The sequence below is a fragment of the Conger conger genome, chromosome 4, assembly GCF_963514075.1.
Source record: "Conger conger chromosome 4, fConCon1.1, whole genome shotgun sequence".
NCBI lineage: Eukaryota > Metazoa > Chordata > Actinopteri > Anguilliformes > Congridae > Conger > Conger conger.
Genome location: NC_083763.1, coordinates 53,398,030 through 53,621,947, shown reverse-complemented (window position 1 = coordinate 53,621,947; position 223,918 = coordinate 53,398,030). Strand labels below are relative to the sequence as shown.

At 41.1% G+C, this 223,918-nt stretch overlaps 6 protein-coding genes and 1 long non-coding RNA gene across 12 annotated transcripts; 5 read left to right on the top strand and 2 right to left on the bottom strand.

Annotated features, from left to right (window-relative positions):
* Positions 1 to 5,467: 5,467 nt before the first annotated feature.
* Positions 5,468 to 132,621, top strand: LOC133126282 (piezo-type mechanosensitive ion channel component 2-like). Its single transcript, XM_061238321.1, has 54 exons — positions 5,468 to 5,531; positions 29,898 to 29,993; positions 44,516 to 44,641; positions 56,408 to 56,450; positions 71,452 to 71,614; positions 80,247 to 80,511; positions 80,853 to 81,066; positions 90,690 to 90,858; positions 91,440 to 91,559; positions 92,756 to 92,888; positions 93,175 to 93,320; positions 93,868 to 94,098; positions 95,797 to 95,911; positions 96,485 to 96,681; positions 97,236 to 97,384; positions 97,616 to 97,789; positions 99,804 to 100,021; positions 101,764 to 101,924; positions 102,351 to 102,527; positions 103,379 to 103,501; positions 105,077 to 105,277; positions 105,560 to 105,764; positions 105,869 to 105,967; positions 106,252 to 106,417; positions 109,518 to 109,761; positions 110,061 to 110,157; positions 110,358 to 110,517; positions 110,947 to 111,036; positions 111,585 to 111,703; positions 112,369 to 112,440; positions 115,167 to 115,270; positions 115,635 to 115,733; positions 116,430 to 116,550; positions 117,037 to 117,111; positions 117,900 to 118,066; positions 119,020 to 119,201; positions 120,264 to 120,437; positions 121,696 to 121,825; positions 121,874 to 122,181; positions 122,766 to 123,024; positions 123,345 to 123,527; positions 123,952 to 124,210; positions 124,713 to 124,845; positions 125,494 to 125,641; positions 126,005 to 126,219; positions 126,431 to 126,589; positions 127,120 to 127,267; positions 127,845 to 128,033; positions 128,555 to 128,647; positions 129,328 to 129,497; positions 129,770 to 129,886; positions 129,975 to 130,054; positions 130,470 to 130,653; positions 131,127 to 132,621. The coding sequence occupies exons 1-54, from the start codon at positions 5,468 to 5,470 to the stop codon at positions 131,377 to 131,379; spliced, it is 8,487 nt and encodes a 2,828-aa protein (XP_061094305.1). The 3' UTR covers positions 131,380 to 132,621.
* A 1,657-nt stretch (positions 132,622 to 134,278) lies between these two features.
* LOC133126423 (probable aminopeptidase NPEPL1) lies at positions 134,279 to 143,736 on the bottom strand. Of its 3 annotated transcripts, none has more exons than XM_061238633.1 (12): positions 143,445 to 143,736; positions 142,374 to 142,559; positions 142,078 to 142,248; positions 141,465 to 141,554; positions 140,946 to 141,027; positions 140,359 to 140,501; positions 139,468 to 139,545; positions 136,854 to 136,954; positions 136,374 to 136,497; positions 135,729 to 135,899; positions 134,810 to 134,920; positions 134,279 to 134,645 (listed from the first exon to the last, which is right to left on the bottom strand). In XM_061238633.1, exons 1-12 carry the CDS (start codon positions 143,592 to 143,594, stop codon positions 134,478 to 134,480), a joined length of 1,575 nt encoding a protein of 524 aa, XP_061094617.1. In that variant the 5' UTR covers positions 143,595 to 143,736; the 3' UTR covers positions 134,279 to 134,477. The 3 variants fall into 3 exon arrangements, 2 of the variants coding, with proteins under 2 accessions (XP_061094617.1, XP_061094618.1); XR_009708535.1 differs by having other exon boundaries at positions 134,613 to 134,645; positions 135,767 to 135,899; positions 143,445 to 143,734; XM_061238634.1 differs by lacking the exon at positions 134,279 to 134,645 and having other exon boundaries at positions 135,725 to 135,899; positions 143,445 to 143,735.
* LOC133126426 (uncharacterized) lies at positions 143,647 to 147,622 on the top strand. The gene is made up of 3 exons (XR_009708536.1): positions 143,647 to 143,771; positions 144,479 to 144,545; positions 147,310 to 147,622. It is a non-coding gene; the product is annotated as an uncharacterized LOC133126426 (long non-coding RNA).
* On the bottom strand, positions 144,979 to 152,053 carry LOC133126424 (gamma-soluble NSF attachment protein-like). The gene is made up of 12 exons (XM_061238635.1): positions 151,573 to 152,053; positions 150,743 to 150,810; positions 149,674 to 149,758; positions 149,102 to 149,119; positions 148,927 to 148,957; positions 148,477 to 148,586; positions 148,194 to 148,260; positions 147,763 to 147,833; positions 147,554 to 147,632; positions 146,885 to 146,964; positions 146,660 to 146,789; positions 144,979 to 145,895 (listed from the first exon to the last, which is right to left on the bottom strand). The coding sequence occupies exons 1-12, from the start codon at positions 151,626 to 151,628 to the stop codon at positions 145,761 to 145,763; spliced, it is 930 nt and encodes a 309-aa protein (XP_061094619.1). The 5' UTR covers positions 151,629 to 152,053; the 3' UTR covers positions 144,979 to 145,760.
* Positions 152,050 to 159,388, top strand: rab12 (RAB12, member RAS oncogene family). The gene is made up of 6 exons (XM_061238637.1): positions 152,050 to 152,497; positions 154,268 to 154,328; positions 157,187 to 157,325; positions 157,789 to 157,878; positions 158,258 to 158,362; positions 159,271 to 159,388. Exons 1-6 carry the CDS (start codon positions 152,260 to 152,262, stop codon positions 159,376 to 159,378), a joined length of 741 nt encoding a protein of 246 aa, XP_061094621.1. The 5' UTR covers positions 152,050 to 152,259; the 3' UTR covers positions 159,379 to 159,388.
* A 4,950-nt stretch (positions 159,389 to 164,338) lies between these two features.
* On the top strand, positions 164,339 to 211,931 carry LOC133126422 (microtubule cross-linking factor 1-like). Of its 4 annotated transcripts, none has more exons than XM_061238632.1 (16): positions 164,339 to 165,675; positions 168,741 to 168,965; positions 169,430 to 169,588; positions 189,228 to 189,287; positions 189,577 to 190,947; positions 193,818 to 193,964; positions 195,774 to 195,890; positions 196,409 to 196,555; positions 196,947 to 197,102; positions 199,588 to 199,755; positions 202,336 to 202,572; positions 203,618 to 203,938; positions 204,328 to 204,404; positions 205,038 to 206,523; positions 207,339 to 207,393; positions 210,654 to 210,793. In XM_061238632.1, exons 1-15 carry the CDS (start codon positions 164,779 to 164,781, stop codon positions 207,360 to 207,362), a joined length of 5,592 nt encoding a protein of 1,863 aa, XP_061094616.1. In that variant the 5' UTR covers positions 164,339 to 164,778; the 3' UTR covers positions 207,363 to 207,393; positions 210,654 to 210,793. The 4 variants fall into 4 exon arrangements, with proteins under 4 accessions (XP_061094616.1, XP_061094615.1, XP_061094613.1 ...); XM_061238631.1 differs by lacking the exon at positions 207,339 to 207,393 and adding an exon at positions 207,573 to 207,630 and having other exon boundaries at positions 210,654 to 210,786; XM_061238629.1 differs by lacking the exon at positions 207,339 to 207,393 and having other exon boundaries at positions 210,654 to 211,931.
* A 1,304-nt stretch (positions 211,932 to 213,235) lies between these two features.
* Positions 213,236 to 221,927, top strand: ndufv2 (NADH:ubiquinone oxidoreductase core subunit V2). Its single transcript, XM_061240179.1, has 8 exons — positions 213,236 to 213,418; positions 215,111 to 215,176; positions 217,311 to 217,373; positions 217,626 to 217,742; positions 219,430 to 219,598; positions 220,267 to 220,376; positions 221,225 to 221,301; positions 221,730 to 221,927. Exons 1-8 carry the CDS (start codon positions 213,380 to 213,382, stop codon positions 221,821 to 221,823), a joined length of 735 nt encoding a protein of 244 aa, XP_061096163.1. The 5' UTR covers positions 213,236 to 213,379; the 3' UTR covers positions 221,824 to 221,927.
* Positions 221,928 to 223,918: the final 1,991 nt, after the last annotated feature.

Below are 223,918 nucleotides of genomic sequence, written 5' to 3'. Positions count from 1 at the left end.
CGCAATGCGCTGCTCACTCCAATCATGTGCATTTTCCCCCGGTCCCTCCCATAGAGACCGACATAGGGTCTGAATTGGACGAGGAGGAGGCTAGGGAGCCCCTTAGTCCTAATGTTGGGTCACCGGGGGAGGAGGAGCAGGAGGGGAGTCTGGAGTGGGACTCGGTCTGTGATTGGAATCGTCTTTTTGACGAGGGAGAGGGCAGTGACGTCACAGACTGGGACACCGAGAGCCTTTTTCAAACCTCAATGAGTGGGAGTGAGGACCGGATGGTGGGGGCTATTGCTTTCCGCTGCCATCGAATGTCCCGAGGGTATAAAGTGAACTGGCTGAAGTATTCAGCAAACAACGGGCGACCACGATAGACTTGCATCCGGGTACAGTTCCGCCCAGGGGTGCACTCTATTCGCTGTCGGTGCCGGAGAGCAGGGCTATGAAAGAATACATTTGCGACGCCCTAGCCAATGGGATCAGACCGTCCTCGTCACCAGTGGGGCGGGATTCTTTTTTGTAAAAAAGAAAGACGGGAGCTTAAGGCCGTGTATTGATTACAGAGGTCTGAACGCTATTACTATAAAAAATAGGTACCCCCTGCCGCTGATGAACTCGGCGTCGGCGCTTGCAAACGGCGTCAGTATTCACAAAATTGGACCTCTGTAATGCGTACAATCTTGTACGCATACAGGAAGGCGATGAGAGTGGAAAACAGCCTTCAACACGCACACAGGCCACTACGAATATCTGGTTATGCCGTTCAGCCTCACCAACGCCCCCACGGTTTTTCAGGCGCTCGTCAATGATGTGCTCAAGGAGATGCTGGAGAAGTTCGTATTCGTCTATCTGGACAATATTCTGATCTTCTCCGCCACCATCTCCGAGCTCATTCGGCGCGTAAAGCTGGTATTGACGTGTTTGTTAGAGGCTCGCCTTTTTGTTAAGGCAGAGAAGTGCGTGTTTCACGCGAGTTCGGTTTCTTTCCTCGGGTTTATCGTTTCAGCAGGCAAAACCGAAATGGACCCAACGGAAATTGCTGCCGTAAGGAATTGGCCAACCCCGGAATCTATTAAGCAGGTACAGAGATTTCTAGGGTTTGCCTATTTTTATCGCCGGTTTATTCGGAATTTTAGCACGGTAGTCGCGCCCATCACGGCGCTCACAAGAAAGAATGCCCCGGCGCGTTTTGTTTGGACACCTCGCGCGGAAGCGGCGTTCGTGGAGCTGAAGAAAAGGTTCTGTTCGGAACCTATTTTGATAACTCCCAACCCGTCCCTGCCATTTATTGTGGAAGTTGATGCCTCTGAACTGGGGGTCTTTCACAACGGTCTCCCCAAGATCAAAAGGTGCATCCCTGTGCGTTTTTCTCTCGGTCGCTGTCACAGGCTGAGAGAAATTACGACGTGGGGGATAGAGAACTGCTAGCGGTCAAATTGGCCTTGGAGGAGTGGCGACACTGGCTGGAGGGGGCGGAGCATCCGTTCACGGTGTGGACGAATCATAAGAACCTGGAATACATCCAAACCGCTAAAACACGCAACTCGCGTCAGGCCCGCTGGGCGCTATTTTTGGCGCGTTTTTCGTTTACTGTGACGTACCGTCCAGGATCTAAGAACATAAAGCCAGATGCCCTCTCTCTGGTTTTTGACAAAACGGACAGGGAACACACCCCTGAACCCATTCTCTCTGGGGTTCAGATTGTGGTGCCAGTTATTTGGGAGGTTGAGCCGGCAGTGCGGAGAGCATTACGCCGAGACCCGGATCCAGGAGGGGGTCCGCCTCACTGCCTCTTTGTGCCCGCTGGCGTCCGGTCCCAAGTACTACAGAGGGGACATGCCTCACGGCTGGCGGGGCATCCCGGGGTTCACCGCACCAAAGATTTGTTGTCCCGACGGTTCTGGTGGCCCGGGATGGATAAGGACGTCCGTGAGTTTGTGGTCTGGTGTCTGGTCTCCGCGCGCAGCAAGGGCTCCCACCATCCACCAGGGCGGCTACGCCCGTTACCTGTCCCAAGGCGCCCCTGGAGCCACATTGCGCTGGACTTTATCACGGGGTTGCCACCATCAGAGGGTAAAACGGTCATTCTAGTTGTGGTGGATCGGTTTTCCAAGGCGGTCCATTTTGTGGCACTGCCTAAATTACCGTCAGCAGTGGAGACCGCACGGTTGGTGGTCGACCACGTATTTAGGTTACACGGTCTGCCTCAGGACGTGGTGTCGGATCGTGGACCCCAGTTCGCCTCTCGGTTCTGGCGGGCGTTCTGTTCCCTGTTGGGTGCTTCGGAAAGCCTGTCATCTGGCTTTCACCCTGAGACCAATGGGCAGACGGAACGCACCAATCAAACACTAGAAAACACGCTACAGTGCCTGGCGGTTGACAACCCCACTTCGTGGAGTCGTCAACTCACGTGGGCGGAGTACGCCCACAATTCTCTGCAGAATGCATCCACAGGTCTCTCGCCTTTCGAGGTGCAGTTCGGGTACCCTCCGCCACTGTTCCCGGAATTGGAGAAAGGGGGCGAAGTGCCCTCTGAGGAGGCCTTTGTTCGGCGGTGTCGGGCCACTTGGAGCAAGGTGCGGGTTGCTCTCTTAAGGGCTACTGCCAACCAAAAGAAACCGGTCGGCGCCCTGCTATAGAGTGGGGCAACGGGTGTGGTTGTCCATGCGTGATTTGCCTTTGCGGGTCGAGTCACATAAGCTCGTGCCTCGATACGTAGGGCCATTTAAGATTATCAAAAAGATCAACCCCGTTACAGTGCGCCTCCAACTGCCCCGTTCTATGAGAATCCACCCCACATTCCACGTCTCCCGTCTTAAACCGGTGTTGACAAGTGTGTTGGCCCCTGTGGAGGTCCCTCCACCACCTCCACGGCTAATTGACGGGGGTCCAGTCTATACGGTGCGTCGCATTCTGGCAGAGAGTTGCGTGGGCAGGGGTAAACCATTTCTCATAGACTGGGAGGGTTTTGGCCCTGAGGAGCACTGTTGGGTCCCTTTGAGGGACATTTTGGACCCAGAGCTGATTCGCGAGTTTCGCAGGTGGGGGGCGGAAGGATCATCTGGGGCCGCTCCTTAGTAGGGGGGTCCTGTCACGGTGGGAGGTAATTACCCATTGTGACCACCAGAGGGCTGGGGCTCATTGTCTTCACCTGGTCTTCATTCGCGCCAGGGGAATTCTCCCACAGAAGAGAAATGTTGATAAGACAAAGCAATTTTGTTCATAACAGGCCACGTAAATATATTGCTTTATGGCATATTAAAGGATATGGGACATAGTTGGACAAATTACTGGCTTTGTGTTGATTTGTATATAATGGGAATTTCTTCCTGAACTCAGTAACTTCTACAAGGTATGAAGTTATTGTTATTTGTACCACAGGATATCGGAGTTGAAAGGCTCATTTAACACCTTGGACCCTTGATGACTTAAATCCATTTAGCCAAGAAATGTGTTCTATACTGTATCAGCATAATTTACTGCTGAATCTAGCACCACCCCCCAATTCCCATAGAGATCCATTCAAAAGCAAAGAGTTTTAGTATCACTTGCAGGACAACCTGAAAATAAGATATCCAGACTCTAATGATGTTGATAGGTCACGGACAACAGGAAGTCATGGCATACAAAGGATATCCAACCAAGTATAAAAAATTACAATTTAATCTATGATTATATTAATTTGGGCCTGACTGTAACTATAAATTGAGTTATTTATAAATTGAGGGACTTTTTACTTTACACATGGCAATTATATGATTATATTATTAAATATATAAAAAATATATATAATTAATGTGAGCTCTGGACTGCTGAATTATAGTATAATGTTTTAAACCACTTTGAATTAAAATTTTGTATGGAAATCATGTGTCAGCCACTGCTGTAGTTTGATTGAGGGTAAATAGATAAACAAATATATACATAGTACAAGATAAACGAATGAAATGAAACAATTAAAATTTTGAAAGATGAAATGGAAGAAATATTTTCAAGTTAATATTTCTATATTACCGATGGTAACGGCAAATTGAATATGCATGTACATTTGGACAGTTTTTTTACTGCAGCATCAACACTTGAAAGACTACCTACAATCGATAGATGGCGCCGTAACATTATTCCTGAAACCAGAACCACAATCACTGGGTCAAATTATTCACGAAAACCAAGCTCAGGAGCCATGCCTATAGCATTGTGCAGTTGTCAAAAAACATACCTGCCTAAATGGATGCCTCCCTCTCTCTTTTTTTGGAGGGGGGGGTTCTGGGGATAGGTTTTTAAGCAACTTTGGAAGGTTTCTTTGTGTTTCAATAAAGGAACATGAAATCTCTCTCTCTCTCTCTCTCTCTCTCTCTCTCTCTCTCTCTCTCTCTCTCTCTCTGTATACTCTATATATTTGAGAAATAAGATATCACTGAGTTCCTCGGTTCAATGCAATTAATTAATTAATTGCAGCGTATGTTTTTACAATCTGATGTTCGCTCATCTGAATGAAAATATGAAATATAGTTCTAATTAAAGTAGGCTACCACAATTAAATCATTATATTTCATTAACCCAGACTGGAATCTGTCTGGGGTTTAGGGTAGCTATTTGACCCCAAAGGCATAACTTGGAATTAAGAAGACTACCCTGCGGCACACTGGAAGGAGGAGCGAATGGATCCAGGCACTTTCACCGCCCTCTCCTGGTTCCACCTCCTGCTCCTTATTGGGGATGTATATTTACTGTCCAGATTTTGTTAGGCTTCTGATTGGGTTAGTAATTTGTCATTTACAGGGCAGCATTGTGAAGTTTTCATTCAAGGAGCACAGAAACGCCAGATGAAGTTTGAAGGCAGAGGTTACAGCTGTGTCATAGCGAGAAGTTGCTGTTTACTTCATGTGAAAGAATACCACGTTTTTCATCCGTGCGCTGTCCGTGGCCACTCAGGCTATTATCCAAAACTAATGCAGAACTTTGGTATTTCGGGACTGGTTTCAGGATTATAGGCGGCAATTATGAATGAAGAAGTTAATCGAAGTTTTCGTTATTTTTGCTCTTTTGGGGATAAATATCGAGGAAATCACAGTTTGCCTGAGATTTGAAAATCAGGACTCATTTAAACAGCGGACATCGGGAATATCCTGTACTTGTTTCGCTTCGTGTGCATTCCCGGTTTTATTAAGAAACAATAGCTCTGCAACAGATGTTCACAGTCTGATATGGGGTGTCGAATCTAAAGCCTTTAGTTCTCCGCTTCGTGTAGAAGGGCTTTAGGTTTTGGGTCAGCATGAGCATTATTCTGGACTGGAGCGCCCCCAGGAAAAGAGAATGTAACGTTGAACAACCTGGGCAATGCCCTCCTATCCGAAATTTGGAACGGGCTGGACTTGAAATTAACGATAGTTTAAGTTCTTGAGCAAGATCGTGTATATAGCCTATTTTAGAGACATTTCCTACATGTTCATCTTGATTAAAAAAACTCCACGCAATGGCTTCCGAAGTTGTATGTGGACTGATCTTCAGATTAGTTCTGCCAGTATGTCTAGCCGCAGGTAAGTCGTTTTTTTGTTTTTTTTTGTCTATAGCACGCTAGGCGAATGTGAAGTTTAATATTAATTGTACATTTATGCAACAGTGTGACACATTTAAAATGGCGAGTTTCGTTAATTAACCGCTATTGATGTGCCATTATGCTTACTGCCTTGTTCTACAGTTTATTATTATTATTATTATTATTATTATTATTATTTATTATTATCGGCACAGATGGTGCAGTGGGTAGCACTGCCGCCTCAGAGCAAGGAGGTTCGAGTCTAAATTGCCCGTAGGTATGAGTGTGTGAGTGAATGGTGTGTGCCCTGCGATGGACTGGCGACCTGTCCAGGGTGTATTCCTGCCTTTCGCCCAATGCTGGGATAGGCTCCAGCCCCCCTGCGACCCTGTTCAGGATAAGCGGGTTAGGCGAATGAATGAATGAATGAATTATTATTATTATTATTATTATTATTATTATTATTATTATTATTATTATTATTATAGTAGCAGCATGTACCATTCGCATTTTAATGTCATTGAAAAAGTTACTTTTGTCATTTAATTGAATGTAATAATGCAGGCCTATTGTGTTTTTTTTTTTTACATTTTAGTCATTTGGCAGACGCTTTTAATCCAAAGAGATTTACAAGTGCATAGGTTCTTCCACAAGTCAAAGCATCACATCCATAACTAGGAAAATACACATGAAATGCTGTTCTAAACATATAGTCATCATAAGTGCAATTTCTTTTTTTTTAATGCACAAAATGTGCCATAATTGTATTACGCATCAAATGAAAAGTGTGTGAAAGGAGCCTGCCATATAAATTAGCTTCATTCGACACTCAATGTGCTTTGGCGTACCACTGTAATGGCACAATTAGTGTAGCCTACTAGGTTAATTGGCGTGGCAAATTTAAACCGTAAACTGTCTTAAGAAAATAGTGCATTAACCTGGCGGGTTTCTTCTCACAGCGAACATTCTCATCGTTACATCAACACTAGTATAGTCTATATGAGTCCAATAGATAATGTAACCTATATGCTCTCTGTTGGAGTTATTATTATTATTATTATTATTATTATTATTATTATTATTATTATTATTATTATTATTATTATTATTATTTGGTTAAATTGCATTCAGGTAACATTTTAAATGAATGACAGCAAGGTGATAATATTTGAAAACGCTTTTACTATAAGTTCTTGTTTATTCCAGTTATTCAGTGCACGTAACTTAAATCTGGTTATAAACTGACTGAGCTCCTTCTTTCAGCATATAATGTGTGTACGCTGCAACAACGTTTACGTGGATTTATCACTTAATTTGAATGTTTTAGAATCACGAATGAAGTCGCGAACCTGTTTTATTGACAAATTCAGGTTTCGCTATCTGGTCTCTGAGAATTCAGCACTTTCATATTCCTCATATACATTTCCTGAACGACCCGAAAGGGAAATTAAATCCCTGTTCTCTGGAAAAATCTGTTAACGTCTATAATTCGACCAAAAGTTAACAGGTTGTCAGGGCAGCTAGCTGTTGCCGATATGCAGCCGCTTTAATTATGGAACCCGCTATAATGGGTCTCTTTAATAATGCAGAGAGGCATTGGAAGCGGTTATTTACACTGTAGTCAGTGATGGCTGTCTTTAATGTTCAGTTGCGTACTCACAGACGCTGTTGTGGAGCAGCATCTGTGAGTACGCAATTATTTCAGAGTCAATGGATAAAGTTCAAGAAAAATTAGAAAGACTGAAAGTGTTAAATTAATGTAGTCAATGTTATTGTGTATATATATACTGCATATCAAATATATGTATCTGTCAATGTGATATGGGTAAATAAATTTAGCCACGGCTTGTATACATTCACAAACCACAGGTAGTCTATGTACATGTGCTTGCCATATGCTTCTTCCTGTTGGATAACAAGAGCCTCAATTAATCAATCCACTGTGGATGAGATGGAGGAAAACTTCCTGTTTGGCACTGTATTTGGTCAAGTTTAGGATAATTAACAGGCAAAAACATTTTCATTATTATAAAGCCTGGTTTTGACTACTTTTGTATGTTGCAACTAGGAGAAGGGGTCCCACTGAGTCACTGGTTGATGGACTGACAATCCTGTAGATTCATGTGTATGAATAGTTGAGATTATATAGACACCATTATAATCCCAGATTATCAATTTCCAAATTCTAATTCATGCAAGCAAAAGCAATCATGTAATCATCATAAAAGTGTGTTTTCCATGGAATGCTTGGCAAAATAATGTTTCAAAGAATTAATATTCTTTGTGGCATTGCCATTTTCTCATGTTTACAATCATGTTGCAATCATGATTTTCATGAAATTCATAGTGCTTGTGTCATTACGACTCTGCTTACACTCACACATTGGCACAATGTTAAAATCCACTCTATTTTGTATACAGTGTATTGACCATGTAAAATCTGTTATTCACTTTGGTGTTTTGATGCCAACAGTTGCATAGGGAAGCTTTTAGAGAGCTGTCCCAGGGGTAGGGGTTGTAATAACCAGGGAAACGCCAGCTTCCCCACGTTGCAGGCTGGGTGAAGACACGGATGACTCCTGCTAAGCGTTTTTAGGCAGCTCTGCCGTGGCTCCATCCAGTTCATTACAGCCTGTCCGCTGTTTTCTGTTCCCAAGGCAAATGGGCCTGTCTGGGCCATATCCTTTATCCAGCTGCAGCAAAAGTGCCCCTCAGCAACAGCTCATTGACCCTTTCCCACTGAACACCATGCATCCCTTTTTAAAGCTATTGGTTGGTGGTCAAGTTCTGGAAGTTGGGACCACCTGATTTGGCAGTGTTACTCTCCTGCAAGCCTCGGAATTCTTGTTAGCTACTGGTCCAGTTTTTGTGTAATTCTGTTGTCAATGTGTATGTTGCACAAATGCAAATGCATACACACTTATGCACATTTATCTGGGAACTGCATTGGACATCTCTTCCTAACACATACGTATTTGCCTAAATACATTAACACTTGTGTTGTCTTAAGGGTAAAAAATGACCCGCCACTATGTTTAACAGCAGAGAAAACCCCCTAAATGATCTTTTTTCTTGAAATTTGATGAGAAAGTTTGTGATGAGTGACAGGTTGTTTCTTCATGCACAATACATTTGGGGTTTAAAATTCTATTAAGCTGCTTTATTTTAGGGGTTTCGTGAAGGTGGGTCATTTTTTTACCCTTAGGACAAGGGGAGTATACAGAATGTTAAGACTACACAAGGGTTAAGAATATCCTACAGCTATGAGGTTTAAAGCTCCCTGGGTCTGTATGTTTTGCATCCCTTCATGAAATTAGACATTTGCATACAGGCTCCATTTCTAGCCAGCATGACTGAATCAATCAAGTAAAAGTTCTCTACTGTAAATCATCTGATATAAGGTTTAAACGGACTGTACCAAGTCCATATGGTCTTTTGCTTGATAGAGTTTTGATGCATGTGTTTTGCATATTTTTATTTTTGCATCCAAGATGTAGCATAACCAAGCTATCATTATAATGAGGTTGTCAGGCTAGCCGGCTGGACTATCAGCTGAAGCAAATTTGTACTTCTTAAGCAGTCCCAGGGGAGGATTATAGAGAGGTCTCTTTTTAAAAAAAGTGCAAAATGGATTCAGCGGTAAATCTCACCTGTCGAAAGGAGCCGTTACCTTCGTAGAACAGCTGGCTGCGGCTGTGTGGGAAAGCGGTTTGGTCTTCGGCATGTGACATCACTCAGTACCTGTTCTGAGTGCAGTGTGTCAAAGTAGGGAGGGCTGGCAGTATGTAACGGTCTGTTAGAGCACGCCACGGACACAGATTATTTGAGCATGCAAAACCCACGGGGTATTTCACAAAGGAATGTGTTATCAGTTGCCTTCAGGGATTCCCGCTGTGCTGGATACACATGGTAGATGAGCACTTTATTAGGACAACTTTTACTTTATTGCACCTAATTATTCATGCGATTCTCTAATCAGCCAATTGTGTGGCAGCAGTGCAATGCTTACAACCATGTAGATATGGGTCAGGAGCTTCAGTTAATGTTCACATCAACCATCAGAATGTGGAAAAAATGTGATCTAAGTGACTTTGACTGTGGAATGATTGTTGGTGGTTTGAGTATCTCTGATCACAAAAGAACTGCTGATTTTCACACACACTAGTCTCTAGAGTTTGCAAAAAAACAAAAAAATCAGTGAGCAGCAGTTCTGCAGACAGAAACTCCTTTTTAAGGAGAGAAGTCAGAGGTGAAGGAAGGAGACAGTAACGCAAATAACCATGCATTACAACAGTGGTATGCAGAAGAGCATCTCTGAACACACAACACATCATAACTAAGTGGATAGGCTACAGCAGTTGAAGTCTAACAAATAAGTCGACTAAATACCTATTAAAGTGCCTGGTGAGTGTACATGCATTGATACGGCACATCTATGAACAGCTGATGTGTTCTTGTGGGAGATTGTATTGTACATGGCAAAATTATACAGGTTGAAATGCAGTCGGAAGTATCATGATCACCATTGTGATATGGTAGTTTAAGTGATATCAGCATATCATCAATAGCATTAAATATTCATATGTGAGGATATTGATGTATAGCTGTTCCATATGGAAACTGACATTATGATCAATTAGAAAGATTAAATGGTGTATAGTTCATAACATTTTTCCATGCTGTTAGCTTTTTTCAGATAGTATTAATATATTTAATATCTTGCACACATATTTCATAAAGCTTAATTTGACACATTATGCCATTTTTTTCACCACTGTAAGAGTCAGTATTAATACATACATACATTCAGTGTGTGTGTATTAATACACTTTCAATTTAAAAACATAAATGACTGTGGTTTGGTGGGTTTGCATAGTGTCCCCATTAAGATCTCACCTGTTCCTCAATAACTAGCCATTTATCAAGGCTATCACATTTATCAAATAAGTGCGCTCAGTCAAGCTTTTTTCAGTTGTTTTGTATGTAAATTAGGGGTGGCGATGTATAGAATATACTCAATGTATTGTGGCTTGTTCTACATCAGATATAGTAAATGACTATATTAATGTGCCATCTATGTTTCTGCAAGTTCCATCCATCCATCCATCCATTATCTTAACCCGCTTATCCTGAACAGGGTCGCAGGGGGGCTGGAGCCTATCCCAGCATACATTGGGCGAAAGGCAGGAATACACCCTGGACAGGTCGCCAGTCTATCACAGGGCACACACCATTCACTCACACACTCATACCTATGGGAGGTAAATCCAAATACGAGTGTTGTACGAGTAATTGGATTCATTATCCTTGATTGGAGAATTGGCCTGCTTTATTTATTTTTTACATTGGCTGCAGTAGCTGTACATCAGTGATGTATGCGTAACATAAAGTTTTGTGATAGGCCAGCTCATCCCTGGTTCCTCCCCCTTAGATTAGTAAAAATTACTGCTTGCTGCTATTTTCCTCACTTCTCTCTTGTGCATGTCAAGAGACTGTTGAGTGCTCTCGTTCATGCGCGGGTGTGCCTGAAGCAAGTGCACATACTGTGACGTAAAACCATGCGGTTAATTGCATATAGTGACTATTAGGGGTGAGTGAGTACGGCATCGTACCGCTTCAGTATCCATTAAACCAATGAAATTATCCGTATCCGTTACTCGTACTCGGAAGTGGGCGTGAAGTAACCCGGAAGTGGTGTTGCTTAAACAGTCCCTCGTACTACATTGCGATTTGCAGTACATTGAAACCGAGATTTTCACCTGAAGCACAACGACTACAGTTTTGCACTCTGTTATGCAGGTAAATCTTTAATAAATCTTAATCTGGTTATCAAATTGGATATCCTAGTGGTCTTCTTCTGCGTGGCTCAGAAGAAAAATCGCTGGAGAGTAATTTGTTCAGTGTGAAGACATTTTTTAGTTCAAAAGTACAGTCCGAAATAATATAATTCAGCCAGGGTATGTAGGCCCACATCATGGCTATTAAAAGCCTATGTTTGCAATTGCCTGGCTTGAATAAATACTGTTTTGTGAAATTTAACTTGCTTGTGATTTCCTCATTTTTGCATGCAAGTTTAAAATGGTTCCAATAGAAACCACTAATGAATATAAACAAGAATGTTTTCATGCAGACATATCTAATGCAGGGACGATTAGAATCATCATACTGGTGCGATTGAAATACATAAAAGGGTTAAATCAAGAATTTATGAAGTGCTTTTAGAGGAGATTAAAAAATATCAAGATATATATTGTATATCGGGATATAGCCAAAAAATATTGCAATATTATTTATAGGCCGTATCGCCCAGCCCTAATGTAAATGCTGTTTCGTAAACTATGTAATGTTGTTTTAAAATGAACATGCATGCAATGAAAACCAGAAATTGAAAATTATTCAGAGGCATACAGTTTAAAAAAAATTTTTTTACTACATATTTGTGTTTTTTTAAGTTAAAGGAAAAATACATTTAACACAAAATAAGGTTTTTAAATATTAGTTTCAATGCAAGGTGGATGTCGATAGTGTGATATAGTGGCTCGATCTGGTTTTCAAGTGATTTTGATGCTGCGCTTTCCACTAATTCTCGGAAAGTAGTTTTTGCCTCATTCATTAATAATGTAGTAGCAAAGGAGACAAATTTGCTTCCTGATATCGTAAACACACTTTTAATATTTCATGCCTTTTTACGTGGCAGCAAAGGAGAGTCATTTACAGGATCATACCCCAGTTACCAAAAGATTAATAAGCCAGCACTTTGCAACAGCCTGCTGTCGGAACACTGTGGTTTTGGAGACTAGAGACTATAAGGTTTTAAAAATGCAAGTATAGTTCATAATTTTTTATATTCTAAGAGATACAAATTCTGAAGAAAACAACCTATTTGGCACTGTATCTGTGCCAGCCAATATAGATCCATCTCACCAGGGCACAACGCAAGCAGATGTTCAGGGCCGGCTTTTGGATTTTGGTGGCCCTAAACAAGAAGGGGTTGCGTGGCAGAAGTGATCATGGACAAAGGGATCACTGCACACACATAAACAATAAACAATTCTATGGCCCAGAGATGGTTGTGGCCCTAAATGACTGTATAGAGTGTTTATACAAGCTGCCAGCTCTGCAGATGTATTCTTCTGAAACAGGAATGCAATTGATTGATCTGCTTTCCTCTGTTCTGAGGGGCATCCAACTGACAAGATTATCACAACCCAACCATACCTTCACATCTCAAGTTCTTGTCTTTTTCTCCTAACCCATAATTTACATTTGATTATATCTCATAGATTGTAATGGCTGCCAAGATTATTTTTATTTCTATATTTGTGTGCAGAACCTAAAGTATAATTGAAGGGTTAAGGTGTGTACTTCTTCTATTGTTTTGGCTGTCAACTTCTGGGCACAGGCATATCTGACTACTCTTGGAACAGAATCAAATGGTTTTGCAAGTATTAGTGTAAAATAAATGTTGAATAAATGTTGTTGGCATGCTGGGCTATTTCCTTAGTTAGAAGTTCTAAAATGTAGCTTTTTACAGAATGGCTATGGTGTTTAGTGAAGTACAGTACACTGTCCCAATACCGTGGGCAAGGCCATGTACGAATGTGTGGTGCCAATCCTAGTTATGATTATGGCTACCTAAGCAGCTAATGCTAGATGTTTACCTACAGGAGCTATATTAATAATATTTTAAGCCCTTATTGTTTACTGTAAAGTAAAGATATCAAAAAAGGTACAGTGGAATATCATAATAGCAACCATAGTACAGCCAAATGTAATTCTATTTCCTCTTGAGTGGTGCCACAGGAAAACAGTTTATGTTGATGATAAATCCAGCTTGCTTAATATCCACAAATTGTATTGTACAGCCAAAGGGGTCTCAAGTGGATTACCCTCCTCAGTGTACAGCCATGTTGAAAATCTCAAGGAACATCTGCACATCATCTCGTGTTTATAGCTCTTTTCAAACAATGCAAAGAGTTTGGATTAATTGCACTCTATATACTTTCTAGTACTGTATCATTCAGAAAACCCAGATGCCCTTGATTATATGTAACCATTGCCAATAACGAAAGACTCAATCTTATTTTAAATTTCAGAAACTGCTTGTATTTGCATTGATCCACTCAGCACGTAAGCTTAGAACACATTTAGGTAAAGCAGTACAATTCAGTCAATGCTGTATCAGGAGGATTATTCTGTAGTGCAATGTGTGGAATAGACCATAAATGTTTTTGATCATATTTTTTTCTCCTCTGGGGAGGGTGTGTGCAGTCTAAAACCACACACGGCACTGCCAAACATTAATCACTGCCAGTATGTCTGTCTCCAAAGAGCTCTTTATAACAATGCCACAGTGTGTTCCTTAAATGGTCAGATTGTTTGTTGGTCAAAGAATTTATTTGGCTTTGATTTCTCTGCTTGTTGTGCTTCGTTTTCCCCTGATCTGCAATATTTTTGAGAGGTGAGGTTTCAAAAATAAAGATAGGAGGGGAGAGCTAATGAGACAATTTTCTCAATACTTTTCTTATAAACCAATTTTTATCATTATTTAACCTGTTCTAATTACTTAGGTGCTGTGGGCAGCCTCAGTGAAGCACCCAGGGACCAACACCATTTCTGAGGCCAGTGTCTGGGTTAAGGGCAATGGCAGGAGTCTATCTAACCTGACATACATATCTTTCAGTGTGGGAGGAAATCGGTGTACCCAAAGGAAACCCATGCAAACACGGGGAAAACACGCAAGCTCCGCGCAGTGAAGAATTGGCCGGCCAAGACTCATAGAGCCTCCTTCTTGCAAGGCAAAAGTGCTTACCACTATTCCACCATATCGCCCCCCATGTTTTGTAATGATCCATTTCAAACAGGTAATTATTAACCAGGTAAATTAAGTTGCAAAAAACCTAGACTCTAGATTTTGTCCAATTCAGCGTTTGTCTCTTGATACACAACATGTTACAGTTTTCCTGCTTTTAACAGCCTTCGCGGTCTCATGTTTAAAAAACCAGTGCCTGCCTCAAAATAAGATTAATTGTGCTATGTGGTTCAAAGTTGGTGTCGGTTGTCCCGTGACATGCATAAGCTGTTCCTCTAGACTCACTTATCTAAAGGGCCTGTTCACGCAGGGCCACAGACTGTGTTGCCTGGAGCTCTTTGTAGTAGTCCCAACATCCTTTCATCACTCTGCACCATCACATATGGTGCCTGACATGAGCTAGAGTGCTCACACTTCAGTATACAGTTTACAATCTGGGGTTTCAGTCTCGGTTTGGAATATCAAAATGTATATTAATGGAAGTTTTATATAATCTATTAAGCAAAATATATAGGCATTTCGACTGGAAAAAATATTTAAATAACATGACACAGCAGTGCAGTGCACTATTCATTAAGGGTAATTACAGTTAATTTAGCCTTAGTAGTCCTCCCTCTAAGGACAAGTGCTCTCATTTTTGATAACAATGAAAAATCTTCACAATATTCAAAATTGTATATGGAACTGATCTCAAAGTAAAGGAAGACACAGTACTAAATAAAAGTAAGCTCATACCACCCTCCATATTCAAGTTTATTCAGTAGCATGGGTGGTATCCACATTCATCTTAAATAAATTCAGTCAGCTAATCTAGCTGTACTCAATTTGCAATCGAGTGAAATGGCTCATTTTTAACAGGTGTATCTCTTGCCCCGTTTGACCTACAGTCGTGAAATCTTGTCTACATGCATCTCTCCTCATGACAAACAAATTTGCCTCAAGGACCTATAAGCTCCACTTGCTTAGAATTTCCGCCATTTTTTTTTTAACACTAAAATGCTACTCCTCCTAGCAGATTTGACCAATCTCCATGAAACTTGGTAGACATAGTCCATGGACCAAGGTCTAAATCCTACAGTATCAGATGGTTTAATGTAATGCCACATGACTTGGTACGTCTATCAACAACCATAATAGGAAGCTAACCCTCAGATTGGTTGGATCAAATAAAAGGGCAGCACTAGAGAGCTAATTTCCTGTTTTGGCATAACCGCCATTCCGATTTCTCTATAACTTCATAGATTTGTCGTAAGTTCCTACAAAGTTTGGGCAACCTCCTTGAAACTTTGTACAACTAATTTAAAGTGCAATATCTAAAATCTAGAAAATCTTAGCAAAAGTCTATCTCAAAAAACAATCCACTACCAGCCAATGAAATCTGCAGTGGGTCTTTCATAAACATGCTTACAACTTTATAAGTGCTTGCCCTAAAGCCAGCAAACTTGGTAATCCAATCAACAGTCATACTAAGAGGCTACAGTATAACTTTTGGCCTAATCAAAGAAAATGGTGGTGCCTAGAGAACTAATTTTCTGTTTAGGCATAACTGCCTTGTTGAATTTTTCTGACCCTTGGTAAATTGGTAGTAGGGCACCCTTGGCCACTGGTGGAATATGAAGCTGATTAACAACAGTGGCACTATAACAAGCTAAAATATAAAAAATTGGCTACATTTCAAATGCCTGCTTGGGCTACAGTCATGACATGTCATTCATGTGTGCATCTCCTCATGCCAAACAAGTTCCTATCAAGTTCCAAATTAGACTTTTCTGAAAAATGCTTAAAATGCTACTAATCCTGTATTATTTGACAATGCTAAAACTTTCTGTAATGATGGAATGTCACTTCAAGGTCACTCGGAAGGACTGCATGGTAGTTCAAATGTTGCAATGGTGTGTTAAGCTTGCTGCTTGGCCCCTAGGATTGCTGCTTGCTGCTATATTTTTGTTTTTGTTGTATGTAAGAATGGCACATTCTATTCATTGAGTTTTTCAACTGAATAAATTAAAAACAAAGGCATTACATCCTTTTCAGAAAAAGGACTCAATTGAAAGACATATTACCCTGTGCCAAAGTAAATTCATATTTTTCTCTCAATTAAACTTAATAGTGAAGGTCCAACATGAATATTTCAGGTTATGATGTATCATGATTTCCTGTGACCTTTTGCAACAAATAGTAGAGCAGGCAAGCAACCACTGAAATGTTTATAAAAATATGTATTGCTTATATGTACTGACCATGCTATAGTATTTTGAATGAACAATGAAGAGCAAGTAGAACAACTTTTGATACAGAAGATACATGATGTAGTCATACCCCCCCCCCCCTCCCCCAACAACATAGACACACACATTTCACTGCTCCACTGTACTTGACATAAGTGTCTTAGCTAGCACAAGAGGGTGACAAAGTATTGATAGTTGCTGGCATTTCTTCAAGAATTTGGTGACTGATTATTTCTGATTACATGAAGGCTAAATCCCGTGGATAGGTTTTCATATGTTGGTGAAAATATGGTGTGAAATGACATTGTCAGCACTGGAGATCACCTCACCAAAATGTCCAAAGATCATAATGTGTTTTCTCAGTGTATTATTTTGGAAATACTGGTCTTTTAGAGTCACTGAAGTAATAGTTCTACCCCACTGCATTTTATTCAGTGTTTTATTACTGATTTCCCTGAAGAGAAACATTTTGTTTGTTCAGTCTCAGGATGTATACAGATACTGTAAACTTTATATGGAACTACACCATAAATTAAGGCAAAAGTCAGCGGCCACCATTGACTTATGTTTGTACAAACTACCGCAAAATTGCAAACGACAACCTTGAAGTTTAAAGGCCAGATTACTTAAAGCTGCCTGATGGTAGCCAAATATGTTTAAGATGAGACTGAGTTGTTTCTGTAAACCTGGCTTCAGAAAATATTTGCGGCTGTTGCCATTTGTACAGGGTTCTACAGTAGATTGCCTGTTACACCATGATAATGTCTTTTTATTCTCTGAATGGGAATGGTTGTCTTGACATAGGCGATTATATGGGATATGTGTTACAGTACCCATGTTTTATAACACATTTTAGTGTAACATTGCATTAATCCCTTGTGAACGCAGAGTAAGAATGCTTGCATCTGATTTCCTTCAAGGGCTTGTGTACACAGTATTTTATTCTTTACTAATTGCATGAAGGTTTAATGATTTACTGTAAACTGTTGATGTGACATTATGTATTGAGCTAAACAAAACTCTTTTGCCATTTTATTTGGATCTACACCAGGACTTTCTGCTCTTACACAAATCTCCTATAACATAGGTTTTTACATCAATGAACCATTGTATTTTTCACAAAGCAATATTTAAGCTTCTGTCTTTATTTCACTTATACATTAAACATTGTTAGTTAAAGAGTCCAGTATTCTTTTATTTGATACTGAAATACTGCTGGATGTTGCCACTGTAGGCTAGACTGTGGCCTAGTGCACTGAAAAGCAGCAACTGACTGTGATATCATGCTTTAAACCTTAAATCTTTTGTTTCAACATTTGTTTCACTCCCAAGTGAGTGAAAGGACACAGGTCCACACTTGCAAAATACATCTACATTTCATTTCCACTGGCAGACGTTATTTGAAATTTTCATATCAAAATAGGATGACATGTCTATAATAAAAAAGCTGTTAGTCTAAAAACATTTGTTATGCATGTTGCTCTGACTGCCTTTTTCGTGTTTTTTTTCTAAATCTTCCCTTGCTCTGTAGCGTGTTATGAATATAGTCAGACCTTTCATACCGTTTTATCTTAACTGTTTCCTGTCAGTAATCTGACAGCACCTCCATTGAAACACCTTCAGCAACCTGAAAGGACCTTGTGTACAGAGTCATATATTATCCAGAACTCTCGCTTTGGCAATTAAAGGGAGACGCTCTGAAATGAGCAGGTCGCATATCACACTTCAGACTTCCTGGTTTGGGGTGAGGGGTGTGCATTCTCAAATCCAATTCTCCAATTCATGACAGAAAAGAGAGAATTATGAAAAACACATTTGTCATTAACTGGTTCTTGTAACTTTCTCAGCATTTGTACAGGCTGTAGAGTATAAATCTTTCACAATTAGCCTGGCTACATGAGATATGACCGAGACATACAAGGTTCCGTGGATAGATGTTGGAAGGCTGGAAATTCACAGTCCTTAACTTGCTTTGTCTTTCTCCTCTAATAATTATCCTACAAAACTCCCTTCTCACCATGTCCGAAGCTTTGCGAGTGCCGCAACGACCGTCATCTGAGCTTTTCAGTTGAACCATCTGGTTTTACACAAACTGCTATCCTCGGCCCTTTGTGGGCTTTCACAGTGTGAGTGCCGTCATTTCCATACTGTAGGCCACTTTGTGCTAAAACCAGAAACCACCAATAACCAAAGGTATTTAGGTTAAGCAATCTGGTGAGAGCTCCAGCTGCCTACTTGTTCACCGCAGATGACAGCTAATATTAACGAGGATCATTGAGACAAATGCAGGCTAAATTTGCATTGCTAAAATTAGCAAGATTGAATGCTGTCTTGCTTATCGTTTGAACCAAAGGGGTTTATGGTGCATTCAGTAGGCAATGCATTGCTTTATTGCAAGGAAGCTTACACTTTTTATTGCAAATTATGAATAGCCCATATTTTAATAGCCATAAGTTAACTAGTCTATCTCAGCCACGGTTGTGTCCCTGGTGTAAAATCCAGCTATGCCAGCTTGACCAGCTTGAACATTCAGCTGGTCCGGCTGGTCATAAGCTGGTCTAGCTGGGTATGAGGTGGTCAACCAGCTAGTGTTAGTAGCTTGTCTGAGCTGGTCCGAACTGGTCAACCAGCTACCAGCTCTTTCAAGACCTAGCTTGAGCTGTTTGTTTTGAGCAGGGGTACGTACAGATGATGGCAGCAGCTGTATACCTGGCCCATGCAGCAGTTTGCCTTGTGGGAGGCAAGCAGGGGGTGCAAATTGACAAGCAGATGCTTGCTCTGAACAAAGGTTCTCTGTTGCAGGCAGATTGCTGACTCATATTTATCTGTGTCTGAGTTGAGAAGCTTTAGTGTTTTTACAGGGATTTTTGTACTTCGGTGTTTCAGTTGTCATACACCTATAAATAGCTTTTCTTTTTATTGGTCTTTCGCTTGCCGTTATTTGACTCCTGATTACAGCCCTGTGTTTTTTCTACATGCCATATTTCCATTAAGAGGCCCTTTCAGTCTGTATTCACAGGAAATGGTCAAAACTGCTCATGTCACAGGGTAATTCATTAGTGCCTCTATCTGTATGGCGTACAATATCCAGGGCCTTCTTAACCTGTAGTAACCTGAGATGAAATGTGTGACATTGCATTAGAAAGTATAGTTTAAAGAAACATGGCAACTTAACTGCTTAAGTAGCACAAATCAAATCTCAGTAACTGAAGCGGATTTCAGACAGTATTAGAGCATGGTATTTATTTTCTTGCAAGCTCTTATTACAGGCTTATACCAGATGGGTGTTTCTTGTAGTAGATTAAGCAATGAGGTTCACCACCTGAATATAGATTAATGTATAAGGAACACTTATTAAACTTTCTGCCACTTTAATTGTAATAAAAATCATCTTCAGAATGATGGCTAAATCGGGTGTCTCGGTGGTGCAGCCTGTAGAGCACTGACCGCATGCTCATTGCGAGCCGTGACGTCGGCGGTTCGAATCCGACCGTCCGACATTTGTCGCATGTCTTCCTCTCTCTCTCTTGCTCCCATTCTTCCTGTCTCTCTATACTATATACTGTCCAATAAAGCTGAAAAAGGCCTAAAAAATATCTTTAAAAAAAAAGAATGATGGCTAAATCAAGCTTTATGCCGATGAGGGGTAGTCAAGCTAAAATGAGAAAATAAATCTGTTGCATGATCTAGCAATAGTACATAAGTAATTACAAGTAGTTATTCTGCTGAGAGTTTGGATATCTACAGTATGGTTTTACATTTTACATAGTGTAAGAGTACTGTAAATGAACATACATAATTTGCTTTAAATGGTAAATGGTTGGCATTTATATAGCACCTTTATCCAAAGCGCTGTACAATTGATGCTTCTCATTCACCTATTCATACACACACTCACACACTGACAGCAATTGGCTGCCATGCAAGGCACCAACCAGCTCGTCAGGAGCATTTGGGGGTTAGGTGTCTTGCTCAGGGACACTTCCACACAGCCCGGGCGGGGGATCGAACTGGCAACCCTCCGACTGCCAGATAACTGCTCTTACTGCCTGAGCCATGTCACCCCTATGAGGTGCTTTATGATGCCAATTTCCATGGTTGTACAGCATTCAATTTTTTTCAGAATTTATTTAAGAATTAAATTGCTTTCAAGGATCCTTCCATCAGCAGGACAAAAAGAAATGTGCAAATAATCATGGAAATGCTAAATTATGTAAACAAAGGACAGCTGCTGGCACAGAATAAATGCAAGTATTTACTGGCAAAAGAAGTTGTATTGTTGTAGGGGTTTACCAATGTGTCCTGGCAACCTTCTAAACAGCATTTTAAATACGGACTGTCAAACTTCCAAAAATGTACTGCCAAAATAATGATTGAATCTTTATTCAATAAAAGATGCAGTAGAATATGTTAACATGATAGGTAAACAAAGCTCTTTATTGAGAGCATTTTATTGAGGTTTCTCCCAGAGCTCTCTCCATGTTGGGAAGGCTTGACTAACTGACTACATGTAGGTTATGTCTGGAAATGGGAGTGGCCGTGGGTGTAGTTTTAGTCATTTGGGGAAGACACACTGTGCATGGGGTTAGTTCTGGCACACATTTGGGCTGTAGACAACTTTAAGGTCATCTGTCGAATGCAAACAGAGGCAAGAAAGATAACAGATTGGGTTACCTGTGAAAAGGGACCCTCGGCAGTTAGGAAGCAGGGCAGGAGTGTGCACAAGCTATATCCGCGCACATAACAACTCTTACCGGAGATTTCTGTCTGCGCCCTCAAATAAATCCCTTACCTCCACAAACTGACAACTTATGCTTTATACTAATATTTAGTTCATATATAATTCAGACAACTTGCGTTTTAGATGCGTCTTAAATGTATTCATACTTTTTGGTCCAAAGCCAGGTACAAGTCTAGGTAGTGTTTTGATGGTGTCAACAGTGATATTGCCTCTATCAATAAAGGCAATATTTGGCCACCATTGACTGGGTCCAACCAGAGGAGCAAATGCAGTTTCTGTGAGGCACTGTTCGCAAGCAAGAAGTGTGTCATGCTGTCCATTTTGATCATAAAATAAGCCTATTTTCTCCACAGCAAACACAAATATTGTACTATTTATTATTGTTACTGTGAAATAGAAATGCTGTTAGCTTTACATGTATACTCTCTGGGAATAGAGTACTAGGAGAAAAAAGGATAATTTTAAGGAAAGTTTTTAAATACAACAATTGAACTCGTGAAATATAGGCTATAAAATGTTCGCATTGATATTTTCACATAATATGTGCAATGACCTGCCTCAACCCCCGTATCAACCCCCGTATCAACCCACCATTGGGTCCTGAGTCATAGTTTTGGAACCACTAGACTATGTAACATTAGAACAGGCCATTCAGTGAGCTAGTGCCTCGCCTAGGTAAGGAAAACCTGATTGGGGTTTTTCATGTGTGTAACCAGAATTTGTAAAAAGGCAATTCTCCACATATGGAGCTTGAAAGTTACTCAAGTTGAAAAGAGGGCTTTAAATTAGTACTTGACGAGAGGCCGTCTACAACCCAAGAGCGCGTATGCTTTGTTGGCTGAACACATGCCTGGAGATTTGCAGAATGTGGGTCTTGCTGGCGAAACAAAAGATTGATTCACAAATGAAAAAAGGCATTTGAGGGCTTTGGCATCTGCCAAGTGACAGGGAACAAATGGTTAGCACTGTGTTGTTTCAGCGCAACTCTCAGCTTATTTTCATTTCTGCACCAAATCCTCAGGTTGTGACTCATTTGAAGAAAGGTCAAAGTCATTCATCTGGCTTCCAGTGTGGTCATGTCTCAGTCTTGCCGAGCAGCCTTTGGGTGGGGTGAAGGCAGAATGGCCTGGACCCAGGAGTTACCGCTGGGGCCTGCTCGCATCACAGGAGTACCTTGGCTTGAGCCTGGTAGTAGGCCACCCTGCTGCAATCCAGCCATTCCAGCTTGACCAGCTTTGAGCTGGTCAAGCTGGTCATAAGCTGGTCAAGCTGGGTATGAGCTGGTCAACCAACATAGCCAAGCTGGTCATAAAGCTGGTCTAGCTACATGTAGGTATGAGCTGGTAGCTAGCTGTTTCAAACCATGTCAAGCTGGGAACTGGTCTGGACTGTTCATCCAGCTACCAGCTGTTTCAAAACATAGCTTGAGCTGGTCAAACCATGTCAAGCTGGGAGCTGGTCTTAACTGGTCAAACAGCTTCCAGCTGTTTCAAAGCTTAGCTTGAGCTGTTTTATCCAGCAGGGCGGCCAAGTTTATTGTACAGTCTATTCATTGGAGCTTGCTGTGGAGGAGAGCAGGCCAGGTGATGTCATGCATTGTTCGACTGGCTCACATTGGCAAAGCTCTCGTGTGCTTTTCATTAGGTCAAATCTAATAATGCTGACTTTCTCAGTCTTCTAACAAGGGGGCTTCTGTTGAATGTTTGATTGATTGACATTTTGGCAGTCGAGGAGCTCTATTGGTAATAATACACTAGCACGCTGGTAATACGCTTGTGAGTCACTCTAATTCTCATATTCCATACTGTGCTCATTTAGAACATCCACCATATTAATTAGGCTTTATTACTTCTGAATATTAATAATCATTTGTTCTTTAGCTGATGCTTTTTTGAAAGGGACTTTGTTGATTATCCTAAGCAAGAGACAATCACCCCTGAAGCAATGTGGAGTTAAGGGCCTTGCTCAAGGGCCCACCAGCTGTTTGGATCTTATTGTGGCTACACTGGGGCTTGAACCACCAACCTTCCAAGGCCCAGTCATGTACCTTAGCCGCTAGGCTACAGACTGCCCCAGGGTCATGTCTGGTCTAATATCAACATTCTGCTTTATTATGCCTTTGTCTGACATTATTATTGGATTTTTCAAAAACAAAGATTTAGGACGGTATTCAGCTAATAATCTAAAACTTGTCTCAGGTTTGTAATACCTTTTCTGTTCGTTGATTGAGCCTTTTGGCATACCTCCTCTTGACTATTTCCTTCCTATTTATCTCCATAAATAAAGTGTAGCATATTGTGTTGCAGTTCTGTGTGACTAGTTTTTCTTGCGTGCTTGCTATTTCCTTTGTCTGTCCTGTTTTACGATGCTTTGGGGGTCAACAACCTGATCCAAATACGTAACTGGATGCCACTCCCACCAATGGACGTGAGACTTATTCCTGTTTAATGATTCTCCATTGCAAATGCATGCCTTAAATTCAAATGTTTGTCAGGAGTTTCCTTCCATGCAAGTTTTGCATGGAAAGAGCAGGCAGACATGACAGTTTAAATCTCATTTGTTATATAGAAACTGAGCATGGTAAATTTTCTTCACTATTTCAACTTTTTGAATACCCTCTGCACAGTGTTTAAAGGTAGACTGTTAACACCTTAAGTGCCGTAGGGGCGGTAGAGGATTTTTTATTTGAGATTCAATGTGAAATAGACTTGAGACATTTACTGTAAAAATGTTGGGCCGAAACCATTTCAATATACGAGAGACAAAGGAAAGTAGTTAAACAAATCATGCGTACTGAAATATTACACATTTCTCTTAGTTCAAGTTGCTGAACAAAACCTTAAACCTTGAACAAAACTTGCCAGTTAGGGCTTCAACAGATTTTATCAGCAAAATCCAATCACATTCATATCACCTAATGCATAATTGACTCTGTTCTCTGTATAATTTACCTAAAAATCATTGTGGTGTCATGAGGATGAATCAGTTGCAATAAAAGTGCATTGCAAATCATACTGCATTACATTTTATATATGTGGTAACCTCATTCTTTGTTGAGGTATACCACTATTCCACAGGCATATATGTATTTGCATTTTGGTTTTGAAAGTAATGATATGAAGTGGAGTGGACATTAGGTGTGTGGAGCACAGTATTAATATCCGAATGCCATTGCACCCGCAGTAATGTCAGTGAAGAATAACATGACTGTAACATTCATGTGCAGTAATCAGATACCCACATAGCTGCTGACCTTAAAATGAATGAGTGTCTGTTGGATCAACAACTCCGCCTTCATGCCAGAAGTATTTTATGCCTGAGGCAAAGTCAGCAGTTGCTGGGATTACCACTGCTCGCTTTTCCCAGGTAAGACAGTGAGCTGCCTGTGTACAGTTTGCCGTGGTTCAATGCTTTGTACAATATACACTCCGAAAGAAAGATGACTAAACTTAATGTGTAAAACTTTTCAAGAATTGATATGCTAAGTGGAAAGGTTGTACCTTTTTCATCTTAAGACTGTCTCTTATTGTAGAAATGTTGGGATATGATTTTAACAAGGCTTATGGCATAGTTTATAGTAATACTATAATGTCTTTAGACTTAGTACTGCTGTTGTATCAAGCTGTAGTTAATTACAATGCTAAATTATGTGTGCTTGAATTTCACCTGCACAAACACATAATATAAGTTTACTTACATTTTATAGTCTTTTGGTTCAGTCATCCAGTCAGAAGATCTGCTAATTTCCCATTCTGCAGTCAGAAGGTCAACAGCATAGAGTTCACCTGGTCTTGGAGTGTCCAGTTCAGTCCAGTCCAGTGTCCATTCAAAAGCCATAAAGAGTGAGCTTCTTGCACCATTCACTTTTTACTCACTGGAAGTTAACAGTTGGATGAAGTTGCACACTCTATCTCTGCAGTATAATGTATTGTCTTGTCTCATTTGCATTTTGCATCATTGCTCTTCATTCTTCTGTTATTTACTCTAGAAGATGACAGCGGGTTTTATGGAGTTTAATGGAATCAGACAAAAAAAGTAACCCTGCACTCACAGTGCCAAAAGAGAATGTTGTGCTTTTAGTTTGGTCATGAATTTGTAATCGATATTTTGATGTTTTGCTCCTGGAATGTGTGGGGTGTGTCTGTTGCATAAAGTTCTCTGCATCAGCAGTCTCCATGGTCCACAGTGATATATCTCGGGCCACAGCTGCTTGTTATTCGGTCTTTACAGTGATATCTCTTCTGCGATTTCAGGGACAATGGAAAGCCTTTGTTGTACATTTTATGAGAGAAGTTTTTATTTTTTATGACCATTGCTCAAGTTTTAAGTTCATCCTGTTTTTTTTTATTTTTATTGTGTTTTGCCAGAATCCCTTTGATGGCATTTGTGTAGTTGGTACTGCGATGTGTCTGGCTGTTTACTGCTTTGCGGATATTTACTGCTGCCCTTACTGTTGCAATCACAAGTTCTAAAAGTCTTTACCCCTCATATTCCTGTGGTTGGGTCGTTGCCAGTGGAAGTAGAGTTGATAGGAGAGGCAGCGGGATGGCTGTGCTTGGAGAAGCCAGAGGCTTTAAACCCCCAGACCCAGATGCTTTTCCCGGCCAGTTCCAGATGTTTCTGTCAGAATGCACTCCATAGTATTCCTGGTGTTAAAATCGAAAAAGGAAAAACAGAACGAATCAAGAACAATATTGACACCCAGTCCAGAACACATCCGTTACTCGGCCATTTCAAAGGGACTGAGCGATGTCATGTCTTGCAGCAGCTGGTGCCCAAGTGGAAACCATTGGTTTGCCATCATGTTGTGACCCTGGAGAGAACAGTTCACCCGGAATTTGGTCATAAAATACGAGATTTAAAATTCTAAAATTCCATGACGAGTTCCACTTCCGTTGTGTATTCTCACAGGAATATCATTTTAAGTATAAGCAAATCCTGAAAGAGTAATTCTGAAATTTGAAGGAAGTGATGGTGTATATGTTGTGGTTCTAGTCTTCTCTCTTTTGGGACCTCAGTGCACCATCAGTACATCTTGTGGACACAGCGGATAAAGGCCTTTGCTCTTGGCACACAGTGCAGGCCTGCCAGCACTAGGCCACCAGCTGTGGAAGTGTTAATGGATGCTTAATCCACCTAAGGCTGCCAGAAATCTGCTTCTCCTCCAATGGAGACATCCAGCAGAGAGATCCCTTGTTATAACTTGGCATTGGAACAATGAAAAAGTACAGTGTATAGCAATAATAATTTTACACTGGTTTAATCTAATATAAAACACATTTGCCATCTAATGCCCTGAACAATATTTTCTTTTGCGATTATCTTTTTGATCACTGAAAGCCAACACTGAAAATATATGTGCGTGTATTTGACCCAGGAATAGACAGAATGGAAAAATCAACAAGTTTTGTAGGATTACCATGTTTTAGTACTCAAAAGATTGGATATTATAAGCATTGTGTAATTTAAATGAGAGGTCTGTATTGATATTTGGGTTTACAGTGGGTAATTCCATTTCCCAATAAAACCAGGCAGTCCAGAAACAATGTTTCCTTTTGTTTATGTGCAGTATCTAATTCCAAATAATCCAACAAAAATAACAGAAAAAAATCAGTGCATGAGTATATTGGTGCTCAAGAATTCTTTGTTTTGATGTTGTTCAAAAGAAATGGGGATTGTTTGGATTATCTGCTCTATCAACAAAGAAAACATGACTTTTAAGAGACATTTGGTATTTGAAATACCAAACAATATTGCATGAGGTAATGTTTATGGTTAATGTTTCAGATTGAACATTTTGGTTTTATAAAACAGTATTTTTCTAGCCACATTAATAGTGTGCGGGGGGGTGGAAGCCTTGTATTGGTTGAAGCTATAATTCTATACAGCATAATCAATTAGATTATCTATACAAATTATCCTTCAGCGCACACAACCAGCAAATAAGTTCCCCCATAGCAAGTGGCCTTTCACACCCGAGTGAAATGGTTTTTCTTGTGGCTACGAGACGACCATAGTGGGACAGTTGGGAAGTCGCCCGCTGCAATTAAAGCAGCGTGTAAATTCCATTGCTGGAAATGGCAGGATGCGGTCTGAAATCTGGTTTACCGAGAAAAAAGCCTGCCTTGATAGAATTGCGCAATCAATCCAAGAAAACAATCCATCCATCTCCATGCATGCTACTGCTACCCTAACCAAAATCAAATGCTCTGCAATGCGGTAAATGTAAAAAAAAAAGGCGGCGAAATCTCGAGCAGTGAGTCGCTAGTGCTGCCAGTATTCCTGCAAATGGCCCTGTGGCGAGGACAATGTGAAATGTGGGCCGTGGGTTAGGCCCTGATGAATAGTCCCATTTACTTATACATAATTTTGCATTTCTTGGACCGTCTTAGGCTTAGTCACTGTTCAGCGCACAGGGACGGCCTTTGATGAGCCGCCTCAGAGTGGCTGGGAGGGGCAGCTGGCAGGCAAAGGCATTGTTTGAGCCTGATGAGGAGTATCTTCCTTACACCGCACCAGTGTAAATATTTCCTCTTGCGTACATCCCTTTCAACAACAATATATCTGTTTTTATAATCTGCCACCTTTATTCACTAATGCAGGATTTATGTTGTTTAGTATACAATTTAAAGTAGCTTAGCAAACTACATTTTATCACTTGAGGCCTATCTGGAAAAAAAAATGTGTGGAATTGTACTGTGTCCACAGATAAGGTGTGCTTTTGATTCAATAAGTGGTAATGGCAGGGTTCATAGACAGCTAACCATCTAACTGAACAAGAGATGTGCTCCCCATTGTTCAGATAAGTACCTTGCTTTCACCACTAGATGGTGAGAAGCCTCTGATAAGTCCCTGAACAGCGTCTGTACTTGCTATTGAAAACTCATGGGCAGACATGAAAGGCATGGGGGAGGATGTAGATCGGAGAGGCCTGGCACCTGTATGGTTTGCCTGATGAAAAAAAATGGCTCAAACCAAGTTTTGAAACAGCTGGTAGCTGGTTGACCATTTCAGACCAGCTCCCAGCTTGACCAGCTCAAGCTATGTTTTGAAACAGGCAAGCTACCTGCACAAGCTGGTTGACCAGCTAATATCCAGCTAGACCAGCTTATGGCCAGCTTGACTAAGGCCATTTTTAAGCTGAACAAGCTGGCATGGTTGGATTTTACAGCAGGATTGATACTACATTGCAGATAAAAGGGTTCTGTTCCTCTTGTTGCACCACAAGAACAGTCTGAGAACCCAAGCTACAGCATTCAATACTGCCGCTGGAGTATACGAATGGCAGCTCTGTCATGCTTGAAATAGTGTAAGTGAGTGAGTAAGGCCATTTTGAAAGACAAATGCTAAGATTCCAAACCACAATCAATACATTTAAGATGACAAGCTACTGAGATAGGATAGGAACATTGGACACTATAAAAGACCTTGTTAATTACTACCTTTTGCCTGACCTGTATCAATATTCAAGTGAGTTACTGGGATCTTTGGCTAGGAACATCTAGCAATATTTTAATATTTCAGCTCAGACATCAATCATTTCTGTAATTCTTGCCCCAGAAAATAATTTTACCTTTTGGTTCTGACATTGCATTTAATATGCTTTTAACAACCAGGACGAATACATTCCAGCTAGTTCAATAATCTTTATATAATTCTCATAAAAAGTAGTGGTCTGTAGCAGAGGTGGCCAACCCAGGTCTCACAGAGGCACGGGGCCTGCTGGTTTTTGTTGGAATTCAGCAATATTTGATCAATTAAAGCAGTCATTTATACAGTAATTGAATTCAAGTAGTTTCTTTGGTCTAAAGTGGTTGTTGGTTTTTAAGGCCCTGTGGCTCCCCAGGCTGCTGGTCTACAGCAGTAGTTTTCAATTCCAGTCCTGGAGAGCCACAGGGTGTGCTGGCTTTTGTTGTTTTTCCTGTACTTAATTGTCAATTAAAGCAGTTAATTACACTGGTTTATGCAGCTCTCCAGGACCAGGAGTGAGGAACTCATTGTGCAGGTTTATATGGATTCTGGAAAAAGATGGTCTAATTTGCACTGTGTTATCTCAGCAGAAATGTACTGTAGAAGTCAATTTAGTACAAGTATACTGCGTTCTAAATGCACATGCACAGAGTGTCAATTGTAATGTAAATTTTTCTAAGATGTAATGTAGTGGGGACCGGCAGTCTGGCTGGATGTCGACAAGAAGTAGTATCATTCATCTTTATCTTAATTAAATCGCAATTTTTTGACTGGGTGTCTGCAGTCCTCCTCATAAATTATCCCATGGTGTAAAATCCAGCTATGAGAATCCAGCTTGAAATTACCAGCAACCAGCTGTTTCAACATATAGCTTGAGCTGGTCAAACCATGTTGAGTATGGAACTCGTGTGAATTGGTCAACCAACTACCAGCTGTTTCAAAGCCTAGTTTAAGCAGTTTTTTTCCCCAGCGATGTGCATTTTCTGCATCGCTTTCTTGTGATTCGACTTCAATGGATGAATGGGTGCAAATAATGTTGTTTGGATGCAATGAGGTTTTTCCATCGAAAACCTTTGGTGAAGCTGACCTGCCTTTGTTTGTGTCTTTGTTTTACAGCGTGCTTATTCCGGTACAATGGGCTGTCCTTCATCTACCTCATTTACCTCCTTCTCATTCCACTTTTCGCAGAACCAACAAGGACTACAATGCAGGGTAAGAAAAGGACACTCTGCTGTCATTTAACGGTCACAAAATCGATGGTCCGCCAGCTTACCCATTGAATTCCATTAGGTTCAGATAGATAGCATTTGGATCAGGATGGCTAATGGTGGGATTTGAATTGCTAATGGAATTTTTTGCTTAAAGGAAGTGGTTTTCTTTGAAAGATCCCTGACTGAGCAGCAGAGCTGTGGGAGTGGCAGCGAGGGCAAGTTTACTACCCTCACTGTCTTACTCTCAATTATTTAATCAGATTGATGCCTGAGGTCATTGCTTTATGGAGACAACAAAGCAACCTCCAAAATTGCTATACTAGCAAGCATAGACATATAAGTCTAAGACATGGATATTCTCATGGTTGATTGTGTGAGTGTGGGAAAGGAAAAAACTTTACTTGTGGAGAACATAATCTGTGGGTGGGAAAATACTCCTGGCTGTTTTGACTCCTAACATCTTGCACAGCATCCGTTATCTTTGGGGCAGAATGACTTGAGACTATGGTACCCCCCTCTGACAGGCAAATTAATTGGAGGTACCCGAACCATACTTGGACAAACAATGCATATGTGTTTGAGGCTGGCCCATTTCTGTCAGCGTTCCAGGGCAACGGCGGTGGCTCGATTGCCTGTGGACTTTCCCCCGGCGTTAGGTTAGGAGCCATAGCAATGTCTCAGAGTGATTTAGCCCCAAAAACAGCTAAATTGGAATATAGTCCCGCAGAGGAAACAAAAATGTCCCCCAACTTTTATGACCTCACCCCCCCCATCCCCCCCCCAAACCACTCCCCTACCGAAAATAGTGAGGCCTGGGGAAACAATGGGGTATTCAGTGGAAGGGTGCGGCTGACGGGGAGTGCGCTACCCTCGGCTCGTCGTGGGGGAGGCTGGTTCTCCGTACCGAAGGAATTCAGGCACTGCCTGTCTGCGCAGTCACCCTGTGAGCCTCGCTCTCCCCCACACGTGTCAGCAGGTCACAGGCTCCACACTCGCTACGAGTTCAGCGGCTCTATCAGTCAAACTTCTCACTCCAGCCGTCATAAACTCCCCTGCTTTGGCTTGTATCAGAAAATTAGCTCTTCGCCCTGTAAACAACGTCAAATTTGGCGAATACTGGAGTTGGGGAATTTAATTATGGTCTTCCCTGGGAGCGGATTACTATGTCAACATGACTTCTGTGAGATGAAGTGCCCTGACAATAATGTTAAATAGCCATACGATCCCCCTCATTGGGTTTGGTGCTTTTCATTGCAGAATACAGTATCTGCTGCTGTTATCTGGAAAAACACCCTGCGTCTTACTCATTCCATCTGTTCTCTTCATTACTCACCTAGCCCAACAAACAGCTTTGGATGTTTAACTTGCTGTCTGGTGGCTGGGTTTTTGGTTCTCACACAACAAAATCTGTGAAGTGGAAGAAATGATGTGATTAATATGATCTTATAGATGGGTGAAGGATATTTATTGTTCAAAAACATCTTCAGTCACGCTTGTCAATCTGACGGCGATTCTGTTCATTGGAGAGCATACAGTCAAAAGGCGCATGTGAGAAAAATAGTTTGAAGGACTGGAAGGTAATACCATTCTTAATGTGTGTGTTCATAAGCGTTTTTTCAATAGTGCTTTTAAGGCATGAAGTCATCAACTGTGAAGGTTCAGTTTGTTTAATTTGTCCTTCTTTTAATACGAGAACATTGGTACTTTCCAAGGTTTATTTTCTGTTGAAGAGCTCTAGTAATTCTGTAATTTGTTTGTTTATTCTTTTCAATGGTTTCATTTTTTTGTGTGTCTTATGGAGGATTAATTAGTCAGTCCAAATAAGGGTTAGCCAGTCCAATTCTTGCTGTTTTTCCAATTTCAAGAGGTCTTTTGTTTTGTACTTTACAGTCACGTTTTACGCTTTTTCACTGTGGCCCCCAGAAAGTTCGTCATCCTTTGCAGTCTTTTGGAGAATGTGAGAACCGGACAGGAAGTAGGAAAGAGACTAAAAAGCACTGATCCCCCCCCCCCCCCGATGGCCTCTCATGGGAGGAGAAAGGGGAGTTTTTATAGCAGACCACTTACAATCTCATCAATAGTTAATGAGCTGGGCACTGATAATAGTTCAAAATGCACACATGTTACTGTTACCTTCTCTTTGAAGACTACATACTCAGTGTTTCCCATTGTACATTGTGTTGTGTGAAACCCCACCACAATTGTATTGTGTGAAACCCCAATGTGTTCTAACACCCCACACCTAACAGCTACCTGTTGCAGCCATCACACAAAGAAATGATGAGATTCACAAGCTGAATCTAACCAAAGTGAAGGCTTCTACTGGCTTTGTCACAACATGTACAGACATTGCTATGTGAATGGAAAAAGGCCTGAAAGGAACTCAAATCGTGTTCCTATTGCATTTGCGGTAAAGCACCATTTTTTGGTATGTTACATACTGTAAGAGTCAGTTGAGGTTGCCATGCAGTCTTGTTATTGCTCACTGATATTGTCAGTGAAAAATGTATTTGCTTAATCTGCTGTAAAAAAGGAAGATGATTCATTCAGACTGCTTACATTGTGCTAGTGGATTTAATTCCACCCCAGTATGGAAAACACCCCACCTTTCTACTGTAAAATAATGTTTTCTCTCGCTTTATCAAGCAGACATTATCTTACTGACAGGAGCTGCTGTGTCCATGCTGATGTTGGCTTCAGTTTGTAAACAAATTTTAATGTAGAATGTTGCTACACCTTATTTCCTAGCAACTGCAGAACATCTCTGGGACTGCAGTATCCTTCAGTGTACGTACAGCACTGTGCAAAACCTGTGGCATACTGTTTTTTACTGTAAAAATATCTGTAAAGCAAAGATGGTTTCAAAAATAATGAAATTGATAGTGTCTAAATATTGAAAAATATACTATAAATAACAGTGAATAGTTAGAGACTAAATCAAATCAATATTTGTTGTGTCCGTCCTTCACCTTTTATCAATAGTTAATCATATCCAGCCATTTGAATATATTTCTATCCAAATTTTATGATAACACTTTGAACAAAGTTAAAACAATAAGCGAAATTATTTGATGGTGATGTGACCTGCTGTCTGGTCGTAGAGCAGACAGTACGTCACTGTAAAGCTTTCTCATGAGGACTTTTTATGGTGTTGTATTGGAATATAAAAAACAAATTACAGTTTTGAGAGTGCTATTCCCATCGTAAATAATGATTCTTTCATGGGTGGGGTGGTTATTATGCTGTGAAATGCAGCGTTCAGCGGGAAAGTAGAGCACACTAAAGTCTTTCTTCCTTCTTAAAATCAGGTATTGGTGTGACTGATACTCTTTTATGCCTTCTGGCTATTCAAACTCATGGAGAGGAAAGGAGATTTAATTCAGTATGCTTTATTGGCATGGAATACATACAGTAATTATTTCCGTTACATAAAACACACACACACAAATACAGCGATTCCAAATTCTATTGTTTTGTATGCCATTTTTTCATACAATTACATTACACATACATTACAGCATTATCGTACAGTGATGACCAAACTCATAAGGACATGCAAGGGTCAAAAATAATGTAGTACTTCTTTACATTACGTTCTCAAATTTAAGGAAAAAAGCTCAAACGTGGTGAGGCCTTGTAAGCACCTATTGCTCTTGCTCTGAGGTCAGTGAAAGATGACAGGTCTTTTGTCTATGGTTACAGTTGACAAAAGAAAGATGGCTGACAGAGTGGAAGAGGCGTTTGGCGGTGTTAAACATGCCCTGTTTGGCACTGTTTATTCACAGTCCTGAGCAATTTGTCTTCTGCTGAGTGATAGCAAGCGGAACTCGATAGACAACAAGTTCTTTGGCTCTTTCTTTTTTTGGTCCTCAGGGCAAACCTGAGAGGCCTGTCAGAACAGGTAACATGAGTTCATCACTCTGGCTCTGTCTTTTCCAGGTCAGAATCACAGCACAATTGGCACCAGGCTAATTAGCACAACACAGTTAATTAAAACAGTCAACGTATTAGCCAACATATTCGCCTACTTTAGCACTGTCATCCTCATGCATGTATCCAACTGTAAAGAATGCCTGCATATCAACTGTAATGATAACATAGTGGGTCTAAATTTACTGACCTTTGATATGTTGTCAGTTGGCTTGAGTGTCTGTTCAATAGAGACTTGATAGGCTTTACTGTCCTGTTTTAGTTTAATGTGCCTTTATCATTATCATTTTGCAGACAATGCCGCCAGATGCCACGCTTTTATATATTATACGTCATTTGTGTTGTTGTGTTCTTTGAGGCCAACTGAGACATTGGGTGAGAAACCCAGTAACACTGCCAGCTGCAAGGACTGGAGAAACAGTGGCTTGTCTTTCCTGCAGCTGTTTCCTCCTTATATACTCCTCCTCAGAATAGCGTTTCCCTGAGGAAGAGCAACATGTATGCGGCCACACTATCCGCAGGTCTGTTTTAAAGCAGAACGCCTGTTAGTCCTGGTATCTACCCTGCTTGAAAAAAAAGCTAGGTTTTGAAACAGCTCGTAGCTGGTTGACCATTTCAGACCAGCTCCATACTTCAAGCTGGTGTTACGACCCAAAATCCATCTGCGTTACCATAACCAGGTGTATGCTAGTGGCCGTAACACAAAGCCAACTGTTCTGTTAACTATAACCACAACTTGAAATGAAACCCAGTCGAGTAAAAAGTGATGTGTTAAAAAGCAAGCAGGCAGTTATTAACAGCGTTTGGAGGTAGATATAAGTTAGGCTAAAGTTATTAACTAAAACCTAAGCATATATACAAGCTTAGCTAGCGCAGTTTGCAGGGTCTCACCAGATAATCAGTGGGAGATGGAAACCCATGCCAGAGATAGAATTGGCCCTCAGTTTAAAAGTTCTTATGTAGTGGCAGTTCTCCTTCTCTCTGTTGTAAACCAGGGCACCTCAGTAGCAGATACTGTAGCATCTAATAAAGTCTATGACATTAGTAATTATATGTCAGTTTAACTTGTGGTTCATTCGAGATAAATGAAAACACCTTGAAACATACTTTATACCTGGAGCCACTTTTTATCCACGCAAACTGTTGCCTACATTACGTGCAGGGGACAACTTTGCCAAATAATTCCAGAATTAGTTAATAAATACCTTTCATATTTCTTCTCTGTGAACCACCGTTTTTGAGAAAAAAAATGTAGTTCAGTTTAGAACAACATGTTCTATAATCAGGAGGTTTTGTGCTGTACTATTAAAATACCACATCAACCTGGATTAGGTTATAAACATTTTTAAACCTGTTTAAATTGCATACTCTGTTTATTCATTTATTGTGAGCTGGACATTGATGATTCACATGAATCCGTGACAAACAGTTGGCAGTAAGATAACTTTACCAGATGTTATGCATCAATTACAAAGCAATGCTTTCAGATGAATTATAAAAACATTCTGGTCTTCGTACTTCTTTGAAAATAAAGATTGTAATGAAGAAATAACGCAAATCAGGAGAAAAATAAGAAGCTACCATTGTATTATCTCATTATGCCATTTTGTTTTAAAGCAAATCATTTTGTTTTTCAAAGTTACACCTTTCAGCAGATATGTGAAATTCAAAAATGGTTGTGTGTGGCAAAGCCTGTATTAAACACCAGGACATCACCTGCACCAGTGATTAAAATGAATGCTACAAAATCTATTGAGATGGTGGGGAATATAATTTGTATAATGCACCCCCAATATGGTCAACATGTAGGATTTAAGCCATCCCAGGACAAAGCGTTGAAAGATGTCCTAACATCTTTCCTCCTCTCTGACCAGAGAGAAAACAAGGCTGTGGAGTGTATCCAGCAGACTCTTACTCTAATGAAAACAGACATAATCTGTGGACGGGAGGGGAGGCATGGAGGGGGGTTCAGGAGACACGTCATCTTCCTGAGGAAATGGATCTCTATAGAGAGGTCACTTCCAAAGGTCTCCACCTCGCCGTTTGTCCAGACGTAACCCCTGTCTCATCCTGGGGAAGTCCCGCGATGGCTCAATCACCACACTCGCCAGGGAGGCCATCCCATTTCCCCTCCCTAACTGCCTGCCGGGTTATCCCCTTTCTGCTGTGCCATTCAGCTTGGCCTGCTCTACAGCCCCAATCCCATAACTAAGCTTTGATGAAATTATGACTTTCTCGTTTTGCTACAATTTTAATAGTCTTTCCTAAACTGTAAACAGAGTACAATCTCTTCTCCAATAGCCCACTTGAAAGCAATGCGGTAGTTAAAAAATGAGGCGAAAATAGCTTGAAGTGTAGCTGTCTGCACTGTTGTTTATAAATATCTCTTACTTGTTTTGCACAAAGGGCTCATACAAGTATATAGAATATGTGTATAATAATATGCTGGACTGTTATAAAGTTTATCTTATTTTTCATAAATAGTCCACTAAAATAAGTTTCTGAAAACATTTGAGGTGAGAAATAACCTATTTAGTTCCTGAATCTTGATTCATATTTCATCTGCAATGCCTAAAGCCTAGTTTGAAGGTTTTGATCCACGGTTCTGCACTGCAAGGCTCTCCATAGGAGCTTAATGGAATGCATGTTTACATGATTTGTAACACAGGTTGAGGCCACTTCCAAAGGTTATTCCACAGTAAAAATTCTAAATATGAGAAAATTGTTCTCTTAAATGGCCCCTACAAGCGATTTTAGAGCAAATCTGTGCATACAAGTGGTTATTGCTTGAGGCCCTAAGCATACACTAGTGCTCGCCTCTCTTCTTATTGATGTTCCAAAAAATTTTGTAAGCCTATTGTATGGCCTATGTCTGACTTTTATTTCTTATTCATCAGCCTCATAATGACTTCCTTGACTTTCATTGGCACAAAACTGGCCCTTGTGTTGACAAATGGTAATTACTTATGAAATTGTACCACTAAATAAATAAGCTACTCCTGTTTCATAAATAATGTATAAACCTCAGTTTAAGTTAATGGCCAAAATTCAACCAGCCATAATCACTATCTCAATAGGAGGTTCACTATTTTTTTCATTTGTTATTTTTGGCTTTTCAAATGATTCAGTATTTCTTATTTTCAGTGACATAAGATAACCTTTTATCAAACTCACTCCTTTTTCATTTTCTTTGTAATTTCAGTTTTCAGTTTCCTATCACTGGAACGCGTTTCGTTTCCATTTACTGTTCGGCATCAATAATTAGGCAGCTTGATAAGGTGTAATTACGTGTGCTGGCTTCTGGTTTCATGGTTGTCCAGTCCATCTGTAACTGAGGCTTTTGTCTCTGATATTTTATTCGATTCCATTCCAAAGATGAGCATCATGTAATAACTCATTTTTGTGATGTTTTATTGTGTTTTATTATGCTGTGAACTACCATTTTCAATACTAACTGATCATAAAATCTGACTCTAATTTATGTGAATACCATAGAAATTCCTCTTAAATCTTTAATAAATAAATGATACATTTAATAATAAATGATGTGGGTATTGTACAGACAGGGCCTTATACAGTTTAAATGCTAGTGCCACATAAATGACAGGTTGTCAGAGGGAATATGCAGAAATATGAATTTGATACCAAACATTTGAAAGATTTTCATTTATCTAAACATCTATACATTTTTCAAAATAAAGTTTATTTACATTTCCATAATAAACATAGGCTTCAGAGACTCATAGTCATATAGAGAAATCCGATCTAGAGACTACATGAAACCAATCAAATTGAATTTATTTCTTGGCTGTATCATTGAACAGGTTTGAAAGGAGATTGAGATCAAGGAGTTCCACACAAATTGAATTTGTCATAATAAAAGTACTACGGGAAACTAATAATAAGTGATTGGAGCTCTCTCTCAGGACCGAAATCAGATGACAGGACTACGCCCGGTGTGATGCATGCAGGAGTGTGCATTAATCCACAAAAGTGCCCAGAGTCTCTGGAGCTCTTTAATTGTTGAGTGAAATGGCCTAAGTCAGATTTTTTGCGTCTTGTAGGATTACTGTTTTCAACTTTGATACACAGCTGTTTAATGTGGGAATGTTGGAAATGAGCACTGGCAGCTGCAGCTGCTCCACGTAGACCGTTTTTGCAAAATCAACATTTTTGGGGAGGTTTCTTTCAACGTTGAAATGCGTGCTGCTTTTCATGGTTAATATGAATGCACATTTTTCACATGCTGAGGTCCTGCACAATATGAAGATTGACTCATTTACTACTGTAATAAGCCAGGGCAGAGTGCAAATTTTGAGAAGGTGAGGTTGTTGAGGGGAAAGTGCGCAATCACACAATAAAGTGTCAAATGTAATGTCTAAGTGCATTTCACTATTAACATATAAAATTCTATGAGCAACACAGTCAGGAATGGAACTGTAGGCGGAAGGTTTTTAGAAAAATGAATCAGTAAATACTGTAAATGGTATTTTTGTGGCTTTTGGAGGATGAGGGTAGTAATGATTGTGATACTGTGTCAAGGGTTTCTGTTTGGGCTCTTGAAGATCTGGATTCAACCCAGTCTTTCTCAATTAGATAAATTGCTAAGAAATTGCCAAGGAAACCATCTATTTAAACCTCTAAATGTAAAATCAAGTGTTTTTTTGGTTGTTGTTTTTTTGCCATCTGTCGTCTTGTGTTTTGCCAAGTTCATTCAGTGCGTTCCATTATCCAAAGGTATTGACAGTTAAATGCCAAACTTATTCCTCTTGTTCTGACCGCATTGACATGCAGATTTGATTTATAATGACACAAATATGGGTTTGTATCTCTTGAGTGGACACTGTAATTCATCTTAACCAGAGAGAGAAAAAATCTCACTGTATAAATGGGTATTCACTTCACATAATGGTTTCTGCTCAATAAAGAGACAATCGTGTTATTTTCTTCATGATGTATTGTGTTGACCAGAAGAACAGCATTTGCGTGGAAACGGGAGCTGTACGCTGTATGCAAGTATCAGGGGACTCTTACATCACTCGTGTTCTCTGAAATTCCAAACACGCAACTGCTTTGGAATTGGGGATGTTGAAAGAGTATAACGTGTGCCCTGTTTGTTTTATTGCACGGTTGAGGATGTGGAGGGCTTAATTGTTTTAATGCCAATGTGGTCTGTTGACTCATGTTTGCTGATTGCCTTGGAGATCAGGGTATAACTTAAAAAAGCATTGTGTTGGCTGTATTCTAGGTCAAATTTTTTTCCTGTACCTACGGCAAGGCCCAGCTGTTAAAACACACATTTCCCAGAGATAACAGCCCCAGCTTATTCTCCTGGCAGGTTTCTTCTGTCCTGGAGAGGTTGTGAGGTTTGGAGAAAAGATTTATTTATTCTGTGGGATGTATGTAAAACGAGTGAATATCTGTCATTCCACCACTGACATGCGCCACCATCTTAAGATGCCATGCAGCAGATCCACCTCTGTCTCTACAGATAATAGTAATGATCTTTGGGAAAAAAACTATAAGAAACACGAGTGTGACACTATTATATCACTTTCATATACCTTGGCAGTATGAACATTTTCAGTGGCACACAGTTCTCTTCAGAAGAACCCAAGGTCTAATTTCCTGAGTAGTAATTAGAAGGTGTGAGTTGATATACTACAGTGGCTTTTCTGTAATGTCCGTACACTCATCATTTTTACAGATTTGGGTTACATCGGTATGTGTCAGCACTGATTCTAAAATATCTTTCTTTTGGCTCTTGCATGTTCATTGGATGTCATTAATTGCAGACCCACTGGCTCTGCCTGTCTTCCTCTGTAGTTTTTGTCAGATATACAAAATGCCAAGTAAAGTCAATCTTGAGTATAGTTTAAATGCAACTGACCATACCATCCTCTTAGATGATATCTCTGTTCTATCAGTTGTCCATTAATGGTTTGATTCATTATCTTAATGACTGTAATCGTAGCCATTCACAAAGGCAATTGGCGTATTGCTAAAACTGGAACTACTGGTGTTCCCCAACAATTGGTTCTATGACGTACTCTTTTACCACTTTGAAATGGTGTAGGCTATTACTAGACACAGAATCCAATTTTCCTGCTATGCCGATAAGGATATACAAATTTTTGTATGTGTGTGCATGTGTATGTACTGTATGTGTGTAGTATGCTGACAAAGATGTTGCAATGGCTATGGTATGTTACAGGCAGTGCCCCATGGGTTTGACGTAATTCCAAAAAGTCACACTTGTTGCTCTATTGGCTACCTTTAAAATATAGGATAGAGTTTAAAATCCTCATCCCAGCCTTTGTCTGGGCTCGCCTCCAGGTTCTGTCTCTTGCGGGGTATGCACGTGAAGTAAAGAAATCACTTGCAGAACCTGTCCCTCACTGTCCTTTAGTTCAACTCAACATACGAAATTTGGGCAGAGATCATTTTATTAATGCAATTATCTAATCAGCAATTGTGTGGTAGCAGTCCAATGCATACAATCATGTAGATACGGGTCAGGAGCTTCAGGTAATGTTCACCATCACAAAGGGGAAAAAATGTGATCTAAGTGGCTTTGACCAAAGCGACTCTGCACTGGATTTGTTTTTTGCATTATTCTTTGCAAACTCTAGAGAAATGCGCGAAAATCCCAGGAGATCAGCAGTTTACTCAAACCACCCTGTCTGCCACCAACAATCCACAGTCAAAGTCACTTAGATCAGATTTTATCCCCATTCTGATAGTTGATGTGAACATTAACTGAAGCTCCTGACCCGTATCTACATGATTGTATGCATTGCATTAATGCCACATGATTGGCTGATTAGTTAATCGCATGAATAAGAATGTGTAATAAAGTAAAAATATTCCTAATAAAGGTCTCGTGAGTGTATATATTTCGACAAGTTCAGTTATTTCAAACATTTGAATTACTCTGTTGGTCTGAGTTGATATCATTTAAAATGTTAGAAAATGCTTTTTATTATTTAATATTAGGTGAAAATTAAAAGCAGGTCAAGCTTGGAAATTAAATTAAGCTAAGTTAATTATTTCTACAGTAACTTCATCCGTCTCTGTTAGCAGTGTCTGTTTGTAGAAGAAAAGTAAGCCCTAAAATAATTCTGTACTTGAAGTGATATGAACATTTACATACATTTTGCCTTTTTTACATACAAGTGCCTTTTTACTGGTGATGCAGTTTCTCTGCGGTATGTTACGACCAGCGGTACTGATGCTTCAGCATACAGAGTGACAGTTGTGTTACACATTTTTGTATTTTTTGATTCTTTTAGAAAGCCTTGGGGGACTAAATAGTCTACCGCAAAGTTTTTAGCTATAGTCTTACCTGAGAGAAAAGTTGTTTCTGTTTTATTATGACAAAAATGATTCTTATTTCTAGCGTGCTGTATCACTACGTAGTCTAAAAGTCAAAGCCACAAACTTCTGTAGGTTTTGCTAATGTAAACCATATTGCACATAATCTGATTTCAGCAATAGCAGAAAAGCAAGGCTACCCTACTACCACGCTGTGCAATATAGCCCCTTAAATTTCAAGTCAAATAGTAGAAAAACAAGACGTGGTTAGTTAGCGGACATAAATGTCACACAATATTTACAATACATACAGTATACATACATCTGCAGTAATGTCTGTTGTCGCATTAATGCTAATGAAATCCTTTCTTTCATGTCTACCACCCCATGATGTGAGGAGCACCTCGTGTGCCATCTACTCAGCTCAACAGTTGCATATGGCAGGCTTTATTATTTCAATATAATAAAGGAGTAAGAGTGCTGTATGCTGCTGGCCGCAGGCAACCGGAGGCATAAGTTGTTAAAACACTTTTGGGTGCATGTGCCGTCTTAAAACCCCTTTTTCCTTTAACGCTGTAAAATCAGCAGTTTGATGAAAGCCAGTCGTTATATTTCACTCGATACCACGTGCGTATTGTTTTAATGTAACTATAACCACTTCACACTACTTACGACAAAAAGGCTGGGTTCGACAGGCCCGCGTATCCAGACTAAACGTGCTCTACACCTGAAATATAGTAGCACTGCAGTGTGCTTACAGAAAGTGTCCTCCTGTTTTGTGTCTGGTGCTGCAGTTGCCCAGACCTGACAGCTCCTTCAGTTCAGCCGGAGACTTCTGTAGTGCGGCCCTGATGCTGTTTGACTTGCGGCGGGGCGTAATGATTTCTGGACCCCGGGCGACTTGTTCCGGTGACATGTAGCGATAAGCCACGAAACAGCAGCGCTGCCATAACATCACCACGCCATTTTATTACTTTGAAACTATTGAGGGTCTTCACAAAACAAATGTCACCATTTCAAGGCATCCCTAAAGCTATGAATTTATTTAATGCATCATATTTTTAATTTTATTGCCTTCTGTTCACTAAATGTTTTTTGGCTTGGATTTTTCAGTGATGTATTGCCACATTTTGCTATGTTTTGGATTGCCTTCATGATGTTTTGCATTTAAATGAATCAGCAATGCAAATGTACCAAATGTCCATTTAACTCCCATTCCAAAAAGCAGTTTTACAGCTGAAGTAGACGTCCCTCATGGGGCTGCAGCCCACATTCAAATTTTATTCAGCTACAGGGTACAATTTCAGATTTTCTTTGGCCTCAACACTAATGCTCTCATCCTACTTGGATTCCTGTGGTGTGTGGCATTGCAGTATCAAAAATTGTAGGATACGGTGGTGCCGTTATTCTCTCTATGATATGTAAAACTTTAGCGCTGAATCATCATACTGATTCATGTGTATGGCAACACTGAATTTGCCATGTATAAACATTAAACAAATGTAAAATTTTACTCTAAGCCTCAAAGCACTGAAGAGTGTATTGAATAATAAGACAGTAAGATAAAATAAGCATAACACGTAACAGTCTCAGCAGCTTGTTGGGAAATTATGTATAATTCACCCTTTACTGCAAAAAAGTGAAAAGTGAAGCACCTCTGTTTAACTCAAGCATTTCCTTTCTCTTTCACTCACTGCTAAAGCACTGTCTGATTAAGCTTTGTAAAGGGCTTCATTCTGTTAAGTCAATTTGTTCGTCATGAGAAGTACTGAGGGTCAGTAATGCTACTTTGCCATTGTTTATATGATAAAACCTGTTTTAATGGTTTGTTTGCTCCCTGTGGATCGAGCAGGCCAAAGCATTCCAAAGTTAGATATACTGGAAATGGCGCCTCCCTCACCACAGTGTAGGAGAAGTAGCTTTTCAACTGTGGGATTCTGCTCTGGTGGCTTTCCCACTGAGAAACCATGCCCACAGAAACTGGGACCTTGGTCGGGCACCCACCTCTTCATTGTTCTGACTGACATGTCCAAAAAATGTTGGTGGTTTTGCAGAAGATAACACAATGAAACAAAAACACAACTGGAGGAAAACGGACATTTTATGGAAGAAGACGGCATTGTAATGGCTTCACTATCACTCACCCTTGATGCATTTGGCTTGTTTGTGCTGAATCCATGCCCGCACCATTAAGTGTTCTTGCTGGACAGGATAGCGCTGTGCACAGAGAATCGCCGCATTATCCGCACTGCATGCATTAGAGCATATTCCGGTAAATTCCGCCCTACACACCTTCCTATTATGAGAAGACCGACGGGGTTAAATTGTGTGAACTTCCACTCTTACTGCTGGAAAGTAGGATCAGTGAATGCCATGAGAGTCTCAGCGATGGAATTCTGCCAGAATAATTGTGAGGGTTGTCTTGCAGGTACATACCGTGTTATGAATTTGCCATTATTGTGGGGATAAATTACTTGAACTATATTCTGAAAGAAAATGAGTAACTCCTACAGTATGCTAGCTAAGCCCTGATGTCATGTATATTTTAGTTTATCAGATTGGATTCTGTTCTGCTTCAGTAGCCAGCTCAACAGTATATTCTTGTCTAAACACAGGCTAGTGAGAAATTAAATCTTATTTCTTCCTAATAAATGGCCAAAAACCAAAAAGAAATATCACTTATACAATTATTGGTCTCAACTGCATTAGCTGAAGGAGAAAACTACTTTCTGTACTGCCATTTGCGTGTAACCTCTTGCATACATCACATGCAACCAATCTATAGCAGCACTCCCAGTTATAGGACACATCATATCCTATCCAAAAGAACACCATTGCTTGATGCACTAATTCATTCCAGCAAAATAACTAAAGAAAACAAGAAACATCTGTGAAATGTGCAAATTTGTGGCATTCATTTCATATAAGGGTTTGCTGAAGCTGTCCAAAGACAAATGTGACCTTATCATGTTACTAGCCAGCTAGCTGCTAATCTATAACACTTGCTCAAAGCATCATAGAAATCTCAATGCAGTAAGCAGATACAGCATAGATCTGACTGTCTCTTCCTCTGCTTGAAATGCAACCATACGAGTCAGGCATTGTTTCACAGATGTAATCGTAAGGTCTGTGTAAGTGTTCGGGGGTTAACTTTTAATGGGCCTTACATTGATAACACAGTTGATGGTTTTTCATAACTGTTTCTTGCAGGTATTGCAAAGAGTCTTTAGGAAATAAATATGTAGCACTAATACTGTATATGTGTTATTTGTCCTCCAGGCCACACGGGGCGCCTACTGAAATCCCTGTGTTTTACCAGTATGACCTTTCTGCTACTGCACATCATCTATCAGATCACCATCATCAGCCTACTAGAGGGGAACAGTATCGAGCCCGACTTCAACTGTAAGTACAGAGGTTGGCAGTTTATATCGCACATGCCAGTGCAATCTTTGGTTTGATGCATGTTCTTACATGGAGAACACAACTTACCTTTGAAGATACATATTTATATATCAGTTTTAATTTGTAAGGACTGCAGAATGAAGAATGGGCATATTAATATAAGCATATTAACATACAGTGCATACATACAGTCAGGTCCAGAATTATTAGCACCCTTGATAAATATACAAATATAATATATAAATATACTGAAGTGTACTTATCTAAAACCATCTCTCTGAACATGAAAGTTGTGAAACCTGTGTATGGTACATGGGTCTTGGTACCCACAGTCACGCTACCTATGAGGCTACCCCTGACACTAGCTCTCGATCCTGCATTGGATCTAAACGCCTTTCCCAGGCCAGCCGGCTAGCAGCAGACACGCTGGAAGAGTTTCAAGTGCTATAGCAACGAACCGCAACATCTGTGCTCAAGATGGTGATATACACAGAACCCAAGGGGAAGAACAGTGTTGGCCAGTGCTATGTTCACAACAAGAATAAAGAGCCTTGGCCATGTGCTTCACATGCACAAGTCTAGGTCCTCCGCCAGGCATGCTGACAATCCCGTTCCATCAACCCAACCGTACTCCCCGGATATCGGATCCTGGGTCCTCGGTTTGGTGTGGACCCCTGCAGTTCCCAAGCTCGGCTTGTTAACTTGTACTGGGGTGCGTGCAGCACTCGTGATGGCGAGCCATAAATCTCTCAGGATGTGGCGAAGGAAGAGAAATAGTTTCTCAAAGTCTGCAAAGCCAAACAAGAAGAAGGTGTTTTTCGCCTGGAGGATTTTTGGAGGGTGTAAATACTTGGCTTCCGTGAGCTAATAAAATCCAGTATCAGACTATAAACCCCCATCGTGTCTAGACGGGGCACAGCCATGACCGTGTAAACTATGTCTGCATCCTGACGTTCACTGTTTTCACAATGCATTCCAGATACTTATCTTTTCTGTAATATTCTGTAATATAGCCTAAGGATTAGTTGCTTGTTTTATAATTAATTTTCTGCTCACCTCATTCAAAATCAATTTCAAAATGCAGATTAAAAAATGTACTGCCAGAAACCCCAGGACAGGTCCTGCTCTGGTTCACAGACATAATTCACAGACAATAGAAGGAAGAAATAATGAGGCCTTTTTTTGTTTTTCTCAGAATGATAAAAACATTTTAAAGGAAAGAGATTCTTGAGATTCCATTCACACTCCAAAATCAACAAAAAGAACTCCTCCAAACCCCAACCCACTAACACTTTTAGACTAAGCCTGTGTTTCCACTGTAGGTGTTCACTGTGTGCTACGGGTTTCCTGTTGGAAGAGCTCCCGTTGATCATGTTCGATTGACCTGGTCAATTCTTTGTTGACAAACTGTAGTACTGTAGGCAAGGCTTCACAGATCCGACTTTTCACATAGTCAGCGGGCAGGAAGTCTCAGTTCAAAAGAATAATTTCCAAACAAAGTCATTACAGTGGCTTCAAACCTGTGTGAAAGTAGTCGTGAGAACATCCTCTGAAATCTTGGGTGACCAGTAGTCATGCCATGTGGGTCAGCTAGCGATTCAGATGGCGATTGTGGACCATTTGCTGCCTCCCCCATACACCAAGGCGGCTGGCACCCTAGGTGACTATGACTATGCCTAAAACTGCATATTTGGCTGGCGGCCAGCTTCACAAATTCTCCCACCTAAAGCTGGAAAGTAAATATTGTATAGCCTTCTCAATCTTCAATCAATATAAGGCAGTTATAGCACTCATTATATTTAATGTGATGTACTATCTAATTAATTAAGCATTCATTTTCCATGCATGCATACTTATTTCATTTTCAAACTAAATATGTAGTTTTATATTAAGTATTGACAAGTACAGTAGTGTGCAAAAAGTGGTGGTGACCACAAAAAGTTGTTTTAGTGGTTGGAGGATGGCTTCAGAGGAAAGTGTGAGCTCTTGAGATGCGGTTTTCACTCACAGCATGTGGGTTACAAGATAACCAGACATAATTTTTCTATACACCCTGCGGTTCATGAGATGAATTCTGCTTGCCTTACTCAATTAATCTCCCAATTTGCTGCTTTGTGCTGACATTTTTAAACTGTGTCTCTTTACAACATAGGAAACCAGAGCTGTGCCAAAAATGACATCTCCTTCCAACACTGTTGGCAGGAAATAAGTCTGACATCATTAAAATGTGTTCATGGCCATGCAAGACCCAGTTGACCAAAGGGAATGGTAAACTAATATGATTCGGAAAACGACAGGTCTTTTTGTGTCGGCAAGTCAAGGAAAGTGCAGGGATGAAAAGAGATGAATAACGCTTCCCACACTCTGGAGAAAGATCCAGTGAACCCAAAAGCAGAATCGGCAATAATTCTCCTTAGGTCAATGAAAAAATAATATTCAAATTATGCCCATGGGGTGATAGTAAGGAGGTGAAAATGGCAATCAATCATCACTATGTTATATCTACAAGTACACAAATATTCCAGGTGAGCCACTACATATGCAAAGGACACTAAAGTGTAAAGTATACAGATCCATTCTCAGAGTAAATATGGCTTGTTGTCACATTAGGTCACTTGTGAAATTAGTAATATTTTAGCTTTACTTCCTCCAAATTTGGTCTGGCCAATCCTATCTATGGGCTTGTCCAAATACTGGAACATCCTGTTTTAATTAAGTGTGAACTAGCATGTGAGTCCTCTGAAGCACAGAGCTACCAGCAGTTGTTCTTTTCTTTCCGGAGTCCACAAGATGAGCCGTGCAGTCGTTGCATTGAAGTAATACTCATTATGAGCTGTCGCTATTGCACTTTGAGGTTAGGGAAACCCTGTCAACTGGAGCTCTCCCTCCCTGGGTGAAGCAATGTAGTCAATTTCAGTATGCATCATCATACTCCTGGTCATATTGCACCAAGGACTACATACACCACCTGGGAGCTATTTTATCCAGCAATCATGCTTCACTTTGATTGTCTATTACAATCATGGTTTGTGTGTAACATGCTAAGGCTAAACCGCATCTCAGAGTTTAGCCCGAGGTTAGGCATGATTCTCACAGATAAGGGTTTTGCACTTTTGTTCCATGTGTCTTGTAACTGTGAGTCAGGACAACATATTGTTATCTTGTAGTGTCAGGTGCTTATAAGGGGATAATATGGCCATATGTTATTACTCTTGAGAGCATCCACAATATGTGAGGGGTGATAAGAGGTTGATGAGGACTGGTGACGACCAATTAAAACAATCACCATTCAACAAAGTGTTCCAGCTGCTGCAAAAGAAGCAGCGAGATAACTACAGATATGGCAGTTCAAGAGCTCTCTTCCCTTCCCTTCCTGTTATTTGAGGAATCACAGTTCCTCAGAAGGAGGACTTCATATAACAGTACACAGAAGACTTACTTGCCAGCAACAACTGCAATGGTCCAACCATGAATTTGACTGGTGGTTAACAGCTACATTTTTGTGATAAGAATCACCTTCCTCAGAATACAAAACCCACGTCAGTCCAAAAATACACCATGCAAACCTTCATCTCTTAATCTGTATTCACCACAGTGGTCGCAGCGGAAGTCATAGTAAACAAGATATACTGCAACGTTTCACCAGAGACAAAATAATAGTGTTTAAATGGTCGATCATTTCTGCTGACAAAAAGAACATTTGGACATGAGGTTAAATATAAATATATAACCTACCACAATGTATTTCTTAGGAACTCTTTTAGTTTATGGAAAAGGGAGAGTTTCTTAAAGAATAAGTCATTCGATGTGTCTCCAGAGGAGTTCCATATAGTACATTTACTTATGTAGTGCTTTTCATAATTAAAAATAATATTAACAAAAAAGTATAATGGGCTATTCTCTTGTCAGTGGCATGACGCTATGTCAGTGATGCACAATAAACTTGGTAAATCATGATTCTTGATGGATGCCTATTTTCTAACATTATCCTTTTGCCAAACCTTTGTTTAGTCTCTGTTGTAGTTGCTTGACTGCAGGCATTTTACTCATAAGTTCTGATATATGGGCTTCAGCCTTGCGATGTAAACGTTTTAGCTGTGTTTGCACCCTTCTCCTTCCTGCGGTCCCCATCACATTCAAAATAGGTTTGTGAAAAGAAAAGCAGTTTAGTTGAGTTAATGTCATGGTACGGTACTTCAGGAATTGATTTTGTCTCATTAGAGTTTGCTCAGGTGCTACTGCAAAAAAAATCTGCTCTTCTCCAAATTTAAATCAGAAATTACGCTTTGACTTTCTCTGAGGGATTTATTATTCAGGGAAGTTGAAGCACTCAGGAAGCCGTTTTATAATAACGGAAGACCCAAAACAATACTGTTTTCTACTCCTTGACAACCTTTTTTATTTAACCGCATTGTTAATTATTTAACAGCATTGTCATGTAAAACCATCGATTTTTGTATGTCTCTTCGCTACGAGCATTACATTTGAGTTTTTCTGTCCTTCATGAATGTATATCTGTAACGGATTTAGCTGCGCCTGGCAATGCTATTATGTTTTCCTTGGCCATTGAAAGTCTGGGAATACAGATCTTCAGTGAAGAACATCAATGAAACAGGAAAACATTTATATCCTTAAAAGAAGAAACATGATCGCTACTGTAAAAACATTGACATGATAAAGAGCGTAATCCATGTGCTGTAGGAAAAGCCATGGAGATATCTGTGTAAACATCTGGTCTGGCTGTGTAACCACCTTTGTGTTCAGTCAACACAAGATAATTACTGTATATTGTTTATTATATTTAATGTAATATCTAATTGATAGCAGCATTTATCATAGCAGAAACCAAGCTTAAATCTTACTTATCTTCACACTTATTTGCACCTGTGCCTGGAATGTAGCCCATGACATTTTGAAGTGAATGTAATGGTAAATCCGTGAATGGGGTTATTATGGGATGTAAGAAGCATCTGCAAAGTTATAGAAGTGAACTTCATCGCAATATCGACATGTCATAATCTTGACTTTAGTTGCTGCCACATGATTGGCTGATTCAATGTTTGCATTAACAAGCTGGTGTGTAGGTCTACCTAATAAAGTGCTCACTGAATGTATGTTTTAAATGTTAATTTGTTATGAGAATTATTCATTCAAAATTATACATTTATTTTACATTTTTTGTCATTTGGCAGACGCTTTTAATCCAAAGCGATTTACAAGTGCATAGGTTCCACCATAAGTCAAAGCATCACATCCAGAACTAGGAAAATACACATGGAATGCTGTTCTAAACTGTTCTAGACAAGGATAGGGATATCAGAAAGGAGGGGCGGGGGAAATCAGGAGGGCGGACTAAGATAGAGTTTGAAAAGGTGAGTTTTGAGTCTGCGTCGAAATAGGGGGAGGGATTCTGCTGTCCTGACAGTGGTAGGCAAGTCATTCCACCACTGAGGAACCAGAACGGAAAACAGGCGTGAACGTGCAGCTCGACCGCCAGGTGCACGTAAAGAAGGAACCATAAGGCGACCAGAGCTGGCAGACCGGAGTGGTCTAGCTGGGGAGTAGGGAGTGATCAAGGATTGTATGTAAGGTGGGGCAGTCCCCTTAGCAGCCTGAAATGCCAACATTAGGGCCTTGAATCGGATGCGTGCGGCAATAGGAAGCCAGTGGAGGCCAATGAGAAGCGGGGTGACATGAGCCCGGGCTGACTGGTGATCAGGCAGGCTGCAGCATTCTGGACCAGCTGGAGGGGCTTGATGGCACACGCTGGGAGACCAGCTAGGAGGGAGTTGCAGTAATCCAGGCGGGAAATGACGAGTGCCTGGACTAGGAGCTGGGTGACTTTCTCCGTCAGAAGATGACGGATACGGCGTATATTATACAGAAAGAACCTGCAGGTTCTGGCAGTGGAGGATACTTGTGGAGCCAAGGTGAGGCAGTTATCAAGTGTCACCCCAAGATTCTTTGCCGTAAGGGAGGAGGAAACTACAAAGTCCTCAACAGTCAGTGAGAGGTTGATTGACGGAGAGGACTTAGCAGGGATGTAGAGAAGCTCAGTTTTGGCAAGGTTGAGCTTCAGGTGGTGGGAAATCCACGCAGAGATATCAGCCAAGCAGGCAGAGATCTGTGTGGTGACTTGGGTGTCGGGGGGGAAGGAAATTTTTAACAAACTTTTGCACTGTACCGCTGAAAACAGGCATACTTTTTCATTGTGTCATTTTGTTTATAGTATTGGAGTCTCATGAGTTGCTTTCCATTTTTTCATACAAAATTGTGTGTTTCCTTCCTTCCACGTATAAGCCCATTGTGCACAGATGCCTCTAGCCACAGCTGTGCTTTTGTTTCCCACATGATCACATGTCCAGAACATGTCTACTACGTCAGTCCCAGCAGGAGATGAAAGACAGAGAAAGAGACATACTCCTCACAGAACGTGTGCACCAGGGCAGACTGAGACACGATACAGTGCTGTGCGTCTGTGGGAAGCTATCATTTATATATACAAATGTATTTCTTTAGATATATGTACAGATGGAATAACTTATAGTATACTTTCTGCTGATATGCACCGTATAGCTTTTAGAAAACTTCCAAGCTAAATTTTCTCTCTATCCATAATACTCTTACATACATAAAATAATAGTGAGCACATATTTGCAACTGTCCCTTGGTAAAAACTTATCCTTCACAGGAAACTGTACAAAGGCACATTTGTAAACTCTTAAGCTCATAGCAGATACAGTAGAAGTTATTGTTTTAGTTTGGATGCACTTTTCTGAGTGCACATGTCGTAACAGCATGAGGCTTAAATTGTAATTTTCTTGTCAATGGTATGAAAACATAAATACGCCATTACAATTGAATGGTTGCAAAGGGCATCCAACTGATGGTTTAGCTCTAGATTAGAACATCTCAAACAAATATGCTTTGAAAATGAAAACTTTTGTAATGCATTACTTGAGTCAAATAGTTTCCCTCAAACATTGTTTATTTATTTTCAATGCAGGCTGCTTCTTAGCAACTTATATCCCCCAAAATCCTTTTGTAAGTGCTAAAAAGAAAAGTATGCACGGGATAGGTTGCTGGGAAGATGTTACTAACAACAGAGTGTTTTAAGTGGAATCTGCAGCTATATTCTTGTAGGAGATCCAGCATGTTCAACAATCAACAAATCCAAATATTCGATTTTGTTATTAACATGCATCTTCATGTGGGGGCAAAAAAGAACACTGGAACATCCATGCTCAAAGGCATAACCCATGTAACCATTACAGAGTATATTGATATGACTTTGATGCAATCACTTAGATTTTAAGGATGTGTAATTTCCTCACTAATGGGCTGATAGTCAGGTTGTGCAGGCCCATTTTCTTAGCGCCATTCAACCCAGCTGTAATGAGGTCCCATCTTCTCCCGATCTATTGCTCCCTCAATGGGCAGTTTCCAAGCTCATGCTACTGTGATATCTCCTCATCCAACCCCTTCTGAATTTGAATTCAACATTCTCACTCCCCTGTAGGCAGACTAACGGTTTATGGAACCATTCCCATGTGTTCACTAATAACGTGTGTAGAATGTGGAATGTGTCTAGAATGTGGCCAACAAAACTGACTTGCTTAATTTCAATCAGCGAGTATGTTGGCGAAGAAAACATTTCAGAGCACAAAGACAAGCAGATACGTTGCTCTATGGAACACAGTGGTTCTTTTGGCCTATGATTGAAGGTTGTGGCACAGGGGTGTCAAACTCCAGTCCTGGAGGGACTTTTTGGTGTGCGTCAGCATAAGAGATGAATTTCAAAGTCTTAGAGTCCACACACCTTGTTCTCAAGGCCTTAATTGGCTGCTGATTGAAAGGAAACCACAAATACCAGCAGACACTGTGGTCCTCCAGGACTGGAGTTTGACACCCCTGTTGTGGGGTCTACCTATAAACTTACCACCAATTCCAAGACTGCCCAAACCTGGAGATCTACCATCCTCTAGATTTTCACTCCAACCCTAACAAAGCACACCTTATTCAACAACTAGAGATCATGTTGAGCTGCTAATTAGTAGAATTAGGTATGCCAAATTAAGGTTGAAATGAAATCCTACAGAATGGTAGAGCTCCTGGAACAGGGTTGTGCCGCTCTTACCATGCTAATCCTCTTAGTTATTCTTATCTCACATTTTGTTGGATAGATGCCCTCAAAAGACAGTTTATACAGCAAAACATACACTGTCCCTTTAACTATGAAGTGCTTTGCTTCCATTTTTATGTTTTTTAAGTTACTGAGAAAGTGCTACTTTCAGCCTTTTTACAGATTTTTGTTCCCAATTTTACTATTTGTAGCTATGGTCAATTCTGACCTTTCTGTAGTCTTTGAAGTGGAAGACTATATTGAACGAGCATCATACAACCGAAAACTTCACGAGCAGTTTTTAATCATAGGATCTCAGTGGTGTGTGGTGCTATTGAGTGAACATTTGGAATGCTCAAAATGAATTTCAGATGTTTGGAAGGGTCAGGTAGTATGCTGCAATACAATATGTTGACAGAGGGCTTCATTTGATGGTGGGAAGGAGCATAAGCACTAGCAACATGGAAAACATCCCTGGCATTAGGCCTGATGCTCAAAGCACAAGAACATGGCAGGCATCCTAACTGGCCAAGGAAGTCAATCCAAAATCACACTTATTACCGAGTTAATATTAAAGAGTTCAATAACCCATTTTCCACCTGCACAGTGTGCACGAAAACTCTCTGCTCTCTGCTTCAGAGGTTGGTTCAGCAGAATCACATTTATTCAAGACAGCAGGGGGTGAACAAGCAGAGAGACTGAGCCACTAACCGCAAGCCAGCTTCATCAAAGAACAAAAGAAAATCTCATATATCCTTTATGTTTTCACAAGTGTCAGTTTCAATGTTTGCAATGAAGCATTATTTTTGGCATTATTTTGTGATTGCGGTCAGGCACGGTGGTTATAGTCAACAAGAAACAGACATGGGTGCGATTCTGTAAAAGTGCAGGAAGGGGAGTTGAGTATCAGTGGCAAGTTGCTAGCCCAGTATGTCTCCAGAGAATTAAAAATGACCTTGATATCTCTGTAGTTTTCCAATTCAACAATGGTATATACTATCACTGTTAATACACCCAAACTTTCAGACAAGCTTCTGTCAGTAAGCACCTGGTAGGTTGGTCTTTCAGTTGATACAATAGCTGCATTTAAATACCCTAAAGAAGGCCCATAATGTTATGAGAAGCAATATTTGCCTCAAGCCGGATCTCAAAGTTCAGTGCAAATTGCTGTTTGAGAGAATTTCAGAGCCTCTTTCCGACGGATATCATAGTTTTATCAAAAGCTACTTCATAGCTCTTGAGACACTGAGCAGGCAGTGGAAGAAACAAGAGCCGAGAGAAGGAGGCATCATATGTTCAGCATATGTCCTTGAAGGATGTGACTGGTTGTAAAAGTAAGACTTGATGGGAAAGGAGATTCTCTTCTCTGTTAATGTTGATCTGGTATGTGCAGTGGATGGGGGGGGGGGGGGGGGGGGGGTTGTAGGGCAATGCAAAGTCCCAGCTGTTTACATTGCCCAACCCTTCAAACCCTTCATGAGTATGTCAAGCAGTCATAGATCATTATAAACAGACAATACACACATTGTACAGAACTTGGTTTCCTGTTTTATTGTAAAGCGAATTTCCTTTCCAAAAGTTAGTATGCTCTATATTTAGTTTTGACTATAGGCAGTCATGGCCTATCCTAGAGCACAAGTAACACTGTCTTATGGGTGTATATGTGTGCCCATTACTACTTGCTATTCCATAGTTGAAGTATTGCAGTGGCTCTCCCTAATCATTTTTCCTAATCATTAATATTGTTAGCAACATTACTGCCTTCTTCGATCCACCTGAAGGACATTTTTGAAGACCATTACCGGTAGCACGACTCATAAAAAGCGGAAATTGCACAGTTGCGTATCTCCTGTTGTCTGAGTGCTTGGTCAAATAATATTTTTATCTTGTTACTTTTTCTTCTTCAAGAGCCATTTTATTCACTGATTGTACACATTTTCAGCACTAAACAGAGGCGCTCTTATCTGGAGCAACTGACATAACTTACATTCTTTTACATGCAGTTAATATACAGCTTGGTATTTACTGAAGAGATTCAGCTTAAGTGCCATGCTCAAGGGTACGACAGTATTGCCTCCCCTGTGGATCAAACCTACAACCTCAGAGCTGCTAGCCCAGTTCCCTGAGCACTCGGCTACACTGCCACACTTGTTATTCTAAATTCTAAGTACAAAGTGAAAAGGACTCCATTGAGTCCAATTATCCTATTGTTTAGTGCTACATTTTCATTTTATAAATGTGTTAGGTTTAAGAATAGAAAATGCAGCATATTCCACAAAGTGCACTCAAGGATGACATTTATCCTAGGATGTGAGTGACTCGTTTAGTAAACTCCTTGATTTAGTTCCTCGTGAGATAAGCGAAACATCAGATTTAAATAGCCGATTCGATTCGTTCAAACAAAAGGAAATTTAAAAAATGATTATTTCCTTCCTTCCTTGTGAAGATTTGTTATTACAACTTAGAGCTCTTACCATGTGCCAAGCCAAGCCAAGCCAAGGCTTGCCCTCAGGAATGGTGGCCCACATAACAGCGATTTAACACCTCATCACATGGCTAATTAATTAGTGCAGGAAGGGCATTTGCAATCAGGTTATGTTTCCAAGTGATAACTGAGGTGCTGTTGTGTTCAGTTTGGCAGTAAAATAAAGCAGGAGCCAGCCTCAGCTGTGCTGGGTTTCCCTCAAGGCGAATATAATACACGGAAGTGGCCTTGTAAACATCAAAAGGAGGCTCAGGGACAGACTCACTTTTGGGTGCAGTTAAATAAATGTGTAGGTGGACAGGTCTTTTATTTTTAAATGCAAGCCTGACCCAAACTATGTCGAAGAGGAAACGGAGACGAACGAAAGCAGATATTGTTGCCAAATGGCCGTTTTTCCAGTGCCCAAAGAGGACATTAGACGACCTCGGCCTTTGCCGGGGTCAAAATCAGAATCAAAGTGGCATTGCTCTCAAGACCACAAAATATTAATAATTTAGTAATATACATAACATCTACAGTACTTCCACAGTTTACAGGTTTTGGGGTATTTTGGATCCCATGTCATGTTGTGGTTTTCATGCAATGTTGATGTTTCTTCCAAGGGGGTTTACATTTCTGAAAGGGTAGTGATTCATTTGATTGAGGCTTGTCGACATGTTGTGTCCTGAACCTGAAGCATTGCTCCCTAGGCATTAGCAGCGTTTAGCATTAGCATTAGCATTAGCATTTCCATCCAACATGTTAGTTAATATTAGCATTTTATACTAAGGGGTGTACAGATCATTTATGAAAACCCTGTGGTGGCTGTGAGAAATGGTGGTGAATGTGTCGTTGACCCTTTTTAATTTAATTCCAATCATGCAGTAAATATTATTTGGTTCATTGTAGGCTTTTCATGGTTGCTGTGCACTTGTGTACTGCTAAGTAACCTACTTTTAATTGTGGGAATATTTAACTTGCAAAGATCAACTGTTATATAAATGCACTGACCTTACCAAAGCAGCTAAACACATCTAATGAAGCTCAGTTTTTGTTGTATGATACAGTCTGAAATTGTATATTGCGTCTATTATCAGTATTGTATGTTTACCCTGGACAGTTATGTGAAAATCATATCTCCATGAGCCTATTAAATTGAATTTGTTTGCCTTTTTCACAGGTACAGCATGGGAGAAGTCAATACGACAGCTTGGTTTCGAAAGGTAAGATTGGGATATATCTACAATAAGTCTGACTATGAGCCTTTCTAATATGCACTCACTGAGCATTTTATTAGGTATTTATTAGGTGTCTTTTTTTGACTTATTGATCTTCTGCTGCTGTAGCCTATCCACTTAGATGCTTGACGAATTGTGGGTTCAGAGATGCTCTTCTGCATACCACTGTTATAATGTGTGGTTATTTACGTTACTGTCACCTTCCAGTCAGCTTTGACCAGTCAGGCCCTTCTCCTCTGACGTCTCTCATCAATAAGGCGTTTCTTTCTGCAGTACTGCTGCTCACTGGATTTTTTCACACCATTCTCTGCAAACTCTAGAGACTGTTGTGTGCGAAAATCCAAGGAGATCAGCAGTTTGGTCACTTAAATCACATTTCATCGCCATTCTGGTGTTTGGCCTAAGAAAACTGCAGAACCTTTTGACCATGTGTGCATGCTTTTATGCATTTAGTTGCTGCCACATGATTGGCTGATTAAATATTTGCATTAACATGCTGGTGTACAGGTCAACCTAATAAAGTGCTCACTAAGTGTATCTCAGAACTAAGAGCAGTTTATTTACTTTCTGAATGCTGTGAAAAGCGTAAGAGATATTCTTAAGTGTAAGAGTAGAGTTATACTGTACACTTGCATTTGGGTATACCACTCCTGAGATAAGCAAATACGTTGAGGACCATGTTGAGAGGTATAAAATAATGATTTAAAAGTTCAGGCTCAGAGCATTGACGAGGCACACTAAAAAAAGTGTTTCTTCAAAGTAGTTTACACCTGCAGTATATTTTCAGGTACATATTTCTTTTGTTTGAGGCTGAAAGCACTTTTAGAGTAGTTTGATAGCCAGTTGAACTACTTCCATGAGCCTCTTAGATAGTTTTCTGATGCAGACTGCACATATTGTAACATATATGATACAGAAATTGGCAGATGTGAAAGAAGAAAATTATGACACTGTTTCAGATTGCGGCAGCACGGATGGTGCAGTGGGTAGCACTGCCGCCTCACAGCAAGGAGGTCCTGGGTTCGAATCCCCGTCGGCCAGGGCCTCTCTGTGCGGAGTTTGCATGTTCTCCCCGTGTCTGCGTGGGTTTCCTCCGGGTACTCCGGTTTCCTCCCACAGTCCAAAGACATGCACGTTAGGCTGATTGGAGAGTCTAAATTGCCCGTAGGTATGAGTGTGTGAGTGAATGGTGTGTGTGCCCTGTGATAGACTGGCGACCTGTCCAGGGTGTATTCCTGCCTTTCGCCCAATGTATGCTGGGATAGGCTCCAGCCCCCCTGCGACCCTGATCAGGATAAGCGGGTTCAGATAATGGATGGATGGATGGATGTTTCCGATTGCCTTCATGTAAACCTGCATGAAATTTTTCTTGGTATGTGGTAAACAGAGCATGACAAGAAATGCCCTCTACAGCTATAACACCAGCTATTAAATGAAAGGATCCAGACTATATGAGAATTTATCATTTGTTTACTTTGATAATTTATCATATTTTGTGTCTGAATGTGTTTGAACTTCAATTCAATATATTGCAATTATGTTCTATGGATAGTCTTTTCAAAGGTTTATTTTTTATTCATTCCAGGGTCAAAGTGCGTTTGTCACTTTAAAGGCAGATTTATAAATTCCTGGTATTGTTATTCCAATAGGATATTCTCCTCTGGATTTTATTTCCTCAATGAAAAACACATTTTTAATACATCTGTGAGGTTCAAATGACTAAGGATTTGCCCAAATGACGAACTCATTATCGCTTCATATTTTTAATTGTTCACGTCTTTCATAAGATTGCATTGTTGAAATTTTTTTACATTTGGCAAGACTTGTGGACAGCTGGCTCTCAAGCCGTATACAAGCCCCTTCCCCCCTGGTTTGATCTCCTGCCATGGAACCATCTGAGCTATGATCCATCCTCAATCTGTTACCTTTTCTGCTTTCTAAATAAAGAAAACAATGCACAGGGAGAGTGGACTGTCTAATCCCCTTTAAAAAGTCGCAATTAATCATTTGTCCGAGACCCAAGAAGCCTGTTTTTCTGTTCCAAATGCCTTGATGAACTTTTGTAAACAACGGATGTTTGTGGTTATTCTCTGGAACTAGCCAATTGTGCATTGCTGACAAATGTGTTAGCTATTTGGATAGATTTCCGTATTTATCCTGCATCTGTTTGGGATAACGGTGAGGTTTAAAATAAAGGTTATTATTTTTATTTATGAAATATATATATCATTATATTCTGGGCATCCTATTGTCATCTGGATAAATGACAACTCTGCCAATTCTTCTGTGTTGTTGCCACTGCTGTTAACATGCATTATGCAATTTAATATATTACTTTGCCGAGATTTGCTGTGCACAGTCATGTTACCAAGTGGAAGAGACCTATTGATTTTAGTGTCCCTATGACCATTCCTCTAGCACCGCCATCAAGCCAAACATATCTGGAAATGTAATGACCACATTTCCAAGAAATGTCAAGATTGTTTTGTGTTGGCAGAGGGCTGCACTCTACTGAGTGCATTCTTTCTAGTTTAATTATTTTATCTGTTTAGTAGTTTTCCAGAGTCAATGTATTTATAAATCTAAACCTATAAACTAAGTAAAGTGAGCCTCATGATACTGTTGAAGCAGCCAAGTTTTTCAGGGCCAAAAAGTAGAATTTTCTTGACAAGTCAATCAGCCATCATGAATCCAATCCAATTGACAGGCGTCTCACTTGCTAAAGACAAGACTGAGCAAACGCCCCAGATACAAACAGGAACTGAAGATGGCTGCAGTACATACCTGGTTAAACATCACCAGGGAATATACCCAGAGCCTGGTGATATCTATGGGTCACAGCCATCAGGCAGTTATCGAATGCAAAGGATTTGCAACCAAGTACAATTTTATATCTGATGATGTTAATTTGGCACATTCATTTTGCTCCTCTAAAATGGGGGCCTATGTATATACAGGGCTGTAAAATTAAAGGTGACAGGCTGCACTCAAACTTCATTGTTTTATTTCAAATCCATTTTCTTGAAGTGCAGTGGAAAACCCAAAAAATATGTTTTGTGGTCCCAATACTGTAATTTTGTTACTTTACAGTGAGTAACAATAATGTTCAGCTTTTTTAGTGTCAAACGTTTAATATATTTTAAAAATCTGTTCCGCATAGACTTTTGTTGAAGTGCAAACGTTTGTTCTGAGCTTGCCTGAGGCCCACACTGCAGAACTTGAATGGCAATGGAGTGGAACGTCTCCAGCAAGCACTCAGAAAAAAAAATGCTGCACTCACATGACCCTTGGAGACAGCAGGGCTGGTACACTCTGTCATCTCCTGAGAGAGAAATCATATCACAGCAGCCATAATGTTGACACTGAAGGTTTCACTTTTGGAGGGAATGACTTACAAAATAATTCCCAGAGCCAAACACTGATAAAAAAGTGTGACAACCGTCCAGCTTGTGCTCAGCACGGTTTTTGAAATAGCTGGTTGACCAGCTACCAGAATTAGTGGTAGACAAGTGGTAGACAAGCTACCAGCATTAGCTGGTTGACCAGTTCAGACCCAGCTAGACCAGCTTATGACCAGCTTGAACTGCTCAATTTTCAAGCTGGCATAGCTGGATTGTACAGCAGGGCTGGCTTTCACAGACGTTTACATTGAAGGGTTTTCTTGCTCTCAGTGATGATTACAGTAACCGAGCCCTTCCTACAGGTGTGTCCCTATTTGCCGTTCAGGTCTGAGCCTGTGCCCGGTGTGTAGATGCCAACTGCAGTTTGCCACAGGTCATGAGCCAGAGACTGGGGCGTTAGCGTAGCACTCTTCACTCCGCAGTTCCATAACTGCAATGCTGTGGGCAATAGTGCTTTCACCTTGCTATTGCTGGGAACTCATTTCACTTCATTCATCCATCCATGAGTCTGTGGCTTTTCACATCGTGCATGCTCTTGAATTCAAGAGCAGTTTAGTTTCAAATGGTCCACATCAGAAATCATAGATCATCTTGTATAATAAACACTCAAATTTCATTATATTACTCGCACGTACAGTATTAGAGCATTTTACCACTGTTCTTGTGAAACTTTTATTTGACTAAAGAATAAGCTGTGAACATTGTGTATAATGGCCTTTGTATTGCATTCTGCTAAATCTGACATACTGTACCACTTTTTATGGGTTTCAATTTGAATTTAAATAGAACAACTTAAACATCATGCTTGTAGTGTGATATCATTGTATGAGCAAGGCATTTCTGAGCATAATACATTATATTACAGTTATTTAGCTGACGCTTTTATCCAAAGTGACTGATAGTTGGTTAGACTAAGAAGGGGCCAATTCCCCCTGGAGCAATGCGGGGTTAAGGCTCCACAGATCCACTGATCTTATTGTGGCTACACTTGGGCTTGAACCACCGAGATTCTGAGTCACAGTCAAGCACCTTAGGCAGTAGCTATATAGCCTATTTTATACCATCTACTGTATCTGCCCATAGTCCTTTTGAGGATGTTTGCCCCCATGCAAGTTTTTCTGCCACATGGAGCTCTGTGAGTCAGGGGCCTGATGACACTGATGAATCCCTGTCTAGCAGCAGGCTCTGTTGTGCTCGCTGAGTGATGTGTATTACTTACCACAGAGGTTCTGAGTGCCATCACTATTAATGAGCCAGATATACTCTGACAGACTCTGAATACGTGTCCAAGTGAGGGAGGCGGGAACTGTGACAGACGCAAAACACATCAAGGCAAATTGTATGTTGCAAACATTATCGCTCCAGTGGTCAAAACAAACTCCCCAAAGTGTCTTGGCAACACCGATACTGTGATACTGCAGAACAATGCCGTGATTGTTGGTCACATCTGGATTCTGTCACGCCTTTGAGTTTATCTCGCAGTCAGTGTAACTAGTATGTAAATATCCTCTTCACGTAGGTCTAGTGTGTGTTTCATTGCACTTACAGAAAGAAATTTGATCTTACCCTAGATAGCCCAGACTGTGTAATGAGTCAGACTTAGAGTTGATCACCGGAGGGGTGTTTCGTCCAGCTCTCCATCTGTTAGACTGTAATTGTCAACACCTGCAGGCCTGTGATGCATTCCAGCCTGATTTTACTCAGGGCATCTCCGCCCGCTGCCTGTAATTTACCTGGCTGTGCAGCGTCACACTTCCTGCAGGAGCTACGGTCTGGCTAATACAGATGCAGGCTTCTGGCCGAAAGCAGCGAGCAGAGAGCATTTACAATACAAGCATGACTCTGTTTCCAAAAAGCACCACTGAATAGCTCAAGGCAAAATGGACTCCACGCTAATTTCATGTACTGAACTAGAAATGGAATTTAATGCAATGTACAGTATATACACAATGTTATGTATTTAATAATACTAGTAATAAAAGACATTCATACATTTAGAAAGTACATGTATTTGTAGAAATAAGGTCCATAAGTTTGTTTGGACATGCATATTTTGAAGTTGAATATGGAAAAGGAATTATGTAGTTATAAAAAGTGTTGTTTTAATCTTTGAACATTTGGTAGCGGAGTATAGTGTAATGTGTACTTTATTTGGAAGTATTTTTCAAATATTCATTACTCATTATCTATGTACCTACAGTATATGTGCTTGTAGGCTATATTTAATGATTTATTACAGTATATTAATAAATTATTACATTAACTGCTGAACCTCTTGACCATGTCTGCATGCTTTTATGCATTTAGTTGCTGCCACATGATTGACTGATTAAATATTTGCATTAACATGTAATTACATCACATTAAATAAACAAAACACCCAGAGATGGAATTAGTTCATTGCTTCCAACATGTACTTAATGTCTTAATGCCTTATTTTAGTTTTCTATGTTACAAAGAGCCTTTTTATACAAATGTGAGTTCTTGTTCAATAGATTTAATTCAATTCAGAGTCACTTAACAGTGAGATGAGTTCATTGCAGTCAAAGGCAGAGTCTCTTCCAGTATATTTTAAATAGACTGTAGTTCATATTTCCAACTTTGATATTTACCAAGGAAAACATTTTACATATCATATTTCATTGCCAAATTTCCCTTCTGCACTTGATTTGTTACTTATTTTTCTGTCAAAGCTTAATAATCCCCTGCCGTCATTCTGTGTATTTTGCATCTGATATTTATCCAGTTCCCTTGAGAACGATGTGTTCCAAAAATAGATGTCTGGGAATGGAGGTTATCACAAGTTAGGACTGAGATATAGGTAAAAATAATTTAGGATTCATATCTGAAGGAGAGAAACAATGCTGTATTTTCTAGTTTGGGAGAATGTGATTTTGGTCTATGTTGCAAGTGTTAAAGAAACAACAGTTGCCCTCAGTTCCTTTCTCATGAAGATAAATGTGGGATCATCCCACAATCAAGTTAGACCAGCCTTTTGTGCAGATCTTTTCAGTCCATTGTCAGCCTGAGGGCCAGACTGATTTCCTCTTTATCATATCAACATTTCCTCTATTGTTTCGAAAGACTGTGCCCTGTTGTCAAAAACAACCAATTCCTCGCTCAAATAAGGTGGTGTTGGATTCATAAAAATTGAGAATCAACCACTGTTTTTGATCATAGACATAATACAAATGCAAAAAAAGGTTATTTGCATTTTCAAGATAAAAATCCCAAAAGCAGTTTACCCATTGTAAACACTTGGTCAAAGTTGTTGTAGTTGTAATGGAATCATTACACCATAGATTAACATTCTATTGTTTACCAATTACTTGTATGTTTCAGGGGAATATTTTTGCTATTTAATGATCAGGCTATTTCTATGAATCATTCTGGAAAATATGCTAGTGTCTTGGATGTTGTGTATGTTTTGGTTTTTAAATGATTGCAGTCATTTAGTGGGCATCGGTAAAGTAGCTTTTGATGTCATTGATGTTGTTCTCTTTTATGAGCAGTGGAAAGTTCTCTCAATGCTTGGTTGAGGTTGACAGGTGTGATATCAATTATGAAGGACCATGACATTGTGGGCAGCCAAGCAACACCAGATTTTTTGGCTGCATAACAGTTTTTTAAAAGTCTGTTGCGCATTGGCAAAACCAGTGTTTGAGATTTTGATGTAGAAGGTTGACGTTTTGCAACAAAAAATGTATTTTGTGATGCCTACATCTAAATAGAGGACTTCCTTTGGAGGAGTTCCCAGGAATCTCTCATCTGAGTGAATATTCCTGAGGAAGACAGTGGAAACACCTTTGACAGCACAATAGAGGGCATTTTCAGTGCCGTGACCCCATTTTATAACGGTGAACGTCTAATTACATTGTCAAAATATTGTATTACTATTCAGTATGCTTATACATAAGCAGCCAGCCTGCTTTTGAATAATAAATACCTTGTGAAATTATGTAATGTGTTTGACTTGTTGATGGGGGTTGGGCATTTGAAAAAACCTCAATCAATGGACCTCAATGAATATAAAAATATACAATATGGTATTATTGCGACTATTGTACTTATTCTTTTTGATTAGAAAAAGCAATGCGGAATGCTCATTATTGGTGATATTGTCCTCCAATTTGAATAGGGATTTATCCAGTGTTGAGACTTGGCTCCATTGTGTTTCTAAGCATACCAGCCTCCACTATAATAATCTGTATTCAGTAAAAAACAGAAAATCTTTTCAGTGAGAAAAAATGCTTCCACTTTCACTGTGTTTGAGCTTCTGTAATTTTGTTATAGTAATATTTGGAGTCTGACTCTGGTTACCTTTCAGAAGACACCAGGATTATGCCTGTAGCTAAAACGGTTCAAGAATAGTAACCATTTTATTTGGTGTATGTCATTTTTTGGCTGGTGTCAAGAAAAATGGTGATACTTAAGCGGTCAAGTTCTAGTCTCTGTAGATAAGTTTGCCACATGAATGATGTACAGAACGTGTATGCCAGTTCAGGAAATTTACATCCAGACCTTGTTGTTGGTATCTTTGAAACCTCACATGCAGAAGCCTGAAGCACTGACCTACTGTTTCAGTCATTGTCTACCGCTTCTGGCTGTGAGCAGTGTGCTCATTTTTTACGAATTTAGAACCTGGCTTCTTATCCTGCTGTACTTGGCTGAATTCAAGAAAAACAAACAAGATTTACGTTAGTTGCGTTTAATTCAACACTCAGGCCAATTCAGACTGCTGGCTGCCTCATAGTTCACAGTGCAGTCAAAATGAGGTCTGTCCAGTGACCCTGAGTCCCATAACGCAAGATGCCAAACTCCTGTAAGCTCTACCGCCACTTAATATGCTAATTGCACATGTGTTTTCTATTAAACTTGGGGTTACACAAAATTAATATCTGTTACCTTTTTCTCAAATCAGCGATTAAATCCAGGGCATTAAGACTCAGGGGGAGAAAATGATAGGGGCTGTGGCTCTAGGGCAGAACTGTTTCAGGTCTGAATTGTGGTACTGTTTTTGTGTTGCTTTTGGCGAAGGTGCCCTGAAATGGCCGGGGGAGTCGTGCCAACCAACTATGGCTATACAAGCGATTAGGGTGGAAATGGTGAGGCCCAGTGAGCACTTGTTCATGTGTAAATGTCTAAACAGCAAATTGTTCTCGAGGATTAATACCGAAATGACAGAAGCGTTGTGCAAATGTGACATGGGCCTGTCCTTTTCCTTTGTTTTGCCGCCAAATTTCTGATGAACATTGTGGAATGGGACTGTCATTCATAACAGCTGGAACATTATTTAAAGTTATTTTTTAGTTTTTAATTATAGAAAAGTTGGTAGATCGATGGGTGCTGTAACAGACAAAATAACGGGCCTTTGCTTTTTTCCCCCCTATCTATCTGCATTAATGAAAGAACACAAAATATTTATTTAGGTGCTTTATATAATTTTTTTTACATTTGTTTGTAAAATAAGAGAAATAAAGCGGTACCTGTTGGCTGGCTGGTGTGCGGTAGTGTGGCTTTCTCTTCCTGCCCCTGCTGCGGGAGAGCAAACACGAGGGGTAAATGAACCAGTCGCCTCCACGTCCTGGATGGTGTCAGGAGGTAGTTACAATAAACAGACCCCAGCTCTAATTTCCACACCCCCGCTATGTTTTCGTCCCTTTGTCGCATGCCCTCTCTCTCTCATGGGTTTGAACATTGTGGGCCCTTCTGTCTGAAACGGTCATAGAAAACTTCTTTCTGAAGCCATTCGATTCAAGAACAAGAACGTTAGTCACAGCTGAGTAAGAACTGCTTGGCACAGCAAAATTCTAAATGCTTGATGCTTGAGTCTTAAGAGAAGGTTTCGAGTTGTGTATCGCAGTTTTGAGCAGGGATGGTTCTCCACTACATCTCTATGCCTTCACATTCTAGTGTTATTCTGTTTTATTTCTTATCAAAAAACAGGTTGAAACCAGCCTGTCTGATTACAGCTATGAATGTGCCTGCTATGAATGTTCCAAACCAACCATTTACCATTTACCATTTTCCACATGTACGCATGCACCGAGCACTAAACATGTTTTGAAGGGTGCAGCACCTTTTTTCATGTCACCTGAGTGGGTTTCTTGAGGGTGTTTGCCTGGTAACTCTCACTCTGAAAATGATTGTCTCATTTTATGTTGGCAAGCTTGTTTTTTAAGTTCTGCCATTGCTGCATTGAACACTGTACTGTGTCTGGCAGTTTTGAAATCATCGTATTAGCTGTGGTTTTCTAAGTACGGGAACCTTCATATTGAACATCCTTTTTCCACTGTTCAGACTCCTTAGGCTCTGAGAGTGGCGGAAGCCGAACCATTAACAATTTACTCTCCTAATTGAGGATTCTTGAAAGAATTTGTTTCTCCATCGCATTACAGTGGTGCCTCCGCCCCTTATACCACTCAGTTGTATATTGATATTAATGGATGAGGACACTGATATGACGAAGGCTTGATTTTTTGTTGGTCCTAAGATGGAAATATCAGGAGATTAGTTCCGCATTACCACATCAGATTCAGCTGATTCAGACGATACAGCTTCTGATCCTGGCCAGCCAATGAAAATCCTGGAATTGATGTGTGACTAGTGGTGGGCAAGAACACAGCTGAGAACTTTCTGGAATGTTCATGCCAAGTTGGGTGTTGAGTGAGAGTGTTCATCTGGCATTTGTAAATGAAGCCGTGCAGATGTAAAAAAAAGAAACTTGTGAATTCTCATCTGTTTGTGTTTGAATCCCCTGAATAAAACACAATATATTTGTATGTGTGTGGTCCGCCAGTAGAGTTTTGTGGAGAGATACCAGCTCATGATTATTTTATTAGCATCATATAGTCTGCTGCACACATGGAGCGGCGCTAAGCTTGCTGCCGATCACCTGCTGCTCACACAGCTTAAACCCAGTGCTCCCGTTTAGGCCTTTAAAGACTTTGGCCAGTAGACATTCTGCCGCTATGCGCAGGTTTTATGTCTTCAGCCGGATGTACTGTATCACAGCGTGAGTTTTCCTCAGTAATTAGCCCTTTGTATTTCTTGTTTGCCTATTCATCGTCTTGCTGCAGTGATAGCCGTGATGGTTTCTGTTTTCTGTGTTTGTTCGCAAGTGGGGAGAGACCATCTTTGCTGAAAGATTTCATGCAGTTTCTTGGCAGCCAGATGCTAAGGCAGTTCTAAGAAATCCATTTTGACAGGAGTTGAAAAAATATTTATGCAACATTTTTATTTTTTTTTTTACTGCGCTCCCCCAAATAAAGATATGCCATTCGGTCATTTTTCCTCGTATTGCTCCTCCACACATGTTTTTTCTTTAACCACTACCTTGCCTCAATAAAGATTTAGTATTTATTTTTTAGATGGAGATATTATTTTTGCGATTACAAAATGAATAAATAGTGTCTTTTATTCTGTTTCGTTCCACTAATGTAAAACAAATCAGCTCTGCAGTAAACCAACACATCTGAACCACGCACATACACAGACACCAACACAATGTACAACTGTACATAAGTGTTTTTAGCTTTCCTTATATATTTATTTATATATTTATATTTTTTCTCCTTAAAGGTACAATAGGTACGATTTTTGTGTTAAAATATTGTTACAAGAGCATTGTAAATCCCTTCCTATCATTGAAAATGGCTCACTGACATTTGACTCACCCTCTGCCTGTGTTTATAGTCCTTACATTCGAGTTTCAAAGTACATTTCTAGGGCCGTCAAATGTATCAAAACATTGTACAGCTGTACAGCAATTAAAGCTCATTGGTTGAAAAACTGCCACAGCCAATGGCATTCTGGGGGCTTATTCTGATTGTTTGCGTCGCAGTCCAAATTTCACTCCAGACAAGCGATCACTGAAACTAGCAAGAAGCAAATTAACTTTAGTTGGCTTGACAAATTTACGATAAAATATAGGCAATACGAACATAGCGTTGTGCTTCAGGTGGATAGTTGTGCATTCGGAAGCTAACTGTAAGTTGCATCGTTTGTGGTAGACTATCATATCTTAGTTATATAGCCAGCTAGTTATGCAGCCAAATAACCAGCTTGCTCACAATATAGTTGTTAGCTAAAGTGAAAACTATAAATAGTGTTGTGTAGCACACCAAAGTCAAGATAATTGACTCATAAAGTCACCTATTCAGCAAACATTTTCTTACTAGAACACTACGAAAAGACAGCATGCTCTGTTGCGTTTGTCACTGTCAGCTTTCCAAAACAGTGAACACTGAACTGTGTAATAACGATTTATATTACGCGTTATATTCATAGACTGTGGGAAGCATAAACAGTATTATGGTTTGAGGTTGTCTGGTTTTGCAATTCCTCTCTTGACTGTTAGGAGTCCGAAATGACCTATTGTACCTTTATCTAAGGTCAGAAATGTGCTGAAGAAGGAGGGAATATTTTTCTCTCAGTAAGAACAGTAATAGCATAATTAGTTTCATGCATCCTTATTTTATGAAAGCTCTGACCCAACACCCATGGCCCAGTACTCCTGAATCTAATCTTCTCCTCTGTCACCTCGCCTACTCTCTTATGCTTGTTCTCTCCTCCTTCTTGAAGGCTCCTTCCATACCGCTGTTTCTCCTTTCCATCCAGCCATAGACGATTCTTGCCGCAAGAGTCCTCTTCTCCAAACGTGCTTTATTTTCAGACCTGCACAGTGTGTACAGGTCACCACAGTGTGCCTGTTATGTAAACTGTGTCTTTGGCATAGAAGCATTCTGGAATGAATTATCTCTTGAATTACCTCTGCAAAGTTTGAGACTTGAGTTAGGTTGCAGAAACATGGACATTAATACAGTCAATTACTGTACAGTACATGGTGTAAAATTATTTCTGGTTGCATCAAAGATTAGCACAGGTTCATGTTGTGCTTTATAGCCATGAATTAGTCTGTATTTTTGTGGCCTTTTTGAACAGTTGTCATGTTGATAATGTGTCAGTAAGTGGACTGTTTTCTTTGTTCTTGCGTTGGCTGATGTTGTTTTACTGCAAGAGGAGCAGACACATCTCTGATATTAAAGAACACTGTTTGAAACCACATGTTACATAATCAGTAACTGGCTACAATAACTGATCCACTTAAGTCAAACTGATGAAATTAATCATTCTGATAAAATCGCCCATTGGCATCAGCAAACGCTTCCATCTGTGCAGCTGCATTCGGTGAAGAAAATTAGCACGTATCTGGTTTTAGCACACTGGCGGACCATTGTGCAAGCGCCAGAACCGGGCGAAACCTATATCTCAAGCTTATTTGGAGAGTTCTTATTTTTTCTTGCTATTTTGCAGGAGTTTGTTTGAACGAATTCATCTTGGCCGTACCAAAGACGGCCATCGTCTCCCTGTAGTTTTCTGGTATTTGTGAGCTGGAGGCTCGCTGTGTGCCTTGGAGGGGTGGCGAGCCGCAGCCTTCTCTTTGGCCCTATTGATACGCTCACCGACATGCTGCGTGACTTCCAGAAACTTCTGGTTGCTGGTGTCCGCTGACAACCTACATGTAGCTATTCAGATTATTGGCGGTTCGGGTTACTGAATAGTGCCTATTCCTAAATCTACATAAACAACATTTGTTTGCTTTACAGTGAACCTTAATTCAACAGAAAGGTTTTATTTATTATGTAGCTATTATGTAGGGCTTTTTCTGGGTTTTTTTTTATTCTTCTGAATGAACGAATCATATAATTTTAAGTATTGCCATAAGGTACTGTGTTAAAAAAGGAAAGCAAGTAACTTGCACACTTACAATTTGTTTCAACCCAAGGCTGATTTAGAATAGCCTTATTGGTCTAATTAATACACCAGAAATATTATAGCAAACAGCATCATGTATTGTAACCCCCTCACTGTTCACTGTGCAGAGAAAGATGGTTGCTTATGCCATAGCATTACCTGCACATATTAATACCACCTGGAAGTTTGTGTCTGTGGGTCTGTGCCTGCTTGCAGTTTTACTATTAATGGGGTTGCTGAGATGAAAGGAACTTTTAACCAATAGCGCAAACCATGAAGATACAGAGAGGCTTCATTACACAGGGTTAGTGTGGCACGGGCCAATCAGCATGCTCGCTTGTGTCTTTCAAGCAGGTCTACTGTTCATTACATTTTACGATGCAAATATCGCTCACTTCCAACAGATGAGTTTGAGTTTCCTGGTCTTGTTTTTCTGTGTTGAATCCAGGTGTCCATGTGGCATAAAATTGGGTATCCAAAGAATCATTTAGCATTTGAAGCAACCAATGTTTCAACAAGCTTTGTGTTCTGTACAGAGTCACCACATGGGCCTGATCACTTTGATTATAAAAAAGAAACTGTACAGACTAACAGCTTTTTAAATGAGCCATGTGGTTTCACCTTTTGAAAGACAAAAAACCTAATACAAAAATTCTCCACATTCTTTACCTTACCAAATTTGATAATCCTTGATATTTTGTCTCTTCCCTCATAGAGCAACCATAAATAATCTGCTGCTGGTGTGTCAAATAGGTGGTAAAGGTATCAGGTATCAGGTGGTAAAGTGTGTTTAGGGTGAGATGTCTTTGATCTCTGCACACATCTTTTAACACGCATCTTGCTCTGCCTGCACTCCACCAAGCAACAGCACAGTAGTTTCCTGAAATTCCATTGGTTTATGGTGAGGTTATATGTGATGTTTTCTTGTCCCAGGTAATTGGTGGGTGTCAAATTCATATTCTTTTTTTTGTACTGGTTATAAATTACTCCATTTAAATTGTATAAAGTTGTAGATTGTTGCACATCTCTTGGCAGCTTCAGATAAAATTTTTAAGACATTAAAGGATATTCTGGGAATTGATTGTTTTAATTTTCACTGAAGCCATTTATAAAGCGGGGGACTAAGGCCCGGCGGGTTTCAAGAGCCTGTGCCTCACAAAGCAAGGAAATGAAAACCAGGTGGACCAGGAGAAGTGCAGAGGACATTGAGAGTCTCCCTTGTTTTTCTCTGTTGTGGAACAGAAATATTTTTGAGCGTTGCTGTCTGTGGGGTCCGCAGTTCACCACACTATTACACGATCTTGTAAGCATTCTACCTAATCATTCTTGTTCTCAAATTTCAGTGGGATTGCTGTTATGTGAAATGAAAATATTCACTGATTTGACGTGAGGCAATACTGGTTTTTAGAATGCATGTCAAGACTTTAAATCATATATGGCTTTTTCTTGACATGAAAATGTTTTTTTTACTGTACGTCATTCTCAAAGTCTTATTTTGTGTTAGGGTTCATGATTTATGGAGAAACATTTTTGTTATCTCCATGTCTTTTTGAGTGGATTTTAATACATTAATGAAGGTTTTTTGTGGGAGGTCCTTTCTCCATGTTTATATGAAGTCTACAAGCTAATAAAGTGAAGGGTTGTTTATCAAACTTTAGTACACAAAAATGCAAACAAATGAGCAATACTTATAAATGGCTGAGGGAGTTTGTGAGATTGTGTTTTCTAAAACTTGACCCTGAACTAAAAATTTCTGTGCGTCAGAAAAAAAGCGTGAATTTTTTACATGGTATGTGTCTGTCTAACAGTGCGTGTCCCTCTTTCTGTAGTGTGATCGGGGCGGACGCAGGAAACGGCATCAGGGTGTTCATACCAGACATTGGCATGTTCGTGGCCGGGCTGGTCACTTGGCTTCTGTGTCGCAGTCTGGCAGAGAAGCCACCCATTGAAGAAATCGCACAGTTCAACTGCGACTTCGAAACCGGCGACCAGGTGAGCCATGTGCCCTCCCTCTGCGACACCTCCCTGGGGTTATATTACATTACACTACATTACATTGCATGACATGTTATTTACCTGACACTTTTATCCAAAGCAACTTTCAATTGATTTGACTAAGCAGGGGACAGTCCCCCCTGGAGTAATGAGGGGTTAAGGGCCTTGCTCAAGGGCCCAACAGCTGTGCGGATCTTATTGTGGCTACACCAGGGATTGAACCACCCAGTCATGTGCCTGAACCACTACACTACAGGCTGTTACATACACTGCCCAGCTGCTTCTGATATAAAAATAAACCCAGCCTTGATTGACGTTGGCAGAATCAATCACAATCAATGTGTTCATGGACAGTGTTTGCGGCACTGTGTGACATCACACACTCATTTCCTCTACCTTGTATGCTCCATCCCCAGTGGCTTTTAGAACAAGACCAAAGAGCTGTTATGTGTTTTGTCAGGAATACAGAAATCACATTTCCTGCAGGAATACAATTCAGAGTAAAGGAAATATGCGTGTGATGTCACACAGTGGGGCAAACACTACCCAGGAATCGTGTGACATCACACACACATTTCCTTTGCTCTGTATTCCTGCAGGAAATGAGGTTCACACGCTTCCCTCTACAGTACTCTCTGTCCCCATTGGCTTTCACAACAAGAACTGTGTTATGTTTTCCCATTCTCTGGAAAAGGGACTGCTCTTTCCCAGGTCTCATCCTTTCGGTGATAAATTATACTCTGTAGCTCCAGGGAGTGTAATAAGTGGGACACATTCCTGTCTGGACGAATACCAGCGAGGAGTCATTTGTATGTGTAACACCCTAAGATCGTGATTCACTCTGTTCCTTGTGCTCTCCTGATGTCAGAGCTGTGCATATTATAACCTGTAAGCCTCCTATGCACTGTGGGGGACTGCAGATCATGGGTGTGCTCAACTCCTTTCTCAAGGAACGTTTTGTCCATAGCTCCTCAGAAGACAATGTTCCTGGGTTGGGATAGTTGTAAAACTCTGCTTTTGCGTCTCAAGAGTGTTTTTTGAAGCTGGAAGGGTCAGGTGGAGAGTCTAATTGGTCTAATTACTACATGAGATTAAAATGGAGTGGGATTTGGTACAGTAGATGTGTTAGGAAGCCGAGCCAGCTTCCAGAAAACTAGTACATTTTTGCCGCAAATGTGCAGCTTGGTTCCAGGAAAAGTCTTCTTGGAATGGCCAAGCAAGCATATACAGTGCAGTCCATATGTATTTTGACAGTTTTCCCTTATTTCTCAGCCTCATTAGAGTTCTCATTTGCACAACATGTTGACAATCAGAAGCCAAGAATCAAGACTAGATACTGAGCAGAAATTGCTCCAACTGTCCTTATACATACGGACTGCACTGTAGGTTCCACCTGTATGTGAATCACAATGAATTTCTGTACTGGTGTACACTAATTAACCCTTGAATTGGGTTTATTTGAGTAAAAGATGATGCTTCAGGACTGTTTGGCTGTCTGTCACTGGTCTCTACTGAGAGCTATGTAGAATGTATTCTACTCCATTTCATGCTCCTCTATTGGTTGGTTTAACGGTAGGGAATCAAAACATGCACTGTGTGTTCAATCGGTGGAGTAAAACAAAGAAGGTTTTAATAATGCCTCCACCTGCAATGTCAGAGATCAGTTAACAACATATTTTTAAGTTTGTTTACATTATGCCATGAAACCATGTAATCCCTGTGCAAATGATTACATCTTTATTTACCCCATATTTGCAGTTGCATCGTACATTATTTATGATATCATTATAAAGAAGTACTGCGGTGAGAGAGCTGTAAAATAAGATATAAAAACATGGCACGGCTGAGGAGACCTTATTAAAAAATCTTTATTAGACAAAACTAAACGCAAAACATACATTTCCACAGAAAATCAATTTTAACGGAGTTAAATAAAATAACGTTCTGTTCTTCACAGCTTGCCTGCAGAAAAGGGTACATTTTGATAGTCACTTTGCTCCAGCCTTGGCTGGAGGCCATCTTGCAGCCTTTTGAACGTGACTGCCAGAACCACTGGTTTGAGGCCCTACCACCTCTTTCACCGAAAGAGTCCTGCCCAATCCACCCTGCTGAAAAAACAGCTCAAGCTAGGTTTTGAAACAGCTGGTAGCTGGTTGAGCAGTTCAGACCAGCTCCACGCTCAACTTGGTTTGACCAGCTCAAGCTACGTTTTGAAACAGCTGGTAGCTGGCAATTTCTAGCTGATCATAGCTGGATTTTTGACCAGGGCACCCTAGGTCCCTCCGTGTTTCAACAGGACTGCGATTGGTCACAGTTCCTCTCCCCCACCCTGTTTGGTATAGGCTGACAAATTACAGGCACCACTCCATTTTGAGTGGGCAGCATTTCTGTAAGGATGAGGCATGCTGTGTGAGTTCTAGAGGCCAGGAGGTATCCTTTCTTTTCTTTGTTTTAGTTTTTTTCTGCCGACTTTCACAATTGGTATTTGACCTGGCTACATAAGCTGCCTCTTTATTGCCCCATTGGCCATATGTTGTGTTTACGTTTGAGTTAACTTTTGCAGTCGCTGCGATGTTTATGCATAAAATGGCCGCATGCTTAGATCATGTCTGCCAGGTCGTAGTGGTGCCGTTTGAATGATTCGATTTATATATGTCTGAAGGCACCGTGAAAAGGGCACCGCATTTATGGGTTGTGAAGAAAATCAGTTCCATAAATCATTTCAAATGGTCCAATTCATATTATTAATAAAAAAATATGTTTTTTAGCAATAGGGAATAAATCTTTAGTTTTTTTGCTATTTGTTTTTTGCAAAAAAACTCTTTTAGCCCACAAAACACTTTCAATTGTATGCCATGCACACCCTGCTTAAAAAACAGCTTGAACTAGGTTTTGAAACAGATGGTAGGTGGTTTACCAGTTAGACCAGCTCTATACTCAACATGGTTAGAGCAGCTCCATATTCAACATGGTTAGACTATGTTTTAAAACAGCTAGTAGCTGGTATTTCAAGCTGGTCATAGCTGTATTTTACACCACAGCAGCCATTTAGTTGAACGCAGTCGTACTGTATCTAAACCTGAGAGAGTTCCATCTGTCTCTGCAACATTAGTGTTCATTCGATGTTAGCGTTTCTCCGCTATTCCCCGGCACTTCCACCACTACACTGGGATCAGAAATGTGCTGGCACTTCAGCGCTGCTGAACGCACAGCTGTCTCGCGTTAGCGCTGTTGTGTTTTTGGTGGCAGCTGCACTGAAGGTGCCGGAGCTCCACTCTTACCTCTCCGCTCCGCTCAGCCTCTCACATCCCTGCTCCGCAGCGTCTGCCAGACGGGCGTGGAGCCATGTCCGACAGCTCTCTCTCTCTCTTTCCCTCTCACTGTGTCTTTTTCTCCCCCCTCTCTCTCCCCTTTCTCTCTCTCTCTTTCTCCCCCTCTCTCTTTCTTTTTCTTTGTCTTGCTGTTTCCTAGCTCTCTCATCTTTGTTCTCTCTCTCTTGCTGTCTCCCTCTCTCTTTTTCTCTTTATATTGTTGTCTTTATCAATTCAATTCAATAATGCTTTATTGGCATGACTGTATATAGCAACATTGCCAAAGCAAATCACAATTAAACAGTAACACATAAGACACGATTAATTCAGTAAAATAATAAATGAGCAGATAAGCAGATGAATAAACAAAGCCTACCCTTGAGACAATCTACAAGGTAAATAACAAATGTTAATAAAAAAGCCCTCTCTCTCTCTCTCCCTCTCTCTCTCTCTCTCTCTCTCTCTCTGGGCTGGGGACATGCGCAGGCCATTTAGGAGTGGTAATGACTTGGAATGCGGCCCCTGACTGTGGCAGCCCCCTGTCGCTTGATGACTCAGCGCTAATTACAAACACACTCCTCCTCGGACCCCAAAATTTGTGAGACCGCATCAAACGGGCTGCTGACATGGCATTCCCCGCGCGACCCACCGTATCAATCAGAGAGATTGGTGCCTCAGAATACGGTGCTTTCCTTGAATAATGGCAAACACGCTGGATTTTCCAGTACTGACTAATTCCCCCAGTATGTCAGTGAAGAAATGCGACCTTTGAGTGAGAGGATGCTCTCGTTTGTCAGCGTGCCTTGTGTGAATTCATCCTGTGGGCTCATTGGCAGATCTACAGCGCTACTGTACCGTTTATTCCTTCACTGGCAGTTAATAAGAATCTCTGTTTCAAGGGAGAATAGGACTTGAGCTGGAGACATAATGAACTTTCACATAAAGGCCAGTTTATAGTCCTGCGACTGAGGCACGTGCAATGGATGTCGCTGGTCAGAGCCTCATTTGCTTTATGCGCTGGCCAACTGTGGTTTATACGTTTTGCTGAGGACAACAAGCGCAGTGGAGTAACACTCTGTCGCAGGAATATAAACTGGCCTACAGATGATATACAAGCGAAATATGCAGACAGCACAGAGATTGTGTGTATGTAGACTGTTGTTGCAGATTAAATGGGAAAGCACAGGTTAGTTTTAGGTTAGTTTTGGGTTAGTTTTTTTTCAAGTTAGTTTTGCTGTTTATTCATAAAATGGCCACATTCTTACATTTTGTCTCCCAGATGGTAAAATCCCTTTTTTCTAGATAATGGTTAATTCACCTCATAGTGGGATATTCAGTGTGCATGATTTGTCTTAACTGAAATTCGGACATAGCATATTCAAACAGTATTTACTTAACGTAATGTCTACCTGCACTGCTCAGTGATACAAGTCTGGGAGGAGCCATACCTAAAAATACAGTAAGGAACATTCTTGTCCAAAGAGATGACAGTGGCTTTGTCTGGTTCAAATGGAAATTTCCAGAGCAAGTACACACACTGTGACCACAATATCTCACAGAACACGCGTGTGTACACCAGTACCACTCATCGTTTGAACAGAATGCATTCTTTGCTCCTCTTAACGGAAATTCGGACATAGTGACTGAACACACTTAACGTTCCATTCCAATTAACTCTCGTCATTGTCGGGCTCAAAAGATTGCCTTTCAGCACCCCGGACAGCTCAATCATCAACCAAACCTGCAACCTAATTATATTCATATTCAAGTAGGCCTACATGAACTCGAAGTTGTGTGGAACATATTTTGGATTGAATCAAAACGTTTGCTGACTTGTGTATACGGTGATACACCATGCAGTTTTAGTTTGCGTATTTGAGGTCGGCCAAATTTAGTTTTGATCGTCGTCTTTCTAACAAGTCACTGAATCCTAAATTAGTGTGATGCGGCTGTGAACGGCAAAAACTGGTTTAAACTAACTCTAATTGGGTGAGGGGTACTTACTCAAGCTGTTCATTTTGTTAGGACATTTCCATAACACCTTGATTTGTCCATGATTTTTTGGAACGTTTAAAAGTCACACTTTGGTCCGTTAGTGCTTTGTGAAATGAATCCCTTCAGAGAGCAATGATGTCATTACTCGGAGGTAACATTCCTGACATGGCAGTTTCTAAGTCCTCGTTTATTAAAGGTCCCATATTTTACACCTTTTAGGTCCTGATATCCATAAGTTTGTATGGTTTTAAGTTCCTGCTTCAAGGGGGCTGTTCTGAAGCAAACAAGGGTATCATTATGATTTTAATATTCCACAATATGGGACCTTTAAATATGTCAGAAATAGAAGGGAACAGTGGTTGAAGTGTTGCACAAAGGATTATAGGTACGAGTTTGGGTGACACAGTGCCATTTTGCTTTTGTTTTTAGAATGTGCAAGATGAAGAACCAGTATTTAAATAAAGTACCCTGGGATTGGGCCCTTTTGTCTTGCATTTTAAATTTATTAAAATAAAATAATATAAAAATTCCTTTGGATGTTAAGTACCTAATTTCTAAACAAGAGGTTTGAAATACCATGTCTTTTCATCGTCACTTCTGATTGACAGGTCATTAAACAGTTGCACTGTTGATTAGTTCATAAGTAAAATGGAATACATGGTCTCTCAATGATATATACCAAATCCTCTTCTAGTGGGTTATGGATAAAATTAACTGCTAATTGTCTGAAATACAAATACAGAACTTTGCTTCTCCCTTGCCTGCTCATCAAGTGTTTAATTCAGGTAATTAAAGCCAATTTTTGGCTTTAATTACAACAAAAAAGATAGCCTACTCTGATCTGATACTGGTCTCCATGGGCCCTTAGAAACCATTGCTTAATTGTTCTCAACAAGTGTGCATAGAACAATGAAAACAGTGGGTTTGTTGTAAGTTTGGGACCTATGCCAGAAGTGGTTATTTGTCATGTGAGGCTATTTTTCAGTATACATATGTATTGAACCCAGTAACTCAGTAAGTATTGTCATTTGCATCTGTACATAAAACACAATTTGCAGAAATGTTAAGCTGCTAACCAAAGCAAATACTGTATTTCTTGCATATCAATTTGACAGCTTGTTCCTCATGTTTATTCATGCCCACGAACACTACTCCCTTGAAAAGTTATGGTTTTCTTTCAGCTTGTCAAACGCCATGAAACTTGTATCCATCGTTCAAACCCCCCCTCCTCCCCCCCCCCCCCCCATGAAGGGACTTGTTTGTGAAGGAAAGAGACAAGGTGGAACCTGATCCTAATGCGAGCCAAAAGCCCTCTTGTTTATTTTTCAGATTTTTAACCCAGCCAGGTCACTGGAAGCAGTCGCCGAAGTTTAAATAAACTCTGCCTCGCCAGCCAAATCTTGTTCAATCAATTAAGATCCACAGTAACTGATATTAAGCAGATTATGGGACTGTATTTTTCATCTTTGCAATATGTGGTTCATTTGTATAACCAAGCCTTTTAAGATAAGCTGGGAAGCAATTGTACAGAACTCCTATTCATTGTTTTGGTCTGAAACGCACCTAGATCTACTTGGCAGTTTTAGCATTTTGAATGTGTAAGCCCCTACAAATAAACAGCTGATTAAGGAATGCAGAAGCCTTATTGTTTTAGTTTTTCATTGCTGACTCATACAAAGTTGCTGCGCGAATAGTAGTTGATGTTGAAAATGAGATGGGGGATTTTGTTTTCTTGTGAACATAACAAAATGAGAACCAGCACAGTGATTTTCTGGTTCCAATTGTTTTCTGATAATAACTCAAAAGATGGTTTTAATGGTGTCTTTATCGATTTTAGGAATATTTATTATTTCATTTTCTGTGACCCTTTGAATGTTCTGTTGAATTATTGCCATTACAAACAAAGCATACATTTCTCTTCTGGGCTAGCTATCCACAAACCTTTGCAATTGTTGTGATGTTTCTTACTTTGTTATGACTACTTTTCTTTTTTCTTTTTTTTCTTTTTAGTTATTCTTAAACTCCAAACAGAGGAACAACAGGCCTTTTGTTTAACGTTTTCATTTACAGGCACATTTTTTAAATTATGTATTGATGTCCCTTCTGTTTGAAAAATGTATGGTCCTAATAATTGTATTAATTCATTCAATCTTGATATGCCGTTTACTTTTGAAGTCTTTCCGTAGTATCCGCTAATATACTCATGACCCACAAATTATTTTAACTCTTTTAAGTTTATGACATTTTCACCTTATGCTCTAAATGAGATAGCATAACACAGTGTCATAGTTATGTGCACAAAACATTGCTTGAAAATCTCTCAAAGGTTAAAATGGCTCCACTTTTCTCATTTCAATGCCCATAAGCCACAGGAGGTTCAGGGGGGATGGTGTATTCTAGGTTTCTATTTTCTGGTCTTCAAATCACTGTATAATTCCACCTAGGAAAAAGTGCTACCCACTTATAATATTATCTCTGCAAATAATTATTATTAAGCTTTGATCATTTGCACAGTTCTGCAATGCATTTTTCTTTCATTATACAAATTGGGAGGACAATTACAGTCTGGTGTCAGCCAATTTTCTGCTCTTTGGTTGATTTGGTTACACTTTTGGTTTGACATTCGGTGACCTCACATCTGCTTTGGCTATTATGATATTAAAACTTTGAGCTTTACACTAAGTAGTTTTACTTATGGGGCCACAGGTGGCTGTTGCCATTTTTATTGTCGTAATTGAGGGGTATAAATGAATAATTTTGGATTTCAATATGTTTTGACAGATGCATGCACTTTTGGTCACAAAAAAACATTTGGTAGGTCTTGTTTCATACGTATCTGCAAATTTATTTGGTCAAGCTTTCTCATAAATCAGGGCATAAGAAAGCTGACTCATGAAGAGGATTTCTAGGATTCCTTGCATAAGCTGGTACATGTTCCAAAACTCAAACAGGTTATATAAGTAGTATTCAAGTTTTTTTTCCAAAGTGTACCCAGTATTTCTCAGGCATTTCTCATGTCATCGTTTTCATACTGGCCTTCACAGTCTGAAGTAGCCCAACCACTCCAGAACCAACCAATTAGCTGTTTTATTGCATTATGCTTTTGAAATGAACCCACTGAAATAACTCACCATTTATACACACATACGGACACAAACAGAACTAACCCCTTCCAAAATTCAATAATTGCCTGCTTTGTGTGACTACACAGTGTGTGCTGATTCCTGAGAACTAATGAAACGTGCTTCTTGACTTGGTCATCGCAGCAGGTCGTGATGTTATTTGTGTGTCTAACGTGCTCCCTCCCCCAACCCCAGGAAGAGAACGAGGAGGAGGAGGAAGAGGAGGAAGAGGAGGAGGAGGGGGAGCCGGAGGTGGAGGATGACATGCTGTTTGAGGAGGACTCTGAGGCTGAGGACAACTGCAGTGTCCAGGAGGGGGAGCTAGAGGAAGAGGAGCAGGAGGAGAGCACCAAGATGAAGGTCTTACGCCAGATAGCCAGCGTGGCATCCAAAGTCAAGGAAATCATTGGCGATCTCATTACTACAGCCGGAAAAGTGGTTGTAACCATATTACTAGGCTTGACAGGTGGGTTTTCCTGAAACAAATTCCATGGTTTGAAAACTATAAAATGACCCTGGCTTTATACGCTGGATTAGTCTGAAAAGTAAATACTGTAAAGCTTATGTGGAGGGAAGTATTGTAGAATTTCTCAGTACAGTATCAACGGTCTTAAGCACTTACTTTTACATCAAGCGTAAAAGCTTTGTTTTTCCGCTTTGAAACATTAATGATAATAAAAAAAGAAATCTTGAACAACAGTCATTACAAATTCTATTATTCACTTTGTTTATTCAGGATATTGTTTCCTGCAGTGCTTCTCGAGCAGTGCCTTTAATGTCTTGTTTCCGCCATCCGGAACGTTCCAGGGATCATGCTGCCCTCCCTCACGTCTGCGGTGTACTTCTTCGTGTTTCTGGGCCTGTGCACCTGGTGGTCTTTCTGCCGGACGTTCGACCCCCTGATCTTCAGCTGCCTGTGTGTGCTGATGGCCATCTTCAGCGCGGGCCACCTGGTTGTGCTATATCTCTACCAGTTCCAGTTCTTCCAGGAGTTTATCCCACCTCAGGACCGCTACACCAGGTCAGATATGTGGTTCCGTTATCATCGCCTGTTAACAAACTTTCACAGTCACCTGTGCGTTTCCTGTTCTTTGAGGTCACATAAATAGTTGATTGCCAAGTATTATCTAACAGTTCATTGCTAAGTATTATATGCAGTTGGATAAAGTCAACATTGAATTTATGGTGGAGTACCTCCTCTGTCGTAGTATTCCCCTCACTATTGGCTTTGCAAGGAAACATGTGGCTCTTAAAATGTAATCCTGAAAACCTTTGCATTCAATGTGACATTTATTTTGCATTGAGTTGTCGTGCCTCATTGCAAAATGTCTTTCACTAGGCTGTTTATGATCTTCGCTGTTTCAAATATTTCAAATAAGTCCTCAGGCAATATTTATGTAGTTTTTCTCATGTGTCTTCCATTATAAAAGTGCACACTAGTTCAATCAAAGAATGCTTATATAACCTACCAGCCGTTGGCACAGATGCTAATAAGAGAACAAAAGCTTAACTGCAAGAATGGGACACAAAATACAGCATTTGGCCCAGTGTCTATTGCTGCATCCTTGCAGGAACTGCACACATCAGTGCCGGGCCTCAACGTTTAATTACTTTTATGGCTTTAATCAGACATTTCATTGTAAAGAACAACCCGGCAGTCTGAAGGCTTGTATTTTCAGGTGATTGTTACCTCTGTGAAATTGAAAAGGCGGTACTTTCCGTGAAACTTCAGCAAGGCTGTCATTGCAAGGAGTGTCTGAAATTAGACCACATAAAACATCTGGATTGTCTGCCTGCCTCCTGACAAAACACTGCAGTATGTTTCTGTCGTGTCTTCTCAGGCCTGCAAATCAAACAGGATTTCATTTGCATTAACTTTTTCTCAGGGTGTGCGAAGAGCAGCCTTTCCCTTTAACAGAGGTTACAGAGTTTGCACTGAGGAATGACCTCTCAGCAACTTTTTTTTCAATGTTGCTGTGTGTTCGTAGAAGTGTTATTATAACTCTGAGGCCTTTTTCTCAGATCTCACTGCGACACTGTCCTTGTCAAGGTCCTTGTTTTGTTTCAGAACTAACAGCCATGCCAAATTCAAAATGTATGTTAAGTAATAATAGTGAATCATAGAGTGATGTGCATCAGTTTTTTCAGAGTATGTCATAACCGCTGTAAATCTTAAGGTTCAAGTCTCTCTCCTTTCCCTCTCTCTCTTTCTCCCCCTCTCCCTCCCTCCCTCTCTCTCCCTCTCCCACTCCCTCAAAAGCAAAGGCCAGCAGGAATTTCTCTATTTTCCTTTTGTCATAAACAAAGTTTTTATTTGCTGTTTACCTCAAAATGAAATAGCGCTTCCTGGAAGTGATTTAAGATCATTCTAGAGGCAGGTGACATGGCACTTGGATAAGATGGAATTTATAATTGATCTTCAGAGTTTATAAATATAGGCTTGTGTTTATTGGTTGCTTTGTTGCTCTCTGCGGTAGGCCAAAAACCACATCGGAAGTTTGGGAAGGTATACGCGGCGCTTTAGGGAGTAGTTCACCAGTTCACCCGAGCACAGCTCATGTACTCTGAGTGGCTTCTTTCGCCGTTAAAAGCCGAGTGCTGTAGCCTGCACGTCTATGTCCTGCCCTCACCCAGGTTCTCCCCGCCGTGACACATTAGTGAAGTTTTACCTCGTCCGCCCACTAGCCCCCGCCCCCGGCTCCCCTCGGCGCCTGCACCCCGTGTTTCCGGACAGGGGCCGAGCGGAGCGGCTGCACGGAGCGCCGGTACCAGCAGCTCTGCGCATTCCAGGTGGTTTCCATTATCTCGGACAATTCTTGGCCCCAGCCGAAATGACACAGCTGGTTTCAGGGAACTCTACACGTACCGCGGAGCGCAGTGGGGTTGGTGGGGGTTGGTGGGGAATCAACACGTACTTTAAGAAAACAGCGCGGAGTCGCAATAACCGGAGTTGATGCGATTCATCATCTAAATTAGGACCTGATCTCAGAAAAGTACTTTAAGCTGTACGGTGGCTGTCTTTGGTAATATGCGAACAACCGATGAGCCTGTGAGCTATCGAATGTTATTCAGAGCCGGTAGGATCGTTTTCAAAGGGATGGTAGACCCTGGGTAAAACACTAATTACACAACTGCTTTCTCGCATTAAAACGTGTTTGAATGGTCCCCTGAAACCTGAACTGACAAGAAAACACAAATGCCAAACATACAGCTGTCGCAGCAATCTGGCAGGGTCACAAACCTGTTCTTTGTTTTAGTACTGTGTGAATTATTGCTCTTTGCAGACTGTCAGCGAGGATTACCTTTTGATTTCTTAAGAGGAATACACAATAACATAAGTCTGCAATTAAACATAAACAAAATGGCTTCCATGCCGGCCTCACTGTTATGTTGAAAACGGTTTGACCTAGCTGACTGAATAAACATTACTTGAGTCTGTATACAAATTCAGAACCCTTGCAGATGATGGGGCTATAAACGTTAAGGCTTTTAAAATACCTCCGCGGATGGGCTCGTATGCGCCCTGCTTTTGGAAACTGCTATTGAGAGTCCTGATGTCAATTTGCATGTCACTTTTTCGCACACAGTTATACATTATTTCTATTGTAGGGGATGTAATTCCGGTACTTTTTGACCGATGTTGTCGTTCTTGGTAACGCATTTCAGGGCACAAACAGGAAGGTACTCCAAGAAAAGCATAGCCTTCATGTCGTAGATGCAAAGAGGCCACTATGAAAGCCAGTCTTGACTTTTGTCATTGGCGTACTTGTCTTTGCCTGCATTCATGATTCAATCCCAATTAATTAAGCCATGAGGTCATATTTCCCATTCTGGATTATTTAGGATTAGGTAATGTCACAGAATACCGTGGATAATGCCTTCAATAAAGGCCAAGAATAAATCCCAGGTTTTGGCGCGCCCACCACTAATGGCAAAGCGCTGTTCTGTGTTGAGGGAAGAAGCCTTTGGGGAATCACAGAGAACCGTCTTCTAACAATCAGAGAAAAAAGGAACAATCAGTACCAGCTTTGTAATTTACAATTTGTGGCTGGGGCTCAGATTTGATTATACCCTAGCTAAAGCTGAAATATGTGTGCTTTCCAATTTAGCACAAATGCCAGAATGCACTATTTTGGGTAGAAAATGCACACAGGGGAGAAAAAAAAACCTGGATTGTAACCAAACGTTCTCCTGGGGAGTGTGCATGAGAGTGTGTTTGAGCATGCCTGTATATGAGTGTATTTATGCACTGATGATTGTGCGGTATAGGTTGTATGTGTGCGTGTGAGCGCATGTAGGGCAAAGTTCATGCGTTCGCTATTCGACGTCTGTGATTTTCTGATTTTTAGGTGTGCTTGCAGGCTTACCCAACAGAAATATTCTTACAGTTATGTCATACGTGCTGTATGTTACATACTGTAGCAGTCTTTGGCTCAGGCAGCTGACTGCAGTTAATGTGCTTAAAAGGGCATAATATATAGAGTTCTACATCTATGTGTGTGTGTGTGTGTGTGTGTGTGTGTTTGTCCTTTTACACTAATACAGTTGCTGAGAGAAATTTTTAAAAAAAAAAATGCTTTTCCAATATGTGTCAGTATTACTCGCATTCATAATAATTATTAAATAAAGTTGAACAAAAATGAATAAGCATAAATATGCTTCTCATTTCATTTAATCTCATCTGTATTGTAGCCTCCGGTGATTTTTTGGTACATCTGGTGGTAAAATGAGGTAACACATATACTCAGTGATCACTTTACATGAATGGCATTTGGCAGACGCTCTTTTCCAGAGCGACGTACAGTTGATTAGACTGAGCAGAAGACAATCCACCCCTGGAGCAATGCAGGGTGTGCGGATCTTCTTGTGGCTACACCAGCATTAGAACCACTGACCTTACGTGTCCCATTCATTTACCTTAACGCAATAGGCCGACCACTTTATTAGGTACACCTGTACTAGGTCAAACAGCTTGTTAATGCAAATATTTAATCTGCCAATTATGTGGCAGCAACTAAATGCATAAAAGCATGCAGACTTGGTCAAGAGGTTGTTTTACAGACCAAATATTAGAAAGGGGGAAGAAATGTGATCAAAGTGACTTTGAGTGGATTGAGTATCTCAGAAACGGCTGATCACCTGATCTCCTGGGCTTTTCACACCGGAGAGAATAGCGCAAAAAACAAGACCATCCAGTGAGCATCAATTCTGAGGGCAAAAATGCCTTGTTGAGGAGAGAGGTCAGAAGAGAAGAGCCAGACTGGTCTAAGCTGAAAGGAAGGTGACAGGAACGCAATTAAACACGCATTAAACAGTGGCAGCAGAAGAGCATCTTTGAACAAACAACTCATCAAACCTCGAAGTGGATTCGCTACAGTTGCAGAAGACTTAATAAGTCTAGAAAATGAGTCTAATAAATAAATACAAAAACAGTTGACAAACAGTGGTCTACAAACAAATCAATACAAAACTAAAGTCACTGCACTGCACTCTCCATTATTACGGTGAATAATAAAGGAATTTCAGGTTCAGTGCATGTTTAGGTTTCAGGTTTAGTGCATTTAGCAACAGGTTTAGTGCATGTTGCCCTCACTCGAAATGAGAGGTGGTTTGATAGGCAAAGAAAAAAAGGCTACTCATAGCTGCAGGACCATAAACCTGGTTGAGTCTTGGAGACAATTTGTACAATTTCATTTTGGAAGGGTTGCCAGAAACTTCTACTGGTAAAAAAGCAGCAATGAACAACAATAAGAATTTGGAGTTTGCTAAACTCCATTGGAACCCAAGCGTTATGGTCAGATGAGACCAATATGGAAAAGAATGTTGAAAATAACTTCATACCGTTGGTGAAATATGGTGGTGAGTCTTTGATGCTATGGGGTTATTTAGCTTTTACTGGTCCTGGGGTTCTTGTAAAGGTCAATGGAATCATGAAAGTACCAAGACATTTTGGCCAAAAATATGGTTCCCTCTGCCAAGGACTTCAAACTTGGCTGCAAATGGATCTTTCAGCAAGACAATGGTTCTCAAGAATACCTCAACCAGGAAATGGTTAAATGACCGCAAAATTATTGTTTTGCAGTGGTAATCTCAGTCTCTATCTTGAACCCAGTCAAAAGAATTGTGGTTTGAATTGAAGAGAGCAGTCTACAAGTGCAGGCAGAAGGATCAGAAGGATCTTGAAAGATTATGTATGGAAGAATGGTGAAATATCCCCCAATATGTTCACCAATCAAGAAACACTAGTAGATGAGTCTATAGTGTTGCATACATTTGTGTTGCATACATTCATGGTCTGTGTTTCCAAAAAAATACTCTGGTTTCCTCCCACAGTCCAAAGACATGCAGGTTAGGTTGATTGGAGAGTCTAAATTGCCCATAGGTATGAGTGTGTGAGTGAATGGTGTGTGTGCCCTGCGATGGACTGGCGACCTGTCCAGGGTGTATTCCTGCCTTTCGCCCAATGTATGCTGGGATAGGCTTGAATGGAAGTCAAGTAATGTAAACTGTAAATAGAAAACACATACTTTGCCATGTAGCATACTTTAGCACGTACTTTACTCCTTGTGAATAGATATCCTTAGAAACGCTAGCCATTTCTTGTCTCTGCCTCGACTGTTTCATTATTGAGGACAAAAGGAATAGAACCTGAGCCGTTTCAGAAGCAGTTCGTTCACTATATGCTCTGCGAATCAGGCCGTGGGACTTGTGTTGAAAGTCATTAAAAGCATGAAAACAGACCTGAAAACAAAAACGGTCGCTAAACGAAAACATCCCTCGCAGAGCCGCGAGGCTCACGTGCCTTGCGGTCTGTGCGGTTCTCAGAATATGAGAAGCAGAAGTGTGTTTATCACACTGGCAGCGCATTGAACATGGCAACCGTTCTCACAGAACAAGGGCATTTTTACCATCCGTTCATTCATTTTAATTGGCATCCATGTTTACTGAGTGAACAATTTAGATGTGAATATATAATGTTGATGAATATATTTATATATAGTCACTTTGGGATATATCAAAAATTTTACTGGTTTTATAGCTGAATTTAAAATCAATTCAATAGGTGTCCTATTCAATAGGTTACTTACTATGCAGTCATTTGAAATTAATTTAAAATGTTTTGTTTTGAAAAGTAGTGTGTTTTTACAAACATCAGGCTGTGAATATAATTTTGAAATATGCAGGTTTCAGTCTGTGTATAAACAGAGATTACAGTACAGCTATGTGCCAGCGTAAATTGACCTCTCCCGATAATTCTTTGCCAATTCTTTTATCTTTTACTGTACCTCCTGCCAAGACACAGAGGGTGGCAATTCAATTGAAAACAGAAACAAAATGAGGGGCTTTTAATTTCTGTGGCATTACTGCTGACTGTTGTTGTTTTTTTTAAAAACCCAGTTGCTTTTGTTAGCACGATAGCAGTAAAGGATGATAGGGACTATAGCAATAAAACAGCATTTGGTGTATAAACTTAATATAAACTGCCACCCACCCACCAATTAAGTTTGGGATTTTTATGTTATTATTAATTTGCTTGGAAGACATCATTATTAGTGACCAACACGGTTTAGAGGTTTTGGATGTCATTCATTTATACAGCTGAACATTTTGCTGAAGCGGTTCTGTTTAAGTGCCTAACATATACTATGCCAGTCCCCATGCTGGGATTTGAATGTATATTCTTCATGTTCCATGCCCAGGTCCTTATCTGATTTAGTCTTTAATCTAATTTGGAGCAACTGATTGAAAAATTAACAGCCCTGGCACAGGTTGTGGCTCCCCTGTGTCTCAGACATTTGCTTTGCACATTTACAGTATTGTGTGCAGTTGTGAATCACGGTTTTGGTACTCAGCACTCCTCTACCGTGAACTGTCCATATACAAAAGCATAAACATCGAAAAATAGAGATTCTTACTTTACCTTACACATACAGCTGCCTTTGTGCATTACCATGTTATACTTTGATGTATGTACTCACATCATGTCTGCATTAGTTGTTTTGGCAGGGCTTGTAGACCATATGTGTAAATAAGTGTAATTTTCGGTTCCAGGGAATAAATAATTTGGTGGATCTGTTTTTAGATTTTGTACCCAATCCACTGGAAGGAAGGCAAGTTCCTTCTCACTTTAAGGATAATTAATAAAGGACCGTGATCAGGTATACACACAGAAAATGTGTACTGCAACAGAACTGCTGTTTAATAATTTTGTGCAGCAGCCTTAAAATGAGAAGGAAATTGCTGTTTTTGACGCATTTATGACGTAGGGTACCAGCTCCTTTTGGACAGCGTTGCTTTTCCAGACGGGAGACCGCAGTACAGCTGCTGACAGGGATGGCCTTGGTTTATGCAGGTGTTGAGTGAGAAAGCTGAACCGTTCCATTTCCTGCCTGTAATCACAATAGTGAGGTCACATGATCAGTCTGCTGTTCATTCCCAGGTGCAGGGACTGTATTGGCCATTGTAAACTGCTGCTCTCTTCTTCTTAAAGTAAAATTGTGTGTGAACATCTTGATATAATAAAATAACAGTGTTGTATGTTATTGTGTTATTATGTTATTTAGACATTGAAAATATACTTAATGACAAAGTAAGCAATAACAGTTGATAACTTTTGATAACTAAATTAACCTGCATTTGCATATGGGTTTTATAGTGTAGCCATCTGTAAACTCTGCAGCCATCTTGGAATTTGCACCATGGGAACTAGCCAAGGGATAATGTCACACTGTTGGTATGCTAGATTTATAATAGGACACAGACCATTTCTGTCATTGGTTACTGGGTGCACACTGGAGGGTTCAATTGAACTTCTTCTCAAGTGACAGAGTTTTGCTTTTGTACAGGTACAGTATGCAGGCCTTAAATCTTAGAAGGTTTAATAGAATGAAACTGAGACGGACCCTATATAGGGTGTAATAATTTCACTGCGGTTCAGTGGAACCTTGAACAACATACTCCCGGCAGTAGCACTTTTTACAGCAGCCTGTGTGAGGGTGTGTAGCTTTGCAGGGAGCTGCCACCAGCTTCACTGATTGAGTTCTCGCATAGGTCAGGCCACTTAGCTTCTGAAAGAATGCGGTATCTTTGATCCTCACACAAGCTGAAATCGATATTGAGTAGCGATGAATTCTTGGGACCTGACAGCTAATCACCTAATGCATTACTCACACAAAGGTGCCTGATTCATTTTTAATGTCTAGGGAACCAAATAAAAGTGATTCTCCCACCCTCCGCTACAGAGTTCGGCATAAAACAAAAGTGTAACAAACGTGAAGGTGATCTATTACTACTATACTATGCTAAATGCTATTACGTTTCTAATGCATGTTCTTTTCTCAAAGAATATCTTTGTCAAAGTACCAACCTCATATAGGTGCAAAATGTTGAATGATTTCCATTCTCATCCGTTGTGCATTTAAATGCTTAAATAGAACAAAATAAAAAATGACCTTAACAACAAAACCAATGAAGAATGGTTCAAGTCAGTGCTTATGACCAGAATAATATTACGGGTTTGTAACTACAGTATATGTTGCCATCAAGAAGGAATTAAGCATGCAGAGACAGGAAATGAAGTTCTGAAAAACTGCTGAACGGTCCCAAGGTTCCAAGCCATTTGGTATTTATGCTCACTTGTAGTCCCCTCATCTTTCAGCTTTCAAAACCATTAAACCGCAGGCCTTGCAGTTAAAAACCAATATCTTTCTCCAGGGCATTTACGCCACCCAGAAGCAAATCTTCTGCAGGACAAGTGTAATGCCTTTTTGCTGGTGCTGATACCACCCTGATGGGCTGACATGACATGATCCCTCCAGATAGCTGAGGATCAGTGAACCCCTACAGCTTTGTCACTGTGTGGTGTAGACATATTGTGGATGTGCTTTAATGCTTCATTGCATTCAGTTTGAAGAGGAGATTTTTAATGCGACTTCAAATGAAATCAAGTTTGTGATGCACTGCATGCTGTCTAAGGACTGTACCCATGAACTTGGTCATGTTTCACATTACAGAAGAAATGCAGTCTGGTGTTTGTACTGTTAAAATGACCCAGCGCTCTCCCACCATTCACATATTGTGGGATAATCACAAAAATACCTGAAACATAAATGAGAATGTATAGCTGAAAAAAACTAATTCAATATAGTTTTGGTCAAAGGAGAATGAGAGTTTAGGGTCTAATCACTTCTTTTGAGGACCCTACCCAGTTACAGCCATGGCTTGCTCAGTTTCTGCAAGAGCATATTAGGTTGCTTTTGAGGGCCTATTCAGTTACTTCTGTGGGTTGCGTTGTTACTTTAAGTACATACATTCTCATCTGTTTTCTTTTAGGAATTGCTTGGCTCAGTTCATCGTTCATATAGTTATTTTGTGTAACTTAGTTATTGGAATACATCTACAAGGGATGGCAGACATGGAAATTAGAGACATGTGTTATTATGTTATGAAATTTGTGAAGTCTGGAATTGTCCTCTTTCAGTAATAGATATTTTGTTTTTACTGTTACATTATTACATGTGACTGCATTCACAGAAAGGTCCAAGGAGGCATTCAGTTGAAAATTAGTTTTTATCAATGAAGTACAGTATATTCTGCCTTGACATTTATGGTCTTAAAATGTGTCATTTACCTTTCCTCTCACAGCTTATTTGGCATGTCGTCCGTCGTATTAAGTGACTGCTCATGCACGTGGAAGTTTATCGTCAACACTGAACTGAAGTGGTTCCACTTTGTCAATCCCATCATGCTCTTGGTTCTGTACTACACCCTTGCCACCCTCATTCGGCTGTGGCTCCAGGAACCCATCACCACTGTAAGCATTGAGTTCTTCTTCTATCTTATTCTGATCAATTCTATTTGATAAGTAGCATTAATGATAGTTTAGACAAGTCCTTATTTTTCCTGTAAACAAGCATGCCAAATGTGTCACTGTGGAATTGTATACCCTAATAAAATGAGATATTATGAATAATGTATCGCTATGTGTAATGCTGATATGCTGTCATTCCAGGTTGTGATTGTATAAATTGATTGATTGTGGCTGGTTGTCTGTTAAATTAAACAGTGATACACTGTGCATTTCCCTGTCATACTTTTGATGACTCTGAAAATGCGTTTATGTGTTCAGTCACTTTGTGTCAATACGTTCACTAGTACGTGTATATAAGCAAGAGTAGCCTCTTACATACTTATACTTATATATACATGCACTATTAAGGAATTGTAGTAAAGAGCTGTGAGTCGTTCTAAGGAAAACTTCATGGGAAAGTGTGGATTTGTTATTGGTTCGTTCATTTGTTGGGAATTGTCTGGTGAGGGAACTGTTAGTGGAACAGAGCAGTGCAAAAGGTTGCTGTCCCAGTGGCTAAGCTGTGGTGTGTGTGCGTTTCCTAGGTGTCGGAGGAAAAAGATGGGGGCATGGGAGAGAAATCTGTTTGCAGCGATACAGAGGACATGGCAGAGAAGAAGTGTGATATGTGGACACAGTCAAACTACGGCACAGACGAACGAAACGTAAGCGTCTGCTTTCTGTTTCTCCACTCCTTTGAGCAGCACAGATTACATTTCTAGGCATTCTATTTCCATTTTACTTTCAAAGAAATCAAAGGCTCAATGAAACACATTGTAATGCTAAGCGCTATTCAATAAACAGAGTTACATAAACTCTGAAGACCATACTGTGAGTTAAGTGCTTGAATATTTTTTACATTTTGGTTATATTTGGCTGTTTAACACTGAAAGGAATGTATTGTATATGGTGCAAGGGTTGTGTACAGTGTAAATTAATATTGACATTTAGGACTGAATAATCTAAAATGTATTTCAGAGTATACAAATATGAATGAAATCCAGAAAAAAGGTTTGGTGTTATTTCCTGGTGTAGTGGAACTCACTATTAAACCTGGTGCATTCAGTTGTACTGGAGTATGTGACCACAGGTAATTCAGTCTACTGTGATTTATTCATTTATTCTACAGTTATCTCTCTCGAAGGGCAGTAACAGGGCTATGTATCTCACTGGACATGCCCCAGCTATGCTCAGCCTATCACAAGAACTCCATTCCCAGAACAGCAACAGAGTTCCACTAACATGAAATGCTAAAGTGCCTTTAGTCTTGCGGTTCTCAAGAGTGATGGGGACTTCATGAAGCAGCGCCCTGTTGCTTTGTCCCTGCTTATCAAGGACAATACTGCGTACCATGTCTATCAATAATCCACCTTATGTTCCTTTGCAGTTTCTGTCAACTCAAGATGGCTACGGGACCTCTGAAGTTAGTACACAATTTTTCAATCCAATATTATGCTTGTTTGAATAGCATGGCTCTTGTTATTCATTACTTAGATTGCTGGTTAATTTGATCACTGCTACTGAAACAAACATTGTACATTGTTGCCATTATTACTCACTCTAGATAAGGCTGCCCGCTATGTAATTAAATGACAGTAATAAGAAAAGTATGGATGGTTAAAAAGTGATAAATAATAATACAAATTAATTTGCTTAGTTTTCTGTCTGTACAACAAGTGCTTCAAAATTGAAATTGGCTCTCATCATTCAGTGGTGTATTCAGCATTTAACTTTGTTATTTTACAGATGTCTTTCTGTAGCTTGATATGAACAGAAATTGGCCAGTAAATGGCAAAAGTTAGCCATTTGATGGTTGCATTCTCTGTGGGCTTGGCCGGCTCATGAGTGTTCTGTACTCCAGGTGTTGGTGGTGACCTCCAACGGAACCCCTTTGGACTTTACCCCCTCCACGCCCAACAGCGAAAATGGGCCTTTAGGGCTGAATCTGTACTCCACACCGCAGTACAAAATGGACCACGGAGACAGGGAGTCAGGTGAGTCTCACCCGCTCTCCAAACATCATAAAAATACCCACGTGTTTCAGCACTGGGTGAAGAACAACACTTCTGGGAAATAAGCTGTTAGTAGAAGTTACCAAGAGTGTGAAAAAAAAGAAGGTCTAGACTTTCAAGGCTGCGGTTTATGAATTGGGTGATTTTCATTCATCTGAAGGCTTGCAACGCTAACCTTCCACCTACCCCACCCCCCCACCCCGGTTCCCTTCCACCTACCCCACCCCCCCACCCCGGTTCCCTTCCACCCCCCCTCCCACCCCAGCAGGGAAGAAGGACGACAGTGTCTACGAGGTCGCCGAAGATCGCGACGAGATCTCGGAGGCAGCGGAGAGCGCCAGAGCGAGCACTTTAGTCACGGTGTTCAGATTCGTCATGAAGCAAAGCTACATCTGTGCTTTGATCGCCATGATGGTGAGTGAAACAGGAGCTCCTTTCAGGAGCGCCGAGTCACCCCTCGCCCTCCTGCCCCCGCGGAGGGGGCCCGATGTAGTCATTAGCGGTGACAGGTTAAAGCCATCATTGTGCCTCTGTGTAATGGGAACCATGTGTGAAGAGTCCCCTCTCCGTCCGCCATTCCGCAGCCTCGCTCAATCGGCACCTCTAAGCCCCTCTCAGGGTGAAGTTTTGGAAGGTCGCCCATTATGAATTTCGACGCTAGACGCATTCAGTTTCTTGTAATTTGGAGGATACTTTTCACCACTCTGTAGGTTTAGAGGTGTAATGAGCTGAACTCTGAAATAACTGCTCTCAGATACTATTTCAATTTCTAGGTTAAAAGTGGGTGAATGCTGTCAAGTGCCCAGCTTGAGATTAATTTTCTTATTTATTTGATGATGAATGGGAATGTATTAATGGTTGCTCTCCTACAAAACGGACATAGATCATTCCACTAAGATTCTGCTCATGGTACTTGCCCCAGTGCGGTAGATTTTGTCCTCAGACGTTCCTCTGTTCGCAGGCTTGGAGCATCACCTACGTCAGCTGGCTGACCTTTGTGTTTCTGATATGGTCGTGCACGCTGTGGATGGTGAGGGACCGGAGGAAGTACGCCATGCTCACGTCCCCGTTCATGGTGCTGTATGGGAACCTGCTGCTGATCCTGCAGTACATCTGGAGCTTCCAGCTCATGACGGCTGTCCCAGGGTTCTTCCTCATAAAAGAGGTGCCCTTTCGGGAGCTGGGGTCGAAGGTGGGTCACTTCTCAATTCCGAGTCTCGACAGTCGAGTGTTTACTCAACCAAAATCTTTTTTTTTTTGTTGAGCAACTTAACACACACACAATCACTATAAATTTGTGTCCGCAAGGATTCGGAGCCCATGATTCAACTGTAACATCAATCAGACTTTTATGAGTCTCTAATGCATTTTCACTGCCTGTTTAGTGATTAAGTTTTTAACTTTTCAAAATTAACAATTATATAGCAATCAATTCTTGATTGAGGTAAATTAAGGAAATATTTCATGGTGCCTCAGCTAAGATTGTACAATCAGTCATTTAGACATTTCTGTATTCACTTGATAATGCTGCGCCTATATTGAAAAACAATATTCTAGTACCTTGCTAGTTTCTGTTTTTATGTGCCTTTTAATGTGAATAAATACATTCAAAGTTGAACCATGTTAAAAACTGAATTAACTAGTTTATACACCTCTGAGCTATCTGAAACCAAACACCATCAGTGCTACAAATCTCAGGTGTTTTGTAAGGGAGGAGTGATGTGCGTGTATTGTACAAAGAACTAGCACTGACTGAAGTATAAGCTGATACAACATCTACTCTGAGGTTCATTTGTTTATGTTCCACCTCAAACTATTACATGACATTTCAGGCATTTAGCAGGCTTACACAGCTTGCATTCTTTACAAGCAATTAATTTATACAGCTGGATATTTACTGAAGGAAGTTAAGTACCTTCCTCTAGGGCACAACAGCAGTGCCCCACCTGGGAATCCAGCCTAGAGTCTGAATCTGGGCTTTCAAGCCCACTTCCTTAACCGTCGTGCCCCACTGCCTCCGCTTATTTAAAGTCACTGTAAAGTTTGTTTATTATTTGTTTATAGTTTATTTGTCAGGGACCATGTACAAAAAACATTCATCTCAGTAAATGAGAGGAGATGCTTTACACCAGATTTTAGCTACTAGATAATTTCCATCTGCAGTCCCAGGGAATAGTTGAAATAACAATACATTATCATAGAGACATCTACAAATCCACCAAATATCTATTCAAAGTAATGTCAATAACTACACTAACACACATTTCAGGCATAAAAACTGTGCTGAAAACAACAAATTGTATTGCAGAAGGAAGCAAAAAAATAGTAAAATACACATTTAAGGAAAGAGGTCCCAGTCAGGAATCAAACGCAGAGCATTTCTGTTGTAAGAACGGTGTTATCCACTGCAGCACCATACAAATCTCATGAAACTATGGGATGAGATAGGCAATGAGACTAAAACATTTATCACCTATTTGGTCAGGGAATCCTTGAGGTCATAAATGACCTGGACCCAATAGCTCAGAGTGTGGTAATAAATAAATAGGAAAAGTTGAAATGTCTAACAAAGGAAAAGTCGTTATTGCAAAACAATTAATATCTCCACTGTTGCTAATGCTTAACGCACACCCTAATAACGCCATACAATGTAGTATGAAGCCATCACAGATGCATGTACCTTTACAGTCACTCTAATTTGATTTGATTTGACTGCCAATGTCTTTCCTGAGGATATGTGAGCCAGGACATGGAAAAAGCGGTTGCAGCCTGTCGAGGAGAGACATATTTAAACACGAAAAAGGTTGTAATACGTAAAGTAAAGTATGGTTGCGTGTGGAATGCCCGGTATGTGGGTTGCTGAGTGTGGAATGCTGCCCTGTGTGTGCAGATACTGTGTCTCCTGAGTTTCTGGCTGCTGCTGAGACAGGCGCTAACCGAGAGGCGGGAGAGGCTAAGGGAGGAGGCCGAGCTCTCCGGCGTCAAGGTGGATGCCCACAGGAAGGGTGAGGCCTCAGGGGACCCATCTGAAACACTGCAGGGAAGTCCAACACCGCTTCCTGCCACCTGATTGACAATACATTTGGCCAGGTTCCCCGTGGGTTGATTGATTGGCGTTTGCCTGTCTGCTAGTGGGCATAGCAGGGAATCCAGAATGTGGTGCAGTAGTTCATTTACGGCCAGTGACGTGAAACTTGGTTCACTTATGTAAGATATTTTGTGTTGTAAGAGCACACAATTTGGAATCGTGTTATCCTTTGTCAAGGGAAATATTTCCCAGACACCTAGGATAAATAAACTTCATTGTTTGTCTTGAATTATTATAATGTTTATGTATCATTTTTCCGGCTTTGGTCCAAGCAACTGAAGTTTTATTGAATCAATGTTTATTGTTCTGGGAAAGAAAACTTCAGTGGATCAGAGGAAGGCAGTCACACTTGCACACAACTTGTCTGCCTGTAAATACATTACAAAATCTTGTACAGTATGTATCACCTGACCTGACATTTTGAATAATATGTAAAGGATCTACTATTTTAGTATTTCAAAGATTTGAAAATCTTTTGATTTTTTAATAGAGGAGGAGGAAGATGACGAAGATGGCGGTGAGAAGGATATGGTACAGGTCCTGGGGAATATGGTGATGGCCATGTTTGTCAAGTACTGGATCTACATCTGTGGGGGAATGTTCTTCTTCGTCAGCTTCGAGGGCAGAATCGTCATGTACAAGATCATCTACATGATGCTCTTCCTCTTCTGTGTGGCATTGTATCAGGTGTGCTCTTCAAGTGTCTGTTGCAATTGTCAAACTTTTACTACACAGCAAAATGTATCAGAGTATATTTGGTCCCTGGAATTATATGTACAGTATATATCTATAGTGTGTATCAAATAACTAACATCCAACATGGTCAGTGTGTTTAGCTATCATGTGCCACTGTGTAAGGTTTCTACTCGATACGTGCACTGTTTAATTCCAGTGCTGGAGGCATACAGTACATACAATTAATTTGTTTTCTGTCCTGTCAGTCCACCAGTTGTCTCAGATGAGTCAGAGCTGTGGCTAACATGATCTAAGAGATCCTGTTTGATTACAATGCAATATCTGAATCAAATCAAAGCAGTTTTAAATTTTTACTGTATTTTACTGTCTTTCACAACTCACTGGTTGCTATGACGGCACATAATTCAAAACAACAAAATGATGGGACTTATTTATTGAATTGAACTGGAATTTTGTTGTTATTTTGTTAGTCCTTTGTGTCTTATTTTGTAACATTCAGGAAATGTCGCTCGTTTTCATCAGCATTTCTTTTTTTAATTTCCTAGGTGCACTATGAATGGTGGAGAAGGATCCTGAAATACTTCTGGATGTCAGTAGTCGTTTACACAATGTTGGTCCTCATACTTGTCTACACCTTCCAGTTTGAGTCTTCTGTACACGTGTGGTCAAATATGACTGGAATGGATAAAGAAGAGTGAGTTATACCCTCTCCATTCATGCCTACATGCATCTACTGACAAGAGATTATGTTGTTCTGGGGTTATGCGGTAGTGTCTGATTATTTGCACAATATACTATATTTTCCCATCACTTTTTCATTAACATGAAAGGTGATTGAAGTGCATAAACTGTCACTGTATAGATTGTTACAAACCTCTGTTCAATTAGTAATACAGTGTGGATGTCTCTCTGACCGCCCTTACAGGTTGCAGGACCTGGGATTGGAGAAGTTCTCAGTGCCAGCACTCTTTACCAGGATCTTCATCCCCACTTCCTTCCTGCTGGTGTGCATCCTCCACCTGCACTACTTCCACGAGCGATTCCTCCAGCTCACGGACCTCAAGGCTGTGGTGGCCAAGCACGAGAGTACCATTTATAGGTCAGTTCTAGTCCTGCCTAAGCTCTGAAAGGGGTTCTGATCTAAGGATGTGTCCAAGGGCAGGGGGTGTCTTTAAAACACTGTATATTATTGTGTATGCAGAGTATAATCCTCCTTCTGATGGATGTAACTGTAATCTAAAATAGTTAGCAATTCAGCTATTATTCCCATATACTGTAATAGCTGAATTGCTAACCAGTTTACATTTTTAGTTTTTCAGACTATGCTTAGAAAATTATGCCATCAGAAGCAAGATTATGCTTGAACAGTGTTTTAAATACACCCAGTGCTCCTCATGTTTAAATGATAAATCAGATTTCTTTACACTCTACTGTTGCATATACGTAACTGATTTGGCGTTGGTGTCATACATCACTCTGGATATGATGTGGGAAGATACGAATAACAACATGGTTATCATTTATAAAATGTCCGGCATTGTTGAATTGGAACAGTTGTTCTGGTTACAGTCGTAGAGAGATGGAAAACAATAGCTTGAAGAGGAAGGTACTCTGTGGCTTCAGATATCCTGTAAATATTATTACATTCCATCCATCCCCTTGTCCCTTTCATTCTTCACCATTTCGCTGTACCCTCCCCTTAGCGTATTCCTCTTTATCTCATCCACAATAATTCATGGCCTTTGCAGATGTCTTATTAATGTTGTGAACATGTGAGCCAGTGGCTAACATACAGCTTTTATAATGCCATCCTGAAATTACTCCGTCTGGGGTGCAGGGATGGTTTAATGAATGACTCTGTTGTGGCATATAACCAATGTAGCGGATATATTTCACCTCTGGTGTTCATTTAGAAAACCGTCACACCCAGTAATTGGAATAAAAAGTTTCAGTGTCTTGTGAAGACACCCTGAACACATGCGAATACCACCCAGCATGTCCGCTGCTTGTCTTCTTCTGACCACTGGGTCTGTCTGCCTTCTTCTTGAACTCTCTTTAACATCCTCCTATCTCTCATTTCTTCTTCTTCTCCATCCTTCTCCATTTCCCATCTCGCACAGCCATGCCAAAGTCAATGGTCGTGTTTATGTGATCGTGAATAGGTGGGTACTCGCTTGCTTTCTGACCTCCCATTAATGCTGTAAGGAGCCTGCCTTTCTGTGCTTCTCATCTCTGTATGGATTGTGTCAACATATGGGTTTTGAAGGAGCAGCTGTGTGTCTATGGTTCTCTGTGTGTGTGTGTATGTGTGCGTGGGTGGTTACATTAAGACTGGTAAAATCCAGTCAAGGCTGAATTTCAGGGCACTGTGAGTATGACTGTTTTTTGCACCCATTTTTGTATTCAAAAATATGTTTTCCTCCAATGACTATTTTTGGGTGAAACATCCCCAATTGATTATTCCCATTCCAAATCCCGATTCCAGAGATCTTTAAACACTCACAAGCATGCCATGAGTACAAGTTCCCATTTACAGAAGAATCCTCTTCAGGGTAGTTTCCTACTCCTCTTGTTGTCATTCTCCCTTTTAATCATGTAGGATCAGAAGCTCATCTCTCGAGAGAGAGCCTTTAGATTAAATCCTGTTTGACCTGTGTGCTATGTTCTCCTTTTTTATTCCTTCTTCCTCTCAATTGCTGTTTGAGCAGCATCAAGCCAAAAATACCCGTCCTTCAGAATGAGTAAGTCTTACTGACACGAAGACATGAAATGCCTGCCTTGATAGAGTATGCTGCCATTTCATGCTTCCTGACCTTAAACTCTGACTCATTTCCTTCCATCTCAGGAGGAGATGTCAAGTTTAAGTACCAATATCCCCTTTTCCTCTTACTCTTACATTTTTACTCTCGCTAAAAAATATTGCAGCGGTTTGTGCATTGCTTATTTGCTATGCATTGAAAGAAGTTAAAACATACCGCACACAATATTGAAGGACACAATAATGTTCCTAGGCTTGCTTGCTGCAGGTTACCCTGCTGGGTGAGAGGGTGGGGTGGGAGGGAGAATGGTTTGGGGGTTGCTCAGAGCCTGAAACCTGGCCAATGTATCTCCAGGCTGGTAAACCAGGATGGCAGCCTGGCTGACATCACCATGATCAATGCAACACTGGGCTCGGTTAAGAAAGAAAAGGAGGAGGAGGAAGAGGAGGAGGAGGGGGACAAAGTGCTATTGGATGCTGGTGTGGAGAAGAAGATTGAGAAGGAGGCACCAGAAGAGGGCACGAAGACCAGTGGAGTCCCCACGGAGCCACCCACCACCACCCAGAGCTCAGGTACCTGAGGAAGGCAGGTAGACCCAGGGTTCTCCTGTTAAATCTCTCTGCATTTCTTGCTTCTAACAACAACAAACCTTAAGCAGTATATCCATTTCAATCCAAACCTCATATCTGTAGAAAAAACACTCATACAAAATAAACACTTTATAGTTCGATGTTCACTTTAGCCCTCTGTTCGAACCATGCATGAAGTTCATTATTTGTGGTTGGAGATCCCCAGGTCCTGCCTGGTTAAAATTCAACAACTCCGAACATGAAAAGCTGGATCAGGACTACGCATGAAATAGATATACCTTGGAATGGGCAAATATCCACGAACGTAGGAATGCCCTATTGAGGGAAAATGAAAACAGACTTTCGTTCCCCCTTAGGGGCACTGCAGCTACAGTGAAAATAAGGGTATTCTTTATGGTGCCTTAGCCCCAGAAAGATGCCCCATGTTGCTGCCACTGATCTGGGGTATAAAACATCCAGAGAAAAACCGAATTCTGAATTATCTTTTTTATCAGACCAAGACGGCAGAACAGGAAGTCAAGCAGTTCTGAATCAAAAGTGTCTAGACTGCTTGGCTGAGCAAACAGGATTCAGGGCAGTGGTGAGGAAGGGCTCGGTTCTTTGTAGTTTTCTCATAGTCCCCTTAGGCCCAGTGACTGAACAGGCTCTCTTTTTGTGCTGCTCACACACATTGTCAAATGAACTGAATGCTGAGATTTCTTGCTGAGCTCACCACGAAATGCAAGCCTAGACGGGCTATATGGCCTACTCTCATCATCAGACATTCTTATGTTCTGAGGTTATCACATACTCTGAACACAGACATTTTTCACTGCGCTCACACGTAGAGATATCTCGATCTGCTGAAGTGTTATCACTAAGAGAACACTCACTGTGGTCACATGTATGCTGAGCACAAAGGGTTTAGTCAGAATAATTGCCCTTGATCGGTCCAGTTAGTAACCTAATGGAGCTTTGTTAACCAGTGTGTTTACACCCAGTGGTCTGTCTATAAATGACCACATAGCACTAACATGTTCTCTCACTCTAATTTCTAAATTGCTTTGATGCAGAGAAATAGGATTAGTTGCATAAACAAATCATGCCCAAGTAACAGACAGGCTTTTCAAAACTCAGGCATTCATGCCTATGTATTAGGTTATTTACTGAATGTTACAAGATCAAAGACATTTCTTTGAGTTGCTTTTTAATAATGATTAATACAGGAATGTAATTGATTGTGAAGGATTGTGTTTAAACTAGTAAGTTAAACAATCACCTTACTAATCAATTAAACAATTACCTGTCCAGAATAGCATAGAATATTACTACCATTTTAACAAAGCAAGAAGAGAGTTCACATAGGTTCATATATGTTACATATTCTATCTCTGATCTCTGATTATCTCTGGTGTAGAAGTGTCCCGGTTCACTATCATTTAAATGTATTGTCTGCCCCTAGTGGCAGCTGTCAGAATTGTCATTAGCTTTAATTTAATTAACAACAATGAAGTCAGCAGGTTGTCTTAAATCAACACCTCCCCCTTCCTCCAGTATAATAAAATTGCACAAATGTCCTGCACTAAGTCCCACTTAGTGTGTATGTATCGAAAATATTTTGCATCCATACAGTTTACAGTCAAACAAGCTTAAGAGTTTCTCTGTTGAAAACAGATATATTATTTTATATGAGTGTTTCACTGTGGAATTAGGCGATCACGCTGTTTTCGGATGGGGTTTTTCAGATCTGAAGAACAAATGGCACCTTGTAGTAGATCGCCTGACAGTGCTGTTCCTGAAGTTTTTGGAATACTTCCACCAGCTGCAGCTCTTCATCTGGTGGCTTCTGGAGCTGCACATCATCAAAATCGTGTCTTCCTACATCATCTGGGTGTCTGTCAAAGAGGTCAGAGCTTCCCTCGGGCCCGTGATCTTACTACCATGAATCAGAGAAAGAGTCAAGCTTGGGAATTGAGTTGTAGAACAAACAGGAATACTTACAGTAGCCTTAGGTGATGATAATTACCTGCGCTGCATTGCTTAAGGAACAGGGCCTGTAAACCAAGATTATGTCAATGTCGTTGTAACCTGAGCAGGATATTTACCACGTGAACTGCTTCTGTAAATAACTACCTTAGCACTTAGCTTTAAAATGTTCGTCGTGAAATCCACAAACGGCATCTGTTAAGTAAATTACGGTTGTACGCCTCCCCCCGAGGGACATATTTTGAGCATCCTGTAGCTAGCTGTTGTTTACGGCAACAATTGGCACGTGGCAGACCCGAAAGTATGAAAACTGACCATGTTGCTGCTTTTGTCTTTTGTGACACAGGTGTCCCTGTTCAATTATGTCTTCTTGGTGAGTTGGGCCTTTGCCCTCCCATTCAGCCAGTTTCGCCCCTTAGCCTCCAGCGTGTGCACGGTCTGGACCTGCATTATCATCGTCTGCAAAATGTTGTACCAGCTGGCTTCCATCCAGCCCGTGTCCTACTCCAAAAACTGCTCAATGGTGCGTATGTCTGCTGCTGTTCCCATCACTGTACAGACCAGGGTCAGATGTTTTTGATTCAAATACTTTTCTATGCTATACTGAGCTTGTCTGGTGTATTGGAACCGAGTGGCCATAACCCGGCTTTTTTTTAAAGCTGATTTCCTGGTCATGCTGTGAGACGCTGCTCACTAGCGCCACTGTGGTTAACTCCAGTATAGGTCCTTCAGACCGGTTTTCAATGTAAAGTCAATGGTACAATTGCGGTCAAAATATGAAGCCAGTATTTTTTACCCACAAGAAAATGTAGTCCCAACGGGACATCTAACGCTTCCCCATGTGCCGATTTTCTTTAAGTTATTGTGTTATTAGGACAGTACAGCAATACTTTGTGGATGAATCTGGCACAGGTTGCATCACTCTCTCTCACACGCTTAGTGGAGGAGCTGCATCAGCTTCCGTACTGCGCAGTCTCTGGCTCCATATGTAACATGTTTAACATGAGGCCGCCGGTAAACTTCACTTCCCAGGCTTCAAAACAGTTTTCACAAGCCCATGTCACGTGCCTGTTACATCACCAAATTTGTCCATATTTTTCTATAGTCTATGATTGGAACCTCAGAAATAATCTCCAAAAGTACAAGCCCCACCTTCTGGTCCTCTTGGTTGACTCAACTGCACCAGGCAAGATCATTTGAGCACAGAGAAGTATTTGAATACAAAACAATTACAGTACATATTTGTCCCAGGTCTACAGCCCTACCCTTTCCATGTGCCATAAATTCACTGATGGTGTTTCTGTCATTCGGTAGTGTTTTTATTTGTGTCTCTGCCAGAGCCTTCAGAGCTGAACTTCTCTCCTTTCTCCACAGCCACTAACATACTCACCTGGACAGAGGTCCGATATGGAGAAGTCACTCCTGTATAGCAACCCAGTGGACCCAGCCAACTGGGTGGGCCTGAAAAAGTTTTCCCCACTTCTAGATAACCTGAGGGTGAGGCCCGGGTTGCTCTGCAGCCCAGCACCATACAAAAAAATATCGCAACACAACTGCAAAACATATAACAGACCCTTAGATCCTATGCAATACAGTTACAACCATATGCATTCTGTGCCATAGAATACCAGCGTTGTCATAATGGGTGATTTCATGCTTGTTTGCTGATCAGGCATTAAGCATTCCAACCATGCCAGTATCCTCTATAAAAGCACTGTGTCTAGTCAAGTGTCAAAATATTGTTGAAATGATATCAATATAAAATTATTGTAAAATAATTTTACAATGGATTTTTCCTGTTCCACAAGCATTGAATTGACAAAAAGAAGGTGTCCTACAGAGGCAACTTGCCGACAAATTGAATCAGCTTGCTGGGGGCAAATGAATGCAATAACACGAATACACCAAGATAATGGTTAAGAATATATTCTTATCACCTAGCTTTGATAATGGGAATTGTGTCATAAATATCTTAGCTGAAGCTGAGTTTGTAGGGGGTTTTTATAGAGCAAATATAAAGTACGCTAAATGCCAAAGATAAGTTGTGTGGTCTGAGAAACCCTGAATTAATGACCACTCTCACTCTGCCTGTCATGGAGTTTAGTTAAAGACATTGTTTACCAAGTGCATAGTCACCAACAAATAATTAATGAGGGGCAGCAATGAGGCTGAACGTCAGTTGGCAGCAATGGATTAGCTACACATGTTCTGCGGCTTGTGAAAAAAGAGCAGCAGTATTTGATTTATAGTAGTAGCTCGTTTATGAGGCAGAGCCTAAGTTAAATATGTCAGAATAGCTTTAAATTAAATCTTAAACACTTAACAAAGGTACTTTCATGCACCCTGAGAACTGCAATTAAAGTATTTTGCTGGCAATTTTTCAAATACCCAGCAAATCCACCTGTCCTCTATGTCTCCACCTGACGCACATGCAGCCTAACATTAAACAATTTATTTTAGTTAATAATATGAGCCCAGTCACTTTTCTGAGTAATGAAGTTTATACAGCAGAGGGTGAGTCAACATGTCAGTGAGCCTTTTTCAGTGATAGGAAGGGATTTACAATGGTCTTGTAACAATGTCTTACCTATTGTACCTTTAAAGAGTACATGTGTAACAAAAGTGATGCATGTATTATCCTTTGGTTCAAAAATGCTTTTTTTCCAGTGAAGAAAATGAAGGCATCGGAGCCTGTAATATATCATGAGAATTAAGCATGGCTGTTGGTTACGTACCAGGCTGTGCCTTGCATTGCACCTCACAATATGCCGAGCCTTGCATTAACTGGTACAGAGTGTGCATTTTTGTTCTGGTATACATCACATCTGAACCATGTACACTATCCAGAATGATCATGCAAACATAATTTGCTTGAGTCCGACCCACATTACGCAACAAGTATATGTCTATATAACACAAGAAGTCCTAGTACATTATAGAACTCTTCCACTACTCAAAGGGAGGCATTACACAACAGTCTGTGAAGCATATCTACAGTTAAGAGCAGAAACGATACAGTATGTCTGCTCTTCCTTTCACCAATTGCTTTTGCTTGTTTTCATTTGCATTTAGAACAACCTGTTGATGTTGGCCATCTTGGCCTTTGAAGTGACCATTTACCGTCACCAAGAGTTCTACCGGCTGAGAAACAACCTCACAGCACCTGTCACTAAGACCATCTTTCATGATATCACGAGACTGCACCTTGACGACGGCATTGTGAACTGCGCAAAATACTTCATCAATTACTTCTTTTACAAGTTTGGCCTAGAGGTAGGTCATCCATCAGAAGGCTTATTACATTGCTGTGGAAATAGCAGCTCTTTGTTTTAAACTTGAATCAAATTGTGGTTTGGTCAATTGAAATTCAACAGAGGCTTAGTTAAATATTTACAGAACCTCACCGTGTAACCACAAAAGCAAAAGATTGGGAACTATTATTCTGTTACTGGGGAATGTCATTTCATGCTTGATTTGCACCATCAAACAAACAGATGCAATGCAATGGTGGTTCGCGTCATCTCTTCCTCTGTCTCCTCTTCCTGTCTTCGGAAGACGTGCTTCCTGTTGGCGGTCAATGTAATAGGCCAGCGAATGGACTTCTACGCGATGCTCCACGCGCTCTGCTTGATCGCCGTCATGTACCGGCGAAGGAGGAAGGCCATCGCGGAGATCTGGCCGAAATACTGCTGCTTCCTAGCCTGCATGCTGACCTTCCAGTACTTTGTGTGCATTGGCATCCCACCAGCAGCCTGCAAAGGTGGGTCCTCCATTTACTGCAGTTTAGTGCTACCTTTTTACCTCAGTGATGTTTAGGCGGCCATCTTTTGAGAGGTTCATTCTCTTTTTTTTTTTTTTTTTCAGACTACCCGTGGAGGTTTCCGTCCTCCATGGACTCCAATGTTATAAAGTGGCTCTACTTTCCTGATTTTCACACCAGGCCAAACCCCCTTTTCCTCCTATGTAAGTCCTTGTTTTATTATTTAATAATTTTGTGTCCATGCAAATGCAGGCTACTACAGATCCAACATCACAACCACTCGACTATAACAAAGCAATAAGGCATGAGAGGCCATGATAAATCACCAATGTAGTCAAGGCTAAAGGGTGTTGTTAAAGAATTTGGTGTCACACCTGAAAAAAAATTGGGAGCCCCAAGTGTAGGTGTTTGTTGAAAAGATGAGGCTTCTCCCAAAGCGGCATCTGAGGTGATATCGTTCTCCCCTCTTGTCTCCCCTCTCCTGCAGATGACTTCATGTTGCTGCTGTGCGCCTCCTTGCAGAGGCAAATCTTCGAGGACGAGAACAAGGCGGCGGTGCGCATCTTGGCCGGGGACAATGTGGAGATCTGCAGAGACCTGGATGCTGCCTCCTTCAGCCGGCACAACCCTGTCCCTGACTTCATACACTGCAGGTAAAGCCTCCACGGATATCTGAATAAACGATTAACCGTGGGAGCTACCAGTACTCAAATACTAAAAATACTATTCGGTTACTATTATGCACGTTGGGCCATTGAGCATCGGGCAGGGGAAAAAAAAACTGCCAAACAAGTTGTGATTCAACATGGTGTGTTCAACTTTATTTTTTTCTACATTTCTACATTGATGACAGTAATTTGTCTGTCGTATTGTGCAAGATATGTGGTGCCTATCTTGACAATAACTTGTCATTACATCGACGACTGGAAAGTCGTCTTGCAAACTCCCTGTCTTGAAGAACGAAACACTGCACAGAATATAGCCGGCCACCTCACAACATGCACTAATGCTTGGAGGCTGCAGAACAATTGCGTGTGTTCACGATAACGCCAGTAATGTGGTTTCAGCAAATGGCACTTTGTTGGAATGGGAGTCAGTCCCATGTTTTGCGCATATGCTCCAACTTGCTGTTAGTGACGGTTTAAGGCTGCTAGCATGAGTCGTTTGGTGGGAGCCTGGAGCAGATTAGTGGCCCATTACCACCACAGCATTGCTTCCAATGCACTGAAGGAAAACAACAACAGCAAAACTTACCAGAGCAAAAGCTAATCCAATGTTGGAATTCAGTGTGTGACATGTTTGCACGCATGCAGGAGCAAAGATGAGCTGTTACAGCTACACTATCAGCCAAATTATCAAACTAACGGAGGCCAGGACACTGTAGCTGACGAACATTGGCAGACCATGGCGTGCATACCTGTGCTACAGTTGCAGAATGGCTTGGCAAACGGATGCCCCCTGCAGATTCAGCTAGAGCAGGGAGACTGGCACTCATTGCCACAGCACTAGATCCCCATCATAAACATCTCAGGTTCCTCAATCCAGTGGTATGAGAGAGCATGAAAGAGAATCTTAAATGAAATTTACATTAACTCAGTCAGCTATGATTCATTATGTAATGCAATGTTGAATTGTTGAGTGTGAACAGGGTTGAATTGAATGTTCTGTATCCTTATTTTCTCAGTGAGTGATGGACAGGCATTCTCTGGTTAATCTGGTTAAATCATAAAATAATAATCATAACAAAAATGGGGTCATGATCTACAGTATATCCAGCTGTTTGATACATCGAGACCATATGTACTATACCTATGTCTTATCATCTTGCAGAGGCCACACTGTATGGATGTCTTATCTTGCTGTCTGTTGACAGCAATGAGAAAACATCACTAACCTAGATGTTTAAGAATGACTTGAACCCCAGATTGCCTCTGCAATTGTTTTTCCATTGAGTTGTATAGGGGTTTCTTCCCTGTTATCCATCCTTTCTAGATGTCTGTGGCTAAGTGCTCTCTTAAGTACTTTGTTTTTACTGGATGCTTTGATCTTTGGTTCCCACATCCCTGAAACGAACAAAATAATAAACAAGAAGGAATGAGGGAAAGTACATCTTGGGCCCAGCATCCTAATTGATTATGTAGACATCTTTTTGTTTTGATGTGTGAATTGGATAACTATTTTATTATCTGACTAAAGTAAAGGAAATGTTGGAGAGGCCCTGTTTGTCCTCTGCACTTACTCCTTCAGTCTTTCCTCGTGTCTGATTACAGATGAAAGGGAGAAAAATCCATAGTTCATGGTCACTCCAATCCATCCCATAACCACATCCTTTGACTCGTACACTATTTTCTTCCGTGTAATTTAATGAATCACTTTTAAATATGGAGAAACGGACATGATTTTGACATAACTTAGCTTAAGCAGATTTGACAGCAATCCATTTCAGGCAACCCAGGGTCACATTGTGACCATATACCGTTTCAACAAGCAATGTAACTGTCAACTGTCGCTGTACCTATGGTGTTAAGTAAACAGTAGTAATAATAAGGATAGCAGGAAAACATTTGTGAGAATGTTCTCCATTCTGAGTGACCACACTGTCTGTTGAGTCATTTACTCACAAACCTACTACCAGGAAGTACTGTAGGTGCCTCAGTTATGATGTAGTCAATAGCAAGGGAATTTGGTCCTCCAAATATAGTCAGATACTGTATAGCCCATTCCCCCGCCCCACATTGCCCTAAATAATAGATGCATATTAAATATTGCTCTTGTGCTGCTCTTCAAGCTCTTCAAGCAGCACCTCTCCCCATCCCTCCCTACCTCCCTGTGAACCTTAATTGTTGTCTCTGTGACTTGCTTTGTGTATCGGTATTTTTAGTTGGCTAGGTAAGCAGTGTTTGGATAGTTAACTTTGGTTACTTTTGCTCTGTTTGTTTGTTTGTTTGTTCAAAAAAATAAATAAATTTTTTTTTTTTTTTTTTTTTAAATAAAAAAAAGGCCCTTGTCCTTATCTTTGTTGTACAGGTAGCAGTTGAAATTGTACTTACCTCTAGGGTCTTTCAGCGAACTTATCCCTGGTTATGGGTATGCACTTTGTTGTACGTCGCTCTGGATAAGAGCGTCTGCCAAATGCCAATAATGTAATGTAATGTAATGTTGTGCATCTCTTGACAGACATGTGTGGTGTGGTGTTGGAGGAAGGGCTTGTTTGAGGCCTTGATAATTTGTGTCCTAGTGGCTTCTTCTAGTTTTCAGTTCTGCATCAATGCCTCAGATATTAATGAAGCCTGTCATAGATTTAGCTACGTTTCCATGGATACTTACAGATAGCACTGCTGTGCTGACAGCTTTGGGTTTAGTTTTCATTTATTTCGGGCATGATTGCAGGGTCACAGTGGCTGGTGTTTGGTTTCCACTGAGTGGTCGTGAATTGGACAATCCGCTCAATAACACTGGCTCCTGGACAGCTGCCATTCTTTCTCCTAAAGATGTGAAAATGTACCTTTCTTCCAAAACAGCATAATGAAACTTGAAGCCAGCATGGTTCCTAACCCTGATCCTGGCAGACCACATTTTTTGCTTCTTTTTGTTGTTACTGAGCACTTAATTGATCGATTAAAGCAGCCGTTTACACAGTTACCTCACCTCATCCAGTTTCTTGTATCTGAACTGGTTGCCAAGAAAACAGAAAACAGAAGATCAGGGTTGAGAGCCACTGTTTTAAACTTCCACCCTGTTCCTGGTCTGCAGGTCGTACTTGGACATGCTGAAGGTGATCATGTTCAGCTACCTCTTCTGGTTTGTCCTCACCATCATCTTCATCACGGGAACAACTCGCATTAGCATCTTCTGCATGGGATACCTGGTGGCCTGCTTCTACTTCCTCCTGTTTGGAGGTGACCTGCTGCTCAAGCCCATTAAGAGCATCCTGCACTTCTGGGACTTCCTCATTGCCTACAATGTGTTTGTCATCACCATGAAGAACATACTCTCTGTAAGTACTTTTGCACCATATGGCCTGCAAATTACTTTTGACTGAACACTCCAAATGTACAAATGCAAGACATGTATTGACATTGTAGGAGTGTTTACTGCAAAGCTGCAAAGGTCTATTCTAATGCAGAAGAGCATAATGATTGATTTATTTTAGATGTAATTAACATTTGTCAATTCTGCATACCTAAAGATTTTTGTGACAGATATTATTTGACTTATTAAATTGTGATATGGTTATTGAACATATTTCATTAGAAGATGATAAATTAGGACGTGGTTTCTCTGCTTGTCTCTTAGATAGTCGCCTGTGGCTATATCAATGCCCTCGTTCCGGATAACTGTTGGCTGATACAGTTGTTCAGCCTTGCCTGCACTATAAAGGGCTATACTCGCCGTAAGTATCCAACTCCATCTGTTTGATCATATTTCACCTGACCTATGATTATAGCTCTTTATAATACTATCAATGCTGGGTGATTGACGGAATGAAAATGCTAATGTGAGCTTTATCATCTAAGAAACATACTGCTTCTGAAGGGCTGTGTGTTGTGTACATTCATCGCTGAATCGTGTTTTTAACTTCCTGGCCTGCAGCTGCCTCCAACAGGCAATGCGATCTGCCAAGCGATGAGGCAGGGATCATCTGGGACAGTATCTGTTTCGCCTTCCTACTGCTGCAGAGGCGCGTTTTCATGAGCTACTACTTCCTGCACGTTGTGGCTGATATACGCTCCTCTCAAATCTTAGCGTCCAGGTACGGCTTTACCCTTCTAAGCAATCAAACTCTGATGTTCTACAGGAACTCCTGTTGTCGATTTGTGGTTCCACCACAGTGCTATGTCTGTTTAGTTTCAGAAGTCTGTGCTTTTTAAATTCTTTGCTCAAGCGTATGAAGCAGTCGGAAACCTTAAAAATGCTTGTCTGTCAAAGTAAAAAGACATGGCGTAACATATACAAAGAACACACAACATATTTTGGAAATAGGGACTTTACAGTCATATTCTTTGCAAAAGAATATTCCCCTGGTTTCATATAGTTTGCTAGCCAGTTTAGATAGAAAGAAAACCCTACATTGTATTTCCGCTTGTCACCAGAGTCATAGACTTCAGATAATTATATAAGCGGTTTACTGTTAAAAGCCCATGAAGCATTAGCTGTAAAAATAGCTGCTTTTGTATTACAGAGGGGCAGAGCTATTCCAAGCCACAATTGTGAAAGCTGTCAAGGCCAGGATCGAAGAGGAGAAGAAGTCCATGGACCAGCTCAAGAGACAGTGAGGCTTGCCTGCAATTTGTATACACTTCAAAACATTGAACATTAAGGCCCCCCACACAGAGATTCTTCTGCTTTATCACATGTTGCATATATTAATGCATAGGATAACGTATTAATGCCTTTGATACCACTGCTTCAGAACCATTTTTCTTATCTTTATGTGCAAACTGCTTTGACAGCAGTGGAAAATATTGGTAAATTTATGGTTATATTGTGTGTGTACACAGCAAAATGACCAGTGTTAATTCACCTCTTATCAGAGAACATATCAGTCAACTCTCAGTGAGAGTTGATTTAACACTGAACATTTTATTGTGTGGCAATATACATGAATGCTTTGAATGAATTGTTCATTTACTCCTGTTTAAGTCATTGTCATACTTTTATGAGATGGGATAAGAAGTATTGTAAGAATCTAAGAATACACTGATCCAATATATTATCCCCTGTTCGTAATGACTGTAAGGTTGACATTTTATAGCCATCTTGAAAACAGAACAAAAGGCCATTATCAGTAAACATTGCATCCATTGTCCTCTCTGTCAGAATGGACCGCATTAAAACACGCCAACAGAAGTTTAAGAGGGGTAAGGAGAGGATGCTGAGCTTGGCTCAGGAGTCAGGGGAAGGGCACAATCTGATCAAGGAAGAGGACGACGATGATGGTATGTCTTTGAAATGAATGTTTGTCAGTGATATGCTTCTCATATCAGCCGGATTAGTTCTGTAAAAAGGCTTTTCAAGATTCGTTTTTGTTCATTACACATACAGACATATAACTATAAATGGAAATACATACATGTACAAATGTCTGACTACATATAGTATGAATCATGAAATCTCTGGTGAAAATTTTGTCAGACAATTAACTGAGCTATACAATTGTAACCATTTTTGTTTAGTATTATGTTTATGCGAAGAAATTTTAATTTGTTGGTTACACATAGTTGTGCAATGAAATATATACTGACAAGCACACAAATCTTTATCAATCAATCTTTATGATCATGCTCCTCTATGGAGCAATGCATTGTAGTACATGAGAATGCATTATTTTGATATGAAATGGCTTGTCATGTTCAATATACTTACTTGCAATGTGTGAAATAAATATGCATACTGTATATATGTGGTAGTGGTAGTAGCAGTGGTTGCATTTGCTGTAATAATAAAGAGAGTTACAGGTGGACTTTGAGGAATTTCACGTGCTCTGAAGTGAAAGTGTGCCCACTATTGTTGCAGTTGTCATGATGTTCCTTTATGTATTTTAAACTGCCAGTTGTTTTTGGAGAAAGTATTTCAAATTAACGTTTCAAACATTTTATTTTAGGAGAAGGAGAGAAAGAAAAGGCCAAGAGCAAAAAAAAACTGTGGTGGCGGCCATGGGTTGACCATGCTTCCAGTAGGTTCTCCATGTCTTTCTTGGCCCTAATACACCTTGTATCCTTGACCAGAACATTGTGGATTCCATTACTGTGCTCCTCTGGGCTGTACCAATACAAATAACGCCCAGGTCATCTCATCCAGGTCTTATTCTTTTCTACCTCTATTTATGGGTTCTGAAAAATCCAAAGAAAAACATTTTTATGTCCGTTATGTGTATGCAGATGGAATGAAATCGTAAAATAAAGTTAATTAAAAAATAATGAACACAAACCCATAAAAAGAATGTGCTGGCTATTCCCAGTAAGAAAAGATGCAGTGCCTGACTGTGTAAATTTGGCTGTCCTATGATGTTTGCAAGTCAATATAAGTACATCAGGAAGGTCCAATTTGTTCAGCCCACATGAAAAGTGCACAGTAAAGAATCACTGTTGTCTTGAGTTCATTGCGTCTCATTTAAATTGTGATTGTTATAATCCTTCTCTTCTGCTTAATTTGGAACAAAAATACACTATTTATAGTGCTGTTGACCAGATAACATGTAAGACTTGAAGCAGAGGGGAATGGATCATATTTGTGTGAAGTGAGTGGTGTCAGTGACTGAAGAGGAATTTACTGAATGCAGTCAGTTTTAAAGGCATTATTTTATTTTTCCACATTATAGATATCACCCAGCTCTGGTCACTAAAAATAATACCTGATAATATTTTGTTTTTCTAGTAGTTGGCAATGGTACAACTTTGTATTCATTTTTTATTTGCTTTTAATCACTGGTACTGTCCTGGTTGGAGCTTCATTTTCACATTAACTGTCTTTGATGTATTGTGGTGACTCTCATCGGTTCATTTGTAGTGTTCTCATCCTATAATTTTCAGCCTGAAATATATGGTGTTCCATATATTCCTATTCTTCTGTACTTCTGCTTCTGTCCTGTCCGTTCATGCCATGGTGCCCTTCTGTTCAAGGATATAAGGTTGTTTAATTCCATGACTATTCTGTCAGTAATTAACAGTCATGCAATGTGATTCTGTGAAGATCTGAGTCTGCCTCTGAACTGTGAAGGATTAACCAAGATAGAAAGTGATAAAGTGCTTGATGACGGCATTCTATTGCCACCACAGTGTCAACAATGCCAGTCTTTTCTTCTGTGGTGATGCCTTTGATCTTTTCATTTTCAGAAACTAACACAAGGCTCACAACTGCAATTTGTGTTTTAATTTGCTTTTCTAACTGACATTCACATACAGTAAATCCTCAAATTGTGTCCGGGATTCTATTTGAAGCCGGGCCTCGGATAATAGCCTAATAATATTGCCTACAAGTAGGGCTATCAGTCCATGAGCGCTAGAAGACGTTGTTTCGATTTAACTCAATTAAATAAAAGAGCTCTTCTTAATATTTTATATTGTTGGTTAGTTTAATACTGTTGCCAATGAAAAGTCCTACACCATGGGTCTCCAACACGTTGCACTCAAGCTACCAGTCGTTTGCCACCCGCTTCTAAGTAGCTTGCCAAAGGCTGAAGCAGTATACATTTAAACACAGTTGTTGCCGCAAGGCATTCCAGCCTACGAATTTAATAAAAAGTAAATCAGGCAAAATTAAAAATTAACTCAGTTTAGGCTACTTGGCTACGCAATAAGGTTTCCATGTATTTACAGCACAGCGCACGTTCAATGAATGAATGAGAGCGGCTTCCTTGGCTCGCAATAAACAGACGGACAAATCCTTTCCACTCTTTCAACTACATAAAACTTAACAGTGAACCATGAAATACCCCCCAGATTTCAGTGCCCATCAGTCCCAACATTAAGCAATAGAATCAAACAGTCCAAAAGTAAATTCAATCCCAAACCAAAGCGAAAATCTTTTGATAGCCTACCGATATGCTGCTCCAAACGAAACGCATGTCTCACAATAAAACGCACTTTAGGAAAAAAAGATCCTTAACTTGCTGTTATCTACGCTAATTTGTTATTGTTCATGAAGGCGTGTATGGCAAGTTGTTATTTTATGGATTCTGGACTTGTGATTTATTGTGTTTGAGAATATTTGCAATAAACTAAGTCTGTTAAGACTTAGACTTACCAAACGGTGTTTCCTGATTAGCCTACACTAATTGATTTCTGAACGGTTACAGGAAGTGTTGAACAGAGTTGGCCCACTCTAAGTGTAGCCTTTTACTTTATTTCTAAGAATAAAATTCTACAACAGAAGCCTAATAATAAATAAAGGCCTGCCTCGAATACAAGCCTGCCCCAAATAAAGGCCTGTGCTTTGTGCAGCCTAAGTAATTAAAAGACCCCGGACACAATTTGAGGATTTACGGTATTGCTCCCTTTCTTTTTTCTGTATTAATTTGTGAAGCTGGTAAAAAAAAAGAACCTTGTTTAATGCTTAAAGAGAGTAACCATTTACAAGACTGAAGACAAATAAGTTGCTATTCATTCATAAGTTGCAATTCACTGATTTACATGGTTCGCAAACCAGTTGTGGTTCACAACTGCTTCTGAATTCTTAATTACAGCATCAGCTGAACTTCACTCAGTCCTTACACTAACTTGGTTTCTCTCAAACCTCATGTAACCTCCATTCCTTCATTCCTTCTTAGTTTTTTAATGAAGAATATGGAGATAATATTGTAAATCATAGCATACTAACTCCTAACTGTTTAACAATGCAATCATCACGTTTCATCAAGTTCAACACAGCCATGATCTAACTCTCCAACTGTTCACCTCTCAGTGGTAAGGAGTGGAGATTATTACTTATTTGAGACGGACAGTGAGGAAGAAGAGGAAGATGAAGACAAAAAAGATGACGAGCTCCCTAAAAAATCCGCATTCCAGGTAATTTCCGGAGGAGAATCGTTTTTATTCTAGTGGTACATGCGTATATGTGAAATCTGGGACACTAACTGCAATGGTATTTCTCAAATTACAGCTCATTGCTTATTGTCTTCTTGTAATATGTATGTTTTTTTATGTGGTTTCTGATTTAATTTCCACTAAAACTGCACTTATATGCTAACCTCCTTTGTTATGCGTGAGGCAGAGCTCCTGGAAATTGTTTTCACTACATATTCTCACTGTTTCTAGCAATACCTTTTGCAGAGAACTAATTGCTAACATCATTTGCATGGTGTATGGTCAATGACTGTTAACTGAAATGCCTCGTTCCACTAACTTTCACCCACTTTATCCTTGTTTATAGAGAGCAATTGGAAAATTTGCTTCTGCTTTGTTGGCTTTGCCAAAGTCTGTCATTAAACTTCCCAAAACTGTACTTCAGTATATAATCAAGGCAGCAAAGGTATTTCTTCCAGGAATATATATCCTATTGTGTTTTGTGTGCTCCCCAGTCCAAGTTCATACATCACTTGAGAAACTGAATTTTCATTTCATTGCGTAAAGAACTTTCAAACTTGTCAAAAATGGTTACATTTCATTGTTTAATTCTTGAATCTGATATCAATGCACAAATCAGGTAGTGATATTACTCAAAGCCTGCAATGAAAATTCAGTTAACTCTGTAGTCTTCCCATCTCTTTATTCCTACCTGCCTTTATTTACAAAAGTGTGCATGTATCCAAATGTTTCCATGCTGGTCCACAGGAAATGAACGTTTAGTGATAGAACGTTTAAGTGATAGGAAGGGCTGTCTACTTTTCAGAGATATTTCCACTTCCTGGACATACTTTTTAAATTAGTGCTAAGCATAGGTGAATCTAATTTGTCATTTAATCAGAGGAAATAGATCTGGTGGAATCAATAATTGGCACAATTCCAACAAGATCACGTGAGAGATGGCAATTCTCTGAAATACACTGTTAAAAATTGGGGTGTATTTTAATGCTTAAAATGAAGAAAACTTTTAAAAACAAAATCAGTAAAATCAAACATTCAAAGTAGAGAGCCCAACATAGACCAAGCTTTCTGTCTTTAGTGTGTGTGTTTTATTCTAAACGTCATCCGGTCTGCAAGCCTGAAAGCTATTCCCTTCTCCCAGTTCGTCTACCACGCCTGGATCACAGACTCCAAAACTGCCTTGAAGGAGCGGACCCGGGAGAGGAGAAAGTTCTGGAAAAGGCACCTGGGGTCCGACACCCCGAGGAAAGACAGGAAGGAGGGTATGAGGCCAGGGCCCTCGTTCTAAACAGATGAAAGTTCGCGAAACACTTTTTTTAAATCCGCAGCAGGTGGAGAGAAACACTTCAGTTCATCCGGGCGGCTGGCCCCTCGCATGTTTGCTCTGGTCTGTTTTGCTTTCCTGGTACATTGCTTTTTTGGGTTACAGTACATTTTCTCCAGCTCAGCACTGAGCTTTATTCATGAATTAGGTTTTTGTGCGCATTTTGCAGTCGACTTCAAATTACCACTTAAAGATTCGCTACAGTCATCGAGATGCATGCAGTGGCAGTCCTCGCTGTGGTCAAGCTTTCTTAATATGCTTCAGGTCATCTCTGTCTGAATCTGTGTCATACACATGAATTCTATTGCAGAAATACTCATTGTTGTGAATGTTTATTATCAAAAGTATTCATTGAAAAGTCATTGTTGTATGGCTGTTTAACTTGTTTGAGTTGCTCCTTAAATCTGTCTGTCCTCCTCCGTAGCTCATGTTGCGATAGAAGTAGGGGAGGTGGATGATGATCAAGAGATCAGAGAGGAAGAGGCACTTGATGGACCTGGTGAGTTAAGCGTGTCATTTTATCATTTCTGACGTATCTCATTTTCAAAACCATCCAGCTGTACACCCACTTCAATTTGAGGTTTTAGAAAAGTCGTGTTTTTTTGTTAGGAAAGTCAATGTGTCACATATTTCTAATGGCATAACACCACCAATGATAAGTCCTCCTGAGTTCATAGCCCGCTCCAGCAATAGTTTCTCTCCTGGTTCCTGCCCACGCCACGACACGCTCTGGAGCTGTAGATGCATCACCCTGCCTCTCCAAACAGCTCCCTTTATTTCCTCTCATTTAGACTTTCTACTTTGTTACCTTAACTTACCTTAGCCCATTTGAATTGCTACAATCGATTTTTTATGACTTTTCTGTCGTGTCCATTCATTACACTTGGCTGGCCAGCGAGAGGATGGGCCCTCCCTCTATAACTAAGTTCTTCTTGAGATTTCTTCCCATTAGTGAGTTTTTCTCACCACTGTTTGAGAGTTTTTATCCCCATTGGGGAGTGTTTTTCCTCATGCGCTTGCTATTTGTTGGTTCAGGCCTGGTGTTTGACCTTCTGCTAATCTGTAAAGTGGCTTTGTGACAGTCTTCTGCCTAAAAAAAGAAGTTAAATAACTGAATTGAATTCAATGAAGTCAATGAATGTGTGGCAATTAAAGAGACTAGGCTACTCCCTGAGTGAATTGCATGTGTACACTACAGATGATGTTGCCAAGTCCATCCTTGATATTCCTGTCCTTGGTCTTGAGTATGTAACCATGTAACCCTTACCCTCCAATGCTTTTCCTCAGACAACGTCATCAAGCGCGTCTTCAACATTTTGAAGTTCACCTGGGTCCTGTTCCTGGCCCTGTTGGACAGCTTCACTGGCTGGCTAAACTCCATCTGCCGAGAACACATCGACATCTCCACCGTCCTGCGCATTGAGCGATGCATGCTCACACGTGAGATCAAAAAGGTACCAGACACTGAGTGGGACCCCACTATAGTGGTTTGATGCATACTTTCTACATCTGCATTTTAAGCATGCTTTCTATGTGTCTTTTATATATTATTTCTTATATTATTTATATACATACAATTGTGTTCCTCTACCTTTACCATGTGACCAGGCTCCTACGTAGTTGATGGAAATAAGTCATATTCAGAAGAAAACAACCCTACAGCCCTACTGTAAAATCCAGCTATGCCGGCTTGGCCAGCTTGAAAATCTAGCTGGGTATGAGCTGGTCAACCAGCATGGCCAAGCTGGTCATAAAGCTGGTCTAGCTGGGAATGAGCCAGTCAGCCAGCTACCAGCTTTTTCTAAACATAGTTTGCGCTGATCAAACCATGTCAGCTGGTGAACTGGTCAACCAACTAAACCACGTTGAACTGTGAGCTGGTGAACTGGTCAACCATCCATCCATCCATTATCTTAACCCGCTTATCCTGAACAGGGTCACAGGGGGGCTGGAGCCTATCCCAGCATACATTGGGCGAAAGGCAGGAATACACCCTGGACAGGTCGCCAGTCCATCACAGGGCACACACACCATTCACTCACACACTCATACCTATGGGCAATTTAGACTCTCCAATCCGCCTAACCTGCATGTCTTTGGACTGTGGGAGGAAACCGGAGTTCCTGGAGGAAACCCACGCAGACACGGGGAGAACATGCAAACTCCGCACAGAGAGGCCCCGGCCGACGGGGATTCGAACCCAGGACCTCCTTGCTGTGAGGCGGCAGTGCTACCCACTGCACCATCCGTGCCGCCACACTGGTCAACCAGCTAAACCATATTGAGCTGGGAGCTGGTCTGAACTGGTCAACCAGCTACCAGCAGTTTAAAAACCTAGCTTGAGCTGTTTTTGTTCAACAGGGAGCAACAAAGTAACTGATGTTTTAACTGACTCTTTTTTAAACAGGGGAATGTTCCATCGCGGGAGAGCATACACGTTTATTATCAGAAGCAGATGCGTCTGAATCTCTCCAGGGAGTCTGGACTGGATGGCATCGATGAATTCTCTATGTCCGGATCTCATAAGGCCGAGCTCAGAAAGGACAGGCTTAAAATGGAAAGCCAGGAGTCTCGTGATAGTTTCTCCAGGTATTTTGTCAGGAGTGGGCAAAATAATTTAATGCAACTCTGTTCACAGTCCTATTGATCAATGTGTTTGATGGTTCAACTAAGTGGACTTTGCTGAAATAATCTGATTTTGTTCAGCAAGCTTGTATAGGCTCACAAATGCAGTTTATAATCAGTGTGATCTTGATTGTTTAGGTTAGGCTTAGTCTGACTACATGAAAGCCATTAATTTATAGAATATGTATACATCCTAGAATATTTGCATAAACACAGATTTATAACATCACAGCGTATGTATTAACGATGAACTCAGCAGGAACAAAGACCACCATAGCGTACATGGTGGTTTCAGGTTTGAAAAATAATTACCCAGTCCAGCTAAAAGAGCACTATAAATTTGTGACACCCAATTTCACAGTTGCCATTTCCAGCATACTTTCCTGTGTTCCTGCTACTCCACTTGTTTAATCATGGCACCATCTCAATGGACACTTTAGCTTTGCTAATTTTACCCTCTCTTCATTTCACCAGGTTGTCAGTGTTAGCGGCTCTCATAAAACAAAGAGGAATGCTAGACTTGATTAAGAATTTGTAAATGGTTTGGAAGGAGTGTGCCAGGTTCACACAGCAGCTCCCTGTTTCCGAGAACAGAAATGTTCTCTGCTCTGCCACTGCTCCTCATTTCATGCTGATGTGAACATAAGTTACAAATGTCAGTCGTGTTTACTTCACTGTGTACCACTGTGGTATTGTGTTTGTTGTCTGAAATGGGCACAACCCATATAAGAAAAAAATACCTAGTATAGTATAATGTAGTATTTGATTCACTATAATGTCTAGGTATTCAGATATCTGTACATGTAAATCAGTGAATACGTATTGGATGTATGTATGTATTGGTTAATCTAAGTATAAGTAATCTGAGTACGTATTGGTTAATCAACGTATAACCACATAGACACCAAAGCGAGTGTTATATGAAATGTACGGTTCTTCTGTATGGGCTGTTTGTCACATTGTTGGTGTCTCACTGTGGCTCTCATTAATCCCACTCATCTCATCTCATGGTGTGTGTGCTGGCAGCGCCTACACCGAGGCCACCATGCTGTACTCCCACCAGTCCACGCTGGACGACCTGGACGGAATGTCCGAGCGCATCCCCAAAACAAGCGAGCGCGCCAGGCCCAAGCTGCGCAAAATGTCCAGCGTGGACGCGTCCACCTCCTCCGCGGACAGCGGGGGCAGCATCGTGTCCAGGTGCCCATGTCCACCCGCGACCATGTCATCTGTCAGCTCCGTAATGGAGGAGGTTCATTCAACCTAGCTTGTGTTTGCTATGCTTGTTGGTGGGGACTACTCTCATAGGGTGGACCTCTCTGTTGAAACAAGAGACATAGTTTGGAGAGGACTAAGAATTCTAGGTGGCCATCTCACACCTTACATGTCATTAAGCCCATTGAGTAATTTTAAGGTGGAATCCCAGGTACCCATAACCACATTATCTCAGAGGAGTTTGACTATTTGGATTCAGTGCTTTCTTCTGCTATACCGCTGAAAGGACGACGTTTGTTTGCCGGGAGCACAAGAGCTTAGTTTTCTCACAGTGAGGCGAGATGCAAAGGATATTGAGGTGGCGGAGATAGTCAGACAGGGTGGGTTACCTGTCTGACTCTGTGTGCTTCATACGGCAGTGCTGACAGACAGCTCTTGTTCCTAAATTACTCCTCTCTCAGCACCTATGCTGTCCTCATTGGGGGTATTCTGAAGAGAAGCAAACAGATAACAGAGTCTAACCCTAGTGCATATGTAAGGGGTGTACAAAAAATGGCAAATGGACTGCATTTATATAGCGCTTTTATCCAAAGCGCTTTACACTCACCCATTTACACACCAATCGGGGCTAGGCTGCCATGAAAAGCACCGACCAGCTCATCAGGAGCAATTATGAGTTAGGTGTGGTGCTCAGGGACACTTAAAAGGTTGTAAAGGGTGATTTACAGGTGCTTGTTTAGCAGCAATTCATTTTCAGCAATATCTCATTATTAAATAAGTGTACAATTTATCATTTTAGTTAGTAAATGATTAAGTAAATGTTCATTATTTAACCAGTAAATAAATGTACAATTCCATAATCAGTTTGACATTACTGATGTACAACTTATTTTTCAGCACTATAGCATTGCTGGGGCCAATTCTGCACAACTCTGCCCTCTTGTGCCTGCATTTGAAACTGCTATTTTCTCTGTGAAAAATGTCTCAAGAGTGCCTATTAAATTTGCTGAAAACTGTTTGAAGCCTGGCATTAGAGCTAAATAAAATGTCCTTCCACATATCCCCAGTATATTCCCTTAAATGTTTGATTCATGTATGTGATCGACTGGACAAACATTACCCTTCAACCGAAAATCCCCTGGTTTCCATCTCTGGCCCTAGACGGATTTGCAGCAGCTAAATTTCCCTGGTGGGGGATTTTCAGTTCTGACCTGCACTTTCTTGTTCTCCCTCTCCCACGCAGCGAGCCCACGCAGTGCACCATGCTGTGCTCCCGGCAGGGCACCGACGACACCATCGACGAGGTGGAGGACGAGCAGGACCAGGAGTCCCCCAGGGGCCTGGCGGAGCGGCAGGAGGGCCGATATTTAGACGTGGTGGGGGGGGAGGCTTCACCACGCGTCGTGGACAGGAGGTCCCAGGGGGAAGACCGGAGCTGCGTTTCGGAGACAGAGGTGGCCGGGCAGGACTACCTGTTCCCTGCAGAGTGCGAGGTCCATCTGTACTCGTCAGACACAGATGCCCCCACCACCTTCCCCACGGACGCAGACGTGCCCCCCTCCTACAGCAAAGCCGTCAGCTTCGACAGGGCCTCTGGCGGCTCGGACAAGGACGATAACAAGCGTCTGATGGACATGACCCCGGACGCCTGCAGGTCGGACTACCTGGACGACTCGCTACTGCCCTCCGTAACCAATGAGCTGACTGCCAGCGAGCTGCTACTCAACAAGTAAGGCCTTCTTTACCACATTTTACTATTTCTAATAATAGCTCTTTAATAATATTCTCTTAAAACACATGTTAATCCAGTAAAATCCCAAAATATGGCCTTCAATGGTGTGATTTTTATGTAAGGACCAAGCTACACAATAGATTAAGCGTGGTGTAGAAAGTATACCTTCTTGTCTGGATTTATTGTGTAAATTTGAGGCTGCGTTTTCCAGGAATGTAAGATTAATGTCCTTCCTGGAAGTTTTGAAATTCCTTTGGTACACTTGTCAAGCTAGTTGACATTTTTAAAATTGGCTACATTTTTCAATGTATGAGGCTACAGCTTGGGTTTTTCTTAACATGCTACTTTTTAGCCATTAGTCACACAAGGATTTCTTTCTACACCACACAAAATTACCACATTGGTCATTTATCATGACAGTGTATTTTTAGTCTTGGTTCAATATGGGTCAAATTGAGGACCATCTGAAAAACTGTTCATAATTGAGCATTAATGGAACACTATAGGCGCCGCACACACCTGACTGCAGCCCATTGGAGCGGTTTAGATTTGCGTCTGTTCATCCCTCCTTGGTTATACAGGATGTTCTACGATGAGCAGCTGGAGGCCTCTGAGGGGTTTTACCAGAACCAGCCCCAGCTGCTGCAGCTGGGCTACGCTCTCTACAACATGCTGGTGGCTCATTCGGAGATGGTGTGCTACCTGGTCATCATCCTCAACCACATGATCTCCGCCTCGGTGGCCACTCTGGTTCTGCCCATCCTCATCTTCCTGTGGGCCATGCTGTCGGTCCCGCGGCCCAGCAAACGCTTCTGGATGACCGCCATCGTCTACACGGAGGTACAGTCTGTGCGCTTGATGAGTCTCAGCCTTGGCATCAGGCCTGGGTGAAATACGTGATAGTTTTGGCTTCAACAGGCTACATGGGGAGCGTTGTGTAGCCTAGTGGCTAAGGTACATGACTGGGACCCGCAAGGTTAGCGATTCAACCACCCTGGTGTAGTCATTATAATTCTTATCTTAAGTCGCTTTGGATAAAAGTGTCAGCTAAATAACATGTAATGTAAATACTTTTCAACCTTTTTACTGAGCTTGACTGGTGTATTGGAACCTATGGAATACTCAAGTCCTTATTATATTATATTTGGGGTTTTTTCCAGGTCACCATTGTGATAAAATACTTCTTCCAGTTTGGTTTCTTCCCCTTCAACCAAAATATAGAGGTTGACAAGTCAAAGCCTTTCCACCCTCCTAATATCATTGGAGTTGAGAAGAAGGAAGGCTATGTGCACTATGACCTGGTTCAGCTCCTAGCTCTCTTCTTCCACAGGTCCATCTTAAAGGTACTTCGTCACATGCATTTATCCTGAATTTCCCAATTGTCTACATCAGGGGTGTCAAACTGAATTCCCAGGGAGCCGCAGTGTCTGTGGGTTTTCGTGGTTCCCTTTCAACCAGCTGTCAATTAAGGCTTTGAGAACAAGGTGTGTGGATTCTTTAGCCAATCAAAGACTTAAATGAACCACAGGTGCCGGGAACAGACCGAAAACCAGCAGACACTGCGGCCCTCCAGGACTGGAGTTGACGCCTGTGGTCTACATGGAAACATTGATTGCTTGAATTCATGAACCAAATTCGGCATTGTCTAATTTAAGCTATGATTTTGATGGTGGTGGGGGAAATGTTCAAAGGGGAAAAAAATTCTGAATGGTGCAATCAGACGGGCCTTTTAATTTCAACTTTTTGGCATCTCCACCACTAATGTAGTGCCACGGCCTGTGGAATAAGGATGACCGCAGGGCTACAGTGAAGGCAGCCCTGTACCGCGTCCAGTCAGAGGAGGAGGTGCCGGTGATGGGGGAGAGGAGGGGGTCTGACAGCTCGCTGAAGTCCGTCAACCTGGAGACCTCGGTGGAGTCGGTGCACGTGCGCTTCCCGGAGCAGCGGAAGCCCACGCGACGGAAGAACTCCACCACGGGCTCCCAGATGTCCTACCAGTCCTCCCAGTCCACACGCTCTAAGAGAGGTAGGAGTGTGGGGTGGCGGGGGGGGGAGGTATTTAAACACGGGGGGGGGGGGATATGGGAGGAAGCATTGTCGCTACATGTTGATGGATTGAGAAAGCTGTTACAGAACATTCCAGAAAAACTACCAATCTGTAGCATAATGTAATGTGACTGGCTTTTTTAAAAGACTGTGTGCAACCAAAATTGTCATCGTTCAAATAGTTGTATTATACATAACTAAGCAAGCAAAGGTAAACATTTGAAGAGTTCTTTTTTTTCTTTGCCGAAAGCGACAGCACACAGAAGAATTTTGTATTGGCCAGTTGGAGACCATATTTATTGAGTTATACAGTAGCATTTCCAATTTAGTCTGTTTATAATTTGGTTTGACCATCTAGTGGGCTGCTGCAATGTTAACATTTTCACATCTTGAAAATCTCTATTTAAAAATGACTTGTTAATGCTGTTGCCATGCGTGGTGGATATTGATTTTGGTAATGGGAATTTCTGTGATTCCTACAGGCAGTACAAGCACACGGAACAGCAACAGGAGAACGGGAAGTGTGCTGAGTGTCCATCAGAAGAGCCGCAAGGAGCTGCTCCTGGAAAAGCTGAGAGAGCAGCTTATCAAAGCCAAAGCCTTCACTGTGAAAAAGTAAGTGTACCAGCGTAACTAGCCTACAGTGAGAGAAATTGTATTCAGCCAGCAGTAATTGTGATTTTTTTTTTAATGGAGTTTAATGGGGCAGCCTGTAGCGTAGTGGTTAAGGTAAATGACTGGGACACGCAAGGTCGGTGGTTCTAATCCCGGTGTAGCCACAATAAGATCCGCACAGCTGTTGGGCCCTTGAGCAAGGCCCTTAACCATGCATTGCTCCTGGGGAGGATTGTCTCCTGCTTAGTCTAATCAACTGTACGTCGCTCTGGATAAGAGCATCTGCCAAATGCCAATTATGTAATGTAATGTATGGATGTACAGTGTGAATGGGTGTAAATTAAAGTGTTGTACTGTCAGCTTTAGTTTGAGGACATTCATACTGTGTGGAGTGAACAGGGATTATAGCTCTTCACATTTATGTCACTGTCCAAATACTTACAGACCTCACTGTACAGTATAAGTATACTATACTTAACTTCACACCATGTATTTAAACATTTGACTTTACAACTATCTACACCATACAGTACAGTAGAATGCAAATGATTTTTATCACCAAGTAATAGCTTATTTTCTTTGTTTTGTCTTATCATGTGCAGAAATACGATGATTTATTTAATGACTATTTTTACTTCTTTGTGCAAGAACCCTTGAGATATATCTCCCCATCCGTCAGTTCTTCTACAACCTGATTCACCCAGAATACAGCGCTGTGACAGACGTCTATGTGCTCATGTTCCTGGCAGACACCGTGGACTTCATTATCATCGTGTTTGGCTTTTGGGCCTTTGGGGTACTTTGACATTTCCTCAATTTTTTTCCAAAATGCTTAAACTATTTGTCAGAAGTTAATGAATGAAATTAAAATAAAATAATGGTATTCGTAAATATGATCTGGAAAAGATCGTTTTTATTATTAATATAGCATTTACTTTAGTAACTCATACTTGATACCAGCTAAACCAAGTCTGTAAAATGTAATATTTGGTTTCTGGTACAGCTGGGTGGAAGAAATGGGTGAATGAATGAATGGATGAATCATGAAATACAATATTCCAGTTTTAATTATGTCAATTCCGGTAATAAATAAAGCATTTTACAAAAAATCCCAAATTATAATGAGCAGCTTCATTTTGCGCTTTTTTTTTACCCCCAGAAACATTCAGCCGCTGCTGACATCACTTCCTCCCTGTCAGAGGACCAGGTGCCTGAGGCCTTCCTGGTCATGGTTCTGATCCAGTTTGGCACTATGGTAGTGGACCGGGCCTTGTACTTAAGGAAAACTGTCATGGGAAAGGTCATCTTCCAGGTCATCCTGGTGTTTGGAATACATTTCTGGATGTTTTTCATTCTACCTGGGGTCACAGAGAGGTATTTTGTCTTCTAATTTTATACAGAACCATTTTCTTTACTTTATTTTAAACTCTGTTAAACATCTACTGATGGGAAACATGAAACCACTCCAGCATACTCACACACACACACACACACACACACACACACACACTGTTGAAAAGTGTTGTTTGTCATTTTATTTAAAGACGTGTTTAAAGCATGTTTAAAAATCTGTTTCCGACCCCAGACGCTTCAGTCAGAACACTGTGGCACAGCTCTGGTACTTTGTGAAGTGCATATACTTTGGACTGTCAGCCTATCAAATCCGCTGCGGTTACCCCACCCGCGTGCTGGGCAACTTTCTCACCAAGAGCTACAATTATGTCAACCTCTTCCTCTTCCAAGGGTGAGTGCATAAGACTTATGAACATGCTGGCCCAAAAACTGTACCATTTTCAATGTCTCCCATGACTTTTATTTTGGTCACATGAACATAATAGGAATGAGAAACAGTGCTAAGGGGAGCAAACCCTGCAATTTCACAGGACACAGGGCCCTTAGCCAGGGTCCCTGGTTTTTTATAACTCTATGGCAATGTATACTTACATTTGTCTTTTGGTCCTTCACAGTTTTGGTCACTATAATATGGGACATTTCCCTTGATGCTTGGTTGCTTTTTTTTGCAGTGTATGAGAGGGTGTGTGACTGTTACTGTGATTTGGGTCCTCTTGCATTTTTCATGCGGTCTCAGAATATTTAAAACCCCCAGAGCCCAGTATGTTTACCGATAAATGCTAGGGTTAAGACTGACATATGCAATGTAATAAGTGAAACAGTATATGCTTTACTGCTGCTTCACTGCTTTTGTGTTGTTCCATTCGTTCAGAAGGAACTAGCTGCGATTCATCCCTCCAGTAAATGTTGTGTGTGCCCCAGGTTCCGCCTGGTGCCCTTCCTAACGGAGCTGCGTGCCGTGATGGACTGGGTCTGGACTGACACCACCCTCAGCCTCTCCAGCTGGATCTGTGTGGAGGACATCTACGCCCACATCTTCGTTCTCAAGTGCTGGAGGGAGTCGGAGAAGGTAAGGAGTGAAAGAGTGAGATGGCTGATCTCCGCGCTGGCTGGACTGCCTCTCGCGTCCTTAAACCAATCCGCTCCCCGAAAGAACCCTGCTTTGTGGTCTGACCAATGGAGAGAGGTTATTTAATTGTTTTCGAGGCCTTCTGGGTTTAGAGCAGTGTTCCCCAACCCTGTTTCTGGGGAAATAACCATCCTGTAGGTCTTCATTTCAACCCTAATTTGGCACACCTGATTCTACTCATTAGCAGCGCAGTGAGATCGCTAGTTGTTGAGTGAGGTGTGCTTTGTTGGAGTAACAACCTACAGGATGGTAGATCTGCAGGAACAGGGTTGGTGAGCACTGGTTGAAGGGTGTGAACAAGAATACAAAGTGAACAATACGGTTAATTTAATAGTCAGGAATTAACTCCAGCGCTTTCCAGTGTATCATAAAAAATATCAAAAGAAATTCAGATGTGGCAATATGCCAGGAGGCAAGTCAGTGGCACAACTTATTTTTATTTAATGAATACAAATAATGGCATGGCAGAAGCTGATGTGAGCATGGGTGAGCAGCGTGTCATGTGGCCTTTCTCCAGAGGTACCCCCAGCCTCGCGGGCAGAAGAAGAAGAAGGTGGTGAAGTACGGGATGGGGGGCATGATCGTGATGCTGCTCATCTGCATCGTCTGGTTCCCCCTGCTCTTCATGTCCCTGGTAAAGTCCGTGGCCGGGGTGGTGAACAAACCCGTGGACGTCTCTGTCACCATCACTCTGGAGGGCTTCCAGGTTTGTCTTCCCTCTCGTTGTCTGACAGAACGGCAGAGGTGCAAATTTCCTTGATTTCTGTTTCGAACAATTTCAGTCCCAAGAGTGCCGTATGTCACTCAAGCGTGTGTACCGTGAAATCCCATTATACCTTTTCAACCAATCAAAATGACTGCTATACCATTATTTTGAGCCCCTATTAAAACCCTGCTAAAGTCTTTCAACATTCTTAATTTTCTCAACCAAAGCCAAACCGTTCAGGTGGAGCCACTTCATATTGGGCTTGGGACTGAAGGGGTTAATGGAGATTCTCCATACAAAACTCAATATAGTCCAGGACTAAGCTTAACCTGTGTCAGAGAAACTGGCCCAATGTATCGTGTGTATTTTGAAAAAGTTTGTATTTTTGATATTATGAATTATGATTGTATACATACGTCTTTACCATTACTAACAGTAAAATCTTGGCAGACTCAGCGACAGTATGACTTGCTTCAGAACAGTTTAAGTGCCTTGCTCACTTCCTGATTGTGTTTCTGCAGCCTATCTTCACCATGAGTGCGCAGCAGAATCAGCTCAAGGAGGTGGCTGAATTAAACTTCACTAATTTTAGGAATTCACCTAATATCACTCCGGTAGGTTCATTGGCATTACTGCGCCCAGAACTCTAAAGACTCCAACGTGGAGCAGCAAACAATGGGTATCATTGCTTTGGAATATGGCTTATTTAGTTTGTATAGAATTACTACTGAATTATCGGCACCGCTGACTGGCAATGCACAATAAGATACTGTGCATACACTGAAAAATATACTGTTATGCCCGCCAGAGGTGGATGCACTAAGTACTAAAAAAGGGGTGCCAATAATTATGAAACCTAGATTTTTGTGAAATTGATGTTTTTATTAAATTAATGTTTGATTTTGGTTGGTTCCATTGAAACAGTGATATAGTATTTTTCACATATAATGGGGTGACACTGGCTCAGGCACTAAGACCAGTCGTCTGGCAGTCGGAAGGTTGCCGGTTCGATCCCACCGGTGGTGTGTGACCCCCTAATGCTCCTGATGCGCTGGTTGATGTCTTGCATGGCAGTCAATTGCTGTTGGTGTGTGAATGGGTGAATGAAAAGCATCAATTGTACAGTGCTTTGGATAAAGGCGGTATATAAATGCCAACCATTTACTTCTGCATTTTTTTTTGTTTATCTCAATAATTATTTTTTCAAGTATTTCAAGTGCATTGGCAGTTAGGGGTGCCAATAATTCTGGAGCCCACTGTAAGTAATTAAAGGGTCTTTATTTCCTGTCTCCAGGGTGCATTGCAGTTTCTGGAAGCCTACACATTTCAAGATGTGACTATAGCTGAACTGGACGGAAGCTCTAATTCCCTATGGACAATCAGTCCACCCAGCAGGAAGAACCTGATGAAGGTGCTGAAATCTGAGGAACAGTTCCCTGTCACCGTGACTTGGTCCATTCAGAGGTACAGCCAAACCATCCTATAATCATTTAAAATGTAGTAACCTGATTCATTGTTTACTAACCCAATTTCTAAAAACAAATGCAAATTCTATAGCCAAGAATGCAGATACACACTGCAACAACGCTCGTGTTGACTGGCTCCTGGGCTATACGATGCGATTAAGCTGGACTGTGGACTGCAAGTGGCCTGATTCTGATCACAAAGAAAAATCTGTTTCACCATTTTGGTGTTTTGTTTTCTCGAAGTTTAAACTTTTTTCTCTCCATCGACAGGAACCTTAGTTTAGGAGCCAAGGCTGAATCTGCAACAGAAAAGCACGTAACCTTTTTGAAAAACAATACAAAGGCTGAGCTTATTGAACTGCTAAATGGGACAAGGCATATTCCCGTGTGAGTATATTGATTAAACACTGTTCCGGCTGCCCCTTTCCTACGTGGTAACGTGCCTGTCTGAAGTGGCCCCACTTCTCTTTCACAGGGTAATAGCGAATGCCTTCCCCTGTTACATCCGAGCACCCAGTGACTCCGTGGCCAAACCCATCGAGCAGCTTTATGAAGGTAAACGATAAGATTGAAATGTTTGGTTTGTGTGGAACAAGAACTGTTGCTGTTCTGCCTGCCCATGCCATCAGTAATCAGTAATGCCATGTAATGTAATGTAGATACATTCATAAATGCTTCCATAATATGAATTAAATTACATATACTAACAATGTATTTATTGATGGTTTCCATTAGTTAGGGATTACCAAAGACAGAGGCACTGATTGGAAGTTCTTTGTAAAAGCAGATTTATGAATGAGATTATTGATGATAATCTTTGAAATGTTTACTCCGTAAACTAAATATATATATATATATACTCCTTACGCATTCGCAAAAAATGTGTTTTGAACACGGAGTTGCCAAATCATCATGCACGTAATGAAATGGTATGAAATTCTCAGAGTGTGATTGGTGTGCTCTTTTTCAGATGGAAAGTTCAAGAACATCACCCTGGCCCTGGGGAGAAACCCCAACACCACGGGGGAGATCCAGGAATGGTGGATCGTGAACCAGCCCAACAAGACGGAGAATAAGCAGAAGAATGGCCTGGAGCTGTTTGTGTTCAGTGATAAAGTCAGCCCACCTAGCCTTGGCTTTCTGGCAGGATATGGGTAAGTGGAGATTATGTCCTTGTAAAGCAGTGTTAGAGGTTAGAATAAAGCGTTCGGGAAATCCAAACAGTATGTGGTGCACTTAGACTATTGCATTTGATTTACTTCTCAATTTGTTGATAGTAGCCAATTTATTCCTGGGGGACCAGGTGACGTATCTCTGAAGTGACTTCTTTAATAACTTTTAAATGGACACCCATCACACTGTCAGTCTCTGACCTAGCTGAAAGCTGTACAATAGGGACAGTACAGTCAGTATTTTTTACAGTATTTGACTCACAAATAACTGCAAGTGCTCATTTATATCTTCGGTGAGATAATGATTGATTGCTGGGCTAGCAAAACTGTTAACGTAATAAAAACACCTTTGTGTTAATGTGGGAATTTAGTTATGGATAAATGTTGACTGAATTCAGGCTTGCGTGTAACGAGCATGTATGTGTTCCCTCCTCTCCTGCCGCCGTCTTGCACAGTATCATGGGCCTGTATGCCTCCGTGGTGCTGGTGATCGGGAAGTTTGTGCGCGAGTTCTTCAGCGGGATTTCCCACTCCATCATGTTCGAGGAGCTGCCGTGCGTGGACCGCATCCTCAAGCTCTGCACCGACATCTTCCTGGTGCGAGAGACCGGGGAACTGGAGCTGGAGGAGGACCTGTACGCCAAGCTCATCTTCCTGTACCGCTCCCCAGAGACTATGATCAAGTGGACCAGGGAGAAGACGCAGTGAGGGCACCACGCCTGGAGATCAATGACGCTGGAAACGAACCAATACAATTAGCAAAAACAAAAGCACAATCCGCCGGGCAAGGGCCGGGCCTCTTCGGCGGCAGACCCTCCGCTGCCCCCTACAGCACAGACTGACTGAAATGCAAGAGAACTGCACTTCTTGTTTTAGAAGGGTTTTTTTTTTCCCCTCAACTTCAAAAACAAATTAAATCTGGATTCAGTTTTTTTCAGGTCTGTATAGCCTGACTGATATGAGCTTTTTTTACAGTGTGTTTCCAGACAGAACGACCCTGCTGCTCTCCTGTTGCTCAGATCTCTGGCCTTTTTTGGTTTGGTAAACATGAACCACGGGTTGTGCAATACGCTGCCCCAGGAGGCAGGCTGTAAACTTGAACTGACACCGATTTTTCTTTGGTATTTTTTATCCATGAGATCGTGGAAAGATGCCCTAATGGCGGAACAATAAAAGGGCGGCGACTGACTGAAAGACACTTGCCACTTTTTTTAACAAAAGAAAGACGTTTTCTTGAATCTGGAAATACTTCAGTTCTGCGGCGGAAAAAAAGAGAAGGCCTTTAAGGCATGGAAGATAAACTATATGACTATCTTTATTTGCCTTATTTCGTTTGTACAGTCAACTAATCAAAATAACATATTCTTCTCAGGAAAAGACACTTATCATCTCACCAAGAAGGGGTTTTGCTCTGTCTTCATTGTATGTCTCTAGGGCATATGCCATAAGTGTTTCATAGAAGTATGCAGTTATCTTATGTGCATTGCTAGGAGCAGATCTCCCATTCTATCTGAGCCCAAGGGAAGTCCTATGTCAGGTTATGGGGCTAATGCAGGTACAGCGCCATCTCTAGAGGGACTACTGTATACCTAGAGGATGGTCCTGTGGCTTTTCAGTTATGTTTTCTCATCTTGGAATGCTCTTTTTTTACTTTTCATCTAAAGTAAGGAGAAAAAAACTAAAAAATAAACAAAAAACACTACATTCATAGTGCTGAATTGTGAATGAAAAAAGACAAACAGCTTATCAAGGTCATACCTTAAGCAAAATGTGAGCAAAAGCAGTCCAAACTATGCATTAGAAAACATAGCATGAAAAAAAACAATTATTGCTATTGATCATTTTCATTCTATGTACATGTTTTTTTGGGGGGAAAAAAGTATATTTGACTGTGTACAGCAGCTGTATGTTTAGAGGACATATTGTGGGGATTTGGCTCAGTGACCAGAAAATAAAGCACATGTTGGAAAGCCAATTGTTTTTCATCCGCATATGCAAAGTCTGTTGAATCAAAGATGTCAGGATGAAATGTGATGCAATGCAGGAGCTATCCACAGAAGTTCTTTATTAGTGGGTTGGCAGCATTGGTCAAGTCACTGACCAGCACACTGCAGCTCAGCAGTGACAAAACTTAATGAGAGGTGAGTGTCTGTTTGTCTCTTGCTTCACTCCTAACCACTTCACTCTGACAATTCATGCATAAATGAAACTATTTATGATCTACAAACACCTGATGCCACCATTATAGTTAGGAGCACCTATGCTTTAGATCTACTGTTTGCTATGCACATTAATATATGACATAGTGCTGCCACTCGAACACAGTAAATGTTTCTGATATTGCAGGGACAGGAAGGAAGCTTAAAGCAATATTCCAGCCTAGCAGCATTGAAGGTATTATTATCTAAACTGTTTAACTCATTAATTGCTGCTACTGTAAGTGGAGGGTTGATACCTGACCACCCCAAGGCTGTGACAGTTTATAAAGTACATTGCTTGATATTATCGAGTTCCAAAATGCAGCCAGTCTTACAATAAAGGGATAGCCAACAGGGACAAGAGTAAATAACCAACTGTAAGCTGTTCAACAGTATTTATGTTAAGCTTTTGCACTAATATTAAACCATTGTGGGGCATCCATTGTGGATGAGAGGTTATTTGTCATGTAATAGATAGTTTGCTTATAAGATATATTCTTTTATAATCACAACATAATTAAGGCTTTTTTGGTGTTGTGTGCTTGAAAGCCGTTTTGTACAATACAGTATTCATTTCAGATGTGTGACTTCTAATGGGAGGTTTTCCTTGTCACGAACCATATACAGTACCCTCCATAATGTTTGGGACAAAGACCCATTATGTCTTGATTTCCCACAATTTTAGATTTGGAATCACACAATGTGGTCAAATTGCACATTCTCAGATTTTATTAAAGGGTATTTTTATACAGTTTGGTTTCACCATGTAGAAATTACAGCAGTGTTTATAAATTGTCCTCCATTTAAGGGCACCATAATGTTTGGGACACATGGCTTCATGTGTTTGTAATTGCTAAGGTGTGTTTAATTGCATCCTTAATGCAGGTATGGGAGAGCTCTCAGCACCTAGTCTTTCCTCTAGTCTTTTGATCACCATATTGCTGTTTATCAACATAAGGACCAATGTTGTGCCAATGAAAGTCAAAGAAGCCATTATGAGACTGAGAAACAAAAATAAAATGGTTAGAGACATCGGCCAAACCTTAAACTTACCAAAAATCAGCTGTTTGGAACATAATTAAGTAGAAAGAGCACTGGTGAGTTTACTAATCCCAAAGGTACTGGCAGGCCAAGGAAGACCTCCACAGCTGATGACAGACAAATTCTCTCAATAAAAGAAAAATCCCCAAAGAGGAGAATGGTCAGACTGGTTCGAGCTGGCAGGAAGGCAACCGTGGAATGCAGAAGAGCATCTCTGAACACACACGTCAATCTGAACACATCAATCCTTAAGAGTGGATGGGCAACAGCAGCAGAAGGCCAATAAGTCTAATAAATACCTAATAAAGTAAAGTAGTCACTGACTGTATGAGTGCTCATAACACACAAAACTTCACACACACACATGGTGAGGCAAAAATAAACAATTTAATACATATTTAATAAAAGCACTGTTAACACATACATTGAGGTATCTGGGCATACCATAGCAGCCCTCCTTTGTGACAGGCACATTTTGAAGGAAGTCCCCATCGTTGGTGTGTAATAGGCTCAGTGTACTGGATTTCTATTGAGGGCGATGGTGGGTGTTGTCATGCAGCACAGTGGCTAGATGAGTTTCCTGCGCTTTGGGCTGTTACTTGGAGAGTGGCTCTCTTCCAAGGACCCTTCCATGTCTGGACCCAGGGGGGACACCAGCTGCAGCAAGGGGTCGTCAGTCGCCCGTCCAAAGAGCGCCAGCAGCAGGGCCACCCCATACCCTGTAGCTCGCTCCCCCTAAGGAAAGGAGTCATTTGGATCAGTCCGCAGTCCTCTTACATGATATAAATTGTTAATGCATATTATCTTAGCATTGCCCATTAAGCCAAAAGGACTACGCTTAGCCTCCCCAAGGTCCACCGGCTATCCCCGCCAAACCACAAGGCAGGGTGTTCACTCACACTGTAAGCTGGGAAGACCATGTCCACGTGAATCCACACCCCCGACCAGTCAAACCCGAGCTGGGCCCCGACGAACAGGCCCCCGCAGGAACACGGGGCGTTACTGCGATCCTGCCCGTGCAACAGACGCATTTCGTCAACAATCAGCTACCGTTTAATATTACATCAGGGGTCCTCACTCCTGGTCCTGGAGAGCCGCAGGGTGTGCTGTTTTTTGTTTTTGCCTTTATATCAGCAACCAGTTCAGACCCGAGAAACCAGGTGAGGTGAGTTAACGGTAGGGCTACATGATATATCTATCGTGGTACATCGAAGAGTTTTTATTGCGCAATAAGAACTATCTCTGGCAGATGGCGGTAGGTTTCGTTCCTTCTTTTCGTCTTTAATCATACTTGATACAGCAACGCATCTCCAAACTTAAGTGAAATGCTTCCGGGGGAGGAAAAACATCACAAGTATGTATTCAATGTTTGTTAACTTACTTACTGGTTTTGAAAAACACATCACCCTGTTTTTTCCCCCGGAAGCATTTCACGTTGGCTCAGAACATTGGAGGTGTGCTACTGCATCAGGTACGATTAAATTAAAAAAGACTGAAAGAAATGTAATACCACATGCCAGGCCTACAAAAAAAACAACAACATTGTACCGGGATGACAATATCGCCCAGCCCTAGTTAACTGTGCAATTAACTGCTTTAATTGATCGATTAAGTGCTGAGTAACAACAAAAGCCGGCACACCCTGTGGCTCTCCAGGACCAGGAGTGAGGACCAGTGTTTTACACAGTAATGACACACAGTACTACAGCCATTATTCATGAAGAGAAGCAGAGCAGAGGGGAGGGGAGGATGCATAAGGATGCCTGGGGTCAGGGCCTTGGCTGGAATCAGGTCTGGCTATTAAAGAAACTCACTCACAAAATTCTTCATGTCGGCCATAGCAGATGAGAACTCACTGAAGTGCAGCTCAGGGGAGAAGACCAGAGGCTGAACCAGGTCTCCGCTGCTCCGGCCAGCAGACACGCACGCCCGCTCCCACTCCTCGTGATTGGTCAGCAGTCCGGCGTGGTACCTGCCCGTCGCCACACCCTGGGGCACATCACGTGACACTCTCTTAAACCTTTCAGTCCCAAGCCCAATATGAAGTGGCTTTGATTGAAAGTAGAAAAAATTAAGTAGGGTTTTAATGGGGGCTTAAAACAATAGTATAGCGGTAATTTTGATTGGTTGAAAAGGTTGTGCGTGCCAGCAGGAACTCTTATGAGTTTACGGTAGTTACGCTTCAGTGCCATATGGCACTGTTGGGACTGAAAGGGTTAATGGCACCTCAGCCAGCTTCAAAGACAACTGATTTAAAAGAATCAGCTCAGGCTGTGCAAAAGAATAAGGGTACAAAAGAAAGGAAAATATTTATGTTTGAACGGGGTCAGTTCTGGGACTTAATTAAATCCACACAAAATAACAGGTGATCAGTTTTCAAACAAATAAAAAGTATAGTTTTGTCTCATTTCAAGAGCAAGAGACAAAATAATGAAGGCAACGAGTTTGCAACGTTGATGTTACCTGAGCACCTGTGAGAGTGGCCATGTCCAAAATGATATCAGCTTTCAGGTTTCTGCTGGCGTATACCACCCCATCAGCCAGGAGGAGACGTCCCTCTGCATCTGTGTTACGGACCTCTACAGTCCTGAGGTACAGAGTCTATATGTTAAGGGACACCACAGTGAAGAATCGCTGAACATGGACTCCTGAACTTGAGTAGAGGAGAGCGAGTCCATCCATTAACAGATAACTGAATAATTCCTCATTGCAAAAAGTTGTAAATTGGTGAATAGCTGAACATAAGCGAAGCGGCATTATGGAATAGAGGGAATTACTTGTGCTTCTTCAAAAATACATTTGAAGGATCACAATACCAGTAAGATTCTTCATATCTACAAATGTTAAAACTGTAAACCAGGACCAATGGAGGATTGCGAAGAGTCACAACAGTCAACACTGCTAAGCAGAGATGATATGTTTTATGCGCTTGTTAATACTCACTTTCTTGAATACAACCGAAGAATGTCGTCTGGTCTAGTTGCTTTGGGACCAACTGAATTTTCAGCCAGGCAAAAAATGGCATGAAGATTTTCTTTGAAACCCTAAATACCCCAAATGAAAAAAAAATATTATGACTTATTTGTACAAGTCGTACAAGTTGTACAAGTCACTCATACGTGTGCTAATACAAAGACGACACACATAAGGACATGGCGCATATTTAGTAAAGTAATCCATTTACCTTTTCTCCTCTTTATATACAGTGGGCTCAAGAATTATTGGCACCCCTCAATGCACAAACAAGGCTTAAAAATAAAGAATAATACAATTATAGAGAAATATGTGCCAAATACTGTACTTTATTAATGTTTCAATGGAAACAACCAAAATCATAACAATCATTTAATAAAAAATAAATTTCAACAAAATCAAGGTTTCAGAATTATTGGCACCCTTCACCTAGTACTTAGTGAAACCACCTCTGGCAAGGATAACAGCATGGAGTCTCTTTTTGACAAGATTAAGGAACACATTTGGAGGGATTTTGGACCATTCCTCTTTGCATATCCTTTCAAGATCCTTCACGTTCTTGGGTTTGTGCTTATCAACTGACCTCTTCAACTCAGCCCACAGGTTTTCGATTGGATTGAGGTCTGGTGACGGAGATGGCCATTGCAGAACGTTGATTTTGTTGTCACGGAACCATTTCTGTGTGGATCTTGAGGTGTGTTTTGGGTCATTGTCTTGTTGGAAAGTCCACCTATGACCAAGTCCCAGGCTTTTGGCAGAGGGAACCAGATTTTCAGCCAAAATTGCCTGATACTTGCTGGAATTCATTATGCCATCAATCCTAACCAGTGCCCCTGGACCTCTGGAATTAAAACAGCCCCAAAACATGACTGACCCACCACCATATTTCACTGTGGGTATGAGGTGCTTCTCCTTGTATGCATCTCTGTTCCTACGCCAAACATACCGATGCTGTATCTGACCAAAACGTTCAATTTTGGTCTCATCTGACCAGAGAACCTTGTTCCAGTAATAATGTAAATGATGTTTGGCAAACTCCAAGCGCTTTCTTCTGTGTCTTGTGGTCAGAAAAGTCTTTCTTCTGGCAACCCTTCCAATGAGGCTGTAGTTATGGAGGTGGTGTCTGATGGTGCTTTTTGAAACCTGGTGACCCCAAGATGCCACCAAGGCCTGCAATTCTTTCACTGTGATCCTTGGGGATTTTGTTGCTTCTCTCACCATTCTCCTCAGTATCCTGGGGGGCAAGATGCCGTTGCGTCCTCTACCCATGAGATTTTCAACAGTTCCATATCTTTAGAACTTTTTTATAATTGCTCTGACAGTGCTCAGTGGTATATTCAATCGTTTGTGAATTTTCTTTTAGCCATTACCACGTTTATGAAGGTCTACGACCATCTGCCTCTTTTGAACTGCCAATTCTTTTGTTTTCTTCATGGTGTTGGATGACAAAGGGATATTGCATGCATGTTACCTCATTTTTATACCCTAGTGAAACAGGAAGTGATGTAATCACTCAATACAGTTCTTTAACACATAGATAAACTTAAATAAGTAGAATTTAATACCTGGTTTAATTTTGGTAGGTGTTATTTACAATAATCTTTAAGGGTGCCAATAATTGTGAAACACTGATTTGGAGGAAATTGATTTTTAATTAAATCAGTAAATTATTTTTGTTGGTTTCATTGAAACATTAATATAGCACAGTATTTATCACATGTTGGTATTTCGAGTTTGTCTATAAATATATTGTTTAGAATTTTTTTGAGTATTGTTTGTTCATTTTCTGTCAGGGGTGCCAATAATTTTTGAGCCCACTGTAGTTTGTCTTGATACACTTTTTAGCTGGTCATTAATTGATTCCAATAATGTCACTGCTCAAGTTAAAATCTCTTGCATTTGCACTTGCCTTGGGTTGCTGGATGGCACATTCAGTAGTTAAGCCACCACACTGTGGTGCATGGATGTGCCTCATGGCCAGAGGTGGAAAGTCCAGGGGTCAGAAAGTAAAGGTCCTACCATGTGTTGCTTCCACCCATTAACTCAGCAAGCTGACTTCACAAATCCTTCACCTGGCTGAAGAATTGTGCTACAGTAATTTTCAAATCCAGGTGATTGGAACAAAATACCGGGGAGAACTTTTACTTTCTGAACCTAGATTTTCCATCACCGCTCATGGCCTTGCCAGTACCAGAACTGACTGTGGCCAGTGGCTCCACAAAGCCATGCGCAATTGCCCATTCTGTTGCCCAGGGAGTGGGAGGGTTCAGTCAGACACTGTTCTGCACCGCTTGGTCGACTGGGAACATGTAGATGGCAGTCAAACCAGCATAAGAAAGGTGTTCCTCCGACAGCTCTACGCTAAGTTTAGCTGCAGTCCATAGTGTGTAAAGAAGCAGCTGGTGATACCACGTGAGAAGAACCGCGGATGTCTACACTCGGAAAATGCGGTGTGGGGTTTGTGAATGTATGCAGCTGTGGTTGCAGGTGACTGGGGTGTCAAATGTTTTTAAAGACATTTAAAAAGAGGAAGGATAAAAGGAAACGCGGTGTCTTTCGGCAGCCATTTTGGATTGCAGCTGACCTGTTGGACAGCCGCTCTGAAAGCTCCGAGCACAGCTGCAGCTCCAGCACAGTCCCTCTTCATCCCGGGCATCACGGTCTGTAAATGCAACACTATAAACCCAGAGCACGCTAGCAGCGGTGAACAAATGAAAGAACAAATTGACATGGTAAATGGACTGCATTTATATTGTGCTCTTATCCAAAGCGCTTTACAATTGATGCCTCTCATTCACTCATTCACATACACACTCACACACCAACAGCGCTAGGCTGCCAAGCAAGGTACTAAACAGTCGACATAACCATTTGGTATACGTCGACACACCCAAATGGCCCAGCAAATATGACACATTTGTAATTTCTGTATTTACAGACTGTTGAATGCTAACCCACGATATCAGATGTTTATGTTACAGGACGTCAATGAAGTGACCGCTCCGTCTGACACGTCGGAGAGACCATACCAACATGTGATAGAATTAAATGACCTGTTTCAACAATGAAGTATTTTCCTGTGAATGAAGCACATGCCGAAAATTGAGAGAATTGGCATGTTGGATTGTCTTTGAATATTGAAAATTGGGAATGTTTAATCATTTTGGGGCGTACATTTGTTGGGCTCCACGCATACATATACCCAGACAAAGGAGTGAAACCTCTGTCCTTGTTTTTGCATGTAACTTGGAACCTATGCGCATAGTAAAGACTGGATTTTATTTACTGTCTCTGTCTCTGAGTGTTTTCTTACAGGAATAAATTAAAATTCCCACTACACAGACCTTCACAGATATAAAAGTATTTTACAGACAGAGTCACGTAGACAAGCTAACCACTAAGTAAACCATAGCTCAAGTAAGCACCGTTCTGCATCAGATGATGGTGCTTATGTTAGGTAGTCATGTGGTCTTACTTTCCCCTTGATCAACAGGCCACCCGTGTCATACACAACGCCCTTCCCAACCCAGGCAATGGTTTGTGTGGCGCTGGGTGGAGTGTGACTGAGAACTGCCAGGGCAGGGGGGGTTTCCGCTGCACAGCCCACTCCGTAGATACCTGGGAAATACACATACACCACACAGGGTCTCATTAGCATGGTGCCAAGTAATATGTACATTTCAATAGGGGCTATATATAGCATAACTGCTGTTAACACTGTTGCCCTGACAATAGAACTGCAAAATGCTGATCACCTTTTTAGAGGTTGTACAGCAGTGTTGAAAGACACATGTTGAGGGAAACGTCCTGCTTTTTCAGATACTTTACCATCCAAGTAATTTATTTGTTTTCTTAAAGGTACAATAGGTCATTTCTGACTTCTAAGTTTAAGAGAGGAATTGCAGCAACAAACACCCTCAAACCACAACACTGTTTATCCCTCTGACGTGCTGACGTTATCACAGAGCAAACACTATCCTCACAGGACAGAGCAGATTCAATAATAGTAGTCCCTGAGAAGCAGGTAAAAGTGAAAAAAGTTGCAATCCTCATGGTAGTTACCTCCAAATCCTCTCTTGCGAAGTTCCTCTCCCTGAAAGATGATTGGAGTGATTCTCAGCTCTGAACCGACTGCTCTGACCTCCTGCCATACAGCAGCACAATGTCAGAATTTTACAGGATCGCCCAGTCATATATCCTGTCTCTACATAATGCAATCTGGAAAGGTCTCTGACAAATTGGTGTGCAATCTTAATGTGCTTTGCCGTTTTGTATGAGTGAGGCATTTTTCAGGCTTTTTCTCAATATTTGGCCCACACACATATTAATTTTGTGTTTTTTTAGCTTTTTTCATATCATCCTGGAGCATTTGATTTGTGTTCCATACTGGAGTAAAACAATTGCAATTTTGGTAGAGGTATGCATATTTCACGGTCTAACTGCTATTTTTCTGAGATGTTTGTAAAATGATTTCCCACGCCGCAGAATTTTTGGGTGAACTACCCCTTTATGTTATGGCAATGATAAAAGTGATCTTATTCTAACCACTACTGAACTGTACCATTGTAGGATAAAGCTTACCTCAAGAAACTGTTCTGTATCCATCTCACTGCAAGGGGAATCAACAATGCGGGCTGCCAATCTGATACTCTCTGCAACCCTGGATAAGCACTGCAAATTAAACAATAAGACTGTACATTTGAAATGTTCAAATCGATGAAGTTCAGGCTTAGCCAATGAACAGATGAACAGAAGTGTAATGAACAGAGATGTACCCGGTATTTCCTACAGTACATCACCCCCAGTGGTATGGCAAGAGAAATCTATAGCACATTTTATGAGAAATTTGTGAAAGAATGAGGACAAAGTTTTGAGATGTGTACAATCATGCTAGGTATTGTGTACAGTATCAACGTCTGACCTAAAAAGAGCATTTCAAGTAACAATGCTTGGCAGAATAATTATTTTATCTCAAAACGTGCAAGTCTCAAGTACACTTGATATGTCAGATAGATGTGTTGTGGAGATATATGGAAACAGTTCCACACCCGGTCCTAGTGAAGATAAATACAATGCAGTTTGACCAGCAATTCCAAAACTACTGTAAGATCTGATGTAGACAGCCACAGTCACACTAGACTACAAATGAGATTGGAAAGTAACATCATTCAAGATAGAGAGTGGAGGAACTTGCCATTAGCGTAGCTGTACTGAGCGGTTCCTTGTTAGGTTCCACACAAACAAACTCAGCGGTGATCCTATAACCTCTGTCCAGCGGGTTGTAACCAGAAAGCCGGAAGAAGAGAGGGAAGGCTCTGGCAATTGCACATGCCGAGGCAAAAACAGATCTCTTCTCACACACAACCTGGAACAACCACCATTGATATATCATTAATTTAACTCTAAGGTTATGACTCAATGCTTCTAGCTGTCCATTCACAAAGTATTTATAGTATGTGAGTGTGTGACCAGGTGCCACTCGGAGCTTACCACAATGTGTCCATTCCGTTTTCCAGGGAAGCATGTTTGGACCAACCGTGTGAGCGCATGGGCAGAAGAGGGTGTGTTGTGTCGGCTGACTTTTGAAGGAAGGGCAGCCACTGTCACACAGTTTAACCAAAGGGGACATTTGTCTGTCGGATCTGGCCTCAAAGAATTCAGGGCTGTTTTCCAGGTCTGTAGAAATAAAACTACAGTTACTACAACCCTACATTCTGTGTTCTTTTAGTCATCATTACAATATACAAATATGCCTAAAAGCATTGATACACAGATATCAAAATAAACTAATTCTAAGATGAATGGGTTTTAAATAAAACCCATCCGCTGCTGCAATCCATGAAAAGTATACTGTCTCCTGGTACTTAGCACATTTTCCAGCAATTGTTCAATATTTGTGTTTTGCTAAAAGCAGCAGTCATCAAATCTAAACCTCTAAATCTGGCCATTGTTTTTCTTTTCTCCAAGGTAATTAGCTGAACAATTAGTGCTACTGATATGGCAGACTGTCTTCACACTTGACTCCCAGGTAAAGGGAGGGTGGAAAACCAACAGTTCTCGGACCTTGGGGACCGTGATTTGATTACCCCTAACTTTAAAGGTTCAAACTGCACGCCAACTACCGCCAGCTTACACTGTTTCACACTATGCAGCCAATATTACTCAGTCAAGGTCAAAAATAGACATTGGATCGGTCAGGACAAGATGTTACGTTAGGTGGTCAGCAAAAAAGATACCCCAGCATGGTCGTGCTACTAAGCGTTAGCAGTAGTTTAGTGGTATTCACTGCCCTTGCACCGAAAAAAACAAACACATTTGGTAAAAAAAACTTCGCCATAGGATTTCTGTATAACTGAAGAAACCACAATAAACAGCTTACGATATGTAGCAAGCTGTCTAACTTAACCGTCTAATGTTACCTTGTAAAAGGAAGGTGATGCAACTAGTTAACATTGAATAACTTTGTTCCGTTGCTGGCCATCTACATATAGCTTAATCTATGGTCCACAATCGGTACTCTTTATGACTCTTTTTGTGACACCGGCATCTCAATGCACTTGCCTCATTGTCGACACGAGGCTGAAGTACGTCCCTGACGTCGCTCCAGTCCAGGCTGTGAAGATGACTTAGTTGACCAACAATAAGCACCGTCCTGTCTGTCTGATCACTGTCACCGTTGCCTTGACAGAATACGAGATCAACTGCAGCCATCTTCGTCCAGCCACATTCCTGAATATATGGTCCTGTTTCCACTTCCTCAGCCCAGCACGAAAAACCACTGGCTCAGAAAAACAAACAAATCATACTTCCGGGATTCAACCAAGGCCCTGCAGTGACGTCATCTTCAAGTCCTTCATTTCTTGGTCCTAGGCAAAGATTTGAGGAGAGGTAGTACCGAACTTGCGCCTTTGCAAAAATATATATTTTTGTCCACACAATGGGTGGGCAGGTATGCAGTCGTGCTTTTCAGCGGCCAGTAAGTTTAGCGACAATCGAACGCAATTTGGGTTTGAGGATACAATGGTTAAAGTGGTTAAGGTTAAAGTGCAAGCTGTCAGTTTTAATTTGAAGGTATTTTCATCCATTTCAGATGAACCGTTTAGAAATGGTAGAACCTTTTGTCTCCCATTTTCTGGTATGAAAACAATTGGGCAGTTTAACACAAAGTCGGAATGAAGTGTAGAAGAAAGTAATCATTTTTAATATTTGGTCGTGTATCCTTTGCATGCAATGACTGCTTGAAGTCTGTGACACCTTTAGTAGACATCACCAGACGCTGGGTATCTTCCCCGGTGATGCTCTGCCAGGCCTGTACTGCAGCCATCTTCAGTTCCTGCTTGTTTTGGGGACAATTTCCTTCAATCTCCTCTTCATCATGTAAAATGCATGTTCAACTGGATTCACATCCGGTGATTGACTCAGCAAGTTAAGGATTTCCCACTTTTTGGCCATGTTAAAAACCCCTTTGTTGCTCTAGCAGTATGTTTCGGGTCATTGTCTTGTTGCATAACCAGTAACTTTGAAGGCATTTAGTTTCATCTGAGCAGATAAAATGTCTGTACACTTCAGAATTAATGTTCTTTTTTTGTCTGCAGTCACATCGATGAAGTGAGCCCATTCCACTGGCAGCCATATAGGACCAAGCCATGTCTCACAGATGAGGTGGTATGCTTTGGATCATGGGCATTTCCTTTAGTGAATTATCCATAGAATTATGGAGCTCACTGTATATCTGGCTCTTCTAAAGGAAACAAAGCAAAATAAGCTAATTCAAAATAATAGTCTGGTTACCTGTAGCAGCATCTTTCAGGTTATTCTGTACCATTGTGTAGCACTCCAAAAAATGAAATTGGACAATTTAAAACACAAACGGGGCTCTATACAGAAACTTCTGTTCCCTCATTTCATCTTGTATTTAGAAACTATAGTCACAACCTGCCAGTGTGCTATGATACATAACCAAGCGGTGTCTTTCCGCAAGTTAAATATACTGTGAGCACAGAATTCACATATTACATGAATATGCACAAGTGATGTTGCTTTATACCTCTTATTTTCAAACAGTCGATAACAGTAAATAAATAAGTCCAAAGCATTACACCATCAAGTATTTATTCTCCTTGACATTTAAAACAAGACCAGTTACCATATGTAAATGCAAGCTTCAAACAAATACCACCACAATGTAAATAATAAACACTTTAAAATTATTTTAGATACTGTACAGAAAAATGATACATCTTCAACTGAATCACTATCCATTCTGATTAAGAAATACTTCAGAATCCATAAGACATGATATGAGAGCCACTTTTACACCTGTTCACATCCTCAAAAAAAAGTACATTTGACACAGGAAATACATTTATGAAAATGCAGGCCCAAATATATTTTGTCATATGCGTAATTTAAGGCTTTTCCATGGGTTGCTGCAGTTTAAACAATGCTTTCAGCTACAGATATGACAGTAAACTGGAAATCCATTTGACCTGGGATCCATGACTTAACTGGAAATCACCATTCACATGTTGCATGCTATATCGGAGCTTTCAACGTCTACTTTCAAAGTGGTAGAGCGTTGTGTAGAAACATTTCATTTAAACATCAAAGGCAAATCTTAAACATACATATTTTCAAATCGTCATTATGATTATCATTATGATTATCATTCGGGTACGGTCATATACTCTCATGCTTCTGTCAAAGATGCAAATTAATAATAGTGTTGGGCAGATATGCACTGGGAGAGCTTATAGTGCCATTGAGCCCTGGAGCCCGGAAAAAGCAGAACAGGCAGACAGGCCGTTTGTGCCAGAAATGACCGCACACCACAGGATTGGCAAGTACGACAAGGCAGAGAGCATTGTGGGGCTGGAGTTAACAAAGCCCGCCCTCGTACTCATCCTCCTCTTCTGCACCTTGAGCCCCCCCGGCACCATCTTGAGGGGTCGAAGGAGATTTTTTCTTCTTTCCACCACCCGGAACTTTAAGGCTGATTGCCAACTTGGCATACTGCAAGAACAAACAATGTGTCATGACCGCACAGATCACTGCAAGCGCTGCAGGGTAACACAAGCCTGCAACCTGCTGTTGCTGCCGTGGCAATACACCATTAACCCCCAAGCTATCAATGGACAGGTGTTGTTTTGTAGATTTTATAGCCGATTAATCATTTAGTGATGTTTATCGCTATTAGTAATAGACAACAGACAGGGTGCAGGCAGATTGTTACAACAGTGCAGAAAAAGAAGAAGCCTTTTAACAACATTTACAAATTCATTCTCACGTTGGCCCATATCCATAAAACACCTCTGAGCTCTGGATCTAGAATCAGCTTTGCCTATAAGCTCATAACATATGGACAGGGGAACATCTTCAAGTATCATTATATCTTCAATCTCCAGGAAAAGACTATCTGTTACAATAGTTAAATAATTAAGCATTCTGCCAAGTAGTGACAATTTATCATTTGAACAAAAAGATACATAAAAAACAGTCCTCTGAACAATAATAGTGTAAACATTGATGAGTGGGGTTTACAAGGTAAACCTCCATACCTGTAAATACTTGAAATAAATCTTACTGTGGAATGTTGTGTTGCCTCACAGTCGACCAGAGGAGACCAGACACTTTCAGACATTTCAATCGCTCATTATACCACTACTAAACTAAGGCACTTGACACGACCAAATAGTATTCATCTCAGAATGAAAAAGCAATCAAACTGAAAACAACTGAAAATGTATCAAACAAGTTATCAACACCAGTCTACTCACATCATTGTCCATGTACTTGAGTAGAGGCGAGTTACAAACACGATACACTAGTTCCTCATCTTGTTCATCATAACCTTGCAAAAGTTGCTCCATGGCAATGCAGTCTTCACTCCCACTGAACCCTGGGATACTGGAGGGAAACAAAGTGCATTCATGTCCAGCCAAAATACTTCTAGCTTAATATACGGAAACAGCTCTAAAAGGATTATACATAATTGTTAGTACCTGTAACTCTCTCTGACACATTTGTCTGCTGCAACATAGTCATTTCTGTGAAGCTGGACCAGCACTTGTGCAATTGTTTTCTATAAATGAAAAGAAATACAAAGTAAACCCACAAAATAGAAAGACATTGGTAATATAGCGTGATGGATTTCCACATTTAAAACCTAGGTTATGTTCTTAGAATTATTCAAGAACATGCAAAATACTGAGGAAAAATTCATACAGAGCATTAGGAACATGAGAGGTCATAAAAACATAAGTAATGTAAGTATATAATTACAAGTTGTACATGATTCAAATTCGTAACATTCTGAGATATGAACAGTTCAGAATTTTTTAGTGACGTTCTTTTCTTCAGCTTTCATATCTCATACATTCAGACACATATCATGGAGTAATTCTTTTTGTTCTTGTCCCAACTCTAGGTTCCCTGATGTTACTGGAGCCACTGATACAACCAAGAAAACTTGTTGTGGTTGAAATGAGAATATTTTGCCACAGATCCTTGCTCTGCATTGGGAACGTGCAACTATGCACCAAAACTTTATGTACCAAATCTTGAAGAAATATAACATCACATCACATGGATATTAAAGAAAATGTCCAAGCTCAGAACAATATTACAAGATTTTGTTGAATAAATGCACAAACATCCTGATTGCAACACACCTTGAAGCAGGTGGGGTAGTTTTCTATTTCTTTATACATGTTCTTCTCCTTCTGAAGTGACACTGCAGCCTCATCAAACCTGAAAAAAGCAAACGTGTTTTGGGTTAGGGCATGCGTTATGTCTATCACAGTCGATGGTGCCCCCTAGGGTGCCAGCACGGTTAGTGTCGTGAGTCATGCCAGGTGATTAGCATGTATACTAGCTTTACCTGTGTTGCCTTACTAGAAGTCTTGAGGCTTTCCCAAGAAGTTCAACTGCTTGTCGCAGGCGATCCTCGTTCTGACAATACAAGCATAAAAACCACATGCATTGCACACACAAAAATATTCTGGCTTTAAAAAACATTAATTTACAGTAAATAAATTAGACAAATTGTCAATTTTGTTAAATGAGGCCCACAATGTCATTGTGATCAATTGTTTAAAATAAACGAAAATAAATGTATAAAGTTCTTCTACACAATACATCTCTAAATGCATTAAGATTTTATTCAAAATGAAAAACAGTAAACCACATCTGAATTGTTCTCCATAACAATTTGGTGCCATTTGTAATTACGAAAGAAAAGTTTATCAGTTTGGGAAAAAGAACTGTTATAGAATAGAGGAGGGCTCTTTTTGAATATCTACAGTAAGTTACCTCAAACACAGACGCAGCCTGCTGATAAAGATTCACAGCCTTCTCCAGATCAATGGGCTCTATCAGCCTGTGTAGCAGAGAACAAATCAGAAGTATTAGACATCCCATAACAGATATTATAAGCAGCCGACTCCCCAATATGATAATACAAGTTGGAATCTGGTAAATGAGACACGGTAAATAAATAACAAAATAATAATAAAATTGCACCAAGTTAATATAACAATTTCTTGAATGTGGAAATAAACAACATGGGGCAACATCCAAGAAATGTGTAACTTACTTGCCAGCCCTGTCCAGAGCCATTGCAGCTGTGTCGGGTGTGCCGTTCTCTACATACATCATACTGGCTTTCTCAATGTACTGGATTGCGTCAGGCATTCTCTGCATGTCCTGCAGAAAGAAAACGTGTCCATTTCCCTCACTCTCTGCCATAGTGTCGATATGTAAAATGTAACAACGCAGTCCATGTCGTCCTGACCAGATACTTTCACAAACTGCTCATAAATACAGATCAGTGACCCGGAGAAGCCCGAATGTGTACAACATATCAGTCAAAAACTGCTGCTCATATTCATTCACAACAATACAATCAATGCCACTTAACATAATACTTAATGTGTCATGATTCTAAAAACCTAATATTTTCACCCTTAAAAGGCAAAGTGTTGCCGTTATTTGCAGGGTACATGGTTTCACAATTATAAACACATGAGCTACAATGTTAACTCACCTTTAGCATCATACCAGCTTGCTCAAGAGCTCTGTAAACAAAACTATAATTTAGTTATAGCCTTAAAACCTCCTTAAAGGAACAGTAAGCAATAAATTTAGGATACAGGACACGATACTAATTAATAAATCTACTAGTCATAACAATATATTTAGTTTGGAATGAATATACTTACTTAGCAGCATGGAAGAGACTGAATGTAAGTTAAGGAAATAGGATGAAAAAACTGACACTAAACGAACACTTCATCTATAATCGTAGGAATGTCAAGTCAGTAAGGAATAATCTACAACCAGGCTGTCGTTAAAGGGTTTTAAAGCACAATGTGGTTCACGTCAGGTCGTTGTCTCCGCATAGTGTGTTAAAACCCTTCAATGACCACCTGGTCGTGGATTATTTCATCTTATACCATGGTCTTTTACCAAAGATAAAAATATAAGCAGGGGACGTTAATAGGTTTGGATACAGTTTGCGGCACATAACTGACCCACCCATCACAGGAGCCGGTCTTAACTCACAGGCTGCAGGCTAAAATCCCAGGTGGACACTGCTTCTGTACCCTTTGGCAACATACTTAACCTGAATACTTTAGTAAGTACTCGGGTATATAAAGAAAGATAAATAGCTGGATATGGACATCCTCTTGTCAGTATTGCAATTTAAAAAATAGCATATGTTATATAGGGCTGCCAGGTGCATGTTTTCCATGTGTAGTTTTCTCTGAAACCACAGATGATGGAAGGATACGCTCGGTTTTCTGTGTGAGCCTCTGCCTCCTTCAAGTAGGCATCCTTCGCCAGCTCAAGTTGCTTGGCGTTTTTGAAGGCAACAGCTGAAGACAGAAACAGAAAAATATCTGATGTATGCAAGTCCACTAGAGATCCAAGCAGGATCCTTCACATTCTTGGGTTTGCACTTACGGTATCAACTGCCTTCTTCAGTTCAGCCCACAGGTTTTTGATTGGACTGAGGAACATTGATTTTTGTTGTACAGAACGATTTTGGTGTGGATTTTGATATGTTTTTGGGTCATTGCTGGAAAGTCCACCTACAGTGAAGTCTCGGCCTTGTGGCACATGACACTCTGATGAACATACGGTAACATTAGTATACAAATATCACATAACCTAACTTGGGTAGCCTGAGCGATGTGGTCGACAGCTCTGACTTTGCAGAGTTAGGACAAGTTTAGATTTTGATGAAGAATTACAACCTTACAGTTTTGAACCAGAATTTACAGAGGAAGAATTGTGTGAGCAGGAAAGACAGACAGCAGAGGACGAGGCAGCTGAAGCTAACAGAGAGCAGAGAAGTGGGAACAGTACTGATCTTCTACAGTCATAGCAATGACATGCATCTTATTTTTGTATGGAAAATACCAAGCGAACCAATGGCTCTTAACTTAAATGTCCTTTAAGACAGAAAACATTTTAGCAGCAAAACAAACTTTACACCTAGAGACAGCCTTACTATAGCTGAAAAGACCAAGCAGTCTTTCACAATTCATAAAAAGCAACAAATATAGACAACGACAAGAAAATCTGAGACTGAGGTGGGAGGTTTTTTTAAAATTGGCTGTTTTCACATGGAATGACTCAACAAAATCTATGTTCTGCAAAGGCCATGTCAGGTGCCCGACCGCAATCCAATCGAAAACCTGTGGGCTGAACTAAACAGGGCAGTTGATGAAGAGCAAACCCAAGAATGTGAAGGATCTTGCACATATCTGCATGAAGGAGGTCCAAAATCCCTTCAAATATGATGTCCATAATTTTCGTATCAGTTTCAAATCACATTGAGTTGAAAACACTCTTACCTGCTTTTGCATACTCTGACGCAGCACTATCATAGTCTGGTTTCCATTTCATGAAACTTGTCTTTAAACTACAAGAAACAAATTCGCATTTTTACGTCACAACATTCCAGTTTTGCATAAAATAAACGTACATTGAATAATGATTTCACACAAGGTGGCTATATAACAAAATATTATAAAAGCCATTTTTGGACCAGACTTGTTAAAACCAAATGACTTGCTTAAAAACATGCCAGGCACGCTTGAAGGCTGAAGGAAATTTGTATGTTTTCACGGATCCTTTCTACAATCTACATTAAACGCACTCAAGTGCCACAAACAACAATGAATATGCGTTTTGTGATATTAACTTTTTACTTTTCAAACATAAATATTATTTGTCAAAAAAATGAAATTGACGACATAATGCTATACCACCTTTGTTCACATTTACTTTATATTTTCTCAATTTGGTGATCTATTGGCTATTCAGGCAGAAATATTACGATAAACACATAGTAAATGTGGATATATATTTGCAGTTTTCCATGAAATAAGGGTACTTAGATGGCTAACGCGTACTGTATCGGCCTAACACCTTCACGACATTATGAAACCAGTTGGCACTCTAACGTTAGCAATCAGACTGACAACAAACACCAGTAGTCTTAACAAGCTATCCAGTAACCAACAGTGACTATCTGGAATAGACAGTATGCCACAAATTAACATTACCATGACGATAACATCATTTAACCAGTCATATATCGAGCCATATTTAAAACTATGCTACTGTGAATGAGATGGTTAAAAGGTGTCGATGAGGTACACCTATTTCAGCGTTCCCTTACTATTTTTCAGCCTTGGCGATATGCTCATGTGCTTCGTTTATCTTCTGAGCAGCCATGGTATGTGGCAGCTCTTTGAGTTGATCAAAGCAATGATGAAAACAGCGAATATATCAAAATCGATATCCTAACGTCGGACGAAGTTGTTAAAATTCCGTAGGTTGCAGTTGATTATTCCAGCTCATCGGAAGATCTGCCCATCATGGGTTTCGACTACGGGTGCCCACAAGTTCCAAATCTCACTGGACGGAAATGAAGTTGGCGTTGTGCGTCCTCATTTCGTTGTGATTAGCTAGTATGTTTTTAACTGAACAATCTAATGCTGACAAACACTTCTGGTAATTGAAAGGAATTGCGTTCTAGAAAACGAACTTGGAATTTTGAACTAGTTACTCAAGGGTGTTTGCTGCTAGCTGTATTGGTTGCTCTGTTGTTGGCCCAGAATTGTTCTGTGGTCGCTGGGTGTCGCCATAGATCTGATCTATATCGTCGCAGTTTCCTACCAAAATGACGGAACCGGAATTACAACTATGTTGACCTAACGTTATCTGACCAGTTTCCTTTCTCGCACGGCAACAACTGGAAAAGTTTTGAACTGTTGTGTGAACACGTACAATAAGTTTGCTAAGCGGCATATAACATTATCTTATTTTGTTCCGCATATTAGAGAAGACCAATGTGGATGTGTTGATGGATTCGAGATACGATATCCAACGGAGAGGCGGTGGTGGGAGCATGAATAGCGGTAGCTCAGCAAAAGGGTCCCCCGCTCTGACAGGAGGTCAGTCGCGCCGGAGGAAGATACCGCCCAGGCCGGCCGATTACAAACTGCAGATTATTATAATCGGCTCCCGTGGAGTGGGAAAAACAAGTCTGATGGAGAGATTCACGGATGATACGTTCTGCGAAGCGTGCAAATCCACCGTTGGTAAGGTCAGAATTAGAGTAACGTTAGCTGTAAGTTAACTGCTAACGTTACATTATGAAGCTGGATGGCCAGTACAATTACTATAATGTAACATCTTATTTGCTTAAATCACGTTAGTTAATTTACACAGTTAAACTAACTTTGCACTAGCAGGTGAACAACTTCCACAATTTTACTTTGCTAAGTAATATTTATAACTAACTATTCATAATATTATCTATCAGAGGTAGTGTCATATTTCTCAAAGAATGATACAACCTGTTTTCGTAAACCTGCCAATTTGACCTCATGGATATAGCTAACTAGCTATGACTAACGTTACTTTATCATTAGCAATGTACTGTCTGCATGTGTAACTTTGTTATAGGATGTAGTGACCACTACTAGAGTTAGTCTAGTTTGACTTCGATGTCTGTTAAATCGTAACCTACTGTAACATGAATTAGCTAGCTAGCTGACTTGACTAGCTGTTCTTAAACTGGTTGTCACCACATAGTAAACACAAGTGCATGCCTGATAACTTATCATGTTGCTTCAAATGACTACTTGGCCTCAAGTGAAAATGACCGTTACAACATCTACGATTTATGAAGAATACATGTGAAAAGATGATTTCTCTCAACAGTTTCAATTCGGTTTCAAGCTGAAATTGCAAACTTGACTTGGGTTTGTAAAACAAAACCATGTGGTATGAGTTAACCAGCTGGCCATGAAAATGAGTGTTCACATGGGAAAGATTAACCTACTACTTCCTGTCATCGGGGTTCAAATAAGTCCTGGGTGGGTGCTTTTAATATTGTTTATACTTTGCCTTGGTAAGGGTAAACTTGATGCGACGAATCACATTAAGTTTCCTATATAACGTGAGTAAGAATCCACCAAAAACAAATTTTCCCCACTGGTTGACATTGACTTCAAACGGGCTTTGTTCTCACGTCATTGGAGAGCATGTGGCATGAAACTAATTTTGAAACCTTTTTATACAGTATAATACAGTATATCTGGGGCGTCCGTATAATAACGGCGGCCCAGATGCGTGTCCAAAAAATTTTTTTCTTAGAAAGCCAGAGATCCAGTTCCCAAAGGAAAACTGCCACATTGTAACCACGTCCTGTAAGATAGCAAGGACAAAACAGTCCCGAACATTCACGTAACAGTCTTGTTGCAAATTCCATTACCGTTTGTTTAATCGACCATCGTGTAATTCCTTTGGCTCTTTCAAACTGTTGTTTAATCACTGATGTGTCAAAATTGAAGTTAAAACCGGTGCCGATATATGTATTTTTGGTGCCTCACCTACTCTGAATGTTGTCCACTCATTTATTCAAATACCGAGACTAGAGTAACCTGGGTTGATACGTGATATGACCCCTGCGATGGTTTCCAACTAATCTATTAAATCATTTAAAACCACAGTCTGGTCAAACATAGTACTTTGGATTTATGACTGTAGCCAAACGCTACAGGCTATTTCACAGTGCAGTTCTTTTGAAACTGCAATCTTAATTATATGTAAGGCCTGTTCAATGCATTTCCTAGTACTTAATATGCATTAGCACACAATTTAATCACATATATTGCAGTTGAGTTATTGCTATTGGTAGGAAATAGGTGATGTGATTCAGAGCTGAGCTTGAAAAACAATTGCATACAAAAAACATACATTAATGCATGGTGGTTTTAGGAAAGTTAGAGGTGATGTAACTAAAACGGGTGATAACCCTCTCAGGCTGTCAGTCCTCTATTGATCTTTCCTTTCTCTGTGTTTAGGAGTTGATTTTAAAATCAAAACTGTAGATTTGAGAGGGAAGAAGATCAGATTGCAGATTTGGTAAGTGAGCCAGTACTGGCGAGTGACCTCAGTTTTTTAACCTTGGACTCAGAGCTACACTACCTATGACTAATCTAACCCCACCCATACTGGACTAACACTGCTCCCTAACTTTAACATGGTACATATTCTGTCTCAGCCTCTTGCAAGTAATAATACAAGCTAATATCTCAAAACATCCATCAACATGATCTTTGCACATGCTGTATGTTTTGTGTTTTCGTGATCAGTTGACCATCAGTATGCGGAAACCTGCTACTGTGTTTGCTACTGGCTGTTAAGCCTGTGGATATTTAGCCATTGACCTATAATGAAAGCATACAAAGCCGTTTGGATAGCTTTTTTCTTGTTTATTGGGTTAGTTATGGGGGCTTCAATTGGCTTTCATCAGGGGTGCACAACTCCGGTCCCGGAGGGCTGATCTGTGTACTGGTTTTAGTTCCAACCAATTACCGTAGCTTTAATTTTTTCACAGCTCTATTAACTACACTGGTTTAACTTGAACACAGTATAATCTTTAGGATACACTCATTTAGGATGCTGTCTTGAGCTGCAGCTGGTGTTTATACAAATGGAAGATCAAGATATGACTGAGCTAAATAAATAGGCCTAATTAATACCAGAATTTGGCACAAAATTCTGAAACTTTTATTATGATGCTTGAAAAACTGTGATACATTTCCTTACCAATTCTACTCAAATATTTTGCAATGCTTTCTTTTTAGACTAAATAGTTCAGAATATGAAAAAATGATATGCGGAGGTTAACACCAAACAGTCTCACCTCTATTGAGGCCATGTCCTGCTCTAACTGAAGTGTACACGGTGAACTTATTGTTTGAAAATATGTAGGCCAATGTCTTTTTCAAATTTATACATGCATGTCGCGTGCATAATTAATGAGAATTCCACTCACATTCCACTGGAAAAGATTTACTCAGCGGATTTCCAACACTTTGAGGTGCTTCCATCCTCAATCTCCTTCCATCTCTCCAAAGTGAAAGAAAGCTCTATTGTAATTGCTACAAAAACTATGACTTTCTCTTTTGCAAGGTGATTTTCCCAAAATATTGTGAAATTCCTCAATTATCCAACTGTAAAAGTTGTTAATTCTAGGGGAACTCTGGGGAAAGTTGCAGCTTATGTTGAATGTGACTGGGAAACAAGAAGTTATCACATTATTTTCTTTGTTTGTTCATTTATCCCATGCTATTTTACCTTCAAATGGTAAAAAGTATTTAATAAGATTTAATAAATCAGGCTCTGATTTATTAAAAAGTGTGCGGTAGTACGTTCTAAGTTGTGAGACGCGCCATCACAGACTGATTCATCTCCTTCATGAAGGCATTTTAGAGGAATGCTTTGCCTGGCATGGCTAATTGAAATGTCATGACTCCAACTTGTGACTGCGGGCTTAGCCATTGTGAATGAGTGGTGTCTTTTTTCAGTTAAGCGATGTGCTGACCAAGCATTTTCCATCAGGCTCGCAGTGCAGTTAAGGCAAAGAAGCAATTTTGTGTTGCAGTCCCAGCAGAGGTATGCTTCACAAGGGGACCTTGCATGAATTGCTGCAGTAAAAATGCCAACAAACAAATTGAAAGTGGATGTGAAATATGTTCCATTTTAAGTGTAGCAGAATGAGCGCCGGTAGAAGTGATAAAGAGCACTTGAATGCAGGTCAATCCACTGAGTTTATCTCTGCTTCCTCTCTTGAATGCTGGTATGTACCTTTGTTATGTTTCACGATTTGTAATGCTGTATAATACTTTCAAATGTGTAACACAGTACCATACCTTTAAATTCACTTTAGTGAGACTTCACACAGTCGATATCTTCAAATTGCCTAGGTAATCAGGCATGTTTTGAAAAAAGTATCCTCTGCAAATTTATGAATGTGATCATGACATGTGCTGATTAAGCAAATTGGCATGTTGCAGAAGGCTACTAAAACCACTAAAAATTATAATTTTATTCAATGATCTGATTTTCCACATGACATACCTTAGGTCCCAACAAAGTTTCATATGCTGCATTATGCAGTTGTGTACTTTTGAATTTTAAAAGGTTGTTCCTCTCTCCCATTATTTGACATCCCCTCAATGCAATAAGAAACAATTCAACACTAACACCTGCAGTACCACTGTGATGTGTGCATTGGGCATGCTGTGGCAGAGATCACGCCTCAGAAGGAGTGACTGTGCTGTGTTTGCTTCCAATAACAGTCAGCGTGTCCATCTACTAACCTCACCCCTCCGCCTACCATTCGCCTACCCACCCGCAGGACGACTGCGTCTGAATGCATCTCACCTTCCAAGTATGTCACTCTCATCCCAGCATCCTCAGCTCCCGCTCTGTCCTAACCCTATGCCATGCGACACTTTCCGAACCCCTCCTAGCCTGCCAGACTCTTTCGGAAGCCAGGCCTTGCGTAGCCAAGGTAAATGCAGAAACTCCCCAAAATAACTAAGCGGGCTATTGGAAGCACGTCAGAGCCCAGCCAGTATCCGCTGGTTTGTGCCATGGACCGAAGCCATATTGTGAGCTCATCGGCTCTCTTTTATCGAATTAAGTCAGCTCTGTAAAGTTAACGGACCCGACCATCGGCTGCAGTGAGTGTAACTGTGTGCAGCCAAGCAGTCTTAGAACCTCCCAGCAATTTTTACCAGCATGGTAGTTCATAAAAGTATCACAGAAATATCACCTTTTTTATTTTATTAGTCCCCCGCTTCCTGTAAGGGGAATTAAATGTTCAGATGTACTGTACTGTTGTGCCATGTCAGTATTGTTTGGGAGTTGAATGTGTGGGATTTATTGTGCGGTGGTGTGGTGTGTGTGTTTTCTGTGGCTGTTCTGTACAGGGACACAGCAGGACAGGAGAGGTTTAACAGCATCACTTCGGCCTACTACCGCGGGGCCAAGGGCATCGTGCTGGTGTATGACATCACCAAGGAGGAGACCTTCGACGACTTGCCAAAATGGATGAAAATGATTGACAAGGTACCGCCTGCAAGAGAACCGAGTGCTGATTCAGCTTTGTTTTTCAAACCTATGAATCTTTCATACGTTCATTGAATCATTATTGCATTATCTGATGCTAGGACATGTGTGTTCAGCACACACGGACATTACAATATTGCTTATATTATTTGGTGCCTGTACTCGTTTCTCGATTCGAACCCATCGATCTGTGGACACAACACCCAAGGTGCAAAGTCAGGTCGATGCTAATCTTGTTTTGTCAGTCCATTGTAAATTTGAGGTGACCTACAAACAGCGTTGTTGGATCGGCTGTAAAAATCGTGAAGCTTCTTTATGACGTCGTTTTTCTTCCAGGAAGTTATTTTATGGGTGTGGGAAAAAGTTTAAATGTTGTTGCGTGTTTGGCTGTCTAATGCTTGAACAGTAACGGAATTGTGTTTTATTTGCATCTCTCTGCTCTTGTTTGTGTGTTTCCTCACAGTATGCCTCAGAGGACGCTGAGCTGTTGCTCGTTGGAAATAAGCTGGACTGTGAGACTGACAGAATAATAACTCGACAGCAAGGCGAAAGAGTAAGTGATGGTTTGTGCCTGACCGATGTACTGTAGACCAGGCTCTTCCGACTAAAATACCATGTTGTCAGTTATACATCCGGTGCATCCAAAACCGGTAAAGTCAATTGCTAGCCAGGGATGGGACACACACAGTATAGTGTGAGTGTAGCTCCCTTCAGTACTAAATATAAATTTTCTTTTTGAATTAAAAAATATATATTATTATAAGTCCGTTCAAAAAGTGAAGAGGATCTTCGGTGGGTTCGTACACAATCATACTTCTCATGATACTGAACAGAACACCATTCAGAGTGTCACTACAGTTCAATAACCAGAACATGTACTCTTGGTTTATTGACATCATCAGTTATAAGGAAAACTTTGTTTTTATTTGCAGTTTTCTTCAAGGATATCTGGGATGCGGTTTTGTGAGGCCAGTGCCAAGGATAACTTTAACGTGGATGAGATATTCTTGAAACTGGTGGATGACATTCTGAGTAAGGTTAGTTTCCACCTTTTTATGATTGAGGTAATCTTGTATCATGCTATGCTATGTCTGTAACCTTGCTTACCTGTGTGTGGGGTGGTACGTTATTGCATTATTTAAATATACTACAGAGGATATGGGGGTGCATATGTATGAATACATTTTGTTTTGCAGTCAGCTTTCCACATGTATTTGTTGTGTATGGACTGCAGGTGGCTGTGCTGCTGAAGAGTAATTGGCAGTTGAGTGCATTGGAAGTCAAATGAATGCGATATTGCTATGCTTTATATACCTATAAGGCTATCTATGCATTATGAATGTGCACCTACTAGCAAACATGCGGTCTCAACATATACAAAATCACAAGTCCAGTATGTGAATGTCTTTGAATAATTTGCGCATGCATCAGTTAAAGTCACAGATAAAGCATATTGATGTTTCAGTGGTGTACACTACAGAATGTAGTATAAATGTGACTACACTCACTGAGCACTTTATTAGGTAGACCTGTACACCAGCTTGTTAATTCAAATATTTAATCAGCCAATAATGTGGCAGCAACTAAATGCATAAAAGCAAGAGGTTCAGCTGTTTTTCAGACCAAATTCTGTGGGAAAATACGCCTTGTTAATGAGAGAGGTCAGTGGAGAATGGCCAGACTGGTCAAAGCTGACAGGAAGGTAACAGTAAGGTAAATAACCACACATTACAACAGTCTGAACACATAACGCATCATCCCTCTTAAGTGGATAGGCTACAGCAGCAGAAGACCAATAAGTAAAAACAAAGAAGTCTAATAAATGCCTAATAAAGTGCTCACTGAGTGCATGTTTGTACTATTGTATGCATTTCACGGTGTAAAATGTACTATGTACTGTGATATGTTTTTCATCTGATGGCGGGCTATGTCCATGTTGCTGCAGATGCCCCTGGAGGTGCCCAGCAAGGCGTTGTCCAACAGCATCCTTTCTCTGCAGCCGGAGCCCGAAGTGCCCCCAGAGCTCCCTCCCCCGCGATTGCGCTGTTGTTAGTGCCCCCCCCCCCCCCCCCCCCCCGCCCCCATCACCCCTCCCCACACTCGTCACCACTCTCACCAGCTGGGGGCAGCACAGACCCGGTCCGGACCAGAGGCAGCTCCCCCCAGCCACTGGCCCTCCCCAGATGCCTCCCCAGAATTTCACGACGCGCGTTTCTCTAGAGCAGTACGAGACTTCACACAGTGCCAGAATCACAAGCACACGTATCACAAACTTCCTTTGCCGACTACCTCAAGTTCAGGACTTGGGCTTAGGTCCAGCAGGTGTCTTCTGGGTAGATGTCCCAGGCTGCCCTGTAGAGAAAGGAGTCAGTGCCTTTTGAGTAGAGATGTTCAGCTCCTTCCTTGGCTCCTTTTGACAGGGTGGTGGGGCTTCTAGGGAGCGAGAATAGATTAAGCGGTTAGATTCTGAGATGATCCCATAAAGTAGTCGCCTTAGACTTCATGGACACCCTCTACCCCGCCTTTTATTTTAGGATGAACACTAGGGATCATGGGACTGGATGAATGGCGAGTGGTGGTGGTATAATGCACGGCCTTCCATAGTGCTTATGAAATTTCTTATGTCATATTTTACATCGGGGTTGCATATTGTTCATCAAGTTCTAAAGTTTATATGTGTGTCTCTTTTGCCCAAATCTCAAAAGAGAGTAGTTAAACAAGGGTTGGGGATCTTGCATTGTTCATTTATGAAGAAGGGCATGAAATGCTCCCAAACTCAATACAGGGCCACTCGTTTGGAAAGACCAGAAGCGTTTCATAATCAAATACTTTTTTTTTTAATAGAAGTGAGTTATTATTTTTTCTTTTTTCATACCTAGCTGCAGGAGACTTTAGTTCATGAAAATTGGTTTTGGGGTTAAGTCTGTCTTGCACAGACAACACAGTTCTGTTTTATAACCAATACCACAGATAATCCTAAAACAAAACATATCTGTCCTCAGTATTGAAACGGTCTCCTTCTAAGTCTTTTTTTGAAATATGTTCTTTCAACTGCATCTCTCAAAATGTAAGTGCCATCCATCATTTGAAGGATGTGGACTTAAGCTTCAGTTATTTACACTGAATACTGGATTCCCATTACAATGAGGAGACAAAGCCAGAAAAACATGTCAATCACAGTACAGCGATTTCTCAGGTTCAATGGTTATGTCATCATCAACATCAGATAAAAACTTTTGACATAACGGGTGTATGTGATTGAAAGCCGGGGACAGATTGTTACCTTACTTAGCCCTGAATATAACAGATTCATAGAATAAGACATTCTGGACTGAAAACTGCAAATACTCTGTCATTGCAGGTCTCGAGTTGCACTCCCCTGGTTTACACAACCCTAAAAATCTAATGTACAGATCTACAATGACCATTAGATGCTTGACTGACTTGGGTCTCTATTGAAAGGGAGCCATTTAAATATTTCATCTTGTGTATTCCTTGGGCCTCAAAGAGTGGTTTAAACCATTGTTTTGCAGAACACATTGTATTACAACTTGTTATTGACTGAGCTATGTGACATGAATAATTTTGTGCTTCTCATTTTTGTGTGATATTTTGCACTACAATCAGTTCATGGATGGGTTCAAGATAGAAGGGTAAAATTTGAGGAGGAAGTTTGCATTGAGTCCTGTGTAGGATTTCACAGCACAAAAACTGTAATATGTTGGTGATCATTGTCCTGGAGCCGGAAGAAGTCAACTGAACAGAAATCAGGACTCGAGTTCAGATACGCATGCAAAAAAAGTACCTTTTTCCTTAACGGTATGACTGTTTAAACACTCAGCCCTGTCAAGACTCTAAGCTTAGTAAAGCTTAATATTATATGCTACAAAAAGGGACGTTAAACCGTATCGACACTATTGTGTACTGACTACATAAAGTAAAAATAATTTGTCGCTTCATGCTGCAATTTTTCATTTTGTTATGTTCTTGTTGCTATTGCTAATTTCCTAAAGTTAACATAACATTGTTGCAATCAATACCAGACTGCTGGTCTCCATTACCTTACTGACTAGATACAGCCAGTCTGTAAAGATAATAAATATAAATGTTATCGGTGAGGTACCGGCAGAAGAGGTAGATAATGAATATATCATATTTGTCTTAATGGTTTCTGTTTTTTGTCTGCTTTGCTTGAAGACAGTGTAACCTTGTCTGTATTGATCTTTAGCATTGGTCTCCGAGAGCAACCGTTTCAGGGAGCCACTATTGCTCTTCATAAACACTAGTCCTACAGTGAAGCCAGCTTGGTGATTTAAAGTGTTTATGCATACTTTGGACAGGAAAAAGAATTGGATTGTTCCAGAAGTAAAATTTGAGGCTGATATTCTACTTCACTGAATTGGTGCTCCTTTGGCCTATGGAGGTACCAAATTTCAGGCCTACAATGTTCTAGCTAGGATTAAAGCAGTGTATGGACCCTTTCTTGGTCAAACTTGATTTTGTGAACCTGAGTTTGCAGGGAAAATGTTAAATTAGAGGGTGTATTCCGTTCTCTAACACGGCAAATGTTGGACCAACGTGAACGGAGTGATCAGAAACAATGTTGAAATCTCAATGGTGTGACAAATCATGCTCATCATTACAAGATTAAGCCTTTAACTTGGATTTTTGTTCCAGTTTGTACAGGTGTTTTTGTGTGTGTTTTTATATTTGTTTTATTCCTTTTCTTTCCACTTGCACAGAGAATGGGTGCAATGAGGGTTGAGGGTTGTGGAATGAAGAATAATTATTAAAAGCAAAATGCCCTTTGAAGTATGATGACGAAACCTGTTAAATCAGTACGTTTGTATTGCCCACTAAATAAGGTTTTCAAAATTGCATGCATCGTACAGTTATCATTTACTGTCTTTTTTAAATTTGCTATAGTTTACAGAAGTGCATTGTAACATGTTTTAATAGCATAGAAAAGCTAATATTATTGTATGATATACTAAACAGTTTTATGTTTTGAGTATGCTGGCATGTTTTAAGCAGGTTTGTGATATTTATAACTTGTGGCATTCTCCAACTAATGAAGTGCAAATAAAAATTTATATTTATTACTCAGAAATTCCAATGTGAGCTGAAATTTATTTTTTGCTTTTGAGGTAATGCATGCATGCAATATCATATTTTCAATGCAGCATTCTGTATGGCCACTAGATGTCAGTCTCATTACAAAAGAAAATGCATAATGCAATCTGTAGCAATTAAGCCAATTTTAATTGGTCACAGAATATAATAGTAATATCAAAGTATGCCTTTGCTTCATTTGCACATATTTTAACTAAACAGCATGTTAGGATTTGAGTTAAACCGACCACTTTAAGGGAAAGGGTGAAGAGCTCATTTCTGGAAAATTTATACTTTGTGGTTAGTTTATGGGTCAAAGATTTGATTTAACTGGCTGAATTGAGGCAACTGCTATGTGCCTAGCTGGTCCTTTATAAAGTATGACTCATTTCGCTGGATGACTAGAGAGATGTTATTCTGTCACACTGAACACATCATTTGTTATGCCACTGAGCATCTGGCATTGCAGTGATGTGTTCTCCAGACAGGGCAATACTGGCCTTTGTTATAGCTGATGAACTCACTGAAAATACATATTACCCCCTGGGGTAAGCCATTCTGCATGTTAGTGTTCTCACCGGTTCACTAGCAGCACTGTCAGTAGCATGTATTCCAGCCCTTTCTAACTACCCAGTACTATCTGTGACTTTTCTGCCCATACAGAATTCATGCTGAAAATGTAATTTCATTGCAAATTATGCAATACATTTCTGATCAGGCTTTGATGCTGAGTATTACAAGGTCTTTAAATAGGATTTATACAAGAGTTTTGCATTATTGCCACAAAGAACGGCTCTTTAATAAAACAATCTACTGCTTGAAGCCTTGTTTCATTTCATTCCTTTCATTTAATTCACTGATGAAAATTTTGCATAAACATGATTTATGTCCCATGTGCCTTCATTATAGTGGAATTTTAAAATATAAATCACATTTTTATCTCAAAGGAAAGACACTTTCATTGTTAAATGTGATTTTCAGAGGTAAATGGCAACCATTAACCATGTTGTTTATATTGTTTTGAATTGAGGTAAAGAATTTAGGTATTTTTACATACATGTTATTTCTGTATTTGTTTAAAATCCTAATAATACCCTGGGTATATCCAACCCAGGTGAACAGTTTCACAGGTCCTAATGAGTAAATGGAACACAATGATTAATGTAATTACTAAATAAGTTCATGAGTCCACATAATGAAGTTCAGAAATAGGTTGCCTTTGCTGTATTTCGAGTTTTGGCCACAAATGGAGGTCATGAGTTCTGCTCTGTTGTAATCAAATCGGAGTGATGCTAATTAAGTTGACTTCACTGGCCAGAAACACATCATTATGAGCAGTGTGTTAGTCTTTGAATAAATTACATTGTTTATTTGTTAAAGTGTCCTTTGGTCTGAAAACCCTTTGCCATTCAATGGGAAAGAACACCATTGGTGGAGATTTTATTTTCCACATTTTTAACCAAGCTAACTTCAGCATTATGTTTTTTCTGGTATTGAAAGATTGTAAATTGCTTATTTCCAACAGAATCCCCGGATTTTATTTCAGTTTGTCTATTCACGTTTCATATGCACCAAATAAATGTCGTGGTCTGTAAATTATTGAGCAGCAGAAGGTCAATCTGTTCGTTTGACAAGGGTTTGTATCGAAAACACATTGAAAGCCAATAACCCATATAATACTGAGTTATCACTAGTTAAATCATTTTATATGGACTATTTTAATAAGGGGAACTGTGTTGTAGGGATTATTTGGTGTTGGCTCTTTACTACGAGTCGTGAGAGGATGCAGACAGCTTGTCACGCTTGTATGACTGATCTCGTATGACCTGTACGAGGGGTGTGTGAGCGTGTTTGTGAGAAGGGGGCGCATGCGCTATACGGAACCACAGGCGTCAGAAGCAGGGACCGCAACGTTTGCAGATTTTACATGTCAGATCGAAGTAGAAGGGGGAAGATGGGCACTGATTTAGTCGGATAAAGAATGGTAACAGGACATGGCGGCGTGGGCAAATTGTTATAAATCTGGATTTTTTCTAATTGAAATCTCAGACAAGGACGCTCGGAGATTGAAGGCGTGACTTGCATCAAATTCATCACATAAGTTACATTAATTGCAGGGAGAGAGAGGAGGAATACCCGATGGGAACAACAACGATCTGATGAAATTATCCACCGCTTGGATGTGAATATCTACAAGAAAGGATGTGGATAAATCCGACGTGATGAGAAATAAAGCGAATGAACAGAACTGCACTGTCGATGCGATCTGTCGGTGTTATTTGTCTGGGTTGAGGATTGATCAGTTCCTCCATCACCCTCCCCATCTCGGTGTCTGTGGATAATGGAGAGTACAAATGGCTCGAACGGTGAAATCAAGCAACATATCCATCAGCTGGAAAAGAAACGCCTAAACAGGGCACCTTCGCCTGCAAGACCTATTTTGAAGGATATTCATTCCCGCGCCTCTGCCAAACCACCAGGAATAGCACCTAAATCTCCTAAACTGTCGAGCAAACAGCAACAGCCGCCCGTAGGACTCCTGGCTACCCAGAGCCGCATTTCCCGGCGCCCAGTCTCTGGACCGAAAGAGAAGCCAACTACGACAAAAAGTCATGTCAAGTCTGTGGCAACCAAAAAGGCAGCAAAGGTCACCCAAAATGCAACATCCGCCAGCAAACAAGGCGACCCAAGTCAAACCGCAACCAAAGGGAAAAAGGGGAAAATTACCCTTGTAGCCGAGTCAACTCGTAGTTCGCATGGCCGTGGGTCTCCTGTCTGTGTGCCAACAGAAACCTGTCTCGGCAGGGTCAATCACACAGACAGCAGCTCGGATTTGTCTGACTGTCCCTCGGAGCCATTGTCCGATGAACAGAGGCTCGTACAAGCTGCAAACAGCGATGCCGAATCTGGCACTGGCTCCGGAGGCAGCGACCGGGACCCACCGGCAGTGGAGAATCCGCTGCAGGGCGCATCATCGCCCGAGCCCTCTGGAGGGTCTCAAACCCATCCTCGCATCGTCGAACCATGCACTATGTCGACAGCAAAAGAAAGATTGTCGCCCGGTTTGCTCACACAAGGACATTGCAGCACAGAAGAACCACTGGGGAAATTTAAATCGGATCATAAACTGGGGAAGTCACTACCGGCACAGTATGTACTCAAAGGAAAAAAGGAGTCGATGGAAGAAGATTTGTTGAGGGAAATTGAAGACCTTCGTTCAGAAAATGATTACCTCAAGGTAACTACCACATGCAACAGTAGCTTATTAATGTTTAAGTTGTATTCGCTGGTTTATTTTTATATTTTTATTTCTAGCTTAATTGGGGGGGGGGGGGGGGGGGTTGTCTTCTTAGATTCTTAGGACAAAACTTAGCTTCGCTGTTGCATGTGCTGTGTCAAACGTTTATAGTAGGCTAGCCTACATAGATTGTACTCGATATAGGCTGTATTGTTCTTGTCATATCACGTTTTCACTATCGCAGGCACCTGTCACTTCTTCTAATGCATTGCTTCAGCTGATGCGTAATTATTTAGGATCAGCGTAACACACCACGTCAGTAATAATTTCATTTCGATTTTGTGAATAGGTGGGCACAGTTTTGCATTAACGACACTCAGCGGGTATTTGTCCACTGAACATTTCAAAAAATACCGTTCCTCAAGGAGCCTATGCGCAGTGTAGAAGTTACAAAGGATCCAGTCAGTAGTTTTGGTGGCAGGTGCCATGTTTGTTGGCCATAGATTATAGGAGAGAGAAACTGCAGATGGATGGTTGTGTCCACAATTATCTCTTGATTATGTCAATAACACAAAAGCTTTAGCCATATAGGTGTATTATATAGGCCTATTTATCATACACAAGTGCTAATCATATTGATGCTTTCTTAAATACATTGTGTGTGTGTGTGTGTGTGTGTGTGTGTGTGTGTGTGTTTGTGGTTTAAGATTTGTTCTGATACGCAAGGAGGTGAATGCCTGCCATGCCAGCTTAATGAATCAAAGTTAACTGCACTATGCCCTTGGCGGCCGTGGCAAGCTGGCATTAGAGAAACTGAAATGTTAGACACGGGGACACTGCCATGTTTCTAGTGCGATGTTGTGCTAGCCTGAATTGCAGAGCTGCTGTGTGGCATTTTTTTCTTGTCTCTGTTACTATATGATGTGTCCTCTTTTCTTCATCACTGCAGTGTAAGCTACACATAGACATCTACCATTCACAGAATTGGCTGTCACAACTATTAATTTTTACTTACATCCAAAACCAATATGTTTACTAATATGATAATATGGTATGTTTATTAATATGATAATATCTTTTATGAAAATGAAATGACATTTTTTGGAAAAATTATGTTTAAGACTTATCAAGACGTATTCTTCAAACGCAAGATGGATGCAAACCCCCAAACCTTTCATAACTTTATTCAGAAGCACGTCATGTTTTCTTGTCATGGGGACGTTAATTGGCTTTTTGGAGTTGTTTTCACAATGGGGGCCTTTCCCTGTAGACTCCATAACAGTCAACTACTCCCAGATGTAGCAACGAGCACAATGGCGGGAGGCTCCAGCCTCGTCTGTCTGCCAGCTGTGTCCCCACTCCCTGTCCTTAGAGGACGCGTCCTTGTTTCAGTTGTACCCGATGCACAATGGATGGATCCTCGCACATTGTGAGAGGCCCGGTAACAGCTGAGCACTTCAGACTAGTCATTTGCATTCTGACTCAATCAAAGTGTTGAAGGGAGTTGATATGTCCTTGGCTAGTAAAAATGTCAGAAAATAGAAATTAGTAGTCCAATAAATCACTGTGCCATAAGGTGATGAGACTTTCTTCATTTTTTTCTGTTTTATCTATACGTACGCACATACAATCTATATGTAGATTTGTGTGTGTGTGTGTGGGGGGGGGGCGGGGGGGGGGGGGGTTTATGTACATTCTCATAAACATAGGTACTGCAACACCTGACATTTTTCACAAAACATTTCTCAGAAACAAGAAGTATCACATAGGTATTCATCTTGCCAGGTAACTAGATTTCTGGAATTGTACCTGATCAAGCTATCCTTCATTCCCTTTGGTACATCTATCACACTCTCCCCCATTCTCTTCATTTGTCCTTTCCTTTGCCTTGTCAGTTCTTCCACTCTTCCACTCCTTGCTATTCTCTTTTCATCAGACCCCACATCCATCCATCCTTTTCTGCCCTCCGCCGCCCAAACGCCCCTTTCCAGTCTTTCACCGGCCGGAGGGGCAATTTAATGAACAGTTAGCCCAATAAAATGTCTGTGCATAGCAGGAGGACATGAGTGATGTGACTTGAGAAAAAAAGCTTAGCCATCAATGGGAGGGAACAGGCAGCTTGCAGGGCAGCAGAGGTCAGACCAATGAGCACAGAATGGGCCTTGGGCCTTTAATATGAGAGGCTGGATCCCTAAGCATAATGGTACAGGCTTAGTGAGTTATTGTGCACAAAGGGCCAAGGACTATGTCTTGTCCTTGAAATAGTAAGTGGTTTAACAAGCTAACATAAGCTAACGTAAATAGCACCAATCTCGATGTAATATCCAAATCCTAATGTAATTACTGGAGAATGTCAGCTGAGGCTGCCAAGTTATACATCTCATCAATGTGAATGCTGGAAATGTGTTACAGCGCAAGCATTGTTTGAAATTAATTCTTATGATGTTTTGATTGGTGTCCTTGTATTCTTCCCTTTCAGTGAATAGTAGCATACTTGGGGCTTTGTGGGTTTGTAGTGAATTTAGTTTCCCATCCAGATGAGTTATGCACCCTACTGCGTTATTGGAGCAAAATTAATTTCCCATATTGAGGAATAAGCAAACAATTGTTCGGTTTAGTATTTTCGTCATTAATTTAATTTAATTGTTCTGCCATTGTTGCAGAAGGCCATTGTTTTGTGGAAAGCTAGTCTTCAGTTTTATATCTTCTCTTCTTATGTGCATTCACAGTATTGGAAGGGCGAAATTGGAGCACTGCAGTAGGTTGCTACTGGTGGATGAAATTGAGAATCCCTGTCCATTTTGTGGCGTCGTCAAATTAGGATTGATGACACCCGCATGTTTCACTGCTAGTGTTTACTTGCGCCGGGGTGCTCAGTGGTAGAAAATTACCTGTCATTAGAACAAGAGTGATGCTTTGAGAGTCATTTGCAAGGCACCGTTGTGTTACCGGTCGGGATTTGCACGGCATAAGCAGCGTCGTTCGATAATGTAACACAGCCGATCTGGTAGACCGGCCTACTCGTGTGTAAAGCCTGATGAGATCCATCTCGACGGCCCTCCCAGGATGAGGTGGACGAGTTGCGGGCGGAGATGGAGGAGGTGCGAGACAGCTACCTGGAGGAGGAGGTGTACCAGGTGCAGGAGCTGCGGAGGGAGCTGGACCGGGCCAACAAGAACTCACGGATCCTGCAGTACCGGCTGCGCAAGGCCGAGCAGAAGAGCCTGAAGGTGGCGCAGACGGGGCAGGTGGATGGGGAGCTGGTGCGGAACCTGGAGCAGGACCTGAAGGTCAGTACACGCATGTGCGGACACGTGCGCACTCATGGTCTTCATGTCCTGTGAAGGCGTATAGTACTGTATGTGTGATTGTATCAAACCTGGGCCAATTGTTTTGGATTCAGGTAATTTTCTGTGCTCAATTCATCTTGTCTGGTGCAAGTGAACCAACTAAGAGGACCTGAAGGCAAGGCTTGCACATTTTGGGAGTATTTCATAGGTTTCAATAGACCAGACAAGCCCAGTAAAGGTTAGAAAAGAATTTGAATCCAAGGCAATCATGTATTTGACCCAAGTCTGGTTTTTTCATGTTAATGTCTGTGGGTGCAAGCATTTACGTTTGTGCCCGTGTCCTCTCCTGCTATTGGTGACTCCTACCTGGGTGCGGTGGTTTCATGTGGATGCAGGTAGGAGCTAGGTGGGGACAGACACAGTGGACACACTGTAAAAATACACCCTTGCGTCTGTTTGCGCAGGTCGCTAAAGACGTTTCTGTGCGTCTCCACAATGAGCTGGAGAGCATAGAGGACAAGCGGACCCGAGCGGAGGACGAGAACGAGCTTCTCCGCCAGAGGATCATCGAGGTGGAGATCTCCAAGCAGGCCCTGCACAATGAGCTGGAGAGGGGGAAGGAGGTAAGGCAGAGGCTAAAAGCGGCCATCTTGCTGGTTGGGTGATAATACAGTAAACAATGCTTCTTATCAACTACCCCATTTATATCAAATGCAAAGCTTGAATATGTTGTTTGCATAGGATGGCATTTTAAGAAAGTGTTCCAAGGCTGGTTCAAATTGCTGTTGCTGGGATGCAGTTGCTAAGGGTTGTAGTGGGTATGCAGAATTTACATTGGAATACAAGGTGGCAAAACCGACTGCAATAATTTGTGACCACAGGAACTACAGGCTTTTGTTTTCTGTTTCGACTTTGGCAGCACATCGTAACGGCACTGAGATGCCAAAAGATGAATTCCAAGCCAGGTTTCACTTGAAATACTATTGCTAACAGTGCATTGAAGTTTAATGACCCAGTAAAGATTCAAGTTGGGAAACAAAAGTTGGTCTAGAAGGATAAAATTTGACCATCTCTGCTACTCTGGAAGTATCCACTGGGACCGAAAAACTGCCTGTGTTGGGTGCAGTCCTTAATGAGTTTGGACAGTAGAAATGTCAGAAGAATTTTAAATCAACGTATTTATCTGAACTAAAAGACAGTCTGGAGGCTTCAACAAAGATACATTGGGGTATCCCACATATTTGTCTTTGTGCGCTGGTTCTGCTGTCAGAAACATTTTCTAAACAATTATCAATGAGTCTTAGACTCACTCTGATCCACAGAGACCTGCCCCAGAAATACAGCCTCCTACCTTCAAACCTGCATCCTGTGCATCATGTGATTCTTCCACATCCTGTGCAAAAATATCTCCTGGTTCTTTTATTTCTACTTTTCACAATTAAGACATCACAGTGTAACAGGCTCATGCTGTACTACAATTTTCCCAGTAGTAATTTGTAGTGTCAAAACCAGTCTCTCGTAACTGGTTATTGTTACTGCGTTTAATGAAGCTGTTTCAGTGAAATGTCTCATTCACATACAGTATCTTGGAGAATAATTGGGAAGCTCTGTGCTCTGTAATGAAGTGTTAAATATTGTTTCGGATGCTGCTCAGATTATACTGTGCTCTTGATTGGGTCAAGAATGAACTACTAAGAAAAAATGAACTGCAAGCCTACGGCTTAATTCTTCTTCCTTTCCTGGTTCATGTCAACAAGCAAACGCTTTGCAGTAAGGCAAGTAAAACAAGTAAAACTGCCCTGAAAAATTCAAAAGTTAAAGCTGCAGAATGCCGGTCTGTGGTGAGGGTGTCGAGCTAGTTCAGGCTACTCAGCTGCTAGACTTGAAACCTGTTTTGGGCCTGTGTACCTGCAGGGAAAGTAGAGAATGCAGAATCAGAGTCATCTAAAAGAGCTGGGTAACTTGCTACTAGGCTGTCTAGAAATTAACCCATGAATATCTAGGTTTAACAAAGAAGAAGAGGGCAAGGAGAAGGGGGTCATATTCTCAGTCTATAGATTAATATGTTAACAACTGCCTTTTTCCATTAGCAGTGATGACAGACCAAAGTGGCAGCCTTTCATTAGCAACTTATGGCTACAGTTGATAGATTGAGTTTAGACATAGGCCTAACATGCCATATATAAACAACGAGAAAAAAGTGTTTCTGTAATATCCAATCGATTAGATGTGTTTATGTAAAACAGTGTTGATTTATGCTTTTTATGTTCCATTACATTTATTCTGTGTATTTGTAATAGTGTGAATGTATTCACATTCAGGTTCCAATCTTCATCAGAGCTGACATGATCTGACATTCAACATTCATGCTCTCACGATGACATGATAACTCAGTAGAAAATAACATTTAGTAATATGCACATGTCTGAAAAAAAGGAAAAGAAAGAAAGAAATGCTGGAATATTACATTCACAATTTGGTATTCAATATTGCTCAGCATAGTTTCACGTTGAACGTTTGACAGGCTAATTTAATTCAAATGAATTGAGATCTGTGATATTATACAAAGTGTTCTAAGTATGGTAATTCATTTTATTCAGGGGAATTTTTACTTCTTGCTGAAATAGGCTAAATACAGAAGAGTGAGTGCTTCTAAGCTCACTGCAAGTCAAGAAGAGATTTAGGTGTAAACATTTTTGGATTGGAAAGAGGGGTGGAAATGACAGCATACAGTACCCTCATCTAAAATCTGACTGAAGTACTTTGATTTTGTGACATGAATACCAAAGCCTCAGTACCAATGCATACAGTACTATCAACATTCCTGTATTTATATTCAAATGCATTTTTGAAGTGAGCATAATATTTAAACAGGCTTATGTTACAGCATTTTCTCAGTAACATGATGCAACACTAGAATTTTTTTATACCTATTTTGCATTGCAGATATTCTTATGGATTGTGTTTTTCTGTTTTAAATGAACAGGTGTATTTTTTTTTTGTCACTGCAGTAGGTGCAGTACAGTAATCCATCTCTAAAAATGTATGTTGATTTTAACATTATATTATGTCAGTGCACCATCACTTCAAAAGCGAATTAATCTTTTACAAATTGGGTGAATTGTGCTGGGTAGATTTACAGCTGTTTCAGGCTTACAGTTGATTCCTGAATCAAAATGTGATTATGTTTTTAGTGTAGTTGCTAGAATGAAGATCCAGAAATTAACATTCAAAGATGTGTGTTGAGAGCACTGTTCCCTATATGAGAGACTTCTTCTCAACAAACACATAATTAGACCAGTAGTCCCAGATATGTGGAAGGAACACCCGGTGGATTCTAGCTGCCCCCCCCCATCCCTTTCTCTCTCACTCCGTCTCTCTCTCTCTGAGGGTTTGGAGAATGAAAGATGAATCTCATTGTCCTAGTTTACATCTTCCCTCCAACACCATCAGTGAGATGCGTCTGTTTGGGAGAGCAGACATCTCTCCCGCTCTGCAGGGAATCATGGCACCATCCTCACACACACAAAAACACACACGTACACACAGACAGAAAAACATACGCACACACTCACAAAAAAACAACACGCAGATCTGCGCACACACACACACATACACACACACACACACACACACACACACACTCACACTCACGCACACAAAAACACATTCTTTATGCACAAACACACTCAGACATACGCAAGCAAGCACACCCACATATACACACAGACAGAAAAACATACGCACACACTCACAAAAAAACAACACGCACATCTGCGCACACACACACACAGAAACACATACTATATGCACGAACTCGCACACATACACACACTAATTCACACCTGAACACCTGAATGCCTGTCTTTTGAGAGGTCTCTTGTGATGGAATTCATGCACATTGTTGTACGTGTTTTATTGGTGGCAGTGGAATAGGTCTCTACTGTTAACTCCTCACCAGATGTCCAAATAGCTGATTATGCAAATACATAATATACCTGCAGTATAATGGAAATGGCATAATATTTTGCATTGTTTGTGGAGAAACACTAAAGGGTGAGTACGTAGTGTGGGGTCTAGACCTCCTCTCCCCTCTTTTCTGTGTATTCATTATTTCATACTTGCACTTACCTGGCAGTGTTCCAGAACTTCACCTTTTAGGGGTCAAGTGTGAATGTGAGAACTGGAGTCAGCTTTCCGGAAAAAGCAATGGCAATTTGCCCGCTTAAGACCAAGTAACTTTTGGAATACAAGGTGGTATTGGAACAAAAATGTTCCATTATAACATGACATTGCTGGATCAAGCATGCAAAACATAACGTTTTGATACAACATCCAGAAAGCTATGTTGCCTCTTACTACTGCTAAAATAAGCATATAAGCATGTACACTAAATAAATGGTAGCCTACCTTACAAACTATGTAGGAATGCAGTAGGCCTACAAGCTGTCACTGTCACACATCCATTTTGTGTAGTTATACAAATGTTCCTAATGTCCCAGTAGGTGTATCTGTACATTAAAATATGGTAGACTGTTACGATTTACTCTTTCTTTGTTAGCTACTTAGCAGACATTACCTAGCTTCTCTGGCTAGTAGGCCTAAGCCAGAATCAACAAGATGATTCTTCACCGGACAACAATTGGCCTACTGGTGCAATCATGTTTTTTGGTTGTTTGTTTTTCACATGTATGTGTGAAGAGAGGAAAGTCCCACATGGTTCTTAGAAGCTGAAGACTGGAATAAATGTATGACTACATTTCATGAACAGGAATAGTATGTTTTGCCTTGTTCAAATACTGAGATCAGTTTTCTATGATAACAAATAGTGATTCATTCAGGAAACACTTTAGGAATATTCTGTTAATAGAATAGGGCATTGTGTGGAGACTGTGGTATTTAAGAAGTTTAGTACAAAACATTTTAGTGACAACCATTTCATGTCATACCTGTAACCTCAGGTAATTACCCTCTCAGCTGTCGATGGGCATCTTGGCTTTAAGTCTTCTGGCACATAAGATCCCTTAGCTGGTTGTAAGCCACCCGAGGCCTTTGCAGGGTATGTTTGAGACATCTATGCACATTTAGTGTCTTCCTAAGTGTCTGTCTAAACAGACAGTATGTCATTTTGAACATACAACTCAGCCACCATCTGGACACTTTCAAATTCAATGGGGTCTACTCTGGTAGAGCTCAGCGTTTATGTGGTATACCAGGCACACTAACTTGTGATGGGAGAATAAATCTTAATGAATCTAAATGGATGTAGCATCTATGTACAGTCACAGATATATGTTGGTCACCACAGCTGAACCATATGATTATGCTCACTTTGGTTCCAGGATATGATGGCTCTGCCCATTTTAGTGTTCACATAGCCATTCTCCCACGGATGGCATTAACTATAAATAAAAGACTTGAGACCCATGAAGTGCACTGGATGAGTAATCACTACAAGTTTGTTCCTTTTCATTGAGTCTTGTCCGCTAAAATTACTCATTCACTTATCCAAATGTGAAGTAGGAGAGAAGGACAGGCCTCCCAAAGTAAGACCTTAAACTGTTTACACTGTCACAGGAGAGTGTAAATCTCTTGTTCTCATCTAAACCTGTTTCTGAAAAGATAAGACTTTTTTTCTATTAGTAGACCTCAGCTTCAACCCAGATTATGTGGGAGAGAGATTTTTCCATTGCTTATTTCAAAGTGCTTCTGGTCTCTTGGGGGGGGGGGGGGGGGGGTGTCCCAGGCCCATCCCCGTCATTAGAGGGACAGCCTGAAACTCACTGACCCATGACGGGGCATGACAATGGAGCACATCATTAACCAGCTGGGTCTGCCCCTGAGAGGTAGAGCAGGGACAGAGAGCCCATACTCCTTTCAGGACCAGAAAAAGGTCCCTTTGTCTTCCCCCCAGCCCGTTTGCATGGCCAGCCCCAAGGCGGGGGGACACCTCACCCACATGCAAGAGGGTTTTTTCCAGGGCCGGGATGTTCTAAGCTACCCTGAGAGTCTGGGGAGGAGATTAGCACTCACGGGCCCCTGCGCAGCAGAGGGCCACGGCCAGCGTAAGGGAGAATGTGACACACATGAAATGAGAGGAGGGTGGCTGGTTTTGGGCTGAACGGCCCTGGAGAGGCTGGAGGGAGTTGACTTGACGGGCAGGATATGGTGTAACTGAGGCGCTGCCTCTTACATCACACTTTCCAGCTGTTCGGATGAACAGCGCCTTGATGAATGGGGCACGGATTGGCATGTTTTTGTCTTCAAGTCAGTTTTTTCCAGAACTGCTACAGAGTAAGGCAAAAATAAATTGATGAAATATGCGACCATAAAAGACGTTTGTACTTTATATTTCACAAAATGTTTAGTCTACATTTAGTTTAAAGTTGTATAGCTATTGTAATGGTTAAGTTGGTGTTATAAAGACTGTGTTGTATCCCATTCCTGTGGCCCCACACATTATCTGGGCTTTTCCTTCTGCACTAGTGTCGCGGGTTCGATCCCCGCCCAGGCTGTCAAAGTATCCCTGAGCAAGACACCTAACCCCTAAATGCTCCTGACGGGCTGGTTGGTGCCTTACTTGGCAGCCAATCACTGTTGGTGTGTGAGTGTGTGTGTGTGAATGGGTTGTGTGTGAATGGGTGAATGAGAAGCATCAATTGTACAGTGCTTTGGATAAAGGTGCTATATAAATGCCAGCCATTTACCATTTACTTGTTTATTTGGGTTGAAATATTAATTAAATAAGCAGGGCGCCTGTGCAATGATATCATGAAATGTATTGTGTTTGGCTGAAGCTTGTTATTTTTATTACGCATGCACAATGTTCACTTTTTATTTTCTCACTGGAAGGTCCGTTGGTGAGTGCAAGTATGCAGAGAACATAGGTTGGTTATGATACTCATTGTTTTAGCTTGTTTAATAGCTTCTAAAATTCAATACATTCCTGGAACTAGGGTGGTGTCCAGACATGTGAATATTTATAATAAGGGCAATGCCATGATCCTCGATCTTGTGACGGCACACGTCTTGCAGTGTGCTACTGTCCCTGACCATTTGTATGCCTTGCTGCTAGTAAATTAGCAGTGATCTCAGTCACCCAACATTCCTTTTCACAAAGCCAAAATCTAATTAAAGAGTGCCATACTTGTTTTGTTCTATTTCCACCAGGGAAAATATGTTTTTGTTTTTGTGGAAACAAGTTTGTGTATCAAATTTTGTTGGGATTTATTAAGAGCCGAAGATTCCTCAGTCAGCATACAGTTTTCAGGAATATAACGGGCTAAATATTTAGGGATTGAGTGAAGTCACTTTTAATCTTTGATTTCCTGAAATGTATAGAAAAAGAATTTCTCTGAATAAATCTAAATATTGAACTGGCACTGAATGGCCAACTTCATCGTCAGTTCTTATATAATGGCTACTGATGACACCATTCATAGCTTTCCCTTGATATCCTGAAGCTGTTAAATGGTTTCAACAATATGTTGAATACAAAGTGATTTGTCTTTCATTTCTGAAGAGATTAAGCAAAGAAGCTTTTGCTTTTGTATATTTATTGCATTTTGCAAGTCGCACAATAAAAGTGAATTCATTTGCACTATTGTTCTCTCAGGAAATTCTGCATGTCCTATATTCAGAAAAAAACACATCTTCAAGGTCTCTCTCTCATTGCTGATGTACTGTTGACAGATACTCTTGACTGCACTGTTAGCATTGGTTATGCTTTGCTTCGAGGTAGGAATGTACAGTATCTACTCATTCACAGGTTGTGAGCATTTGATCATACAAATCTGTAGGCACTCATTGGACTTTTGAATCGGAAATAATGGTAGGCGGTTTTAAGGCTTTCTATTCAAGGAGGCCTTAATGAAAACATTCACCCACACACTGATGTAGACAAAGACGTGGACCACTCTCCCTTCAGTAATGAGCTCTTGGAGATAATATCTGCCCAAATTCTGTTATATTTAATTGTGTGAATAACCCTTCAAAAGTTATTTAACTATAACCTGTATGATTAAACACATTTCAATAAATATTTTGCTTGAAGTGACATTATCTTGAATTTGGATTTGGAAAATTGTGGACAGGTTTGTAATCATCAGGTTTTGTAATTACAAGCTTTTGGTGTTAGGAAGTTACTAAGTGTACAGTTAGATGAAATGTGTCTGCATCTATCAGGTTGGAAAGGCATAGGCAAAGTAAAGCACATTCAACATAATGAATACCATTGCTCCTTGGCACAGAAGGAACAAATAAATATATGCTTCTCTTTTTCTTATTCCACAAAGGAGAACAGATTTTGAGGTCTCATGAAAGGTTTCATAGTTTGCCAAATTGGCTACTCTAATGGGAGGAGCCTAGATTTGACTGCAGGATTACACAGTGGTACCGGGCAAAAGAAAAGCTAAACCCGCCATTTGGAACGTACACATGAATATTGATGCCTGGGGAGAAGGGTGTGAAAACTGTGTAAGCTGCTTCAGACCATAGGGAATTAGGCATTCCCCCCTGCCTGGTGATGAATACAGATGACTGCCCTCAGAATAGCTGCCTGCAATGAGGAAAGCGATCCTTCATTTACTGAGGACAAATGAAGGCACATTTCAGTTGCATTGTGGGTAGCCATGTAACAGAGTGACAGTTATCAGCCATTCCGGTGAAAATTGTGCTGACTCTACTGTTTAATCTCTTAAGCTTAGACATCCTGGAGCCTTGAGCTGTTGTGTCCTTCTGCTGAATGCTCAGCCTCTTCTATTTCACAATGAGAAAAGCAAGCTCTTTAAAATTGATAGGGAATGTGCAGGGAGGTAGTTTGTCCTGATCAGGAATGTGACTGACGATGCCGTTCTTCCAGATTTATGTGGTCACGAGCTGCAGTGCAGGGTTGTTGCAGTTTTTCTGCAATGGATGTGCTAGTTCAGTTCCTCCCTCTGCAGTGTGTGCTCTATTGGCCTTCTTTGCAGTTTCTACATTATCATCGAGAAAATGGAAACAAGATATTCAAGCATTCAGGTTTCAAGGGCTAAAGTGTTCGATTTGCTAACAATGACACGGCAAGTTTTGTATTAGGCGGCCATTACATTATTACTATTTATAATTCATAATGTGCTGCGTGTAACTGCATCGCTCGCTAAACTGCTTGTTTCTCTGACACTCGGGTACAATGCAGTTATAATATTCTGGCTATGCAGGGTGACAGCTTTACACTGTGATCGTTGCCCCTAATGCCCTGCTGTTGCCCTGACCAGCTGTACCCTGAGAGGCTCCATGCGTGTGCGGGATTTGCAGGCTGTCGCCTGCTGTGGCCGGTCGCATGGAACCGAACGTCCCCCCGGGGAGCAGGTGGCAGCCAGTCCACGGCCAGGCTGGCCCGTCGGGGGAGGGCCGGCCTCCCGAGGGGCAGCGTCTGGAGGGAGCGTTTGTCTCCCTTGTGCTCGGAGAAAGGGGACTCCCGCCTGCATGATGGGGCTTTTGTGCATGTTCGTATTAATTAGGATGGAGCAGAGAGGCCCACCTGGGGTGCAGGCGGCGAGAACTGGGACTGGGGATGGGGCAGGGGGTGGTGCTGGATTTGTGGCGGATTTGTGGTAGGGGATGGGGCAGGAGCTGGGGGTCGGGGTGGGGATGAGGCAGGGGCTGGGGGTTGTGGTGAGGCTGGGGCAGGAGCTACGGATGGGGCAGGGCTGGGGGCAGGGCCGCAGGGGGTGGAAGGCTAGAGCCAGGGGGGTTAGAGTGACCTTCAGAGAGGGCAGGAATAGATGGTCATGGCTCGGGTGCTTTTATTGGCGAGTGCTGAGGTGGGAGTTTAAAAATACACCGTGTGTGTGTGACGCACCACACAAAGGCGCGCGCTAGCAACCTCGGGCAGTCTGTGTCCCCAGCAACATGTCCCCAGGTTCAGTGAAGGCATCGGAATCGAGTGTTATGGCCATGGCCCCAGCCGATGGGGAATTCAGTACCCAGAGAGAGAGAGTGAGAGAGAGTGAAAGTGAGTGAAAGTGAGTGAAAGTGAGTGAGAGAAAGTGAGAGTGAGTGAGGGTGAGAGAGAGAGAGAGTGCGAGTGTGAGAGAGAGTGTGTGTGCGTGTGTGGACGTGTGCACGTGTGTGTGTGTGTGTGCTTATGCGTGTGTGTGAAACACCGAAGTGACCCCCTGATGTAAAAATACATAAATCAACAGAGTAGGTAGGAGGGATACTGTACAGATGTCTGTCATGATCAAGTTTTCCGAGCTTGAGAGTAATCATGTAAACCCAAGGGCTCGCTTTGCATTTACCTTACAATATGTTCGCTTTTCATCCAGCTGTAGATGATTGACCTTCGTGATGATTCCCAGCCAAGTCTCCAACAGTTTCCCCTCCTCCTGTAACCATAACAACAGCAACAACAGCCACTTTGGCGTCGCGCACACAAACGGGATTAATAGGCTGCAGTGCTGGGAGGAATGAGTAATGTATCTCGATTTGGGCACGCTCTCCAAAGACCCGAGCCCACTATAACGCATCTTCACTGCCACAAAGCTGAGTGGGAGCGCTACTGGGGAAACTGTGAGAAAAATTCCCTTCCATTACAAACACTAAACCTTTTTTTCTTTAGGCTTACTTCCACCTTGAGTGACGGTGTTTTCAGTATCATTGCACAAACAAAGATAAACCTATTGCAGGAAGTAAGCCACCAGAAAAGAGTTACTGATAGTGAAGAGAGTTGCTAAGGAATGTGATCTGGGAGGCTTCCAAGTAAAAGAGAAATTCCTTGGTTCTCACAAGGTCAAAAGTAACAGGTTTAGTAACCTTTAGTATGAGGAATTTAGTTTTGTAATATTTTCCTATGCGCCCTACCCCTTTCCTTTCCAAAAATGTGCCATACTTGAATTTCACTGCTCCGGCCTATAATCATGGCAGAAATGGACAGGTTAACCTGCATGACTTGCATTTTTCTTTATCATAAAACAGCGTCAGCAGATAGCCTTTTAGTGGAGTGCTGATTGACAAGAAGGTATCTGGTGCTTCCAGAAACCATAGACAATGAAACCTGTTCTTTTTCTTTTTTAGCTGATGTCGACAGTTGAGACAAATGCTCGTAAACTAAAGTCGCTCGCAACCAATCAAGCTTTCCATTGCTAGCCCCAGTGGTGAGAGAACATGCAGAGGGACAGATACAACACACTACTGCCAGCCAGGAGACTGCCCTCTGGAGGATGGAAAAATGCATGTGTCGAACTTAAGACTGATAGAAACACCTTAACTCTCTCCATGCGCTCTATGTCTTTCTTGTCTGCCCGAGAGCTTTGCGTGGCCATTCCATAAATCAAACATCTCGCTCTCGCAAAATCCATCTCTGCGTCTGATGTCGATGCAAAGCTGTGTTTGTTTACAGTGGCTGCTACAGCATTGACGTAACTTCCATGTTTAAATCGCAGTTTGTACTTTGCACTCCGTATTTTTGCTTGTTAACAGCGTGCATATCACCTTGGGTGTTTTCGTGGCTGATGGGTTGAATTTCTGAAATATTTCTGATCTATAATGATGTGCTGTTGGCATGCTTGCTAATTCGCTACTGATTTGTATTTTGTGCTTCACACTGTGTTCTCCACTACAGAGCTCCAATCAGGCCTGTCTGCCAACTAAATAATTAATTGTAATGAAAATATTTTGCACCAGACTCCAATTGATCCTTGTGTTCTTCTTGGCACATTTTTCAGAGTATCCCCATGCAGTCTGGCTGGATGGGCTTGTTAATCCTCTGTCCAACACAAACACTGGTTTACTGGGTCTATTTATTCAACATTGAATTTACTGTTAAAATGCAACCCATCCAGGAAGCTGTGATATCACTGCTTTTTTCTGCTTGTGTGACATCGATTGTCACAGATAAACAGCTGTGTCATTAGCGATCACCGTATCTCTTTCATCGCGGATTATTCCGGATATTTTGTTGGATTACCACAGTTAAATGGCACATCGTTGCACATCAGATCGGCCCAGTTGTATCAGGAGCGATTGCAACAGTGACACTGGAGACAAGCTCAATGTCTTTCCATGAATGATTTGTCACCTGACAGGTAACAGTGTAGTTGGGGAACAGCTCCAAAAACAGGCCTGCTAACTTCAGTTTTGGTAATCAGTTTGTCAGCAAATAAGGCCTTGCTTGCCTGAATGTCATTCAGCGTCATTCTTGTCTGTGCCTGCTCTTAGGCTGATAGTACTGTCTGGGCCTTCAGTAGATTATTTCCTCAGAAAACCAAGCAGATGTCTGCAGAATTATTTGTTGCATCAGCATTTGTGTAGTTCTTCACAGTACAGATGATAGAACATTCTAAATGCATCTGGGGGTTTATATACCTATTACATAACCTGAATCTCCAGTGCAGCATCAGTAAATTGAAGAGCTGCAGTTAATATGCCAAAATGTTGGCTCAGAACATGCACACTCCACACAGAAAAGCCTAGGCCAGAATTCAAACCCAGGACCTTCTTGCTGTGAGGTCACGGTGCTGCCCACTGCACCACTGTGTTGCCTAATCAATGGATTATACATCCTGTACATCCTTGTACATTTTGTACATTTTGTGAAAACAGGGCTTATTGCTCTGCCAATTCTTCATAATTGCTTAACCCGTGTTTCTGCTGGCTTATGGTAGGCTTATAGAAGTACCCATTTTATATTCTATCTTGAATTATCAGCAAATAGATCAGACTTACATGTTACCCATTTGAATAACATTGTTCTTTGCTTGCTGTTCAAATGAAAATGACAATGGCTCTACATTTCTAAATTATGTCAAGGGCTAGTAACCAAAATTCTCAGAAACAACAGTCTTATGTAGTGTTCACTGGGCCGAAGACCTTAATTTTTTTTTTTGAATCAATAATTAGGCACAATTGCACTAATTTACTGCATCTTTAGAGCATTCTGTCAATGAGCAGGTGTGGAGAGCTTTAAAAACAGGAGTTCTATGGGACACATTTGACAGCCCTTTGATAACCAAGGTCAGTCTGTCCAAGAGAATGACCTTTTCAAGGCCGCAGTTTGTTCATCTATCTTTTTATAAATTAAGTTTTTATATGAGGGGACAGGTTCACCTGCATGACTTGCATTTTTCTTTATCATAAGACAGCGTCAGAAGATATCCCTTTTGTGGAATGCTGGTAAACAGGAAGGTATCCATTGCTTCCTGAAACCGTAGGCAATGAAACCTGTTCTTTTTTTTAGATAATGTCGAGACAGTCAAGACAAATGCTTGTGAACTAAAGTCACTCGCTACCAATCAAACTTTAAACTGCTAGCCTTAATGGTTATAGAACATGCAGAGTTCGGACAAATATAGTCCTGTCATTAGCGATCACAGTCCTGCCAGCCATGAGTCATAAATATACTACTTTCAATGACATTATCATTCTCTTTTCAAATTCTGAAACGTTTTATATATTTTATTCATGAAGACGAGGATTCCTTCAAAATTGCCCATTTGTAATATTCTTCCACACAGTCATACTGTATGTTCTGGAAAGGCACTGTTCTAGTGCATGGATGAACCCCGCAGGCTGGTATCGAGTCCAGATCACGCCATGACGACCGTGGCTGGAAGCTCCGCAACGCCACGCAAGACAGGTCTAGCACATAGACTGTGTATAAAATAGGTCTAGCATGTCCCAGGAATGTAAGGGTCTGAGTCGGTGACCCGCTCCACCAAATACCCATAAGTCTGTGCACTCCAAATCCATAGTTGAGATTTCAGCATTGAGTGCTGATATAAATACGATTTGGCATTCCAAACTGGTGATAAAAGTGAATAAAATCCATTACAAATGTAAAATCAAATATGATAGCTGTTGTGTTTGCTAGCTACCATATTTCCAAAAAGCAGCAAGTTAGCGAGAAAATTGTAAGGCTGTGTATTTCTCTGTTGAAAACTCTCAACAAGTGCTTTCTGTGCACGGATTTCTCCCTGGCAGCCCAAGGGATTGTGCCAGCTTGTGGGATTAAGCAGCTGCAGTTATATGCCCATTAGTGGGGACCGAACTGACAGGTGCTCACGAGTGAGTCCCATCTGCATTGTGTGCAGTCTGCATAGACGTGGCACCTGGGACGGAATACGCAACAGCGTAATCTCAGGAGCCACGGGGCAAACACAAGCCCCTCTGTTCATTACACACGGCACTCCAGCCCTTCCGCTCTCAGAGGTGAATATTCAGTCAGTGTTTACATTACATGCTATTTGGCTGACGCTTTTATCCGGTCCTTTTGTCAGTTGTTATGTTCTGTTGTTATGGTATGTTCTTTTGTTAGTTACGCCCACAACTGCTGTATGTAGCTTGTTAGTGGCTTCATGTTGTGTGTTCCAGCTGTATCTGTTGTGTATCTGACTGATACGTTAGGAACAAACAGCAATTATGCCTGATTCATTGGTAACTTTATTTAAAAATCCCCCACATGGACACTATATCACTGTTTTGGTCATCTTTGCCTTACTTGAAATTCCTGACTTATTACATTTCACTTGTGGATTGTTTCTCCCAGCTCCTTGTCCACAGCGGCATGGCAGACTGTGTGTCTAACTCTTTATTCAATATTGATTTGTGCAATATTAACCCTTTCAGTACCGAGAGTCAGTGCACTCTCCATTTTTTACCTTTTCAACGAATCAAAGTGACTGCGATATTATTGTTTTGAGGCCCTATTTTATTCTAACAAATACACGAAGCCTTAGGTTTTGTTCTGACATCAAATTCAAACCGTATTTCTTTCTTTGAATTGTAAAGTTTGAAAAGTTGAATATATAGAGGTATATTTGTAGATAACAGCATCTTAGATTATCAAGAATCAGCAGCACCACACCCCACTAGCCAATCAGGTCTGTCCCTGCAGTGTTGATTAACATGAAATGTTTTCCTCTTTTCACTTTTGTGTGGGTGAGTTCAACTTGCAAACTGTGGTGAGATAAGAAACTGCAGCTGACTTTGTGCTTCAGAGGAGAGAATTATCTTCTCTGCGCTATCCCTAGTCAACGTAGTTTGCGATGAGCTTTGTAGCAGCAGCGTAATTGGACATCCAAATTCGAGAGAAAATTGAGGAAAGCATTAAAAACTTGTTTGACTGTTCCTTAACTGGCTGGGAAATGGCCTAGAATGGCCTCTTTCACGCTGCATCAGAGTCTGTCATAGCTGCTCACTCTCCAGTTCAGTCTTTATATATTTGCATTTGTAAAAGAGTTCCACCTCTTTAGAGCATAAAGAGGCTCTTTGTGGCCCCATTGGTCTCAGAGTCTCTCTGTATGTGTGCTGTAAAGGGGGAAACTGACAGGGTGAGGCTTCCTCTGAGCTTTGCATGAAGTCCTTAATCCTGTCTCTCTATAGAGAGCTTACCCCTGTCACTGGGGCAAGAATTAGAGGAATTTGTCAAGGATCACAGAATTGATGCCAGCTGTCTGAACAAGCACAACCCAGGCCTGAGGGAGCAGAACTGACCCTCCGAGTCAAACAGTCAAAGCACTCGCGGGCAAACCCACCAACAAACCTCACATGTGTGCAAACCCACCAACAAACCTCACGTGTACAAACCCACCAACAAACCTCACATGTGTACAAACCTCACACACATTCAAACCACTCACAAACCTGATAACCCTACCAACAAACCTCATACACATACAAACCAGCAGAACTGACCCTCCGAGTCAAACAGTCAAAGCACTCGCGGGCAAACCCACCAACAAACCTCACATGTGTACAAACCCACAGACAAACCTCACATGTGTACAAACCCACCTACAAACCTCACATGTATATAAACCCACCAACAAACTTCACATGTGTACAAACCTCACACAACCACTCACAAACCTGACAACCCTACCAACAAACCTCACACACATACAAACCTGACAACCCTAACAACCCTACCAACAAACCTCACACACATATAAGCTGATGGGTTAGGGTTTGTTCTGTACGTACAGTTACGGATTTGATGTTGATGAACAAAACCTATGTCATCCTGTAAGAAAGAGATAGGACCTCATCGATAAGATGGACATGTGCATCAAGGCGTCTGAGGATATTTAAGCCAAGCCATATGACCAGGATGTTTAAGGTTGCTGTACTGCAAATTTGTTGTTTCAGTTGGACCGGCATAACATTCAATACATTTTTACTTTTCTCTAGTAAGTGTTTGTTGTCTTGGGTGAGTTCCTGCATTGTTATTGACTTTCATTCTACTGGGAGAAGCTGGGTCCGAACAAAACCAATCACAAACCTGACACATACATGCACAAATGCATGACCAGACCTTACATGCAGTACAAACTTACAAAAACATAAGACATACAGACATCCACCCACACACATACACTCACACACCACTCATTCATTAATATACCTGCCTTCACAAGTCACACTCTCCCTTAAACATAAGCTATCCCTCTCCTACACATATACTTATGTAGAACACACCCCACGAACACTTGTACTCTCAACCTTTTTCCATCAGCTAATGCCTCACGCTAACACTTCCTGTCAGAGAACCCATCTCCACCCACTCATAAACTCAGCAATCTTCATATGCACTTGAGCCAGACTGTATACATGTCTATCAAATGCATAACCACAAGGAAGATAGATGAAGGCTACAACATAACAAGTAATGAACTAAATGCCTGTACTGTACATCTACTGTCTGTGTGAGCAGGGAAAGGTGTGCTTGCTTTTGTAACATTTCCATTGCTTTACATCCGGACATAAAGTGGTTAACTTCAAATTTCAGTCAATTAAAGCGAGTGATTTTTTTCATCATGTTGCTTTGGTTCACTATATGAGCTTTAAAGACTCATGACATAAAGGGAAAATATAATGGTTCTTCTATCTAAAACTTCTATCTAAAAGTCATTTTTTAGACATCAAACATGAACCGTGTCTTTGTAACTTGAAACGAAAACCTCTCTCAGTGGTGATGCTCGTTGCAGTAGAGGAATAATTGAGTAGAGGGGGCAGCTTTCAGGTCGCCGGGAGAAAGACGCTGGAATACACCACTCGAGTCCGCTCTTTCACGAGCTCGTTTGCTGCAACCCCACAACCCATTCCACGCACTACGAACAGAGCATCTAGGGAACGCAGTAATGCTTCCTGTTAGCAGTGCTCTGCTATTTTAATAGCCGCTGTTCTGGAGTGCATCTCATTCAACGTTGTCCCTTGAGTTTATTTATTTATTTATGTATGTTGTTCTTTATCCCAGTACAGTCATTCAGACTTTCCTTTAGCGTCTGCACAGCAGGCTTATTTTGAGCTTTTCTCTGCAAAAATGTGTGTGCATTTTAATTGCGTGCAGTCGCTATACGGCTGGGGAGTCTCATTGTCACATATCACCAAGAGAGCTGTCAGGAGTACAGCTAATTGGGATACATGCGATCTCAGCGAAATGGAAGTTCCAGACGTGTTTTGTTTTTCGCATGTAACAGTAGGTACAGTGATTGAGGTGGATGATGGTCTGCAAAAAAAACAAAACATTATTTCAGCTTTGCGCTTGGAAGAATAGGACGAATATACTCATTCATATGTATTGACTTGTATGATTCTACCATCAGCCTCTTCCACCCTAGCCTCTGCCATCATCACATTGTGGGGTGGAACTGGGGAAAGCATATGCCACCCTAACATCATAATAATAACTCAAAGCCAAAGTGCTGTGTTTGCTCCTCGCTTAGGGAACTGCAGTTGAATTATGCCCGGATATGTCATCGATTTATGTCTCCACAACGATGTGTTTGTAGGGAGCTGCATGTGTCATCCGCATTAATGTTCATTCTCGTAATGAGGTCACTCTCACACTTTCCATCTGTCTCGCCATAAATGATTCAAACATGTCTGCAGGCTGAGGTACGTAAACTGCAGTTTTACTGTGCGTTGCAGCCTGGTTCTGCTCCATTCATGTGAAATCTCAATTCGTATTCTCCTGAAGCATTTGCATTCTGTGGCCTTTGACAAAAAAAAAACCCCAAAGGAAATTAGGTAGTCCATACCTCTTCGAATCTCAGCAATTTCATTGAAGCCAGGGGATAGTATTGAAGTAAGTGGTTCCCGCTCTGTGGGTTGGAGATACCTGGATGGTCATTAGGCTAGTTTTGATGATTGGTAAGATGTATGTGGAAGCCATGCTATGCAACTGACATTGAAAGTAAGCAAAAAACAGGCTATTTTAATTGCATGTTTGAAAGGACTTACTGAAGTCTGTTTAATATATTACATACTTAAATTATACAAATGCATTTGTGTCGCAGTATTGAGATTCATGGTCAAAGCTGGTTATAATATTGTGTCTTATTTTATATATTAGTGTACTTTGCCCAAAGCTATTGGGCACAAAGTAGCAATATGTGCATTCGGGAGGCCATGGGGCTTGACTGTTTGTTGACCCCTGGTTTAAATGGCCAAGGCATGCTATTACAGTAAATCACTTCCTTTCACCATGGTTGTTTTTGCTCTGTTTAAATAACAGGGCACTTGGTCATAAAGGCAGTGCTGTAGTCTGGTGAATAGTGAAGCATGACACTACTTACTTTATAAACACTAAATGGGAAGAATCCTTTTAAAAAGCTTTAATTTCTGGGAGTAATTTCTTTAAAAAGCAGCGTTTTCATATTTCATTTTAGAATCTCGATAGAATTGTTGCTTTTTCAGATTTTTAATCAAAGCACCCAGCATGCAAAATGTGATTTTTATCTTATATCCATTGAGCTGACAGGTGTCCCTTTATAAAATGTACCTTTCATGTTACAACCCAAAAACAGGCTCTCCTCGTAATGCTCTTACACTCTCTCTATTTTATAAAGTGATCTTTTCTGGGGTTTTCCTTCCTTCATTACACTTTACAGCTTTCTATGAAACCAATGCAAGTATTGCCTGTTTTCAACAATGATTAAAATGGTGTGGGCTGGATGCTGAGTGGCTCACCCTGATGTTCTAGTATATGAATGAGCCCATAGTTCTCAGATCAATTCTCGACCAGTGCTGCCAATCGCATCACCTGGGGATGGTCGGGTTCATTCGGCAAAGGGTCCAAAGTTTCATCACTCTCTAGTGACCCCTGCTGGTCGACCACCTCCAACTCACAACTGTGCAAAGCATGACCTGTAGGCTGTGGTGTGAAAAGAAGCAGCTGACACAACATGACGAGAACCATAGATTTTTCCACTCCCCCAAATCAGCTGTGACGATCACAGCATGAACACCTGTATTAATAGCTAGCTGGACTAGTTAACTGGACTGTCAAAATGACAGAGGGAATCAGGCATGTCAAACTTATCAAAAGGAAAAAAAGAATGGTATGGACTGCCTTCAAGACTGGAAAATGAAATGGTAATATTATTCATACATTATAATATTATTCATACCTAATTTAATTTTAGTCACCACAGAACACATTCATAATACACATCAGACATTCTTTCAATTTTGTATGGGGTTGACCATGTTTAGAAATAGCATTTTCCAACAACTACATTATTCTTTTAAAGCCGAGTTGAATTACTTGAAAAGATTATTATTGGGAATAATTGAAGGAAAAGTAAAAGTAATAACTGAACTGCATGTGTGGACTTTTGCAATATGTGCATTTGTTTATATATAAGTTTAATCTCATACATTTAATTATATAAGGCTGTCCAAAGATTAATTCCTCTCTAAATCCAGTCATCCAACAGAATATTCGGAAGGGTTTATGAACACATTTTATTGCATAGGCTGAAGAAACCCTACATGTACAATAAAACCTTTCATATATTACACTTCATATATTTCTTATGTATAATGTCATAGAGTACATGCATGATATTACATTACATTACAGTTATTTAGCCGTCACTTTTATCTAAAGCGACTTACAGTTGATTAGACTAAGCTGGAAACCATCCCCCTGGAGCAATGTGGGGTTCAGGGCCTTGCTCAAGGGCCCAACAGCTGTGTGGATCTTATCGTGACTACACAGGGGATCGAACCACCGACCTCAAGGGTCTCTGTCATGTATCTTAACCACAGTGGCCTTCCCAGTCACCAGATCTGAGTCCAATAGAAGACCTTTGGGATGTGGTAGAACTGGAGATTTGCAGCATGAACATGTAGCTGACAAATCTGCAGAAATTGCATGATGCAATCATGTCAACATGGAACAGAATCTCAAAGTAATGTTTTCAACATCTTGTGGAATCCATGCCATGAAGAATTGGGGCTGTTTTTGTTCACATTGAGTTTTTTGTCCTGTAATCGCAGAGCTCCCAGAAGAGACGAGGAAGCCGGGAACTGCACAAAGAAAAGAAATCCGCTGCCCAGGTACGCATTTTATTCCACACTGCATCCTCCATGACTGTCCCTCTGTGCAGTGTTTTCCTTTGGCTGAAAGCCATGGGATTCTCAGTTACAAAAAGGACAAAACTTTCAGAGGAAGTTATAAAATATGTGGTTAGATCTTTATTTGGCACCTATCAGGTATGTATGTTTCAGATGTGTCTACTATGTATATTCCAGGGTCTAGTTTGTACAGGGGGTATTGTCAGGGGTATTGTTGGTCTCCAGGCTTGGATTCACAGGTGCTGTATGTGTGTGTGTCTCCCTCCCACAGGAAGACAGTGCTGATCTCAGGTGCCAGCTGCAGTTTGCTAAGGAAGAGTCAGCCCTTATGCGTAAGAAGATGGCCAAGCTGGGCCGTGAGAAGGACGAGGTTGAGCAGGAGCTGCAGAAGTACAAGTCCATGTACGGAGACGTGGACAACGCTGCGCCCACCAGTGAGTGCGGGGGCCCACCCAGCACCCGGGAGGCTGAGCTGAAACTACGGCTGAAGCTGGTGGAGGAGGAGGCCAACATCCTGGGGAGGAAGATCGTGGAGCTGGAGGTGGAGAACCGGGGCCTGAGGGCGGAGAACGAGGACCTCCGCTTCCAGTATGAGAAGGACTGCCTGGGGAGAGAGCCCCCCTCCAGCGGGCCCACCTCCCCGTACGGCGACGCCCTGGAGTCAGCCGCTGAGCTGCGCCGCCACCTGCAGTTCGTGGAGGAGGAGGCGGAGCTCCTGCGGAGGTCCATCTCGGAGATCGAGGACCACAACAAGCAGCTGACCTCCGAGCTCAGCCGCTTCAAGTTCGGGCCGGGCCAGGAGGGCGGGTGGGCGGGGGACGACGGGGACGCCAGGAACGGGAACGGCAGCGGTTGCTGCGGTGGCCCCGGTGGGGCGCTGCAGGAGGAGCTGAAGGCCGCCCGCCTCCAGATCAATGAGCTGAGCGGGAAGGTGATGAAGCTCCAGTACGAGAACCGCGTGCTCATCTCCAACGTGCAGCGCTACGACCTGGCCTCCCACCTGGGCCTCCGGCCGGCTGGCTCCAGGGACAGCGACACCGAGAGCGATGGCGGGAAGAGGGAGGGCGAGAGCGAGGAGGCGGGCCGCCCGCCACCCCTGCAGCCCAGGAGGGAGGGCCCGGTCGGGGGGGAAAGCGATTCGGAGGACCACTTCGAGACCACGTCCGGGTTCGGCAGCGGAAAGCCCGCGGACGTGGGCAGGCTCTCCGTGGCCGAGCTGGCCCGGCAGAAGAAAGAGGACTCGGAGTCGTTCGCCAACATGAAGCGGGAAGCGGAACGTCTCGGGAAAACGGTGGACCGCCTCATCACGGACACGGACAGTTTGATCTACGATGGGAAGGTGGTGCTGACTGGCGGGGCGGCTCTGGAAGAGGGAGCCAAAGGGGACGGAGATTTGTTGGAGGGCAAGGTCGAGCCCCAGGTGCTGGATGCAATCAATACCCGCATGAAGGCCTTCAGGACAGAGCTGCGAGACTTCATGGAGAAGGTGGACCACCTCAGGGAGGGTCTTGGAGAGAATGTGGATGACTTCTCTCCCATGCCCAACCTCACAGAGTCCACCAGCTTCCTGTCCGGGGTCACTTCAATGTCGCGCGACTCACCCATCGGAACCCTGGGAAGGGACCTCATCACTGACTTCCAGGTAAGTTTTAGTTTTTTTTTCTTTCTTTCTTTTTTTTTTTTAACTTACGCCATGTACCATATGCTGCCACTTGCAATGTTGAAACATGACAAAATGCTGCTTCTGTTATTGAGATACAGTAAGTAAGACGGCCTGTAAATGGCTTGCAAGTAGGATAAGACTGATGCTTGAAAATGGTAGGTTCTGGCATGTCTTTTCAGTATGACCCAATTCCATGAGAAGTCAGTGTTTGTTTACCGCCATTTTGAAGAGCATCAGCCAAACATCATTCTATCCATCTTTAAGCTAAATGAGATTCTGGTGTGAAAAATAAAATGCCAGTGTGAAGATGATTTGCTCTGTGTTTTCTGATATTCAAAATGACATTCCTCTTGACCGTGTCAGAATGTAAACTGTTTCTCTCTCTTCGGCCAGCAGCCCGATGAAATGTTGTTGACATATCGCAGTATGGAATGTAACTGAATGCAATGGCCAGCTTCATGACCTCAGCAGAAGTGAACTCATTACACAAATTGTTTGAGAGTCGCTATTTCCGAAAAGGGTGTCATGTTGATTTGTCTTATTAATCTTCAAAATGGTTGAGATGCACAATGATTTTATAGTGGCAGAACAAGGCACACAGAAATGTAAAAGATAGATGTGTGCAGTTATTTACAGTGAACCATTTGCCTCATCTATCTATAATTATATTTTTTATGTAGCCAATATTAACATAGCTACCAATTAAGTTGTCACTATGAATGCATTCTTTGAATGCATTTTTATTTTATTATGTTGAGTCACCATGAGTAACCAGGATTGATGGGGATTATGTAAATCAGTGGAGGAGTCAAGACATCATGAACCAGATGCAGTGCAGACTTGCACCCCACACGGCTCACCCCCTCCCCCATTCCCAGCCCCCACCTCCTCCTCAGCTTGATCTGACCTTCAGCTGCTACCTCTGCCGCCTCTGCTGCTTCTGCCCCTGCCTCTTTCCATTGGCTTTTTTGCTCGCACCCTGCTACTTGCACAAGGATAGCTTCAGCTACCTGACCTCCAAGGCTTGGAGGTTCCCTGGTGCTGATCTCAGCTTTCTGCAGATGAGATGAGTGCTCAAGCACAATGGCGACAAGAAAATTACCTCCAACATGTGGGGGCCTGTGGGGATGTGTGTTAGAATGTTCTGGAAAGGTTGTAGGTTCCATGCAGAATTCCTGGTATTCTAGAGGGCTGGTCACATGCCCTGTTCCATTTCAGTAGCTCATTTTCATTGGCTTTATGTCCATTACAAAAGCCAGCTGAAATGAAAAGTTTTCCTTGATTCAATTTTCTCTGAATTTTTATTTTGTTTTGAAAACCTATTTAAGCTTCAGTTGGCCTCTAGCATACAAACCAGGACCTTCTAATCCAGATTTGTTCTTGATAAATTAAAGTTTATGTAATTGTATTTTTTAAAATACTGCCTCTTTGGCAGAATGGATACTAGCCAAGCTCCATACAGTTTGTGGCTGTCAGTTAACATATATGTACGTGCAAAAATCAAAGGCCTGCATTTAAATCACATGACTTCAGGCAAGTTTTGGGCATCTTTTTGATAACTATTCATTTGAAAAACCTGTCATGGTGAAGGTCAGTAATAAAAATGTGAAAATGTAATAGGGTAACTTTTATTGTTGACCTCATACCACTGAAACATTCCTATTGCTTTAATTTTAGGATATAGCGACAAAATAAAAATGTAACCAATACAAAAAAAACTAACAGGAATTAGTTAGGAATTAGGAGTTGTGAATTCTGTGAAATTGTGACATGAGACGTATACAAACTACTTCTCTGTACTGTTATTTGTTGCAATTTTTTTCACGTTTTTTTCCCTACAATAAAAAAGAATTGTTACACTGGCATGAGGTCAACAATATAACAATATATGTTGCACACCCGTGAATAATTACAATGGTGCTAAATCGTTCAATGTAAATTCAGTGCATATTCCTGTAGATGATAAATATATATATATATATATATATATATATATATATATATATATATATAAACTACTGGAATATGTACTTTGCAGGTGTATATGAAATTCATTATTCAATGCTGGATCCAGATTTTTGATAAAATTCAGTTGATTATCAATAAAATTGGCTTGTGCCCTTTGCTTGAATCAACATTGTATGTAAGAAATTGGATTGTATTTGGGGGTATTGCTGACAACCGAATCATGATTGTACGCTGATTCGAGCAGGGAATTTGCTGTTCACTCATCTCGCATCATTGTGATTAAAGAGCTTTACTGCTGCTGTGCAATGAAGCCAACGCATGTTCATTCAACAAGTGTTAGGTTGTTCACTTGAGCACTGCTTGGCTGCATGGCTCCACACACTCACATGCGTTTTTAGTCTCCTCTAACTTTATCATGCTTGGTATACCAGCTGTTGGTTTTGACTCATGTATCCCTCATCGCATGCGCCTCATAACCGGTGTTTTTGGGTTCTTTTCTCCTTTCTCCTCTCTTTTTCTCTTTGTTTTCCCCCCTCCAGATGTTTCAGCCCATGATTTTGCTCATCCTTGTCTTAGTTCTCTTCTCCTCTCTCTCTTACGCCACCGTCTTTAAGTTAGTCTTTCTCTTCACGCTTTTCTTCGTCTTGTAGTTCTTTTTCCCTCCCCCGTCTGTCCTTTTTCGTTCCTTTTAAACCCCGCGCCCGACCCCCCCCCCCCCCTCCCCGCCCTTTCCCCCTGTGGTCCTCTACCCGTGTTCATTTTCTGTGTCTCCCCCGTCCTTCCTTTTCGTTAACGGATCCGCCCATGCACCCACCCCTTTATCCCTTCCACATCCCCTGACCCCACCCCCCCCCACCCCCACCCCCCCCAACCTCCCACAGTCTGGTCTGAGGGATGAACCGGAGTGGCGCCTAGGACAGGAGCGTGCCGCGGAGGTCGAGCCCCTGCACGGTCGTCAGGGCCCTGACCAGAGCAGGAGAGCCGACGGACACAGTATATACAGCAGGCCAGAGGGTTTAAGTGTGGAGGTCAGTGCCTCATCGATTTTCCTCAATACCTCAAGCTTTACACTTTCCTGTGTTATCTCAGGACGTCAGGAAATTGCTGGCATAGGTGACCTCAGGGATTGGTAGGTACTGGTAAGATTATGACCTGACAATATGAGAGCCAATTCAACTTACTTGGGCTTTGTTTGGGCTAGTGAGGAGCAAGTCGGAAGCTGATTTCAGTCAGATAATGATTTTTCTTAATGCATTAGTCAGAGAAACTGAATATTATTATGGACTGTAAGTTGGATAATATGGACTGTAGGTTCCTCAGTTACATTATTAATTCCTTCTTTGAATTCCAGCTTTTTACATAGCTGCTTATAGTCTTTTTAATGGGTCTAGATGACTGGGGAATGACAGAATTTAAAAATGGGAAGACACCCTATAGATCCAGAAAGTGCAACTGGATTGAGTCACCCGCATGGGCGAAATATGATCTCCACTTCATTCCTCCTCTATTTTTGTTTTGGTTTTACCCCTCACAAAATCCTCTGCTCTCTCTACCTCTGCTTACTTATTGCAAGTGTTATGATTTTTTGTTTTGTTTTGATCTTTCAAGTTCTTTCATTTCCCGCCAGATTCTTCCTGAACTTGCTGTGAAACAGCAGAGGAAATAATCAATATGCTGTGTGTTTGGAGAAGTTGGTCTTTTGGAGCATTACTCTGCATGCTTGACTGTACACCTTAATGAAAACATAACCATCTTACAGAGTGAAAGTTATTGTGCTACATCTGTATTCAGATGACCTGCAGATGTCTATCAGGATTAAAGTCTGTGGAATGTGTAATATTGTGAATGTACAACATAATATTGTACAATATTTTACATCTTTTATCAAGGATTAATCTCTAGTTGTGACACACACATGCAGTTGTAATTTGCTGCAACATTATCTTTTCAGGCCTGGCAACACAGACTATTGTTCTATTTTAACTCGTGCATGCTGTAGATGGATGAAACATGAAGGTAGCGCCCTTGACTGGGAGAGGAGGGATGCCACAGCATGAAAAAATGACAGGAAAGTGTCAGTGATATTCTGCCAGCATTAGTGCCACACGGCTTGGTGATCAGATCAAACTGCAGTTAATTCTCCACTGTCTCAGGTCTATGGAATCTCAGGCACTGTGCACACAGGGACACAGGACTCATTTGTAAACAGGCATTAATGAAAAACAAACCAACAAATTAATAAAGCAAGGGGTTATTACATTCCGAATACGAATGTGCCCCATTCATTCTCATAGCAACCGCTATTAGTCATCGTCGACCGTGGGCTGTAAAGTGGGATGTGGATGAGCCATTCACTCCAGAATAGTTTCTGCTAATGAAGACTATGATAATATATGATGACTGTATCCTGTATCCTGATGAAGAATATAGTCATCATTCTGTGAATCTATAACACTAGATGAGAACATAAAATGCAAACATGCTAGAAATACAGTTATTCAAAATGTCACACCTGATGCAACAGTATGGAAAGAATCTGCATCTTTTACTCTTAGCTAAGAAGAGACTGATTCAAGGGTTGCAAGCTGACTTCCATGTCAAGGGAAACTGGAGCCAGTGACTCAGCGTGTCTTGCCAAAACTGGGACAGTCACATGAAAAGTTACTTTAAATACTGGTCATGGTAAATCCACACCTGAAACACAGTCAGTGTGACAAATCTGGAAGCTGTAGGGATGTCTGGAATGTGCAGTTGGGGGGGCAGGTAGGTTGACTGGGAAAGGGAAAGTAACTTTGTCCTGAAAGTAACTCCGTGTCCCTTCCTGGGGGGGGGTGTAGCTCCGGGATGTCCCTTTTTCCGAGGTCAGTAATCTGGGAAGAGAGGTCCTGGTCCCGCTGGAGCAGAAGAGGCAGCATCCGGAAGAGCATAAGGGTTACTGCGGTCGCATAGTGCAGGTACACTCATTAGCCTTCCACGAGTCTGTTCACCGTCAGTCATGAAGGAATAGCTTTTGTCTTCCACAAGTTGGTTCCATTGAAAGATTCCATTGTTGGCATTTTGAGTTTCTCAATAATTACATAGTTTATTTTTTGTGCATTGCCAGTCAGGGGTGCCAATAATTCCGTAGCCCACTGTCCATAGTACAGGTGTTTGTTGCAAGGCACATTATCATGAAAAGAATGGTGAAGGGAGGGGTCTGCAATTAAAATAAAAAAAACATTAGTCTACAATAAACAAAGTCATGGTTTATATGATCCAAAAGCTTGACCATGAACATGCATTCAGTCAATGAGTAAATGATGAACCTGGCTGACAAGACAACACCCAGCAGACATAGCAACCCTCCAGAAGCTGCACTCTACTGCTATACCATAAGCAAAACATCTCAAAGAGAGCGAGTGAGAGAGAGAGAGAGAGAGAGAGAGAGAGAGAGAGAGAGAGAGAGAGGTGACCTGTCGTCTCCTCCCTTCAGGAGCTCCAGGAGAGGACTGTGCTGCAGCAGGACCTGCGTCTTTTCAAGCACAGCACCTTCCTCCTGTATGTCAAGCTCAGGTGGCTCCTGAGACGCTGGAGGCAGGGCCGCAGGGCAGATGAAGGCGAGGAGGACAGCTTCCCTGAGGTGAGGAGGCATCGGCACACAAGCCTCAGAGCTCCCCGGTTACCATCGGTGAACTCAACCGGAGTGATATCGTTATTCATTACAGTCATTCAGAGGGTTTGCCTTCACGATGGTGATGGTGCCTTTAAGTTCACAGCCTTATTTGACTCTGCATCCATCATGTGTTTAATCAGGACTTTACAATATATCTTATATGGAGCAATATTCCTGGTGTTTTTTTTCAGTTTTTTTCAGAAAATGCAGTTATGAATAGCAGTCAGCTTTCGCAGATGCCATTCTCCTTCTGGTTTGTGATTTAGTGATTTGAGTTCTCAGGACCTTCTGGTTTGGGTCCATGTCTTGTGTGAATCAAAGCAAGAGTGTTAAGCAGGTGTTTACCATCTGTTTTCAGGATGAAAGGCTGGACAGTATGTCTGAGCTGGGTGGTCTGATGGAGCAGGTGGAGGGAGAGGGCGAGGACAGACTCTGCTTCCTGTATGGCACGGGAGACTGCCCTGACCAGGGGCCCCTTCTTCAGAGCCCGGAGGCGGTCCAGCATCAAAGACCGGTACTGATGCACCAGACAGCCGGCATCACAGAGTAACAGAGGATGGGCAGTATCCCATCATACACTTTAAAAGGCCAGTGCATCATTGGCATTACATCAAAGACTATATGGGAGAAAAGGGTGGTAGACATATTGAGTACAATGACATTCTGGATCCTAAAAATGAGAAAATAAGGACATATAGGAAGAAGTGGACAGAATACATTTCCACTGAAACATGATTGAATGGTTTTAATAAAAAGGTCACAAACAGCTTTATATAAGGAGGCAAATACGCCTACTAAATATAAATTATTTATGTGAAGGAATAAATAATGTTTGTGTTTTAAAGAGGATCTTGTGTTTTACCTATTCGGGTGCCTGCCAATCCAGTTGCACTTTCTGGATCTGGAGTGTTGTCCCATTTCTAAGTTCTGTCACCCCTGATGGGTCTAGGCTACAAACAGCTACAGCAAAACCTGGAATTTGAAAGAACTGGTGAACTTGCAGTCCATTATGTCTCCTATATGTTTGGTTGTGTGACTAATGGACCAATAAAAAAGAAAGTAATTAACCAAGACAGGATTTAAGTGAAAGAAAGGTGTGTGCGCACAATTGGGCCTTCCTAGACTGGCTTCTATAAGTTGAGAAATAGCACCTCATTTCTGTTTCATTCAATTATTTTCTAGCAGACAAACTCTGGTGAAATAATCCCCTAGAGCGGTGGAACTGAATAATTAACTCCCACACACAAATTGGACATCACGCCATTGTCTCTTCTGTGCTACAAAACAAATGGATTCTTCAGTAGCACGGAAAAACCTCAGTATTAAAATCACTCACCCTGACCAAAACATTGATTGTTTTTGCAGCGTAATAAAAGACAATAGTGAAATTCTGCCTGTCTGTTCATTAGAAGATTCATAATAGAAAATGTGCATTTGTGTTAAAATATGTATTACTGAAAGGTCAGTCACTTTTTATTTGTATGCAGAAAATAAGCGTAGAAGATTTTAACAGATTAATTTTGCATGCCAACTTCATACAAAACTCTCCATACGCAATATAGTATTTCAGAACAGTACAATTAAATATTGCATACAGGCCTCATTTTCAAAAGTGTGATTTTTGAATTGCCTTGAGATAGTCTCTTAAAATATTTATACACTAACTACTAAATAATACCACTGATATTCACAAAATCATGTGAGGAATTTAATCAGTGGATTTTTGTATTTTGAAGAAGGAGACAGAGAAGAGGAGGTTGAATTTGGAAATTCACTTTCAAGTTTTTTAGCATTACAGCCGTAGCCTGGCTTTGCTGCTGACACCTCTTTGGTAGATGTACAAGGACAGTGCTCTATACATAACCTCTGTGGCTGCTGCCAGGCAGCACACAGTGTACGGTTTCAGCACAGCGCAGACCGCGGGAGCGCCTGAGTGCTCTTCAGAGGAAACCGGAAATATGAGCCTGTCCCTATCAGCGCAGAATGAGACGCAGTCTGACTCACTTCCATGTTCCCGGAGTCCTGAGCGGTTGAACTACCTTGCCATTATAACGGCGTGGACAGTGAAACCTGCCATTTGCACAGGCAGTCTTCGGTGATTCAGTGGGGAGATGTAGTGCTTTAAATGAGGGAGTATTGCCATTATAAAAAGGGTTGAGCAGTGAGCTCATTTTTAATTTCAGTTTTACTTCTTGGTTGTGCAGGCATGTAGCGGCACAGTGCAAAAGGGAAAGGCAATGATCTAAGGAGGTGGAGATGTTTTTAATTGCATTCCAATTATCCGATTAGTACTGGTGGTATCGTTTCACCACAAAGCATGAATCATTCAGCTCGACATAAGCCAGGGGAGGAAAGTATTTTAAGTACATCATAAATCCATGTCTCAGTATGCTTGTCATTAAGTGCTAACTTGCTGTTCATTGTCAGAACACTCATTGTATTGCTGAGTTGTAGCCTAAAGATAAAATAGGTAAGATTTTGTGTTAAACCATTGTTACAAGACCATTGTAAATCCCTTCCTATCACTGAAAAAGACTCACTGACATATTGACTCACCCCCTCTGCCTGTATTTATAGTCCTTAAATTCGAGTTTCAAAATATACAGTTGAAGCACCGACACTCTGCACCAAAACATTGTACAGCTGTACAATAATTCAAGCTCATTGGTTGAAAATTGGTTCTAATTGCAACAGCCAATGGCGTTTCAACATCAGCACGCTCACAGAGAAGGGGGAGGGATAAACAGTGTTGTGATTTGAGGGTGTTTTGTTGCCTCTCGTTTGGAGTCTGAAATGAGCTATTCAGTTAGTCACTTTGTTTCACCTTTGTGAGGAAGGGTAGCATCAGGCTAACTGGTGAATGCGAGTCAGAAGGGAGGTGTAAGTGAGACAGCAGCGTATCTCAGCTGGCCTGGAAGGTACTGAGAGGTTCTGAGAGTGAGATTAATTTAGGACAGCGGGAGAACTGAACCGCGAACGTGTTCCCCGGTCCTGTCCAGGGGATCGAGAGCCGGCGGGTGCTGCAGGCGCTGCGGATCCTTCTGGAAGAGTTCCGCCTGGAGCTCCGGGACGAGGAGCAGCGGCGCAGCCAGCTGCAGCAGGCCTACGCCAACGAGAAGGCCTCCTGGGAGGTGAAGTGGGCGGAGATGAAGTGCCACTCACAGCAGGTAGGGGGCTCATTGATCCAATCACTTATTTTCAAGATTTTTCTCCACTCTGTACCTTTCCTTACTCCTGACCCGGAAATCGATTGAGGTATTCTAAAGGACATTCCATCCCCTTCTATGTTATTATTCCTTCTAGGAGCTAGAAGTAGAAGTTAGGAACTTCTTTGAGCAAGAAAACATCAGCGCATCCTTCTCGGAAGTATTTTTTCGGAAAGCCCGATCGACCTGTGGGCTCACCTTTCCCCATCTGCCAAGCATCTGACATGTCTGTAACTGATGTGGCTTTGAACTGCCATTTGAAGGAACAGGGGCATTCCATTGGCCTAATTCACGTTTTCTTGACTTCCCGGTCTTAATTTCTTTCTCTTGCCACTTTTCTTAGCCTCAATGGGATTGAGATAGGAGTAGACAAAGAGCAAGACAAATAAAAAAAGAATTGGACCAGTGTCTCACTGCTATACAGGGGTGGAGCTAACTGACACTCACTGGGTTGGGGCTCGGCAACTTGAACAGAAGCCATATGAAAGGACTTAAATATTAATTTATTAATATCTATATATCCTACTTTGTGAAGTATATCAGGTACTGTAGCATTCACATTTATTTGGTTTGACCCATCTGTTGAATATGGCATGACCAGTCAACAACTTTCTTTGTGCTGTCCTCCTCATGTGCTGATTATACAAGGCTGACTGAAGTGTCTCCTCCATAGGATGACTGATCAGGAAATGTTTGGCAAGGCCAGAAAAACACGCTAAATGAGGCTTAAATGATTAATGTTGGTCCACTCAGAGCCAAACAGACTAGGATAACAATGGCACCCACAAGACACCCACTGAGAAGATCGGATACATTTTTATATTGACGTACTGTATATTTAAACAGGTGTGCTCATTTATTAACATCTAATACTGTCAGAAGAAAGTGCCATTTCCATCTTCGCAGAGGAAAGAGACTGCTTTAAAATGGTTGTTTAAATGCTTCTTACTTTGTTTTATATAATTTTCTTGCTCAGTAAAAAGGATGGCAGATGTGTATATGTGTGAGCTTGTTACTTATATAATAAGTCAACAGTTTCTAAAAGCAACCAGTTACAGATTTAATTCATCTCATTGCATAACATCAATGTAGCATACAACCTAGCATGCAATATGATAATCCGAAAAGCTCAAAATAACAAAATCCTTACCCTGCTGAGGGCCAGTAGTCATGTGGGACAATGTATGCTTGCTATAGCATAACCCAGAAAAGGATGGTTTCATTTGAACATTCCCAAAATTGGAAATGGATTATCAAATGAAAAGTTTTTTAATTAATAAATGCAAGGAAGGGCGGCACGGATGGTGCAGTGGGTAGCACTGCCGCCTCACAGCAAGGAGGTCCTGGGTTCAAATCCCCGTCGGCCGGGGCCTCTCTGTGCGGAGTTTGCATGTTCTCCCCGTGTCTGCGTGGGTTTCCTCCGGGTACTCCGGTTTCCTCCCACAGTCCAAAGACATGCAGGTTAGGCTGATTGGAGAGTCTAAATTGCCCATAGGTATGAGTGTATGAGTGTATGCCCTGCGATGGACTGGTGACCTGTCCAGGGTGTATTCCTGCCTTTCGCCCAATGTATGCTGGGATAGGCTCCAGCCCCCCTGCGACCCTGTTCAGGATAAGCGGGTTAGGATAATGAATGAATGAATGAAATGCAAGGAAGTCTCAAAAAGTAATAGAAGGTACAGTTCAATGCAGAGTCAATTAACTTCTGACCCCAAAAATGTCAGAAGTTATCTGATGCAGTTGTCAGTTTAAGGTCACCCCTGGACTAAACCTTGACCTGATAGGGAACTCATTTGCCATTCTTATTTTAATTTAAATGAAGATGTTTTGGAGGAAGACATCAAAGGAAAACAAGTGGCTAAGCAGTTTTAATCTGAATAAGAACTGAAGGCTGCATTAACTTTAAAGGTTTTGGGTATTTACTGCAAGATTCTAAAATGGAAAATCAGAGAGTAGCACTAAAAACATGCTATCAGACAAAATTAATATGTTCAGTACATTTTAAATTTATTGCACTATTGTCATTTATGTGTTTTTTTATTATGTTAAAGCTTCACTAGAGCGTCTCAATACTTATATATATTGGGGGTTTTAGGAATATATTCTGCTATAATATATTTCATTTAGATTTTTGCTACCATTTCAGTTCAGTATTCCACGTGAGACCTGTGCAAAATAAAGCTCCACAAACACCTGGCACACTCATACCCACTAAAATAACCGCTGGAAAGTACACCTGGAGGCTAATGCTGGCTGTACACTGTGCGATATCGGTTGTCTATTACGATTATTACGTTGCACTGTGCAATGTAGCCCCGACAATATCCCGGTATAAGTGCAGGCTTTTGTTCCAACTAAGCAATTACACACCTCATTCGACTAATCAACCATTCTTTGCTTACGCCTTTGATTAGTAGAATCAGGTGTGTAACTGCTTGGTTGGAACAAAAGCCTGCACCCACACCGGCCCTTACTGAGGAAGATTGAGTATCGCTGACCTATACCATTAATAATTTGTGGGTTTTTACCCTCTGTACGCAGCTGGAGCCAGGCAGGGACCCGAAACTGGACGACCTGGGAGAGGCATTCAGTGAGGAGCGGGAGGAGCACAGGCGACTCCTGGCCGAAAACCACAGCGCCACCCTGGACCTGCGTTGGAAACTGCAGCACAGCGAGAAGAGGTGGAGCCGGGAAAAGATGGAGCTGCTGGAGCGGTTTGACCGAGAGAGACAGGACTGGGACTGGCAGATGAGAGAGCTCCATCGCAAGATGGAGAAGGTATGGAGGCCATCTCAGCTCATTTAGCAGACAACTTACAAAGGTGGACAACATCAGTGTTCATCCGTGGAATACAAAAGTGAGATATCACCAAGATGGCGTAGAAGGCCCATTATAAATCCGTTTGTTTAGAATTATTATTGTAAACAAGAAAAAATATCACTACACAGCTGGCATATCTTTACACAGCTATACCTCGCATTAGTTTCCCAAAAGGAAATACAAAAAGAGCTAAAGAGCCATGGTGTTGTCTGAAGAGGTGTGTCTTTGATCAGCACAAGAGGTTGTAGATCAGGCAAGTAACTACATTCTCAAAGATACAGAGTGTCAGGAATTTGCCTCCTCGTGAAGGGGTATTGGAGTTCTATCCATGAGTTTGGCATTGCACCCGAACTGCCTCAAAAAAAAACCTCAGAAGTGAATTTTAGAAGGAGTTTTCAGGTTGTCCTAGATAAAGGAAGATGAATAATGCTTTGGAAGTCACCTCAAAGTCATTTTGTAACCCACATAAAAAAAATACTGCAGTGCAATTCCCTGGATACCAGGAGAATGCAGTTTTATTTATTTTCAGTAAAAAGGAACAAAACTGGGCTTCCCTTGTGGTGTTGAATCAAAAGGTAAAACGACTATGTAAACCTGGGCTAGTACTTATAGAATGTATCCCGAGATACACTGGCTGGCTTTAAAGAATTTAATTTGAGGTTATAATACATTCTTTTGGAAATACATGAATACTGAACTTGGATACTGAAACTTGCTCATTTCTGCTTTTCTTCGTGAGGAAATAATTTCACAGACACACATTTAATAATGACAGAAGCCAAAATAGAAATAAAAAGTTTTAGAGCATATCCGGCTTTTCTTGACCCCCAAACAGAGGAAAGATTGTACTAAATATCTGCATTTTAAGACGTTTCAATGAATATCTCACTGTTCTTTGACAGTGCGCATATGTGACTATATTTCTAAATGCTTTCCTATAGCTTTATGTTCCGTTGGCAAAGTTTCTGTGCCACGTTTGAAATGCATCTTGGCTGTTTTTCAGCTGCAGAGGGAGGGCAACGGTCGCTGTTCTGTGGAGCTGACTGAGGAATACCACAGGGCACTCTCCCCCCAGAGAAGCCCCCATTCCCCCGAGCCCCCCAGGTCTCCTCGCGCTGTCTCCTCCACCCCGATCCGTTCCCACTCCGATTCCGAAGCCCCCACAGACAGGCAGCCCGAGGTGGTGAGGCTAAAGGGTAGCGAGACCTTTCGACCAACGGAGAGCCTGTTCCTGGATGCCCTCTCCCTGGACGCCTTGAGTGACAGCGACGTGCCCCCTCCATCCCGTCTGGAGAGCGAGAAGAGATTCCCATGCTTAAATGAGGTAACGCCTAGTCCTCTAGAGGGGTTTTAATGAAAATGTGTGTCTAAGCAGAAGATCTATTGTGCAGCATGATAGGACCATGAGTAAAATATGATACACATATACAGGATGTGCCTGCTGTCATAAAATACATTTTGAACACGTAAATCACAACTTACCAAATCCATTAAACATGCTATATACATATATTCACATTTAAAACAATATTCTAATGATTTGCACTCTGTACATTGATATCACACAGTCTAAGTATGATTCCAAAAGTGACAGATTATAGTATGCTTCAAATATGCCTATAATGCTTCTCATAAAGTCTTCTCTCTAGCTGACAGCTATGGTAATAGTTATGCTTTACCAAGTGTTGAGTGATGATTGCTCTTTCCTCTCAGGCTCTGAATGAAATATCAGACCAAAAAGGCCCATCAGCATATCATAATGAAGAGATTCGCAGCGGGAGTCTCCTCAGGTATGGACATTAATGACATGATGGGCATCTATAGCCTTTAGCCTTTGAGTCACCCCGGTTACTTTGATGCTGGAAAAACGATATGTCGTCCTAGAAAATGTCCTAGGTAGAAGTTAGTCAGTGGTTCCATTTTGTTGCATCATAGTAACTTCTTTCAAAGCATTGTGGATATCACCTGTTATTCATGGCATTAGCCACTGCTGAAATGTTTTGGTTGATGATGTAATGATGTGTTCAATCAGACGGGGGAGTAATCCGTAGTGCCTAATGAAGGCGTTGTTCATGCCACAGACTCTACACAAATTGTAATGGAAATAGGTCTCCTCGTTTTTATTTTGTTTACTAGAGACATGGGAGGTTGTTATACTTGTGTAATTGTTGATGTTGCTGTCTTTTGTTTTTTATTTTTATAAACTACTAACTTGGAAGGGAATAGGGTGCAAGAAGTCCCAGTACGCTGGTGAATAAATTGCTTAATCTGTTCAAATCTTAATCTGCTTCACAGAAAATGTCATCTAAACTTCACTTCAAATTTGTCATTCTACTACTCTCTAAATTTGTTTTTCTCCTGGACCAATTACTCAATTGTTTGATTTATTCGAAATCTAATTTCATCCGTTTTGTATGGGACAGGGCAAAATCGGTGTGCTCCATGAGTGAGTTCCAGCTTTTGATGGACAGCTCTCCGTACCTCCCTGAGAAAAGCGCACACGGGTCCGGAGGGAGGGAGGACGTGACACCGCCCCTGTCACCAGACGACCTGAAGTACATCGAGGAGTTCAACAACAAGCGCTGGGACTTCCCCAGCACGCCGTGTCCAAGCGGGACCCCAGAACCTCCTCTGGAGGCCTGGGCAGAGGGCAGGAGAGTGGAGCCGACTTCAGAAGCATTCCAGCCAGCGTCATGGTACCTTACCACAAGCGCCACCATCACCACCAACACATTCAGCAGTCCGGAGCACTGCCAGAAACCCCCCAGGAACGGCGTTGGGGTGGACCGCTGTGGGGTGAGAGTTTTCCACAGTCCCCCGCTTAGCTGCAAGATGGAGGGCGAGGAGAGGCCCGCGGTGGGCCCTGAACTGGCTTTCACAGTGACCAAAGGGGAAGGCGGCAATACCAAAGGAGAGGTGGATGAGGTGTTCAGGGGGTGGCCTTGCGAACTCCCAAAACACCACAAGGAGCTGCTAGAGAGCGGGCTTCACCCCGCCGAGCACCCCGTATGCCCCGCACTGGGGTTCCCCTCGTCTCTCCACGAGCTCCAGCTGCCGAGGAACCTGAGTGACGACATGAAAGAGGTGGCCTTCTCCGTGAGGAACGCCATCCGCTCGAGCCCGGCAGAGCGCCATTTTAAGGACACCGCCTGCCAGACCAATGGCTTCACCACCAGGGGAACCCAGACCACTCAGACCATCAGCGTGGGCCTTCAGACCGAAGCCCTCCGAAACCTCACCAGCAGTCCTCACAAGTGCTTAACTCCCAAGGGGGGCTCCACGCCCATTTCTTCTCCATCCCGCAACTTCAGGAAGCTGCCCTTCTCCCCTGTCGTGCAGAGCAAATTTGAGCGCCAGTGCTGCTCTCCGAAGTACGGCTCCCCCAAGGTCCTGCGGAAAGCCCCCTCCAAGGCAGACCTAGCAACCAGCAAGACGGCCCTCCCCACGACACCCCAGAAGGGCCACAGCGAGTCTGCTTGGGCCCGGTCCACCACCACACGGGACAGCCCGGTCCACACCACCATCAACGACGGGCTCTCCAGCCTCTTCAATATCATCGACCACACGCCATTGGCCTTCGATGCCTTGCCGAAGTTCAGCAAGTCCCCCAGCCGGTCGCATCCTGCAGAGCCAAGGCCGTCTGGTCAGGACTTTCCAAAGACTGTTGGGGGCAGGTCCCCTAGTCCTGTTCAGTTGATTGTAGAGACTCAGGGGGAGAAAACCCCGGAGGTTGTGACCATTAGACAGGACCTGTCAGCTCCTCCAGGCTATAACCTTGCGGAAAGTGCTGCCAGGATACTGAATAAGAGACTGTTAGAGCAGACCTTCAGGGATGAAAAAAGGTTGGCCAGTTTGAGCAAGGACGGAAGACCATGTGACGGCGAGAAATCACAGCAGGGATCCATTGAGGTAGATGACCTTACTGAATTTTTCCCATAATAGCAGGCATTAAAGAATTCATCACACCTTCTGATTAAGGCATTAATTCACTTATCAATTCTGATTGATTCCTAAATTGTTCACAGTCACATAATTAATGCAATAAGCACTAACATTGATACAGTATTTTAATATATCACAGTGTTAAGCTTATTTTATCATCTTACACCAGTTTGGTTATTTGTCTAGTATGCTTAAAAAATCTCATTGTAAATTGTAATTAGTTTTGGTAATAGATAATAGTCAAGAAACGAAAGTAGCTTTATGAGTTTCCTTGAAAAAAGGAGTAAAACTACAAAGAATCATTATTGCCTTTGTTGGCCAGAGGGTTATTTTACCTTCCACATCCTTCCACGCGTAATAAAACATAATGACAGTGCCACCATTCGATAAGAAGCTGCAGCAAGTCTTAAATGAAATTGTCATGTTTCACTACTTCAATGGGAAAGCGAGGACAGATGTGCAATCTTCAGGCCTCTTCTAGAATGGTCACAAAGGGGACATTGCTTAATGAAACAAGTGCCTTTAATGCTTATACTGGAAATAACCAGCCAGTACTGAAAAAGACAAGACATTTTATGGGAGTAACACAGTCATTTTTCAAAAGTAGTACCAGAGCATCAAATGCAAAATATTACTGGTCATGTATTTGTGACCGAGACATATTCACCACTCTTTTAATTTGATGAATTGTGTAATTTGTGGATGGCTACAGTTATGCGCCATTTCCCGCTGCATGGAGAAGGGCATGTATCACTAGCCCTCAAACACTGTTCCTCTTGCAGGTTCCACCGAGACAATCCACCTAAACGAGGCTGGTTCTTACCATCCTCTATAAGGGTAATACAATAATAACTGCACCCTTGGGTGGGGGCTGCAACCATGGTTTTTTCGGTAGCTTACTTCACTGTCCTCCAGGTTATTTCTTTTTCCACATCTGTGATAAATGGCTTTACTCTAATTGTCTTTCTTCCCCTCTGCCCTGCCGGGGCCTCTCTTTTATGTACGATCTTATCCAGAACCACACTGTCTTACTAACCGCTCCCTGGGGACTCTAACCCTGCTTGTCCCGCTGCTGTAAGTCCTCAAACCTTCTTGAACACACTGTGGGTCCACAATGAGCAAGAAGCCACACCACATGCAAAATCACGCCAGGATGAGAGACAGACAAAGCAGTGGTCACATTTTTATGTGTGCTGTGTGTTTGTGTGCATGGGCAGTTTCTCAGCGTACGCTGAAACGCTCTCTCAGCAACTTGTATAAGAGCTTATTGACCCACAGAGTCATTGTAGCCTGTGTTCAGCTGTTAATGAAAGAAAGGATATTTCCTTAAATGGTGTCAGTGGTTGGCCAGTTCATTTGCTGGGATTATGTTAACATCAGACCCATTAATTAATGTAAGCTATGAGTCATAATTCAGCATCCTCTTTAGCATCGTAAAATGTAAATTTTTTCAATTTGTTGATTCACTTCTGCTATGTTATATCAAATATGGTCAAAAATGACCTGATGGGAATTTCTTTGGGTCCTTTGAAGAACTAGTCAACCATGTATTCCATTTTCTCAGAAATTTCAGAAAATTCACAGAAGACTTTAATGACTCTTTTGGTCATTGTTTGCAAATTCTTCCTAATGTACAGGGAAATAAAAGAGCAGTAGAATTGTAGCAAAATAACAATCTTTTGTAATTTTGTCCTCAAAATAAAGACTTTGCTCAGCAAATGCTTGGGGGAGACACCGTTTCCTGCATCTGGAGTGGTGGGCCTTGACGTCTGGTCTCAGCCAAGGGCTGACTGTCTGGCGGACACCTTAGGTTGCTGTCAGACTGCTGTTTGAGGGTGCTGGGTGATTGTGTTTTCCATCATTCCCATTTCCCCGGTCCCCTCACAACTGTAACACCGACTCCCCTTCATTGTCATTCTTCAGGAAAGCTGAAGACAGCAATAGGACTTGCTTCAGTTTTGTCACATTTTGTGTTGTTATTCTAATGACTGCCAGTGTTAAAAATGAACTAACTGTCGATGTGGCACACGCTTAATGTGGCTGCGTGTTGCCAGTGCAGTGGCGTGGTGACGGCAACATTTTTCATTTGTTGTGCTATGTATGCAGTGTTTTTTTTCTGAATTCTTTTTTTTCCACTAATTGCTTGTTGGTCAATATGAGCACAGTGAAAATCACTAAATTTGCTGTCATTCATTTCACAAACCTGGGATGGACTATAGTGGTGGCGTTGATTTGTTTCAAGCTCAAGGATAGCTATAATTACACACATAATTGTTATCAGCTCTGTTCTAAAATATCTGAGCAAATTGTATTGTTGGTCTACTGCATGCACAACCTAAATTGTTCAGTCCTTGTTTGTATCTAACCATCTACAAAATGTGAATGCATTATTGTACACTCAGTGAGCACTCTATTAGGTATTTATTAGACTTATTTGTTTTACTTCTACTGCTGTAACCTATTCACTTAAAGTTATGATGCGTTGTGTGTTCAGAGATGCTCTTCTGCATACCACTGTTGTAATGTGTGGTTATTTGCATTATTGTCTCCTTCCTGTCAGCTTTGACCAGTCTGGCCATTCTCTCTCATTAACAAGGCATTGCTGTCTGCAAAACTGCTGCTCACTGTAGAGACTCTAGAGTCCCAGGAGATTAGCAGTTTCTGAGATATTCCATCCACCATGTCTGCTACCAGCAATCATTAGATCACATTTTTCCCCATTCTGATGGTCTGATGGTGAACATTAACTGAAGCTCCTGACCCTTATCTCCACGACTGTATGCATTGCACTGCTGCCACACAATTGGCTGATTAGATAATCACATAATAAATGAATAAGTAGGTGTGATAAAGTGCTCAGTGAGTGTATTTTTCACATAAAATTACTGAAACTATTTTTTTAATTGTTTTTATGTCACCTTTTTTGACAATGACTAACAATTACTTTCCTGTCGCCTCATTTTTCAAAATTCTTGAGCATTTATTTTCTTGTAAATTCAAGTGCAAGATTAATCTAAGAAAGATTCTCATTTTAGCACTTGGTTTTACTCAGTAAAAATGCAAACACTTGGAACTCTCAACTGGCACAAAATTGCAAAGGTTCTTCCTAAAGCTGCAGGCATTGCTCTGTAATGTAGCCATTGCAGGGTGAGACCTCAGCTATAGTGTTAGCCAACTATGACCACAGACCACAGGTGTAATTTGGCTTAATTCGGCCAGGTTTGTCAGAGTTACTGCTGCATTAGCTCATCTCAAAGATGAACCAGGCTAAAAATCAAACACCGAAATATATTGCACATGAAATACTTATTCAGTACAGTAAAGTACTATATTTTATGCATAGTACATGAGAAATCAATGAATTTGTAAGGAAAGTATTATTTAAATTCTGAACTCGGTGCCCACAGGCTAGTAGTCATTAGTGAGACATTTTCCTCTCTTACATAGAGTCACAGCTCTTCTGTAGTACCGTGTGGCCAGACACGGGCTTGTGGGCAAACTCTTCAGAGTTGTGCACTTACTTGAGCTGCAGTGGTCCAATTTTGGCAGCAGTAAGTCAAGGCACAACTGGGGGCTCCAAATTGGGGAGGTTTAAAGGTTTAAAAAACACACAGTTGGAGGAAAAAGTTTATGAATTTTGAATTTATCGACACAATATGTGTGTGTGTACATGCAAAATGGATCAATGTTGTTGTTAGGAGGGTTTTCTTGGTGCTGTGTGTTACTGATCATACTCTCCACGCCACTGTTTTCAGACCTGCTGCTTTCTTTACAACACAACTAAAAATTGGAGAAAATATATTTTGTTTTATGCCTCATTGCTTCCTGTAACCATCAGCCTGTTTATGTTTGTAAAAGTGTACTCATTGTACATTATTAGTTAAATCAACATTTACTTGATAGATAAATGCCACAATGATACCGGTGACTGGATTACAGGATATGAACTTGTATATTGTTCAAATATTGATGCTTACACTGATTGAAATGGAAAGCAATTTTATGTTTTAGTATACCTTATGTGAGTTGACTGAGGTTTTCAAAATCTATAAAACGCATTTTGTGTTTTTAATAATATTGTCATTTTTCTTTGAAAGGAACTGCCACGCTCTCCTGTTGTTCCACCCCTGGAGTCCTGCTTTCTGAGACCTGCCCGACCAGCCAATCAGCGGCCACCGTCCCGTTGGGCCGCCCGCTCCCCTTCCTCCTCACCAAGCTGGTTTAAATCAGAGAGGAGGTTCTGTTTCCCGCCCATGGAATTCTGTCTGTCTCTACCGCAGACTGAAGCGAATGGCCAAGACAACACTCTGGTGTGAGCGTCCCTCACCATCATTGTCCAGCCTCACCTTTGTAGCCTCACCTTCTCACATGCCTCAGAATCTCTGGTGCAGAAGTGGATGAAGAACCGGGCATATGAGCTTGACATTATGGTCCTGGGTGAACATTTGAAATAGCAAGTACTCTAACTGGCCAATTTGAAATATGCTGTGCCACCAGTAAAAAAATAAAAAATCGAAGAAATGTGCCTGTTGAAACCTGAGTTCTTGACTGTAAAAAGATGTTTGTGTATATGTGTGTGTATGTGTTTTGTCTTCACATGCATATGTATATATACAGTCTACGTATATATATTTATTTTTATGGGTTCATCAGAGGTTTTTTTCTTGTCTAAAAAGTAACTGTAGAACATCACTTAATTTGTTGTCTCAGGTGTCTTCTGGACTGCATTAATAGTTTTGTCCTTTTATATTTTATTTGCACTTTACTTTCCTCAGAAAATCTTTCTGTCTTACCTTAAAACTTTCACCGTTTATGTTCCTACCTTATGAAGCTTAAGCTGATAAACAAAATGATTTAATGAAAGGAAATTTTAATACAAATAAAAAAACTGCTTCTTCTTGATTGGAGCAGATATACATGATGTCATAAATTTGCTGATGTATTCACTTTAATGAATGTTCAGTTCTCTGACAAATGTGTGAAAAAAAATTATGAAGTGAATCTGATGCATATCGGCAAACAGTCTTATACATCTCTGTGATATACTGATCTGCATGCCTTTTAGACCTTAGCACTTTAGTGCATGTATATACAACCTGCGATAATTTATCATGGCTCATTATGTGAGCCGTTGAATACACTGTAAAAAATAAAATGTTGTGAGTGTAATCACGTACTGTAATTTTGTCGTAAATCCTATTTGACTCATTGAGATTTTAATGTAAATAATTGTATCTTTAAAAATTCTGTTTACAATTGTTATGGCTGAAGCAGAAAACAAAGGGATGGATGACAAATGAGATTCAAATAGAACAATCTAAGGTTAAGACTGGTTATTATGGTTATATGGAAATAAACTGAACATGTATTTATAACAGCTTTCCTGCTTGCATTCTGTTAATACCAAAGGAATTTGCAGTGAATGTAATTTTGCAAAGGATCTTACATGATATTTCTGCCACTGAGGAAACAGAGGGATGAAATGGGATCATTCAGTGTAAATTAACGAAGATTGCACTGCAAAAAAAGAAACATTGCGAGTACTAAACCCCAAGAAATGTTGTACTGATGCATTTATTTGTGCTGTCTTCTGTGTATGGACATCACAGCAATTACTGGAGCTTTCCATTAGCAGCCAGAAGGTGGTGCAAACTGCTACATTTTCAACAGTGGATCCTGTTGTTCAATTCCATTTAGGTTTACTATATAGTTGGCATTTTATATAGCACCTTTATCCAAAGCACTGTACAATTGATGCTTCTCATTCACACACCAACAGTGATTGGCTGCCCTGCAAGGTACCAACCTGCTCGTTGGGAGCATTTGGGGGTTAGGCATCTTGCTCAGGGACACTTCGACACACCCAGGGCGGGATCAAGCCGGCAACCCTCCGGCAGCCAGATGACTGCTCTTACCGACTGAGCCAATGTTGCCCAAATACTATACAAAATTATTTTTATATATAATGATTTATAATCCCAACAGGACCACAGAAACCTCAAACAAGGAATAAACTGGTATAAACAATACTCACAAATCAGTGTTGAGAGCTTAAAGGTGAGTAAATAAATATTTCTTGATTTCCTGTCAGATTCTTCAGTTAATTTCTTGAAAGTGTTTGAATTAAGAGATTAGTATTTGGAGTATGGCACTTCTGTAAATAATTTCAAGGGTGAAGTGTTGTCCTCAATGATGACAGAAACAAAGATTTCGAAGGTCTTAGGATTTAAAAATGTGTGTGTTTTTTCACAACATAATGTAGAACAGTGTCATGCAGGGGTGTTGCTAGTAAAGTATGTAAGTATAATATCAAGTATAAGTATATGGATCTTGAAATCAAACATCTACATAAAATAGGCTAATGAATAGGTTAATGAATCCCTTTGGTGATTTAGGTACAGCAGCCTAATGTGCTATGAAGTCAGCAAAGCTTCTAGGGGAGACCTGTACTGTACTATACTGTACTGTACTGTAATAAGGAATGAACTTAGGAGTGTCAATATGACGTCAAAATGTGAGTTGTCCAGAGGGGAGAGGATGTCGACATGAGCATGTCAATAATGCTGAATCAATAAATAAATAAGGTTTTTTGAGTTGCAAAAAGAAAGAGGAAATAGATCATTCAGTGAACTAAACTAGACTGAATTATAGGACTCATCTGCACTTGACTACACAGGCTTGTGCGAACCAGGCATGTTCAATCGCTTACCGGAAAATAGATTCTGAGCTGCATTTGCCGTCAGTCGGGGTCAGCGTTGCTACTGAATACTAGCCATTAGCTAGCTAACGGAGGAAAAGCCGGGCTAGACGGCGAAAAGCAAAAATGTTATCCTCGACTTTCCGAACGGCAGTTTCTCAAACGGTGTGTATGACGCGTTGACATCATAATAATAATAATAATCCTTCGTATATGTTTTAATCTCATTTGTAACAAATAAGTGCATCTTGTGGGTTGTCGTTGGCGTGTGAAAATAGCGGCCTAAAGCAGGCTATGCTAATGTACCATTAGCATGTGATAAACCAAGGGCAAGGAGAATAGAAGCGACCTTCACTCAGTAGCTAACGTTAGCTAGCTCTCTAGCGACCTAGGAACCCAGTCGTCCAGACATTGCACGTCAAGCTGTCAAATTATAAAACGTGTTTGTACATTGCTAGTTCAAAAAAGTAATCTTCGTAGCACTATATGGATAATATTTGCAGTGGAGGTTTCTGGCTTTTTCTTTTTCTGCCATGGGAATACAGCATGGATTATCTTAAAAATCAGTTAGCCTAGCTAAGTTAGATAGCTAGCTAACTGTACATCAGTGGAATGCACTTTACAGTGCCTTGTGTGACCAATGTGGACTAACAGTGTCTAGTAACGTTAGTTTGTCACCTAGCTAGCCAAACTGCATTATTATTGTAACTGCTTATTTACCTTTTGTAACGACTGCTAATCTTATAGCTAGCTATACGTTTGGCTAACGTAGCTAAATTACACAACTGAGTACGCTTGCAAAAGCACATTAAAAAAATTTTTTTTTAAACTATCCAAGATAATTTAGCTTGTATACTTTCTCTTATCATTTTTCTTTCGTGATCCTACGCAGTTTAGAGTGGAGTACTGACCAGTGCCCTCTTACTCTCCAAAGTGACCCTGTACAACCCTGCATTTCCTCTGCTCTTTTGTTTTGGATTCTAGTCATAAGAAAAAGAAACCGAAAAACCGTACTATTTGTTTTAGCTAGTTTTATTTTCTGGGTGCTTAACAGCCATCGTGGACACACACAATGCGTTGCTGCTAATGTGCTTGCATGCTGTGTTATTGATAAACCGAAAATTATGGGACATAGACTTTGGTTATGCATTTTCTGCCATTGACATCTTTGACAACTCTTGACATCAGTGTGTTTCTAGCGTATCAGAGACATGGATTGTGTATTTTCAATATGTGCCTGGAAACATCCTCTTTGTCTGTTCCTCGCATATCATTTATGCTTCTAAGATGTAACTGTTATAACTACCAGTTAATAATCAGATGTATTTATAGGAAGTGACTTCTGCACTAAACCAAGCATTATGTTGCCATGTTGTGTTTTCAATTTTGAAATATACAGAGAGCTATATCTGCTATATCATTTTGGCTAATGTAGCTAAGTTATACAAGGGAGTACAGGATATAGCTCACTGGTAGTCCTGCCACAATATCTGCCTATGACAGAGTGGATGATTCAATGATTCAATTCAATTTTGAAATAATAAGTATGATAATTTACAGTCTGTAGTTCAATCCAGCCCTATGTCGAAGTGTCACTGAGCAGGACATCCAAATGCTCCTGACGAGCTGGTTGGTACCTTGCATAGGAGCCATTTGTTGTGTGTGTGTGTGTGTGTGTGTGTGTGTGTGTGTGTGTGTGAGAGAATGTTGTGAACCAACCAACCATAGTAGGTAGTCAGTGTTAAATAGTGATTTTTCAGGGAGAAGCCACAAGGGGAGGTGAAACAAAATGCCGATTATGGGGACCATACCACTACAAGAGGTTTGAGTGGTGACCGTGTTTGTAACTGTCTCCAGGCAAGGCACATTCGGAGTCTGCATCAGTCAGCAGTCCGCTGTGGTGGTGGGGGAGCCCTTTTTGTGGTAAGTCACTTTTTGTCCAAATGGTGATTTTATAACTCGCACAACTCGCACAACTCTTTCTACACCATTATATGGGCGGCCTGTAGCATAGTGGTTAAGGTAAATGACTGGGACACGCAAGGTTGGTGGTTGTAATCCTGGTGTAGCCACAATAAGATCTGCACAGCCGTTGGGCCCTTGAGCAAGGCCCTTAACCCTGCATTGCTCCAGGGGAGGATTGTCTCCTGCTTAGTCTAATCAACTGTACATCGCTCTGGATAAGAGCGTCCGCTAAATGCCAATAATGCAATAATGTACACCAGTCGCATTTGATGTGAATATGAGTTCTATAATGATTTGAATAAAACAACTGAGAGATTAGTTCATCTTTGAACCAGCAATATAATAATTTCTAGTGATGCATTGAATTGCACTTTTCTGTTCAATATTTACATTGACAGGGGACATTTAATGTAGCAGTAAGTGTCATGCAGAAAGCATGTCAGTAGTTTCTGTTTTGATTTTGGGATAAATCCATGTGCGATGCATAAAAGAGTTTCAGCATTTGACCTTATATGGTCCAGATAACTGGACACAAAGGGCCTAAGCAAGGCAGGATGTTTGGGATTCTTATTGTATTTTGTAAACAAAGCCAAGGAGATGCTAACAGGTCATTCTAAGGCATTGGAGCAGTCAGTACTCATTAAGTCACTGTGAGGAAAATCAAGAATGAAGTCAGAGATTAACATTGATTTGTGGACTTGCAACCGTGGAAGGAGAGGCTGTGCACAGCCACCCAATGGTTATGAAATGCATATCTACTCTTATTAGGAGTGCTTCAGTTTGTGATCAAATCCCACAAATAAGTGCTGATTGGCTTTAGTAAATAAGTTAATTACACTGCCTTCATTACCACAGTATTATTTTATATAACATGTACGTGCTTGTGAGGTTACACTGACAGGTACAATATTGCAGCACATTTTTGCAGCTACAAATAATTTCACCTGTTTTTTATTGGTGCAGAAACTGTGCAATCATCTCCAGAATTATTGGCACCCTTGATAACAATGAAGAAAAAAGGCTGCATATAAAAACAGTTGCGATAATAACATTCAGTGGACTCCAGTATCATTGGCACCCTCATGAAATATGCACAAAAAATAATGTAGATATTGACATAAGCTTTATTATCCAACATCTGTAAAGAAGTGTGCTTCATTAATAATTAGATGAAATCAACCAAAGTCTTCAGTTAAAGGTTTCAGTTATTCAGTTAGTTCAAGGTTATAGAACACATTTTGAGGCACTTTTGACCAATTCTCCATGCATACCTTTTCAGAATCATTGATATCCTTGGGTTTGCACTTATGGGCCCTCTTCTTCATGTGTGTTTCTTCTTGGTGTATGGTTCATGGTCTTTATCTTTGGACTGGTAGGAAGCCAGAGTGCCATCTACCGATGCTGAGCTAACTGAACTGTGCAATTACTTTACTGTATATTACTGTGTTGAGTCAGTGGGGGACACTGGAGCTATATTCCTTTGGCTGTGCCTTGGGGAAGGTGGCCTAAGAACAGTTGTGTCCCTCATTCCCTCACTCAACAACCCGGTTACTCAATGGCGTGTTTACTGAAAGCGTTTCTGCTGTTGTCACAGCTGGAAAGCAGTGCTTTGGCTGAACTTCCAAGCTGTTAATAACAGGAAACATTATTTTCTCTTTCTGGAAATAAAGTGGAAAAATCCTTTATAAGCTAGTGAGTGTGAGATGTGACAAGTGTTTCAACGCATATCAGTTACAATTGGCTTTGGCAGTTATGTTACATAATATGGTGAATATAAATGCAAGTGCCTGCAAGCCATTTCTTTTCATCTGTCACTCATAACCTTCAAAGTTTGGCAGTATGGTAATAAAAGAACATTATTGTCATATGTGAAATCAGAATGTTACCTGCTGTGGGGGTGCATTGTGAATACACTTATGAATGAATTCCCTGAACTTCAGGCTCACCGTGACCTTCAGATACAGCACTGCTTCACTTAATACTCAGTGTAAATTGTTAAGGTACTATCAGATTTCTTTAACAGAAACGTATGTGTATCCATGTCATGTTGAAGCTTTCTTTGCCCATAAAAGATGCATTCCCTCTGTTGCAGCATAGAGATACTACGGATAACAACCCCAATACTCCTTTTGAATTCACTCCAGAGAATCTTAAGGTATGTAGAACCCAGCTGAGTACTGTACCGAACTGAAAACAGCTACCGAAACAACAACTGTTTTAAGTTCAAGGTCAGTCTCGGTTTAGAAGATCAGCGATTGCTTTCAGTTTTCAGAATGTCTCATTCCTTACATTTAGTACATTGTACATTAGTGTCTTTGAGCTGTGCTTAAAATGGCATCTCCAGGTGTGCTGATGGAAATAAATGTCCTGTTTTTTCTATGCATAATAACCCCCCTCTGTGCCACAGAGAATTGAGGCAATCATTAAGAACTACCCAGAGGGACACAAACAAGCAGCTACCATTCCGGTCTTAGACTTGGCCCAGAGGCAGCATGGATGGCTACCCATCACCGCCATGAACAAGGTACAGTCTGCAAATAGGGATCACTGGCCTTCAAAGTTCAGAGAGATACTTCTTGGGTGGTTTTCATGCATAGGAGGAAGGAGGGTGCCTTTGATGCCTTCTCATCTTTGCTCATCTTTGTTGGGTACTGCAGTGTAAAGCAGTGTGTACATGTTTGCAGTCTCTTGTATTGTGCAGTTTCCTCAAATGTTTCTAAATGGTTTTACCACTTAATTGATGCTCCAGTCTATCCCTGAACTGGAACCAGAAATAGCTATTTTGTTGTGAGATTAACCTGAAATTTCTGTCTAATAAATGAATGGCCTTCATGAGACCGTAGCTTTTATTGACAAATGTATTTCACAATTGGAAACTTAACCAAACCCATTACATTACATTAAAAGGAATTTAGCAGACACTCTTATCCTGAGCGACGTACAATGAAGTGCAGATCAAACACAGGAACAAGTGTGAAGAGAAACCCAGTGAAAAAATTTAACCCTGAGTGGACCAAAATAAAGGAAAGTGCCTTTCGATGCACTCATTCCGTTTCCAGTCTCTCCACCAAACATTGTGGTGCTGGAAACCTTCCCATGAGGCTTATGGTACGGTTTTTGACCGGCCTCTCGTTGACAAATTTAGATGACATAGTTGTGGATTGCAATTTTAGGCTGCTACATTTTGTTTGATTCACATTTGTATGTCACTTTGGATAAAAGCAAATTGGATGTGCTTTACTTATCAAACATTTACGAGCATTATTGTAGTTGTATAACAAGCTCACAAGCCACTGTTAACAAGTGTACTAAGGAGCCTAAAATTCCCATTTTAGGCATCTCATTTTGGCCGACAAATTCTGTCATATATCATGGTTAATGTGGAAATATGAGGGGTGTGGCAGTTACACTATCACACTACCATATTTCCAGGAAAACCAAGAATGTTCTGTATTAGTTTTGGAAAAGCACTGGGCTTCTTTCCTCCTCGGCCCCAGCCAAGCACTGCCTCCACAGCATTAGAAGATGCACATCTGGTGGTCTCAATTTAGAAGTACCAGCAGGCTAAAACTACATTCAGTTGAGCCTCTTTGTATCCTCATTGTGGTCTTGCGGCATCCTCTGCATGATCAGTATGCGTACATGTCTCTGTCAGAATGCTCTATGTAATGGGAGCTCATTGCTAAACATAGTTCCTCCTTCAGATCAAAATTAATTATGAGATCCACACAATACATGACTCACTGCTCACAAGAGTAATATGGCCACACAGATGTCTGCTCTATCAAAAAGGGAATAATCGGAAAAGGACTTAGCATTTTGACAAGATTTCTCAAGTGAATGGCACAGTATCGTTAATGTTAAGAACCGTGAGCAGTTTCAGTGTCTCGCCACATGGTTGAGCCTATGAAATGATAAACCATACTGTCAAACAAAGTTTTTGGTTTTTCAGATTATTTTTCTCCTTTTTCTGCGTAATCTGGTCTGCCCAATCATAAACAATGGCTTCAGAAAGTATTCAGACCCCTTCACTTTTTGCACACTTGGGTTGTGGATCAAATTTTAAATTGATAATATTAACATTTTTGCCCATCAATCTACACTCCATAACCCAGAATGATGAAGTGAAAACATGTTTTTGGCAAATTTATTAAAAATCAAAAACTCCAAAGCCATAAGAGAACTCTGATGCGTTTTGCTGTTCTTCGCAGGTAGCAGAGGTGCTGGAAATACCCCCTATGAGGGTGTATGAAGTAGCCACCTTCTACACAATGTTCATGCGCAAACCTATGGGGAAATACCACCTTCAGATCTGCACAACTACACCCTGCATGCTGTGCGACTCCGACAGTATCCTAGCAGCCATCCAGAAGAAGCTTGGTAAGATTCCAACATGGTCATGGTCATGTCGAGCTTTGTTCACTGAATTTCATGTTTTCAGTGATCTTCCAATTAATTTCCTTTTAATTGCTCCTGTTCTTATGAATGGCCTTTCACCCCTTGGTCATTGGCATGAAATATGATGGAATATGAGGTATGGTGTAGTAGGAAGGGCATTGCCCTTTCATTGTTTTGTTTTTTTGTTGTCTGGGTAAAATAAATTGTGGCATTTTTGTACCATTCTACGTGCCCTAAATATTGCCAATGTTTCAACACTTTGAGTGAGGTATAAAAACTGAATACATTCTATTGACTTGAGATTGCTGGAAACCTTCAGTGGAACCAGAAATATGGTGATGAACAAAAGTGCTACTTGAAAAGAAAACATTCTGGTTGATATCGCTAGTGTTTATTTTCTTGGGCAAATTAATTTGATGGGAATATATACATATTTTCTACAGCTGATTTTATGATCCGTCTGCTGCAGCTAGGCTGAATCGAGTATTGAACAATTTAAACAATAGACCTAGTTTTGTTGAGCACTGATGTAATAGAAATTGATTAATATTATCTCATGAAACGAATGGTGCAACTTGTAAATCATTCATGAGATACTTTTATTCTTCGCAGGCTAACAATCTGTGTTTTTTTTTGTTTTTTTTGTACAGGCATTAAAGTTGGTGAAACGACACCTGACAATTTGTTCACACTATCAGAGGTGGAATGTCTTGGAGCATGCGTCAATGCACCAATGGTCCAGATCAACGATAACTATTATGTGAGTGAATCAGGTTCTTGGAGCCAATTCATTATTTAGAGACCTCAACAGGACTGAAGCATGTACAAAATGGGCCTCATGCAAGAACATATTTGTATTATAAATTTCTAGTACTTTTTTTGAATGAAGGGTTCATACGAGTGTGCCACGTTGGATTCAACAAACACACCTAACTAATATGTCTGTTATCATACAGTATATACAGGACTGTAGGTGGGTTCCATCGGATAGCTATCCAATGGGATTAACAAGGACAAGGGACAAGATACCTGATTGGGTAGACTGCAGTCATGTTTGATAATAATATGGTGGACCGTCGATAAACTTAGTATTTTTTTTTCTCAAACAGTCTTCTATGTTTCTGAAACAATTTGAGGAAAGAAATAAGCAATGCAGTTGCTGAATTCTTATTTGATCTGCATAAGTTTGATCCAAGTTGGATCTGCCAGGCGAGCTGCACTGGAAGGCTGGGACCGTTGGGACAGGTCCCAGATCGTAGGACAGGTTGGGACCACTCGTGAATGTTGTTCCTATCTAAGAAAAAAATGGTGAATGCACCAAGTTCTCTTAAATCACTTCATTACAAATCTGTTTGTAGAATGGTTCTTGGATCAGGCCCAATGTTTATTATTTCTTTGTAATTATTATATACTTAAATACTGTTTTGGTGGAGGAAAATCTTGAGTGCATAGTGTATGCTCTTAACACTTAAGAGGTGTACTTGGTTACTTGGGTAGTCATAATGCTGGAGGGGAAAAGACAAATAAAGCTTGCATCTTCAGCCTTCACGAAGTTCGACATCCCTCTGCACATGAACTGGAAGCTAAAATCCGTCTTCCTCATTTCAGGAAGACCTTCTTCCTCAGGACATTGAGCAGATCCTTGATGAACTGAAAGCTGGGACTGTGCCACTACCTGGACCCAGGTATACGAAATACCAAAGCACTGCTTCTGAGAACGGCATTTCCAGCTAACACTAAATCAAAATTTTGCTGACATGTTTTTGCCACAACATTATACAACATTCTAAGAATTATTTTTCTTAGCTGGGTTGTGTCACACTAAAAGTTACACCACAAGCCTTGCTCACTCAATTTGGCTAGTCCTAGTTAAAAAAAATAAAGAAATTCCCAATACTATCTTGAGTTTGTTAAATCGGTCCTCGGCCAATCTGGGAATTCACGGTGCAGACCGACTCTTATGTTCTAGGGCTGAGCAGTGAGGCTGCCTGTTTTATTAACATCACTTGTGAATACAGTACCTATTATCTCAGTTGTTAATTTGAACAGAATTGGAACTATGAAAATGAACATCTGAACTACCATAACCATTTTTTTGGTTTGTTTTCTTTAGGAACGGGCGTTTCTCTTGTGAACCAGCCGGCGGGTTGACCTCTTTGACAGAGCCCCCTCCTGGACCTGGAGTCGGAGTGAGACCTGACCTGTAGTAATGTCGTTCCAGAAATGTAATCTTTATGTGCTTCACTGGTGTACTCTTTATCATCAAAGATTAGTTGAGTACAATGTAAATAAAATGTATTTGGTTATCCCATTTTTGAGTCTATTCTCAGTTTTTATTGTAATTATGACTCTGTTAATAGCACTCTGTTTATGCCAGGGGTACAACCTATACTGACTCTCCATTTGGAATTCAACAGACAACTGGTTTCTCATTTTGGTTAATACACACTTTGTTGCTGCATGTGTGTGAGTGTGTGAGTGTGTGTGTGTGTCTGCTTATTTTGATAATGCCAAGTAATGTTCAGGATGTACTTAAAGTTACAAATTAAGTAACAATAAAAATGAAACATCCTCATCACAAGTAAGGCCACTGCATATTCTTTGCTAATCTGGAATACAAAAGCATATTCTCTCCCCACAGCATGTCAGTCTCCCATTACCCTGTCACCTAACAGTTTTCCTGCGGCAGTTTCCTTTTGAAAAGTTGGCGCATATAAAAATATGAGTATCTAGTTCAATATTTCATTTCCAATACAAACACGCACAATAAGGTGTTTCATTTAAGACGTAGGGAACAGCTGAGGGATGAACCAATCCTCTGAAAGTTTTAGGCTACTGAGTTAATACTGAACAACAATCTACAGCATCATGACATTCAGATCAAGGGTCATGACAAAACATCGGACAGGGGTCTGCAACCCCGGTCCTGGAGAGCTGCAGGGCTCTGCTGGTTTTTGTTAATTATTCGCTATTGATCTGCAATTAATTGTTTGCCGTTGATCACACAGTTAACTCACTTCAGCTGATTACATGAGTCTGAAGTGGGTGCTCATTTTAAGATGAAAACAAAAACCAGCAGAGTGCGGCTCTCCAGGACCCCTGACACAGGATAACTGTAAACGCAGAATACCGGTATTCTGGTTTCATTTCAGGTCTTGGTACTATTGCACCTTTTACTTAATGACTAACAATCACTTACAACTGATGCATGAAATGTAGCATTTCACATAAATGCTGCATTCTATTCAAGTAAATATTTGCAAGCACATATAGTAAAGAAATTCATTATATTATTCCAAAGCCAACTCCTAAGGTAATGCACAAAAGGAGCATCGCCTATGGTCTGAAAAAATACCCAAATTATTACTGCGTATACACGCATACATAAACATACATTCAATGCCCTGTTTGGGACAAACTTTTTTTTTCTTTATTTGACTGTACTTGTAATCAAACAATTCACATGTGGTTAAAGTGAAGATTATCCGGGTATTTTATACGTTTTGGCTTTGTGATGTAGAAATTATAGCACTTTAAACTTTAAATTAAACCCCACCCCATTTCGGGGCACCATAACATTTGTGACAACTGTCTTCACAGGTGTTTCTGATTACTCAATTGCTTCCTTAGTGTAGGTATAAGAGAGCTTTCCTTATCTTGTCTTGATTCTAGGCGTTTGATTACCATTAGAATCTCTTGGCATTTGTCAGACCAGACCTTAGGTCAACCAAAATTGACCATTCGGAATGAAGAAGAAAGCACTGATGAGGCCAGTAATCGCAAAGTGCCTGGTAGGCCAAGAAAGACCTCTACAGTTGATGACCAAAGACTTCTTGCCTGTGCAATAGATCAGAAAAACTCATCAGGAGCCGGGCGTGGATGTGTCCGTGGCTACAGTCCTCAGAGTACTTTACAAATGGAATTACAGGGGCTACACTGCATTATGCAAACACAGTTAGCCACAAAAACAAGATGACTTGCCGAGAAGTACCTAAAACAGCCAGCAAAATTCTGGAAAAAAAAGGCATTGTAGACCGAGGAGACCAAAATGGACTTGCATTAAGAGTGATAGCAAGAGTATTGAGGCCAAAAGGAACTGCCCAAGAACCAAAGCATCCCCCCTTATCAAAGTGGGGGAGTGTATAACTGCCACAGGTACTGGCTCACTTGTCTTCATTGATGATGTGACTAGCAGCAGATCGACTTCTGAAGTGTACAGAAACATTTGCTTAAGTGTAAGTAAATGGCTCAAAATGCATTGGATGTGCTTCAGCAAGATGGTGAACCCAAAATAAACTGCAT

What these genes read in the sequence shown, in the direction of transcription:
- LOC133126282 (XM_061238321.1), top strand. Translation starts at nt 5,468, where the DNA reads ATGGCTTCCGAAGTTGTATGTGGACTGATCTTCAGATTAGTTCTGCCA. An exon ending in TCTGTGTGGCATTGTATCAG is followed by an intron (nt 96,682 to 97,235) that starts GTGTGCTCTTCA and finishes TTAATTTCCTAG; the next exon opens with GTGCACTATGAATGGTGGAG. An exon ending in ACTCCAAAAACTGCTCAATG is followed by an intron (nt 102,528 to 103,378) that starts GTGCGTATGTCT and finishes CTTTCTCCACAG; the next exon opens with CCACTAACATACTCACCTGG.
- LOC133126423 (XM_061238633.1), bottom strand. Translation starts at nt 143,594, where the DNA reads ATGGCTGCAGTTGATCTCGTATTCTGTCAAGGCAACGGTGACAGTGAT. An exon ending in AGCCTCGTGTCGACAATGAG is followed by an intron (nt 142,560 to 143,444) that starts GCAAGTGCATTG and finishes TTATTTCTACAG; the next exon opens with ACCTGGAAAACAGCCCTGAA. An exon ending in TCAGAGCGGCTGTCCAACAG is followed by an intron (nt 136,955 to 139,467) that starts GTCAGCTGCAAT and finishes TGGGGTATTTAG; the next exon opens with GGTTTCAAAGAAAATCTTCA.
- LOC133126424 (XM_061238635.1), bottom strand. Translation starts at nt 151,628, where the DNA reads ATGGCTGCTCAGAAGATAAACGAAGCACATGAGCATATCGCCAAGGCT. An exon ending in ATCGCCAAGGCTGAAAAATA is followed by an intron (nt 150,811 to 151,572) that starts GTAAGGGAACGC and finishes TGTTTCTTGTAG; the next exon opens with TTTAAAGACAAGTTTCATGA. An exon ending in ACTACCCCACCTGCTTCAAG is followed by an intron (nt 146,965 to 147,553) that starts GTGTGTTGCAAT and finishes TTTCATTTATAG; the next exon opens with AAAACAATTGCACAAGTGCT.
- rab12 (XM_061238637.1), top strand. Translation starts at nt 152,260, where the DNA reads ATGGATTCGAGATACGATATCCAACGGAGAGGCGGTGGTGGGAGCATG. An exon ending in GGATGAAAATGATTGACAAG is followed by an intron (nt 157,326 to 157,788) that starts GTACCGCCTGCA and finishes GTTTCCTCACAG; the next exon opens with TATGCCTCAGAGGACGCTGA. An exon ending in TGGATGACATTCTGAGTAAG is followed by an intron (nt 158,363 to 159,270) that starts GTTAGTTTCCAC and finishes ATGTTGCTGCAG; the next exon opens with ATGCCCCTGGAGGTGCCCAG.
- LOC133126422 (XM_061238629.1), top strand. Translation starts at nt 164,779, where the DNA reads ATGGAGAGTACAAATGGCTCGAACGGTGAAATCAAGCAACATATCCAT. An exon ending in ACTGCGGTCGCATAGTGCAG is followed by an intron (nt 195,891 to 196,408) that starts GTACACTCATTA and finishes TCCTCCCTTCAG; the next exon opens with GAGCTCCAGGAGAGGACTGT. An exon ending in CACAGCAGGGATCCATTGAG is followed by an intron (nt 206,524 to 210,653) that starts GTAGATGACCTT and finishes TTTCTTTGAAAG; the next exon opens with GAACTGCCACGCTCTCCTGT.
- ndufv2 (XM_061240179.1), top strand. Translation starts at nt 213,380, where the DNA reads ATGTTATCCTCGACTTTCCGAACGGCAGTTTCTCAAACG. An exon ending in TCACTCCAGAGAATCTTAAG is followed by an intron (nt 217,374 to 217,625) that starts GTATGTAGAACC and finishes TCTGTGCCACAG; the next exon opens with AGAATTGAGGCAATCATTAA. An exon ending in AGCCATCCAGAAGAAGCTTG is followed by an intron (nt 219,599 to 220,266) that starts GTAAGATTCCAA and finishes TTTTTTGTACAG; the next exon opens with GCATTAAAGTTGGTGAAACG.